This window comes from Chelonia mydas, chromosome 9 (genome assembly GCF_015237465.2).
Source record: "Chelonia mydas isolate rCheMyd1 chromosome 9, rCheMyd1.pri.v2, whole genome shotgun sequence".
Classification (NCBI taxonomy): domain Eukaryota; kingdom Metazoa; phylum Chordata; order Testudines; family Cheloniidae; genus Chelonia; species Chelonia mydas.
This window is the reverse complement of record NC_057855.1, coordinates 5,648,942-5,932,911: the sequence shown is the minus strand read 5'-3', so window position 1 is coordinate 5,932,911 and position 283,970 is coordinate 5,648,942. Positions and strand designations below refer to the sequence as shown.

Below are 283,970 nucleotides of genomic sequence, written 5' to 3'. Positions count from 1 at the left end.
TTTTTTAACCCAGTTGTACTTTTGGCTATCACGGCATCCCCTGGCGAGGAGTTCCATAGGTTAGTTGCGCACAGTGTGAAAAAGAGTGGAAGGAAAATTCTGCTTTGGGAATCAGAAGCCAGCTGACAATAGAGAAAAGTCCTCTTGCCCCGGAATCCTGAGTCCCTCAGACACTGGGAGGAGGAAGAGAGAATGAGAAATGAACAGCATAACCAACTGCACACAGTACATCAACCCTCTTCCTGCTGTGAATCCTGCCCTGATAACTAACTGAGCGACCCCCAGGGTTTGTTAGTATTATTATAGTAAAGCTGCTAGAAGCTTGAGTCACGGACCAGGACCCCATTGTGCTAGGCGCTGTACCAACTCAGAAGGCAAAGATAGTCCCTGCCCCAGGGAGCTTGCAATCAAGTATAAAGGATGGATTCAGGCAAATGGGGCAACAGAAGGAGATAGGCAGTGGTCACAACACACCAGCAGCCTAACTGCTGTCAACACTTTTTGTAGGCCTCCTGGCCTCACAGCAAAGGGGAGTTTTGAGGGATTTGAAGGTGGAGTGCGACTGATACGACCTGACAAAGTGCAGGAGAAAGACTCCTGTGTGTGGGTGTGATGGGACTGGAGGGCAAAGGGGAACATGCCTGACAGAAGAAAGGCGAAGTGCATTAGTTCATCCAGTTGGTACTATAATATATAGTACACACATATAGTCCACACCACAACCTTTGTTTGAAAGGAATTAAGGTTAGGTGAGTGGGACATCCTCCTAGCCAAAAGCCTTAAAAGCAATGACTTGCCAAGTTACAGGAGACCTTCTAACTGTACCGTACCACCCACACAGCTTCGGTCCACAAACACTGACAGACTATGCAGCCTCCTCACAAGCCATTTCCAACAGTGCCATAAACACACAACGCATTAATCCCCCTCCTGTAGAATGCAAACCCTTACTCACAGGGTTGGCAGCATTAGCAAATGTTCAGTACTAACCCAGATGCACACACTAAGCGTGCGGGGGGTCGGGGGGGGAGTACCACATCTAAGTGAAGGTTTTGTGTTACCAAATATAAAGCCCCAGTTGTGAGTGGTGAAATAACTGTAGTGGAACTTGGCCGTGACGGTTGCAGGGGTGAGCTCACTCTGATCACTAAGCATACAAAGAAATCCTATTCACATGAACGGACATCAAGTGACACACAGCCAGGGGAGAACATACCCTGAAGTTTGCAAAATGGACAAATGTGTGTCAGCTGGGCTGGGAAGCTGCATGGATCAGCATCAAAGCAGGTGGGATTCTCATGCTGCTTTTCCTTGATAAACAGGGCCACTCACAGTCCTAAGAGAGCCCCCGGCAGAAGGTGCAATGCTAGTCATTTACAGGGCTTCCAGTTGATGGGCATTACTGTGACACCCAGCACCGTATGTTTAATGAGCCACATCTGATTTGCAAAGAAATTGGAATCTATTTAGCCACCAGTGCCTATGTGCAGTCCTCTTTAAAGTTAAAGGGACAGGAAATAATGGGAGGGTGGAGCATTTACTTTCACGCCACAGTGATAGTCCAGCCAGACACAGACAAGCTAAGAGGAAGAGTCAGAGCAGGGTGCTCAAGCTGGGGATGAAGGTCCCAACCACCCTGCCATTCCCTGTTGCTAAATGGGAAGGCGGGGCGGAGGATGTCCCAGTATAGACACGGAGGTCGTGCTAGGGAAGAAGTTGAGAACCATTCAGTTAGGGGACTAGGTTACATTCTCTCCCTACCAATGACTGGTGCCAGGGAAGCCCACAGCGAGTGTGGTTTGATGATGTGGCTAACTGGATGGGATGTGGTGTCACCCTTCTCTGGGATGTGTGAAGACAGCAAAACATGGAGAAAGATCGCTGGCCAATGACTCCCCTGGGTTGTGTTCACTGTGATGTGACTTTATAGTGCTTTGCACTCTGAGAATAATAAAAAAATACATACATTCCTTACACCAGGCTGGCAAAGGTACTGTTCCACCTCAAAGGCCTGCCCAAGATGTGAAAGAATCAGTGGTTTAAACATTAGGCATGAAAACTCTCAGGTCACAGGAATCACCAGTTTGGAGTGTGGCAATGACATCACCCCTTCCTTCCTCCAATGGAGTTCCATGACATTTACAGAAGGGCTGTAACATTTATGGCTGCTTGTGCACCCTGACCGGCACCATTTCAGTTTGCAAGCATGCTGGCTGCAGGGCCCCTGCTAAAACAAGGGTTGTGAGCTGTGACAGGTTGGATCACAGAAACCCCCTTGGAAACTACCACCTGATGTGCCTAGACTACCTCTAAGCCTTTTTTCCCTGCCAGCTTGGGACTTCAGTCCCTTGCCTGGTTTGAGCCAGACACACTTGCCTACTACAAACACAGACCCAAGTCTGAACCATGTCCCCCACAAACTGCAGACTTAACTGAAAACAGCTTAACAAGTGTTCCTGTCTCCAGCACTCAGATACCCAACTCCCAATGGGGTCCAAATCCCAAACAAACCCATTTTACCCTGTATAAAGCTTATACAGGGTAAACTCATAAATTGTTCACCCTCTATAACACTGATAGAGAGAGATGCACAGCTGTTTACCCCTCTCCCCCCCTGGTATTAATACATACTCTGGGTTAATAAGTAAAAAGTGATTTTATTAAATACAAAAAGTAGGATTTAAGTGGTTCCAAGTAATAACAGACAGAACAAGTAAATTACCAAGCAAAATAAAATAAAACACGCAAGTCTAAGCCTAATACAGTAAGACAGTGATTACAGATGAAATCTCATCCTCAGAGATGTTCCAATAAGCTTCTTTTACAGATTAGCCTCCTTCTAGTTTGGGTCCAGCAATCACTCACACCCCTGTAGTTACTGTCCTTTGTTCCAGTTTCTTTCACGTATCCTTTGGGGGTGGAGAGGCTACCTCTTGAGCCAGCTGAAGACAAAATGGAGGGTTTTCCCAGGAGCTTATATAGTTTCTCTCTTGTGGGTGGAAACCCCTCTCTCCCCCTGTGTAGAATCCAGCTACAAAATGGAGTTTTGGAGTCACATGGGCAAGTCACATGGGCAAGTCCATGCTTGACTCAGTTTTAAGCAGGACGTTCCCAGGAAAGCTCAGATGTGGAGTGGTGCCTATCAAAGTCCATTGTTAACCAAGTACTCCCAATTACTTGAATAACCCCTTCACACTATGTTGACCACATCTGCCTTAGGTGTTTTCTACAGCAAACACTTTAAATACAAGCATAGAGCCAATGCTCATAACTTCAGATATAAAAATCATACATGCATACGAATAGGATGAATACATGCAGAAAAACATAACCTTTGCAGAGATATGTTACATGGCATACCTAGCATAAAACATATTCCAGTTATGTCATATTTACACTCATAAGCATATTTCTATAAAGCATTATGGGGTGCAACATCACATGAGTACTTTGCACCATCATAACCCTGCTCCAAGCATACTTTCTTCCACAGGGGCTTGCCCCCTGAGTTAGACCAGAAAGAGCTGGCTTAGCCCAGGTGAGTCATAGGCAAGTGACTCGTGAAAGTAACTTAATAATTGACAAACACTGATAAAGAGGGGAGAATCTTAACTAGGGATCACATTCTGCTGTCATAAGACCATATGTTGACCTACTTCATTGACAGCAAGGTAACCCACTTCTGAAAAGAATGGGCCCTGTACTAAAGCTATACAGGTTTCAGAGTAACAGCCGTGTTAGTCTGTATTCGCAAAAAGAAAAGGAGTACTTGTGGCACCTTAGAGACGAACCAATTTATTTGAGCATAAGCTTTCGTGAGCTACAGCTCACTTCATCGGATGCATACTGTGGAAAGTATAGAAGATCTTTTTATACACACAAAGCATGAAAAAATGGGTGTTTACCACTACAAAAGGTACCTTTTGTAGTGGTATACACCCATTTTTTCATGCTTTGTGTGTATAAAAAGATCTTCTATACTTTCCACAGTATGCATCCAATGAAGTGAGCTGTAGCTCACGAAAGCTTATGCTCAAATAAATTGGTTAGTCTCTAAGGTGCCACAAGTACTCCTTTTCTTAAAGCTATACAATGAGATACAATCTAATAGACAGGAATGGCCTTTAATTAGAGTTTGTGTAAGGATTTGTTTTCATTTATTTCAAGTCTTGTCAATCACCCTTTATCTAATCTGGTGTAGATACAGTACATTCTGTATCTAATACTACAGACTTTTAAAACAACAGGGAACGATCATAGGGAACAGCCACATAGCTGGGGCCCCCTGGATTTTACTTCTTATTGCTAGATTCCAGGAACTCCATACCCAATACCTAATTTATTATAGTTTTCCTTTGGCTGAAGCACATAATGGGGCAGGAAGGAGATTGACTCTATTTAGGGATGAAGCTGGGGGAAATGTATTCTTTCCCTCCACTCCCCCACTCCATAGCACCGAGGGAGGTGCTGTGGGAAGCTGGGATCTTATTCCAGCAGTGAGTGAGGAAGGAAAGATCTCTAGAAAGAGCCCTGTTGCTGAGAAGAGAACCAGAGGTAAGGTCTTCTTCTTTGCTCCCCAGCCCCGGCAGAAGCGAGCCATGCTTTACTGTTTTGCTTTGGATTTTGACTGATGAAAGCCCTTCTCTATTGATGTTTGGGCCTTAAAGGGGCAGGGCATTATTTATGCCGACTGATGACAAAGCCCCCTACCACGCAAAGGTGTTTAAATTGTGCCTGAGTATGCAAAATAGTTTCTTGTTCCATTCGAGTTGGATCACATGAAGCTAAAAGAATAATCCTTATCTGGAGTATGAACAATAATACCTAGCTCCTATGCAGCTTTTCAATGAGTAGAGTCCAAACCCTGACCTGTTTTGGGACAATAACCCCTCCAGTTGGAAGCTCTATGGTTAATGTAGGTACATCCTAGACATAAAAGGCAAAAGAATCCATACTTAAATTGGATGAGCATCACTGATTATTTTTGCTTGGCAACAGATACCTGGTTTATCTGAATAAAAAACCAACCACTTTTCAAAATGAAAGTGTCTGTAAAGATCCAGTTCTTTTTTTATGCTCAGCTGTAATTCCACAACTCATTTTGTTTAGATGTTCCGTTGTCACTATGTTCATAGGAAATGTGAACATAATCCACCATATCCAAACAACTGTGTTTACATTTCTCTATTCATTAACAAAGGTAAGCTCTAATTGCCAATGCAGTTTTCTCTTCCTACTCATTGTTTTTAAAGAGACAGAACTAGCTCCTAACAGAGTTTAAAACAGGTACTGATTTAGTGGTACATTGCAAGTGACTTCCATGTAGCTCAAACTAAATCTTTTCAGTGGTAGGACCCAAGCAACCATATCAAGGGTGCTTCTGAGGCCAGGAAGTTGTAGACAACACTGGTCTTTTCCCAACTTGTTAGCAACTGGAAGTGAGGTCCTGACAAAAGCTAGACACTGAACTAAAGAGATATGATCTGCACTGTTATTCCCATCCTGGATCTCTTCTGAGGAGGGAAAGTTAATCTGACCAAGAAGTCCTTGGTTCCAGTTCAGGTTTATGGACCATAAGAAAGTAGGTTTGTTAGCTCTCCTCCTAGGTCCTGCTGTATTAAGTTAGATGGAATATATGTACTAAAGGTGTTAACACCCAATCACTGTCCAATATTTAAACAGTGTTAAACTAGGATCCACTGTTTGGTATGCAGAGAACTCAGCCTGCTTAGTGCCATGGCAAATATATAATTCAATTCATGCCAAAGGGCAGAAGTTTATTGATTGAAACACACAAAAGGAAAATAATCCAGAGGAGGTAAAAAGCACTGCCACTGAAATTAATAGTTTATGCAAAACAAACAATCAAAACCTAGCAAAGTCCCTTTTTGGAGGCAGTGGATATTGGTTAAAGTCTCTTATTCAATCAGTCAAACAGTGCTTCTTAGTGGGGAAGAAAGGGTTAGTGCTTGTTGTTCAGTTCTGAATGGGGAATAATCATCACTTTCCTGCTTTAGAGAAATCAGGGACACAGACAGGGAGAGAAGACATAGGAGAGTAAAGCTGGGGGAAATTCAGCTTTTGTTGATGTTCTTGGGATACAGAGTGGCTGGTCGGGCACAGATGGATGCTGGCAGGTTGGTCATGACAGCTGTTGCTCTGGACCCTGGCTCACCTCCTGGGTCAGGGGCATCATCTGGTTGGTCTGCTCAGTCCCTCTCATTCACTGGTCCTTCTCAGGCTGGGCAATGCTGGATGGGCTGTCTCGTCTCACCAACCTGGGGCCGGGCAGTACAGCTGATTTCAGGATCAGGTGAAAAGCCGAGAGAGATAACACAGAAGGAATATAGGGGAGCAAACAGGAGTACACAAAGGAGGGGAAGACAGAGCAGGATCTCACATTTATCAGTTTGAGGTCCTCGCTTTTGCAGCACTGATGGTCAAGTGTCCCTACTGGAGTATCAGGCAACAATCCTTCCACTGCAACTGCGGTGATGTCAGTAAGGTTTAGTCTCCCCTCTAAAGTCCCTTTAAGGGCCCCCAAAGAGGCGATGGGTGGAATAATCCATCCACTCATTATTTTGTCCACCAAGCAGGCCTAATTTCCAACACACCGATTTTGGTTCATTGATTTCCAATCCTCTGCTCCTCTTGTTCACCAGTCATGACCTTAACACAGTCCTTCTGTGGGATCGGACGACCATTTCTGTTTAAATTAATTCAGTCAGTCTATCTCCTTCTCCTATCTTTTTTAAACCTTTATATCAAAGGTCATTGTAACAATTCATAAACCTTTACCTACTTTTCAGCAGTTAGGCTAACAATTAACAAAGGCATGGTCTCGGCATATCTGGCTGTGGGCTAGATTCAGTCCCATTGATCTCAATGGACAGTCTTTCCATGACCGTCGCTGAACACAGAATCTGGTCCTAATGACTCTGCTATTATTCCTTCTCCTTCGCAAACAAGCTAACACGCAGGTTTTAAGAAAATCACAGCGACTGCGTTACTCTCCATTTGTACAATAGGATTCTGAAAGCTGAACAGAACTTTCTCCCTGACATTCCATGTGGAGCCGAATGAAAGTCTGATATTCCTTGTCACCTTTGTTTTGCTACTGAAGAGGAGTAAAGTCTTTATCAAGGTGAAAATCCGATCAAGAGGAATGAGCTGGGACTATGCCCTATGTCCGCAAGCAGAGAGAAAGAGGGGACCATGTAGTCACAAAAATGGCACAAACTGAATTCTTAAAATGAAAAGGATCCTGTGATTAATCAGATCCTAGTGCTATGTGTTGTTGGATTCCAAAGCTGTTTATTGTGTCCAAACCCACTTTGTATATCACTACCCACAGCACAAAATTCCCTAAATCCTGCAGTCTCATAGACTTCAAAAACTCATTGAGTTGTGGAAAGAGTTTGTTCCCTTGGAGAACACAGGTTATGCATGCAGCTGTTGCAGGCATGCTGAGCATGAATGAGAAAATCTAACATCAAAACATGAAACAGAAAGAGAGAAACCCATGTGTGGTTGAGGGAGGCACACGGGGATCAGACCCAGAAGAAGGAGCCCACATAGAGGAATCCATATGCTAGGCAGAGCATTGTGAAAAGGACTTTGATGTCAATTTTATTCCAGGAACGGAATTCTGCAAGGAGAGATTTTATTTTATACTGCAGAGGTGCCTGCTGTAAAAATCTAAAAACACACCACCACACATAGCCCTCATCAGCTGGTGGTAGCAAGGGCCCATCACCCTGCTACCGAAATGGAAAGCAACCCACTGTCACCGGCTTAGACTGTGCACCTTGTATGTAATTTAATGCAAACACGGCAGAAAGGCTTCAGATGTTCTCTCCCCCCTTACCGAAGGACTACACTGTTATAGCGCCCTTCATACCAGTCTGTACTCCTAGGTCATGTTGTACCTACCCAGCTCAGAAGGTCCTTCAGGGGCCACAGATGGGATCCAGACAGATTAGGCGTTGCCAGGGGTTAGCTATCAAAAACTAGTGGATATTCTGAAAGTCACCAGGCACCAATGACTTTAGCCCCTAATGAGCTCCTCTCCTTCCCACTAGACACCAGCCACATAGCCCACACCATCTGCGCTCACTGGACGCAATCACATTCAACGTAGGAAACCCATTTCAGTTAGAGCCATATAAGGCCCTGGAAAAATCATACTAAACTCATAGTCTTAGTCCATATCAGAGGTTATGGACCAGCCAGGCTGCTTCCAGAAGGACCGGTCATTTCTGCACAGCAGCCAAACCCCACAGCATAGAGCTCTCCCCTTGGGGGTTTTATTTGTAACACAGCAACACGCTGTACAATAGCTTCTCTTTTGCTCTGTGCGTGGCCATGATTCTTCGCCCACGACCATGTCTTCCCCCAGAATCATGGTACTGCTGCTAATGCCCTGAAAAGCAGGCCAGAACCCGACTTGTGAGGGGAATTCATTTTACAGCTGAACAGTTGAGTAATAAACTCAGGTGTCCTCACAGGGCAAAGCCTTACTTTTATTAGGGTCATGCAGTGGTTTCAGAGTATGGGCTCCCTTCACTTAACATAGGCCTTTCACCTCATAGGTGTTGACAGAGTGGTCAACACTCGCAATTTTATGGTGAGATTCATGATACCGTGAATAGGAGACTTTAACCAATATCCTTGACAGCAAGGTTTGAAGCCTGGCCTATCAGACCCCTAGCTTAGGCCTCCTGAGTTCAGCAACTAAAGGAGGACTCAACACACCGCTTCAGAGGGTGATACAACTGTGCTAGATGTCAGGATCACCACGGACATCAGGAATCCTGGTCTGGGGAGAAAACACACCACCACACTTAGCCTTGGTTTGGGGAAAAGAGGGTAGCTTATTGGTTAGAGGCAGAACGTACTTTTATCATCCTATCTGAAAGGCAGTGTGATGGCGCAGCTAAGAATTGGATCTCTTATGTTACCATGAGTCTGGGTTCTTATTCCCAACCGTGCTTGCCGTGTAATCACTCTGTTAACTGTGAAATGGAACTGTAGCTCATACTTGGATGCCTGGCCTTGATTAATAAGGGTAGAAGGGAACACAAACCAGTCGGCAGAGGTGAGATCTGAACTCATGGCTATTGCCTCCCCCAGTTCAGGGAACTTCCCCATAGCTTACCTGGGTATTTGGTGGAGGAGACTAGTGTCTCTCTGCCTCCTCCAACAGAGGCTTTATACCTGCGGATGTGTTACATCATCAGTGCTAAATGCAACTTCTCCCATCCCCCAGGCACCTACACGGAGCCTTCTGCTGTCTTCCTGGAGAATCTGATTGGTCTGCAGTCTCCACCACCGACTCCCAGTGAGCCCATCCCTGGTGAATGGGACAAGCTGTGATGGAGTTTGGCCGTTTGGCTGTGACCAAACAGCGCCCCTGTCCCACTTGTACTTGCATTGCCTCTGGCCTGCGGAGAAAGCCAGAACTCCAGGCTGTCGGAACAGGAAGCTGTTCACCTTAAAGAACGCAGACTCCTTAGCCATACAGGATGTGGGAGCAGCCCAGCACTGGCACCATCAATGGGACCAAGGCTGAGAGAACTCCCTGAAAACGTTCTTGTCTGGGGCACTATATGAAAAGGCCAGGGGTGAATGGACCTTGCCCCGTCGTGTCAGTACACAGTGCTAGATCGATGGGGAGAGGGATTCGGCAAGGTTTTGTTTGGAGGCAGATAAAGCTGGAGTTGCTTAGAGTCCTGGGCACGGGCCCCTTTTTGATCCACGTTTGGAGGTTAACAGGGCAGTGAAACCTAGCAGGGTGATTGTGCCTGAACGGAGCAGCGAGCCCTCCTGTTCCCTTGGGACGGTGCAGCCTTCGCCAGGGTCCGTTGAGAGGGTGGAGCAGCCTGATCCCAGCGTTCAGGAAATTGTGCTTTGAAGGAATCCTAAAAGTTAGAGGGAAGAGCCCTATTAGCTCTCCTCTAGTCCATCACCAGCTGCTCCCCCTTTCTCTCTGGCCTCCCAGGCACGCACATGCCCCCCGCCGGTTCACACAAAATGCTGCTATGGTTTGAACCCCCCCTCCTGGCTCCCCCTCTGCTACCACATCATATTCAAGCTTCTCCTCACCGCCTGCAAAGCTCGGCAGAACTCTGCCCCACCCTGCTTAACCGGCCCCTCACCATTGCCACCTCTGCTCTGGCAGCAATGCCAGCGTCATCCGCCCACACGGGTCAGCTTCTCTCAGACATCTCCCATGCCTTCTTCCACACTGCCCCCTGCGCCTGGTCCAGCCTCTGTGACCTCCTCCTCTCTGGATTTAAAACCCTCTTGCAAACCCCCTTCTGCTGTGCTACTCAAGGAACTGAGCTGAACTCAGACCATGAAGCCCAGGACACTGGGAAGGGTGACCTTTCTCTGTCACCGGCCTGCAGGGTGACCTTGGACAGCAGTTCCTGTTTTTTAAAATTTCATGATTTTTTGGAGCTTGACTTGTGAGTTATGAATGCTTGGAGCTGGTGACATTAGCTGGCACTCAACACCCTCCCATACCTACAGAGATTCAATTCCTTTCAAATTCAAACCAACCATAAGAAATGAAACGTGGGAAGCAAATGACAAGATGCGCCACTTCAGGCTAGAGAGTTTCCTCCAGAATAATCAGGGCTGCTTTTGTGCGACTCCCAGAACTGTGCTAGGTGCATTACAAAACATACAAGGGTACGTCTACATTGCAAAAAAAAAAAAAAAAAACAAAAACACCCCACACAGCAAGTCTCAGAGCCTAGATCAGCTGACTCCGGCTTGTGCTCTGGAGCTAAACACAGCAGTGTGGACGCTCCGCCTGAGCTGGGCTTTGCAACCTGGAAAGCGGGGAGGGTCTCGGAGCCTGGGCTCCAGCCCGAGCAGAAACGTATACACTGCTATTTTTAGTCCCATAGCTCAAGCCCAAGTCAGTTGATCCAGGCTCTCAGACTCACTCCCATTGGTTTGTTGTTGCTGTGTAGACGTAGATTCCAGACTGAAGAGTTCATGAGTTTAAAATAGATCCAGATAATGATACAACTAAACAAGAAATCACGTTTTTTGGCTGTGAAATATTTTAAAAAATATTTAATGTTTGATGTTAAGGGTTTAAAATAAATATTTAAGCAGCTGTAAATATAAAGAAGAGTCCACTGTCATTACATAATTCCTCACATGAAAACTGTCCCAGGACATTTTGTCTGCCCTGCTGTAAGTGATAAATGGTTTGAAGTTTATACATACACACAGGCATGCAAACAGAGAATAAACTCCAAATTTTAATGTGTGGGGTTTTTTTGTTGTGTAGTTTTTTTGTTTTTGGTTTTTTATTTTGGTGGCAGTTCAGATCTTAGCTGGATATAGGAGCTGTAAAAAAAAAAAAAAAAAAGAGAGAGAGACACAAACATTAAGTCTCTAATGCAAAAATGCATAATTTGTAACAACATTTATATAACTGCAGCACCTAGGAACCCAGGGATGGGCCCGGATCCCACTGAGCTTGGTGATGTACAAACTCTGAACAAACAGACTCTCCCTGCTCCCAAAGAGATTATAATCTAAGTATAAAACAGAGAGGACAGATGGACACAGACAGAAAGGGGAGACAAGGAAACAGTGAGACACTATTAGTCAGCCTGATAGGCGGTAATGTCAGTCCACCGGCAGTCCAACTGTTGTCAAGTTAATCAATTAATCATAATTAGAGCTGGTTGGGAATTTTTCAATTAATTTTTTTTGAAAGTTTTCACAAAAAACCCCACCCTGAGATCCCAGAACAGTCAATAGGCTGGGGTTGGGGCAGCAGCTGAGATTGGGGAACCCAGACACAGATCCCTGTTCTATCTAATTCAGAGCAAAGACTGGAACATGAGTTCCCCATCCCAGGTGAGTGCCCCAAACCTCAGACTACTACTGGCTATTTTGGGATGGGAAGGGGTGTTTATGTAGGTTTTTTCCCTCCCTCTTTTTGTGTGTGAAAACTTTCAAAAGGTCTCAGTTTTGTCCCAGTGCAGAATGGGAAAATGTCTGGAATCTCAACATTTTATGGGGAAAGGAAAAGTTTCCCAGCCAGCATTAATCATAACCTCTACAATACACCAGTGAGGATGCAACTATTCAATGGGGTTACTTGATATTAGATTCAAATCACCTGCCTCCCACAGTGCCTCTTCCCTCCCCCTGAAAAAAAAAAAAATCTAAATACCTCCCAGGGACATTCTCCATCAGATTATACCAAACCGTAGGCAGGTTGCATCACTCCTAGTGTCTATTTAACAGGATCATTGTACACATGGTGAAATCAGTTTCTTTCTATGGAGATAAACTCCACAGAGGGGGTAGCGTGTACTTGAATGTGCTAAACACAGTCCATTTCACTTGGAACAGGGAGTTCACAAACCTGCACTCTAGGTGCTCCATGTTACACAGGAACCTAGCGAAACTGATTCACACAAAGCCACATATCAAGATGCAAGATCTCTCTAGACCAGCTGGAGCACCCAATCGCCATATATACAGCCGTACCAAATTCAGGTCCGCTTTGGTCATGGGATTTTTAAAATCGTAAATTTCATGGTTTGGGATCTTTAAATCTGAAATTTCACAGGGTTGTAACCATGGGGTCCCAACCGTGGGGGGCGGGGGTGTCACAAGGCTATCGTCGGAGGGTTGCAATCTTGCCACCCTTACTCCTGTGCTCCAGAGCTGGGCGCCTGGCCAACATCCATGGAGCTCCCTGAAGCCAGGGGAGGATCCCCGAGGCGGGTCTGACCTGGCCCTGGGAGTGGCCTGTGCCGGGGAAGAGAGAGTCCTGTCCCTCCCTCGCCTGTCCGGGACTAGCAGTTGGAGCTCAGTGCACAGTCGCAGCCCCCAGCTCTGCCTCTCCCTGACTCCGGGCCCGCTGCTCAGGAGTTAAAGGGGCCACTGGCTGGCTGGCTGGGTGTGTGTGTTAAAGGGGCCTCGGGCTGGCTGTGTGTGGGTGTGACCACGGGGCCCTGGGCCGCCGCCCACTTGCCCACCCGTAAGGCTGGGCCTCCCTCCCTGCCCCCCAACTTGACCACCCCCCCATACCATGCCACCTTCACTTCCGCGCTGTGCCCTCAGAGGTGAGCTCCCTCCCGGCCAGCAGCCGCTGCTCTTCGGCTGACCAGCTCTGTGAACTCTAGTCTCCTCTACAATAGCCAGATTTCCTGGGGGCGACCAGATTTCATGGTCCGTAATGTGTTTTCCATGGCGGTGAATTTGGGAGGACCCTAACCATTTATGCTGCTACTTTGCCACAGCTTTTCAGAGCTCTGCCTCCCCCCTGACTTCTCACGGCAGCTGCACCATGCAAATCAAAATTCTGCTGATGCACAGGGATGGAGGGGACCTAGGAAGCTGATGCAAAGTCCTCTAAAGTCCCCGGAGGACTTGCCACTGATTTCAGAGGGGGTCGGATCAGGCCCCTAGCATGCAGTGTGACAAACAGGGCTAGGCTTGTTGTCGTCTACCGGTGGCCCTGAGCATTGGTGTGGAGGACAGCCTGGTAAATGCCACCCTGCCAAGGGTTAATGGCAACAGAAATACTGTAAGGTGAACTAAAGGGAAGAAAGGGACTGTCGCTGGATTGCTGTAGTAGCAGCTCTCCCTGCTGACGACAGGCAGTTTATGCATGCTCAGAATCTAGCTGCTAGCACGAGTTTTGTTATCCCATCGAGGGGAGCATATAATGCACCCCAAGGATTTGCGCAGCATTGCAGGACTGTGCGCGTGGCCTGGGGAGGAAGGGGGTGTCCTATAAAGATCTGTCTGGCCTAGCGTTTTCTATAGCACCATTACCACAGTATCTAAGCCCCCCGCCCCTCCCCACTGCTCTCCCCATCCTCCTTCCCCCAGCCCAGCACAGCCTGCTTGCAGTCCCAGGCAGGGAGGAAGGGGAATTTCCAAACTCCTGCCAGGGGAGAGTTGTGGGAGTGGGGAAGGCATCTCAGGCAAAAGTATCTGCAGGAGTTGGCCTGCCTGGGAGCACTCCTCCAACAAGTATGCTAGGAGCAGCCGGCGAAACGGGTTTGCTCGTGCAGTAGCAGCGGGTGGATGTTGCTATGAAGGGACGGGCTGAGATGCACCCACCTTCCAGGCACATTGCAATGCGGCCTAAGGGAGCCTGTCCTCATACCGTCTTTCATATCCTGTGTTGCACACACCCAAGCTGAGTCGGATGGTAACTGGATCCTGGGGAGTCATTTCTGGGGGGAGGGGAGGAACACAGTGTAAATGCCGCTGGCTTGGGGAGCATCAGCCGCAAGGTGGGGGCTGTGCCGAGCATGAACCACTGAGCAGAGGAGCCTGCGACACGCCTTTGCAGAAGAGCCACACCACCGTGCAGCCTCTCCCACCTGTTCTTCCTCCCAGCACATGCTGTCGCTAGCAAACCCAGCTTCTCAAGTGGACCACAGAGGGGATCCAGCCAGGCTAAGGGATCAGAAGGGACTCGCCGGCACCTATGTGAGGACTCTCCGGTCTCGAACCCAGGTCCCCAGACAATCCTCAGACGGCGACCTGCACCCAGCAGCTTGCTGGTCCCAGAGTGTAGGCTGGTGGACCCTCGCTCACCATAGGCCCCACCCACGAAGCTCCCAACAGTAGGAGACGTCCAGCCTCTCAGATTGGCTCAGACTCACTATTTAAGGAGGTGGCACAGGAAGTTGTCCAAGCAACAAGGTGAATCTCTGGCATGCAACAGGACCCTGCCTTCTCCACTACCTTCGGAGCCCTGCCTTGCTCCTGTCCTCTAGCCTTGATCCAGATCCCTGCTGCTACACTCCCCGCCCCCCCCCAGCTTGATTCCTGACTCTAGCTCTGACCCTTGGCTTGACTCCCCATTCTGTCCCCGCCTCTGACCTCCGCTTTCTGGCTCACGATTGCCAGCGCTGACCGCCTACGTCCCAGTTTATGACAGCACCCAGCTCTCTCCGACCTGCTGGGCAATGACTGAACGTCCCCCCCAAACCCTACTCAAACAGAGCCCGACCTACAATCCTCCTCGGCACTGATTTAACATGCCCCCTGCCCTCACACCAAGTAGGGCTGGTGGACTGGGGCAGGTTGCCCCTATGTAAAAGGCCCAGACATTTATTGACACCACCACATAGTTCCCCAAAGACCCACGGACACCGACTGGATGGCCCCTGAACCAAGACTTTCTCCTCAGAGCTCTCACACACATGCAAGATGCCTCCTCTCCCATCTCCTACTCAAGCTCTGTCTAGCACATGAGCTCAGCTTCCCAGAGCTGCTTCCTCCTGTCAGTTAGCAACAAGGAGCAGCAAATCTACAGGGCTCCGAGCCACGCAGCTCGAAAGAGCAACTCCTGATGTACTTTCTTGAAGGCCCTCCTCAGGCCCTGCAGCACCATGGGTTGCTGAAAGGGATACGGCGGTTCCCCTTCCCCAGTCTAGTTTCCAGCTCATGTGCCCCCCATGCCCATCCCAGCCTCCCAAATACCCCCTTGCTCAGCTCCACCCTGGATGCCCACATCCCTGATTTTCATGTCTCTCTGGTGTGTCTCTCACTCCTAACTCTGCTTTGATCTCTGCTTCCCCTCTGCACCCAGCTCAGACTTCCACATTTCCTTCCACCCACCTAGCTCTTCGTCTCCCCTCCCCAGCAAGACCTGCTCTTAAGTCCCCCTTCACATGATGCCTAGCCCTGTGTGACCTCTGACCCCTCCAGTACCTTCTTGGCCCTTCAGAACTTCTCTCAGGGCTCTGCAGGCAGCTCTCTTGACCTCCAGGGTCCCGTCTGGCTGGCCTGGGCTATAAACAGCTGCTTCCACCACCAGTTCCTGGAAGCCACCATCTAGCAAGCACTGCATTCTCCTTAGCGCCCCTGCCGCCCGTTCTGGTTCCACCTGCTGGTGCTGCAGGTCTGGCTGGATCATCACCAGTACCAGAGCTGCTGGCATGCAGGGAAAGAGATTCCTTAAGTTCCAGAGTGTTTCATCCAGGTGTTCCCACTGCATGAGCTGCCTCAGCGTGGCCGATTGCCAGAGCATGAAGACCAGCTGTGGTTGCATCTCCTGCTCTTCCTCCTTGATTTCCTCCTTCCGGTGGAGTTTGGCCTCTAGGTCGATCCCTCTGAAGAGCGCCTGGGCAAAGTCCATCTGCACAAGCGGGGCTGCATCATGTACGTCGTCCATCTCCATCACTAGCACCTGGCCATTCCGCCTGCCCACAGTGTCCAGCAGAGTCAGGAACTGCCCGTGCACTGGCTCTGCCGGGGAGCACACAGGCATCCCCCCTAGCAGCTCCGACTCCATATCTTCCTCCCAGACTACAGCGTCACTAGAATGGCAAGTGGCTTGTTACAGGGAGCGTAAGGGAAGCCTATGCCAATGTTTCTGTGGGAGTGGAAAGTGTGTGCAGAGAACAGCTAAGGCTCTGTGGGTCCCAGCCCAGGTAGACAGACTCACCCTAGTTCAAAAAGAGCGAGCACATAAAAACAGCAGTGTGAACATTACAGCATGGGCTAGCTGCCCTAGCCCAAGCCTGCCCAGCTAGCCCAAGTCACAACATCTACAGTGATTTTTAGCATGCTAGCTCTGCTTGAAGTAGCCTGAGTCTCTTTACCTGGGCTGGGAGACTTGCTCTCAGCTGCGGTGTAGACATGAACTGCTCACAAAGAAGCAGGTTAGATATTGTGGGTTTATTCGACAAGGGATCAGAATTCTTGCAAAGTGAAGAGGAAAAATAAGAACAAATGGGACCTTTCACTACAGGAGGATCCAAAATTGGTGTCATTGGCCGTTTTTGCATGAGCGACCCAGGCTGTTGGAGATGCAATGCATACTGTATACTGTATACACACCCTCCCTGGGAGGCAGAACAAAGAGGAATTGCCAGTCCAGTTCAGACAGGAGCTTATCCAGCACAGTATGTGATCACCAACAGCGTCCAGGAACAAATACTGCAGCAGAATGGGCTAGAATCCAGGTGATATGAAAATATGGAATAACTCAACCACTGGGAAGTTTCTTACTAACTTCTTATGGCTGGAAGCATAACAATCTCCCCCCCACCCCCACCCAATCTAATGGAGCTTGCTCATGTCATCCATATATCAAATCCTGGTAAACTCTTGGACTCTGGTATCTTGTGGGAGAGAATTGCACAGGTTGTGTTTTGCTTAAAAGAGAAACTATCGGTTTTAAAATTGTTGCCTTTCAGCTTCCTTAAATGTCCCCCTGTTCTCAGAGTAAGAGAGGCCCGCCAGGGAGAGCAGATTTTACCTTCTCTGCATCTCTACGTCCCCTCCTCCTCTTTGTTGCCTCTATAAAGATCTTAAACTTCTCACTCTCCCCTCACAGGCCACACATCTAAACATGATTTGTCACCTCTGACCAGCTTTAATTTCTGCTGTATCTTTTAAAAGAGATTACATTTAAATAGCGTGAGACACAATGAAGAGCCCAGAAGTTCTTGCTTCAGGGCCTCAGACAAGGTGAAAACTGGCTATTGTATACACTATGCTACCCTGCCTCCAGAGGCAAAGGAGGGGAAGAGAATATGAAAGACTTTCCCCTAACAAGGGAGGTTGGGAGAGACAAACTCACACTTCTCACACCAGAAATAGACCAGAAGGTGAACTATACACATTGTGTCACTCACCAGGAAAAGGACATATAATCGATATTTAATAGATTAGCAACAGTTCCACTGCCAGATTAAAAAGTCCCTGATTCCACAAGCATGAACAGAGGGCTACATTTCACTAACACAATGTGACTATCAATTTTCAGCATCTTAAACAGGATTAATGTACCTGTCACCTATGGCCAGTTCTAAGGTAATTTACCTGTGTTACCATCTAGAGAGGAAAGCTTTTTCTAAGCGTCTTGCAATCAAACTGTTTGCAGTAGGCAAATTCGCTGCTCAAATGTGTGTTGATTGGCCAGGTTATCTCTGATGTCACAATCCCATCCTTTCCCAAAATGACCTGTTAGTCTTGAAATCAAACTTAAATTATTTAACATCTGTATTATGGTTAATGCCTAGTGGTCCTGACTTGGGGCCCTATTGTGCTAGGCACTTTACAGTGACAGCTTCTGCCCCAAAGAACTTACAATTGGTTTTCTTCCCTGCATGTTTAACAAACCCAGTCCTAAACATATATGAAGTAAAGTAAATGCAGTATATTGATTTTAAGCCAGTTTTCAGAAGGGAGAGAGGTAAATAGTGGTGTCTCCCAGGGGTCTGTACTGAGACAAGTCCTATTCAACATATTCATAAACGACCTGGAAAAAGGGGTAAACAGCGAGGTGGCAAAATTTGCAGATGATACAAAACTACTCAAGATAATTAAATCCAATGCAGACTGCGAAGAGCTACGGGATCTCACAGAATAGGGTGACTGGGCAACAAGATAGCAGATTAAATTCAATGTTGACAAATGCAAAGTAATGCACACCAGAAAACATCTCAGCTATACCCATAAAATGATGGTCTAAATTATCTGTTACCACTCAAGAAAGAGATCTTGGAGTCATTCTCTCAAAACATCCACTCAATGTGCAGTTTTCAGAGTAGCAGCCGTATTAGTCTGTATCCACAAAGAGAAAAGGAGTACTTGTGGCACCTTAGAGACTAACACATTTATTTGAGCATAAGCTTTCATGAACTACAGCTCACTTCATCGGATGCATGCAGTGGAAAAATAGTGGGGAGATTTTATATACACAGAACTTGAAACAATGGGTGTTACCATACAGTGATCAGGTAAGGTGAACTATTACCAGCAGGAGAGAAAAAAACCTTTTGCAGTGATAATCAAGGCAGGCCATTTCCAGCAGTTGACAAGAACGTGTGAGGAACAGTGGGGGAGGGGGGGGGAGAATAAACACAGGGAAATAGTTTTACCTTGTGTAATGACACATCCACTCCCAGTCTTTATTCAAGCCTAAGTTAATGGTGTCCAGTTTGCAAATGTCATTACACATTACGGTGTGCATGGTAACACCCATTGTTTCATGTTCTCTGTGTATATAAAATCTCCCCCCTGTATTTTCCACTGCATGCATCTGATGAAGTGAGCTGTAGCTCACAAAAGCTTATGCCCAAATAAATTTGTTAGTCTCTAAGGTGCTACAAGTCCTCCTTTTCAATGTGCAGTGGCAGTCAAAAAAGCTAATGATGTTGGGAATCATCAAGAAAGGGATGGATACTAAAAGAGAAAAATCCAGGTACACCCATACCTTAAATACTGTGTGCAGATGTGGTCGCCCCATCTCAAAAAAGATATATTGGAATTGGAAAACGTACAGAAAAGGGCAACAAAAATGATTGGGGGATGGAACGGCTTCCATATGAGGAGAGATTAATAAGACTGGGACTTTTCTGTTTGGAAAAGAGACGACTAAGGGGGGATATGATAGAGGTCTATAATAGGCAGCAAGTTTAAAAACAAAAAGTATTTCTTCACACAACGCACAGTCAACCTGTGGAACTCCTTGCCAGAGGAAGTTATGAAGGCCAAGACTACAACAGGGTTAAAAAAAAGAACCATAGACCCAGTATGGCCCTTATGTTCTTAAATAAGAATTTTTTTCTTGTTAAAAGTCTAGCGGATAACCAATATCTAACAATCCTGGAAAACAGCAAGTCAAGACTTGTGCAGAGGAAACATGCATTGTGGTGATGGAGAATGAAGGGATTTCAAACAGGTGGCAGATGTGTAACTAAACTACATAAAGTGGAAGTAGGTTAAGAGGTAGGTGAGAACCAGAGAGGATTGTTCAGGAGTGCTAAAGTCCTGTTCTTTGTGAGTATCTCAAGAAGCCACTACATCTTTAAATGTGAGTTGAACCAATCTGAATCTTGGCAAATAAACTGAGTTCTGTATTACACCTGAGATTACAAACTGTAACTGTACAGAACTGTATTATCTACATCGATTTGTCAGAAGAATCATCAATCAGTGCAAGATAAACAAAACTTTGAGCTTTCATTTTAGTAAGCAGGCAAAGTGTTTTTCAAATACTGTATGTAAGTTGCATTTGTTTTCAGTTTACATGCACAATTTTGAGATGTTAAACTTTTATTGAAGAGCACTTAGATACCATGATGGGAGTTACAGGAAAAAAGCCACAGGTAGATAACAGCCATTCATTGTGATCTATTTTCATTTAAGAGGTAATTTTCTCTTTTGATGCTTTGGTCAGTAACAAATCCAATTCCTCCCTTTATCATCTGCTATTACTAGGTCATTGTCCTGTTTTGTGGATTATGTAACACTTGTAGAAACAAATGAAAGTGAACTAATTATCCCCCACACCAGCTGAAGGTCATAAGAAATCATTAAAAACAAAATATACAAAAAGGAACAATTTCTGAATTTTATTTTTAGTAAAAATTTAGATCCTAGATGGATACAGCATCTGAAAAATAAAAACATCAGGTTAGATCTTGTTACTAAACTACAATATTAACACACATTTCTAATTAATCATTCTCTAAATACCCATGCAGATAGCTAGGAGTCTGCACAGAGAATTCTTTGACAGGTTACTGGTCTAGTGGATGGAGGGAAGCGGTAGGTGTGCTATCTTGATTTTAGTAAGGCTTCTGATACGGTGCCACCTGACATTCTCATTAGCAAACGAGGAAAATGCGGTCTATACAAAATTACTGTAAGCTGGTGCACAACTGGCTGAGACCATTCTCAAAGAGTAGTTTCCAGTGGTTCATTATCAAACAGGGAGATGGTATTTGGGGGTGGGGTCACGCAGGGGCCTGGTACTAGTCAATATTTTCATTAATGATTTGGACAATAGACTACCCAAATATGCTTATATAATTTGCAGGTGACTCCAATATCTAACTATAATGGTAGAAAGAAAAGGAGTACTTGTGGCACCTTAGAGACTAACCAGTTTATTTGAGCATGAGCTTTCGTGAGCTACAGCTCACTTCATCGGATGCATAGCCTATGCATCCGATGAAGTGAGCTGTAGCTCACGAAAGCTCATGCTCAAATAAACTGGTTAGTCTCTAAGGTGCCACAAGTACTCCTTTTCTTTTTACGAATACAGACTAACACGGCTGTTACTCTGAAACCTATAATGGTAGATAAGCTCCGGAATAGGCTTACAAGGCAGGATGTGGAAGCCGCACCATTGGAGGCTTTTAAGAACAGGTTGGCCAAACACCTGTTAGGAATGGTCTAGATTCTCTTGGTTCTGCCAGAGCAGGGGGCTGGACTAGATGACCTCTCAAGATTCCTTCCAGCCCTACATTTCCTGAAGTAGTGATGATTCCACATCAGGGGTGGGCAAATGTTTTGGCCCGAGGGCCACATCTGGGAATAAAAATTGTATGGCGGGCCACGAATGCTCATGAAATTGGGGCTGGGGTGTGGGAGGGGGTGAGGGCTCTGGCTGGGGGTGCGGGCTCAGAAATGAGGAGTTCAGGGTGCAGAAGGGTGCTCTGAGCTGGGGAGGGCGAGTGGGAAGGGGTGCAGGCTCCAGCTGGGGGTGCAGGCTCTGGGGGGGGGATGAGGGGTTTGGGGTGCAGTAGGGTGCTCTGGAGGGGGATCAGGGCTGGGGAGTGGGAAGAGGCTCAGGGGTGCAGGCTCTGAGCAGAGCTTACCTCAAGTGGCTTCTGGAAGTGGCGGCATGTCCCTTCTCTGACTTCTAGGTGGAAGCGCAGCCAGGCGGCTCTGCGCGCTGCCCCATCCGCAGGCACCACCCCTGCAGCTCCCATTGGCTGTGGTTCCTGGCCAATGGGAACTGCAGGGCGGCACTTGGGGTGGGGGCAGCTTGCAGGCCCATGGCTGCCCCTAAGGGTAAGGGCTGGAGGTAGGCAATGCCGCTGCTTCCGGGAGCCGTGTAGAGCGGCCTCTGACCCTGCTCCCTGGCTGGAGTAGGGCAAGCCGCAGACCCTGCTACCCAGTGGGAGCTCAAGGGCTGAATTAAAATGGCTGGCGGGCCAGATTTGGCCCGTGGGCTGTAGTTTGCCCATCCCTGTTCTACATGGAAGAGCACAGAACATGGCTCAGTCTTCGGGAAGTGCTCTTTGCAGGGGTATCCCATGCACCATCTTCGAACCTAGCTGGGGGAATGAGAGGATAACTGCTCTCTTTTGCCCAGCTGCAATGAAGGATAGTACTTGTGCTCCTCCTACAGTGGTTTTTCTACAGGATAACGAAAGCTGAGCAGGGTCACATCTCACTCTGATACTGTTCTTGACAATATCATTAGGACGACAGTGTGTACAGGAGCAACAGTTTGAGTGGTGAGAGACAGCCAGCCAAGGAGGAGGTTATCCTGGAGGTGCATGGGTAACAGCACATGTGAGTTTTGGGTCCATGACTGGACTTGGGAGAGATTCATTTAGTCCTCAGCCAGAAGCAGGGCTGATACGGTGAGGGCATTTGGGGAAGATAAGGGAAAGAAAAATAAAGACCCCGGAACACCCTGACCCAAATAAAAGGGACAGTGGACCAGGAGACTCGGGGAGAGAGGAGAAGAAAGAATTAGATGTACAAAGTTTGAGGGAGAGGGAAAAGAAAGCAAGAGTAAATAATCTTTGAGGGGTGATTACAGTGAAGTTAAACCTTTCCCATTGCCAGAGTACAGGTCCCAACATGCACCTATTACAGGCCCTGTGGAAGATGCACACTGGAAACAGGGGAAAGGGAATTTTTGTATATTTCCCCTCCACCAATGTAACATTTTCTCAGTGTTCTTTGAAAATCTTATATCCCAAAAGGTATAATTTAGTTAAAATAAAATCACTATAGGTTCAAAGCTGTTAGGAAAAACTACTCACCACTCTGATTCTGTGCCCAATGGCCTTGGCAGGAAGGTTGGACCGGAACTTGGCACGAACCATGCCACTGTTTCCATGGGCACGCGTTACTTTCCCCCAGATCACTCGTGTTCTGTTGGGCTTCCCACCAGGAGTCACGGTATTGCTAACAAACAGAAGACTGTTAACTCCTGGGCATTTCACTCCAAACCAAGTGACGGTCTACTTAAAGCAACAGTGGCAGGTTAAAAACATCTTTTAAAAGAAGTTTCATTCCCTCTATTGTCATGGCTCCCTTGGAATGGTCAAACTGAATGTTTAGAAACATTTATTTGGTCACTCATAATGCAGATTTGCTTTCATCCAAGCTGGGAGAAATGCACATTGTGAAGAGATTTTTTGGTGATCTCATTAGCGTGAGGTTGTGATGTTTGGATTGCAAATACAGTAGGGCAATGGGTTTAAACCCAAATATAAAAGCACAAAAACATGTCTGTACATTTGCCCCATCAAGTTGTGGGTGAACCTAACAGTGTCCCTTTACAAAACATCCTTCAAGCAATAGTATTCTACCTGGCTGATTTACTTCTGTAAATTACTGAATTATATAAAACTAAATAGATATAAGCCAGTTGGCAAACTTGTTGAGTTGTGTCCACACAGAGATTTGCACCAGTTTAAACTAAATCAATTAGTTAAACCAGTGCAAGTTTTGTGTGTAGATTAGCCTCCTATCTTAGATTTACCTTTCAGAACTGCTATGTCTGGGATTTGCAGGCTTCAGTCACTCCCCTCTGATCCATTCCAAACACTATCTATTTCCAGTACTGGTACTAACTGGGGAAAGTATTCTGCCTAGTGATTTACTGGATGATTTGCAAATAACTATAATATTACACATTAGACAATATTACAAACAATATTACACATTAGAATTCTTGATTATCACTACAAAAGGTTTTTTTCCCTCTCCTGCTGGTAATAGCTCACCTTAACTGATCACTTTCGTTAGTGTGTATGACAACACCCATTGTTTCATGTTCTCTGTGTGTGTATATCTATCTTCCTACTGTATTTTCCACTGCATGCATCCGATGAAGTGGGTTTTAGCCCACGAAAGCTTATGCTCAAATAAATGGGTTAGTCTCTAAGGTGCCACAAATACTCCTTTTCTTTTTGCGGATACAGACTAACACGGCTGCTATCAATAACCTTAGTGTTCACTAGCTTTAAATTCACATATTAACAATCTAAACCACTGGGAGCACAGCTTAAAGCCATATGCAACAGTAATTACAATTCACATCATGTAATAAGACTCTAACCTATCCCCAGACCACCTGCAAGAAAAATCAAAACCCTCACACAGTCCAACCCACTTCTGTTAAAACACAAGAAGAGAAATGCTTCGCTCTGTGTGTCTGGCAAACTATCAAAGGGGAGAAGAGGGCTTCCCACTAAGCATGCCCTGATTCCCTCAATCCTTTTAGATGTATTAATGTAGAAGTTATCAGTTTGAGTGACTCCTGTGATTTTAACTGTAGAGGAAAAGGAGAGGTTTCTAAGATGTCCAGGTCCAAATCAGAACCTTGAATTGCACCCAGAAACATAATAAAAGCCAGAGTGGTCTCTGGAGCACAGAGAAAAAGCACTCGCTGTATGAAACATTCTAAATGGGAAACCACATTCTGCACTAGCTGTGCCTTAAACCAGTGGTTTCAACCTTTTTTCATTTATGGACCCCCCTAAAAAATTGCAAATGGAGGTGTAGACCCCTTTGGAAATCTTAAACATAGTCTGTGGACTCCCAGGGGTCCGTGGGACCACAGATTGAAAACCACAGTTCTATGGTAACACCTTTTTGTGGACCCCTCAAACATAGTCTGCAGACCCTCAGGGGTTCGAGCACAGGTTGAAAATCACTGCCTTAAAGTAATCTAATCAGGAGGTAACAAAGGCACAGATATCTGCATCAAGGTCCACATCAATAGAAAAATTCAACCTGCTATGCAAGTAGAGAAGGGAATAACCCCAAACGTATCAAACCTACAGTACTTCTGGGGCATCCATCAGCATAGTAACAGCAGCAGCAATGATGGTGATCAGTTATATGCAGCCCCAGAAGCAGATGAGGATTTATTAAATCCCTTCAGGTTACAAAGCAAACCCTCACTGAAGGGGATGATATTAATTCTGTCACTTAAAGCACTGAAGTACAACAGTGAAGGACACTTCAGTCCAGTCCATTACTGACTTAACTTCAGTTCACACCAGTATCCTGGAGGTGAGAAGACTCAGGTCCAACCCATCACTCTTATCAGAACCATTAGTCTTCTAACCCAGCATTTCTACAAGAGCAATCATACTGATGTTTAACACATTATCATTTAATAACTGAATTAACTTGGTACCTAGAATTGTGAAAGTGAAAACTAAATCCCAAAACTGAACCCAGTCTTGCACGATTCTACTTAGCCATTTTGTTTGTTTCACCATTATCATGGCAACAGGTATGCAAATACATTTATTGTGGCCTGATCAATTTTTACGACAATTTTTACAAGTCCTATTTAGCATAACAACAAGGAGTTCAGCTACTTACTTTTTAGCTTTGTATACATAGGCGCATCTCTTGCCCAAGTAGAATTCAGTCTCATCACGGGCATAAACTCCATCAATTTTCAGAAGGGCAGTGTGCTCCCTCTGGTTTCGGAGGCCACGCTTATAGCCAGCAAAAATGGCTTTGGACCACAGTCTAGGAAATATTGAGCATATTAATGAATCGCCAACCACTAAAGTGTATTGCACGTGAATACGTTTTCTGAACAAAAACTTTCTGAAATAATTAGATATCATGCTAGTAGAAAGCATACAGGGGAAAAAGGAACAGTGCTTCACTTGAGCAAATACCCCCACATTCACAAAGCGCAGCTTCTTTAGCACAAGACATCAATTATAAAAATCCTGCACTAGCCTTCTCCTTCCTTCCTTTTTTGTACTAGAACCATTTCTAAAAAAAGTTTTCATTTTTTTAAACACACAAACACTTGTCGCAACATCCCAAAGGGATAGACAGTATATTCCATACATGGTGAAATAGATTAAGAACTTGGGGCCTGCTATCCCACAAAAGTCACCATGCCAAACAACTTAGTTAAAATGTTCTCTCTCAACATGGTTAAATCATAACTGCATCCCAGCGTCAATGGGTGGGAAAGAACATAATCGTGTCCACTGTGACCAGTCCAAGTCTTTAGCACAATTCAGGACACTTAAAATATGTTTAAGGTCTTCAATGTTGATAAATGCAATAATACACATTGGAAAACATAACCCCAACTATACATATAAGATGGGGTCAAAATTTGCTGTTACCACTCAAGGAATAGATCTTGGAGTCATTGTGGATAGTTCTCTGAAAACATCCACTCAATGTGCAGCAGCAGTCAAAAAAGCAAAATGTTGGGAATCATTAGGAAAGGGACAGATAGTAAGACAGAAAATATCACATTTCCTCTATATAAAACAATGATAAGCCCACATCTTGAATGCTGTGTGCAGATCTGGTCACCCCATCTCAAAAGATATATACACTGGAATTGGAAAATGTACAGAAAAAAGCAACAAAAATGATTGGGGGATGGAACAGCTTCCATATGAGGAGAGATTAACAAAACAGGATTTTTCAGCTTGGAAAAGACACGACCAAGGGGGGGATATGATAGAGGCCTATAAAATTGTGATTGGTGTGGAAAAAGTAAATAAGGAAGTGTTATTTACTCCTCCTCATGACACAAGAGCTAGGGGTCACCAAATGACATTAACAGGTAGCAAGTTTAAAACAAACAGAAGGAAGTATTTCTTTACACAACCTGTGGAACCCTTTGCCAGAGGATGTTGTAAAGGCCAAGATTTATAACAGGGTCTCAAAAAAAGAACTACCTAAGTTCATGGAGGATAGGTCCATCAATGGCTATTAGCACAGATGGGCAAGGATGCAAAACCATGCTCTGAAGCGTCCAGTCTGTTTGCCACAAGCTGGGAATGGGAGACACAGGATGGATCACTTGATGATTACCTGTTCTGTTCATTCCTTCTGAAGCCCTTGGTATCAGCCACTGTCAAAAGACAGGATACTGGGCTAGACAGACCATTGGTCTGATCCAGTATGGTCGATTTTATGTTGAGAAACTATGTTTAAGCAATTATACTATAAAGGGGTTTCTTAACATAGTTACTTTTACAGTAGAGATCTGTCCAGGCTACACTTAACTCCATAACCAAACTGTAACACAGGTAATTGCATATGCAGTTTGCATCCATGAACAAGACAAGTAGCTTTCAACTGTAACACAATCAGCAGGTTGCAATCAGATTCTAACAACTCTTGACGCATAGACAGGCCCAGGCCCAGTTACTATGTCCGTGTGACCTAATTATCCAGTCCTACTTCCTTGGTCTGTGCAGAGCACTCTGCGAACTGCAGTGCGCTGTGAAGCAGCATGGGATAGGAGTCTAGATGTCCAAGAACATACTGATCCAGACACAAATGTGCAGTGTAACAGGCAGGGCAAGATTTTCTAGCTGACAGATGTTTGGGACGGGAAGAATAGTATCGGTCATGACAACCACATCACAACGGAGAGTCAGAGCTTAGTTAGGTTTAACACAACACGTTCTACAGGTGAGATGGGGCTAGGGAGAGGAAATGTGTGTGATTTATGAAGCCCCCCCGGCCAGTGTAACGTGTCCAGTGACAATAAAGGATAAAGGAAGTTTTCAGAGCCCATCGCTCACCTCCCAGACATGGTGTCGTCCTGAAGTCCTGCTCCCAGCAGGCCTGCGAAGCACAAAAAGACTTTAGCCGCCACACTCGGGAATTTAGCACCAAGCGGCTGTATGACCCCCGCCCCGCGGCGGCCGGCACCTCCCACGGGATCCCAGGCGACCCCGCTCCCCCACTAGGCTGCTAGAGAGGGGAGCAGCACCAGGGGCCCCCAGCTAGAGCCCGGCCAGTTGAGGGGGGAACCCAGCTCTGCACCGGCCGGCTACGTTAGCCAGGCCAGGCCCCCACCCCGCGGGCCTTATCAGGGCAGCAGCCCCGCGATGTCCAGTCAAGCCCCCCGGGCCCCTCTCGGGCGAGTCAGAGGCGGGAGGCGCCGGGCTCGGAGCCGGCTCAGCCCAGGGCCTAGCACCATCCGCCCCGCATCGGCTTCATCCCGCCGCCTGCCCGCTCCACGCGCCCCCCGCTCCACAGCCCGGCCTCCGCCGCACCTGCCCCCGCCCCATGGTGGAGGGAGAAGGCCGCTTCACCAGCCGCGGGACCTCCGCTCCCGGACTCACCCCCGCGCCTCCGACCCAAGATGGCGGCGAAAGGGAGAGCGGCCGCAAAGCACGTCGGGATATGAACTCGCAAGGACCCTTTAGGCGACCCTAATCACTGCCTGACTAGAAAACGCCCGGTGGAAGGGTGAATAGACTCCAGCGACGGCCCCTCCATCCCTCTCTGCCCCTTTCTCCATAGGCAAAAACTCTGCGAGGGCGTGGTTGAGTGGCTATGCCTGACAGGCACCCGCTAAAAACCAATCTGGATGAGAGGCCCCCTGAGTTTGGTGGTTGCTATGGAGACCAGCTGTGTCCAGCCTGAGGCCTCTGTTGTGAGTCTCTCCTGATTGTCGCTGATAATAGACCCCCAGTGGGGGAGGGGAGAGAGCACCCCAGTGCAGGGCCCCCCCCGGGTGGAGGGCAGTGGGGCCCCTGGAGCTAGAGAGCGGGCAGCCCACCGGGAGCATGTCGAAGCCCCTTGCGGGGGGGGCATGGGGTCCCCCATGCTGCCCCTGGCCCCAGGGAGCCCAAAGGCCTGTAGACCTCATGCTCAGACCAGCCAAGCCGACCCCTCCTGTTGAGTGCCCACGCGGGCAGTCGTTTCTCCCCCGCCCAGGGGCTGCCCATGCCACGGCCATGGTGGGCGCAACTCCCACCCCCCCGCCGTTAAACACAGCCTGGAAACCTCGGGGATGGGTTAAAAACGTACATAAACCAGGCACCAGTAATGGAATGAACTGGAAAGGGGGCAAAGTGTAGCCGAGCCGAGGCAGTCCCAGCCGCGTGCAGGCCACGGTTACGATGGACAAACGGGCAACCGCGGAGGATTAAACCCCAACTAGCCGTTTTTAAAAAGGGGCCTTTAACCCAGCGAAGAGAAGCAACTAACAGTGGCTGGGTTGAGGGGCAGCTGGGGGGTGTAATACAAACAAGTGCAATAAGATGTGCATGAGCCATCACGTTGATCACTCTGCTTGTGTGTTGTACCCACAGCCCTACCTCTGTGTTTGGTCTTTTTTTTTGGCGGTGAGCTCTTTGGAGAAGAGACTGTGTCTTCCTATGCACTGGGACAGCCCCTGGTGCTTCTTCAATGCTACTGTAATAGTAAGTAACTTTAAAATTTACTTTTAATCCTTTGTTTAGATCTGGATTGAGGATTTGGGATTCACTGGAACAAAAGCACATTCTTAAGTGTTTTCCTGAATAGGAATGGACTTAAGCATGTGCTTAGCTGTTTTCTAGAATCAGAGCCTTGTCTCTGACATCCATCATTTCCCCCATGCAGCTAATGCTATTGTATTAGTGTAAAATTATGAATTAGTGTAAATTTTTGAAAAGTGCCATAAGTGACATAAGTGCCATAATGACAGGTTTCAGAGTAACAGCCGTGTTAGTCTGTATTCGCAAAAAGAAAAGGAGTACTTGTGGCACCTTAGAGACTAACCAATTTACTTGAGCATGAGCTTTCGTGAGCTACAGCTCACTTCATCGGATGCATACTGTGGAAACTGCAGAAGACATTATATACACAGAGACCATGAAACAATACCTCCTCCCACCCCACTCTCCTGCTGGTAATAGCTTATCTAAAGTGATCATCAAGTTGGGCCATTTCCAGCACAAATCCAAGTTTTCTCACCCTCCGCCCCCCCCCCCCCCCAAACTCACTCTCCTGCTGGTAATAGCCCATCCAAAGTAACCACTCTCTTCACAATGCGTATGATAATCAAGGTGGGCCATTTCCTGCACAAATCCAGGTTCTCTCACCCCCCTCCAAAAACCACACACACAAACTCACTCTCCTGCTGGTAATAGCCTATCCAAAGTGACCACTCTCCTTACAACGTGCATGAAAATCAAGGTGGGCCATTTCCAGCACAAATACAGGTTTTCTCACCCCCCCCCCTTTTTTCCCAAAAAAACCACACACACACAAACTCACTCTCCTGCTGGTAATAGCTTATCCAAAGTGACCACTCTCCCTACAATGTGCATGATAATCAAGGTGGGCCATTTCCAGCACAAATCCAGGTTTTCTCACCCCCCCCTCCCACCCCCATACACACACCAACTCACTCTCCTGCTGGTAATAGCATAGACATTGTGAAGAGAGTGGTTACTTTGGATGGGCTATTACCAGCAGGAGAGTGAGTTTGTGGGGGGTGGGGGGGGCGGAGGGTGAGAAAACCTGGATTTGTGCTGGAAATGGCCCAACTTGATGATCACTTTAGATAAGCTATTACCAGCAGGAGAGTGGGGTGGGAGGAGGTATTGTTTCATGGTCTCTGTGTATATAATGTCTTCTGCAGTTTCCACAGTATGCATCCGATGAAGTGAGCTGTAGCTCACGAAAGCTCATGCTCAAATAAATTGGTTAGTCTCTAAGGTGTCACAAGTACTCCTTTTCTTTTTATAAGTGCCGTAAGTGACTTAGCAGCCTAAACTCCATTTTCAGAAGTGACTTTTGCTGAAAGGTTGGCTCCTAAGTGACTAAGTCACTTTTGAAAATTTGATTTAGGCTCCCAAGTAGCTCACATGCTTTGAAAACGTTAACCAACTCTATGATAGACCCCTCACTCCTGGAGGCTGAGGGTTCAATCTGAGAAGGTGCTGAGCCCTCTGGCTTTGATGCAGTAAAGTACTTAAACACTCAGCACCTTGCAAGATTTAGCACTATTAATGAAATTTTTAAAAAAAGCACTGGAGGAACTGTTTCAGGCATCTGATAATATGATGTATTGTAGAGCACATTTGCCAGCTTTGACTGTGTTCACAACTGCTCCCACATAGGGAACATGAAAATCAGTGATGTTCCCTTTGCCAAATCCTACTTATTTTGTCAGCATCAGTGGGTTGAGCCCTAGAACCCTGGATCTTGGAGAGGATCCAGTGTGGCGAGGTCCAACTATGCTGAAAATGCTTGCCTCTGTGCTAGCTTGCCCTGATAATATGATTCCTCCAAGAGTTCGCAGCCACTGAACTCCAGGTCAGCTGCTGCTCCTGGATTCCCTTCACAGGGTTCTATATTAGAGATGGAGCAAGGAAGTTAATGCTGAAGGAATTTGTATTAATTATTCTTATTTTAACAGCACCAAAAAGCATGCTAGATTCCTCTCTGTACAGCCAAAGGATGTGATCCCTGCCTTGACAAACTTAACTTACCTGAAAAATCCCACAGGTTTCCAAGGGGGTTGGTGCCACAGAGAGTGGATGTCCCCGAAGTCCTGTCTTCACCCATGCTATGCAGGCTAAGCTCTATGTAAGAACTTCTGCAAAGGGGGCTCTTCCATGCTCCCCCCCACTCAATTCCACTAGGTTCTCATCCCCTCCAGCCATGAATCAATATTTATTTTTTAAAATCAGCAACTTGCTTTCTGACATTTGTAGTGCTAGTCAGGGTTCTGTACAGCCATTGTCCAATAAAAGCAAGGGCTTTTCTTATTTAAGCCTCAGCTGCTATGTGAACTCACCAGTCTGACTCTGCCAATATGCTGGCAAAACACAGTGAATTAGGGGTCAAGTGGCAGCCCCTGCTTTGAATTTCCTCACTGGTACCCATGATTATCATCACTTCTTAATCAGCTGAAAGGAGCATTTCAGAGTGATGCAAGGTGTTTCCTGAGTTTCCCACCCCTGCAGCTGTATCAATCTACCAGGTGGCAGGATGGAGAAAGACATGACTACAAGGCTCTCACCTAGCAGTGTGTGGGCTGTAATCCCCAAAGGGGTACCGGGCCAAACCATTTATACTGTTTTTTTAAATTATTTCCAAACTTCCCCTCCCTTTAGGACAGAAGGGAGAGCATATGATAGTTTGCTCATCACCCCAAAATCTGAGTCTCTTCACATACCTTGTCTTTTCTTGTAATTAAGATTTGATCAAGGAGTTCGGTTGCGTACAATAATTAGTGTTGATGCCAGTGACTGAATCAGGATTGTCTTTTCTGTGTGTATAGCTTTAAAAGTAGACTTCAACTAGAGGAGTTCCTTATTTGTAATATTTCTCAGTACACCAGACAGTGGTTTCCTCTACATCTATAATAGAACATAAACCCTGGCAGAGCTTACTGGTTTGGCACCAACATCTGCTGAGTATATGGATATAAGAGGAAGCATACAGGAGGAACTAAGACAACATTAGGCTTTAGAGAAACACTACATTCCAGCTTTAAGTTTTCTTAAAAGGCATTAATATCTTGAATTAATTATCTCCTGGATAGAAGTTGCTGATGGGGAGGAGGTGAAGCTATTAAATTCTGCCTTTGTATCAAAAGAAGTCAGTTTTTCCTACAAGAACCTTCAACTATTTTATTCTTCTTTTAAAATTGCTGGCATAATAATCTATCACAGCTCTTTCACAGAGAATCTTTTGAACCATATTGTCATCTTTGTGGCTGCACACTTTATATAAACCAGATGCAAAGGGACTCGTCTCATGTAGTTTAGACCCAAAATTTCGGTTGTTTAAAAAATGTCAATATGAATAAAACACATTTTTAATTTAAAACATAACTCTACCACAACATTGTATTAGTGCACATTAACCCAAAGGGAAACTATCTAAGGCATTTATAACAAGCAAAATTCAGTCAGAGGGACTTGTATTTTCCACTTCTTCCTTGGATTACTAGTTTCTGAGTATAAGGAAAAAAAATTTTTTTTTACACTAACTTGATTTACGAGACTAATTTCACTGTCAGAGTTAAGTGAAAAGAATAAACAAACATCATTAATGATGACAAATAGGAATCAGAGTAGCAGCCGTGTTAGTCTGTACTCGCAAAAAGAAAAGGAGTACTAGTGGCACTTTAGAGACTAACTAATTTATTTGAGCATAAGCTTGTGAGCTGTAGCTCACGAAAGCTTATGCTCAAATAAATTGGTTAGTCTCTAAGGTGTCACTAGTACTCCTTTTCTTTTTGACAAGTAGGAAGTATTTTGACATTCTTTGTTTTGTTTCAGAGTAACAGCCGTGTTAGTCTGTATTCGCAAAAAGAAAAGGAGTACTTGTGGCACCTTAGAGACTAACCAATTTATTTGAGCATAAGCTTGTGAGCTGTAGCTCACGAAAGCTTATGCTCAAATAAATTGGTTAGTCTCTAAGGTGTCACTAGTACTCCTTTTCTTTTTGACAAGTAGGAAGTATTTTGACATTCTTTGTTTTGTTTCAGAGTAACAGCTGTGTTAGTCTGTATTCGCAAAAAGAAAAGGAGTACTTGTGGCACCTTAGAGACTAACCAATTTATTTGAGCATGAGCTTTCGTGAGCTACAGCTCACTTCATCGGATGCATCCGATGAAGTGAGCTGTAGCTCACGAAAGCTCATGCTCAAATAAATTGGTTAGCATTCTTTGTTTTAACAATCTAGGTCATATCAGTAACAGTTGTAAAGGCATTTTTTAAAATGTGATTTCTTTTGACAGTGTTCATTTAAGAGACATAGCTGAAACAATCTTGGAACCATTAGTGATAATCTTTGAGATCTCCTGGAGGATGGATGAGGTACAGAGGATTGGAGAAGGGCAAACATAGTGCCTGTCTTTAAAAAGGGGAACAAAGAGGACCTGGGGAATTATATAGTAGTCAGCCTAACGTTGATACCTGGAAAGATGCTGGAACAGATTATTAAACAATCTGTTTGTAAGCACCTAGAGAATAATAGGATAATAAATAGCCAAATGCCAAACCAACCTAATTTCATTCTTGGATAGGGTTACTTGCCTAGTGGATGGGGGTAAACAGTAGACATGACATACCTTGATTTTAGTAAGGCTTTTGACACATCCCACATGATATTCTCATAAGCATACTAGAGGAATATGGTCTAGAGCAGTGGTCCCAGACTTTAACAACCTGTGAACCCCATTCACTAAAATGTCAAGTCTCACAAACCCCCTTCTAAAAATGAATATTTCCAGGGATTTTCTCATTTACCTGAATATAAATTATAAAAGCATTGATCTTGCAAATATAAAATTTGTTTTTATGACACGCTTATTATACACTATTTATGATTATTTATCATTACAGTATTTTTATTACATTATGAAAACGGCAACACTCTTCCAAGATCTCACTTTCATAGCTTGTATCACTTTGAATAAGTCTGTTATAAGACAAGGCTCCTATGTTTCATCAAGGAGTATCAGATGTGAAACAGCATGAAGGTATTTAAGAAGTTCCTCCTACACAAGCATTCAGGTCTTGCGCAGTCCTGGAAAACAACGAACGTTACAACAAAGCTTAAACTTGTTCTTCATCATAATTTTAAAAACAACACTAGCTGCCTATTTAATTTTAAAAACAGCAAAACATATCCACCTCCCTTTCCATTTCTTATAAGGAGTCTTGAAGTTTAAATCTCCTCGGTGTGATAGATATGCTTGCTTTGATCTGCTTAGCTCTTGGAAGTCCAGGGGCTCCAGGTTGCTGGCCCCGTACTGCCCAGAGTCCCTAGGGACAGCGCTGTCCACCATTATGGAATTTTTTCCCGAGAACCCCCTGTAACATTTCACGAACCCCAGTTTGGGAACCACTGGTCTAGAGCAGTAGTTCTCAAAGCCGGTCCACCGCTTGTTCAGGGAAAGCCCCTGGCGGGCCGAGCTGGTTTGTTTACCTGCCGTGTCCGCGGGTTTGGCCGATCGCGGCTCCCACTGGCCGCTGTTTGCCGCTCCAGGCCAATGGGGTCTGCGGGAAGGGCGGGCAGCACGTCCCTTGTCCCGCACTGCTTTCCGCAGCCCCCATTGGCCTGGAGCGGTGAACCCCGGCCAGTGGGAGCCACAATCGGCCAAACCCGCGGACGCGGCAGGTAAACAAACCAGCCCGGCCTGCCAGGGGCTTTCCCTGAAAAAGCAGCGGACTGGCTTTGAGAACCACTGGTCTAGAGGAAGTTATTATAAGGTGAGTGCACAACTGGTTCAAAGGCTGTGATCAAAGAGTAATCAATGTTCACCGTCAAACTGGGAGGGCACATCTAGTGGAGTCCTAAAAGGGTCAGCCCTGGGTCTCTTACTAGTCAATGTTTTCATTAATGACTTGGATAATGGAGTGGAGAGTGTGCTTATATAATTTGCAGATGACACCAAACTGTGAGGGGTTGCAAGTATTTTGGAGGACAGGATTAGAATTTAAAACTACCTTGACAAACTGGTGAATTGGTTTGAATCCAAGAAGCTGAAATTCAATAAAGACAAGTGCAAAGTACTTCGCTTTGGAAGGAAATATCAAATGCACAGATACAAAATGGAAAATTACTAGCTAGGCAGTAGTTCTGCAGAAAATAATCTGGGGGTTTCAGTGAATCACTAGTTGAATATGAGCCAACAATGTGCTGCACTTGCAAAAAAGGTTAATATAATTCTGGGATGTTGTGGTGAGACAGGTCCCCACCCCCGTCAGCAAATAATTAAAGAGCTTCTCAGGGCACAATCCGCTTCAACCAAGTACACCTGTGAGGCTTGCAAAGCCTAGATATGGGTGGGTTCTTTAAAAAGGAAGATGCCAGGTCACTGTAGGATGGATAATAATATATGGGGAAAAGGACTGCTGCCAGTAGAACAGAAACAAGCATTGGTGATGCCAGTTAAGAAACCAGGCAAGGTACATACAAGACCTGATGCTTATAAACCTATTGCTCGCAGATCCCATGTGGGGTAAAAACATGGGGAAAAGTGTAAATGTAAGACTAGTGGAATACTTGGAGAAAAATGATATTCCTGTCTAACTGATGTACAAAGTGGTTTCAGAAAAGGAAGATGCAGAGTTGACCATATCGTGAGACTAGAAACTGCTTAAAAAAGCATAAGGACTAAGAACTTTGTGATAACAGTCTTCCTGGACATTGAATAAGCATTTGGCATGCTAGAGGGAAGACGTCCTATATAAACTAGCCAAAACTGGAATAAAAGGGGAAATGGTTTGGTGGATAAGGGACTTTTTTAGTTAAAATGGGAACAGCTTTATCAAAAACCTACAAGCTTACAAATGGAACTCCACAAAGGAGTATTTACAGCCTTGTTTTGTTTTCCCTTATGATAAATGACTTCCCAGAAAGCGTGCAGATGTCTGTGCTATATAGACTAAGCATAATACACTTAAATTAGATGGGAAAAGACAAATGAGGTACTCCAGAGAATTTCTAAGTGGGGAAATGATCGGGGATTTAAATTCTTACTTGCAAAAATTAAGGGAATGCTTTTAACCAGAAAGAAAATTAGGGAAGTTTGGAACTTATTTCTTTACCGTGAAAAAATTCAGATTGTTCAAAAGTAGGATGAACTTACTCAAAAGAGTAGCTGGAAACAAATGGGGTGCAGATAAAGAAGGTATTGATGATGATAATGATGTACAGAGCATTGATCAGATCAGTTTTAGACTATGGATGCCAAGCTTTAGGTTCGGTCTCAAAAACAACTCTTAGGCCAGATCTACACTAAAAAGTTAAGTTGACCCAGCTACATTGCTCAGCGGTGTGAAAAATCCACAAAGTAGTTAACCCTCAACCTAATCCTTGGTGTGGACAGCGCTAGGTCGACGGAAGACTTCTTCTGTAGACCTAGCTACAGCGTCTCGGGGAGGTGGGTTAACTATTACAGTGACGGGAAAACCTCTCCTGTCTCTGTAGTAAGTGGCTGAAGCACTACAGCAGCACAGCTGAACAGCTATTCCCCCATTTGTGGATTTGGAACTGCATGAAAACACAAGGGAAGGAAAAAAACACTTATTATGACCAATAACATTTCTGAATTTATTTATGAAAAATGGGACCAGCTTTGCAAAGTCTATACAGATGGATCAGAAGATGACAGCACGAGTAGAGTGGGAACAGCCTTCTGTGTTCCTAGTTTTGGAATCCAGAAATCTAAAAGACTGTTGAATTATGTGACCACACTGATGGCTGAACTAATAAGGATAATGTTGGCACTAACCTGGGTAAAAGATGTGCGACTGACCTGCACTTGAACCTGTCAGGCATTATGACAATCGGAATTTGGAAAGCAGAAATGACATAAGTGAAATAATGTTCCTAACTACAGAAATAATGCAAGCAGGTATCTGTGTAACAATAGCATAGATTCTGGAATATCTGGACATGAGAGGGCTGACAAAGCAGCAAAATAAGCTCTGAAAAAATGAGGAGGTACATATTAAGATACCTTTAAATAGACAAGAATTCAAAAGTGTGGTAACAAAGGAGCTTGCGAAGGAATGGAAAGAACTATGGACTAAGGGGGAAAAAAAAGACTTAAGGTTTTAGAATGTATGATCAAAAATTGAAGATAATACCATGCTCCACAGTCATGTTAGAAAAAATGACATAGTCCTTTTTAAAGGGCTAACAGGTCATTGTGCCTTGAATAATAAGTTAAACGTATTAAAAAGAAATAAAGATGGGCTGTGTAATGTGTGCAAAGCCAAGGAACCTGTTGATGATGTTCTATGGCAGTGGTCTCCAATCTTTTTATGCACAAGATCGCTTTTTGAATTTAAGTGCAACCCAGGATCTACCCCATTCCTTTCCCGAAGCCCTGACCTGCTCACTCCATCCCCCCCGTCACTCACTCTCCCCCACCCTCACTCACTTTCCCCGGGCTGTGGCAGGGAGTTGAGGTTCGGGAGAGGGTGCAGGCTCTGGGCTAGGGCCAAGGGGTTCGGAGTGTGAGAGGGGGCTCTGGGCTCAGCCTGGGGCAGGGGATTGGGGTACAGAAGGGGGTATGGGGTGCTGGCTCTAGGAGGGGGCTTAGGGCTGGGGTGCAGGCTCCCGCCAGGCGGCGCTTATTTCAGGCGGCTCCCAGTCGGCGCCACAGCGGGGCTAAGGCAGGCTCCCTGCCTGCCCCGGCCCCATGCCACTCTCAGAAGTGACCAGCATGCATGCCCCTGAAGCTCTGTGTGCTGCTCCTGCCTGCAAACACCACCCCTGCAGCTCCCATCACGCAGTTCCCCGTTCCCAGCCAATGGGACTTGTGGGGGGCAATGCTTGCAGGCAGGAGCAGCGCATGGAGACCTCTGCCCCACCCCTTTGGGACCTCGGGGGCGTGCTGACCTCTTCCGGGAGCAGCGCATGGCCAGGGCAGACAGTAAGCCTGCCTTAGCCCTGCTATGCTGCCAGACTATTAGTGGCCGGAGATCGCGATCGACTGGCAGAGGCTCCAGGATCGACCAGTCAATTGCGATATACGGGGTGGTGACCACTGTTGTATGGCATTGTGGAAAATAGTCTGTAGAAAGTAAGTTTCTGGATGAAAAATTGAGTCAGCCCAGAATCAAAGATTTTTCCCTACAGGGACTAATGAGAATGTCAGGGAAATGCAATAGTGCAAAAAAGCCTTGCTGTAGAAGGATATTTAAAAAACCAAAACTTGGCTAAAAATGAATGAAGAAGGTGGTGGTCAGAGCTTCATATGAGGAGGCTGCTGTGTCAAAACGCTAAAGACAAAGTGCAGGGTGGTACTCTGTAGGAGCAGGACTGCAGCTCAGAGCTTCGTGGCAGCGGGGGTAACTGACTGGGGAAATGGGTTGGCTTCCCAGGTCCTCTCAGAAAGGAGAAGGGCTGGTACTTTCCTTTGACTTCCCAAAGGCTGGACGCTGGTTTTTGTGGGCTGTGGAAGCAAACAGACTTTTTGTTTGGATTCCTTTAGCTCCCCTCTCCCCTGCAATTTGCCTTGAACAGCACAGCTAGAGGCCTGTGCCCTGGACTGAGAGGCAGGGGCAGTGCCCACCCTCTCCCCAAGGGGGTGCTAGAAAGGTATAGCCTACTACAAGCGTATAAACAGGAGCGTGCTAAGACATGAGAGAGAATTGTTTCACTCTTCTCGGCATTGGTAAGGCTTCAGCTAGAGTAGCGTGTCCAGTTCTGGGCACCACACTTTAGGAAAGATGTGGAAAAACTAGAAAGAGTCCAGAGGAGAGCAACAAAAATGCTTAAAAGTTTAGAAAACCTGACCTATGCAGAAAGGTTAAAAAAACTGGACGTTTAGCCTTGAGAAAAGATGACCAAAGGGGGACCTGATAAGTCTTCAACTACATTAGGAGTTGTTATAAAGAGAACTGTGATCAATTGTTCTCCAAGTCCACTGAAAGTAGGATAAGAAGCCATCCGCTTAATGAGCAGCAAGGGATATTTAGGTTACATACTAGGAACAAGTTTCTAACTCTAAGGGAAGTTAAGCTCTGGAATAGGCTTCCAAGGAAGGTCATGGAATACCCATCATTGGAGGTTTTTAAGAATATGTTGGACAAACACCTGTCAAGGATGATCTAGATCAGTGGTTCTCAAACTAGGGAAACTTGTTCAAGGAAAGCCCCTGGCGGGCCACACTGGTTTGTTTACCTGCGGGAAGGGCAGCCAGCGCGTTCCTTGGCCCGTGCTGCTTTCTGCAGCCCCCATTGGCCTGGAACGGCGAACCACGGCCAGTGGGAGCCACGATCGGCCGAACCTGCGGACGCAGCAGGTAAACAAACCGGCGTGGCCCGCCAGGGGCTCTCTCTGAACAAGCGGCGCCCCTAGTTTGCGAACCACTGGTCTAGATATAGTTGGTCCTGCGTCAATACTGAGAGATGGACTAAATGACCTCTTGAGGTCCCTTCTAGCCCTGCAGTTCTGTGATTCTGTAGAGTCAAACTGAAGATGCCATCAGGGACTAGTTAAACCTCCTGGAAAGGATTAATATCTTCAAGGAACATACTCCATGAAACAGAATGTCAAGAAACAGACAAATTAAAAATAGAGCGTCCTTTTACTGCACCCCACCTTTTGTGATGCTGAAAATCTGGTAGGCCTGAGCTAACAAATTATATTCATCTTCTGCCTATTTGAAACTAATTTCACATTCTAATATTAAATTATTACAGTTTCTTCAAGTCAGGAAATTGCTGAAGAAAGTAACTCACTCTAACTCCAATGCAGATCCAGATTATGGCTAAATCTAAACCTCTTTAGAATTCATAGAGCATAACAGTGCCTCAACCCTATTAATCACAGGTCTGATCCATTTCCAGAGTGTGCTTGCAGACTGGGATTGTAATGTTCTGCAGACCTTGAGTGTTTGTTCAAGAGATTTTAAACATGGCCCAAGTCCAACAGCAGACAGAGAAGGACTAATGGAGACTTCTATTATTAGACTTTATTGTAATATCCAGAAGGCCCAATCAGAATCAGGGTCCTATTGTGCTAGGTTGCTGTACAAACACAATCTCTTTTGTGTGTGTGTGCGCATGCATGGTGGGGGTTTGTGGGGGTGGGAAAGAGGGTTGTAACATGGACCAGAAGCTTCTATTCAAATACCAAATAATAATTCTGGAAACTTACTTAGCAAAAATAAAGTTTGCATAAGATCTTGACTGGCATTTGTTCCTTTTTCTTTAAAAATAACCTGCACAAATTAATAGTTTAAATTGTATGAGAATCTCAGCACAATCATGTTTATTTTGCCTTTTAAAAAACCCACCGGCTGCAAAAAGCTAAATCTAAGACACATTCCTCCTGTTTTATTGTTAAAAGGGATAGCGTGATTAAAAATCCTGTGTATGTACAATAAAAATGTCTTTACCTATGTTACAGTTTAGATGACAAAGTCAAAACTGAAATCTCTACTTTTCAAGCTACAAACATACTTTTCTCACTGTTTATGGTGATGTTTACTTATGTATTTTGCTCAGCTTGGACAAAGAAAATAGGCTGGTCAATTTCCATTTAGCTTCAGTGTAGTCTAATGCTGTGTTGTTTGATTTGCAAACGTGGCATGGGAATGCTGATTTGTATATGAACATACTTTTTCCATTTGAATTGAAATAAACTTGTTCAAGATTTCAAAAATAGGAGGTGAAAGTTAATTTCCTCAGTCCATACGTAGGCTTTTGCCCTGATTTTCAAAAAGTGCTGAGCTCCCAGCAGCTCGTATTGAGGTCAAGAGGATGATCCAAAAATATTCCAGGAAATGATGAGGAACAGTTTAAAGCATAAGTTGGCAAAAGTGCAGCCTATGGAGTTCAACATAGCTGGCAGGCACCTTCATTTTGAATATGGATGGGGAGTCTACAAATCTCAGCACTAAATGCTCCAATCTGAGCTGGGGGGGCCAGGCCACTTGACCCAATTTGGAGCATTGCGCTGTAGGATTCAGGCTGCCCAAACATACCTAAGATGAGGGTGGCTGTGAAACTATTTTGTTAATGTGAGTTAAGGCTCCCACTATGTTCAAATGCAGCCCTTAGGGGAGCATGATTTCTGGGGTAATGAGTGCAGGACAGGCTATACAAAAAATAGAAAAGAGATGAAAGGCTGCAGATTTAAGGCTATTTCAGTATCTAGTATTACTTAAACTGCTGTTATGAACTCTACGCTGTCTCTCATTGTCGTCACATGCTGTGCTTGTTCCTTTTAGCAAGAACATGGCAAATAAAAAGATGGAAGTATTCTCCCCTCTGGAAGCTGTGCAAATCTGTGCTGTGCTGGAGGACTGTCTTGATCAGCTTGCTATTCTTGGATATATTATGCCAGTTTCCTATGAGGGCAGGACAGACATCAGCAATGTAGGTGCCTCAATTTTTTTAAATTTTCTGATTTTCCTTCCTGTCTTTATGCTACAACTTCTTACCTTCTTTTGACTCCTCTTAAAAATAAATGTTGATATATTTTCATTGTAAAGTGCCCCACAGCCCGTGAGAGAAGGAACATTCTGTTTGCCAGAAGCTGGGAAAGGACGACAGGGAATGGATCACTTGATGACTACCTGTTCTGTTCATTGCCTCTGGGACACCTGGCATTGGCCACTGTCAGAAGACAGGAGACTGGGCTAGATGGACCTTTGGTCTGACCCAGTATGGCTGTTATTATAAATGCATCATCTTGTTGGTCAGCTGGAGACTGATTTTAATACTTATAATTCAGTAGCACCCAGATGCCCTAATAAGGATTGGGGTTGCATTCAGCTAGGCACTGCACGAACATAAACAAAAACATGATTCCTATGCCAAAGAGCTTACAATCTAAGATAAAAGTCAAGATGAAAAGGAGTAGGGAAAGGAAAACGATCAAGCATAGCTAAGTTGTATATACCTATATGCATTTTCTTTTTAAAAAGCAAAGAAGAACAGGATTTTCAAAAACACTCAGTTCTGATATAATTCTGCTCCCATAGAAGTCACTCATGAAACTCCCATTGACTTTAGGGGGAACAGAGTTGGGCCAACACTGAACATTTTTGAAAATTCCACCCTAGATCTATAACTAACCAACTGCCCCTCAGTCTAGAGTCATTAACTGGCTGATTTCATATTAGGCATCACAGCATAAGTGGGTCTTGAGGGGAGATTTGAAAGAGAGGGCAGCTCAGAGGGGTGTTCCATGCATTAGAGGCAGCCTAGTGGAAGTGCTGAGATGTTTTTGGAGAAGGAGGCAGTTGCAGGGGATGGTAGAGTGGCGAATGAGGTGATAGGACACAAGAGTGGGCCTAACCACCTTGAGAGGCAAATAGTTTTGATATCTGCTATCACCTCAAGAATCTGAACATTTACCGAAGGCAGCAGCCAATTTCCAGGCTGAGCAGTTATGAAACTTTTTTCCTTATGCATAAGGAACTGGAAATAATTGAAGCATTATGACTGAGGTGGCATAAACTACTGGAACTTAGCTTATCTGGTCTAATGCTGCTTCATTTTATTCTACTCACCATGCCTAAAGTATCAGCAGAGAAAGAAAGAGGAAGAGTAAAGTAAAATTTAATTTTGTATAGCAGTCCTTTGTCTCTTATCTGTTTTCAAGAACAAGAAGTCTATTATACGGTGACAGAGAATACTCAGGTTTCAGAGTAGCAGCCGTGTTAGTCTGTATCCGCAAAAAGAAAAGGAGGACTTGTGGCACCTTAGAGACTAACATATTTATTTGAGCATAAGCTTTCGTGAGCTACAGCTCACTTCATCGGATGCATTGAAGGAGCTGTAGCTCATGAAAGCTTATGCTCAAATAAATTTGTTAGTCTCTAAGGTGCCACAGGTCCTCCTTTTCTTTTTAGAGAATACTCAGAATCTGAAGTGTGTACTAGATTCAGAGCCTGATTAATGCTTAAGCCATACAGTAGAGGGCACTCCTTCCCTGAAAAGAGATCTGTGGATTAGATCCACCTGTTCCCAGATATGAATTCTCATTCACTGAATAGCGTGAGGAAAGCTTCTGATGTATTAGCAGTGAACGCCCACAGAGAAAACACATTCCTAAGGATTCTAGGGGGTTTTCTCCTCCTGACACACATGTTCAGTTTGTGATAGTGTCAATGAAAGTCACGCCCAATATAGAGAACAGCTATGTGCTAATTCCATTGCTCTGTGATTTTGTCACTGTATCCCATCCTCTATTTTTCAATTGTAAATTGTCAGTTTCATTTCAAGGGACCCTATCTTCTGCCTAGCACTTAGGCATGCTATTGCAGCTGTAGAAGTCAATCATAGTTATGACATTTTATATAACACTAATCACAGTGTCAGTTGATAATTCATTAACTTTCTCAATCAATGACTAGGGCGCACTAGGAATGGAGTGTTTCCATTTGCTGAATTTAGTGCAGTTGCCTCCTACACTGTGCCACAAAAATAAACTTCTAGCTGACTGAACAAAAGGCACCTCATGCACTTTACAAACTCTCCATCCTTTGGTAATTGAACTATCCCAGGGATTTTAAGGTACCTGTCAAAGTGCCTGTAGATACTACATTACATTAAAGCAGTTTCTTTGCCACGCTCAGGTTTTTCTGGAGTTCAGTCACTTAAGAGATTGAGATTCAAGCTATTTTAATATTGTTAATTTAAAGTAATTTTTTTTATTTGCACCTGTCTGTATACATTTAGTGTATACAATTTATATACCTATTCACACAAATACACATACACACCTCAGCTGGTTAACTGCCCTAACTCAATGGAGCTATGATAATTTACATCAGCGGAGGATCTCTGTTTGTTTTCCAACTCACACCTTAGGCTGCCCTAAAATATCCAAAATGTTTCCATATAGCTTGTTACGAAGGTAGCGGCCAATATTTTGAATTTCCCCTCCTGATTCTTGTTGTATTTACTCCACCACACAAAACCGCTAAACAAACACATTCACCCAGCACTTACACTTCTGTTGAGAAGGCAGCACAACGCACAGTGATTGATATAGAAATAAGGCAGGCAGGCAAGCTCTAGGTGATGCTGGTGGCAATTAAATGAGAAATAGACGACAGGGTGATCCTTCCTCTCTCCTCAGTCTTCACCTTGGTCCTTGTCCTGCACCAGCCTTTGCACATGCTTAATTTTACACACTTTGAATAGTCCCATTGACCTCAATGGGCCTATGTTCCTGTGCTTAAAGTTAAGGAGGGATAAAGGTCTTTGCAAAATCAAGCATACATTATAACTAAGTAAAGACTGCATTATTTTGGATATCAGACTCCCGTCTCTTTGGTGTGTAATTTAATACACTATATCAATGGCTGTAGGCATGATTCTAATCTAGTTTACTGTTTAATCAACTTTTTCCTCTTCTGTTACATAACATTGCAGAGTTTTTCATTTCTCTTCTGTCCCTTATGCACATAAATCTCTTTTGTTCCCTTGTAGATTGATGCCCAAGAAATCAGTGAAATCACCAAGAGCCAGAAGGAGTTGGGGGTTAAGTTTGAACAGCTCATGTCAGCAAAGTCAGAGAACAGGCCAACAGTTCCCTCTGAGTCACTGAAGTTCACAGAACTGGGGCAGCAGCTGCAGGAAACAAGTGGAGATCTAAAAAGGGCCAATCATCTTTTTAGTAGGGCTGCAAAACAGAGTGCTGTGTCCTCCGATAACCTCAGAAAAGTTCAAGCTGACAGGTGAATGATCAGAGAGGACTGTGGCTTTTAATGAGAGGTGCCAGATGACAGACCTGAAGACTGTGAAGTCCTTCATTTCTCTCCAGAACAGATAGCAGCAGTATACGCTTCCCTTCCCCTCCTTGCTAATGTACTTCAACCCTAACCTGGAGGGAATAGGGAGTTTAGTCTTCAAGACCCTGGCTTCTGCTTAGACTGACAGCAAGGAGGCCATTTACTGTGGTTTGGGAACTAGGATACCTATCCATTAGGGAATGGACTGACACTACCAACTAATTTCTCAAAGGTTTGCAAAGTATGGCCTAGCGTTAATGACTTTTGGTCACTTTAATAGAATCTAAACTGATGACCTTTCAATAATTCATCCCTGGAGCCATCCAGTACTGGTGTTTGAATGTTTGGAATCAAGGTTTCTCTAGCAAATATTAGTTTATTACTGAAATCAGTTTAACAGGCTGAGCACTGTCTCTTGAGCTCAGTCAATTAATGTCTCATATTATGTCACTGTAGCCCTGTTACTACTGTGCACTCCATCCTGCTTTATAGAATAGCTAATGAACACCAAGGCCAAGATTTTCTTAAAAAAGGGAAGATGATGTTAGCCTATATTTTAGGCTCCTAATTAGATGGCTTGATTTGAAAGAGTGCTGAGCCCATAGCAGCTCATTGATTTAAGGAGTCTAACAGTAGGTGCATATATTAGAAAATCTTGGCCTGTATAATTAAGTAGCAAAGTCAAATGAACGAGTTCAAGGAAATTCAGTGCAAAAAAAATTCCCAAATGAATGCAAAATTGCCACTGAGAATGTAATCACATATTCATCAGGAAATTCTACATGCTGGTAAATTGTAAGCTCTTCAGGGCAGGGACCATGGTTGTGTAAATGTCTGTACAGCACCTAGCACAATGGGTTTCCATCTTGAGTGGGGCCTCTTGGTGCTACTGTAATATAAATGTTAAATGATAACTCAACCACACTGTATGTTCTTAAGGCATAAACGTAACTCCTCCACCATACTACACAATACTCCAGATGCACAAGTGGGAGTTATAGTGGGAAACCTAACTCTGTCTACACCAAAGGTTTTGCTGGCATGGGTAGGGGGAGTGATTTTTTTCGCACTCCTAGCCGTTATAGCTATGCCAGCAAAACTTTGTAGTGTTGACGAAAAGCCTTGGATTTGGTGTAAGAACCTGAACGGAAGAGAAGTAGGACACTACGTTACTGTAACTTTTTTAGCAGTGAACAATAACAGGGCCTGTATGTTTGAGCCAGGCATTGAATTGCCAGAAAATAACATCTTTGTCTAAGCTGCTGTTGTGTTCCTCGTTCTTGTCGGCAGGCAGTATGTGAGCGATGTGATTGCAGACACTTTGCAGGAAATGCAGACTTCAGGAACGTTTCAGAGTCTGTTGCAAGCTGTGCAGAGAGAAGAGGAGAAGAAGTTTAACTTCTACACCACCATTATCAGGTTAGAGTTGTGTTAGGCATTTTCCCAGCTTCAATCACCACTGCTCCCGAGTACATGTTCTCACTTACAGTATACAAGAGAACACAGCTTCTTCCATCTGAGCATCGCTGTGTACTTCATAAACATTTACTACATTATATTTAGGGAGAGAAGTCACTTCTGGGCCTACTGCCCTGTCTACAGTGGGAATGCCCCCTCCTGCCCATGTCCTGCCACCAGAATGCTACTGACATGCCCCCTGCCTCCCCTTATGCTGCTGGGGACTGGGAGCACAGAGATGGCAGAGCTGCCTCCATCAGCAGAGAGTTACCTTAGACAAGGAATGGGCACACAAAATTGCAAGCCCAATAGCAAGAACTTTTAATGAATCTGTAAACTCAGGGGTTGTACCGTATGATTGGAGAATTGCTAACATAGTTCCTATTTTTAAGAAAGGAAAAAAACGTGATCCGGGTAACTACAGGCCTGTTAGTTTCACATCTGTGGTATGCAAGGTTGTGGAAAAAATTTTGGAGGAGAAAGTCGTTAAGGACATTGAAGTCAATGGTAAATGGGACAAAATACAACATGGTTTTACAAAAGGTAGATCGTGCCAAACCTACCTGATCTCCTTCTTTGAGAAAGTAACAGATTTTTTAGACAAAGGAAACGCAGTGGATCTAATTTACTTAGATTTCAGTAAGGCGTTTGATACCGCGCCACATGGGGAATTATTAGTTAAATTGGAAAAGATGGGGATCAATATGAAAATTGAAAGGTGGATAAGGAATCGGTTAACAGGGAGACTGCAGCGGGTCCTACTGATAGGTGAACTGTCAGGCTGGAGGGAGGTTATCAGTTGAGTTCCTCAGGGATCAGTTTTGGGACCAATCTTATTTAATCTTTTCATTACTGACCGCGGCACAAAAAGTGGGAGTGTGCTAATAAAGTTTGCGGATGATACAAAGCTGGGAGGTATTGCCAATTTAGAGAAGGACCGGGATATCATACAGGAAGATTTGGATGACCTTGTAAACTGGAGTAATAGTAATAGGATGAAATTTAATAGTGAAACGTGTAAGGTTATGCATTTAGGGATTAATAACAAGAATTTTAGTTATAAGCTGGGGATGCATCAATTAGAAGTAATAGATGAGGAGAAGGACCTTGGAGTATTGGTTGATCATAGGATGACTATGAGCCGCCAATGCGATATGGCTGTGAAAAAAGCTAATGCGGTCTTGGGATGCATCAGGAGAGGTATTTCCAGTAGGGATAAGGAGGTTTTAGTACCGTTATACAAGGCACTGGTGAGACCTCACCTGGAATACTGTGTGCAGTTCTGGTCTCCCATGTATAAGAAGGATGAATTCAAACTGGAACAGGTACAGAGAAGGGCTACTAGGATGATTTGAGGAATGGAAAACTGGTCTTATGAAAGGAGACTCAAGGAGCTTGGCTTGTTTAGCCTAACTAAAAGAAGGTTGAGGGGAGATATGATTGCTCTCTATAAACATATCAGAGGGATAAATACCGGAGAGGGAGAGGAATTATTTACGCTCAGTACCAATGTGGACACAAGAACAAATAGATATAAACTGGTCATTAGGAAGTTTAGACTTGAAATTAGACGAAGGTTTCTAACCATCAGAGGAGTGAAGTTTTGGAATAGCCTTCCAAGGGAAGCAGTGGGGGCAAAAGACCTATCTGGCTTTAAGATTAAACTCGATAAGTTTATGGAGGAGATGGTATGATGGGATAACATGATTTTGGCAATTAATTGATCTTTAAATATTCATGGTAAATAGGCCCAATGGCCTGTGATGGGATGTTAGATGGGGTGGGATCTGAGTTACTACAGAAAATTCTTTCCTGGGTATCTGGCTGGTGAATCTTGCCCACATGCTCAGGGTTTAGCTGATCACCATATTTGGAGTCAGGAAGGAATTTTCCTCCAGGGCAAATTGGAAGAGGCCCTGGAGGTTTTTCACCTTCCTCTGTAGCATGGGTCACTTGCTGGAGGATTCTCTGCTCCTTGAAGTCTTTAAACCACAATTTGAAGACTTCAATAGCTCAGACATAGGTGAGAGGTTTTTCGCAGGAGTGGGTGGATGGGGTTCTGTGGCCTGCGTTGCGCAGGAGGTCAGACTAGATGCGCTTTTTTGGAGTGAGCCCTATATGTCTTCCAGTAGAACATGGCTTCTGGTTTTTGGTTTTGTCCAATCGATAAAAACATCCCACACCAATAAACCCCAGAAATGGTTACATGTATCTAAGGGTTTGTCTAAACCCTTAGTAATGTGGACTAAAGCGCACCAATATGTTGTGGATTAATTGGTCTGTGTAGACACTAAGGGTTCCTCAGTGCGCTTTAAGGTAGTGCTGTTTGAAACAGTACTATATTAAAGCGGACTAGGGAGGTTACAAAGAGATTATTTATTACAGTATATACAAAAGCCCTGAACCCCCCGGATTTCTGGACATCTACAGAGAAATCTAAGTTTGATTTTTAACTGTCAACGTGTGCGTCTAAAAGTAGACTTATGGAATGTATGTTGGAGTGTAAGCTCTTCAGAGCAGGGACTTGTCAAATTGCTTAATGAATGAAGTGCCATATGCACCCATGGCCCTGTATGGATATTAGATAAGCATAAAACCTTAGGAAAAAATCGGAGTGACAAGGGCCATGGTAACACAAGCTGGAAAGCTACCGGCTATACATGTTAAGGCACAGATTCTGTTTTTTTCTTCTTTTGTGAAGGGAAAGTGGGAAGCTTGTGCAAATAAAAAAAAATTCAAATTGCCCATCAATAACAGAACGTATGCCTGCACCAAAGGCGACCGTGATTTTGTTTTAAAATGTAAACATCTTTGTCAATTTTGGTGTCCATACATCTCCCCTTACTGATTTGAGAATTTGAACAGGTTTGTTTTTTAAAATATACTTTTCTGTTCACCCTTAACAAAAATAGTCTTATACAAAAACTAAAGCCCGTGTAATCTGGAAATGGGCAGTGATTAGGGACATGATCCTACATTGAAATTTGTGGGAGTTTTAGTATAAAAGCTGTCCCCAAATAGTAAGATTCTTTCCTCCATCCTCTCAACCAAATAAATCAAGTCTTTGTGGAATCTGTACAGGCTTCTGTTGGAAGAAATCTACATTTTTTGCTTCATTCTCCCAATCAGTCCCACCTGTCCGGCTCAGCAGTGGTACATGAGCTATGCATACATCACTGCACTGTGGATTATTTACCACGTCATCAGCTCTACAGTCACATCCCAGTTTATGACTTTCAGACACATAGCCTCCCTGAAGCTTAAAGTGGACAGAAAATTGCCTATTTGCCAACCAACCAAGGAAAGATGGCTCACCCTATGGTACTGCAAAGTCCTGGGGAGCTTTCCAACCTACAAGCTCTCAGGGCAAGCAGGAGGAGCAGGGCTGTGTTTTGTAAGCTGCAACACTGCATCAGAAGGGAGGAAGTTCCCTTCCTGGGGAAAGCTAACCCTACTTTCTCGTGCTGTGTTCAAGGAATGTAGGTTTTCCCTCTTGCTTTTTCCTCTAGGGAGGAGGAAGGAAGGAAGGAGATAAAGTCCCTCCAGAAACAGCTACAAGATGTCAAGAAAGAAAAGGATTTAGAACTTCAGGTGAGAATATTTGAGATGGGCAGCATGCTAAAGAGGAAATGTGTTACTGAGCACGCCCAGACTGGGACCTCTCCTTCCTAGGGAGGTTCACAGTCTCTGATGAAAGGGTGTGAACACACATGTAACATTCTCTCATTTTGGGGCAGGCAGGGAAAAATATAAAGAAAACAAGAGCGAGTATAGCTACATCACCAGTGTTCTGGGTGTTGAATGATCGTTAATTACTGTTAAAGCACCAATCAGTGCTGTAGAGCTATAATAGTCTCTTCCTCAGGGAGTTTACAATCTAAGAGAGACACAGATCAGATCTGAATGCAGTGGGAAACCCAGAGGATGGTTTTAATTGGGATGGGGATGGCATAATAATCACAGGGATTAGTATTTGAAGGCCTAGTAGAATAAGTAGGTTCTAAGGAAGGAGTTAATGAAGATGGTGGGGACATAATATTCTGTGATAGATGGTTGATCCAGGCATAAGGGAGAAAGCATGAAGAGGGGAGAGTGAGAAGGAAATGAAGGGAGTGATGCTGCTGCACACTGTTGGAGTGAGGGGTGTGCGAAAAGAAACCAGCAGAGATAGAGGCAGAGCCATGCAGGGCCTTGAAGGCAAGGACAAGAATCTGACACTGTGAGGAGGAGGCAGCAGAGAATCTGTATAAAGGAGCGATCTGGCTGAGTGGCAAATGAGGGTCATTTTATCGACAGTATTCTTGATGGACTAGAGGTGAGCGAGATGGAAGACAGGGAGTCCCGAGGGGAGGACTTAGCAGTAGTTGATCCAGGAGATTACTTTGGTGTGGAAAAACATTGGAAGTTGAAGGCGCATTGAGGAAGGGCTTCTTTTTATAAAAGTTGACGAGGAAGAAGCAGCAGGACTTGGTGAGAGCCTAGATGCGCATGGAAGAGCAAGAGCCACTGAAAAATGCCCCCATGGTTGCAAGTCTGACCAGGATGGTATTGGTATTGGAGAAGAGAAGGTTCGGGAGGAAAGACGAGGAGCTCAGATATAACTGTGTACAGTATGGGGAAACAGCCGAAACTTCAAACGTGATATCAATGAGACAGGAAGAAATGCTGAAGTGAAAAGTAGATTTGAGAGTCATCAACATAGAGGTGCTAGAAGAGACAAATGGGGGCAGATGAAATAAATTGGGGTAAGTGTAGGAGGAAGAAAAGGAGGCAACAAAAAGAACCCAGGTGAATCTTGTAGAAAGGAGGAACCACTGAAGGCAATATTGAAGGAACAAATGGTTACAAGGTAGGTGGTGAACCAAGGAAGGACAGACACAGGACGTCAAAGGTTTTCCAGGAGAAATGGAGAGTGAGGATTACTTTTCTAGAGGATTTCAGTGTCTTCAGTTTGGCACTACATCTAAAGGAATCTGAGGTCAGAGACTAGTCTGCAAAGGATAGATATTTCTAGATATAGAATTTTTATAGAATAGATATTTCTTTTCTGCTGCTGAAACTGGGACTCAAGCCTATATCCAGGTCCTAAGGGGGAAAATGGAACAGCTTAGAAGTCTGTTGACCTCTGTTTGGCAGTTAGAAGAAATAAGTTAGTTGTTTCATTTGGCCTCAAGCAGTGTGGCAGTTACTTGACGATTATATTTTGTCCATTTCTTAGCACATGTTGTCTCCTCCCATTCCGATTCAGGACCCCCATCGCGTAATGCTCTCCATGCACTCTACCATCATAAGGAGCAGAGCTGGTGCCAAAGTCAGTGCTCTAGAAGCCCCAACTTATGCATGCTGTTCTGTTTTAATGTAGTTTCCACAGCTCTTTCCAGCACTAGGAAAAGTGCATCACCCGCTGGAGCTTTCTTTGGCCTCAGCTTTGTTAAACTTTTTTGCGTTGGCTGTAGGTGATGATCCTCTGTTTTTCAGCCTTTACCTTCTGATCTTTGAGTACCTCCCTTCCGTCTTTGTGATCAGCCTCACAAAGTGTGGCATGCAGTCATTTTCTTTCCAGCTTAAAGTCCTCTTCCTAGGTTTCCTTATATCTTGATCCTTGATAACAAATCAAGCTAAAGCTACTTTCAAATCCTGCTTTCCTCCCATTGCTAAAAAATGACCTGCTCTGATTAGGTCTCCTGGGAGAATGATTTCAATTCATTTCATTGAGGAATTTCTGATAGGCAGCTTTAACTGAGACTTTAATGATTTGGCACATTGCCAACTAATTAAAAAAAACAAAAAAAAAAGCATATTGATTATGGAACATTTTGAGCAGCGACAATAGATGGAGGTAGGACCTAAAGCCCCCATGGCAGTCTCCAGTCTTTGGACTGAGTGTGAAAGAGAAAACAGAAGCAAGCAGGTACAATCATGGATTTAGAAAACAAAATTCATTGTTCTGAGTGTGTTCCTTATATGTTCTTCTTTTGAGCTGTGTTAGCTCTTAACAAGACACTAATAAACAACTCACAGGGCTATTTTTCTCTAATTCTCTGTAATGAGTCTCAAATATTCTTCCCTACTGATTTTGTCCTTTTGGCAAACATTGATTCCTCATTCACCTGTATTTCTAATAGAGCTGAAATTAACAAGGCTCTTTTTGTTCTTTCCCTTTTCTTTGTGCACCGGCATCATTAATAACTTTAGTTCAGCTCTAGGAATAAGATTTATTCATTTAGCTATAGCTGCTGCAGTGGTCACTTATATTTTGTAGCTTTTTTTTTTTTAATTTTTCATTGATGAAGTGGTGATATTCTATACAGATTATGATGATTAAGGTTGCACAGTCAGTATCCAAAAGTCAGGTAATGAAAACTTAAGTTCCAGCAGCGCTATTTACACATCCTGTAGATTTTACGGTATACATTTTGCAGCAATCAGTAATATAGTAGACTACATACCTTTAGCAGAAAAACAATAATGTTTTGTGTGCAGGAGAGTAGGTTAACATTTTGATTGGGTACTTAGCTTTTATTCATTCTTTTCTGTATAGGTTCTTATACCATGCACAGCACCTTAATATTAATGCAGTACTAGAAAGTGCTCAAAGTAGCATGACCAACATTTGTCACGTTTGTTCTCTCATCCTCTTGCAGGGAAGAGAAATGTGTGCAGTGTAGTAGTTAGTTTCAGAAATTTTTACAACCCCCACGCCCATGTGTTTACTATAGAGCAGCCAGGTCACAGTAACTTGCCTTGAACGTGGAGTGGAAGGTGGTGAGGTTTGTAATGGTCCTTAGTTCCTATGGGAGTTCATGCCACAATCTTGGTCTGGACCCTGAGAAAGCTCTGTCCCCTGTTCTGCAACTCCTCATTCCTTGTGGTTATAGCCTTAATGTTATCTTAACCATTTCTTGGATTTAATTTCCTAATGCTTTTTAAAAAGGAAAAGAAACGATCCAGACTGACGTGTCTTACAGACTTCACAAGCTCTGCTGGCTTTGCTTTAGGAGTTTGCAATTTCCTTAAAACAAGTATGCATTTAAATAATGGCACACACAAGCACAGTATTCCTCTATCTAAGTATACACCTGTATAGAGTTAAGGAAATTTCCTACTATGCATGCTCAGCATGGGCCCAGTCCAGAGCTCATTTAAGTCAACGGACAGGCTATTATTGACTTTGTTGGGCTGTGTTGGCCATTTTCGCAGAGCTGTCTCTTTGGTAAATCAAAACAAGTTTCTTTCAAACCATAGAATGACCCTAATCTTCAAGGAAAACCTGATCCATGGCATGTTTCAAATTTCAGCCCTTTTTGGTATAGTCCTGTTCTATAAAAGAGTAGTTAGAATGTGTATATAATTACAGTGGGGCAAGTATGTGTTTCAATTCAATGTGTCGGTTTTAATCCATAAGGCCTTAAAATGGTTTGAGGGCTGCTTACCATAGTGAACCCCACTCTCTGTGTGATCCTGCTGCAGTTGCTATCAGCGGAAGGGTTTGAGCTGGACCTCCACTCCAAATGTTTTAGGGGTCCGCAAAAGGAAAAAAGGTTGAAAGCTACTGATAATGCAGCTATGTGACAAGCTCCCCCTTCTGTTTGCTGGAAGCACAACAACGCCCCCACCCGCTGCATTGTTTCATACGGAAGAAAATACAAGCCATTACCGGATAACCTTGGTATATTATGGAGCATAAATAGGTCCTGTCTCTGCTTGTTATAAAGTCATTTGTCTCAAGTCATATGACAGCATTTGGGCTGTAAAATGATCTTTGGGCTGAGAAACCTTAAAACAATTATGGATGCATGACTTTAACACACACACAAACCTCAGCCAAGGGCCCTAATTGTCCTGAGCCTTATATCACAGTTTGCTTTCCCTCGCTATATCTGATGGGAGTGTGTGTGTGCGCGCGCGCACACTTTCCCTTTGAGTGTTCCAAACTCTTTTGAAAAGGAACTCTTTTCAAATGACTCATGCGGCACTGGCCTTTAAACACAGTGCTATGGAGCAAGCTTTTTTCTGGGGGATCTTCCCCTGTTTACACAGTTAAGGAATGCGATGGTGCTTGAGAGACAAGATGGGAGCCTTCAAATCACTTAAATAATACCAGCACTTCGGTGTTTCAGCTTCACCTGATGAATGTTGAACTCACTGTAACATGACAGCAAGCAAACAGGAAGAATCTGATTGAGTAATCAAAGGCACGTGGCACAAGAAGTAGAACCAGATGCATTAAGCTCAGTCTTACGTAACTGCAAACTAGTCTGTTATGACCTTTTGATTCTTAGCACGTCTTGTGCTTTTCATATTAAAGAGAATTCTCCTTTAGTTACGATCCTGCATTTCTAATCTTCATGGGTTACTCCGAGAAACCAAGTAAAACTGAAAAGCCCAATCCTAAACTGAATCATTCTTCAATTCCCCAGTGCGTTCAAACATCTTGAAACACACTGAGCCACAGACGTCAGCTCAGTACCTTTCAACTCCGGAGTCCCTTCTGCCAGGGGACGCGCTCAGACACAACTTGCAGCTGAAAATCTCAGCTCTCCATTGTAGCGAGAGTGCGCAGGGAAGGGATGATAGCACATAGCCTGCTACTTTTCCTCAGCACTCCTTACTCACCCAGACGACCATGTGCCTTTGTAACAAAAGTTATACTGTCCGCCCTGATCAGCTTTCAAAGAAGTAGTGGCACATATGAACAGAGCAAGAGTCAATTTTCACCTGTTCTTAAATTTGCTTTGCAATTGTTTAGTTTTTCGGGTTACATGAAAACTTCCATGCAAGGAGCCCAATATGCTGTGCAAATAAAGAATTAAACCATAGCATCCTCGCACCCGAGATGTCATTTTTTTTTTATAGATGGGAAACTGAGGTACAGAGGTTGTGACTTGTCCAAGCTCACACAGTGGGTCTGTGGCAGAGCCAGATATAGACCCCAGTTCAGGAAACTACTTAAGCATATGCCTCATGTTAAGCCATTGAAATCAATTGAACTACTGAAAGTTATGCAAGTGCTTAAATACCTTCCTGAATCAGGTGGTTTAGAGGCCAGGTGTCCTGGTGACCTGTCTGTCACTGCAGCCTCTAGATAGATAATCACCCTTCCCTCTTTGTTTGCTGCCTTCTATACGGTTGGTTAAAAATTAGGTTTCTCTTTGAAGCTCATGTTGAACTTGGACAACGCTCTGGGGGAGAGTGAAGCCTTCAGCCCTATGATTTTGAAACATGTGAGGTGGGACACAGGTGAGTTTACCTGGAGTAGTGGGCACAAGAAATGGGGAGGTGACTTGCATTTTGAAGCTTGCTTTTATGCCCCCCCCATGTGCCCCTCCTTCCTGCCTATTCCTCAGAACCGGAACGAGATGATTGCATACCTCAAAGATCAGCTTCACGAGATGAAGGCCAAGACAGACATGGAGAGCCGCTATGTGAAGAAAGACACAGAGCTCCAGATCTACCAGACCCAGAAAAAGTGCAGCAACGCAGAGAGTGACCTGTTAAATGAAATTGAGGTAAGCACCGTCTTTAGGCCTGTTTGTAAAGCATCTCCAGCTAGCAAGGCGAAAGCTGGCTGACTGCAGATTGCATTGCCACCAAACAGCCAACGTGTAACTCGCCATGCAAAGAGAGGTTTGTGTTTTACATACAGGTGGCACAAGCGCCTCCGTCTCACTCACCACCTTGACTCCTGAAGTTAACAAGAAGACAGAACTGGGACTCGGTGGGCAGCGCAGAGCTGCCGAGTGCAGCCTCACACTCTCATGGCTCTGGCAATGTCGTGATTGTACTACCTCATCATGTTTTCATGATGGTCATGTTTTCCTCCTATTCTCTAAAACCATGTGGTGGTGTTCTCTGTAATTACAGGACAAGGACAAAGCTGGTCAGCTGCAGGTTTCCACTGTTGATGACCTCAAACAACCAGCCACTTCTATTCAGCTGTGTAGGGAGGGGACAGGTCAGAGGCTGCTCATTATTTTACCAAGCTCACAACAAATAATGGGGCTGATGGGATGGCTGTAACCATTAGCACTGGTAGGTGGCTGCTATGCGTGCCTCCTGACAGGAGAACTCTACCACAGGAAGAAGTGTCTGACTGGAAGGATCCCCCATTCCAGGAACCCATCCCAAGGGTGCAGGTTGCAGAGATCACCCAGCAGTAGAATTGCTGCAAGGATTTAATGATTTCTGGATGAGTCCTCAGGCAGGGCCTCTATGCACATGTATACACAGCGTGTGGCATGCCCATACACATTCCTCCATTAGAGGAGGCTTGCAACTGGAAAAAAAATGGCCTCCTGGCTTTGTCTGCCTCCTGATGGATAAGACGTCTGGGTGGTTTTTAAAGATAAAAGGGATTTCTTTTCCATTCATTTTTTTAAATGAGATGTTCAGGTCCTGTCTAGGCTGGAAGGTTCTATGGTGCCTGGACAACTAGTGAAATGATGACACGACAAGAAGCAAGCATGAAAGTTGAGCATTTGAGAGGGGAAGGAGTTTTTAGATAAACAGGTGTTAACAAAAAACAGTCTATCTTCAGTGCCTAATGAACACTCAGGAGAAAGGATGAATCTTGAAGAGACAGCACCCCAGCCCCTTCAGTTCAGGTGTGAGAGCTAACAGTATAATGCATCTTCAAGTCAAGTGCGATATACATATATATTTTTACCCCTCGATGCCTCATCTCCCTCCCCTCAGCTTTTGGCTTTCTGCACGCAGGACGGAGTACAAAGGAGAGAGCAGCGCAGAGTACATGGGGAGAAGGGCTGACTCAGGCTATGTCTACACTACAGACCGCACAGCTGTACCGCTGGAAGGTCTCTATGGCGGTAGAATAGAGCTCTCCCACTGGCATAATTAAACCACCCCCAACGAGCAGCAGTAGCTATGTTGGCAGGAGAGCCTCTCCCTCTGACATAACACTGTTCACACTGGGGCTTTTGTCAGTCCGGGGGTGTTTTTTTCACACCGCTGACTGACGAAAGGGCTAGTGTAGACAAAGCCTTAGTTCTGGGCTCCCAGTGGTAGTCGCTAATGAAGGGATGCAAGTGGAAGAGCGGCTAAGGTTTTGTCTACACTAGCACTTTTATTGGTAAAACTTCCTTTTGGTCAGCGTTGGGGGGGAAAAAAAGACCCCCCCGACTGACAAAAGTGCTGGTGTGGGCAGTGCTATGTCAGCAGGAGATGCCCTCCTGCCAATATAGCTACTGCCGCTCGTTAGGAGGGTTTAATTATGCTGGCGGGAGAGAGCGGCTACACGGGAGACCTTACAGCATCACGGCTGCAGTGGTATAGCTGTGCCACGGTCAGCTCTGTAGTGTAGACATCGCCTTAGATCCTCAGAGCTGGCCGCACTATAGCTGCTGAGTCTTGTGAGCTGTGCTACTGGGCCTCTGCAGTGCTGGGCTCCGCCCATGCCACCGGTGTGATTCGGCTTTCTGGAACTCCGCCCCAGGGCCATAGCCCCTAGGAAAAGGAGAGGCCAATGCTGCGATAGGTGCTGGAGGATGGGGAGCAGTATGGAAGGTAGAGGGTGAGGGAAAATATGATGGGGTGCACCAGCGAATGGGAAAAGGACTTGACTTGCTGATCGCAGGGTGTAGGCAGCTAGTAAATGTGTTTTCCCAGGGCACCAATACAAGCCCAGGGCTGGCTCCGAGGAGAGGGGGCTGATTGTGATGTATGCACAGTACAGGTGCGCCCCTCTTCCATGATGCTGGACATGCCTTAGTGCAGGTATCTGTGCACTTCTAGGGCTGGGGAAGCTCTGGGCCAATGCTCCCATCTCCATGCCATGTCACTTCCCTCAACAGCCAATACCACATCACCATTTTGATGCTGCTAATCAGCTCCCCGACCCGTTCGTTCCTGGAGTTCACTCTCTTACATAGAACTGGCTTTTTACTGACACTGCAGCGCAAGAGCCTGTCACTTTCCGAAGTGCTGTCCATTCACCACTACAAGCAGTCGCTCACCGGCGCACCTCCTCGCAAGGTACGCGTACATGCCTGCCAAGATAACCTCTGACCCGTTCTGTCTTTATTGATCACAGACGCTGAGGATCAAAACTGATGAGGAGATTAGAGTCCACATGGAGATTGAAAATTTCCTCAGGCAGCAACAGATGGTGGGTGACTCAAATGTTTTCAATTAGCACTTAAGGCAGCAACTTACAAAAAATCACATGAGCTTATTCCTATGGTAGCAATTAGTGTCTTAAGGAAAACAGCTAATGTCCATCTACTCCTCAACCAGCTTCAAGACTGTTGTTGGGATTACCATTTGCCCTAAAAACATAACACGGGTTACCTGAATTTTGGATTATTTTAAATCAAAACTGAGATAGGACGGATTTGTTCATCCAAATACTGTGGATTCTCCCCGCACCACAAGATGTTCAGATGATTGGGCTTTAAGTTGAAGTACATTCATTGCAAACAGGTCAGACGTCCCGCAGCATCATGAGCTGGCGTTAATACGTGCAGCATAACTGCAGCTTCACAGGCCCAGGTATTGCACGTGTAAAGTAGGACACAGGGGACAAGGAAAGACATTATAGAAATCATCAATCTGTTTTTGCTTTATCCGAGCCTGGGTAGGATAAATGTCAATTCACAACTCTTTTGATAGACTCAGGTAGCACACAATCCATAATGTCTATTATATTAATTCAGGTTGCCCACGATCCAGAATGTCTGTTGTATTACTTTATACAGAAGAAAGGACCCAAAGAGTCAAAGGTGTTAACACGACCCTGAAACTGTTAAACATTAAACAGCAATGGACAAGGTTCAGGGTTTGCTCTATAGAGACTTCAGCCTGCTTAGTACCATGGCAAACATGCCATTAAAATCCTTTATAACCTTTTATTAAAGATACAGAAAAAGGAGGAAAAGCAGTTAAAGCATTTGAAATGTAAGGTATTAAGTAAGGTTTTAATTTTAACATCCCTTGTTCCCTTCCCTTAAGCTGTAGAGAGTCTTTAGAAGACTTGTTTCCAGTAGAGATAAGGAGGTGTTAGTACCGTTATACAAGGCTCTGGTGAGAGCTCATCTGGAATATTGCGTGCAGTTCTGGTCTCCCATGTTTAAGAAGGATGAATTCAAACTGGAACAGATACAGAGAAGGGTTATTAGGATGATCCGAGGAATGGAAAACTTGTCTTATGAAAGGAGACTCAAAGAGCTTGGCTTGTTTATCCTAACCAAAAGAAGGTTGAGGGGAGATATGATTGCTCTCTATAAATATATCAGAGATAAATACCAGGGAGGGAGAGGAATTATTTAAGCTCAGTACCAATGTGGACACAAGAACAAATGGATATAAACTGGCCATCAGGAAGTTTAGACTTGAAATTAGACGAAGGTTTCTAACCATCAGAGGAGTGAAGTTCTGGAATACCATTCCAAGGGGAGCAGTGGAGGCAAAAGGCTTCTCTGGCTTCAAGAGTAAGCTTGATACGTTTATGGAGGGGATGGTATGATGGGATAGCCTAATTTTGGCAATTAATTGATCTTTGACTATTAGCAGTAAATATGCCCAGTGGCCTGTGATGGGACACTAGATAGGGTGGGATCTGAGAATCTACAGAGAATTCTTTCCTGGGTTTCTGGCTGGTGAGTCTTGCCCACATGCTCAGGGTTTAGCTGATCGCCATCTCTGGTTCAAAATGATCCCACCACTACCACCATGTCAGGGTTCCCACTCTGAACTCTAGGGTACAGATGTGGGGACCTGCATGAAAGACCCCTAAGCTTATTCTTACCAGCTTAGGTTAAAAACTTCCCCAAGGTACAAACTTTGCCTTGTCCTTGAACAATATGCTGCCACCACCAAGCATTTAAACAAAGAACAGGGAAAGAGCCCACTTGGAGACGTCTTTCCCCCAAAATATCGCCCGGGGCTGGAGCTCCCATGGGGAAAAATTGGTGGATGCTCTGCAGCCACCAGCAGCTCCCCATCCCGCCCCCTCACCCCAGCTCACCTCCGCTCCGCCTCCTCCCCAAGCGCGCAGTGTCCCCGCTTCTCCCCCTAGCTCCCAGTGCTTGCCGCTGTGAAACAGCTGTTTTGCGGTGGCAAGTGCTGGGAGGAGGTAAGAGGGGGAACGTGGCGCACTCAGGGAGGAGGCGGGGCCGGGGTGAGGATTTGGGGAAGGAGTCCAATAGGGGCAGGGACTTTGGGGAAGGGATTGGAATGGGGGCGGGGCAGGGGTGGAGTCGGGGCAGGGCCGGGGGTGGGTTGAGCATCCACCGGTGCTGGGAGAAGTTGGCGCCTATGCTGCAGACCACGAGTGGCTCAACACTAGCTCCAGGATTTTGGCTCTTTGAAGGGCTGGGGTATGCTGAGGAATTGCTGTGCTGTGTAACGTCAATGTTACTCTTACAGAAAGACGGCAGACTGAGCAGACGATAGAAAGTTTTCAGTAGCATTACTAATCCTTCCTGGTGCATTCTGTCCGCTGTGCTAAATGTCAGTCTGTCTCCCAAACAGAAGTTGGAAGAGAAGCTAGAATACTGGATGGAGAAGTATGAAAAGGACACGGAATCTAAACAGCAAGAACTGAACACTCTAAAAGCATCCAAGGCAAATGATTTAGCAGCACTGCAGGAACTTGCCAAGCAGGTATGAGATCAGCAGTGGACTAAAGGATTCAGTGAACCAGCATTTCACTGCCCAGGCAGCATCCCAAAAGCTGGGCCCTGGGCACTTCCCCACCCTCACTCTTTTCATTCACCCAGAACAAGGGAAGAGAACTGTGGGGAAGAAAAGATTGAGTAACCATGGAACTGTTCAATAGAACGGGCAGGAACAACACAGCAAGTGGTGTCCGGAGGGAGCCACAGGGGGCATAAATCCTCTGTTCTCTACAGGTGACTTTGGTCAACAAATGCCGTTGTTTGTTGTTTTTCCTATGGCCGTTTTGGATGTAAGAGGGTGGCAAGTAATTGAAGGGCTATGGTGAGGGGCAAGGGAGGACAAACTCCCTTCCCAATGTGTGCCTCACCTTGGGTCACACAAGCTATTGCTAGGCCAGGGGAAAGGGGCTTCGTGGAATTTTAACACGCTTGCTTTCATTGCCAGCGACCGCTGGCTGCTGCAGACTAAGGGCTATCTCTGAGAGCTTGTTGGCTGCCCTATAGTTCGGACTATGGGGGCAAGAATAGCAGTGGCACCGAAGTGCTCGCATAATTCCCTCCTGTGGGCGTTAACTAAAAGGTTCTAGTTCTAATCAAATCACTGGAAATGACATATTGTCGGTGTTGTAATGATGCTCCCTCTGAACCATGGTAACACCCTGTTAAACAGAAAGCGCTGATGACAATATTCCTGCAGAATCTCTCTCAACAAAATCTCACTGTGGAAATGATTGTTCTGTTTCCGATATTTACATGGCAAGGATTTGTAAATATGTAAAAACTTCCTAAATAAGTAGTGAAAAAAAAGGTTCCTAGTTCACATTAACATAGTCCTGCTGAAGAGGGTTACACTAGTGCACACTGTTTGTCCCCACCCCGGTAGTCAGAACTGCGGGGCAGCGTGCACACAGCTAAAGTTTACTGAGTTCTAAGCGTCTGCTTGTGGAGTTAGAGGACACTCAACTCCTTGCCCATCGAGCAACTCCTCTTCCATTCTGCATGTAAAACTTAGGTCAGTTGTCATCCCTATGTCCCAGTCATTCTACCACATCCCCATGTGCTTGGGGTGACTTCCTACCAACACCTGTTCCACGAGAAGCCACACAAGACACACTTTCTGCAGCATAACATCAGGGGGTTCAATAAGTTCAGGCAATGAAAGGTTCCAGTTAATGGGGCAACTTACTGCTTTACGATGGGGAACACAGTTATACGTAGCATTTGCACTGCAGAGCTGGGACAGCTCACAGGGAAAGGAACCGAGGGAGAAAGGCCCGTGGCTTGCACATCAGCCCCCATGGAGTAGCTGTGAGGGACAAGCCTTGTACAGGGAGCTCCAGAATTCAAAGTCATCATGATGCCCTCAGTCCATTTCTAAGCGAAGCATGTACTAGAGCGTCTCTGTGCATTTCTGCAGTGCCGGTTATTTGAACAAGTCATGATTGAGGATCGGGTGGAAAAGGAGGCAGCAAGAAGAAAGGTAGAACAGGATGCGTTGGAATTAAAGAGCGTCAAGAAGGTAAAAGGGAAAGTGCTACCAGTGACATGGCTCATTAATGATCTGTATGCGAGGTGGCTCCTTTCAGTCAGCAACACGTAATACAGGGTTTGGCCAGCATGGCCTGGGATTAGCAAGCGCTTCCATTGCGTGAGGAGAAGAGAGGGGTCTGCTGCATGTCCAAGCTGCTGTTTGTTCTCCCCACCCTTCCAGTCCCTCCCTGGGTAGAACAGCCACAAAGTTAATAGCCACCGACCGAATCAGGAAGGAAATAAAGGGGAAAAGTCTTGGCTCCCAGAGTGAAGATTTGGGGGCCTTTTGTCCATCACACCATGTGTGCAGCAAGGATGATGCCACAGAGGGAGGGTTGCAATGTAACCTCAGTGCAAGAACCTCACCCCACAAATGCTCTGTGTGTGCTCAGCACACAGACTATCCCATAACCTAGTGACTACACAGGCCAGGAAGTGCAAGGGAGGAGCCCAGCCTGCTACAGCTTAGGACATTGGTCCCTTTACAGCAGGTGCCACAGTCTACAGTGTACCTGGCGGCCTTCTTGCTTTCAAGCTGCCTCACACTGGCCTTTCACAGGGTTTGTTGCAGGGCCACTGGTACTGGGTTTTTTTAACGTGGTTACGGAAAGTAGCATTGAAGTACTTGCTGAGAACAAGTACGGGCATGTCAGACACAGTGGGGGCTGGGAGTACCAATTACACCTGCAGTCACAGCCTAGGTGGGCAACTGCGTGTGCATAACTGCGTGTGCACATGGGGCTTTTTGAAAATGCGGCCCCAAGAGCTAGTGAGAGACGAATATTTAACCATGACCTGCAAAAGGAAGGCAAGTGGAGTTGGACCCATTGTTTGCTTCTTTAGGACAGATTGGGTTTTAAGCATTTCTAATATAAGGCAGACAAAATCCGGAACACTGAGTCTGGCCTCTTCTGCTTTTGCTGGAAGGACTCACTGGGGTCTCCTCTGCTCTAGCCTTTTACTTGAATAACACACTGAGCTAGCAACTGAACCGGGTGCAGCCCGTAAGCTAGCGTACGAAGCAGCTAGTCTATAGTCTAGACGGCGTGGACATCTATCGAGGGGTTTTCTGTAGCACCCATCACCTTAGTAGCGAAGCACTTACGTTTGGACTGTTTCCAAGGCAAAGGGTTGGTGCATATGGAGCCCGCTCCAATAGCTCTGTGCTGAGGATAACACTGGCAGCCGACACCAGACTGCTGGCCTAGGAGAAGCTGGCGGACAGCAGACTTAGGGTGGGATCCAGGTTCAGACACTCCCAGCGGGTGCCTCTGGAGTAGGCTGGAGATCAGAACGTGTCGCAGAGCAGTATTCCCTGGCACTCTCAAGTTCACAATTTGGATTTTCTTGTAATGTTCTTACATAAACATATCAGACAACCAGAAAGCCCGTCCCTTTTCCCACAGCACTGAGCCGATGGGGCGGCATGTCACGATGGCAGCTGACTTCCCCAAGACCAGCCGCTCTGAACAGGGAAGTGTCTGACTTGCTTTGGAAAACTAACTCTCCCTCTTTCCTGCTTCCAGCTACAGGCTTGGTGGAGAGGCACAATGGTTCGCCACAACATCGGCCCCTATAAGGCCATCAAGAAGCCTAAAGAGGACGAGACAAAGGGCAAAGACAAAGGGAAAAAGGGAAAAGCTGGAGCTAAGAAAAAGTGATGGCCATAGAATCCTGCTCTCATTAGACTCACAGGGCCCTGGAAGCTTTGGACTCTCATCGGGGAGGAGCACTGGCTTGTGTGCACAGAGTAAGAAATAAAGCATTCAGCAGAGTTCAGGGCCAGGGCTCTGGGCCAGGCTCGAGTTTGTTTTCTTGACAGGAAGGAGTTTAAGATGAAGTTTCTTGCACAGGTCTGACCTCTCCAGCTCAAGGTAACTCTAGAGCTTAGCAACCAGCTACTAAGATTTTTAACCTGCCCTGTGCTATGCATTATTCCCCTGAGAGCACAGGAAGCTGGAACAATGTGGCCCTCAAGATTTTTTGCAGCCTTAAACTAATTAGTCATCTGGGTGTAATTCACCCTGTTCACAGGCTTGAAAATGCAGCTGTATTAGAGGCACTCTGCACTCAGAATATTCACCACTTCTCCCCGGCACTGCGCTGGCAGCCGTCCAAGTGCTAGCGTCATCTGGGGGCGCTCGTCCTTCACCACTGTTTTGGCTAATGCGGCTCAGAGCAGGTCTAGAGAGCTTGGTGGCCGTCACTCACATCTGGTCTTGGGTGGCGCTTCCATTGTTAATGCCAGTGCTAGAGCAATGGTAGCAGAACTGCTAAAGATTCTCAGTGTAGATGGAGCCTTGTTCACGGAGTGTTTGTATTTCCATTCTCACAGTCCTCCTGCCAGAAGTCACTGTAGCCCTGCAGGAGGTAAGGAAAGAATCATGCCCTAGTGAGGGTGAAATCATGGGGAGGTAACGGAATGTCCTTGGTACAGAGCAAGACATCCTTTGGCATCTAGTGCCCAAGAGCTGCTGCTCTCAAACCCCAGAGTGCAGTGAAGTGATGACAGCCTGGCTGTTACCTTGAAAGAACTGGGGGTCGGGGGAAGGCAGAGTTCTGCTCTGTTATCCGAGAGGGCTCTCCCCGCTGTGGGTCGAGTCCTTTTAAATGAGATTGTACTGCAATCAGTGTACACAGTGGAAACAGCCACGAGTGCTATCTACATGGTGTAAAACTGCTGAGGGGGGTCGGGATTTTTGAATACTCCCACACTTTGAAAGACACGAATCAGAGCATATAGAATCGGAACGAGGCTGTTTTCACTCTGAGACTATTTAAGAGCTGTATCAGGAGCGTGTAGCTGTCCAAATTCATTCATATCGAAGAGTCAAGCTGTGCCAAAAGTTCTCTTAAGATCAAGCAAAATTACTTCAACTGCAAGTGGCAAAGCTGTTTGGCTTTGAATTCTGAGAGCTCAGTGGTGGCTGGAGCCTGTAGTTTATTCTGCCTTAATAGATCATGGAAGTGACTGTCTGTAGCTTTCCAAAAATTCACACACTTCAGGCAAGCTGGAGTTACAATCGTTGGCATCATTACTCTTTCAGTTAATCAGGAAGAACTCCCTTTTCAGTCACTGATCCCAAATGAGTCTTCCTTACTCCACACTGGAGTAAGAATGGGCACCACTCTTGTATGATGTTTACGTCACACGTCTGCAGCAGGCGCCTCATAGCAACCACTGCAGTTAAGTTTAATTTTATCTCCCCCTTTCCATGCGCTCAGAACATTTTGAAACATTTCATTTTGAGGCTAAAATTTTCCAGGCTTGGTATGTGCTGACAGGTGATTTTTTTTGTGAAGTTTGAGCAAAATCCCTTCAGACATTTGAGTTCTAGAAAAGGAGGGGAAATGCACTTTTCCTGTTGTAAAAAAAATCCTAGCCACACATTTAGACACAGCTACAGCACAAACAGCTGACGTTTGAAAAACAGCATGGGCAGAATGTTGAGTCAGGATCAGCGCCTTCGCTTGCTTTGGGGCAACAGCACATGAAAATAATGTTGAGTGAAAAATCACTTCTCATTCTAAGGACATTGTCTGTTCTGGAGCTTCACTTCTGGGTTCCGGTTCCTTAGCATGAATCCAGTGGAACTGCCCTGGCTCTTCCAAGGTTTTTGATCCTTGAGGATTACTGTAGTGGGGTATACTGCAAGCCAGTGATATCACATGCCAGGTGCTAGATGTAAATTACATCCAAAGACGCCATTTGTGTGACCCAGCTGCAGTGAATTATGATGCAAACTGGAAATGAGCAGTAATGGTGGTTATGAAATTATCCAGTTATCACTTTTAGTGAAATGGTTCCGACTATGTCTCAAAAGGGAAAACATACATAAATACCAGAATCCACTCAAATTATAACATCAGTTTGTTTCTGAAATTAGGAGGAAATTTTACATGTCAGTTAAAGGAACAACAACATTGGGTTCGTGTTCATTTATGGCGGGTAAATGGGCCCTGAATGGTTTTCATCAAAAAAGCATCCATCCTCTCCCCACACTTTGCTGTTTCTTATCAAACATACCCTAGGAGACTCCATGGTAACTGGAAAACTAATAAAATTGAAGAGTGAAAATTAAGCAAATGAGAGGAGAAAGGGTCTTCAGTCAGACTGCTTAGAAGTTGGAGTTTTACCCTTGTTAGCATTTATAAATCAAAAACACTTGATTTTGTTAACAACTCAACACTCCTGCCTCTCAGCTGAGCGTAAGAGCTCACAATACTCAAGGAGCTGCAAGAGGTCCACCAAAAGCCTGGGAGATCAGCCTTTACATTCATATTTTTCTAATGTTTCTAATGTAAAAATGGTGGAAAAATTTAAGAAAGTTCAGACCTCCTCTATAAATTTAAAGGACATAAATCTGATCAAGCATCTCTTCCAGTTAGCCAAATGCTTAGCAGCCCCCAGGGCGGCTGCCTACCCATTCTCCACTGTTTGGAAGGTAGAACTGGGACAGGCTGTGGCAGAGAGGGCTGAAGCACTGTCATAGGGCAGTAGGGGGAGGTTACTGTCATCCAGGTCTAACAGGAGAGGAACAGAGCTCAAGCTCCGACAGGGCTTCTTACAAATTCCTCAAAGCAGCTGCCTTCCCAGCTTCAGAGGTGATATCCTGCTGGGAAACAGACCCAGAGGAAAGTCAAATGGGCAAGTGGACAAGTTGAGGTGCCCAGAAATGTAGCCATTTTGGTGGAGTTTGGCATCGGAACCTGGAGGCGCGCGCAGCTTGGCAAAAAGCAAGCTAGTAGCACCCGAGGGCCGCCAGGTGCCACTCATACGAGTGGATGTTCTGGTGGCTGCACACTTGCATTACACACAGGCCTGGACTTTGGAAACTCCCCAGTAATTTGGAGGGGAGGAAGTTCTGGGTCTGAGGGTTAAGATTAGTGATGCGGGTTTGTGGAATGATTCCAACTAAGTTCCATATTTGGAAGATTTGCCTCAAGGTAGATTTGCGGGGACTTAACAGCGGCAGTTCCCTCACGGTGACTGTCTGATATGTCAGAGTGAATCTCCTTAGGGGAAGCTAAAGTTTCCCCCAAGTGTCAAAGCCAAATGTTGCTAGGTTATAACTCCAGCAAAGAAGGTTCAAAACCAAAACGACCTCTCCAATTTCTGCTGGAAAAAATTCAGACCCTGTAATTTTAATTGGAGAGATGAAAGGAATGCTGCTGCTTTATGGCTCAAAGAACCAGCGAGCCCAGGTATCACCAATAGAGAGCAAATGGAGCAGTGTAGCTCTTTGAACTGGGGGTAAGTATATACTGCGTCAGAGCAGAAAGGATATGCTGACTCGGCTAAAAGACTGTTTCGCCTCTAAGCATCAATAGCGACTAAAGGTTCTTAATTAAATACTGTAGTCAGGGGAGTTTGGAAGATATAACGAGCTTCTCCATGATCCGTAAACAAACCCATATGCTTTACAGCCATTAGGTGCCTTGTGCCATGAAACAGCTGCAGAGTCAAGCTGTTCAAGTCCATACAATAGCTATTTAACAATTGTTGGCCTCTGCACTCTCATGTACCTATCTGCTGTGCACAGAACATGCTGCTTTCTCTGGTGACTGTCTTCCATTGACAAAGATGTTAATAAGCTTAACACCTAATTCCCACACAAACTAAAAGGCAGGAATTAAGGTTGTAGGCACATATTAGTGATTTGAATTAGGGCTGTCAAGCGACTAAAAAAAATTAATTGTGATGAATCGCACTGTTAAATAATAATATAATACCATTTATATAAATATTTTTGGATGTTTTCCACATTTTCAAATATATTGATTTCAGTTACAACACAGAATACAAAGTGTACAGTGCTCACTTTATATTTATTATATTTGCACTGTAAAAATAAAACAGAGTTTAAAAATACAACAGCTGTTAGAAACCCGGGAAATGAACTGATAAGGCTGCATATATCTCAGAAAGCAGCCAGTAATTTTGTTGCTATTAAATTATTATTACACAGGTGCCATGGAAACAGAATCCACATCAGAATCGGTGACTGGGGCAGACGACTGAGGTCAGGAAATCCCTTAATTTCTAAGTTCTTTACTGAGATGGGTATTACCCACTTTTTTCAGACGTGAAACCTGAAGCCCAGTGAAGCGGCTTAACCAACGTCATACAGCAAAGTAGTGGCCGAATGGCTCAGGATGGTATTAGTCATGGGACAACACGCAGTGTCATTTTTAGGCTTCTTGATCAAATTCAGCCTACTTTAGTAAGTAGCTGCAAGTTACCATACAATGACTTTTAGGCGACCTATATAAAATGACATGGAAGGTCTCCATGTAGTTTTCAGCAGACAGGTATCTACGGCACAAAACCACCACCACCACACGGCAGTCATCCAGACTGTTACAACTCAGCAGAGACCTCAAGGACTAAACGGAGGGTCAACTACTGTATTCTCTCAGCCCAGCAATGGCTCCCCAGGTTCAAGTGAAGAACAGGACACGGAGAGGAAGATTACACTACTGCTTACCTGCAATACTCATCTGTAGATAAAAATGGAGAACTTCACTCTTCAGGGCTGCCAATTCTGTTGCTTTACTCAGCATTAAAGTTCATCAAAAAATTAAAAGGTTTTAAAAGAAATGAAGCCGAGAAGTTCTTGGTGCAAGGAGAGGAAGACTTCCTATTGCTGGGAAAAGGTTGTCAATGCTTCACCTAGAACAATCTAGAACTGGTGCATCCCTGAGTCTTTAATTTATAGCCAACTCTGCCTGTGAACTCTAAGGGACTGCTTCTCCACCACTTGTCTACATCCCCAACAATAAGATGGATGCTAGACGGACAGAAGATAAAGCACCTGCCTTGAAAGTCTTACAATCTTACATGTAAAAATGGAAGGAAATACAGTGCAACAAAGAGCTGAACGAGTGAAAGATGGAGTCCAGCATGGTTCTTAGTAGAGTCACCATTTTTGTTTGGATTTAGCAGGGGAAGATCAGGCATCCAAACCTAAAACTTCTCCTTGTGGAAGACTAGGCGGAATAGGCCTTCTGGAGGAAGTATGCTTTAAGGAGGCACACAGAGGAACAGGTGCAGGCCTCATAGGGCAGTCAAGAAGAGATGCCAGGTATAGAGGGCCAGAGACAGCATGGAGAATGGACTGTGGTATAAGAGGTCAGATTAGATGATCTGGGGGTAGTCCCTTCTGGCCCTAAGCTCTATGACTGACTGACAGAGAAGATCACACAAGGGGTGATTAAGTCATGAGGACGGGGCAGAGCAGACAGAGGTCGGACCCAAGCAGTACAGGGTCTTGAAGGTGAAAACACAGAGCCTCAAAACCGATGCAAAAGTCAAGAGGGCGTTGGTCAAGGGATCTAAAGAGTGGACCTGGAGTGGGGGACACAGCTGATGTGGTAGCATTGTGGACCAACTGGAGATGGAGTGGGAGGGAGAGCAGCATGTATGAAGCAAGGTAGGAAGTTCTGTGGCTGCTAGCAACTTTTAGGCCTTTCGCTTGTTTGCTATAAACTCTAGATATGAGGGAGAGTGGGAGGAAAGGAGGAACAAACATTTTGTGCCATCAGAAAAACTTTCCTATTACTGAGGGGAACACTGGTGCAAACTTCACAGAATTTAAAACTAGACAGGATAAATAACATGAGAACGTAATACAGAGAGCAACTGTGCACTGGCTGTGGCTAACAGCCCACGTGACCTAAAAAGTCTTTTCCACCACTAACTTCTAAGAATGAATAGGACAGCTGATTCTGAGGAACACTAGTTACCCTCAGGGGGAGGGGCTAGAAAGGCTGCAGAGAAACAGGTTCCGATTACATCTGCTGAAAGAAACGTACTGAGTGCAAACATACGCAGTCTCCTACTCTGGCCCGGGGGTTGTTCGTTATGCTGAAAGAACAATTTTTCCTATAACAGGCTCCTAAGACGACCAGAAAAAAATTCCGTCCTCTTAATAAATATGACAATTCAGAAAGTAAATCCGCACTTGATACACAGGAATTGACAATCACTGATTCAAATATAAAAATATAAGGAGGAAGAAATATTTCAGTTCATGTAGGTTTTAAAACTTTATTTCAAATTACCCAAGTATTTGGTTTTATATTATCAGTGTGTTAGAAGTTCACACAACTAACAGCATACAGGCAATTTAAAATAAAGTACACAATATTCTGGCATATTTATACTTAACAGTCTTAGAAATTATGGAATGTATTTACAGACATAAAGTATAGGTGGGAGCTTTAAAAATCCTTTACTCTATTAATTACACGTTTACAAGGTTTTCAGAAACAAAATTAGATTGTAAAACAGAATATCTATACAAAAGATTTTTTTAAATGTTTAAATCCACCTTAGAATTCCTCTGCTTCTAAAACAAAAATGTCAAAGAACCATTTAAAGTCATAAAAGGGTAAAAAAAATCACCAGTTATCACGTTACTGCTAAGAGCAACAGAATAGTTCTCAGTGCTGTAAAATGTTGTCTAGAATTTAATAAACCAGCAAGGAAGGGGCTTTCCTAACAAGTTTCCCCTGTCACTAGCTCCCAAGAAGGAGAAATCAAAATCCCCTATTTCCTGACCAGATCATTCCAACACCATCGAGGACCATTAAGTGCCAGTGCCACTTCAATTTCTATTTCGTAACATTATCGATCCTCAGTTTTCTTCAGTGCTTAACAAGGTTTGTGTAAGGAACATAAACATCCTAGCAAGTGCTAAACTCTGAAATGGATTTTTCCCCAACACAAACGCCCCAAAAGGGAAAGTCTACAATTGATACTAGCTTTAGCACACACAATGAAATCCAATGTCTTTTCTTTAAAATATTTTTTAACTGGCTATAACAAAAAGTGCACATAAATATCCCAAAAAATCCCATCCCATTTCATCACAACAGAAACCAGAAGTGGTATAATACATCAAGAATAAACCATCTTGAAATTTCAGATTTGGATTTTCATCCTCAAAGTCTGGTGAATGTTTAGTGTTTGCCAGCGTGAAAACACAAAATTAAAGAGTCAAACTAACATGACCACACAAATGTGTACTTGCTAGAGTGAAATGTGTGTTTAGAACTGTAAAGGAAATAGGAGCATACACCTGACCAGGCATACAAGCATAGTTGCTGATGTAAAATTCGGCTACACACATGTATGTGCAACAGTGGCTGATTTTACAACACACACTGAGAAGTGGCCATTTACTGAAAGTCAGACTCAAACTCCAAATTGTTAGTTTTCCAAAAATTAACATTTATGAAATGTCCACCTTCTACCAACATGAATGCTGTTACGGTCAGTTTCCGTAAGTCCGGGAAGCTGGGCTGGAGCAAATAACAGACTCTCACAATTCCACATGAAGTTTAACAGATTTCTTACAGTGAATAAATCTAAATATTGCATCCTCCTTTCCATCTATTAAACAAAACCTAATACCCAGGTACAGAGAATAAAAAGTATCTAGTACTGAGAAGTCAGATTAATTTGTTACTCCCCTTTAACAATGACTTGTAGACAACCCATAAGGAATCATTTATGGTCTATGGCAGAATTGTCTATATCAGAGTTTTCCAAACTGGGGGTCAAAACCCACAAGGGGTTGCAATATTTTGAGCCATCAGGGAAGAGGGGTAAGGAGCAGCGTGAGGGAGGCAGGGGCTCTGGAGGGGACATGCGTGGCATCCAGTCCCGCTCTGCCTGCTGGGCCCTCCAGCAAGAACCCATAGCATCTCCACTTGGCGTTGCTGGAAGCCTCGAGCCAGCAGGGAGGGGAGGCAGGGAAGCTGCTCATGGTCCCATCCTGGGGTGCATGGAGCTGGCTGCAGAGAGGCTAGTCTCTGCTGCTGGCAGAAGAATCCAAGGGCTGTGGTGCTGAAACGAGCCCCCCAGCCTGGCAGGGAGCTGCAGCACCAAGGAGGGACGGGGAGTCTGTGCTGCCACCACTGATGGGGCAGGGTGCCCAGTCCGTGTGCTCTGCCTGCTCCACACTGCAATGACAACTCCCTCCCAGGTACCCTGGGGAGTGGGTGGCGGGGGAGAGTAGGGCTGGCTGTGGGGCAGCCCAGGGTTGAAAAAATGTGCCCTCCTCCCAAGAAATATCTGAACTGGCACCACTGCTTCAGAAGATGGGGGCGGGGGAGGTCATGAAAAAGTTTGGGAACCACTAGTCTATAGTGTCAGCAGTGAGATGCCAGAAATCTACATCCCCCATTCAACAAATGGCAGAGACTGCAGTAAAAAAAAAATTCTCCTTTCACTGCCACATAATCCTTCAAGGACCAGCTCTGTCCGTTGCAAGCCTTCACTTGGAACAAGGTGCTGCGAAACACAGTCTACACCGTTTGCTGGGGGAAGGTGTACTTGTACAGAGCTGCTCTCTTCCTTTTTTTATGATGCACGTTACTGGCATACTCAGATCTTCCAGAAACCAAGCCACTTACACATTATGAAAATATTTTCCCTTATCAACTGTGCGACTCTAGTTTTAAACATCCTTCATGTGTTTTTCTAGACCTATGGTGTGATCAGTGGTGTCAACACCAATATGAAGCAAAATACGTCCTTATGCGAAATCGTTGGGACAACAGTTACCACAAGCTACCATGAAATAATTATTAGGCAAACAAATCAGAGTGTGAATGGAATGACAAATCCAAAGGGAAAATTCAGCTAAGCCCAGACTTCTGTGCTTAAGTGTTCCCACGACCAGGCTTATTATAGCAAAGAAAACTTTTAACTAACCTTTTTTCCATTTCTTCTGCCCACTTCATCCCTTCTGAAAACCTCTTGGTATTACTGGTTCACTAACAATACCCCAGAATGGAACACCACAAATACCAGAAGTCTCATTCACACCCCGTGCAATCCATGATAATGGCAGAGGTGTCTTCTGGGATTACCCCAGGAAATATCAAGAGGATTTCACTGTGGGAGAAAAGGATTTTTAAAACATTACTATATACAAAAAATTAAGTTACTGCAGAGCTGAATGTGACCCAGCCTCATCAGGGGGGCCAAGGCAGCACAGAAGTCTGGACTTTGTCAGTCACCTTTAAAGTAATATGCAAACCTTATTTTCAGTTTCCTGTTCACATATTTTGAATGTCCACTTTTTGGGGAAAAGGAGGTAGGCGGAAGGGACAAAAGGCAGTTTATACCACTGAATGAACTACAAGAAAACATACTTTATTAACACATTCTGTCAAACCCACCCACAAAAATTTCCTTTTGCAAAAGATTGGCACTTTGAAAGCAGAGCTAACACACAGAACCACTCTGGGAATTCAATAATCTCATTCTTTCCTACAATAATTTGTTCCTACATAACTGGAGTCTTCATTGATGTAAGGGGGTGGCTGTGTGTTATTTTCAATTGAAAACAGAATTGGATAACAGATCTCTAATGGATGGTTTGATAGCTCATGATTATTTGCAGTGGAATGAAAATAGGTACATGATTCTTCATAGGAAAATCTTCAATCATTATTTGCAGCAATTCGAGCCATAGACCAATTTAACATTACTGTTTAGTAACCGAGTCCCCATGATGGGTAGGAGAGGGCATGAAGGGTGGTAAGATGTTTCCCACTGAAGTGGGAAAGATTCCAATACAAAGATAGATTTATAACCAACCGAAGGTTAAAGCCAGCAAATATTTTGATTTAATAACAATATTTGAACAGGGTTAGGGCTTAGTATCTCTCACTGCCATGTCTGTTCCTTAGGGAGGTAACAAGCAGTATGGGTTTCCCTGGGAAAAAACCAACAGCACTGTATAGTTATATTTTAATATTGAGGACATGCCAACCCAGAGTAAAGAATCCATTTCAGTCTTGCTTTGAGAAACTGAGTATCATCAGCTTCAAAACACAGTCTTAACCTGTGATCTTTATATGCAATGGAAAGAGCTGGCGTTTCTTAGAAGCAGGGAAAACTCTCTCTGGGACTCATGGGGAGGACAAGCAGTCTCCATCACTGTGTCGCAATGGAAACATCCCCTTTGGAAATACATCCTAGTAGGAATCTTACAGCTTTTCAGACTGTATATATAAATCCCCTGAATCTACACAGTCAGTTTTAACAGACGCTTCTCGACAACCAGAGAAAGGAATTTTCCCCAAGAAAAAACCTCACTTTATAAAGGGGAAAAAATATTGGTAAAAAATTAAATGGAAACTGGTGTGATCTCCAAAAAAAGTGGAGAAATGAAGCAAAACATTCCTGTCAGGAATCACAGAAGCTAATTTCCTTCTTAGAGCAGAGCTCTGTGTGTTTGGATACACTGCACCAGCAGTAAAGTCTTCATGTTCTTCTGCTTAGCCAAGGGAAACCAAAAGGTCCTGGAGATCTTTACGCAGCAGACAAGTGGTGATGCTGCTGCTTTGGGGGTGCAAGCTCCAGAAGTGCGTGGACTGTCACTGCTACCTGTGTCAAACCTTTCTCTTCTAAAATATGCAGAGGCAAACATAATCGCTCCTAAATGGGACAAACACAACAAAAAGACAAAAACAAAGAAAAGGGATGAAAACCACTTAACTGAAAAGAAAAGAAAAAAAATGCAAATTAAACAAGCGGAAGGAGACTGAAATATGGAATGGTATGGACACCTAAACAAAAATATCTATGGAAGTAAATCTTTACCTATGGATAAGCCAGCTGTAAATGTAACAAAGTACAAGGTAACAAACCAGCAAACTCTTGGACAATCACTTTGTTAGTTTATTCATCAGCACTCATGAAGAATATATGTACAAATAAGGACAGTTTTCGGGGACAGGTGAGAAGAGGGAAACCGCACATTTGCCCTTACCCCAGTCAAATGATATCACTTGATGAAATCAGAATTGGACTGACTCTGGGGAGTGGGGCCTTTATTTCAATCTGGTAAACATGATCACAGATCAAGAATACAACAGGAATGGTGTTTACATTTCCGTAACACAACAGGGATGTGGGGGAGTCCTCACAACACTGTCGCGTTCAGCTACCAGATATGAATATGCAAACACACTTTTTAAAGCTTTTAACAAATACTGAGATATTAGCATGTGCTTTGGAAATATTGTGCAATAAATCTGGGAAGTATTCACATGCTTAATAGCAGTTCTTCTCAACAGCAAGAGATATATTAACTGCACGAAAACCCTCTTAAAACAACACACCACACATCTGGTCTGATCTTTCCTACTAGACACACAGCAGAAAGCCATGCGAAAGAAGAAAATAGAAGAGCACACAACTTGTTTTATGGCAAAATAAGGTCTTGTTTATATGCATGATTGATTGGCCTTCGAAAAGGATTACGGCTGTCAATTAATCACAGTTAACTCATGCGATTAACTCAAAAAAATTAATCGCGATTAATCACACTTATAACAATAGAATACCAATTGAAGTTTATTAAATATTTGTGGATGTTTTTCTACATTTTCAATATTGATTTCAATTACAACACAGAATACAAAGTGCACAGTGCTCACTTTATATTATTATTTTTGATTACAAATATATGCACTGTAAAAATTATAAACAAAAGAAATAGCGACAGGTTTCAGAGTAACAGCCGTGTTAGTCTGTATTCGCAAAAAGAAAAGGAGTACTTGTGGCACCTTAGAGACTAACCAATTTATTTGAGCATAAGCTTTCGTGAGCTACAGCTCACTTCATCGGATGCATCCGATGAAGTGAGCTGTAGCTCACGAAAGCTTATGCTCAAATAAATTGGTTAGTCTCTAAGGTGCCAAAAGAAATAGTATTTTTCAATTCACCTCATACAAGTATTGTAGTGCAATCTCTTTATCGTGAAAGTGTAACTTACAAATGCAGATTTTTTTTTGGCTACATAACCGCACTCAAAAACAAAACAGTGTAAAACTTTAGAGCCTACAAGTCCACTCAGTCCTACTTCTTATTCTGCCAATCTCTAAGACAAACAAGTTTGTTTACATTGACGACTTCGTATTTACAATGTCACCAGAAAGTGAGAACAGGTGTTCGCATGGCACTTTTGTAGCCAGTATTGCAAGGTATTTACATGCTGGATATGCTAAACATTTGTATGCCCCTTCATGCTTCGACCACCATTCCAGAGGACATGCTTCCATGCTGATGATGCTTGTTAAAAAAATTAAATTTGTGACTGAACTTCTTGAGGGGAGAATTGTATGTCCCCTGCTCTGTTTTACCCACATTCTGCCATATATTTCATGTTCCAGCAGTCTCGAGTGATGACCCAGCACATGTTCCTTTTAAGAACACTTTCACAGCAGATTTGACAAAACGCAAAGAAGGTACCAATGTGAGATTTCTAAAAATAGCTACAGCACTCGACCCAAGGTTTAAGAATCTCAAGTGCTGTCCAAAATCTGAGAGGGATGAGGTGTGGAGCATGCTTTTAGAAGTCTTAAAACAGCACCACTCTGATGTGGAAACTACAGAACCCAAACCACCAAAAAAGAAAATCAACCTTCTGCTGGTGGCATCTGACTCAGATGATGAAAATGAACGTGCATCAGTCCGCACTACTTTGGATCGTTATCGAGCAGATCCCATCATCAGCATGGAAGCATGTCCTCTGGAATGGTGGTTGAAGCATGAAGGGACATATAATCTTTAGCGCATCTGGCACGTAAATATCTTGCAACGCCAGCTACAACAGTGCCATGCAAACACCTGTTCTCACTTTCAGGTGACGTAAACAATAAGCACGCAGCATTATCTCCTAAACATTTTAACCAACCTTGTTTGTCTGAGTTATTGGCTGACCAAGAAGTAGGACTGAGTGGACTTGTAGGCTCTAAAGTTTTACATTGTTTTATTTTTGAATGCAGTTTTTTTTTTTTACATAATTCTACATTTGTAACTTCAACTTTCATAATAAAGAGATTGCACTACAGTACTTGTATGAGGTGAACTGAAAAATAATTTTTGTTTTTTTACAAGTGCAAATATTTGTAATAAATAAATAAATGTATTCTGTGTTGTAATTGAAATTAATAAATTTGAAAATGTAGTTTTAAAATAAATAGTATTCTATTGTTGTTTAACAGTGCGATTAATCGCAATTAATTTTTTTTAATCGCTTGACAGCCCTAAAAATGATACCTGTTAAAAGTGCTGTTCTTACTGTTAAAAATAATACAATGAAGAATTACCAGGAATATTTTAAAGGCAAATATCCTCAATATAGGAATAAAAAAGGGTCGTTCTTGAGCTATCAGTTATTCATCTTTCAGACACTCTTTTTTAATACAAGTCACCTCAGAAAAGCACCCTTATTAAGTAGTAGTATTTAAAAATATCTAGTGTGGAATGAGCTTTCAAGGCATTTACGGAATTGTATTGTTGTATGTATAATCTGAGTTTAGGGCCTGATCTTGCAACCAACTCCACAGAGGCTCTCTGCCTGTGCTCAGGCAGAATCCCACTGACCTCAGTGAGGCTTCATGCAGGGGTCCAACCATGTAGAGTCAAATGCAGAATCAGGTCCTTGCATTTCTACTTAAAAAAAACAAACCTGATACCCCATATTTGGTCACTCTATAAACCCCTGGAGAATCTTTATACATTTCTTTACATATGCACATGGCAAGCTGATTTTCTACACTGCTTGCATCTTCTGTGAAGACTTGAAAAAAAAACCTTCAAATTCTTGGCAATGTGTGAGTGATCAGAGCCTGGACTCCTCATGTGGAGACCTTGAGTGCAACCCTGAAATTCTTGAGGTAAGACAGGTACCAGACTGACACCTTTAAAGTTCCAATAAACAAGAGACTAGAAAGAAGTACAATTACCAATAAAATATCTGTGGATTTCAGCCTTTTAAAAATATATAAACACAGGGAAACGATTTGGAATGAATCCATACCACAGAGATAGACAAAAAGGCTTAAAACTGGAAGGCACCGTTATTGTAAACCCTTGCAGTTTTTAATCACAGTGTTCATTAAGAGAAGTTAATATAGGCAATTGAGTTAGTTTTAGTCCATACCAGTAAACAGTGCAAAAACAGCTCCAATGGTCAATTTTTTAAAATAACTGTAATCCTGCTTTTGTGGGGGAAAACAAGCACGTTCTCCTCAGGCAGAATTCCCAGACAGGAGTGTTCTGTGTCAAATCACAATGTGATATGAAAAGGAGGCAGGCAACTCCCATTAACCTACTCTTAGGTTCATTAGCCCAACTTTTATTATAAGGATCAGCAGACCATGCATATTAAAAAAACATTTTCAATGGCAATTACAGCATTTGCAACTCAGCTATGTATGATGCAGTGCTTCAGACTTACTACTGTGTTACTACTGCTGAAACACTGGACTGCAGCAGCTAAGATGGGTTTAAGAACGGTTGACCATATTTTCTTAGGATTAAGAAGAATTCATTGAAACACATTCAGAAAAGGACATCTACACTGGGGAGACATGGTCTCTTGCACACAGCGTCAGGAGTGCCCTGAAGCTCAAAGACATTTTTGGAACTCTGACTTGAATCAAGTGGGAGGGCAAAATGGGAACTCTGTCTAAACATTCAATAACTTAGCAGGAGAGATGTGCCAAATCTGGATTAAAAACTAGTCTAATGGGTCCCAGCCTTTGTGGGTAACAATCCATGTACTGGGCTAGGACTGCAGCGGAACTGATCATTGCCACCACTGTGGTTGGTCTAACCTGGAACAGAGCTTGTGCGGTCCAAATGCCACTCTTGCAAACATGACACTGATTTTCAAAGGAGTCCAAGCTTCACAGTAAATAATAACTCCCTTCCCCACATGGACGCATGGCAGTGGTGCACTGGCACCCAACATGGAAGCTCTTCATCTAGTTAGGGAAGAGGCAGGTTGAGTACAAGTTACAGAAATTTGAAGGATGACTGATTGAGAAGCACCAGGCTAGATAATACTGCCCAGAAAAAAAAGTAAATAGTGAGCTCCATGTAGCGGCTCTGCAAATAATGAAACAGAATGGATCAGTGTCTAACTACTTTTGTTGACAAACCCTGAAGGAAATGGGGCTCTAATATAGAGTTCACGTGACAGTCCCATTAAAACAATAGCAAACAACAGAAAAAGGCAGATAATTAGTTTGGTGTCAAAAGAAAAAGTTGGATGGACTTTGTCTGCTCCTTTTGACATCCGATTTATGGATCACGGTCTCCCTGAGAATGCATGAAAGCAACAGAATGCAGTGTGCAGCTGAAAAATTCTGAAAACTACCTGAGTTTTGCAAACCAATGAAGAGTGAATATGTTATTAGAGCTTTTAGCCCACAATTCTATGATGCAAAGATTCTGATCATGAGGAGGAGGAAGAGACTTATGGAATAAGGTTGAGTTTGAGCTCACACCAATCAAGTGGCTGCTCCAGAAGTTTGCTATGAGGACCACAGTAATATCCCATGATAGCTCATCTTCCACCAGGAACCAGATTTTTCCCAGTGTGCATGAAAAAGTTCAACTCCTCTACAAACTCCAGGCTTGATGTATTAGGCTATGTGTACACTGTGTCGCTGCAGCCGTGCCGTTGTAAGGTGCGCTGTGTGGCTGCTCTTTTTCGCTGGGAGAGAGCTCCTCCAAAGAGGGGCAGTAGCTTCATCCCACCAACAAAGTGCTGTCCACACCAGTGCTTTTCATCGTTAAAACTTTTAGTCATTTGGGGTGTGTTTTTTTACACCTCTGAGCAGCAGAAGTTTTAACGAGGCAAACGCCAGCGTAGACAAAGCCTTCGTAAGGTGAAGCAGCTCAGGATTCACGGTCAGCCTAAGTGCCTATTTTTAGGCTTTGTCTGCACCACCACTTTTGTTGGTCAGGGGTGTGCAAAAAACCACACCTCCTGACTGACCTAAGTTTCACCGGCAAAAGTGCTGGTGTGGACAGAGCTATGTTGGCAGGAGATGCTCATTGGGGGTGGTTTAATTATGCTGGCAGAAGGGCTCTCTCCTGCCGGCAAAGAGCGGCTACACGGGAGACCTTACAGTGGCACTGCTGTAGTGGTCTAGCTGTGCCGCTGTGCGCTCTGTAGTGTAGACATCGCCATAGTCAAATGAGATGCTATTCAGAACCTAGCAATACAGGAAATCCAAGACTTAGCAAAAAGAGTTAAGGAAACAGGCTTGTAAAAATAACTCTAGTCCTGATAAAAAGAATCATAGGCTGCGTCTCCTAAGACAGTAAGATATAACAAGGCACAGCGACATGTAAAGAAAAAACAATACTTTGCACATGTATATATCACTTTTCATCAGAGGAACTCAAAGCTCTTTATAATTGCGGGTGGTATTCCCATTTTACAACTGTGGAAACTGAGGTACAGTGGAGCTGTGATTTTCCCATGTTACACAGCCATTCAAGAGAGTTGTGACTAGAACCCAGTGCACTAAATCCTAGTCCCCTACTCTAGCCACTGGACAGTAATGCCTCCCCTTGTAAGCAGAACGCTTGCTAAACATCACACAAATACAAACTTGTAACAATGTCACAGATTGTCAGGTGGGTGTACCAAAGAGCGTTTTTACATTGTACATGTCAACTCTGACTGGTTAGCAGAAAGAATGCACTGCACTTATCCAAACAGTTCTTGCCAAAACAAAGCCTTTACCAATCGCTGAAGTGATGTAGTGATTCAGCAGCACCACTGTCCTTCAGCTAGAGGAAAAAGACCCAGCGATAGAACATACAGAGTGTTAGCATTAAAGTACAGTAAAATGCCGCAAAGCCCCCAAGCTGGATGGGAAGAGAGACAAGAGTGGATTCTTCTGACTCTGTCCCCAGGGAAGGAAGAGTTTCAACTGTCCTTTTAACGCTGAGGTTTAGCTGAAGAATGTCAGAAGGGGAACAAAGATTGTCCTGTCCAAAGTGTGTGAGCAGGAAGGGAAAACAGACAGAAAAACAGAGTCAGTTGATCAACCGTGCAAGTATCCATGAAGCAGTCAGTCATCTGATATCTCAAATACATCCAACAATTTCAAGGAGTAAAATGCAACTGGTTAATTCACACAAAGGAATATGCAAGACTCCTGTTCTAAAGCACTGCCTCCTTGTATGCATTTTGCGTTCAGTAGTGTGTCAATCTGTCTAGTTTAAATATATAATAAAATCTCTTCAATAAAACAGCTAACAGTTGTCATAAGTCTTAGTTCAAAACAGTTCTATTTTGGAAGTCAGAAATAAATTGGATAAAGTATTCTTAAACTACCACTGGCTGTATATGAGTCTTCACATACTTAATCCATACTTTTTAATTAGTGAAATGATTCAAAACAGCACAAACAGAGCAGATTATTTACCTGTAATTGATCTCTGAATGTAGTATTCTGCATAGATACCGAATATTTGATCACATGGCTTAAGTGTTCTAAAATTATCAACATTTCCGGACCTTTCACCTCCCTCCAACAGAGGCATCAACTGTAAGCAATGATGGATAGGTGCGAATATAGCATATCATAGTGTCCAACTGTCAGTTTCTTTTGATCCAAGACCGCTAAGTCACACAGTCTTTTGTAACTATTCCACTGGAATACTGGAATATGAGTGTGGCTCTACGCAAGATACTACCTTTAGAGAACAATAATTACAGGTAACTAGTTTGCCCTCTTAAAAGGTAAGTATTTCTACATAGGTCCATACCTGGAGACATCCTTCTAGTTCTGTAATCTCAGAATTTAAATGAAAGGAGGCACACAGGCACTTTTTCAATAACGGTAACTAGACTGGCATTCTCATGCAGACATCCTACCTTCTCTGCTCAGGGGCAGAGGAGACATGTGAGGGTAAGTTAAGAGTTCAGGTGGGGAGTCACTCAGCTAAGTATTCACAAAGGCCTTGTTCTTCAGGAACTCTAATTTGAAGCTCAATGCAGGAGAAATGAGAACATAATAAGATTCTAGGTAGGTCAGTCTTGTCTGCCTCTGTGCACCTGCATGCACCAAGGCAGATCTAGCATAATAGAGTCCATACCATAGACTTGCATTCAGTGCACAGACTTGAACAATGTAGTAGGTATGACCTACTATTTCACTTGTCCTCTCCCTTTAACTCCATGGAATGTGAACTCACTCTGAGTGAGACTGACCAAGTGAGTGATTCTGGTTTACTTCAGCACACCTAGTTAGTGCAGCACTCCAAAGTAACAGTGGTTCCCTCACTGCAGGGGTCCAACCTCATGCACTAATGAGTCTTAAGAGATTAATGGGCAGCTAAATAAGGTTTTTATCCTACATTTTTGATGGCTCAAGGCAATCAGCTGTAATACATCTTGGAAGTGAAGCTATCAATGACTTAATCCAGGCAAATACTGCTTTAGCAGTGACTGTCCAGGAATCACTTTTAGAAGTAGTTATGAGTCCTTGGGTCCATTTTTCCCTTTCAGAGAAGTCTTTCCAAAAGCAAACAGGATAAAAAAAACATGAAGCAAAACTGCAACATGAGTTCTAACACTTACTTTGTAATGTAAGGAAACATAGCAATTAATGCACCAGAGAGAAAAACAGCAGCAAAACAGAGCAAGTAGCTATTAAAACATCAAAGTAACCTTTGCACTGAGATCAGCTAGTGTTAGAAGTGAAGTGGGGAAAGAGGGAAAGAGAAAGAAAAGACAGTTGGACTATGATGTGCTATATTGTATATATATATATATATATTTCCATCTCTTCGCTCTTGCCCCAAGAGCGAATGTGCAGTGTTTTGGAAGGTGAAGAGGAATTCCAGAAAGTACTAGAGCTTGGGAGCAAGAACATATAACACAAGGAGTGGAGATCTATGCACAGATGACTACCCAGCAGAGAACAGACCAATATCATGGTTTCTTCTTAGACAATCAGAGTGGTCACATAAAATAACGGAGCAGTAGGCTTTGCTCTGAAGGCAGAACAGAAACCTTGGTACTTGGGGAAAAAACACTCAAAACTATATCTTTTTTTAAAATTTTTAAAGCCTCTTGGATTAACACCCAACATATGGTCTCAAGAAACCTGAATGACATTTTTTCAAAACCAGATTCTTAATGCACCTCCTTATTCTGCTTGACAGAATCAGAGTGAATCCAACTATAATGAACTTTATCTCGATCACAGTAAGTGAAGCGTACTCTTTGCAAACCATTATTGTGACTTTATTTTGCTTCCTGAAACAATGCAAAATCAAATCAGCTCTTCATAGTTATATGTACCTTACATGTGAACCTACAGTACTAAACTTGACACATTTGCATTGTCCCCAAAGGTTTCAGAAAGATCTCTTTTGTAAAGTACTATACAATACAGTATACCTCACAATACAGGAATAGGAGGGGATTTACCTGAGGCACACCAATCTTTCTGCAAGCTTCCAGGAAATTCTCCACATTTCGTCTGCATTTTGCCATTGTTAGCTTAGGCTGCAAAGAAGCAGGAGAAGAAGGCATACAAAGTTTTTAATTGGCAGGATTTTTAAAAATAAAGCTTTTGGGTTAAATAAACGACCAATAAATCTGCAGTCCAAAAACACATTATGATGACATAAGCTTATCTAATTCAAAACAGAGCTCAACATTTCCTTAGAAAGGCAGGCATGAAGTGAAAAGCTAACTCACGAAGTGCTGAGATGAACATTTTATTGGAAAGAGTATTTTGATCTGTGCAAAATATACACACAAAGTGTTATAAAATAGGCTGCACATTTGGTGTCTATTTTGAGTGGCTGCAATAACCTAATCTTAAAAATACATTTAGAATAAAACATCCATCCATCCATCCATCCATCGCTCCAGTACGGTGACCTTTGAATTTCAGAGTAATTTTATGATGTGAACCAACCTGGAGCCTATTCTGAGTTATTAAGTTATATACAGGTTTAAAACGTATTTCAGTTAAAGAGGTACAAAAAGAGCCAGATGAAACCAGAGAAAATGGAAACTGCTGCCTAAATTCCTTACAAGTGTGTTTCATGTGGTTAACAGCAGAGTTCTAAATTGTATTTATCAGATTCTTCTTGAATAATGGGCATTTTCTGGTAAACTTCAACACTTTTACACAGACCTTAACTACTGGAAAAAGAATAGACTAGACAAACAGAAACAAGACATAAGATGCCCCTTTTCTCCCTTGTGCTGGCTACCCACATTGTGGGTAACAGCGGACTGGGCAGCTTCTGTGAGGCTAATATTCCCCCCTCTAAGCAGGTGGGTGGGAAGCTGGTGAAGCTTCGGCTCCACACCCTCAGTGTGCCAGACAACACAGCTGAGCTGGTACAGAGGGGTAAATAATCTGTGCCAGGTTAAGGGTTGATGCAGATTTCCCTCTACTAGAGTAAGGAGGAAAAACAGAGAGCATATTATGGCTGAGTCACAATATAACCCCATTCCGCTCTCAGGCCACTGCAACTATATGCTGCCTCTTACTCAGGGCTTATGGCAATGCCATGATTTAGCTCACAACGTAGACTTGGAACCATCCAATTCCACGGAGGACAGGGCACAGAGAATATCTTCATTATGAAGTGAGTTTACTGAATAGCAGCTATATACATCCATTTTTTGAGGATTCTGTAATCAGCCTAAAATGCCATCATATCTGTTTAGTCTGTTATCTAAACTGTGGGGATATCTGCATGATCAAACAAGACCATAGAAGACAAGCCATAATGATACGGTACACAATGCTGTTTAAGTGCCAGTTCGAGTTCTAACACAAGTACTATCTCCAAAAGAAGTCAAAGCAAAACTTAACATATATTTTTCAACATTTTCCCCAGTGACTCCCTTTGGTTTTCCTTTTTTATTTATATGGTCATTCACCTTGTTTTAAAACTGTAACAAGCAAAAAATCTGCCTTTATGAGAGCAAAATGCACATTATATATTCAAAATACACTTGTATATTTCAAGTAGGCAAGAGCCCACAGGGGGCTGTGTCTTGTATAGCTCTGTTGGAATCTAACTTATGAAGCACACCTGTGGGTTTGCTACAAGCAGTAAGGGAAGGCAGACGATTTCCCATGCTCCACTGATCTTCAAGTTGTCCTTTAGGTTGCCTAAAAAGACTCCAACGAAATGAACAAACTTGCCACAACAACAGGATCAATACTGTAAGTGACTCCTCTTCATTTCCTGATTCTCGTATCTTCTCTAGCCACATGTGGTATTTTGGCGGTACACATTTTTAGTTGCCGTTGATGAAGTTATAGATACAGGTACTTTTCCTGCATTACTTTCCAAAACTTCTAAAGCACTGCCCAAAATGTTGCAGTCAGGTAACACAGAAGTATCTTAAGCAATTTCTATTGCTGGGTGTACTTCCTGCTACAAACACTCCCAGAATACACGAAGATTAAGTTCCTGTCCTACTGTTCCCACAAGTGTGTGTCTGGGCTTATCTGCATTGTGCTCAAGGGACTTTGAACAATCTGATCAATATGCCCTATCAAAATTCCTAAGAGAAAGAGTTGATGGTAATTTAAGTGGATCCAGGAATGGGAGTCTATTCACGTCAATTGAGATGAAATTCTGATTCCCTATTTCTTTCTTATGTTTTCTGTATTGCGTTGCCACACATCCATTTAAATGCTATATATCCCAGCTATCTGTCCTTTTCTGTTTCTAAGACCTTTTGACCCTCTGAAATATCCTATTTTGGTTCTCATATTGAATCCTGCCTTTTGTTTTACTAAAATATAAAGTTCTCAAGTCCTATAAGTAGTTCAATTAATAAAATATGTGTTAGAAGTAACTATTTAAAATAGACAAACACAAATGTCACTAGTTTTTTATGGCTTTGCTACACATTCTGCTTAGGCAAAGGAGACTGGTATTTTGTTATCTCTGCCCAACATCAGAAAGAGATGTTACATGTAGTCCTCACATGGACTATGAAACGCTATGATGAGACCCAGACAACTACAACACACTGTTACATCTTTGTATACTTACTACAGCAGGAGAGGGGACATGGATGCTGGGAACAGATCGAGGCCACACATGATTGGCTAAGTGGCAGAGAACAACTCCGTCAGTAAGAGCTGCTCCAAGATCACTGGGCAAAGACACTTTTAACCGTGACTCAATATTCTACAAAAGAATGAAAATCATGTATCACACAAAGCAAATAAGAATACAGTGAAATGATTAAATACAGCTGCTCTTCTCAACCTTATTTATTCTGCAGCACATTTCATAAGAGCAGAACCTCTCATGGACCAACAACCCTCTTAATTCTCTGGGGCTTGGTTCTCAAAAGGTTTCATTCTGTGGATCACCAGGATTCACAACTGACCACAGTTTGAAAGCTACTGAGCTAAAAGACAAATGGAGTTTTCACAGTGCAGCACATGGAATTAAAATCCAGCAACGCAGATAAAAAGAACGTTACTCAAAATTGATGAAAACCACAAATCCCAGGGTGAGTAATCAAGGTCCAAGAAATATATTCCACATCCTCCAGGTACTCAGAGAGTAGATATACTATGAAAATAGTTGTCTTAAAGCGTAGGAGTGGAATGTAGTCACCAGAGGCAAGAGATAATATTTTCCCTGCAAAGGAAAACTGAACTACTACATCTAATCAGTTTAAGTTATCTTAAGCAGGAAAAGGCAATGAAGTGTAGTGGTTACTGGAGAAGAGAACAGGGTTCCAATTCACGGGTTCTATTCTGGTCTCATTCAATATATCATTTTCAGTCAAGCTGTAGCGGTGTTGGTCCCAGGATATTAGCGAGACAAGGTGGGAGAAGTAATAGCTTTTATTGGACCAACTTCTGTTTGTGAAAGAGACAAGCTTTCGAGCTACACAAATCTTAGAGCCTACCTATTTCATTCAGTGTATGACCTTTGGCAAATCACTCTTCTGTATTTCAGTTTACATATCTGCAAAATGAGTTTGGTTTTACACTTAAAACTAGGAAGTAGATTGTGAGGCTCAAAATATGCAAAGTCCTTTCAGATCAACAGATCAAAGGAGCTAGAGCTACATCACTACAAAATATTATTTAGAGAACATGCTGGGTTATGGTTTCCTTTAAGTCAGGGGTGGGCAAACTACAGCCCGGGGGCCGGATCCAGCCCGCAAGCCGTTTTAAGCTGGCCCGCGAGCCGCACCCCACAGCTCGGCCCCGCTCCAGCCGGGACGCTGGGTCAGGGCCAGATCACGCAACTTGGCCCCGCTCCGGCGGTCCGGCCGGGGCGCTGGGTCGGGAGGCCGCACCAGCGGATAGGCTGCGTTCCAGCCGGGGCGCTGGGTTGGGGGCTGCACCAGCAGCTGGGACCCGCTTCATCACTGGGTTAGGGCCGGACCACATGGCTCGGCCCTGTTCCAGCCTGGATGCTGGGTCAGGGCCCCATCATGTGGCTTGGACCCACTCCTGCACTCCAGTGCTCCGGCTGGGGTGCTGGGTCGGTGCCGCACCATGCGGCTCGGCCCCACTCTGGTGCTCCAGCCAGGATGCTGGGTCGGGGCCCCATCATGTGGCTTGGACCCACTCCAGCACTCCAGTGCTCCGGCTGGGGTGCTGGGTCAGTGCCGCACCATGCGGCTCGGCCCCACTCTGGTGCTCCAGCCAGGGCACAAGGTTGGGGGCTGCACCATGAGGCTCCCGGAAGCCATGGCATGGCCCCACTCTGGCTCCTACGCGCTCCAATGGGAGCTGCAGGGGCAGTGCCTGCGGATGGGGCAGCCGCCTGGCCGTGTCTCCGTGTAGGAGCCGGAGAAGGGACATGCCACTGCTTCCAGGAGCCGCTTGAGGTAAGCGCCACTCAGAGCCTGCACCCCCCTGAGCCTCTCCCCACACCCCAACCCCCTGCCCCAGCCCTGATCCCCCTCCCGTTCTCCAAACCCCTTGATCCCAGCCCGGAGCACCCTCCTGCACCTCAAATCTCTCATCCCCAGCCGGAACCCGTACCCCTGCCTCAGCCCTGATCCCCCTCCGGCCCTCCAAACCCCTCGGTCCCAGCCCAGAGCACCCTCCTACACCCCAAACTCCTCATCCCCAGCCCCACCCCAGAGCCCACACCCCAATCCCAATTTTGTGAGCATTCATGACCCGCCATACAATTTCTACTCCCCAAAGTGGCCCTTGGGCCAAAAAGTTTGCCCACCCCTGCTTTAAGTTCATGAGTGGAAGAAAAAAATCCATTCCGGTGAAGTGCTTATATTCACTACTGTATTAGAATCAGCATTTACGGAATGGGTAAGAAGTCTTATTCCTTGACAAAGTCTCAAACAATTACAACGATAACTTACATTTTTAGGTTTCAGAGTAGAAGCCGTGTTAGTCTGTATCCGTAAAAAGAAAAGGAGTATTTGTGGCACCTTAGAGACTAACAAATTTATTAGAGCATAAGCTTTCATGAGCTACAGCTCACTAGTCTCTAAGGTGCCACAAGTACTCCTTTTCTTTTTACATTTCTAGGTACCTTTCATCCCAAAACATTCCAAACCACTTTACAGACACTTCTAAGAGTCACTTCCTGCACTACAGAAATGCAGCCATCTCTGGGGTGAAACACCGCAGCAGCATAACAAACCATAGCATTTTTATTATTTATTATGTGTACTGTGGTCATGTAGTGCCAGTCATGGACCACAACTCCACTGTGCTCATTTCTGTACAAACACAGAACAAAAAGACAGTCCCTGCTCCTCAGGGCTTACCCTCACTACCAGGGTAAATTGACCAAAGTTACGTTATTCCAGCTACGTGAATAAGGTAGCTGGAGTCGACGTAGCTTAGGTCGACTTACCCTGGTGTCTTCACTGTGCTGCGTCGACAGGAGACGCTCTCCTGTTGATTTAGCAGGTCTTCACTAGACCCGTTAAATCGACACCCGCTGCATCGATTGCAGCAGCATCGATCTCCCTGGTAGTGAAGACAAGCCCTCAGTATACGACAGGAGACAATAGGTGGATACCGACAGATGGGTAGTAAAAGGAAACATGATATTAGTTAGCAGTGGTCCGAGCATACCAACTGCCTAACCATTACCAAGCTTTTTGTAGGCATCATGGCAAAGGAAAGTTTTAAGAAGGGATTTGAAAGAGGACAATGAGGTGGCTTTACGGATGTTTACAGGGAGTTCCTCCCAACTGGGAGGGGCAGCCTGGGAGAAAGCACAAAGATGCTCTTTAAATCTTCAAACAAATGGGTGATGAACGCTGGCTTCATTGACAATCAGGTGGGAGTGGACAACTTGACAGTGTATGAGAAGTGACATTACACGACAGGAGTAAGATGAAGACTACTGTATCCAACTGAATTTTTAGATTGTGACGTTACTAACGTTTAATCTATCCAAAACACTATGGCTGGCACTGGTTAAATGAAGCAAGTCCAAAACAACGAAGAAACATTTGTAGCATACTTGCAGTGAATTTGCTAAAATGCTTGTACACTAGTTACTGCTAGTACACACCTTCCGCAGTTGCTCTATTAGTTCCAACTCTTCCTCACGTTGCTTGGAGTTCTGCCTTGCTCTAGGGTCTGTAGAATCATTAGGAGGACATGAGGCAGAAGAGGGAGATGAAGCAACAACTAGAAAAACCAGCATGAAGGAAAGTGACAAACTGAGTTTGATTGGGAGGTATTCCTTTAATGCAGTATTACACATGCACAGTACGCAAGTTTGGGTATAGTACATTGCTATTCACAAATTGATTTCCTTCACTTGATTATTAATCTAAGCAAGGCTTAGATGCTGTCAATTTTCTTTTGCCCAATAAACACTTGCATAAAAAGAATTAATTTTAAATAGCTGAAATGTTGCTTTGTACAACTTTCATCAATCTTACTACAAAGGTATGAATTCTGGTATGTACTACAGTACAATGCAAAGTCTATAAAGCTGCCTTTGTCACTATCAAGGGGCTTAATAAATAGCATTACAATAGCCTCTATATAGGTGAAAGTATAAATCTAGGAGAGCACAACACTAATCTCCCCACACACACACTCCACAAATTTGCACATCATATTCTTTGATATTTGTTAAATTTATTTATTACCAAGACAAAAATATTCGACTTATTACAAATAGGACTATAATGGCTTATTCTAAGAAAGTTTAGCAACTGGTGTCCACAGATAGGTCTCTAAAGCTAATTTCCTGAGAATAAAGCTACTGCCGCCAAGATAATGCAATTGTGCACAAAGTGGTAAAATAGGAAGTTAATATAACTTTGTAACACAGTCCAGCTTCTCCAGCTCTATAACCTACCTTTGTTAATTTCATCCCTTACAGCTGCTCGGAAAAGGAAACTCTCAGGTCGCTGGGAAGGGTTTCTATAGGAAGGAGGAGCGGCAGGGCCAGGATACAGAGAGGAAAGATGGACTGAACAAATGTGGAAAGGCACAGGAAAGGAAAGGAGGAGAAAGAAGAAAAAAGGTTACGAGTTTAATAGGAAATGGGTTCAGCACTGTATTAATTAAAAGAACAAAATAAAATTATAACCTAATGACAAGATGAATTACAGCCATGCATGATAAAAGCATAGGGCAGAAAGAGGCATCTTCAAGAGCACTTGCATGCTAAGCACATTCCATGCACTTTTACCAACAAATTGTTCCATTTTGTATTTAATGTGTCATTAGGGCAACGCCAATGCCAGAGCCTGGAAAATGTGGAGCCCCACCACTTCCCAAAGAAGGTGCCAACAACTCTGTGCTCTATTTACTTCTGTGACTCAAGAGAGAACTTAACAACAAATCAGACCCACAGACAGAGCAGTCCAGCTTATGGATAGGAATGACATCGTTAACAGTCTACTTATGCAAGCAAGCAATTTAACCTACTTTAGCCCTTCTTTTTAGACTTTTTGCACCTCTCTCCTGTTACCTGTTTGAGTAGTAGGTGAACCTGGTGATATAGTAGATCTGTCATCACTCTGTGGACAAATAAGTAAAACAGCATTAATGATCCTTATTGAGACAGGCTACGACTAGCTTTTCAGAAGTTACCATCCACCTAGACACATTTCAGAAAAAAAAATAAGGGAAAAAACAGCCTATTGTTAAAAAAAGATGTACAATAGGCACTTATTTTGCAGAACTGATGGAAGTCGCCTTCTTCAAGGAATAAAATGGTGAAAGAGGTATTGCTTCCAGAAAGGACAGCGGCAGTGCTGTGTTTGAATATTTTTCAGGGTGGGAACAGGGACATTACTTGTTTTTCAATTAAATATCATGCAAAACATGCAAGACAGCAGCTGTGATCCGAATACACAGCCCACTCTAAATCTCTGCAAGAGCAAAATTAGTATTAATTGAATTTCACTCTCCTGCCCACCCTCGGAGTAATATTGTAGTTAGAACTAATGAAAGTGCTGATTAAAGATGAGTTAATGATGGATTAATGATTTCTTGTGATTAAGGTTTTTTCTGTTCAATATAATAAAGTTTCTATAGCAGATGACGATGTACAGGATAATCATGATTTATGGTAAGAGTAAACTTGTAAAGAAAAAAAGCGATGACATTTCCAGTAAGCTACAAGTCAGTAGATGTCTTAAGGGAAGATAAAATAGAAGAAATGGTGACAGGCAACAAGAATCTAAGAATCAGTCCATACAGGGATTGAAACCCTGCTAGCTACTAACATGTTTGCATGGTTTAGGCTCACTGAAGACAGGACCAAAAGCTAAAGCAACGTAAAACCTACTGCAGTTTAATCAGGTCAGTCAATTTCATAACCTCTGAATTTCAGATTAGAAGCTGACAGACTAACACATATTAAAATAGAATTGTGGATCCGAGAGTTTTTTGTTGGCTTTACTGGTGAATAATAGCAAGAGATACCTTGACAGATCTGAAGGCATGAGGCAGGGTGGTAGCACAGCCCTCTTGATTCAACCCTGACAGTGACTGAACACAGAAAGAAAGAAGGCAGTACCAACGTTAGCGAACAGTTGACAGGATGTGCCCGGGCAAAATGCACCAGTAAGATTAAAAAGGGCAGGTACTTACAAATGTTCAAGTGTTTCAAAGGTATTAGTGGGAAGAGATAAAAATGCCAGAAAATTTATTTGATAAATCTAAAATACAATTAAAATGTTCCTACCCTCAAAAATATTAGTCCATTAATTTGAAAGATGGGATGTTTCATTTAAAACAAGAACACAATCACACCAAAAGCAGAACTAAGAACAATCATACTGGTAGAAAGCTCTTCAGTCATATACTGCACTGGTCACCACGCTCACTGACACAGAAGCCACTAATTAATTTTAAGCCACTAATCAGAAGGAACAGATTTTTGTACACTTTCAAAATACAAATTTCACGTTGAATTGAATAGGTTGTTTTCCTATTAACTTCATGAATGTGCAGAAAACAACATCACCTGATTGGCTCCCAAGGCACAAGAACAGTACTGTGCCTATAAGGAAACACACACCAACATCTGATTATTTTCACAATGAAAAATTTAAAAAGTGATATTTGTGAGTTAAAAGCAAGCAAGGTAAATAAAATCCCAGAGACAGAAACTAAGCTAACAGAGAAGATGTCCAAAATGAAGCTTTTCAATGTTTTAGTGAGCAAATTGCCATCATATTTTAATAGATGTCAAAGAAGCAGAAGATGAACTACTCTTCATGTTTACACAGTGGTTCTTGCTTTTTCCTGGTAGAAGTTTTTAAACCAACAGGTGCAGCTTGTGGACCAAAGTCTCGAAAAGCAATATTTGGTGCCCTTATGCTGGCTAGCTATGGATCCCTCAGCTGTTACTACTGCTCTCAAATATGTGCAATGAGTGTGATGAAAAGGCTATGGCCTACATCGTCTGCTAGAGAACAAAGGAGAGTCGACATAAAGACACACTGACTATACACCCTGACTGCTAAGTCTTGCCCATGATTCAACACACAAAGGACCTGTAGTGTGTCAACACAGCAAGTTATAGGGGAGTCTGGATCAGGCACAACAGTTTCACTGTGGTTCTACCCAGTCCTACATTTTCCTGCACACATGAAATGCAAACTCAGAACTGTGCCCTTAGATTTTAAGTGGCACGAATTAGACTATATTCTTCTAGTTCTTAGAGAGTATACTCAAAGCAGCACAGTTCAGGAGCTGGATGAGAAAAGAAGGGACCAGTACTTTCCAAAACTGCTTTCAAATAATACTTGAACATATACAAAGCAACAAAAGGTTACTACCTCCAACAACCATCTAGGTGTAATGCTCACATACTTGTTTGTTGAAATCTTAACATGACTGTTACCACACTGCGCCTTTCGAAAAAGAGACAGTAAGAAGTCATCTCTTACAGAAGCTATTTGCAGGGCCAGCCTTAAGCACAAGTATCTTGGTAGCCTTAGTGGCTCACAAGACAACTCCCTCACCACGTTAATATAGTGGGGGGAGAAGAAGGGGTGTTGTGAGGACTGGTTCTTGCCTGGGGCACAGTTGACAAAACAAGTAAAGAACCCACAGGCTTTTAAATAATGCCTAAAGAAAGGGATATGCGCAGGCCCACAACATTAACTTAACACTTTGTTTCTATAAAAAAAGACCAAGTCATCCCTGACACAGGCTAACAGAAGGGCTTATACACAAATCACACACCCATCAGCAGGCAAGAGGGAGGAAACAGCGGTACACAAAAGGATAAGACAGCCACAACAGTAACACACTGCATGCTCTTCACCTGTTTGAGAGTCCCCGGCCTTCTTTTAATGGTACCGGTGTTACTGTCAATCTCAAACACAAAGAGAGGCTCAAAGCCATTCTGTCAGGGATAGCAGAGGAAAGAGAGAGGAAAAAGAGGAGGAAGTAAAGTGAGACGAAGAACCATCTTGAGAATCAAAGACAAAGGAACCAGGATACTGGTCTTGGTGACAGGCTCAACAATTCATTCCTAAAATATACTGCTGTAAACTTTTCACTTGGCCTCCATGCTCAACTTTTATTACTGAAATCACAAGAACTTCCCCTCACTAGGACTAATTGCAGCATATAGGGATTGTACTGAGCAGATTCAAAAGAAGAACTGTGCCCTAGATGAATCAGGATATTACAATTTAATGTCTGTATTATGGGTGAATTCAATAATTAAGTATTTAAATACTGAAAAGGACACCCTCTGATAGTTAGAAAAATCAAAAATACCAGTTACGATATGGCTAAATCCTGCTCACTTTACTCACACAATTATTACTGCACTGCAGTAGTGCTTACAGGTCCTAATTGTGGATCATGGCCCCAACGTACTAGGTGCTGTACACGCAATGAAAAGATGGTCCCTGACCCAAAGAGCATATGATCCAAGTATAAGATGAGACATGACAGGTGAATACAACAAACAGGGTGAGGGCCCAGGCAACCGTGAGAGGACAAATACAGTAAAAAGCAGTGGTCACAGAACAGGTTGAGACCTTGGTATTGTCAATGCAAGTAACCTCAGTTACAGTCAATGGGACTACTTTTGTGAGTAAGGCAAGCAGGATTTGTTTCTATTGTACAACTGACACATGGATAACAACCCCCTTTGACCCCCCTCAGAGAACACCGATTTCTCACTCATTTTTTTAGCAAACTTTTAGTCGGTCTAGCTGAAATTAATCAGCAAGATTGAAATTCATCACAGTGTGCACATTTCCGATACTATGGCCTAACTCCACTTGTCATGGAATCACCTTAACTCACACACATTTAGAAGAAATATACAACTAATCTGTACTCCTGTGAGTGCTTACAGGAATAGTACGTGTACCTGTGCATCGTGAGGACAATAGGCCGTTATAAAAGGAGAGCGTACGAACAAAATAAAGTACTAGAGCCGAAAGTCTACCGCTTTTCACAAATCACAACATTAGGCAAAGTTTATCTTTACAGCAACCATTCCCATGAAGGGCAACATTTACAAAGAGGCCCAAGAAATATATGGTGTGAGACTTCAAAAGAAGGCTGCAAACTTAAGTTCCTTTTCCATTACCACTTTCTGCACATGCAAGAAGAGCATAAAGGGGGGAAAAGCAAACAAAGTTTTCCAATCAACCTGTAGGCATAGGTATGATCATTCTCAGTTCCTTACAAGCAGCTGAAACCATTATTTAGAGCAGCGGTTCTCAAACTGTGGGACAGGACCACAAAGTGGGTCGGGACCCCGTTTTAATGGGGTCACCAAAGCTGGTGTTAGATTTGCTGGGGCCTGAGGCTGAAGCCGATACCTGAGCCCTACCACCCAGGGCTGAAGACCACACCCAGGGGCTTGAGTCCCGAGCAGCGGGGCTCAGCTTACAGGCCTACACCCACCACCCCCGCTCAGGGCGCTGGGGCTTGGGTGTGCTCAGGCTTCAGTCCACCCTCCTGAGGTTGTGTAGTAATTTTTGTTGTCAGAAGGGGGTCATGGTGCAATGAAGTTTGAGAACCGCTGGTTTAGAACAAAAGAAAAGCAACGTCTCAGTTTGCAGAGCTCTGACGTAATGAGGGAAATGCCAAACAAAAGGCCTTTATTATAGTTCTACATAAAACTCCATTGTGTTTAAAATAGAACACTAATCCCATAAAGCAAGAGTAATTGTTAGAGTCTCCACTGGAATAAAATTAGGTACTTTCAAATAAAATTTATCTGCAAGTTCAGAAGTGCACAATAATTACTTAGGTCAAATTCACTAAGATCCATATAATCATGCATAGTTTTTTAAAGCAGAGAAAATAAAAGTGGTGTTTATTCTTCCCAAGTCCACCTAGACACATTTCAGAAAATAAATATAAAGGAAAGAACAGCTATCAAGAAGTGGGAGTGAAGCATGTAATGCTCTCTGCACATCAGTGGAAGAAGTATGGAATGTACAAAAGCTAGCTGTGAAAGAAAAATAAATTTGCATTTCAAATCCCTAAGGCCGGTGAAAGCGACAGATGAAGCCTAACTGGAGTTAAAGTAGTTTTAACTCCAATGACAAACAACTCTTTTGAAGCAGACTGATAACTTGCCCAATAGCAAATATCTATTCTTTTTTAGAAACAGTACTTTTTTATAAATGTACATGCTACATTTTATGAAATTTCCATGGCTCAATGTTTCAATTACTCATTAGAAACAGTTTTCCTGGTTTATATAATCAAAAGGCATAGGTGTGATCATTCTCAGTACAAAACAATCTGCAGAACATGATGAACAGTTCATCAGAACTGGTATTTTCAGGCAAAGAGTACTGGATTATTATAATTTAATAATTCTGCAAAATAGTAAAAGAAACAGAATGGGGAAACCAATTGATTTAAAAAATTCCCTATTAGCCTGCCTGTTACTTGGTGACATATACAGATGTGAACATGAGTGAAGATGTTAAAAGAAGTCCACAGTGATGAAAGTCCCATTTCTGAAATCTCCATGTGGTTATGTACAGCATATAAAATATAGTAGATTAATTTAATACCTCACCAATAGAACAACAACATCAAATAGAAAAGATTCCCTATAATATGCCTTATAAATATATTCCAAACACTTGAAGTTCATAAAAACTGAATATCAACAACTGAAGAAAAATAACCTTTTCTGTTTAGTCCCGTCCCCCGCTCCCCGATTATATAAGAATAAGTAAATAAGTAAAATATATTCTACACTACAACATAATGATCTATATAGATAGTTCTAGGCATGACCACATCTAAAAACAAAAGCTAATGTAACTCCTTAATTTATTACATACCCTATTTCTTATTGTTCCAACATCTAATCTGTATTTAATGTGAAATGAAGCTCTTGAGTAGTGAGGGAGATACCAAGCATTATGATTTAACAATTTGAATAGGGACAATCTTCACAGTTTTGACCTCTCTACTATCAAGTTTCAATGCTCCTGAGCTGCACTTGATAACCTTGCTGTACGCAGGAACACTCAGGCAGAGAACTGAAGGATATGTAATAAAAAAATTAATCTGAGGCATGCAGTCATGCAATGGCAGGCAGATCTGATGCATTTTCTGTAGGCGATGAAAGGAGAAAACTACTGCATTAACTCAACTCTTTAGTTACTATGAATCTCTCTAAGGTACTATGAAAGGAATAGCATAAAACATGAATGAAGTAGCTCTATTAATGTTTAAACTTTTTTAAAACATCAAGAACTGGTGATTTTATACACACTTTCACTGATAAACAGTGAAACAGAAGCAAAGAATAATCTGTGACTTGTGAACTTCCTCTTCTGTTACCATAGTCTGTGATGACTAAGACCCTAGATCCAACAAATCAGATAATGATTGGTAGGCAAACAAGATAAGGCAGGAGGACACATCTCCAAGCTTTATATTAATGTTGTGAAACTAAATGTTACGTAACGTGCAGGTGAGCCAAACAGAAGGATGTAATAAAGTTGGATTGTTAATGAGGTAACACAAGAGACAAAGGAGTGAGGTAATATTTTTATTGGACTAACTTCTGTTGGCGAGAGAGACAAGCTTTTGATTTTACACTGAGCTCTTCTTCAGGTAACACTGCATTTTAGAAACTGTTCTCCAGCAACAGTTATATCATTACACTCTTATTAAAATGTTTAGCTTTTGCAAACATGGGAAAATTTCAGTGTAATAACACTGGATGCATAGCAGCTGGAAGGCAGTGCAAATGTGAATTCAATAGTATCAGAGTTCATAACAAAATCACTTTGCAGAGAAGATCGTCATGTTTTATGCTATTCAGATTAGCTCTAATGAATCTGTCTAATCTGAGTGAATCATAACATCATGCTAACTCCATGTTCTAGATTCTGCCACATAAACAGGCCATTTCGTGCAGGGTTCTTACCACTAACAAGGCACTATCATCAGTGTGCTGAGACCTTCTGGATGGAAAAGGACACTGAGGAGGTGGGAGAGATGGAGGAATGTCAGAAACATACAAACACAATGACATAATATACAAACTCACACAAACATTCTGGAATATGGTGAGTTCCTTTATCTTGATAGCACTTTGGGGCAATTTTGCTACACTGTTTACAACGCAATATAGTATGTGTAACTAAACAACAGAAAATGTATTAATATGTAGTCACATGATCTGTGGATTAGAATGTGTTCGTACCAATTCAAGAACGAATTATTTTATTTTCTGTTGCTGTTCTTTTCCTTACTATGGAATTGCAAGGGAATCCTTAGAAAATATTAAAAATCAGAAGATCAAGTAAGAAAGGAGGAAAAACTATTTAAAACAGTCCAGTCTGCATAATTTTCACATGAAATAGTCAATTGGAAAATGCTTCTCAACTAATTTTCTGCATACTGTAGTCATTACAGCTCCCGATCAGATTAATACTGCCAACTAAAATTATCTTTTAATAGGACAAAAAGCTATTTTATTACTCTGCAGAACTTTGATGTGGAAAAATGAACAAATGCCATTAGATCAGGTCTGCTTTTAAGCCAGGATCTGTTTCAGCACAGTGTGAGACCATTTGAAAAAAAAACCCAAAACCTCAAGTATAATTTAGTTATTAGAATTTAGGTAATAAGAAGAGCAAAACCAAAGCTGGTATTATTTACTGGTAACACAAAAAGTTCTGATGCTTCATTTTCAGGGGGTAATTAGTAATCTAATGATAATGAAATATGTAAAGAAACAGAAGAGAAGACACTAGGACAGAAATGACTGTAACACAGAACAAGTAAGTGCTTATTTTAGTACTCCCAATAGAAAGTTAATTAACCTGCTGCACTGCTTCAAGAAGAATCTTAAATGTAACGTGAAGTGTATTATATATAAACATGAAAAGCACCCAAAAGCAACACAACAAAACACACAGAGCACAGAGGAATCATACATGAAAAGGAAGGGAAAATATTCCACGATAAGCAACAAAAAGAAGAATTGTTGTTGTTTAGCTCCTGCACAGTTTTCTTTAAACTAACCACTGAAGGTTACACCACAAGCAACAAACCGTTTCAACAGAGGGTTCTAAAAATCAGTGATAAAGTCAGCCCACACATTAATACACTTTGCTGCTCTTACCTCACTATCCAGAGGACTTTGCTTCTGAGGACTCTGGGATGCCTTTTGCTGCAGAACAATCAAAGGAATGAGTTAATAGGAGTTGATAGGCAAGCATAAATTAGATAACAGGAATAAGAGAGCAGTATTTAGAGGTGTTTTAAAACACTGGAAGCCTTAATTTTAAATAAAATAGGCACTGAGGAACTTTCAAGTTTTCACTAACCTAAACTTAGTGAATATTCTCAATCTAAAACTTCTACTTCATTTTTAAAACATTTTAATATTCAAGTTATACAAAAAGCCCAAAATATTTTCCCAAGCAGGAAGTACTTAGCTGAAGATATCTAACTGCTCATGAACAACAATGTTTTCATTCAGTTCTCTAAGTCTAGCAACGATTGTTCTATGAGAGTCAATTGTTTTGGGCACTTGTGTAAGCTCTTTAAACAGTTGTAATGACATTGCTAACAATCATATATGCTACAATTCTGTGGAATTTTAGCACAAAAGCATGGATATGAAATACATCAAGTCTGAAAGGGAGAGGGGCTTGCATCTTTAACAAAGACAGCTCTTCTCCCAAGTGTTGCAAAGAGTCTGAGCTAAACAGGTTTTAATAGAAACCAGAGTTTTGAACGGTCCACTAAAATCCCTTCCTTAAAGTAGCTTCATACAGTACAAAGACACAAAATGACAATCTTCTTCGCTTGCAGGTCATCCTGAATCATAAAGTATAACTGTAGCATTTTCTTTGTGATAGCTAGAGCTGAATGTGGATCATAACAGCAGTGGGTTGAGCTAATCACAGACACAAAAATAGATCTAAGGTGTGGAAATTGGTTAGACCACAGTCCCCTCTCATCTGTACAACCACGTCCTCATCCTCCAAATCTCTCCTCAAAGCCTACTTCTTTCTACAATTTCTCCAACAAGGCTAACCTTATCAAATCTAAATTAGTGAGAAAAGTGATGAACATAATGCACCCTCTGTGAAAACAAGACATTTCATAACTGTAAACCTCCCTCTCCTCATTTCCTTAATATCATCTCTCCCTGCATCAAGCTATAGTTACAACTTAGATTGGAAGTTTCCAGGAGCAGAGACTATTTCTTTGTTCTCTCTGTAAAACACACTTATGGCGTGATATACCAATGTTAAATAATAATTAGAACTCTGTCTCTGTCATGGAGGTCACAGAAGTCACGGATTCTGTGACCCATGATTTCTACAGTGGCTAGCTGCTCAGGGGGCCCTGGGGACAGCCACACTGGCCACTGCTGGAGCGGCTCCGCAGCCAGCCACACCGGCCGCTGCTTGGGCGGCCCTGGGCAGCTGGCCCCAGGGACTGCTTGAGCAGCAGCCGGTTCAGCTGGCCCCGGAGCCCACCTAAGCAATGGTCCTGGGGACAGCGGGAGCAGCCACAGCTCGGTGGCCTCAGGCAGTGGTCCCAGGGGCGGCTGGAGCAGCGATGGGGATGTGGCCTTCTTGGGGGCAGCCAGAGCAGCTACTGCTCAGCACCCCCTTCCTCCCCCCGCCACCGAGCAGCGGCTCCCCCCGGCCTGCCCCTATAGCTGTCCCTTCCTCAGAGCAGCGGCTCCCCCCAAGACCCCCTAGCTAAGATTTAGTCACGGGTATTTTTAATACAAGTCATGGACAGCTCACAGGCAATAAAGAAAAATTCACGGCCCCGTGACCTGTCCATGACATTTATTAAAAACATCCATGACTAAATGGCAGCCTTAATAATAAGCCACACAATTCAATTTGTGGAGGACCCAGGAAAGGTACATATTAGACATCAAGTAAATACTAAAATGACTTACTTTGACAAAGTCAAGCACAGCATCCCTCTGGATCTGTTTCGTCCTCATCCTGTCCTCCTCATACTGAAGTGCTGCAAGCTGGGCTTCTCTCCGAGTGCGCTCCACTACGTGCTCTCGCCTTCGGTGAAGTTCAGCATCTGTATGAGAGATCTGGAACAAAATAATTATCCACTGCATAACAAAAGAAACGCATTAGGCTGCAAGACTGAAGATAGGTGCAAAGGGAGCAGTGGGGAGATTACAGAGCTGCAACACATGTTTCTGTGGATCAACTGGGTAAAAGCAAGTTAGTTTGTCATAAAAGAGAAACACACTCAAAAGAATAAAGCAAAGGTGTACAGTGTATTACCTGATTGTGGTTGCTGGACAGAGACAGAAGGTAAGATGAATCAGCTGGGGCTCTGATAAACAAAAAGACAGCCATACAGAGAATAAGTATACTTCTCTCATTAAATTAAATCATTCTTCACACACCAACGGTCAACAATGATAAGACATCCTAATCAACACTGGATAAATAACTATGTTTTGTAAATTAACACACAAGTTGTTAAATCCAATTGCAGCAATAATGATCCAATATCTAATAATTTCTTATTATATCACAGACAATGGACAGTAGTTTGCGTCACAGTTCCAGTGTAAAACCAAAGTCCTTTTACAGCTGAAAGTGTATTGACAATAGTGTGAAATTTGGCTTATCTCAGAACTATATTCAGAACTTAATAACCACTATCTGACAGCTTTCAGTAAGTTACTTATTTAACTGTCTTTAAGACCTTTTTAGTTCAACCCCATATCAAGAAGCAATTATCAGGCCTATTATTGAGGAGATACTTGATTTTAAAACAGAAATCACATGCTTCTTTTCACTACCTCTCTGCCTTGTCCACATAACTCCTTTGTCCTTGGTGTCGCTCTCTGTCCTGCATCAAGCTTAGTGTTTCTGGTCTTCGTAATTCATCAGTATCCCTGAAAGTAAACAGATTGGGAGGTTGGTTATTGATGCATAAGAAATGGCAAACAAATGTAACTTTTTTTCTAATTATCAGCTGCTTATAAAAGTAAATGACTAAACAGGTAACTTCTGATAACATTCAAGACTAAATTTAAAGATGACCAAAGCAAGGAAGTTCACATTTAAGGCTAGGCTAACAACTGTTGTAATATAAATATTAAAGCGCTCTAGTAATATCACTATTGAGTGCAACGATTTTAAAAGGTGCAAAAAGACGGAATTTCTGTTTTAACGCTGACTTCTTGGGTTTTGGAGTGTAGCTAACTCTGGGAAGAGCATTAGTTAAAAAAAAGTCAGTGAGGAACTTCATTATTCTTTCTCACACTTTTAGAACAAATCTGCTCAGTTCATTGATCAAAAGATTATTTTCTAACAGCCAGTGTTGCAAACTCCATCTGAGTCCTTTCTGTCTCATATACAAACACAGAAACAGACATCTGTAAAGACCTTAGCTAATAATTTGTTTGCTTGTAAGTGAGGGATAACAGAACACAATTTGAAATGAATCAATTAAATTAAGTGTCCAGTAACAGTGTCAGTAACAAAAGAAGGTATACGCAAAAAGCATCTGAGTTTTCACTATGAATTGTTCTCTGGTTTAAAACATAAGGCAAAATATTTTTTAAAACAGGCACTTAAGTAATATATGCAAGACATACCTCCTCAGGTACAAACAAAACTGAGCACGCAAAATATGCAGTTGCATGGGCAAAACAGGTAACTGCATTCAAATGGGTAACTGTACATGTTCCACAAGGATGTATTTTGTGTACACAGCTTAAGATGCCTATTTTTAAAATTAAGCTCTATACGTAGGATACTATACGTGATGCACCCATTACTGTGTTCGCTGGCAGGAAGAGCACTGTGTCAAGCGAGCAACAAAACCCAAACTCCATATGCAGATCTAAGTAGCATGTAGCATTGCTGAATCAGGAACTTTTTACAGACTGCACGCTTGTGCAAGCTGTATTTAACTAGCTACTCTTAAGATGAAGTCTGAATTACGTCTAGCTTTACAAGGGCTTTAATGGCTCCAGTGTGCTGGGGGGGGGGGGGGGGGAGGCTTCTTGCCAAGGCATTTACAGAAAATTGTTGTGGGAGCAGTTTACAGCTTACGTGGTTGGCACAAGCAAAATACTCCAGTACTATGAACTTCATTATACAAAAAAAAAAAAAAATAAAAAAAAAGATACTGATTAATTTTGCATGGTGATTTTTCCTTAATTTTGGAAGCAACAACAATATGGTCTGTTTTTTTAGTATCTTATTAAGAATTCTATTTCACGGCAGCGTAATAAGAATGTGCTGTAATTTAGTTAGATGCTGGATTACAAGCCTCTGCTTAAAAATCAGCTGCCGCCCCGAGTTAAACTTTGAAATCATCTGAACCCTATTGAACTATATAATTTCCTTTATTGTCATTGCAGACTGCCAAGATTTGTATACGTAAATAGAAGGTCTCTCCTGTCTAACTAGACTTGTCTTGTCCTATTTTCTTCAGCTGTTTCATGCAGTCCAATGTTTGTGAAGTCTCATAAGTTATTTCCATGTAAAACACAAATCAAAAGGTGGGTAAAAAGAGTCTTCCAGACCAAGCACTCATCATTTGTGGAGGAGATGGCAGGCTGCTCTATTATTCAAAGTTTACTGGTGGACACTACAGGGTAAGGAATGCTGACACATGCTGAATTAGTTACCATCTATGATGTCAGTACAGCTGACACACTAACTGAACATGCACACTAACCGCATGAATCAAAATTCCTTAGAAAAATCTATGAAGGGTAGTTGCTTCCCATGTACATTAACAGTTTTTGAAAAAAAATCTGTTGTTCTTAGTTTCAGTTTCCCTATAATAGCCAGAAGAGATAGGTCCAATTTAAGGGACTTGCCAATTCCATTTCAAAAATTTGCTTCTAGTTAGGGCATACAGAGTGAAGTATCCAAAACCAGTGTGTGTCTTACTCAGCGTTTCTCAAATGCGGCCACCAGGGGCTTCTCTTGTGGCCATTGCCTCCTGGGTGAGGGGTAACCCTCCCCCAGGGCCACCAGCAGGGGCTGGTCTCTGTCCCCTTCTGGAGCCACAAACACTGTAGGAGCAGGCGGCCAGCGTGAGTTTCCCACCTTCCTGGTGGGGCTCAGGCTTCAGCCCTGGGGTGGTGGGCGACTGGCTCTGGCCATACAGCAGCAGGCTCCATCCCCCAGCTGCAGGAATCCAGGCTCACCCCCCACACATCGCCCTCTGGCCCCCGCTGCCTCCTCCAGTCCCTATCTGTGCACCAGGGCCCCAGGCTCCTGCCCTGGGCTCACCTCCCCCATCTCCCCATCCAGGGCTTCATTTGTCCCCCAGCTTGCCAGGGCTGAGTAAGTACGTCTAAAAAAAGAGCAACCAAAAAAAAAGGCAAAACATGCAAAGCATCTTATTTGTGTTTCTGTTCTGTTTAGGTCCAGTAAAGAATAGATAACTGTACATTATTTTTAATTATGGAGTCTGCAAAAAAAACTACATAAATTACAAATGATTTGGACACATGTATGTGCATATTTATTTGTTTTTTCTAAAGTTAATTAAGTACTTTAGGAAACACTGTCAGAGCGGCCACCCGAAAAAGTTCGTGGCCGCACTCTGATGCCACCCAAAAGTTTGTTGTGAGACCCCCGCTCTAATATTACTATATACAGCCAAAATGATTTTTATCCTGCAAGTCAAAAAACAAAACCAACAACTTTCTGCTCAGTCCCTGCATACCCAGTTTTAACCAAAAGCAAAAACCGCTCAGTGACCTATCAAAACTGACAGAACCTTAACTTCAACTGCATTAATGAGGCACTATAAATACACTGAATTATATCTCCTCTCCTTCTGCTCTTGTCTCTGGGCATCCTTCCATTTGACTCCCTAAACCTGAAATACTCTTCTTTATCCTGCCCACCATGTTACCATCCTCACCAACTCTCAGTTTAACACACACTTCTTCCACAACTAGTATAAACCTTACTATTCCAAATGTGACTATCCAAAAAATTCTGTGTAACCCTCAAGAAGCTTGCGTCATTAATTCATTCCAAACAAACATGATTTTATTGATGTAATCCTTGCTTTCCTTTCCTTCTAATCTCCCTTCCTCCATGGCATTTGAGATTTTGTCTATACTAGCAAAGTGCACTTGTTTCATTTAAAAACTTATCTAACTAAACCATGCAAACGCCTCATATAGATTCACTTAAACCATTTTAATCCTTGCTTATACTGATTTATCTTAAATTCAGAATTTATATAGATTTAGCTTGCATTGATAAATTGCCAATTTAAGCTAAAAATTGATATTAGCATGAGTTAAATCAGTTTAAATGTATTGGAATTTAAGCAGATAGATTTTTAAGTCACTTTAGTTAAACCTGTGAACTTTTGTACTCTAGGCAATATTTTTGTCACCTTACCACATCATTCCTCATTTTAACTAGACTGTAAGTTCCTGGGAGTGGAACAATATCCCGTTTGTAAAGTGTTGCACATTTCTGACTAGGTAGTAGAAAACTACATCCACTGTTCAATGTCACTCAATGCAATCTGCAATGTCACTTTCAGCTACAATTTCCCCAATCTACAGTATTTTAGCAAGAGAAATGTATGCTCTTCTGCCAATCTGGCCTACTTATGAAAAGAAGAGAAATGTTTATGCAGGTATAAATATCAGCCAGAACTTCAGAGTGAAATCATGTGTTGGTTTCAAATTATCATGTAGATCGTAAATATTTCAGAGTAGGGCACCTATTGTACACATCTATAAAGTATCATGTATGCAACTGGCACTATCATGAATAAAGGTACTTTCATCAGGCTCTTCTACCTATTTTGATGCAAGTATCGTCTTGTATCTTCTGTTCTCTGAAAATCTCTGATGGGTACTGGCTTTACTGGTGAGCCCTAAGCAAAACAAAACAGAAGACAATGAAGTTAGTAATGTATCCAGAATGCTGTATGTGCAAGTCTATGAATTTCTATTGTACCAAACTAGGTGTAGGTTCCATCAATTTGTCTAGATCCAAATGTGTGATTACTAGTCATTAAAATGTCTGACAAAGAAACAAAATAAAACACAACCCATGGAAGATACTGGAAATGATGCAGAATCATTTCTGTACCTTGCATATAATTCATTGAAAGTTGAACTTCAAAATTAAGCATACCTGTTGATAAATTATAGTATAAAAAACAGAAACAGCAGGCTATGTGGATGAAGTGTAGGTATAAAATAACTAATGTAACTTATAAGATGTATGGTGTTGGAGACCAAAGTACACATCTACAGTTTTAGCATACTCTATTCCAGGCTCTTTCAGACAATAAGATTCAACAGCTGGTGTTCTGTGATGATACCATACAGACAAACCAGAGAGACAGGAAGGAAAATGTTAGAAAAAAGTCAGAGGAGTTGAATGAAAACACTGGCTGTTCAGTTTTGGATATTAAGTCAGTCATCCTTTTGGGAGCAGGAGTATATTGCCCTTGTTGGTCAGTTTTATAAAACTCATCTCAAAATCCATCGGTATTGCCAAATACAGGTATTCAAGGCTAACTTGTTAGTACTAATTCACATATAGATGAATCACAGATTCACAGAAATGTAGGCCTGGAAGGGTCCTCAAGAGATCATCTAGTTCCTTCCCCTACCTGGCCCCCTCACTGAGGGAAGTTCAAGTATACACAGAAGTGGGCACTGAATATAGTTATCTACCCCTTATATACTGAATATAGTTATCTACCCCTTAAAATAGATTAAACCCACTAAAGTGAGATCCTAAAATGTTTTTGGTTGCTTTACCATTAGAATTAAAAATAAATAGGTGAGCTTTATAAATTAAAATGGTACTCATGTTAGTTTATCTCTAGGATGAACCAATGCATTTTCACTATTAATTTTTAAGAGGTTCTTTAATTTTGTAGAAAAGTTTATTTTGTATCACTAATCTCTCTCCATAAAATTCACTTCTCAACGAACATTTCAAATGGTACACTGTCCCCTTGACTTGATATTGTGTTTGTGGCACTTGCAGAATCAATATATTGTCAATGGAAATCTGGGTCACTGCAGATTTCACTAATGTAAGCAGGGGAATGACAAAGTGGACAAAAATAAAGACACAGTTTAGAACTCCTAAAGAGATACTGACAAAATAAAATAAAGGAAATTAAGAAAGATCTTTACCTCCTCAAAGCATTAAAACAACTTATGAAGGAATAGATACATTTTAATTTGAGCACAATGTGTATTGCTTAACTGCTTCAAGCAAAGTAAAAGATTATCTGAAACAGGTTGCTTATGCAGTATGTAAGATTACCTTTGTGCTGAGACTCCTTTACACCTACACACAGGGGGATGAATTTAGATTAGCATGACATAGAGAAGGAAACATCACATTGCTTAATGCTTCCTGAATTTAATTTTTGTTTTATCCAGAACCTTTACAATTTTCCACTTCCTTCTGTCCAGACGGTCACAGCAGGAATCAGTTTCTCTTGCCTTATGTATAACAGTAGCTGTGATAACCAAAACAAAGGTGTTTTCCAGTTGCAGGGAGTCATACAGTTTTAAAGAAATAATCATGGAATTTTGGTCAACTGCACGCTAATCTATATTCGATCACAAGGTACTAAAATTAAACAAGGTCTCAAGACAATTGCATTGTAACTGTATCGGAGTGATCACCCCTCCCCTCAATGCTATCATTAGGAACCAGAAAAAGAGCAGTAAAAGCAGCAAATAGTAACAAATGATACTACAAAATATGTAGCAAATTACGGGAAAGCAAATAAGAACCACTTCGACCCATTCTGGTGAAATGAGTGCTTGTGGTCTGACCCACAATGCAACTTGAAATGCTACTGCTGGACTAGTGAGATTGCTCAGATTTCTGAAGTGTGCCATTCCAGCTCAAATACCACAGACTGTCTTTAAAACAGCAGGCCACTCAAGGATAGAAACAAAAAGTACATTGTTCAGGTTTGTCTGCAATAATGACAAAGAATACGGTTTTTAAGACAAAAAAAGCTATAACCTAAGGATGCTTAGTTTTTAGCCATTTGTAATCAATTCTCCTAACAGGTTTTTAACAAACTTTAAATAACCCTATTTATTGCCCATTTACTGTATCCTGGGATTGACTCATAAAAATACTGTGTCACACAGTTGAACACGGAATTTTTGGTCAAAACTTTGTGGATATGCATTCCCAGTTTGTATCCCTGGTGATTTTACAGAGCATTACTCAAGATGTTAACATGGAGCAAGCCATCATCTATTACAAAATATCAGACTTTATAGCAAGTCCTCTTTTTCATTTAAAATCTGCAATTACAAGGGATTCCCAGTCTGGTAAATGTATTGGCATTTAATTTACAATCCATAGGAAAGCCCCACCAAATTAACATAGCTGAAAGATCCCTATAATAAGTCCTTGTGCTGGCAGAGAGCAAGACATTTGCTATGTTTTGACCTCAAACAAGCCAGCATTTACTAGGTATTACCAAATGAAGGAGACATGAGCGGTTGCCTGGGTGCAAGCACGTATGGGAAGCATCAACTTTAATATTTTCTGAGGGAAGGGTTCCTTTGGGAACCCCATTTACTCCCCCCACATCCTGCAGGAATTTTGCCTTTGAACAGAACTCAATACAGCTGCCCATAGAACCATTCTGAGTGTCTGAGCCAAGTGTAGTTTGTAGCAGCTCAGGACTCAAACTCAGATCCTCCACAAGGCAAAGCTTGTTACTCCAAGCCAGCTGTCACATTGTTTACCAAAGTAAACCTCTACAGACAAGAAATATTAACACCATCCCAAAGACTTTCATTGGTATATGAACTTAACTAATTTAAATAAAAGCACCACCTCATGAGAGATTCGCCGTTGTTCAATATATGCCATGAATTGTGAGCTGAGGCTCTCTGACTCCATGCACTTGGGTTGCCTCACCTCTTCCTCTTCCTCTTCAGTGGCACAGCTATCAATATAGTCAATCTGATCCAGATCATGTTCCACTAGACACACATACACAAAGGAAATACCCAAAATTAGATGACCAGTGGTAGAAAAAACATAGCAGCAGTCTCAGCAACTAATGTCTGATTTCACTTTTCCTCCACCTGGGAAAGCTTCAGCTGACATCTTTTGAGTTATGCCTGGTTCACTAATATTTGTTAAATGTCAGATTCTGAAATAATCTTAAACAGATTTAAAATCAATCAGGAAAAATATGCCAAATATAACAATTTAAAAGATATGATTATATGTAGTTTCTTAATTATTGCAAAAACAATGTCATACTTCCCAATTCATTGTTAAGAAAGGCCATTGGCTAAAATTTTTACTTCTGTATCATGGACATATCTGAGAAGCAAGCAATTACCGTCAATTTACAACCAAATAAACATATCATTAGAGTATACCGATTAATTTATCTAGGCTCACTTAGCTGCATACTTCCTCATTAATAAAGGCAGCTGAGGAGAGCCTAGGTAAACACTTGCTCAATATGAAATGTCAGACTCTAGACAGAGTCTGATGACAATAAAACAGAGAATAGTGTGACCAAGTTAATTGCATGAGGTTGCTTTAAATATGAAAAAGGTATGTGGCAAAGAAACAGACAACAAAGAAAGCAATACAAAAAAAAACTCAGGCTACAGACATTTTATTAACCAAAGAGGAAGGAAGGAATTAAAATCAGAGAACCACTGAAATTAAATGAGTATGAAGCACTGGGTACAGTTCTGCTCTCATTTCTGCCCATGGTCATGTTGCTATCTGGGGCATTTTTTATTCATCACTGCTTTTGTAAGTTTCTGCCCACGGATTTCAAGTGTCATGACATTAAACAAACAGCCTACTGAAAAGCACTGTGCTGACAGATCGGACATCCAGAGTCAAAAATACCCTGAGGACTCCCATCTCCCTTCCTCCCCGCCACCCTTCCATACTAGGTCTTCATGTCCCACACTTCATCATCTCTTATCAGAAAGCTCGTGTAGCACAGATGAAGACGACATGGGGAAAGAGAGGTCATTAAGAGGGGGGTCTAGATGCAGGTGTTTTGAAAAGGATATCACTCAGGATGAAATGGCAGGCACTAGTTCAACTCAGATTACCTACTTCAAACATTATTGCTTCCCTGTTTTTAAAATCCTGCAAAAACTTGATCCTGCCTTTCCCCCATATATTATCACTCTCTATTCCCCATTCCTCCTTGTCTAGAACAGGCCTCCGTTGCCTCACCACACAATCTGGCTACTGTAAGTGCTAGAACCATCTCCTCTGAAACTCCAGCCATCCAAAACAGCTTCCCTGGATCTTTCTGCCTCATTGAATCTCCACCTCATTTAAAATCTTAAGTGAAAACCTCTTTTCTCCCTTAGCTTTTTAAATTTAATTTATCTCACTCTCCATTAATATTATTTAACAGCTGTGTTAACTCTAAAGCATTATGAAAGACCATGTGTGTGAAAAACCAGTTAACAAGAAGTTGATACCATAAGCAGGGCTGGTAGCACTGTTTGGTACTAAGGCTGCGAGACGCTTCCTATGTAAGATCTGTTTTCAGTTGTTCATAACTTTGCCAAACTGTCTTTACTGAAATTTTTCATGCTGGGTGTCTACCACAGGGGGAAGAAAATTAATTTTCAGACAAAATGGCTCAGCCGTTTATGAGAATGAGGCTAGGGAAAAATATATTGCAGTAGAAGGAAGAGATTAGAACAAGGACCTGGTGGAGAGAGGGAAGAGACTGAGACTAGTGGATGGGGAACTGGGGTGGGAAGACTGGGACTGGCTGGGAAAGGAGATTGGGACTGGGAGAAGACTGAGATCAGATGAGGAGCTTGGGGAGGAAGACTGGGACAGAGAACCAATGGGGAGGGTGGAGACATCTGATGTGGAGCCAAGGTGGTGGTGGTGAACTGGGAATGACAGAGAGAGACTGGGACAAGAAACTGGGGGAAACACAGAATAGAAGAGGAACTTAAGGAGGGAGAATGAGCTGGGGAATGTGGGTGAAGAGATATTCTTGGAGGCCAAGATGGAAGAGAGAGAGAATTCAGAGAAGAGAAAAGGAGCCCAGGATTACCAAGTCTGAGGAGTGGCAACTGACTGAGTACACAAAGAGAATAGAACTGGCACAAGAAGCCAGGGGTGGAGAAGAGACAGGCCTGTGATAGGCACGGGTTGGAGGGGAGACAGCAGAAGGAGTCATACTGGGAGAGGGGGGGCCGGTGAGACACAGAAGGCTCTGTGTCCGGTAGAGAACACTCCCCTCCAGAGCCTGGAATGGAACCCAAGATTCTTGAGTCTCACCATTCCTCTGCTGTCAGCAAATAGCTGTGAAAACCACCGACAAAGTGTCCCATCCCTCTCTAGTGCTGGTCCTCACAGAGGATGACAACCTCCTACAGTTATCAGTTACTCTATCAGCTCAAGTGGCAGAGGTCTTTGCTCCAGATCTAAAGGTTCCAATCCTGCAGATGACTCATGAGTGTGTCAATATAATGCAAAAAGCAGCATGTGATCACGTAATTAAAGATGGTATCATAATGCATACGCAGAAAGGGGCTGAATTAAGGTTGCACAAGCAACCTTACCTTCGGTCTTTTCTAACTTTTCAGTGCTTGATTTTGGAACCCTAATAATGTTCTTTAAATGTAATTTGTGTGTGCAATTATAAATATATTAAGCCCCCACCACTTCTTTCCCTTAAAACAACAAATTACCTGTAACTGCCAAATATACATTTTGGAGCTTCAGTTATAACAACCGCCTGAATAATTAGCTATCAAAGACTGCTATTTACCTCCACCATTAGTTACAACAGTGCTCCCTCGGTTTTCCTGGTACTCTCTCTCTCTTCGCAGTCTCTGCTCTTTAGTGATCTCTGCCACTCGCAGAGGGAGGTCTGAGAACTCATCTGTAGGCTTTATAAAACAGACAAAAAAAAACACACTCTCTCATCCTGAGCATCATCTTTCAGTTAGTTTTCTAACTTGAGCCTCCACTCCACCTGTCCTGCTGCATTTTGCTCCCTAAAACTATTAATTTAAAAGAGACACAACTGAAATGTACTGTTTTTAAAATAAGGTGGATTTAGGACCTCTCTTCCATGAAGAGTCTGTCTATAGTTTTAATTTATTTTCCCTCTGAAATGAATGCATATGCTAAAAACATTCCAGGCTGGATTTTGAAGGCCCTTGTAAACACCAGGCTAGGAGCACAGTTCGCAAGAACACCCCAGGCCTGGGTTGCAGCCATTTGCACAGCTTCCCCAAGAGGACAGAAGAAGCTGGCTCCTGTTTGTTCTTCCCAGTACCCTTCTTCCTTGGAGATCAGGTCTTGCTTCTTCTAAATGGTAATGCGACAATCTATTTGGCCATTTGAAAAAGCTACATATAAAATCTTATTTGGAAAATCTGTGTTCATTTAAAATCTCTGTTTACCTGATTTTATTTTAATGAAACAGAAGCTCTTGAGTAATGGATAAAGATAAGATATGCTAATATAATACAATAAGTAGCTCATCTTTTGTAAGTTTTCTTATCACTTGTTTATATTAATTCATTTCTACAAAGTGCTCTTCTGTATTTTCTCTTGGGTTTACACTTGTATTTTGATTTTTTAAAATGTTTCAATAAAAAATATTAGTAAAAGAACAAAAGATTCATTTAATATAAAAATGGTGCTAATTCTTGTTCCAGGAAATCAACCGTAATCTGTGAACTATGGAAATTACATTTTTTATTATACATAAGCATCACTCCTTGAATATTCTTCCAAATCTATGCCTTCATTATTTGTTTCCTGTACAAATATTGCCACCCAACAAAAATAAAGCAACTACACTTACTTCATTCCCTGACCATCTTTTGTCTCCGCTGTCCACACTATTGAAACCAGAATCTAGTGCTCCATACGGACGACTGGAGTACAGTTCCTCATGGCTGTCAAGCAGATAATTTTAGTCACTATAACGTAAATGTCACTGAAAAATTCTTACTCGTGACAGAGCTGAAAATGGAATTAACTATTAAGCAGAGCTGAGCGGTGTCCACAACACGTTAGAAGTTGTCACATGGCATTCACCATGCATACTACTTTCTAAGAGGGTATGTTCTTCCAACTACAAACATTCCCATCTGTTAGCCAGCTGACATGATGCAGCTGCCTTATGCTTTCAAGAGCTGATTTAAGCTTATGGCCCAAACAATTCTGACAAATGGTTTTTTTGTTGGCAAACTGACCTATTAAATTCTCCTTTAGCAAGTCAGTTCATTTTATGTTACTCAGGGGTTTTAGTTGAATGACTCTTCCCAACCCCAAAACCATTTTTTCCCCACAGGGAATCACACAACCATACATTTATTACACATACATAGAAACGTATAGGAATGAGCATGTGCCTCTTTTAGGAGAAGTATGACAACAATCAAAATGTATACTTAATGCATGATACAGAAAAGAGATGTATAATTAATCTAAAATACTCCATAAAATACACCACACGTTTCAAATGAAATATATCACCACTTGAATGATATACAAATTTAGTTTTCACTCATTAAATTGACTTGTCAATGACTTGCCTAGACACAGACATTACATATGTGCAATGAAGGGATGAAAATATAAACCATAACATAAGGGTGTATGCTGCTTTTCCTGCTCTAAGTGGGTACAGAGACTACACCGTTCAGCAGCGTGGCCATCACAGATGTTGAATCTGGCAACTGCTGCAGATAGCTACAGCAGCAGTATAACAATGGGACTTGTCTGATCCACTGCAGATAGCATTTCACAACGGATCAACTGTCCTGCTGGCACTTGATGCCTGAGGGAAAACTGCAGCAAACAGCAATTACTGCATAATACACTAGAAAGAATTTCAGGAAGCTGATTGCTCCACCCAAGCATAGCTAATTGTAGGTCATTCTCTCACTAGTATTGATCTCTAGTTGTCCCTCTGTTTAAAAATCCCTCATCCAGGAAACAATTATTTTTAAATGACTGTTATTACTATTATTTATGCAGCACCATAGAGTCATGGTGCTTTACAGAAAAAAGTGACAGGCTACAGTCCTGAGGAGTTTGCAGTCCTAGTTAGACACAAGGGGTATGTTTACACTGCAATTAGACACCCATGGCTGGCGCAGGCTCCTGGAACTCAGGCTAAGGGGCTGTTTAATTGCGGTGGACATTCAGGCTCAGGCTGATGCCCTAGCTCTGGGACCCTCCCACCTCGCAGGGTCCTAGAGCCTGGGCTCCACCCCAAACCCAAATGCCTATACTGCAACTGAACAGCCCCTTAGCCCGAGCCAGCTGGCACAGGCCAGTCATGGCTTTTTAATTTCTGTGTAGACAGGCCAGTCATGGCTTTTTAATTTCTGTGTAGACATACCCAAGGAGAGATTACTCACAATGTGCCATAATGGTGGTTACAGTATGCATCCGATGAAGTGAGCTGTAGCTCACAAAAGCTCATGCTCAAATACATTGGTTAGTCTCTAAGGTGCCACAAGTACTCCTTTTCTTTTTGCGAATACAGACTAACACGGCTGTTACTCTGAAACCTGTCTTTGAGATGTGTGTCCCTGTGGGTGCTGCACTTCAAGTGTGCTTATACCACTTGTGCCTTTGATGGGAGATCTTTGGTAGCAGTGCCCATTCAGGCCAGGCATGCAACTCTATGCTTCCTTATGCCCTGCTCTGAGGATACATAAGGCTACACAGGTGAACTGCCTTCAGTTCCTTCTCCACTGCCAAGTCCCCAGAGGAAACTCCAAAGAAGAGGGGAACGAAGGCAGGTAACAGATCACCCATACGGACACACACAGTGAAGAACTCGCTACTGCACAAGGCAAGCAACTTCTTCTTCTTTGAGTAGTGTCCCTCTGGGTGCTCCACTGCAGGTGACTACCAAACAGTTCCCCCAGCTGGATGGGGGGCTCTGGAACCAAGTCCAAGATTGAATACAATACAATACAGCATTTCCAATAGCAGCATCTGATCTAGAAGACTGGACCACTGCATAATGCTTGGAAAAGATACATATGGAAGACCCAGTGGCAGCCTTACAGATGTCCAGAGCAGAAACATTCTTGAGTAATGCCGTAGAAGTAGCTACAGATTTTATGGAATGGGCCAACGCCCTTGAAAGAGCTGAATATATGAAGTTATAGCACAAAAGGACACAATCAGAAATCCACCTGGAGTGTCTCTAATCGCTGTGCCTTTGGATCTATCAGCAATAGTCACGAACAGTCTGCTTGACCTCCTAAATGATTTAGCCCTTTCCAAATAAAAGGCTAATGCACTTCTAACATCCAGAGTGTGTAAAAAAGGCCTTCACTCTGGACTGATGAGTCTTTGGGGGGAAAATGGATAATCTTGTTGATGTGAAGCTCATATGACACCTTAGGTAAAAATTTTGTGTGTGGATGTAACAAAACCTTGTCCTTGAAAAATACTGTAAATGGAGGATCTGCCATTACAGCCCCTATTTCTCCAATCCCACAAGCAGAGGTAATAACCACCAGAAAGACAAATCTTCTGAGATAAATTAATGAGAGAAGAGGTAGCCACTGGCTCAGACGGGGGCATAGGGCATCGAAGTACTGCATTCAAATCCCAGGTAGGAATGCGTTTCTAAACTTGGGAGAAAGAGTTTCCCAATCCTCTCAGAATCTTACAGTTGCAGGATGGGTGAAGAGTTAGAATCCCTCAACTGCTGAATGAAAGGCTGTTACCGCTGCCAAGTGCGCACTGATAGAGCTCATATAGAATCCTAACTTTTTCAACACTAGGAGGTAATCAAGGATGATCGAGAGGGAAGAATGAACAGGTACAACACTTCTGGACACACCATATGCTGCATCTTTTCCACTTGTGGAGGTAAGTGTATTTCGTGGAATCTTTCCTACTGTTCAGCAATGTCTGTTGCACTTCCTTAGAACAAGTCAACCAATGCCTCATGACCCATTGACAAGCCAAGCTTTGAGGCAAAGCATCTTCAGGTTGGGATGAAGAATGCAGCCGGCATCCTGAGACTGAAGACAAGGAATGGATGAGAGTTTGACCGCTTGACAGAGGGCTAGGTGAATCCGGTAAGGGTACCATATCTGCTTGAACCCTGTTGGGATTACTAATACAATTCTGGTTTTGTCATGCTTGATCTTCTTAATCACTTTCAGAATCAGGAGTGTTGGAGGAAATGCACGTGGAAGGCCTCGTCCATGGAACAAGAAAGGCATCTCTAAAGAGAGAGGAAACCAATCCGCCCCTTAAACAAAAGCGTTTGCATATCTTGTTGGTCAGTGGCAAAGAGGTCTATCTTTGGAACTCCCAAGTTCAAAAAATGTTATTGAGAATCTGAGGATCCTACTTCCATTCATAGTACTGGAAAAAGTGCCTGCTGTTGTCTGCTAACCTGTTTGTAGTTAAGGCAAGTTGCTGAAATAAGTATGCAGTTGACTATCCACCAGTTCCAGAGCTTTATTGCTTCAGTACAAAGGGAAGGGTACCTGGCCCATCCCTCTCAGTTGATGAAGAACATGCAAGCTATGTTGTCCATGAGAATCTTTATGTTTTTTTTTCCTGATTAAAGGCAGGACATAGATACAGGCATTCCTGAGTTCCCTCTGTTTGAGGCGGTTGATATGTAGTTTGTCTCTGTTGGGCAGAGCATTTACCCTGAATGGTGAGGGTCCCCAAGAGTACTGTCCCAGTTCATCATAGATGCATCCATTGTTATGATGACAGAGGGAGGAGACTGAACAAATGGAATCCCCATGCAGACATTGTCCAGGACCCCCCATCACTTGAGCGGAGACTAAGACCTGGCGAGGAACCGACAATAACTTGTTCAAGTTGTGTTTGTTTGGAGTATAAACAATCTTGAGGTAGCCCTGGAAACATTGTAATGGTATGTGCCAGACTCCATCTTTGAAGGTGAAGGCTGCTATATGTCCAAGTAATTGAAGACAACTTCTTATTGATGTTTGTAGGCTGATTTGAATGTTTGAGACAAGATTTCCTAACATCGAGCATCTGTTGGAGAGGAAGATAAGCCCCGGCTGGTGTAGCATCCAATGAATGCCTGTGAACTCTATCTTTGTATGGGGCTCAAAGGGGATTTCTAGATGTTGAGCTTAACCCTAGCTTGTGGAACAAAGATCTCATTGTCTTTACAGCATGAAAAACCTCATTGTAGGACCAGCCCATGACCAGCCAGTCATCGAGGTATTGACAGGAAGCCCTCCACATTACTGCTGTAGAGCAGCAGTGTTGGCTGCATCCAATAAGGCCTTTAGCTTTATTTTAGTTAACAGCTGACGCTCGTCAATAATAGCCTGAAAATGGTCACACTCCTCAGCCAGCAAATGCTCAGTAAAGGTTGTGAATTTGGTAAAACTTGAATGACTGTATTTAGCCATGACAGCTTGATAGTGTGTGATGCTAAATTGAAGAGTCACAGATGAGGAGGTCTTTCTGCCGAATAGATTAAGGCATTTTTGGTCCTTATCATACGGTGTGGTCTTTGCACGATGTTGTTTGCCATGTTTTTTCACTGCCTCCACAACCAGGGAGTTCAGTGTTGGATGGGTGAACAGAAATTCGGAGTCTCTAGCTGGGACATAATATTTTTCATAGGCCCTTTTACAAGCTGGTGGAATTATTGCAGGGATCTGCCAGATGGATTTGGCAGGATTCAGAGCCTCATTAAGAGACAGGACAACTCAGGTGGAGGGAATCCACTGGAGGATATCTAGGAGCTTATGTTATGACTCTCTGACCTCTTCCAAGGGATCTGGAGGGAATCCGAAATGTGCTTCATTCACTCTTGGACGTGTCTGAAGTCATCACTCATAGTTGGTTGGAGAGGCATAACCGCTTCATCTGGGGAAGATGAAGAAATATTTGTTTGGGGAGAAACCTCTTGATCTGTCCTGGCCTCCTGCTCTTCAAAGGATTCTTGTGCCTGAGGTAACAGAAGAAAAGCAGTTGGAATAGGGGAGCATCTCCCTGTATACTTCGCATGAGAGAGACTAGGGGCATATGACAATTGCAGATGATTTGCAGCCCAAGAAACCCAGTATGGCCACTGGAGGGGTCCGAAAGGCACTGGGGGTGGTATCCATCGGTTCTCAAACCAGGTTGGGGGAACATGGGTCTATCTGTGGTGCAACTCCCCACTCTTGACAAAAGTGTCAGGATGAAAATTCCTTGTCTGAAGCGTCAGGGAACCCTGGACTGAAATATCTGAATTGGAGGAAAATTCCTCCTCTTCAAGTGGGGGAGTCCCAACACTCTCTGAAGGCGCTGGAGAGTCAAGTGGTACTAAGAAAAGGTCCCACTTCAGTGACCATGCTTGTCTCGATACTGAACCTTTCGGTACCAACTAACTAGGGGGATTCTAGCTCCTCCGAAACAAGTATATCCTTTGAAAATCTGAACTCCTGCGGTACCAGGTGGATTTGAAGAGTGGGACTGTTGTCAGTACTGAGGCCATACACTGCTCTGGTAAGTTCACTCGAGTTCAGTGGTTCTCAAAGCCGATCCGCTGCTTGTGCAGAGAAAGCCCCTGCCGGGCTAGACCGGTTTGTTTACCTGCCACGTCCGCAGGTTCGGCCGATCGCGGCTCCCACTGGCCGCGGTTTGCCGCTCCAGGCCAATGGGGGCTGCGGGAAGGGCAGCCAGCATGTCCCTTGGCCCGCGCCACTTCCCGCAGCCCCCATTGGCCTGGAGTGGCGAACCGCGGCCAGTGGGAGCCGCGATCGGCCGAACCTGCGGATGCAGCAGGTAAACAAACCGATCCGGCCCGTCAGGGGCTTTCCCTGCTCAAGCGGCGGACCAGCTTTGAGAACCACTGTGCTCTAGTTGACATAGTCAGTACTGATGTGAGGCCTTGAGAGGTATTCAGACCATATGAGAGGCACAACATCTTCCTAGTACTGAGGCAGTCTTAGATGTCGATGGTACCAAAGGAATTTTGGGTAACATTCTCTTAGAGTTGGAAAGCTTTGATGTTGCAGTGTCCTGCTTGTGCAGCACTGAAGGTCCCAGTATCAAGGCATGCTTGTTGCCCCTTTTCTCTGCTGAGCCTGGAGCCCTATGCACAGGATCAGTACTGAGAGTGTCTGCAGCCTCAGACATGCCCAGGGTGGAACATGAGGTCTCTGCAGCGGTCTTGCATTGCAGTGACTGAGGTCTTTTTGAGGTGGATTCTTCCTGTGGAGAATGACTCAGTTTTGTATGGGTTTTCTTCATGGATTTACCTTGGGTAGATCCAGGTGAACGTGATGAAGTTGACGGGGCATTGTGTTCACTCAGCAACCGATGTCCGGAGGGGGAAGGGTGTATCTCCTGGCCTGGACCTGAGGCCAACTGGAGGGAATGCTCCATCATTAAGAGTCTCAGTTTTAGCTTCCAATTTTTTCTTGACTCACCCTTAAATGCAGAGCATATGGAGCACTTTTGTGGGACATCAGACTCTCCCAAGCAGCGGACACAACAGGAATGGCTGTCGCTGACCAAGATGCACTCCTGGCAACAGATGCACTGTTTGAAGCCCAGAGATCCTGGCATACCCCAGGGCAATGACGTCTAGCAGGGGAAGGTCCCCCTCCCAAAACGGGAAAGGGATCAAGAGAAAGATCCCCCAAATCCATAAATAAAAAGTAAATAAAATAACTAAACAATAAAATAAAGACAGTAACTACGCTAAGAGATTTCAAAGTAAGGCATACTAATGCTCCATCTCAGGCCAAGGCAGTGGAGAAAGAACCGCGGGTGTTTCGCTCACACAGCGCTGTATAGCCTTAGAGCGAGGCATGAGGAAGCATAGGACACGTGTGTGGGCTGAACAGACACTGCAACCTAAAATCTCCAATTAAAGGAGAAAGGGGTGTTAGCACACATGAAATGGAACGCCCACAGGGATGTTACTCAAAGACGAACTAAGGGATAAAGGATGAGGGAACAAGAGCTGCAAAAGTGAAATATGCTTATTTTTATGTACACATCTGCAAAAGCATCCACAGGCAGACCCTTAACCCCATACAAAGCCTCATTTAAGCTACTGGGGCTCTGACTCTATGGACCAATGTGCAGGATCTAGCACTATGTTTGTTCCTCTGAGTCTGTAAAAGATTTAAGTCATGTACTAAAGCCTGGGGATGGCATCTGGAATGAAGGCAAGAATGGAACTCAGTGATGCTAAACAAAGTTAATATTCATATTAGGGATCCTTCAGCAACAAAGATGGGAAGGGAACCACAACTCACTTCTTTTGGGTGAGAGGAGAAAAGAATAATCCTGAAATTGCTCAGTGTAGTTAAAAAAAACCCTTTGGATTTTTAAATGTATTAGCTGTGTCATGCCTTTTGTTCTATAGAAAGCGTTAACAATGCATTCAGTGGCCCCAGGAATACATAGCTATAAGACACTGTAGTCTACTTTTAAGGCAAAAAAAAATCCTAACAAAGTACTATGCATTATACAGACAATAGTAATATTGTTTTTCAATTAAAGACCAGCTGGGGAAAGAAAACTTCAGGTAGCACATGTAACAGTCTACATAGAGACCACATTTAAACCAATAATTCATAACATCGAAATACTGGATTAAAACCACTGTTTTTTTAGAAATTATAAAAGGAAAAATAAAATGAGAAACTGGTTCCCACATGACACACTACAATAATTCCATTTTAATCATGACTACATCAGTACTCTGAGAATCTAAAGAGAAACCAATTTTGCACTGAACAAGCACTTAAAATTGAAGAAGATCAAAATTCAATAGTTAAAAATCAAACAGTATTTTTCCTTTTGGATTACATTTTCTTCATATTCTATCCCTCCTATTCAATTACAGTTTTTGAAAAATACTTAATCATCACTGAGACCATCTGGTAACTCAGAAATTCAGTTACAGTTCACAGTTCCTATGCTCTCCCCTACTTCTGAAAACAGAGGGTTACTGACTGCTCAGGGCTTTATATGTTCATTACAGACAACAGCCTTAAGAAATCCTCAGAGACTGCAGATCCTATTCCTCACTGACTAGCTGGCTAAAGCAGCAATAATTAAGCAACAAGACAGTGGGCAGTACATTTTTACAGCATGCTTGGGTTCCAATGCATAAGGCATGAAGCTGAAAGTAGAGTAGCTAACCACCTGAGAAGTGCAATAATCACTTTGAAATGCAGTGTCTAAAGTACCTTTTTGTAATGAAAATAAATTTAATTCATAAAAATAAGGGAACAAGATGTGCACTGACATGAAGAGATCATCACTCACAGTCAGAGTTCTGAAGTCACATTGTAATACATGCATATACTTCAATCTCCTTTCTATCCACGGAATATAACTACCAGACCCTTTCAAAACAATCAGTACAACTGATTCCTACTCCAGAGACCATGTACCAGTACTTCAAACTTTTATGTCTTGCATTCCAGACTTACCCTCCCTACCTCAACACTGAACCTAGTGCTAGGCTCCTGCGAGGCACTGCTGCTGCCTCCCTTCCATTCAGTTATGCATGATCCAATGTTGAGCTTGAGTGCTCCACATTTCAGTCACACAGCTAGAACAGCCCAAAGGTCACATAACTTAACAGGAGTCTAAAGACACTGATCGGTACAGTCAATATCTTATTCTGGTAAACGGATACAATTGTCTGAAAGACTGGGAACCAGTTCTCTATTAAAAATGGTAGTAACAATTAAATAAAGCAATAGTTTTAAAACCTGGGTAAAACATAGGAGAGAGCAGTGGTATTGTGTTTAGGATAACTTTACATGAGTCCAAAAAAAAAAAAAAAAAGGCAGTGTGGGCCAGCAGCAAAATTCTCAGTTAGAAATATTTATAGATAAAGAAGCCAAAATTTTCTCCTGGCAGAATCTACAATGATTTAGTGCTTCTGATTTCACTAGCAGCACTACAAGTTTGTCCACTTAATCAGAGAATTTTACATGTGTGTAAAACTTCAGTGAAATTACTACATGTGATACCTGCATTATTCTTATGAATACTGTATGTGACTGTTTCCCTCTTCAGTTTTGTACTGCTGCCTACTTGAACGCAAAGGTTAAGTCAGACCAGAGCTGAGGGTTGGTCTAGGCAGGAAACGCAACAAGGACCAACGGTACATCTACACTGCAGCTGCGAGGCGTAATTCCCAGCTTGAGTAGATGTACACATGCTAGCTCAAGCAGAAATGCATAAAAATAGCAGTGTGGCAGCAGGCGCCTGGGTGGTGGCTTGAGCTAGTTGCCTCGGTACAATCACTCTGAGATCCTAGGTACGTACTCAGGCAGTTAATCCGAGCAGCTGCCCATGTAGCCACACTGCTATTTTTAGCATGCTAGTTTAAACAGAGCTAGCACATGGAAGTCTACCCGAGCTGGGAATTACACCTCCCAGCTGCAGGGCACACATAGCCTAAGAGGTAAGACAGCCGCAGGCACACACTTTCGAAGAAGTCCACTCCAAAATTCCACCCCAGAAGGGGTAAAGCCACAAGGCCTGACACCTGCTGGGGTGCACTCAATGAGACCCTGAGAAAGGACTGTCGTGCAGTTAGCTTGGTAACTGTCACATTAGCTTTGAAACCAGCTTTACATCAACTCAGGTTTAATTCCATGCTTTTTCAAATTGCCCAGGGTCACTATATAACCTCCACAGAGCAAAAGACAAAGGTCAGATATATATATGCTGATTATTTTTAGTTTTGTCAACAGCCTGTGATATCACTGACCAACGGCTCTGCTGACTTGCCTATGGGCATTAACTGGATTACACTGTATTGTGCAGGAGTTGTTCTGTTCTTTCATCTCAGAAATTCTAGAAGAAATTCTGATTTTGGGCAGCAGCTCATCTTCTCCATTGGCTCCTTTATGTTGGTTCCTACAGAAATCTATTGTCTTCCACACATATTTGCTCAATATGCATGTGAAGCCACGGTGGGAGCCACTAAAAGAGACTGGTAAGTGATATAATCAGTACATGAGCAACAAAGAGTTCTATGCCATCTCTCTTATCCACTTCAGATATATCTACTTGCATGGTGCCTGGCAGGGATGGAGACATGGACAAAAGCAAAAGTCCACACATGCTTGAAGTAAAATTGACCATCTGGAGGAGGCACTGTGAGTGGGTTCTGCCCAAGCTTTTATATTGGTACTGTGAATAATGGTGAAATATGTGAATTCTTTCATTACATGAAATGAAAATCTTTTCAATAAACACATACTCTACTTATCGATCTTATGCTTTTCAAAAGAAAAACTACACTGGAGATCAATAGCTTTAGATACAGTTGGTTGGACTGGGCAATTTATGTCACAATGAAGGTGCCCTAATTTCCTTAGCCTTTCTGAATACAGATGCTCCTTAGATCCCTGTATCAGCTTCTTTTTTGCAAAATGCACTTTATTATAATAAGAAACTAAGACAGCATTATAAATTTAGCTAACAAAAGACCTAAATAATTTTAATCTAAACAGTATTCCAAATGCGGCCTCACCAGCATCACACACAGGCTAGAATCACATACTCTGATTTATATGCCACAACTTTATTTGTCTCAAATAGCACCTGATTGTGCTAGGTGTGGGTCCCTGTCCCAAAGAGATTACTCTCTAAAGAGACAAGTGACTTTCAGAAAGCGTTCATGCTGACCCCATCTGGAAAGGTGCTTATCAAATGTGGATTCTAGACTTGATGAGGAGCTGTCTGTTGGCATAAAGTCTCCTTCATAGGCCTTTGGTACAACTGCACTGGCTTATTAGATTTATTTATTAATTGTGTTCAGCCCATGGTGCATGTTATAGATATATATTCCCTCTGGCTCAGTGTTAGTTTGTCTGATCACTGAGAATATATTCTTTTTCTTCTAGTTAGTCTCTTACCTCACTACTTTGCTTTTCTCTAAAATGTGTAGTATAAACATATAGTGTGCTCCTACTTTTCATTAGACATCTTAATTTAGAAGCTGATGTGGTTGACTGTTCTAATACCCGTTTCAGAGTAGCAGCCCTGTTAGACTGTATTCGCAAAAAGAAAAGGAGTACTTATGGCACCTTAGAGACTAACACATTTATTTGAGCATAAGCTTTCGTGAGCTACAGCTCACTTCATCGAATGCATCCGATGAAGTGAGCTGTAGCTCACGAAAGCTTATGCTCAAATAAATGTGTTAGTCTCTAAGGTGCCACAAGTACTCCTTTTCTTTTTTCTAATACCTGAGTTACTGTATTAAGCATTTGTGCCAAATGAAAGCCTGCCAAGAATAAAATAATTTACTAAAGGGGTGGGATCAGCACTTATACCTGTAGTTACAGCAGAACAGTTATACAATCATGTACAAAAGATTAAAAATCACAACAATGTTAGACTGTAGTAGATATTGGGAAAACCCTAAGATTTTATTCAGTAAAAACATAGATTAATGTCTTAAAAATAGAACTTCCTTCTACCATAGCCTGAAGACACCAAACTTTTTTTTTTCCTCGAGAGAGTGTGCCCTTTAGCACTGGCTGAATTGTGATATTACTTCATTTTTCCTTCTAAACTGTCTTGACTGGACTCCTGCTAGAACGGCTCACAGGGTGACACACACCACATTGTTCTTCAAGGCCACAATCATTGGTGAAATGTACACTAACCAACAATCAGTGGATCTAGTTTCTGCCTCTTTTGAATTCAGGAGAGTAGACAAGTTTTCCCCCATCCACATCAAACAGAATATGCACAAACTTACCAAGAGCCAAATCCCATGGGCCTCCTATCATAATCAGGCAAGTCTTGAGCTATCTTGCACGCTTCTATGTTCAGGTATTTAAATATGTGGATTTTTCCTTTTATGCATATCTACAAAAAAGGAAATCCATAAACATATTGAGCACTTTATTTCATCAAAGCGCTGTACAGACATTAACTAGCTGTTGTGAATAATGTATTACCATACTCAAAGGTCAATAAATAAATGCTTATAACATCCTTACAGCTCTTCATCCATTTTTTGAACCTTCCCCCATTACAAACAACTGCATTGAAGTGTCACAGAATATATGTATAATAAAAAAACTGGAAGCTTTTTCCAAAAACATCTGGACTCTGTGGAGCCCTTTCTGTAAACTTGCTCATAATGGTTTATCATGTCAATGATCTTCTCTGAACAAGGAGCTATATGTATTTGTAAGGGGTAAAACTTGGAACTACAGCAGAGGCATCCAAACCTTGACCAACCTAGGTGGCAATGGCAGCTTGCCAAGAGCCAGGCCTAATTTGAATCAAGTGAAGTCACTTCTAACTCCCTTCATCTTTAATATGGAGGTAGAATCTATGGAAACTATAAGTCACAGCACTTCCCACTCTGATTCAGAGGAAGCAGGTCATTCCCCAGGGCTATACATACATATTAAAGATGAAGTCAGCCATTGACCACATTGTATTTAGCCTGCAGGCTGCATTTTGGGCAGGCTGCTGTAAAATGAATGAAAATGCATTGCACTTTTAGTTTCCCAGTTCACTACTTCAACAGTAGAATGGCTCAAAAATGTTTTTTGTTCATAGCTCTTCTTCTCCCCCAAAGCTTACTCTGATCTAGAGCCACTTGCTTATTTTACTTATACTGTACAATGAGAATTTTATTCAAAAGGTTAACGAAGGAATTCCTGCAGTAACCACATACCTACTACCAGCAGGAGAACTAAATTAAGGGAAGTGGAAGAGTATTTCTGCCATGGGTTTCTTTAGGATCTCTAGAGAAATACAGGTTCTTTAAAAGCTTACAGTTCACAAAAGAAAGTTTTAAACCATTCAGTTTCAAATCTCATTTTACATCCTCTAGTGAAAATAGCAGACATTCTAATTCCAAATTATAATTCACCTGTGCAGGGGGTGACTGTAGAGGGTTGTTGTCTAGTGTGATTGTCTGAAGATGCCTGAGGTTCCGATAACAAACAGGGATTGTTGTGATTTTATTGCAGGAGAAATCTAATCGAATCAAAGACAATTCTGCAAGTTCTGGAGATAGAAAACAAACATTCAATCTAGTAGCTATAATAAACAATATGCTTACTACTAGCTCTTAGGAAAACAAGCTTTAAAAAGAATAAAAGTGTCAAAAATCTCAGTTGTTACATATGACAGACTTTCATCCGCTGATCTCACCTTCAGGTAAATGCACCAAATGATTTCTCCTGATGTTCAGGTCACGCAAAGACTCCAGTCTGCCAATCTGTGGAGGTATTGTCTGTATTTCATTACAGCTCACATCCTGCAAAACAAAACTACGAAGTGAGACACTGTTTTGATACTGTTTCAGAGTAGTAGCCGTGTTAGTCTGTATTCGCAAAAAGAAAAGGAGTACTTGTGGCACCTTAGATACTAACAAATTTATTTGAGCATAAGCTTTCGTGAGCTACAGCTCACTTCATCGGATGCATTGAAGGAGCTGTAGCTCACGAAAGCTTATGCTCAAATAAATTTGTTAGTCTCTAAGGTGCCACAAGTACTCCTTTTCTCTTTGATTTGATACTGTCAGCCTGTTTAAATAAATCCCAATGCTAACAGGCAATTCCTGCCTTCTGGTTTTGTAGGTGTATGTACATTATAAATAAAACACTGCCTGTCAGAGTTAAACTTGAAAAAAATAAACACTTTTATGACACCTAAGATTGTCAAAGTGCTTTACTAACATTCATTCAGCACTGTGACAAAGTTAAGTATTAATTATCCCCATTTTACAGATGGGGAAACAGAAGCACAAAATAATTTTTTCAGTTTCCCAACAACAGCAGAGCAAAGAAAAGAATGAACCCAGGAGAAATGACACTAGATCATAAAAGCTCTTTAGAAAAGTTACACATTATGGAAAAAGTGAAGGTATAATATTTCCATGTATAGTAAGTTAGCAAACTAGCATGTTAGTGTACACTGCTATCATTCCTCCACAGATTGTCAATTTCCCATTCCTCCACAGACTCTGAAGCAGGAGAGCCTGGAGACACACTACCTGCTATGTACTTTATCTGGATATTTTCAAGGGCCTATCTCAAAACCTCTACGCAAATTTACAACATTTAGAACATACAAAAGGATAAAATACATACTAAATTGCCGGTACAAAAGCCAGCCCAGACTAAATAACTCACCCAAAAATAATATTAACCTCACACGCATCTGGGCATTAGCAGGTGTATGCAGCAGACAGCCAGGGAACAAAGCGAGAAGCTCTAGTAGAGCTATGTGGTGTAGCCCTTAGCTCTACCAGTGCACCTCACTTCTCACTATTTGTCTTTTACTGAGTGCCAAGCTTTTAAAAAAAATCTCAAATGTACACACACATGAGGAATACTCAGAGTATATCATTAAAGAATATATGCTTGTAGGACTGAAACGTGCACATGCGAATCCCTTATGCTTAACAATCTGTCCCACCTTGTATTTAGCTCAGATGCTCTGCTTACTTTCTCCAGGAAGAAGAGCTCTGTGAAGCTCAAAAACTTGTCCCTTGTACCAACAGAAGCTGGTCCAAAAAAAGATATTACCTTGCTGTCCTTGTCTCTCCCATTAAAGAATACACGTACTTTTGTAATTATATGCCATTCCCAAATATGAGTTACACACTTATCAAGATTCCATTGCAATTGTCTCTAACATGTCAAGTTGTCTAGGTTGTTTTTTAAATCCACAAGTTTCATAAACACACTGAAAAACTAAATTAAAAGCTGAAGTATTTGAAAAAAAATAAGATAGCTATCTGTATAGGAGCGACCAATTCCCACCAAGAATATCCCTGGGTGGCAGATAAGTGGAATGTCCTGCAGATATGCAGGACACCTGCAAATATTCAGTAAGCCATTGCAGACCAACTGGCGACATGTCTCAGGATGGGTAGCTGGTGGCATGGCTACCTCTATAAAATATCACTCCCTAAGATCAGGACAACAAGACAAATAAAGACTGCCTTAAAATAAGTTTTGCTGGGGCAGAGGAGGCTAGGAGAAATAAAATTCCAATTTCAAGCCTAAGGTATCAGGTTTGGACAGCTGACCTGTAAAGCTCATCCAATAGACATGTTCATGAAAACTGATGTCCATGTCAAGTGTACCTCCGAGGGCTAGGGTGTTCCCCACAATTGACATCCAACAGCCTTGTCTGACTGTTGTAACTTGGCAAAGGTTGCAAAAGCTAAAGAAGTGAGTGAGCCAGCCCAGATCCACTCTAGGACAGCTGGAAAATGAAGTAAGTACAGTAGAACTTCAGTGTTCAGGGCAACATTTCTAGCTAGAGCTTTCAGGCATTCATTACAAATACTAGAATATTGTGTCCAGTTCTGGTGTCCACACTTCAAGATGGATCTTATGATGTGACTCTTACGGGGGTTAATCTGTTCAGCTTATCGAAGAGAAGGCTGAGAGGTGACCTGACCACTGTGTCCAGGTATTTTTACATGGAAAAGTTATGGCTAGTGGGGGATTTGCAGTCTTGCAGACCAGGACATAACAAGATCCAATGGCTGGAAGCTGAAGTTAGACAAGCACAACCTTAAAATAAGCTGCAATTTCCCAGCAATTAGGATAATTAAACACTGGAACATCTAACCAGGGCTGGGGGTGGACTCACCATCACTTGGAGTCTTTACAATGAGATTAGGTTTCTATCTAAAATACTGCTTTAATCCATAAAGCATAGATCACCTACTAGGATCATTTGGGCATGCCCCACCTAACCAATTCCCTGAGACTGCAGGGGCGTGGGCATTAGTGGCACCTAACTCTTTCCTGTTCTCTGCCTGTGGCACACAACAGTTAGACCAAAGCATTTCAGTCCTCAGGAGACTAACTCAAGTTATTGGGCTCAACACAGGGGTAAATGGGCAAAAATAAACGGTCTGTGATATATAGCAGGTCAGACCAGATGATCTATTGGTCCCTTCTGGCCTTACACTCTATGAACAAATAATGCCATATATATCACCACTCACAACTGTCTCTACCAGATACAGAGAGATCCTGGGACATCAGACACTAGCTATTACAGGACTGTATACTCTATTTATAGGATAATATGTGTATGGCAGGGAGCTGGAGTCACCCACACGGAACTTTTACTTGGAACGCAGAATATATGATAAATTAATGTGGATGTCTTAGTAGCACTGTATTTGTTTAAACAAAGTTCCATTCTGATTCTATCTTGGGTATTTATCTAGACTCCATTACTGTTGTATCTAAGCACCTCACAAACTTTAAACTGTATTTACTCTCATAACACCCTAGTGAGCCAGGGCAGTATTATTATCCCCATGTTACAGATGGGGAACTGAGGCACAGAGAGACTTGCCCAAAGTCACACAGGAAGTCTGTGGCACATCAAGGAATTGAACCTGGTCTCATGAGTCCTGGACTAGTATCCTAATCACTGGACCATCCTTCCTCCCTCAGTTGAATAAAGCTATTTCATCTCAATGAAATTTAAACCCACTAGAGCAAATGATTTATAAATTAAGCACTGAACAGCAATTATTAACAATAAGTATATACTCACAAGCTCTGTCAGGTGTCTGAGCTGTCCAATTTCTTCAGGTAGTGAGACCAACTTATTATTACTTGCTATCAAAACTTTCAACGGTAGACTACACATGTGTACTGGCAATGTTGAAAGCTGGTTTCGACTTTTGGGTAGGAAAAAAAAGAGTCAGAATATGGGAAGAGACCATTTACCAATTTTAACACAACATAAGAGAATCCCAAATCACGTACTCTATTTTGACAGGATGTAAGAGCACCAAGTCAGTTTCGAGACACATTTATAGGTGAGCTGGTAGCTCGCAGTTTCTTCTTTACACATCTTTCTTATCCTTTGCTTTACCAAGATGTGTTGTAAACAGAAGCTCTGAATCTGGTACTACTCCTGGCAGATGGGGGGATAGGGCATTTTTGTAGGAGGCTTTTAGGCTCTGGAGCTTACGTCCTCTTTCAGAGTCTCGTCATATTTAGGCATCATGCAGATACCATTTTCTTATTTTTTTACTGCGCATTAGCATGTGGGGAACAGCGTAGGGTAGAATCAGCATATTACTTGCTCAGTGGAAATGTTAAGTGTGTGTTTTAATTATTTAATTTGTAATAGGGCCAATTATCATGGTGATAAACATTTAAGAAATCCTTGTCACAATGAATTTGGACATGTTACAATCCAGTATTTGACACATCACAATTTATGACCATCAAAACAAACATGAGGTCATGTAACTGGACTGCAACCGCAGTGAATGAATCAGACAGGAAAAGGTTGGTTTATAAAACGAGAATACTATGATTTATTTGTAAACGGAAGCAATCAGACTGGAAAATGACTAGAAAACTAGCGAAAAGTTAATGTTACCTTAAGGAGATTTTAACAAGATATTAAACTCAAGTTTATTAAAATATGGCATTGTTCTTCTAGTGTGTGGAGTCTAAATTTCCCACTATAAAATCCTACTCCTGAGCAGTACATGAACTAATGTCAGCTGGTATCAAGGGATAATCATTTGAAATACACCTGTTAGAGATCACAGCAATAGGAAATCCATCTCTGACTCACATCCTATTCCTACAATGCACATCATAAAGCAAAAAAGGAAGATAAGCAAAAAGTAATTGGCAAAGGGGTAACACCAGATATAATGCAAAATGTTTTTGTTTTTTCTTAACTAGTATCATTACTAGTTTGTGAACAGGGGTTCTGCATACCTCTTAAAACATTGGTTTTAATAATGCAGGTTGCAGTATACAGTTGAACTTCAATAATAGGCTACAACACGGTTATATTACAGGTCAGGAAATTAATTTTTATTACAGGTAGACATATGTATTTATGTTTTGTAAAAAACTGTTTAAAAGCTACCAGAGCAATATACTCAAAGGAAAATTCCCTGTACTTTATTAGAAGTTGCAATTAAATACTTCTCTTTCTTGGGACACCTCTTGACAGCTAATAAATGTTGACACTTAAAAGGCTAACAGATGGATCAGTCTTCTCTCTTTTAAACCAATACATCTGAATTTTGTCCAAAGAATACTGGATTCTATTTCATGAGAGAGATTCCATACAATTAGAATTAAATTAAGTTTTGGGCTGTGTTGTCTTCGTCAGTTATTAGTTTCCCATCATACCCCTCAGCTTACTATTAAAAACTTCCTATCTTTATCTAGTTATTCAAGAAGCAATGGTCCTTATTTACAGAGCAAGGTTTTGCTTTTCAAAGCAAGAAAGGAAACCCACAAGAATGCGTGAAATTGATAGCACCAGATTCTTTATTTTTAGACAATAAATCCTGGATGTGTATTTTACATCACTGATTTAAATACAAAAAAGTGCTCCTATACAATGTCTAAGGTGCATAGAGAAACAATATACTGTGCAACCAATACTGTGCATTCAAGAAAATTTATTGCATATACAGCTAATATTAATTATATTCTGAAATACACATGTGGTGGGTATTCACAATTTAAAATGTAGTTAAAACATGGTCAATGGCCACTATTTTTAAAGTTAAGTATTTAAGTTAAAAACAGCTAACAGTTCATTTTTCATCAAAAGGAAAAAGGAAATATTATGCTTTCATTGCTAATTCAATTTAAACTACTTCTGAATTACACCAGTTTTAAAAGAAATACGCTTGATCTGTTCAATGTGTAACTTACAAACCCAAGAAATATTTACTTCTCTCCGCCTTACATATTTAATTACTGGCTCTATCCTTGCTCTCTATTTATTCACATACAAAAAGAGACTGTCCAGCTCTATCTTCAGTAGATTTATACTGCTTACTTCCTCTGACTTCAGCAATTTGTTCCATATGCCGACTAGCTTTAGAAAAAAGAAATTCTGACCAATTTGCACAATTGCTAGTCATCTCCTCAATGTCAGTCTGAGACATCTTATTTTCAAAATAGTCTCTTAAAACAGCATTTTTACTAGCACTGGTCCATTCCTTTTATTTTAGAAATCTGGCAAGCATGAAATTATTATTTTTGCATTCAAGATGTACTGTAAAATATCTAAGTTTACAGACATCTTTTATAAAAAGTCTTTGCATACTGAGAACTACTCAGACATCCATTTTCTGACATTATATAACTCAAAGATGCCAATTTCTCTTTATAATGCTTAATCACTCTTGACTGACCTTTGCTTTGATAACTTAAGTCTAAACAGGATCACAAAGATTTGATATAAACAGTGTAAACTGAGCTAAAGTTGCTTGCTTTAATGTAGTGATTAAAAAAAGAGAGGCTTCCAGCTACTCAGGTAGCTACCTTATCCAAAGGCTTTCCACATGGCTTTAGTCACTGAAACTGCTGTATTTATTTTGGGTCAGAATCTGCCTGCACTACTTCAGCTGCAGCTCATTTCTGCCTCTTTACCTGACCCATTCCTCATCCAAGCCTGAACTTTTCATTATACCATAGAAGCTCAAGGAAAAAATAAGAGTTGCATACTAACTAAAGCCAATAGGAAAAAGTCCCATATGATTACAAAAATCTAGCCACAGGTAATTTTTCTACTTTATTTAACACAAGCACTATTGCACAATTCACAATTGTTTATCAACATCCAACTGTCATCAAAAAGAAGCAAAGATATATTATAGACCTACAAGCGCCCTCACATCCTAACGGATCATAATTTGAAATTAAGTACGACTATTAACATCACCTCAGCTGCAAAGAAAAGCCAGCAACTTCAGTTAAAGGGACTCTGCCAATTTAAAAATTATGCCCGAAAATATTTTTAAAACCTACTACATCTAAAATTACTATAACTGAAAGATTAGAGGAAAATATTATTCTATTTTCAGCTTATTTACTTTGAGAATTTTACAAGACTTTGAGTATAGTTATTTTTACCATTTCCCCCACACAGCCAGGCTGTTAGCCATTTGCATGGGTCTTTCACACAGCAATAGGAGAAAGAACATGTAATGAACAGGTGCTGGTGTTTGTACCACTAGTGCTAATAATAGTAAATACCCTTTCATTTCTATAGAACTTTCCACCAGAAAATCTCAAAGCACTTTACAAACATTAATCAATCAATACCCTTATGAGGTAGATGTCACCATTTTATAGATGAGGAAAGTGAAGCACAAAGGTGCAGTGACTTGCTCAAGATCACACAGTAAGCCTGTGGTAGAGCTGGGAACAGAATTCAGATCTCCTGAGTCCCAATCCCGTGCTTTGTCCACGAGATCATCTTTCCTCTTTCATTACTTATAGTACCCAGAAAAGTTAATTTATCATCCAGAACCTCAAGAGCTGTCATTTAAAGATCCCATAGGAAAGAAGAGAAAACAAAAAACAAATCCCTTCACATTACAGACCTGCATAAAAAAATAAAATGGAGAGAGAGCAAAAGGAATCCAGACTAGTTAATGAGGACAAGTAGGCAATTTATTTTTCCTATGCCCTCAAATCTATAATACTGGCCAGATGGAATATGTTTGAAATCACAAAGAAGGAGCAGTGGCTGCCAAGATTTGAAGCAAGCATGCACAAGAAGATTTCAGGTTGTTAACATGAATCCAGAAGTGCCAAAAATTAAGATTACTACTATCTGATGTCTCCTCATTGAGGTAATTGGTAGAGACTGGTCCAGACTGGTGAATCTGATGGCATGTAATATCAAGACACACAGGTGATATACTAGGTTTGTGTTACCTTCTAATGCTCCAAAGGTTGCAAGAGTCTATAACATGGATATTAAAATCAAGATTTAAATGTGATGGTACCTGATATTTAGAAATGTTAAAGACTGTAGGTTCAGGATGGCCTCTGGGATATAACGAATGCAGTTCTGGTACAAGTTAAGGCTCTCAAGGGAAACAAAATGACAAGCTTCTGCAGGAAGCTCCGAGAGTCTGTTCCGTGACAAATCTGGAGGGAGGGAAAAAAAAAGAAAAGAAGAGAGAAACAATCACCAAATGATCTTTGACTGAGTTCTTTGGGTCAGGAATTGTATCTTTGCACATTGTGGGTGCTATAAATATAAAATAATAATGGTCACCAGCATCAAGTCTATAAAAGGCGTGTTATGACAAATCATGTAGTTACAGTTTCTGGGGTTTGGTTTTTTGTTTTTAAGGGAGAAAAAGGAAAATCTTGTGTTTATAAAGACCAAAGGACATAGCCCAGAACATATGGCTTCCTTATACACCCTAACTCTTAACAATAATGTATATGTACTACCAAAGGCAAGAGAGGTTGTTTAGTGTCAGTCCTAATTTCCTTTAGAGAACCTGCCTGTTTAACAAACTGCATGACATTTCACCTCTTCAATGTCCAAACAAGGGCAAACATTTACCAAAGCAGAGCTCTCTAGTCAGCCCAAACTATTATCGTGCATGAGAAAAAACAAATTTAACATCATTTTATGTATTAATTGTGCATTATAAACCATGCCCACCCTAAAGTCACATCACACTAAGGTTAAAAGAAGGAATACGAAGCTTACAAGGTAAACTGAACCACAGCAACTTTTTTATCCACATTAGGGCCAACAGTTCCTATTTCTTTAGCCTTCACAGAACCCACCCAACAATGCAGTCTATTCTTGAAAGCCTGGCAAATCAAATAGGCCTCGCAATGTGTCGTGAAGGTCACTTTCAAAGTAGAGGGGCCCCCCCCTTACTGAAAATGCCCTGCCATCAGATTTTTCCAGGCTGAACCTGGAGCTTGTTTAGCCTGTGTGCCTCTGCTTATCTCAACTGTGCATATCTTATGATGAGAGATGGCTTCTAAGGTAGACAGGACCCAACTCATTAGCGTTTTATACGTCTAAACCATTACTTAGAATTGTACCCAGAAAAACCGGAAGCCAGTTCAGGTCATAGAGTCCAGGAGTAAAGTGCCCCCTCATCCCCTGCCTCCGAAGGAAGCACTGCTATTTAAGTGGGTCACTACATTCTGTACAAGCTGAAGTTTTAGAATGGTCTTCAGGTAGAACGTCATGTAGAGTGCATCACAGTAATCCAATCTCAAGGTATGATTACGGCTAACTGTAGCAAAGGCCACAATGGATCTAAAATGTTGCAGCCTTCATGATGTGCAGATGGGAGAAAAAGAAAAGTCATGACAAATCTGCTAGCTTAACATACAATTAAAACACCAAGACTGTGAACTTAAGTGACAAATGGCAGACACACACTCACATAATCAAAGGAGATGGAATAACTGCTGCCCCTTCCTTCAGCTGCTTCCCATAGTCTAAAAGCATAACCTTAGTTTAAACTAGGTTGAATATCGGAGAGCTATGATATCAGTCATATTAAATCATAATCTTGATCAGACATTGAGTGAATCACTCAAATACACATCCTGGTCCAATAAAACTGAAACAAAGCTAGGGGTATCACACACCCCACAAGTCTCTCCCTAAGGGCCTCTCATTGAGCAGCTGGGGCAACAAACTAGAACCCTGAAGAAGCCTGCAAGTGAATCTTTGGGATAAACAAGTCAGGAAAGATAGGAGTCATAAATTAGCATCCATCCATTCCTGTAGGCTTGTCTTCAATTGTATCAAAATATGCTGATAGATCTAAAATAATCTGCAAAGACATCCGGTTATCCATTATGAGAAAGATCAACCAGCAAGGGAACCAGTGCATTGTTTGCATCATATCCAGGACTAAAGCTAGATTGATTGCGGTTTACAAAACTGGAAGACTCCAGCTACTGTGAGAATTACTACTATTTAACTTTATCAATAACATTCCTCCTTCCCCTGCCATCTCAGCTGGGAGATTCAATACAGGGTGGTAACTGACATTATTCTTTCAGTCAAGAAACAGATTCTTGAGCAGCTGTCAAGTAAGAGATGTTGGCACCCTACTTTCTCAAAGGAAATTGACAATAATGGAACAACTGCCTCTACAGTGAGGAACAGGTCCAATTCACAGGTTGTTGCTCAAAGTTTTTCCAGCCCCTCCAAAACCAGGCTGAAACTCAAGCAGGAAAGACTCCTTATTTGTCCCTGCCTTCCTTCTTCCATCACTCTCTCCATCCATGGTTCTGCTACCAAGGGCGAGAGAATTCACAGCTAAGATTCCTTAAAATCAGACTGAATTAGCTTGAACACATCTCACTGTATGCAACAGTTGACTCTGTACCCAAGTGGATACATCCTGGATTAACCATGCTCTTCAACACCTGGAACAGTTCAGATGTTCAAGCATTTGTAGATGCTAATGGAATCAAATAAACTTCTCTATGCTTCTTGCACCGTCATAGCATACAATTTCAAAAAGTCTTTATGCCATAAGCAATCAGACTCAGCACAAGACCTCTCCCAGTGATGCTCTAGTCCAGCAGCTCCCAAACTTTATTGGTGCACGTACCACCTTCTTAAAAATTGCTGTGAAATGAATGATGGAACATCAAGCTCATGTACCACCAATGATTACAAGTACCACATTTTGGGATCCCCTGCTCTAGACATTTCCCTTTCCAAAAGTTCTTGTTCTTTTCTCCCACAGTTTGTCTGATTCACAATAGCATTCCTTTTTGAAAAATGATAGCAAACAAGTAAGAAAACTTGGCAAAAACTATATAACTGCTACAGATACATAAGACTCTGTATTACCCAAAACTATCATATCCCCATTGGGAACCCTTCTGCTCCAATACTGTACTAAAACTTAACATGAGAAAAGCTATTTCCAAACAAGTAAAGTATCTCAACACAACAGAAAAATACCATAAACTGGGCATTGAGGATAGCCAATTATGTTATTAGAAATCACTAAAATCTGCAGTATACTAAAAATATTTTAGATACACAAATTTGCCATATGCTAAAGCACAACTGCACTGTGACATTCATAACATATGAAAAGAAAGGAAGGCCAAGTTGCCTCCAATTACTAAAAACGTTCAAACAAGAAATAGGCGCAGAGTATAATTAAAAGAAATACAAACATGATACCTGTTTAAATATCCACTCATTCCAGGAGCTAAAATAGCTTATGTCCACTCTAGTCCCTTTAAATAATTACTACAAAATCAATGTCAACTACAAGGTTTAAGACTTTGTTCATGTTTCTTGGGCAAACCCACCACCGCCGCCGATCCCACTGTCATTATCTCAGTCACATACTCAGCTCCTTCCAACACACATTTATTTCTTTCCCTCCTTCACACAGATGTGCTGTCAAGAAGATTTCATTAACCATTTTAAAAAGGAAACAGCTCTCTCAATTAACAAGTCTCATTTTCTGGCAGAAGAGGCCAGGCAGCAATGGAATGAATGAGTTTGACAACTGACATAAGAAGTCTCGATTGATTTTGGTTGCATTTGAATTTTACTAACCAGCATTTAAAACACAAATCAAAACAGGCTTTATTTTGTTGTTCAGATCACAAGCATATGAATAAACAGTACAGAATACTGATGTTCTGAAGAGCTTTGTTTCCGTATTTTCTGAAGGAAGAAGTCATTGCAAAAGCATGATTAAGTGTGAAGAATAAGGAATCTTGCAAAATACATTCAAAGTTAGTAAATTGTATGTAAATTAGCATAACAGAGCCACCAAAGCATGTGTAAAGCAAAGGCTTCACATTTTTCAAACAAGGCTTGCCTAAATTTAGTGTAACTTTTACAACTCTATATATCTCAGCACAGTAGGAATTCAATAGAAATCTGATCAACTGGATTTATTTTTACAAGAACATAATTGAGTTGAGGTAGAAGTATGGACTCTAAATCATCAAAAGAAGGCCTGATTAATTAAAGATTAGTTAATGGGGCAGCAGTAGTTTTACTCAAATGGAAGTCACCAGTTTGCCATCCTCTGCTCCAGGCTTGCTTTACAGAAAGTCTAGGAAGAGCCTCAGCAAGGGCAGAAAGACATCATATATTGCGAGGGGAGAAAGGCACTGCCACAAGAAGAGTCCAAGATGACTGTAAAATAGGAACTGCTTAATTGGACCGAGCACCTCAAGAGCCTGACAGAGGAAAGGTTATAGCAGAAAATCAAAATGACCATTTGTGAATGTGAAAACTGCAAATGAAGTGTTTCACGTGCAAATTATGAAGGTCCAACAAATGTACATACAATTTAAAATTCCAGATAATCCAAGCCAGCTCAGTGCCCCCACCTTCTTAGCTTTGTCAATTAAGTGGAATTTTGCATTTTGTATGGTGGCATCATTAGTCTAATTGGCAGATTCCTCTGAAAACTACCCTCCCCCCTCTGGAACAATCAGACCAATAAATAGTTTAGGCAATACAGTAGTTCTATTCGGAAACAATTTAACAAAACAAAATCCCTAAGTGAAGAGAATAGCTCTAGCAAAAACAGGAGAGAAGAGTTATAAAGAACAATGAAGTGACTGGTCATACACGTATTAAAGTTGATTTGCAGCATAGCACTTCATGGTACATTTCCAAAAGGGAAAAGTGTGTATGTGTAAGAACACAGACAAAGGCTAAGGGATTTTATTGGGGGAAAAAAGTGTCCTAAAATCTCATATATTCCTCTTCTGCTGAAGATGACATAAAAATAAAGGAAGTATCACTGGAGAAACAGAGACTGCAGAAATTTCATTGTCACCTCTCTAATCTGCACATCACAAAATTCACACAAACAGCTGGCTCCCCATTTCTCAGCAAAACTTTTAATGCCAAAGTGTTTTAGGAAGGCCTTGTTATTATTGAGACCTCAATATTTTTACAAGACACACTGTAATACTTCTACTAATACAATAGTTTCATTTATTAATTGACAATAGTCAAATTAAGCAAACAAAATATATTTTATAATGCATTATCTCTACCTAATTTAATGTTTGTTCACTTCCTTATTTGACAAAATTCAATAATATGTAATAAATACAGTCACTGATATAAATTAGTGAAGTTTCACTACCCATCAATTCTTCTACAAGAGATCAAAGAGCAACTGCTCATCAATTATTGTGAGTGAATGTATTAGTTAAATATGGACTACTGTACTTTGGAATGGGAATTACTTTTATTCAGGTTGACCTTTCATGGATTAGAATTGCTGTTCTCATAAATCTGCCATACAATAGGATCTTGTAGGTTGCTAAAAATAGGTCAGTATTCTGGGAAGATCATGTGGGACTTTAGCAAAAGGGAAATGTTCTTTGGAAACTAAGTTCTTTGTGAAAGATAAAAACCTATCCATATCAATAAAAAATAAAGTTTCATAACAGGGTCAGACTGATAGTGTTTTCCATATTAATCAGGGTCTTGTCCTGAAAGGCAGAAAATACAATTTTACACGTGACATGCAGACAATATATTTACAGTTGCTTCATGTATATTAGATAAAAGCTCTCACTAGATTCAAAGAAGAATGGCATAAAGATACCACAATATTTTAGTGCAGGATGATTCGCTTCTAAGGGCAAGAGGATGGTCTGCTTTGTCTACACCATCAGTATACAAGAATACATGCAGCAGTATGTCAGGCAGTTCACAAGCACTCTCAAATAAGTCTAGTCCATGGGTTCTCAAACTTCATTGCACCACAATCACCTGCCAACAACAAAAATTACTACACGACCCCAGAAGGAGGAACTGAAGCTTGAGCTCACCCCACTGCCCAGGGCTGAAGTCCTTGGGTTTCAGTGGGGCTTGGGCTCGGGCTCCAACCTCGGGCTCCAGAAAATCTAAACCAGTTGTGGTGACCCCATTAAAATGGGGTCACGAACCACTTTGGGGTCCTGACCAACAGTCTGAGAACCGCTGGTCTAGTCTAAAGTGAACAACCCAAGGGACACAATGCTATAGACACTATAAACAATAAAGGTAAGATGACAAGAGCTATCATTTCAGCAACCAAAATGTATATGGTAGATGGCTAGTACAAGGGAACAGGGGAAATAGCAGGATGAACAAACATCGAAAAGGAAACACAGTATAGTAGTTCTGTGAGGAATTACATGTTCAAAGTCTGGAACTACATTAAATAACTTTGGTTCCCTCGTGTTTACATCTTTTAAGACCATGACTGACTCAATATTTCCACAATGGTGACAGTAATTAAGAACAGACCCTACTGTTACCAGCTTCTCATAAAACATTAATGTATAACTTTCATGCACTAACTGATGTACCCTGCACATGAATTCAACTGTTGATCTGAACAAACTCATTTGTGACCATTTCTCCAAACAGCCAGCCTGCTCCTTTGGGGATTACCTTCCTAGGTTATAACATCCTCTAGATTGGTCACAAATTGTTCCTTTTGAAGAATATCTTGATGTTTGACAGTTCAATTTTGATACAGTACCTTTAGAACAAAACTATCAAATCCATTACTGAAATCATCAATTTTTTTTGGTCCAGTTGTAAATAAACATGGATTTTTTGTTTATTTTTAATTCTATCTACCACCTTGGAGGATCATTGGGTACAGTGAACTGTGTCCTTAATAAGATTTTTATGGATTATTTTTATAAGAATATGAAACAAAAAAGAAGGAGTGCATAATCCTAACAGGATGAATATATCCAGTGGTATGGCACCAATTCCTCTCTCTTGTGTAGGAGAATGGGAGATTACTGTTCTGAATGTTATAAAGATGATTTGGTAGGTCTTAAATGTGAGGACACTGTTTTTTGGTCTCTGAGCTCACCCACTCGTGAGAGTCAGTCTGAGAGCTATTCAATCTGCTAGAACATTTTCCTTTACCTTATAAGCATTAGGAAGGTCTCAACTGACAATATCCAGTTTCACATGTGGAGGATTTCCTGACACAAGAGGACTGATCTCATTTCTTCCTGCTTGCTTCATACTGCATCAATATTTTCAGTCTTAACGCCTATTTTTTAAAAGCAAAATCTAACACTAACACCTTCAGTGTATTCAGAATTTCTCTCCCTGACTCAACTCCTCCCCACCAATCCATCACAAGCATGAACTTTCTTCAAGTGCTTTCGTAGGAAGGTTAGACATATCACTTGTCAACATCATTTAGGATGAGAGACTCTGCAAGTTCTTGACATTTATTTGAACTGGAATTCAAGGCATGACTGGGAGAATCTGACAGTGTTTAACCATTCATTCATTCTTAGTTCAGCTCATTTTGCCAAGATATTGCACAGGTCTGAGTGCAATATTACACATCACCCATGCTGCAATACATTAACAGTATTAACTCAATGTTCTTTTCAAACGCAGAATTTTTATGTCTCAGTAACAAACTGACAAATGGCCTTTCATTTTTAATTTTCAGTTCTAGATGTTTCACAGTGTTAGAAAGACAGGATTCACACATCTGGTCTGTTTGTGGTAGAAACTGTGTTCTTGTTTTGGCTGGAACAATTTCCTTGCTCTTTTTGCAGATGGCGGGTGTTACATATAAATCCCTGATGTGTGAACTGACCATAGAAAAGGAGGATTGAAATGGGCACAAATACCTGTTACTAAATCTCCTTTTAAAACTGCTAATATTGGTAATGGAAATTTGATGTTTATTCATTTGGGGCACTCTTCCAATATTGGTAAATCCTGAAGGACAACTGAGAAACAGAAGTGTTAACGTGGAATATTTGTTTTGGCTTTAAATTTCTCTCTCCTCCATTTAGACTCTTGTTATAGAATATTCTACAAAAATATGTTTTGTTTTAAGTTATTGTATTTGATTTTTTTAAAGTAATCAGTATTAATGGAAACAGTTTCTGCTGATTAGGAGCAAAATCTGACCCACATTAGAACAGCTGGAGCTTTGGACCTGATATTTGTATGTGGCAAAAAATAACTAACTACAAGCAGGGTTGTAAACTTAGGCCCCAATCTTGCAAGCTGCTCCATATGGGCAAATCCCTGCCTCTGCACAGAGCCCTGCTGAATATATAAATTGCCATACTAGTTCAGATCAGTGATCCATCTAGATCGGTGTCCTGTCACTGACAGTGGACAGTATTAGCTGCTTCAGAGGAAGGAACAAGAAACCCTGCTGCAGGCAGTTAGTAATAATCTGACCACAAAGTTATTGACTTCAGTGGTTTATTCTGCAAGCATATATTGTATAATTACAACACAGTTAGGTGCTGAATAGAGCAATGTGTAATTTAGAAATAATTATATTTCGCTCGTGTTTCAATTAATTAGAACAATTTTATACTGGCTCATTTATGAATAGGTGTTGACCATAAATATAATTTAGTAATAGGCACACAGCACTTTATATCTTCAAAGTACAGTATTACAGAAGACTGTCAGGTCTGCTATAGTTAGGTTAATACCAGCTTTTTGTTTCAAATAAATACTAGTACCTCCTCCCACTACTCAGAAACTAAGAGACCATCTATGCAGTAGGAACAATTGTGCTGGGGAACATGATGAAAACACGGTAGCCAGCCCCCACCACCTGGTTAAGATAGTTCTATCTCTGCTGGAAGATTGGATTGAACTATGCCTTAGCTGCTTTTGGGGACTAGCATTTTGTAATCATATGCCTCCAACATGCTGATACCTACAGCATTATGGGCTTTACGTATTAACCTTTCTGCCTCACTTTCCTCATCTGTAAAACAGTGTAAGTGATTTGCCCAAATGGAAACTGCAGTAATGCTGTAATTGGAACTCAGTAGTGACTAGCTCCAAGTCCCATGATCAGTCCTCTATACTACAGTGCATTAAAAATGTATTGTCTAGTGTGCCAGTCATAAATTTAACACATATATACTTTTAGATTTTAAATAAGCATTTGCTGGTTTACCTTATCAAAGGCAGAGCAAATAGTGATGTTTATAATTTGGCTAAATCATAAACCTATGAAAAATAATCATTTGTACATATGAAGCTTGCTAGACTCTGGCTGTTAAAGCAGTGTTTCCCAAATGATGGGTTCCAACCCACCAGTGCGTCACAGATGGGCCACCAAATCTAGAGCTAGAGTAACCCATCCCTGGGCCCTAGGCAAGCATGCACTTCTCCTGGTTCAGTGTGGAGGGGAGGCCCTCTCTGCAGTGGCAGCTCCTGTCCCAGCTTTTGACATCATGGAGAGATGGTAGGCCAAATCTGAGTGGTGCTGCGACCCCATGCGCCAGGTTCAACGGCTGAAGCAGGAAGCTGAGCCTAGTCCCATAGGAGAGGAGCCGCTGCTGTGGGGCAGGCTCACTCTTTGACCCCCTACTTCCTGCTCAGGGCCTCTTCTCCACAATGAGCTGGGATGAGATTGCAGTGCTAGTGAAGAGGGTGCACATATGTAATGGCAGATCCAAAAAACCAACAACCCTCAAACAAACACAAAATGAACAAAAGTCATCTTAGTAAAAAGTTTGGTAACCACTGTGCTAAAATCTCTGAACGCTCTATTTACACTAAGCATGCTCTAGACCTCATTGACCTTCTACTACATAGAAAATGCTCTCTGGCCCACACAGCCTGAACACCAGACAAGACACAGAAATAGCTATTCCTTTAAGTCAGGGGAAGGAATGCTGAACTGGAAACCGTGGGAAACTATGAGTTTTAGTGCTAGTTCTTCTGACTGGCATAGGTGCTGGAACTAGGAGTGCAGCAACACCCCCTGGCTTGAAGTGGTTTCCATTATATACAGAGTTTACAGGTTGGTTCAATGGCTCTCAGCACACCCACTATAAAAATTGTTCCAGCACCCTTGCTGACTGGTGTTAATTCTGTGCCCTCCACAGCCACTGTTGAGCAAAACCATACACTCATATCTTAGGAGAAAGGCAAGCAACATTGTCCCAGTGGGGTAATCAAGAAGTTGCACCATCTCTTCAAGCAGAGCTGGGAACAGACCATTGTCTCTAATATGGCAAACCCAAGTCTCATCCATATAGCCATGCTGCCTTTCACAATTAACATACTGTATCTATGACCTTGAGAGACACCCACTCACACCTGAATATCCAGTAGCGCAGTGGTGAGGGCATTCACCTGGGCTATCGCCTATTCTGTGGGGAGGATCTCTCTCTCTCTTTTTTCATAAAAATTTTCAAAAAGTCTCAGCTTCATTTCATATCAGAACAAAGACAAATTTCAAAAACTCCAATTTTGTGTGTGAGAGAGAAGTGGAATTCTTGTTTTCTGACCAGACCTACTCATTATTAAACCAATACGGTTGTACAAAAATTAATAAAGGTAAGAAGTCTCATCCAATTAGGCATAGATACAGTCCTTTACATAGCGTTATTACGGAAAACTCTGCAATATCCAACACCAAAAGAGTAACACATGGATGCAGTTTCAACATTAACTCTGATTTTCCTTCTTTTTATTGTTTTTAATCATTTTAATGTACATTTTCCTGTGGTATAACCTCACATTAGTGAAAACCTCATGGGTGTTACCATGAAAAATACTAAATACTATATGTCCCAAACATATATTTTATAGCACATACATAATGCAGTTTGAAGATAAGCTGTAGTTGAAAGTGGAGAATGCTGTTCACAAAGTAACTAACTCAGCCATCAATATGAATACCCATAGTAGAAGAGGTAAACATCCCAATCAGAATCATAACTCAGGAGAAATGCTATTTCTCTTCCTTGCGGAATAATAGTTTTCCATTGTCAAAAAATATATTGTTTCCTGTTTGCTGAAGGAAGAAAGGTTGAATGGGATCTACATAACAAAGCTAGAGCAACTGTATAAATGCTGGCAAGCACAGCAGGCAAGGGTACTGAACTGTGGTCCTTATAAGGAAAAGAAAACTGCTAAAAGTTGTTAGACATCATTTGCTTATGTTTCAGTAGGCCCTGGAACAGGAAAACCAGCAACCTGGATGAGTTGAACAGTTCTGCGGAATTTTACTTTTCACTCAGGTTCCCTTACATGCACATTTAAAACAACACACACACAGCTTTCCTTAGACTAGCACAATTATTTTATGGTTGTGGGCAGGGCTTAATCCCAATCTTTTGCTCCCTACGGATGTGTGTTTTGCACAGGGAGCATGTAGCCTTTAAGGGTGGGGAGTGGGTGGAGCAAAGAAAATGTTTCAGGCTGAACTGCAACAACCCCTTCAAATGATGAGGGTGCAGAGTTCGGTAGCACCAAAAGAGATTTCTGAACAAGAAAGACGGACGATCTGAAAGCTGGGCCTCAGGAGTGGGCTACATAAAGAACAGGATACAATAGGAGAATTTTACAGGTGAAATTCTAATTTGGGGCTTTCAACTGCTGCCCTTCACTATAGTATCTGAGCAGAGTGACATATCAGACCATCCTGAAAATGTATTTTGTGTCTTGAAATGATACAACAGTGACAGCTTAATTGATGTGGAGATGAGTATTAGTAGTGCAGAGCACAGCTTAACCCTAACCTTTCCTTATGAAGGTTGAAATTACAAAATTTAATATTTGCTGTACCTCCAGGAATTGGAGCTTTCTCTCATGGAATTCCAGAAAAACCTCTCTCCACTAGCAGTTTAATAGTTTCATTTCTTTCCCTCACTGAATATGGCTCCTAGCCAACAGTCTGATGATGTTTTTTTGTCTTCGTACAGCAGTAAAACACTGAGCCAAGTTAGCTAAAATAAGATGAACTAGGAGAAGTAAATTGAAAGAAAGCTTCACTGTGAAATGAACCGGGGTCTCAGGTTCACAAAGGCTGATTATATAAGAGAACAGGTTCTTTTCTTAGATGGAAGGCTGACCTGCAGTCCTTCCTGTTATTCACTGCTATTTGCTGTTACTTGGGCATAAAATGACTGTAAAACACCCATCTCAAGAAAACAAGCTCTTAGACCTCCCCTACACACAAACTTGCAACACTTTAGTTAAAGCAGTGAATAGACCCCCATGTAGACCTTCTTATTTTGGTTTAAAAGTGGCTTATTTTGATTTGTTTTAAATCTATTCCTAATCTATTTAAGATATATTGAAATAAGCCTAGTTTAAACCAAAATGAGAGGTATGTCCATAGCTTTTTGGATCCATTTAGTGAAATGGATTTAAAATTACACCTTAAGTTAAATTGGTACAACTCTGCATGCAGACAAGTGCTTAGCCCCTTTCTCATAAAGAAAATATAAAAAACAAGTGGTGGTGGGAGGGAAATTATTTAATAATGTCATTTTAGCCAAGAATTTCAAGGAGTAAATTATTTGGAAACGAATACCAGATTGAAGTTCCTATTACTGCAAAATTCAATTTTCTTTTAGCCTTAAACTACCATCACATCAAAAACTTGAAGGAGATTAAAATCATCTTGGCTGGTAAGAGTTTTGCTGCAATTGCATTAGTTTAGAATCGAAAAAACTTTTATCAGGTTTTCTAAAATAGATTTGAACACCTCAATTCTAGAATGCTTGACATGAAAATCTGCATTTAAAATGTAACCCTTGTCCTTCAAATACTTTCCACCTCATCTCTCTCGCACGTGTTTTCCCTTCCTAGCCTATTTAGAATACAAAGTCCTCGGAGCAGGGACCTATTTTTCCAATTCATACGCGCAGAGCCATTGTACACCTAAGGTATTATAGAATGAATACTAATAAGTGGATGCACTCCAAGTCTCACATGACAAACAGTGATCTCCTCCTGACTTCTCCTTCTGTGGGCCTGGGTTGCTCTTAAATGTCTGCCCCTCCCTTGGCCACTCTATCCCGAGCATCCCCCTCACGTCATCCAGACCCCCGCCCCATCTCCCCAACCACATTATCATTTCCTATGTGTTCCTACAGCTCCTCTCTTCCCCAGACCCACCTCAAGAGACCAGCTGCCCCCATGACTCTGCACCAGACCACAAGATGATATGAGGGCAGGGTGGGCTTGGCAGTCACTCCATAATCACTACCAATATGCCTATGATTGAGATGTTGTGGGTTTTAAAAACTCATTTCCACATATTTCAGTTCTTAGAGGATATAAGATGCAATTTCCCTAATACAAGGAAATCAGTGTTTTAAGGCTGAATTCAGCCTTAATACACTGAAGACCACAATGGTGTTAACCCTCCCCCTTTGTAACACTTCACCTCTACCAAACTGGTTAGAGTGCTGTTTGCTCAAAAATCAGGCTCTTTTCACATGCACATTTTGTGTAAATACATATGTTTTTGAGGAGATGTTAAAATTGACAATGGATAGTCAGACTGCCAAGGAAAAGTTTCAGCCAGAATCAAATTCCAAAATCTTCCTATTAAAATTTAGGAAGAGAAACCATCCAGAACTGCATTGCAAATGTAAAGGTCCTAAAAACTAAGTGTGAAATTTTACATGAAAGGACCATGTATTTATACAAAAAAAACAGGCTCAGTTTTAGAACGCAGCTCTATGTGGCTGCTACCCGGGTGTCTCCACAATTATGACACTACAGGATACTGCTTATCAGTCTGCATAACTCGGTCACCAGATCTGTCTCATTCCATTGCAGACACTAGCAGATGTCTTCAACAATATGGTATTTTACTGAGGGAAAAAAAACCTAGCAGTCAAAAGGCTTATTTATGTTCTTTTAATGGACTCCTTGAGGCCATCCCACATGCTGACATCATTCTTAACAAATAGAGCCTATTATGCTTTACATACACAATGCTGCCATTTCTAACAGGACAATTATTGCCAGAATGCTAGAAAAAGCTGAAAGTATGCCAAGTCATCTATATAATACAAGCCACTTCAATGATGAGACATAAATTAACAATATAGGATATGTATGAAGAATATCCTGTGTCAAACAGAGACATGTCCAGAGGAGGAGATATAACTAAGGCAATTGCCAAAGCATATCAAATAAATGTAGACTCTGGAAGCAATAAAGGTCCCCTTCATTCTAAAGGACACAAAGGACAGATTTATGCAGTAATCAACAGGCTATGGGGTCAGCTGCCAAAGTTTAGTACCACGTCCTCATACAGAATATTTTAAATTTTTAAAATTTAAATTTAAATTTTTTTTAAATGCTATAATCAAAATAATTGCTACATTCTCAATAATACACTGAATAGACTTACACCTATCCCAGCGGTTCTCAACCTGCAGCCCAATCAAAACACATGTGTGGCCCATGTGACATCCTCAGGGCCATACAAGTAGTATACATATTGTGTGAATGAGCCCCACATAATGCACAGAGAGTTGCTTATGTGGCCCACAATGTTAAATAGGTTGAGAACCACTGTATCCTTTCATAAACATCCAACATTGTGATGTATGCTGCTAACTGTTCATTATAAACAGTGACAATCTCCTTTTTAAAACATTACTGATGGTGGGCTTTAAAAAAAAATCCTTGTTTAGGAGAACAGATGATTCAAGGCCGATTTCACCTCTGGGAGAAATCAAGCTCAGAACAGAATTGTTACCATTGGCGCTGTTTGAAGCCCCATGTGAAATGGGTTGGTGCTGTCACTTCAGCTAGGATTCCATGCCACAAAAAACATGACTGTAATTAGAACAACTGGTTCAACACAAAAGGTCAAGGAATAGAAGAATAAGGAAAATGAGAACTCTAGTCTCATTGCTAAAGATGCTCCCTTGAAGTCAAGGTTTTGACACACTTGGAGTGATGAGAGGAAAGACACATGGGCTATGTCCACACTCTGCTTGCTCTGTAGATAAAGGACTTCGGTTTCCATAGCCGTCAATCAGGTACCTTTCATGAGTACTGTTTTCACTACTATTCTAGTTTAACGTTATAAAAGCAAATTAGAAGTAAAATAAAATACAATTCTTCAAATACTTTTTTAAAACAAAAGCCCAGAGTAACACTCTTGAAATAGAAAATCGGAGGGGAATTAGTTCATGCATTCCAAAATATGACATCAGTATAATGACTCTAGAAAAACATACTAATGATCCTCAGCAACCTGACACCCCATTGGAGGTCCACTGTTAGAGAAATACTAGACTGTGCTGCAACAAATCAGGGTTTCAATTTACAAGTGAGCTAGGGAATTAAGCTAGAAGAGAGAGGAAGTGTGCAGTAAATGAACAACTTTTCCCCCCCACAAAAAAGTTACTTTAGGCTAAACAAGACTTATCACTTCAATGACAGCAACTTATATTTAGACCAGATGAATTTTTGTTTTTTACTTGTCATTTCAAAGCAGAAGTTATTCAACAAAACCTATTAAATTTACTTCGTTTAACTAAAATGTCACATGACAGACGTGAAAAGACAGTAGGAAAGGATAGCTATATTGGCATTTATCAAACACATGCTCATTGTACAAGCCTCTAAACCCATACACAGCTTTAAAAATTGAGAGTTAATACCAAAAACTTACTACAAAGTAAACAGAAAAATCCTAGATTCAGTATCAACTCAAATAATTCAAGGAGTACTTGTGGCACCTTAGAGACAAGACTAACAAATTTATTTGATCATAAGCTTTCGTGAGCTACAGCTCACTTCATATCTCATGAAGTGAGCTGTAGCTCACGAAAGCTTATGCTCAAATAAATTTGTTAGTCTCTACGGTGCCACAAGTACTCCTTTTCTTTTTGCGAATACAGACTAATAAGGCTGCTACTCTAAAACCTTTCAAATAATTCAAGTCCCATCCAAAACCTCATTCAGACAGACACCTGTATAAACAGATAGCCAACAATCTCAAAAAAAAAAAAAAATGGAAAACCTGGGAGGTAGGTGGGCGCAAGCCCACCCACTGCTAAACGCCCCTCTCCCAGCCTAGCGGGAGGGACTACTGGACCCAGGGACCAACTGATTGCGGGGGACAACTAATGAAAAACAGGGATCGGAGTGAAGGTCAGAGGTTCAAAATGAGAATACCGGATGGGGACGCCGAGCAGAGAACCCCAGACAGCGCCCACTGCCCCTCAAAGCTGTCGAGGGAGCCAGTGGACGCTGCCCAGTGGAACTGTGCCCGGATGCGTGAAACTAGGGAGGAACGGAAATAGGCCCCGCAGTTGCAGAGCACCCCCTGGTCCAACATCCTCCTCCTGGTATTATAGATGGAGACTTTGGCCAGAGCCAGGAGGAGGTTGACGAGGAGGCCAACAATGTCAAGCTCTGGTGGACCAACAGGGAAGTGAGTTCTAACACCAAAAATGCTATGAAAAAAATACCCTAGAACAATTATCCTGGAATTTAAATCAGTAGATTTAATAGGAATGTCTCTGCTGATCTTAGCTTTCAGAATTCTTCATGGAAAGAGAGGTAATCTTTGAGTTAGTGAAGGTCCAGGTAATTTCACGTTTTAAACCAACTCCAAAAACTTTAATTGTACTGAGAAGTAAAGAAGAAGCCAGTGACCATATGCAGCATAAGGGAAACGTACTCAAGATGATTTGCACCACTACGCAAGAGTTTAGAAGGCAACATTTGTAAACATATGCCGGCATAACATTTTAAGAGATTAATGTTATCAAAATTTAAAAATAAATGTGGAAGTACTAGATCTGACACTGAGAAAGCAGACAAGGGTAAGGAAAGTTAAGCAAATCAGGAGATTTAACTAGATGCTTTATGAACCAAACTGTTCATAAACAATGGACATATGAAATGAAGAGTGACATTCTTAACTTATACTTGAAATATGACTGAACTTTTGTTCCCACAAGTAAAGGATTAGATCAATTCAAAGATGTCTAACATAGCCTCACTAAAAGCACAAACCTATTTCTATTAAAATAATGTCTGACTACTAACTGAGGTACATCAAACAAGCCTTAAACTATAAAGCAAATAAATAAATAAAGACAACTTGTAAAGGAGTCACCAGAAAATGAAATTTAAAGCAAGAACAGAAACACAACAGATTAATATTTATCCAGTGCATTTCACCTGATAAATTCCAAAACTACAAACAAGAATCCCTTCATCCCCACTAAACTGAAACTGCTTTCAGAGCAGAAACAGCTGTTTTAACAGTGAACAGAAACACTGTAGAAAACTTTTAGTACAGGAAGTGAAGAACCCTGTATTCCATTTATGGCAGGGATGGTAGTGCTCAGTAGGCTGAATGCAATTACTTGAATTGGAATTGGGTCAAAACATCAGGGTTTAACATCTTTGTGAACAATGGTCAAGATGTCAGCTTTACAAAAACACTGAAGGAATAATCTTTACTCTCTCACTGACCAGGACAAAGTGGAAAAGCTCTCATGGTGAGCAAAACTCTAGGCAACTGTTTCACTCTTGCTGCTCAAGTGAAAATTTCACTTTGGTACCCTAGCAAAGAACAGAAAACACCCTCTAGCTCAGCGGTGGGCAAACTTTTTGGCCCGAAAGCCACATATGGGTATGGAACTTGTATGGTGGGCCATGAATGCTCACAAAATTGGGATTGGGATGCAGGAGGGGGTGAGGGTTCTGGCTGGGGGTGCGGGCTCTGGGGTGGGGCCAGAAATGAGGAGTTCAGGGTGCAGGAGGGGGCTCTGGGGGGGAGAGGGGGAAGGGCTCCGGCTGAAGGTGCGGGCTCTGGGGTGGGGCTGGGGATGAGGGATTTGGGGTGTAGGAGGGTGCTCCAGGCTAGGACCAAGGGGTTCAGAGGACGGGAGGGGGATCAGGGCTGAGGTCTCTGGCTGGGGGTGCAGGCTCTGGGGTGGGGCCAGAAATGAGGAGTTCAGGGTGCGGGAGGGGGCTCTGGGCTAGAGCAGGGGGTTGGAGGACAGAAGTGGGTCAGGGGTGCAGGCTCCAGGTGGCGCGTACCTCAAGCAGCTCCTGGAAGCAATGGTATGCTCCCCCTCCGGCTCCTATGTGGAGGTGCGGCCACGTGGCTCTGCACACTGCCCCGTCCACAGGCGCTGCCTCTGCAGCTCCCATTTGCCGCAGTTCCCAGCCAATAGGAGTTGCAGGGGTGGCACTTGGGGCAGAGGCAGTGCGCAGAGCCCCCTGGCTGACCCCCTGGCTGACCCTTAACGTAGGAGCTGGAGGGGGGACATGCTGCTGCTTCCAGGAGCCTCAGCACATGCATGTGGAGCGGCCTCCAAACCTGCTCCCTGGCTGGAGCGCAGAAGCAGGGCAAGCCCTAGACCCCGCTCCCCAGCAGGAGCTCGAGGGCCAGATTAAACCAGCTGGAGGGCCGGATATGGCCTACGGGCCATAGTTTGCCCACCCCTGCTCTAGCTAGAAGAACCCAATATGTGGTTTCAATTTAGTGTGTGTGTGTGTGTGTAATATGAAGGAAACGAATTTAGCTTCTCACCAGAGCACTGCCCCAGACCAGAGGTGGGCAAACTACGGCCTGTGGGCCACATCTGGCCCACGGGACCTCCTGCCTGGCCCCTGAGCTCCTGGCTCCGGCCCCTCTCCTGTTGTCCCCCCTCCACCGCAGCCACAGCTCACTGCACTGCCAGCGCAATGCTCTGGGCGGCGAGCTCCTGAGGCAGCGCAGCTGCAGAGCCCAGCCTGATCCGGTGCTCTGTGCTGCACAGTGATGTGGCTGGCTCCAGCCGGGTGGCGCGGCTGCCTGTCCTGGTGCAGCCCTGCCGCCAGCCACCAGTGCTCCACGCAGCACGGTAAGGGGGCAGGGAGCGGGGGTGTTGGATAGAGGGCAGGAGAGTTCGAGGTGGTGGTGCATAGGGGTCAGGGAGGTCAGAGGGATGGGAACAGGGGGGTTGGATGGGGCAGGGGTCCCGGGGGGGGCAGTAAGGAAGGAGAGGGGGGGTTCCATGGGGCGGCAGGGGGCAGTCAGGGGCAGGGGTTCTGGGGGTGGTCAGGGGACAGTGAGCAGGGGGGGTTGGATGGGGCAGGGGTGGGGGGGTGGTCAGGGGACGAGAAGCCGGGGGGGGGGGGGGGGGGGGGGGGGGGGGGGGGGGGACGACGGACGGACGACACAGCCTCCCCTAACCAGCCCTCCATACAATTTCCGAAACCCGATGCGGCCCTCAGGCCAAAGAGTTTGCCCGCCCCTGCCCTAGCCCCTGGGAGGTGGGTCCCAATGTTTGTATTTGCTTGTGGGTTTAGAAGATACCCAGTACATTTTTAAGCCTCCCAGAGACTAAAGCATAGGACGGGGAGTTTGGAGACCCAGGTACCATTCCCAGTTCTGTCACTGACTCACTGCACAATCCTGGACATCTCATTAAGCAACCTGTGCGTCAATCTCCCCAGCTCTAAAACGGCCACCTTTGTCAACCAATTTGAGACACTTAAATGAAAGGCACTGTTGTGTGCAAGTTCTTTTCCTCTCACACCTGAAAAGACACCGCCAGCATCTTTGTGCTCCATCATCATATGGAGGCATTGGTTCAAACAAAAAGTGCCACCTCATTAGCCACAAAAGCCAATTCCTGCAATCCATGGATAGTTCTTAGAAGTGTCCCATCCAAGTATTGATCAGCCCTGACCCTGTTTAGTCTGTAAAATTGTATGTGATTACATCATGCGTGGTGTTGCTTCAAACTCTTGTTTTGTGTGAAGTAGCAAACATAAAAGTGTCCAAAATGTTCTAATAAACTAGTACTACCGGTAGTAGCAAAATTAATTTCTGTACTACAAAATTTTAAAAATTCAGCTTTAAAAGAAGGAAACCTGTGATTTTATTCATTTTTCCTGGTATGACTCAAAACTACAGAATACAAGCCTGTAATTAGATGTCTTTGTATGATCATTGTTTGGCTTTTGAGGTAGACACCTTTCTCTCTGAACCTATCAAACACGACCACAGATCACCTCAGCATTAGCAGCCAGGAAGCAGGATGTGCCAGTCAAATGAGGAGAAGGAAGAAGATATGTAGAAACAGGAAATACAATGGTAAAAGATTTCTTTATACAGCCAGAAAAAAAAAGTCAATGGGGAGAGAGAATAGATGAAATTCAGACATTTCAGTTTGTTTTGACTACAAGGATATTGAATATGAACTTTTGTTTTTCTCTCTTGATGTGGTACAAAAAATAGAAAGACACAAGATCTCCAGTGCACCGACATATTCAGAGTTTGACAGTATACTCAGATTAGTGAGAGGGGCCGCCTTAAGCTATCAGTTTCTCAACAACTGAACCTTTAAAAAAAGGGGTGAGAGCAATGTTACTAATTCTTATTGTTGAAGACAACAGTTCACATATTAACTGCTTTTAAAATGATGTAGTGCTGACTTCCTCAATCGGCAGACAGGTAGCTCAGTGCCTCTTCTTTTACCTAACAAGAACACAGTGAAATTAATTTGACTCTTGTCAGTTTCCAGACTGCAATTCAGATCCTTGCAGGCAGCAGTGAAAACTGCCAAGAACCACATTAATATCATGCTGCTGCTGTTTGGGAAAGCTTTGCAGAAGCAAGCACTGAAGTTATTCATGTGGGGAGAACCAAACAGAGTAATTTTATGGAGTAGAGGTACTGGAGTAGAATTGAGACCCTACCTCCATCCCTGCAGCAGCAGGAAGTGGAATGCAAGAGGAGGGAAAGGAGAGAAGACAAGTCTCCTTTTTAGTAGCTAGAGCAGGCCAAGTTTTTAACTTTCAGCCTAAATTGAATCAGACACCCAGAGCTCTAGCCAGAGGATAATAAAAAAGATGGAGCACCCAAGCTCCCTGGTGAAAATCACATCATCTTACCCATTCCCAAGAGCTAACAGGGCTGGGAGATTCATCCTTTATACAGGGCACTGTCCCTGGACCTAATCTGGTGCACTTTCACAAATTTCATAACTATCACTGGAAAATATACACCTCCAGTTATTAAGTGTTCAATATATTCAGGGCTTGAACAAAGTAATTGTATATTGAAGGGACACAGTCAATTCAAATGTTCATTTCATGCATCTGAAGAAGTGGGTTTTTTACCCAAGAAAGCTTATGCCCAAATAAATCTGTTAGTCTTTAAGGTGCCACTGGACTCCTTGTTGTTTTAATCAACTCAGAAGTCACACTTCTGTCTGAAAATCTAACTACTGTTAGATGTAACATCTATCTTACTAAAACTGAAATAAGAATGTTTTCCATTTAACTTTGCACACCTGACAGCAGCACCTGTGTTTGGTCAGTTTCCCTATTTTCCTTGTATAGTTTAAGTTAGTCAGTTTGTAATTTCCATTCTTGTTTTACACGTTAACAGAAGAGAAGAAACATGTTTCAAAAATAGGAAAATACAACTGTAAAAACAACAAAATTTGGCATCAAGATTCAAGGCAGTTATAGTACATGAAACTATCTTTTTAAAACTAATTGGAAGTTGTGTGTCATATTAGCAGAAATATTCTACTGATTTTTTTTTTAAATGGTAGCTAATCCACTTTTCTAGAGTAGCACTTCAGAGCAAACGCATATAAATTACACTGTATTAGCTAAAATTTAACAGGTAAACCAAGGTGCCCCATTTTAAATTATATTTGTAAAAAAAAAACATAACATGTTTTAAAAGTTATAACCATAGGGGTAGCCTAAAATTCCTCCTTACCTGTAAGGAGTTAAGAAGCTCAAGTAACCTGGTTGGCACCTGATCAAAGGAACCAATAGGGACCAAAGATACTTTCAAATCTGGGGGAGGGAGGAGGAAGAAGAGGAGAAGAGGCTTTGTGTTGGGGGTTGTTTATTTTTTTCTGTGGGCCGTTCGCTCTTGGGACGAAGAGGGACTGGACATCAATCCATGTTCTCCAAATCTTTCCGAACAAGTCTCTCATATTTCAAACTTGTAAGTAACAGTCAGGCAAGGCGTATTAGTTTACCTTTGTTTTCTCAACTTGTGAATTTTCCCTTTGCTAGAGGAAGGTTTTATCCCTGTTTTGTTGTAACTTTGAAACTAACGCTAGAGGGGGTTCCTCTGTGCTCTTTGAATTTTCTGCTACTCTGTAAGGTTAACTAACAGCCTAAGTTTACAGATATGATTCTTTTACCTTTTTCTCTTTAAATAAAATCCTTCTTTTTAAGAACCTGACTGATTTTTCCATTGTTCTAAGACCCAGGGGTTTGGGTCTGTAGTCCCTTTGCAACCAAATGGTGAGGATATATGCTCAAGCCTTCCCCAGGAAAGGGAGTGTAGGCGTGGGGGAATAGGACTCCAAGTGGTCCTTTCCCTGATTGTTTGTTAAATCACTTGGTGGTGGCAGCAATCCCAAGGCAAGAAAGGGAATCTGTCCTTGAGGAAGTTTTAACCTAAGCTGGTAAGAATAAGCTTAGGGGGGTCCTTCATGTGGGTCCCCACATCTGTACCCCAGAGTTCATAGTGGGGAAGGAACACTGACAGTTACATACTAGTGCATAGCCATAGTATTTCATTCATACTCAAATCCTGCACTAGAAGGTATTCAAAACAATTTAGCACTTATACCGCACTTTACAACTTCAAAGTCCTGTACAAATATTAACTAATTAATAGCCCAAAACACAATTCTTTTCTTTCCTCTGAGCAATATAAAATGGTACAGAAAAGCAATTTAAACTATAGAAAAACATACAGAGCATTTTAACTTCACAGGGAATAAAGCTTTTGGCAAGAACAGCTATTTCTAATTATTTATTTCATTACTATTATTGCACTTGGGCCTATACGAAATCGATGAACTGACAGATGACCTCACATCAAGTAAAGACAACACTAAATGTGAACAGAGTGAGAAGAGCATTAAAGCAGGATTACCTACAATGTACTACTTCCAACACTATTTTCAAATTCTGAAATACTGAGTTTTTAGAAAACACATTGTGTGGAGGCGTATGTGGCCACAAAATTATACCCTTAAACGAACCTACAAGATGCAAACCCAGGATAAAACTAGATTACAGCATTCATAACAGACTTTTCATTATGGTCACCATATACATGCTTCAACTTGCAAGGCATATGAAAATAGAATTATAACAAGATGGAGTAAACCAGATTTTTAAAAATGAAAAAGGTATAGGGCAAGTAAATTTTAAAAAAAAATATATTATACCATATCACAATCAGCCACAGAGTTCTCAAAACCACTGAAATGCAGATGTGCTTCAACAATCTATTATACTTCGGGCCTCTGCTAATAACCTTTTCCCCAGTGCTATACTTTTAATTCTGTCAAAATACAAAAAGCCAAACCCAATACAGATATAAAAATTTTGGCGCTACTCTGTGTATGTCATGTGACTCTCAAAACCATATCTTTGAGTATTATAAATGAGTTATCAAAGCAAACTGATATATTATTAAACAGGAAACTATTAAAGGGGGAAAAGCCTTTTGACTTTATAGGAACAGAGCAACTGCCATACTGAATCAAACCAATAGACAATCTAATCCACCTCTAATTCTACAGATTTGAAAATCTGTATGAAAATATAGATTCAAGAATCTGATATTCCAAACCAGAATTGTGTTTCTTAACCCTGATCTAAAAAGAGAGAATAGAAAGATCCTAACATTTTCAACCAGAACTCAAACAGAATTACTTAGTATTCAAACACTGACAAAGTGTAACCAAAATTCTCTGCATCTTCTTTCAAACCATTTTTGTACAATGTATAGATGTAGTTTGACAATATGTATGAGTGGAGTTAAAAATAAATTGAGAGAGTCTACCTTCAACACAAAAATCTTTGGAAAAATGTTTCACAACAATTGCAAGAACATACCAAAACCAGATGTAAAACAGATGTGGCTTTAATCATTGTATGAAGCTTGTAGTTTAATGCAGTCCTATGATAAATGACATGACGGCACCTTTTACTGAAAATGGAGCTCAGCAAACTCATGTTTAATCAAAAACAGTATCCTCAAGGAGAACAGAAACTTCAAAAGGCAGACCCATATGCGCCATTTTGTGTGCGTGGAGGGGTTGGAGGATACAGATCAGTGGTGGCCAACCTGAGCCTGAGAAGGAGCCAGAATTTACCAATGTACATTGCCAAAGAGCCAGAGTAATACATCAGCAGGCCTCCATCAGCTCCACCCCATCCCAGCACCTCCCACCCACTGGCAGCCCCACGGACCAGCACCTCCCCCTCCCTCCCCGCACCTCCTGATTAGCTGTTTCTTGGTGTGCAGGAGGCTCGGGGCAGGCTCGGGGAGGGGATGGGATGGGAAGGGGTGGAGTGGGGACAGGGCCTGTGGCAGAGCCAGGGATTGAGCAGTGAGCACCCCCTAGCACACTGGAAAGTTGGTACCTGTAGCTCCAACCCCAGAGTTGGTGCCTATACAAGGAGCCACATATTAACTTCTGAAGAGCCGCATGTGGCTCCGGAGCCACAGGTTGTCCACCCGTTATAGATGTTTCACACCACTTACTGACAATAAATATTTTCATTAAAAATGTACTGAATAAGTATTTCTGTGCTCTCTATTGTTATATCATCATCTTTGTATTTCTCAGCGCTGCTTGCTTTCTCCTCGGTTGTTTAGCGAATAATCCTGTGCTCATAACATCAGTTTGCCATTAGAGAAATAACTGATATCAATCTCAGGATTAGGATGTCAGTGAAAAAATCAAACAGGAGGCAATAAACTCTAAGGCGGCAAACCCCTGCAGCACAAAATGGTTTTATAATTAGTAGTGATATTAAGGAAAACCAAGATTAACATGGTAAGCCTAAGTTGCTCATTCTACATTGAAAGATTTTTCCCACTCTCATTGAAGAACTAGCAAATTTACGCATCAGTATACGATAATTAAGGTAGTCTAAACCTTCCTTCTTCCCACACCATTTGTAATCATAACCATGATAAGGAGTACTTGTGGCACCCTAGAGACTAACCAATTTATTTGAGCATAAGCTTTCGTGAGCTACAGCTCACTTCATCGGATGCATACTGTGGAAAATACAGAAGATGTTTTTATACACACAGACCATGAAAAATGGGTGTTTATCACTACAAAAGGTTTTCTCTCCCCCCACCCCACTCTCCTGCTGGTAACAGCTGGTAATCCAGATTTGTGCTGGAAATGGTCCACCTTGATTATCATATACATTGTAAGGAGAGTGATCATTTTAGATAAGCTATTACCAGCAGGAGAGTGGGGTGGGGGGAGAGAAAACCTTTTGTAGTGATAAACACCCATTTTTTCATGGTCTGTGTGTATAAAAACATCTTCTGTATTTTCCACAGTATGCATTCGATGAAGTGAGCTGTAGCTCACGAAAGCTTATGCTCAAATAAATTGGTTAGTCTCTAAGGTGCCACAAGTACTCCTTTTCTTTTTGCGAATACAGACTAACACGGCTGTTACCCTGAAACCTGTCATAACCATGATGATTCTCTCATACACAAGTGTCACTGAAAAATGGAACAGGATTTGTACAGCAGCAGAACAGAGCCCTACAATATATTATGCTTGGATACTGTCCAACATATAAATGTCTCAATCTGCCAGCCCACTAGTTTAGCATAGATGGGGTCCAGAATAAATTTTTCACTATGCTCAGCACAAGTTCACCTGCCCCTTGAACAGCCAGAAAAGTAAAAAGAAGAAGCAGATATTGTGTGGCAGATCAGCACATTCAGTTTTGGGCCTTTCATCTGCAGAAATATTTACCCCATAGCTGAGCTTGCAACAATTACAATAGAAAGCAACTAACTGGTACTCAAATTATTGTGCTCAGTTACTCACACATTACATGAATTGGCAATCTAAATATAAAGACCTAAGACTCGACTAGAAGAAATTCAATAGTCCTGGTAAATAATAATAATGGATTAAGCAGGGTTAAGTTTCCACTTGTCCCATCACCACCCAAAAATTAATTATCTGGTTTAAAAAAAAATCTACCAAATTTCTTTATAATCATGCAATTTGTTTCACCTTTTAATATGTTGACTGTTGAGAATTTGAACGAGCAACACACACAGCACTGAGGCAACGGTTATCAAAGCTCAGTTTAGATGGACCGGTCATGTTATCAGAACAGGTGATGACAGGCTCCCAAAATATGTCCTCTATGGAGAACTGAAACTCTGAAAGTGCACGAAAGGTGGTCAACATAAATGCTTTAAATACAGCAATAAGCAGACTCTCAACTTGTGCAGCACAAATATTGATAACTTTGAAGGCACAGTCAAGGATGGATCTGAATGAAGAGCAACTATCAATAAAGGTTGTAAGCAATTTGAGAAAGACTGATGCAAAAAACTGACTGTAAAAAGGCCAAGCATCATTCAGAGTCTTCAAGGGAAGTCCACGCATTCCTGTGTGACATCTGTTCATGACCTTGCTCCTGGCAGATCAGACTATACAGCCACAAGAGAATATACGAGATGCCGTGACATCATGATCAGGTACAACAACCATACTAAATGAAAAGCAAACTATTTACAAAAATAAAAATCTCAATATTTTCTTGCCAATAACATAAGGATCCATTTCTGAGGTATAAACCAGTGTTATTTTGCATAATTTCTGATGGCTTTAACGAGTTCTCACTCCAAGAAAATAAAGGTACCCACCAGCTACCGTGGTTTGAGTTTATTACTTTTGCAGATTCCCACTTTAAAGTCAAGTGCACAGCTCCCACAAGTGAGGATTACTGAGGCAACTCTCAAAGCAACAGTATTACTTCTGAATATAAACAAAAAGATGACCTTTCCCCAGACAATAGGGTTTTACTACATAGGAAAATCATTCACAGATTATAACAGCATGATAAGGTAAAAATATTATATTTACTTAATTTCCCTCCCTCCCTACCACATACTGAAACATACAAAGCAAAGTCCAGGATTTCTGGAATTGTGTGAGGTAAGAAAAGAACTGCTATAACATGTTCTTTTACAGTATTTAAAAAAAAATCAGAAGTGTCAGATGTCATTAACCTCTAGTTTTCATGAAAGACCAACTTCACTCTAATAACACGCCAATGAACCAGTAATATTTATCTTTACAGAACTAGAGGTAAATTAAATTGTCTTTAACTAGGACATTTTATGTTCAGACACCAAAAATCAAAGAGATGATATGAAACATCTGCCAGTAATTCCTATGAATCTAAAACACTGCAGGCTTTCTTACAGCCCTCTGGAGTACTGATTTGGCAACCCTTGTGCCTCGATTTATTGGAAATATATTTTGCATTTACGGGTTGGGAAGCCACGTGTTTTCCAAAATACTCAGCAGGAAGTAATTTTGGTGAAATCTACCCCCCCCCCACCTGCATAAGTGCATTCAAATGTGGGTTATAGACTTGATAAAATTGGGGGGTGGACAGAAAATTGGAGGCCAGAGGGGCAGGGGCAGACAAATCAGATGAACAGCCAGGAGAGGAGAACTAGTCTGTATGGGAGGAGGGGGAGAGAGACAACACTGGGAGGATGGCAGACTGGGACTCTGCAGGGAGACTAAGATTGACTGGGCAAGTAAACTGAGACTGGTATGAGAAGCCTAAGGACTGGGACTGGATAAGCAAGGGGAACGGAACTGTGACAAGGAAGCAGGAGTGGGGAAAAGACAGGACTGGAACAAGGACAGAATGCAGGGGATGGAGCAGAAGACAGGCAGAAAGGTCTGTGCAACGTTAATGCAGCCCCCCTTTGTGCATGGGCATTATGATAAAGTCTTAATTACATGGTCACATACTATTTTCCCCCAGAGGACCCTTGCCTCATTCAGTACACAGGATGGATGGTGTTCAATTAATGAGCAGCTATTCAATACTGTATTTTCTCTTCATTGTTCAATATGCAAATCTGCTCTGGGGATGAATCAGGGTTATATAGTGAAGTAGGCTGCTGTCTGTAACACACCTGGCTCATTTGTTGCAGAAGTTGGAAGGTGTGCAGTGAATACGGCTGGGGATTACAGGTAGAGAAAGGATGGTCTCATGGTCAAAGCAGTTGAATGTTGCCCTGAGAAACTGGATTCTACCCCTGCCTCTGCCACAGAATTTCTATGTGATGCTTGGTAAGTCACTTAAACCAACCTTTTCACAGGTATTCACCAACTATGTGATGCCCATTTTCGGGGTGCCTCACTTGATATCCGAGGGTCATATCTGCAGAAGTGCTGAGCACTCAGAGCTGGGCTTTGACATATTAAGTGCTATTTAATTCTACATATTCTGCAAATCAGGTCCTAGGCATCTCAGATTGGGCACTCAAAATCAGTAAACACATTTGACCGTAATCTTTCTGTGCTTCAGCTCCCCAGCTGTAAAATGTGAATAATACCCTCAGCATCTCACAGCTTGGAATAAATTAATGTTTATGAAGCACTCACTATAGTGATGAGTGCCACAGAAAAGCTGACAAGGAAACGAATAATTCTGTTTTCAGCGCAGGGTTTGAATACCATGCAGTAAATAAAGTCTACAGCCACACACTGAACATGAGGTGAAGATAAAATATTGAATAGCTGCTTGTTAATTAAGGACTGTCTTCCCATACACTGAATAAGACAGGAATCTTGTGCAAAAAACAGTATGAGATCATGTAATTAAAGACCATATCATAACGCATATGCACAAGGGATATGAATTAAAGGTTGCACAGGCAACCTTAATTCTGGCATTTCCTTAAGTCTGAATGCTTGACTTTATAATCTCAACAACCCAATATCTTTTCTGCAAAAACTAAGAGGAGCTCATTTCCCATTAAAGCAGGCAAGTTTTGGGAGCATTACATGGTCAATGCTTTTATCCTATGTGAGATGAGGAGTAAATGCTTTAAGTTACATAACAGTAACACTGCTGATTGGTGAAGGATCATAATTCTCTCTCCTTAAAGACACCCCCAGCCTCTGAAGGTAAAAGGGAAGATGATGGCATGAAGGGAAAAAAAGTTGTTTCAGAGTGGAAGCAGGGTGCTCTTTCCCCACTTCCACAAGGATATATTAAAAAAAACACACTTGTCGACACTATGCAAAGCTATTTTATAAAAAAGAACACTGTATGATACCACTAAATGGCTTCTCTAAATACCTATAATTTAGAGATCTAAAGAAATATTTTAACTCAATTTTTAGCCCACATAACCAAACTGTAAACCCCTAAGACTCATTTATAGCATGAATGTCGATAATGAACACCAATGGTTCAAGGAGAAAGTATACTGCACAGCCCATAATCTTCAAGTAAATACATAACTACAAATTCAGGTGGTTTGGCTGATATCATAAAGCATGAAATTCCAGCATGATTAATTATTAAAGAGAAGAACCCCTGAATAGAGTTACACCCTGTAAACTATCACATCACATTCTGTTATTTTTAGCACATTCAATATAATTTGTAAAGTTTGCCACACACCTCTAATTCTTTACTGCTGTTTCTGTTATTGAAGAAACCAATTATGTCAGCTTCAGTCCAGAGCTAAACCATCAGTTTAAAATTACTTGCTTAAAATAATTTATTTTGCTAAATGGGAGCACATGGGAGCCAAGTCTGTCATCAGTAGAATGCCACTGAATTCAACTCAGTTCAAAGAAAAGCTTTTCCATTTAAAGTCTCATTGGCCCAAAACCTAGAGCATACAAACTGTAAAACAATGTGCTGATGAAGAAACTTACAAGAGATTAACTGTAAATGGTTACAAAATAATGTAAATATTCAACGCGTAACTAACATAAATTTGCTGCCTTCAAGCATAAGTTCAATCGAAGAGGAAAGGGTGTTGGAAATAGAATGAGGGGAACATCAAGGGTGACCAGACTGCAAGTGTGAAAAATCAGGACAGGTTGGGGAGGGGTAATAGGTGCCTATATAAGACAAAGTCCCTAATTTCGAGACAGTCCTAATAATATTGGGATGTCTGATCACCATAAGAACATCCACACAATTTTTTCCTATCCTCTTGATATCCCACTCAACATGCCAGGAGGACTAAAGCATTCTCATACCAGTTTTACTACCCCCAACCTTTTTCCCCCCAACATGGTTGTCCCATTACTTCCAGTAATGTATCTATAGCATGCCTGTAGATAGCAAGTACTTGATCATGAAAAACCAGCTTTGATACATAGTGGTACGAAATCTTAAAGGACAGCCTAGAATCAAATATAACTGGGAAATGGAGAGGAGTTTATTAGAAGACTAGATTTTTTTAAAAGGTCAGTTTAACAATATACAGAAGTGAGACTATTATTATTTATTATTGTATTGCAATAGTGCCTAGGAGGCCCAGGCAGAGATCAGGACCCCATTGTGCTAGCCGCTGTACAAACACACACAAAAGATTGCCTCTGCCTCAAAGAGTTTAGACCAGTAACGCAAAGCTCAACTCTCTAGTAAACAGTAATATGATCAGGGTTCATTAAATAAATGTGCCAGTGTACATTCAAACCTCACATTTCACTTTTCTCTTCACATACCACTTAGTGTAAAAAAGGAGAAATTAAGAGAACTAAGCCGACGTTACTGAAACATTATCCTGGGTTATTTCTGTTAGCCAAGACCAAGGATCCAGCAGTCATGTCTGGAGTTCAGACATTATCCAGGGCAGCAGAAATTGGAAGCATCACAGAAAGCAAAGACTGGGGAGCAAGCGCTTTGCACAATTAGAGACCCTGCTGATAGCAACTGGAGATCAGATCCCCATGTGACCATATTGAAGTAGCTAGAGTCTTGTCCAAAGGCTATGCAGCCATTGTTGCTAAACTGCTAGGTTTGGGTGAAGAAGTAGGCTTCTTCCTCATCTCTTCTCTCCCCCAACCACTCTTAGAACCTCTGAACAAAGCAGTGTTCAGGTTTTGCTGGGGATGGGTGGATGCGTTTGGTCCCAAGAGTCTGAACTACTTTCATCAAATGGATTGCTAATTAGGGAGCCTAATGAAGACAATTCAAATTGTTAATATTGTAAACTATTTCATTTTAGCAGAAACATCTAGATATTTGGATTTTAAAGAGTTATATGGTATAAGGCCAGAAGGGACCATCAAATCATCCAGTCTGACCTCCTGCACACCAGAGTTCACTAAAACCCACCCTGTTACCCCTAGGTTGAGCCCAATAACCGGGATTCAGGGTGGATAAAAAACAATGTTTGTTACTGGAAAAAAATTTAAAAGCAAACAGAATTTGTTCAGTTTTTTTAATTTTGTTATTGAAATAAGAAATTTTTCTTTTTAAAAATAAACATATTTAAAATGAAATCTGAATTTAATACAAAATATGTTAAGGCCTACACCTATACTATATCAGCTTAAAACGTATAAACAACAAAATAAATATGCTGAATGCTTGAGCCTTTATCAAAAACTATGAGGTAAAGGCTGCTTTTCTATATAAAGAAAGAATTGGGGGGGGGGTAAATCTAACGTTTAAGTTCAATATTCATAAATATGGCACAATAGCTCATGTAGGACTTGTTTAGTTTAATAAAAATTAATTTTGTGTGATGTTTTGTGTGTTTAATTAAATTCCAGTTACCATCCTAATGCAGTTTAACACAAAACATTAGCAAAAAGTTAAGTATCTAGTAAATAAGCACTGTATCATTCACCATTTTCTAACACACTAAAAAACATACAATTAATAAATCTGAAAATATTAAGCTATATAATAGCTTAAATAAATGTATATAGTTACAGTGAATTCTCCAAGGTAACAAAAAGATAACACCAAATCTAGTGTAAAGAATCTATTTAATACAATGGTCCCCAAACTTTTTATCTTGCGCCCCCACTTATGGAGCTGGGAATGGGGCCATGGCTCCAGGGGGGGGGAGACGCGGACCAGGATAAGGGGGCTGAGGCTGGGGCCACAGCTGGGAGCGGACCCTCAGCCACGGGGCTGAGGCCTGCAGCCGCAGCCGGGATCCTGGGCTGGCAGGGAGCAGATCCCCCAGCGCACAGCCAGCAGCAGGGGCTAGAAGCGAAACTGTGCAGTACTCCCTCTCAGCACCCTGTGGGGGCTGGTCCTGGCACCAGCCACAACCCCTAGAACTTTACTCCACACCCCCGGGGGGGGGGGGGGGGGGGGCATCCGACAGATTGAAGACCTCTGATTTAGTAGTAAATCAGCATGTTTTAATGGTCACATCAACCAATGAGAATCCACCTTTCTTCAGGAAATAAAGGAAATACAAACAGAAACACTGATTTAAATTGTTTATTTAAATTGAGGTTTTCCACATTGTGATTTAGAATCACTGATTCAGATTGCTTTGATTTAAGTCAATCCACTCTGCCTGAATTAGGCTCAAGTATTACAGCCATCAGGAAACTAAACTATCATTTGCCAAAAGTAGAGAACAGGAGAGACTACGGTGCACCAATGCCCACGCCTGTGCAATGTCAGGGAACGGATTTGGTGAGCTATACCCTCATAAGCCTAGCATTGTGAACACAGTTTGAGTAGAGATCCAGCACTTCTTCCTCCCAATCTGAGCTCATCTGAACTGAACAGTATTATGAAATGAATATTCATGATATAATAACTCAAAGGAGTTTTATTTAAAACAATTATTTAATTTTAGTAGGGTTATGACACTGGTTTTGTGGCTTTAAGAATAAATATTTTTGCCAACATTTCTTAACTACATGAGCCATACTGAGTTTCTCAAGACATGTTATATTTCATTAGATAATCTCAACTAAAATGTCAGCAACTGATAAAACTACTGTGAAGACACCCTATAGAACAGCTGTAGAACGAAGCCAATTACATTAATCCGCCTCAGTGTATGTAACCTTATAATGTATAGAAGTATGTTTTGCTCACATTTTAGTCCTGTTTCTTATATTACCAAAATATTTCCCCTGACTCTGTTAATGATATACCATTTTAAAAGGTGGCCCTGACGCTGGACAAACGTTACTGGATATCTGGTCAACTGTTTGCAAGTGAAATTGCAAAGACACACTGGAACAGAGATTGCAATCACATGGGCTAAATTATGTTTTGAAAATGGCATGCAAAATTATGGTGCTTTACAAATTAGTAACATAATACACTCAATGACATTTCTTATTACTTGTGTCATTACACATGTAGTTTGGGCATGACCTGCAATTACTTCTAAGGTAAGACAAAACTTCTTGAACAATCACTGAAAGACAATATGTTATTGTGTTTACACAGTATATTAAGAATCTCAGAGTGTAAAAATTTTCAGTGTTTATTCTTTATAAGTAAATAGGAACATCTGCTTTCAATTTACTCCCCAAAAACCTATCAAACTACCGGTAAGGGACCCATGTTTATTCTGTGGTAGCACAACATCTCTTTTGGAAAAGTTATTAAAATGTTACAAAACAAACAAACAATATGGTAGGGTAGCAGTCTCAAAATATCTTTACCTTAAGTATTGGTTTAATACATAAAACAGTGAGAGAAAATTTAACCAAAGTAGTATTGTGCCATCACATCCATTATTTATTTGTGGTTTACTTTTGGATGTTAGGAAATAAAATGTTAACTGCCTGAGTATAGCTGATCTTGGAACTGCTTGAAAGCAGGTACAGTAATAAAATTTATTAACTTCTGTTTCCAAGGTGTTTTTTAGCTCAAAACTTGGTGTGAATCATGACTGCATTTACTACACTAACATAAAACCACTATGACATTAACCCAACCCATGTACAGAATTGGGAAATATAATAAATTCATAGTTTTATACGAACTGCATCTACTGTTCTGATTAACATTGCTTGAGAAACAACAGGGTTTTAAAAAGTGAATTAGGGAGTCAAGGTTTCATAGAACCTTGCTTTTCACAAAGTATAGCAGTAGTAAAATACATTTGTTTTAGGACTTCTTCCCATTTACAGTATAAAAATACCAATTTCAAGACTTACACTGACTATCCAAGTAAATCTGATCTTATAGCTGTAATCTCTACATCCTAAGACTCCCCCTACTGACCCGACTTCTTTTTTAGGTTCACTTGTCATATCAGATCTTGCAGTCAAGGCCACTGAACCCATGAAGATTAGGCCTGGTATATACACAGTTTTTGTATGGTATAACTATGTCAGTTAGGGGTCCGGTTTTTTAAAACCAATATAGTTATACTAGTACGACCCCCTAGCGTGGATGCAGTCATAGCGATATGGTGCTTTATACTGGTATAGATTATTCCTCTTCCTATATGGTAATAAGTTATACCAGTATAACTGCATCCACACGAGGCAGGTTTACTGCTTTTATCTCTTTCAGTATAGTGAAACTCAAACTTTTGCGTAGACAAGCCCATACACATGTACTTATCTTTATACAATGTGAGCAGTCTAGTCTTACTGATTTTAATGGAACTACTAACAGCACTTAAAGTTAAGTACATGTGTAAGTTTTTTCAGGATTGGGGGCCTTAGCTGTACATCTTCAAGGTACAAAACTGTCTTTTTTAGGTACATGGTGCTCCCAGCAAACTATGAGTACTATATATAAGTAGACTCCACATGACTGTACATAGAATTAAGTACAACTTTCCACCCAAAAGAAATTGATGTGAGACAGAAAAGACAGAAATTGAAATAAATTTATACTGCATGCACAATTGATATTCAGATGTTAGGAACAGCTGTATGATATTTTTCTCCCATATTCAAGCTTCATCCAAAACAAAGAATCATCATAAAATATGTTCCACCAAAAATGGAAGAAGACACCTGTAGTGGCCTTCCCAAAATAGATTTAAGCACAGTTTTTCACTCAGGAAAAAGGAAAATACAAGCTTTCCATTCACTATTTAGAAAGTTTCATTGCTCATTGTTATGACGATGCATGAAGTGTATGGTGTGCGCTGCTATTTATTAGCATTTATGGTTCTTGAACAATTACAATGCAAATATCAATCACAATAGATGGGAACACTTGTGGAAACAAGAATTCCCATAATTGTTTTTAAAAGTACAATAAATGAACAGCATTTTAAACAATAAAAAGGACAACCCCTTAACAGATTTTTCAACCTTATTCATTAGTCGCATTTATACATACATACTAGACAACTGAGCATTCATTCTCTGATTATATTTACATACTCTTCCGTACAAGATTGTTTTATTCATACCATAATAAGGAACATTTTATCTGTCCATTGAGGTATATTAAATAAACAAGCCAGATTTTTCCTGAACAGTATGGCTTTTTTATTACTATTTGTAATTATCCTTAATTATTTTTCCCCAATACGATATGTCATACAGACTATAAAGTTAAACCATGTAAAGAACCACTTGGAAAGATTTAAATAAACTAACACCCTGTCAACACAGCCAATACACTTGTGAATGTACTTGATAGATTTGAAAGTTATTTAAAATAAAACACAGTACAGTTTATTTTTAGCTAATGTCCTTGGAACCAAGGCACCACAAACTAATTTTACAGAGAAACGAGGAAGAGATTAGCTCAAATATCAACAATGAACAAAAATGAATACATAAAAGAAACTGAAGTTGAAGGCTAATAGCATGGCTGAAGCCTTCCAAGATTAGCTGAGATATTGTTTATACTACCAGACAGTAAAATAAATGTAGGGAAAATTCCCCCTGTACAATGCTTTAATAAAACACAAGTTCTACATTCCAGGTAATAACTTCATAAGCATTCCTTACATAATATTCCTTGATATCCCTTTCCCATCCAATATTTTCATTATTTTATCCAAAAAAGACATGTAAAAGACAAACATTTTTGTCTGAAAAGGTTTTGCCTCTGGCTACAAGTAACATCTAAGATTATTGGTTTCAGAGTAACAGCCGTGTTAGTCTGTATTCGCAAAAGGAAAAGGAGTACTTGTGGCACCTTAGAGACTAACCAATTTATTTGAGCATAAGCTTTCGTGAGCTACAGCTCACTTCATCCGATGAAGTGAGCTGTAGCTCACGAAAGCTTATGCTCAAATAAACTGGTTAGTCTCTAAAGTGCCACAAGTACTCCTTTTCCATCTAAGATTATTGTAACTGAAAGAGAACAGAGCAAAAAGGATTTTTACAGGTGCTTCACTTAACACATTTGACAGTGTAGTCAGTTTCACTTGTCAGTGTGAAGCTTTCCCACAGCCAGAGAAAAAAGTTGTTTTTTTTCTTTTTAAAGCAACGTGAGATTATAAAACCACATTACTCAGCAGTGGGGCTCGGAGGACCTGTTGCTACTTTAGTTCAGACACGATTTCCTTAATCGGCATGTTATATAATTTTAACATTAGCTTTAATAAAAAAAAAATTTAAGTCTAGCCAATTAAAAAGGGACATCAACGCCTTGACACATAAAAGCAAGCCGAACAGCCCTGGCGAGCCTGACAGCTCATCGGGCTGGCAAGATACTCGTGACTCCTCCAAGCCAACTCGCCCCCATCCTGCCTCTCGAGGGCGTAGAGTCAGGCCGGGGGGGCGGGAGAGCGGCGCAAGGGCTGGAGTCGGCAAGGCAGCTCATCTACTCCGAAGCGACTCCGGAGCGGGCCGCGCCCCTGCTCCAGAGCCCAGCCCAGCCCGCGCCCCGGGCTCCCCGCACTGACCCGGCGGCTGGGCGAGCAGCCCTGGCTCGCGTGCCCCGCCCGGGCGGCGCTGGGGGCAGGGCGGGGCGGGGGTGTGGCGCGCGGAAGATGGCAGTTACGGTCCCTCACCCAGCGGCGCCCCGGCCCCGGCCCCGGCCCCGCGCTCACCGGCCTGCGTGGTGTCGCTCAGGTCGTGGTTGGCGGCGCTGCCCCGCGGATAGTCCCGCAGCTTCCTGCCGCTCAGGCTCAGCGACCCGCTCACCGCCGCCTCCTCCAGGGCCCGGTCCAGGGCCCGGCTCCACGAACCCGGCCCACAGGGACCCGCGGGAGCCCCACACGCAGCCGGGCTCCCGCCCGGTACCACCCCCGAGCTGCTCTCCACCGACACCAGCACCACGGCCGCCATTTCCCCCAGCCGCCGCCGCCGCCACAGAGCTCCGGCTCCGCTGGGCAGTGCGCAGACGCAGAGCCCGGGGCAGTGGAAACGAGCGCGCATGCTCGCCGGGCGAGGGCGGAATCCACTACACCGGGACTGACAGCATGAAGAGAGCATGCGCGGTTGCATCAAGCCTCTGCGCTGGCCGGCGGATCGGTCAGGCGCTCTCTCGGCCCGGGTAGGCTCCTAGGGCCCGGGTAGGCTCCCCCCCCGCGAGTGGCCGAGGATCCCGTCCTTCCTCCTCCCTGAGAGACACCCTAGGGACCCTCTGTCTGCCCCCTCAGGCATGGAACCTGGGGGGGGCCGAGCAGCCAGGGTGCAGCTGTCTGAGCAGGCCTGGTCCACTGCACTCTTCTGTCTCCTCAAGGTGGAGGCCTCCCTCAGACCGGTGCTGCAGAGGGCCCTAAGCAGACAGGCCCTGCAGTTAACCATTCAGTGAGACACAGAAGAGGACACTTCACCCCTCTCCCAGCTATGAGGCCACGGTGGCTGCATACAGCATAGCTAAGCAAAAGTAACCAAAGCAGAGAGGTTTAAAGCTTTTCTTTCAAACTGAGGTGCCAACAGGCACTCCTGACCCCCAGCGTTGGGGTCCTAGACATAAAACCTATAGAGCTTATGCCTTAAGCCAGGAGCGGTGTTGGCGGTGCAGTTCTCTAGTCATAAAAACAGACATACTCACCCATTTTGATTCAGGGCTGGTCTACACTTCACATTTAGATTAACCTAGCTACATTGCTGAGACATGAAAAGAATTACTCCAGTAACCTAGCTGCTGCCCTTTGCAGAAGGGGTTACCTACATAAATGGAAAGGGTTGTTCCATCACTCTAGAAAGCCTTTTCACAAGGGTGCTATACTAGCATAGCTGCAGCTGTAACGTCCATAGCGTAGAGATGTCCTGAGAATACATTGATTTAACAATGAGGTTTCATATAGATTTAGGCCACAGAAAGTATTTCTGAGTCGTGGGCTAGATTCTCAAGTATAAACAGGTACAGCTCCACTGGAACGAGCAGAGCTCTGCTGGTTTACAATAGTTGAGATTGTGTCCTAGTGTTTTTATGCCAATATGCACCTGCAGGTCTTCTACAGTTCTTAGATATGAACATGCAATCTCTGAGACCCTAGGTTTTGCACTAGGCTGCTCTCTCAGGCTATGGATCAGGAGCAGGGATTTTGCTATAAGATTCTTTGCCTCTGGCACGTTAACTCCCAAACACTACAAAACTCACTGTCCTTATATGGCTGCAGTTATTTTTGGAATTACAAATTTAATGCAACTCTGTACTGGAGAAGTGATTACATATCCCTTTATTCACAGGCAAAGATTTCTGCCCAGGTTTTAACACAGAAAAGCAACAGGTGTTAGGTTAGTTTGATGCAAATCCTAAACCTTTGCTCTATCAATGTTCAAATCCAATGTTCACAGTCATTCTAGCCCTTCAAAAAGAAACACCGGAGGATAAGTTTCAACACATACTTGTTTAGCACCTATAGGTATCTGCAAGTAACTTCTTCCACTGATCTAATGATATTTGGTCCACAAGCTTTAAAAAAATAAGGGGGGAAGGCAGTTCAGGTGAGGCAAAGGCATTGGATTAGGTTACTCAACCACATCCTCCCAGGATGTCACCACATCCTCCCAGCCTGCTTCTACTGGTGGGAATTCTGAATGTGAATAAGGTGTGTTTCTTTATGAACTAGGGATAAGTGGCAACCCTTTAAAACACTTTTTCCTTTAAGGTCTATCCCAGTCACAAGTCAAAAATAAATGACTCATTTCATCACTATAATTTGAGATGTCTGCCCAAGAGCTCACCTTGATCTTTCAGGAAGGACAGATATGCTACTTTGCAATAAAAGCCAATGCATGTGTCTCCTCAGATAATATCTGAGCAAGCTCATCATTCAGGCCTTAGCTGGTAATGGAAAAGCAGGGAATTTAGATAATCCAGGGGCCTGCCAAGTACTCACTACAATTGAAATTTTATCAACCCTATCTAAAGGCTATGTTTTGTCTACAGCAGGAATTAGAAGTGGCAGTTTTACTGCAAATCTAAGCTCTTGCTGGCATCTCACTGAAAAGTGACCTCATTTGAGACTGAATGGGAATCTGTCAGGGACAAACATGCTGATCCTGTAATACTGGTTTAGATTAAAGTTTATCTTCTGATTAGTGAGTGAATGATACTAAAGCAACATGAAAAGTGGTTTATGTGCAGATGGATCTTCAACTGGCAGTGTGTCACAGACTACATCACTTTTCAGGTAGACAGTACTTGCTAATAGAAGGCTCAGAAATGTCAGTTTTAATTAACATTCATCAAATGAAATTCAGAGTTCATACCATACAGCAGCAAGAAGTGCTTGTGACAGCTCAGGACGTAGGCTGACTCAAGAGTGCAGATTTCTTTATGTTAACCTTCTGTATGTTTCTTGAAACATTTAAGAGCTACAGGTAACAGTACTGAATTCTCCTTTGTGTGATATTCAAAATCTGCATAATTTATCAATGTACTGGCCAAAGGTTTATAAGCAGGCACAAAATGTGAAACCTGTAACATTTTATTTTAAAAAACCAACAAGCTTCAGAATAGATCCAAATGTAGTAACTTCTCCAAAAAAATATCAAAAGGTACAGTGTAAAGCCATCTTTCTCATTAAATACAAACTAGCTTTTCATGATGCATTGCATCAATGTTTTGCATCTTTGTTGTATCCTGGTACACAGGAAATGTATGCACTGAAACAGGATGACTAATACCACATTACCTAAATTCTAACAGAAGGACTTTTTTCAACAAAATTTCTACTGGTAATTTAAAAAACCTTAACATTCATGAAGTTTAATTAAATTTTTGCTAGGTACGTTTTCAAAGTTAAAAATAAAGGGTTAAGTACTGAACAGTGTCAAGGATGTATTTTGACTTTAAAACTGCTACATGAAAGAAAGCCCTTCCACTGTCAAATGCTCTCAATGTTAAACTCTTGGGTAAACAACATGTTTACTCGGAATTTCAGAAAAAGTGCAAAGAAACCACGTTTAAAAAAATTGAATCCATAGTTTTCCAAGCAAGAGTATTAAAACTACTTTGCACCATAGACATTTGTGGATGCAGCAAGCCAACAATTCCTTTTATCTGGCTATACCTAAGTCCCATTGCTATGAAACAGTTGAAAATCCACTAGTTTATGGAATTAAAGGTAATTTTACCTGTACAATTTTGAACAGGTGCTTTGTTTCCCTTAAGGGTGTGAATGCACAATGAGGATGCTCCAATTTGGCCATCATCCTACAGATAATTATGCACATGCCTAGCTTTTACGCATGCTAGCAGTCTCATTGAAGCTAGTGGAATTACTCATGTACATAAAGTTGAGCATGTGCTTAAGTCTCTGCAAAATGTAGGCCTCTTCTCCCAGCAATTTTTCCCCAGCTTCGATTGCAGTCAAGATATTTGACTTTATTTCAGATCAGGCTAATCCTGGATTTCTCTTTGGTATATACAAACAGGTGCCATTTGATAGTTTATCTGTGTGGCTACTTCTTAAAAGACTGATTAACATTTAGGGGCAAGGTATATGACATTAAAATCCAGAGTCTGGGAGGGTTAGGAAACCAAGCTTGTTACCCTTTCTTATATGAAAGTCAGTATTTGCCCTTATAAAAGGGACACCAAACAAAAATATTGCATTAAATTTGTGAAAACCTAACAAAGGAACAGAAGGGTAGAGTTTAAACAAAATGCAAGAGAAAGTTCCATTTACTGAGGAGGCAGATACAATATGAACAGCTGCAGTACAAGCTTCTCCCACATTGCCCAACCCTGACTTGGAGGGACCACTTTTAAGGACGAGTAGTATAGTCTTCATGCCTGTTAAGTACCCGGCCTCTCTGACAGTAGTTTTACTTTTTCAAATGAGGATGCAAAAAATTTAATCTCCAAGGGGAAAAAAAAAACTTGTGTCAAAAGCACAAAGAATTACAACCAAACCCTTAAGAAAGAAAAGGAGGCGGCTATGTCTTGAACAGAAATACTCACACTCAGGCTTTATGCCAAACTGCAATCTGGAGGGAAGCTTTCTGGCAGACTCTCTGCCCCTCTGAAAACAGAGGTTTGTAATGGAAATGTTGACACAATCTTCACTATAGCAGGATTTGAGGAGCAGATACTGAATGTCACTAACAAAAATAGTTAACTTTTGCCTGCCATTTGTACTTGGGCTGTGAGGGGAACTGAAATAAGTCTATTGCCTTGACCACCAGCTGGGGTTACACAAAATCTGTTCAGATCAGAACACAACACCACTTACCAAGCAGATCAGTTGCCCCATTTTTGCCTAGGTCATTGTGTCTTTTTACTATTAAAAGTAAAATCAATAAGGATATTTAGTTGTGTCAGCATCCTAACAAAAAGTCAGGAGAACTTCAGTGACGTATGCTATACTCTTCTGACCACTTTCATCCCAGTTTTTCAGATCGGTGGAGTCTTTATATATGTGTCCTTTCCACAGCCTCTAACCCACTGTTACAAAACGGCTTCCTTTGTTCTGAGACAGGGCTGTTCTTTGTTCCTTGAGGATCCCAAAGCGCTCATTCAAAGTCATTCCAGTCTGTAAAACAAAATCATTTCATAATAGAGCTTGCAAAATATCAGACTGATCTGTTACAATACCAAAGTTAGGACAATGAGTATCACCCCTGCCTAGTTCTGCTCCATCAGATTTTTTTCATCCATACTGAAACAGGCATCTAAGGCTTGTATGGAAATACATACTGAAGATTAACTTATCTTGTTTTCCTTCTTTTGCAGTATTTATTTAAAAAAAGATGAGTAGAATATATTAACTCTATTTATATGAGATTCAAGAACATTAATGCAGGTCAGTAAAGCTGAAAACAGAACTTTTACTACACAGATCTGTTCTCCATACATATTAAATTATATCTGCCAACTTCAGTGACTAATACAGGTTTTTACTATTTTACACTCCTGTTTTCAGACTCCACACAGTTGAGAGAGCAAACTGGATTCTATTCTAGCTAACAATTCACTTATTGCACTTTGTTCACAAGAACACTTGCAATATTCATTACATGTGATAATTCCCACAAAGCAAGATTTGATCTGGAATCACTGAAAGTCATACAACACAACAACGACATTTTTAAGGGGTATTGTCCCAGTATGATTTTAGTTTCACCACCTGTGACATTGACGGGTTACCACCAGTCTGAACTTGTACTTTTGTATTTCCTGATATTCTCAATGTCATTCCTCACCCCCCACCCCTTATTTAGTTTTCCTTTTCACTTAAGACACAGCTGTTGCATAACTGTAGAGTGATGTAATTCAGTCTGGCAAATTTGTTAGATACAAAAAGCCCAAATTCTTAAACCATAAAATGGCACAATTTTGTTTTCCCAAAATGTCAGATTTTGATGTGCTCCACTCTGTAGACCGGGGTGGGCAAACTTTTTCGCCTGAGGGCCACATCGGGGTTCCAAAACTGTATGGAAAGCTGGGTAGGGAAGGCTGTGCCTCCCCAAACAGCCTGGCCCCTGCCCCCATCCACCCCTTCCCATTTCCCCCCTCAGAATCCCTCACTCATCCAACCCCCCCTGCTCCTTGTCCTCTGACTGCCCCCTCGCGGGACCTCCTGCCCCTAACCGCCCCCCCCCCCCCCCCCCCCAGGACCCTACCCCCTATCCAACCCTCTCTTCTCCCTGTCCCCTGACGTCTATCCACACCCCTGCCCCCGACAGGCCCCCAGGGACTCCCACACCTATCCAACCTCCCCCTGTTCCCCGTCCCCTGACCGCCCCCGACCCCAGAACCTCCACCCCATCCGCCCCTTGCTCCCTGTCCCCTGACTACTCCCCGGAACTCCCTGCCCCCTTACCATGCCGCTCAGAGCAGCATGTCTGGCAGTTGTGCCACCCGGCCAGAGCCAGCCATGCCGCCAAAGCGCTGGCGGCACAGCGAGCTGAGGCTGCAGGGTAGGGGAGACAGCAGGGAAGGGGCTGGGGGCTAGCCTCCCCGGCCGGGAGCTCAAGGGCCAGGCAAGATGGTCCCATGGGCCGGATGTGGCCCGCGGGCCGTAGTTTGCCCACCTCTGCTGTAGACTCAGGAGCCATGGCACTGCACATAAACAAAAAACAATAACTAAATTCCCAAGGAGATTTTCTTCAATTTTATACATATGCAAAAAAGTTTTTGAAGAGTCACTGTTTTCAATCCTCATCTGAAGTTGAATTAATCAGATTCAGCCATCTGTGCTGTGCAGAAGACATGACCGGGGGGTGGGGGGGTGTTCCCTGTCGTCTTCTCAATTTAGGAATATAGTGCCCTTCATCCAGGAACATCACAGTGCTACACAACTATTAAGCTTTAAATCCTATGGGAGGTAGATACGCATAACAGATTTTTTAATAGTAGCACCACGGAGGTTAGGTACTTGTCCAGAGTTACACAGCAAACTAATGCCAAAACTGAAAGCAGAATCAATAAGCCTAACTACAAGTCTCCTACTTTAGCCCGAGACAAGTCTATTAACAAGGAGCCCCACACCTCTTTTATTTATAATATTTGAATCACGCCAAGTAAGGGTTAGGAAACAGCTTTTACCTGTTTTCCAACACTGTTGATATCAAACTGCAAAGTAACTCCTTTGGGAATCTTCTTCTCTTCTGGTTGCTCCTTGTTCATTAGAAATGGGGGCATAGGAATACGAGTTAACCGTGGCTTCTGGGAACTGAAAGAAGACTATTTTTAAAATGGCACATTGAATAAAGGTTGATGTAACAATAATCAGGTGTTACTGTCTACAAAGATGTACTATGAAAAGACAGGAGACCACACCTCCAAGTAAACTGCCAATACCGCAACAGAAGGAAGAATTATTAGAATATGGTTGAAACACTGACTGGATAGTTGGGAATGTTTGATTTCAAGGAGGCAGAGTATAACCATTCATCATGTCACTGAAAACTATCTATCCGCAGATTAAATGGGCTAAAAAGCAGGGAGGGAAGAGGAAGAGAGCCAGTATTTTAAAATTAAATATTTGCATATTTATTTTAAACCTCTAGCACTATTGATATATAGTGATTCTTTACTGTCAATTTTACAAGATTTAGCTATAAAGAGCAAGGCTGGTGCAGTTCCCTTTTGAGGATAGGTACCTCTGATCCAAGGTTTGCTCAGAGTTCTGAAGCTGAACACTAAGAATCTTAATATACAGCTGTCTTGTCCAATTTACAAAAAGGAACACAAGAATGTCTGTCTGACTCAAACTCAATTCTATGGTTATCTCTACAAACTAGGGAGGATTCAAGTACCAATTCCTGGACGTTCAGTCATTCAAGACTTGGTGAGGGAAGGGGAACTCAGCCTAGTTATGATGGGGTAGAAGGTGTAGGTGAAAGTTTATCCACTTAGTAATTCTAACCTGCCACAAAAACTTTTCAATTTAAGCCCACACCAAGCTCCTAACTGAGGAACCTCAAAGTGCATTCCAACAATTACACATTATCTGAACACAGATTGAGAAACAGAAAGGGCCTGATCTTGCAAAGCTTCCACAGACAGAACTCCCATTCAAGCCACTGGGAGCTGTAAGTATGGAGAACTTGCTACACTGGGCCCAGACACAATACCTGGAGTTACGAAGGAAGACGATTGTTTGGAATGTTCTACTCACACTGGGGATGGGATTGCTCCAGGGTTGTCAATAGATACAGTCAGAATTCCTCCATTTGTGGTGGAAGTTCGCCATCTAGTTTGAAAGCATAGGAATCACTTATGCAGGCTGAAATTCCAGTGTACCATTTGGGCTTCACATGAAACGCACGTTCCTGACTAGCCACTATTTTAAAAAAGTCTGTCAGAACTCTAGAGTTTTCAGAGTATAAGGTGGTATATCAAGACTACATACAACCAGGCACAAGCTACACATCTATACGGACCACTAGCAGACTGAGCACAGGCCTTTGAAGCCACTAAATTGTCCAACTATTCAGAGCAGCTCCAGATGACATTGGTGAAGAGTGCCAACACATAATCCACCCTAGCATTTCAATAATTGCTAGAGCAATGGTGGAAGTTTCTGAAAATATTGAGTGCAGATAAGACCAGGTAGGTCCATCAAATCCAACAGTGAGTCTGAAATTCTGTGACATATGCTGCTCTCATATGAGCTGTCTAATTCTTCCTACTATAGCTTGCAGCAATCCCTTTTGCTTATCCATGAAGAGCCTGGGAAGTGGAGATTCCGTCTTTCCTCACAGACATGTCTATCTTATCTTCCTTTTCACACGTAGGCCTGGAAAATGGCTGGTCTCACTGATTTTAAACTGTTTTACAGGCTCTGGATTTATAAATTTGGTACAGTAGCTGCTACATCGACAGGAGGGGAGAAACTGCTGTCCTATATAGAGCCTAAATTAAAGTTTTAAAATGATAGAGCCTTGGGAGCAGAGCTTACTTAGTAGCTCTGAAATTGGCAATAGATTCCTCATTCCTGGGAGCATCTTCTGCAAGTGATCCTTCCAGTTAAACGAAGAGCTGCTGTAAAAGCAGGAAGGTAGGCGGGAAGAAGGGAGAAAAGGATGAAAAAAACTGTTTCCCACCAAACACATAGTACATCATCCAAATTCATGTCACTACTCAACTCAGAAGCCCACAAGAGAAGGTTCCAGTTGCCACAACAGGAGCAAGTTAGAGTACTCTGGATACAGCAGGACTAAAGCAAAGCAGTTTGAATGAATAATCCCTTAACTGTAGCTCTTCAGCTGAAATATGACACTTACTGGCGAGTTCTCTTTGTTGCCTGATTATCCAGAAGTTCTTCTACTGGCTGCACTTGTGCCTGCACCTGAAAACACAGAAAGATGGGTACAGGATTTGAATACTGTTACACTTCCTGATCTGGCAGTGTGAGGTTTTAAAACAAGCATCTATGAACACATCCATAAGATGTATACCAAAAACAGACCTACAACTGTTCAACTGCGGACGGTCACCTTAGGCCCCAGAAACTCATATTCCCTTACAGCATAGGCAATTTTTATAAAGGGATTAAAATAAAGATATTTGCCAAAAAACGAAACCCAAAAGGCAAGACACGGAGGAGAGAGATTCTATCCAGAGTCATAAGGACCAGACAGGGTGGAAGCTTACCCACACACAGGGTTGGAATAGAGGAGAGAGATTCACAAACTAGGATGTGGTGAAAAACTTACTATAAGAGATTCTGTATCTAATGTCACTGAATCCCCCTACCAGTCTGCAGTTTTATCACATTCGGATTGTGTTTTTTAATCTCCCCTGCTGCAGTCTGAAAAATCCTCACTAAAGCAAGTGACTCCACATTGACCCCTGCATCTGTGCAGAACCCCACTGAAGTAAGTGGCGCTCATGTGTACCCATGCAGTGTCAGTTGCAGTTAGGGCTCAAACATATAAAGAAAAAACGTAAAAACCACTTCTCTTTACATTCTTAGTTATTTGACTGTTACTTATGAGGCTGATGGTTATACATATTTATGGTTAAACCATATAAATCTATATCAATTCATGATTTAAGGCTAAACAAATCTTCAATTCTGAAGCTTACTGCTTTCCATCCTTCAACTAAAGGCAACTTTAAAAGCCCATACATAGCTTTAAACAATTTACCTTCAAGAAGCAGCTGCAAGCTTGCCACTATCCTGAAATACACACCCCAATTCCATGCACCTCAGAATGATTCAGCTGTTTTTGGGATACAGAAAGACTCACATACTGCTCTACAAGAAATCTTTAACTCAAGATAGGACCAGGTTGTTCCTGGAATGGTAAATATATGGTTCCAAGACCACTTGAAGTGTTGTCTTTTCAGAGACCAAAGAAAACACATCAAATGAGTTTATTCAGAGTTGATCTAGATAGTCTGATCCATCAAATGGGGAGCTGAGGAAGAAAATTACATTCATTTTAGAATCTAGTGCACAGTATTTATTTTATTTAAGAAAATTTTTACTGTACCTTCAGCCCCCTCCTGAAGAGGAAAGTTGCTTGACGCATGTCTTTCTGCTGGTTTAGTTTATTTCCAATTCTGGCAAAAGTGGATGGTATATTACTCCTGTAACATTTTACAAAATAAAACCAATATCATTATCAAAAACGTCTATGGACAGCCAATTTTTAGAGAAAAATAGAATACTGTAGAAAATGGAGTAAAGAAGCAAAAGTCTCATATTCCCCAATGCATCTCTAAGAAAAGTCACACCCTAGCTTCATTTAGAGACTGAGCCTTTCAACTTTGTTTATCCCAACTAAATATTTAAATGGGATAGAGCGGGTTTATTAAATCTACATTTTTCTTTTAAAAGACACATGGAGTTGTCACGGCTACAGGGAAAACCGCACCTCAGACCACTTTTTAGTCTCTCTCTCAGGTGCTCCCTTCAGGTGACAGGCCTGGCTTCCTGCACCTCATTTTGAATGGAACCGCCCAGTCCAAACACACTCAGACTGGATCTCTGGCCTACAGTCCCCCTGGTTCCCAAGCATGTTAATGACACAGGGGTAACTTAGGTTCGACACCTGTAAGAGTTTCTCTCTTCAGGAACCTTTGCATGAGCACAGAAACAGCGTCTTCAAAATAAAGCATTATTTATTCATTCCTCAAAAGGTATTTAGGAAAATGGGCTAACAATGAAAGTCCTAGATGCATGCCTCCTTACCTATGCTTAACCTTTCTATTCATAGCTCAGGGACATCCAGCTTATCCCCATATCTCAGAGTTGATTTGGGAGAGCCCATCTGTTCTGCTCAAAGCTGCGTACTCCCGCGTCTCTGTGTCCGTAAATCTAGGCATCAGTTTTTCCTCTGCTGACAACTGACTTCCCCCTTTTCTCCCAGGGTTGCATTGCTCCCTCTGGGTGTGGAGGCCCCCCAACAGGTCCAAAGTGAATGGACTCAGAGAGGCTCACAGAGAGAGACAGGTGTGCTGAAGGCTCAGAGGTGTGGTTCCAGGAGGAGGCAGTGCCTAAGGCTTAACCCCCCGAGAATGTGACCCCCCCAAGGAGGGCTGTCACACTGAAGGAGGTTCCTCCCAGAGACTGTACGGAGCCAAGAGAGCATGGGTCCTGTGAGTCTGTGACAACATGGTAGCAAGGATGGTTGGCGAATGCACCCTGTAGACGATTAGCAGGTAGACAGCAAACTCGTTGCTTTGGTCACAGCATCAAAATGAGGGTAAGTTACCTCTCCCATGGGGGGATGGGCAGGGACTAACCCTGGGTCCCACACTTGCTTGGCTACCTTGCTTGTAACAGCAAGCAACACACCATATACAGTACTTTGCAAATATTAATCCTTCCAAAACCTGATAATTAGGTAGGGGAAAACGGAGATTCAGTGCAAAGAGGTTAAGTGGCTTGCCAAAATCTACACAAATCTGTCTAAACTGGTATCAAATCAAGCATTCCTAGCTCTCCGGTCTTGTGCCTCTCTGCAATGTGTCCTGTTTAAATGGTGTTCCTTGAGAGATTAGTATACCAATATAAGTCAATCTTTTAATTTAGCTCTGCCCTCTATAGAGAAAACTGCCTATTTTTAAGCTAGAGATGAGTGATAACAAAATTGTGAAAGTTGTTTTACCAAGTTATTATGCTCTAATTGCCAAAACCATTTTGGAAGACAGTAGCAGATTTTTTGTTTTTTTAATGATGAAAATCTGGAGACCTCCAAGAACATCTACTAAGTTACGTACTCCTGAACAAAATGGGGCGATATGGAAGGGGAGGAAGGAAATCAATTGACGAACAAAGATTAGGTTGATTTCCTTAGGTGAAACCAGCCCAGCCCTCTAATGAAGTGTGTGATACATCCAATATTTGGATAGAAATAGAAAGTAGTCTGAGAAATATTCTACCCTAAAACAAAAATTTAGCCTTATGCATCTCATGACTGCACAGTCCACATATTTAACATTTCCACTTGAACAGGACAGTAGAAGTACCTGGTTTATGTTGGCCGAAACCAGAGAATCCCTGTCCACATACAAGAGTTGGATGGACAAACCCCCAAGTCATTTGACTCACAACAGAGTGAGACTACACAACATACATTTTATGCTGCAAGTTACTTACTCTCTTGCAGCCTTTACACTAGAAGGCCCTAGTCTCAATGGAAAGTCTACAATTTTAAACATAGTATTCAAAAGGTGAAACAATAAGTGTTCCAGGTGTCCCTAAACCTCTGACTGCCAGGAGCTGGGACTGGACAACGAGGGATGAATCACTCAATTGCCCTGCTCTGTTCATTCCCTCTAAAGCCCCTGGCACTGGTCACTGTCAGAAGACAGGGTACTGGGCTAGATAGACCATTACTCTGACCCAGTATGGCCATTCTTAATGTCTTAAGTGAGCCAGACAATTAATGGGATTCACACCAGTAGCTATGGGACAAGGTTTAATATTTAGTATGCACAATATTGCCTTGTGTGGTAAACGGTTTTTAAAAGGAAGCATAAGCCACACTTATCTGCAGTTTAACACAGTACATTGGAATAATTTCAGAGCAAACAAAGCACACTATAGTTTTCATGAAACCAAAAATGGTAGTAGATCCCGTAAAGGGTCTTACAGTGAGAGCTAAGTGGCTTAAATAAGATGCGTCACTTTTAAAAGTTACCTGAACCTAAGATTCCATGTATTAACCATTTTTATAGAGCTGGAACACTTGAGCTACATGCATGTTAAATGGAGGTAAGTACCAAGTGTAAGTGAAGAGAGCTGCTCCCTAACAGTTCCAGGAAGCAACTGATCCCATCATCAGGGCACACAAATCAGGGTACTGCATGAGGGCTACTAACTGTACAAGACTCTATCCTACTACTGCTGCCAGTCTTAGCTCTCTTGGTCCCAAGTCAGCACTGCCAGAAACAGAACTCCTCATCATTATCGAAGGGATGAGCTGGAAAAGGCATCTCAAAACAGCAGTTAGAAATCTCACCTCCTGTTTAATGGGACAGGCCTCCTGAGAGCTGGCATTTGTTTTCTCTGCAATTCAAAAGGCCTCTGAAGGGTCATTTTCCTTTTCAAGACTGGGTAGTTTCGCTGTGTGTTCTTTAAAAATAAAAAAAGAATTAAATATCCAAGTAATAGTTATTTAGATGGTGCCCTTTCACAACTCATTCAAAGTTAATGATATCAATCTAAATCAGTGGTTTTCAAACTCTTTCTGACGACCCAGTTGAAGAAAATTGTTGATGCCTGTGACCCAATGGAGCTGGGAATGAGGGGTTTGGGTTGTGGGAGGGGGCTCAGGGCTGGGGCAGAGGGTTAGGGTGTGGGGGTGAGGACTGCAGGGTGGGGCCAGGTATGAGGGATTCACGGTGTGGGAGGGGTCTCTGGGCTGGGGCAGAAATGCAGGAGAGAGTCAGGGCTCCGGGCTGGGGGTGCAGGCTCTGGGGTGGGGCCGGGGATGAGGGGGTTGGGGGTGCAGGAGGGGGCTCTGGGTTTCGGGGTGGGGGGGCTCAGGACTGGTGGAGGGGACTGGGGCGCAGGGTTACCTCCGTTGGCTCCTGGTCAAAGGCAAAGAGGCAGACTTCCCACCTGTCCTGGCACCGTGGACCAAACTGCACCCCAAAAGCGGCCAGCAGCAGGTCCGGCTCCTAGATGGAGATGCGCAAGCAGCTCCACGCAGCTCTCACCTGCAGGCACCGCCCCCACAGCTCCCATTGGCTGGGAGTGTGGAGCCGGTGCTTGGGGCAGGAGCAGTGCGCGGAGCCCCGTGGCCCCCCTGCCTACAAGCTGGACCTGCTGCTGGCCGCTTCTGGGGCACAGCGCAGTGTCAGAACAGATAGGGACTACTAGTTTTTACTGGATGGCCACCAGGGTCCCTGGGTGCTGAGCAAGGCGACCCAGTGCCATGCATTCCCAAACTTTGAAAACCACTGATCTAAATGTCTCATGGATTACTTCACTGAAGCTGATGGACAGATTTACACCATCAAGAGAATTACCTCTGTTATCAAGATTACTTATTCCCTTCCTCCAAGCCCTCCCTCACCAAAAAAAGCAGTCATAATCTAAATTTGACCATCTGTCCAAGACCTTGTTACAAGTTGTAATTCGGAGAATATACTTAAGCATAACTTGTATACCTCTGAAAATATACACTACAAGCAGTTCTGGGATCCTTAAAGAGTCACCATGGTTTCAGCCAACTTTGTTAGAAGATGTCACATCAATTCAACCATACTTTCCTTAGTGTTGATTCTCCATGTGTAAAACACTTCCCTTCCTCTTATAATTAGCTTGCTGCTCCTCCTGCCTGAATCCTTAAGAATATCACCATCCACTGTGATGTCAAGAATCACTTCCACAATTTTGATGAATTCCATATTCTAGCATACTTGCCACATGAGACGAGCACACTGCCTGGCCTAAGTCAACTCAAAATTAGAACCTTGCTGTTAAGTTTAAAAAAAAAAAAAAAAAATCTACTACATTTGTCAAAGACTTGGTATATTCAGTCCTGGACCTGTGCCAGACTATTTCTGCTAGACTAAGCAATCAGTAACAGATTTAGAGTCTGCTACCTCATGGACTACCAGAACTAGATACAAGTTCTGTATGCCATTGTAGAGAGAATCTCAGGTTTCATATGTCAGTTTTTTTCTGTTCTTAACGTTTGCACATCACAAGTAAGCAGAGGTTAAACAGTCACATTCTGATTACTTTTGTTACTCCCCCACCTATACTTGTTCTAGGATTTTAATCACTTCAGATATGATTATTCCAAAATGCCTTCACTTCATATGATACAAAGCATTATATTCTGGCTTTAAGTGTTTGGGATTATAGCTCTAAACTCAAGTCAGATCTGGAGCAGGGTGAGGGAAAAGCTAGATAGTATTCAGACTTAGGCTATTTTAATGTAATGTTAAGGGCTAGAAACATTGTTGTAACAGTATAAATGCATTCAGGTCTAGTAAATCTTTCAAAGAACTGGTCTTGGACATGTTACTATGACAAGATTTGCAATACCTAATTTAACACAGATGTGTTTTACCAGATACTTGTGTTACCATTGTACTATAAATACATTTAGATATTTTAAAAACTAGTCATTCTGAATCTTTTACAGTCTGCTTGTCACACTAATTATTCACTTCTTACTTTAGGAATAACTCTCCCATTGCCAAGCACGGACAGTTATACAAGGTACAAAAATTATATTCCTACCTTCTCACTAAGTGGTTGTCTGTTCAGAGGACTAATCCCTCCACGTGAACCTAGCACTTTCCTCGCTGCCAAGCCAGTTATAACTCCATAGGGACGCTTCTTCCCTGTTGCCCTCCTTCTGCGTCCCAAACGGTTCCTACTGAAACCTACAGTGGAAAAAAGAAGCACTACTAAACTGTTTCAGAAAGAGACACCATAGCCTACAGCCTTGGGCACATGATATTCAGTGACTGCTAGCTGCTCAGTTACAATGTAAGCTGTGAAACAGACGTTTTCAAAGTGTGGGGCATGCTGCCCTAAGGGGGTACAACAAGGTTATCGGGGGGGGGGGGCATGAGGACCTGATGGGGCCACGCTGAACAGATGGGGCCATGCTGAACAAGTGGGTGGGGTTCTATGCAGATTGTCTAGCCAGGATCAGGCTCCCTGCCCATCTTGCTTCCCCCCTGCTGCAGCCACGAAGTGGCAGTCACCCTCCTCTTCTGGGGAGGCAGACACGGACTCTGAGTGGGGGGCTGCACGCTGCACCCTGGGAATACTGCCCTTTCCCTGACAGACAGAGACCCCTACTGGCCCCAGCCCTTCAGCACAGCCTCAGGGCACAGAGCCCCATCCACGTCCCCTAATGGATAGAGCCTGTGCAGGGGAAGCAGACAGGACCATGCTGAAGGGCCAGGGGCAGTAGGGTACTGAGTCTGGTGGAGGGATGGGCAGTACTCATGGGCTGCAGCCTTCTCTTCCCCTCCTGACCCCGGCCCTTCAGTGTGGCCTCATTTGCTTCCCTGCACAGGGGGAAGGGGGACAGGCAGGGAGCCAGGTCCTGGCAGCCAAGGCCACCTGACCACTACAGAGAATGGAAGGCTTCCTTAACTGCTACATGGTGAGTACCCCCACCCCCTATTGTACCATTACTTAAAAAGAGGGAGACATGCATGGGACATCAATCTCTGAAGAGGACACAACAAAAGAGTTGGGGAACCTCTGTCTTAAAGCAAAAGCTATTAGCCTCATGTTACAGATAATGATGCTACATCACATAAGTCAGTTCAAGGTTGGCCTTAAACCAAGAAGATAACTGAACCAACTCCCAATATGGACCATGCAGTTTTCCTGCACTTCATTGATCCAGTGTGTTGAAAACTCTATGGCAGAGACAGTCAATAGGCCAAATCCGGACTGCCAGATGCTTTTGAATGGACCCTGCAATCTTTTTACTTATCATTATTGTGATTTTTTAGAATTATTTTCTTCTCTGGAGTCTGGAACTTGACTATACCTTGACCAAGAAATTTGGACCTTGACAAAAAAAAGACTACTCCTACTCTATGGCATTTGTCCAGAAACAGTGTTGTAGGATGAAGATTCCACTGTTGGGTGCAGAGTTCCAGGGAACCAGCAGCACCCCATCCAGGTCTATAAACAGTAACTATATCAGACCATAGCCAAACAGCACAAAATGGCATATTTTTATTTCAACTTTCTGATCATACAGCAAGCAACAACAGTTTGGAAAGTCCCAGCTTATATAACAGGAATTACACTCAGGTGCGATCTACACTGACAACATCTACCATCCTGGAGGGCCCAGCTGCAACAGCGGGCTCCACAGCAGGATTCTAACAATTTGGTTTTGTGCTATAAGTGAGACAGAACCACATTTTAACCATATTCCTAAATAGCATTACACCCTGCAAAGACCAAGATTAATAGGATTTGAGAACACAAGTTGGTCTCCCTTCTACAGTAATGAACAAACCATGTTTTTGCTCTGTTTTGAAGGGAAACACACAGACTGTTATAAACATGTTCAAGGACAGATTTTTCAGTATATAATGGACTGGACATTAGAAACCAGAGGTAGATCCCTTCATTTTAGGTCAGCAACACCTCAAGTACTGTAGGTTTCAGAGTAGCAACTGTGTTAGTCTGTCTGTATCCGCAAAAAGAAAAGGAGTACTTGTTGCACCTTAGAGACTAACAAATTTATTTGAGCATAAGCTTTCGTGAGCTACTAAAGTACTGTAGTTACATCTGACCAAGGCATGGAGGATTGTCTCAAAGTGACTTCCTTCCTATTAGAAATGGTATGGAAAGCAAAAAAAAATGGGTGAAGATTTTTTAGACTGTCTTCCACTAACTTCTTCTGCTCACCCCCCACCCCCAATCTCTTGCTCCTCTATCCTTGATGTCCTTCTGAAGAAGCTTGACAGCACATTAAAAGACCTCCAGAAGCTCATTTCTGCTATTCTGCCCATGAATAGCAAAGGATCTGCTGCAGCATCATTCACCAGGTTCCATGTATTCCATGATTCCACAGTTCCAGTTTACTGCAGTATCCACCCCTTGCCTCAGAATTATGCTCCAGAACTTAAGATTTCATTTAAAGTTTCCAGTCCTCATGGTTGTGAAGATCACTTTGAAAAAGTGAAGTGAGTATAATCAATGCAGCAGCTCTTCTTAGTCTGCCAGCTTGAAATAGCAGGTCTGGGATGTATGAACTGTCCTACTCATCTCAAAACTTGCATTTCACAATCATTTTCAATTTGAGCACTAATTATATTGTTGATTATTGCATCTGATACAGCTTTGGAGATCAACTTTGCCTGATGTATTAAGTACAACACTGGACATGGAATATCGGCACTTGGCAACATTTCATATGAGGCTTTTCTTCACTATATTTTCCCCACACACATATCTCTAATTCAAGATATTTAAACACATTTCTAAAGTACACAGTGAACACTCCTTACACATTTGATCCAGGCTACCCTAGTAAAAAACCTGAGGCCTGAAACAGACGTATGGGGGAGCATCCATGCTAACTTTTACAAATGTGTAAAATACCTTGTATTAGGGGTAAAAAAGTACAGTAAAGGCCATAGAAGCTGCAGCAGAGCATAGCAAAAAAGGAATTAGATTCAAGTTACTAAGGAATTCACAGTAAGAAAATGTTTAGTCAATACGTTCCTATTTTGGTTTCAAAGGACCTAGGCAATGAGAAATACCCAAGAACCAGATGTGACAAATGAGAATAAGGTCTAATTTTTTTTTATATATTGTGTGATTTGATTTCACTGTTCAATTCAATTAACTGTCTGAATGCAGAGAGTTAAATCAAAGGAACCTGTAAAACATTTGTTAAAGAGCCAAGCAAGAAAAGTAATACAATGAGACAAAGAAGAGCCTCAGGTATACAGCTTCAAAGGTGTGTTGACATAACAATGGTTTTGCCCTTTCCAAAACTGAGCCTAACATCAAAGAGTAAATTAAACCCTTATAGAAGCTGAAAGATACACAGACAGACAGTTCAGTGAATGGCCAGAGAGGCTAACTAGTGTGTCAGTGAAAAAGCGAACAGGCTGGGAAGACTCATTCAGAGACAGAAAGAGTATAACGTAAGCAGGAAGTGTGTTTCTCCCAATTCAGAAATGGGGAGTAAGCCGGACCTGCCTGAGTTCTGGATAGAGAGATTAAGTTTAAGGAAATGTGTGTAGGACTCTTGTTTTGTATTGCAGCCCTGTGCACTTTGTACCTTTGGGTGGAAGAATAAATGCATTGTTTTGAAGAAGTTGTTTGTGAGACACTTTGATCAGCTGCTGTCCCACGCTCCCAAATTTGGACCCACTGAAGTAGTCTTGGTTGGTATCCAAGGGGCCGTAACCCAGATTCTAACCTAAGAGTGAGAGAATTGCACAATTCCACCCCGGGAGAGATAGGCTCAAGGCCTGACATCTGTGGGGGTGCACTCACACCCCAAGACAGGACAGTGGCGCTGCTGCTTCAATTTAACAGTGTCAATAAAGATGAATTAAAAACAATTATTGCTCTATCAAGGCAGAGATATGATATTTAATATTCTGGGAATAAAGACCCCCAAAACAAGATCAGTGAATGGCAACAGTGCATCAATGCCTGAACAATGAGTCAATAAATGAGTAGCTGTTGATATGCTTTGGAGAAGAACTGTTCAGAGCCTTAAAAAGCATCCATGTGAAATGAGTAGGGCTCATTTCCCCACTAGAGGTGATCCTGTTTAGTTGTGCAGGAAAGAACAGTTAGAGCTGATTTTTTTTGAGAGAGACAGATTTCAAATCTGAAAAAGTTTTGTGACATTTGCTTTTTTTAAGCCAGCTCTAGTAATAGTGAATACAAGCCAAAGAGAGCAGTTCCCCAAGAGACTACGGGACTGTCAACATAACTGTATTTAAAATTCCAATCTGCATTACTAAGTGCCATTTAAGATACTTGTAATATTTTCTGTTCTAATTTTCATGTTTGCTGTTAACTTTTTCATTTAGCACAGCTTGGTCAGTGAAAGGAGGCTAGTATATTTATGATCAATTTCCAGGCAAAGATACTTACTCCTTCTCATGCACTTTATTCTAATATTTGGGCTACAAACACAGCAGAGGTGCATTTTTAAAGATTTCCAAACAAAATTTATTTTAAACTGATGATCAATTTTATGAGTTAGGTTTGGTTTTCCTACAAAGCCTATGTTTTGGGACTAAAACACATAACCCATTACTCACACACTATACATACTTAAGTAACAAATCAAACATTTTTGTATTAACAATTGTCTCCTTTTGTTTCTTACTAAAATTCCACTGTATCCCTAAGAGACAGCTGCGAGCTTAAGTTAAATTACTTGCTACAAAATGAAAAAATGCAAGTGAAATTTTTAAATGCCTCATAATTCGCTTTGGTGCATCATCAATCAAAAGCTTATTATTTCATTAGAATTAGACAGTTTAACTTTGTATAGCTTCCATTATCCACAATGCTAAGAAGGTACAAATAGTTACCTTTCAAACCACCAGTGTCACAGCCACATGCCTAGTTAGCCACCTAAAATCTAGGTAATGCCTCAGGAGCATCTGAATACAGTCTACTGGAAACATTCATCACTACCAATGAAATCTTTAACAGAATTAGATAACAATGTAGACTTAAAATTTTAAACTGTACACCTTACCTCCTCTTCACTGCCCTCTTTCCCTACATCTCTAGTCCACTGTAACACTGTGGACCTGCAAAGTGAGACATGGCAAGATCTTGTGAACAAAGGAGGAGCTGGAGCAGCTTCTCTCTCAAGCACTCTGATCCGTCCTTTTGTGCATTCTGGAGAGTAAAGAACTCAGATTTCACTAAGTCTCACTTTGCAGGCTTGCTGCATAGAGGCAGTGTCACAGACTGGAGTAGGGTACTGAAATGCAAGATATGTAGATAGCAGTTGCCTTTGTGAAAGGTCTGATAGGTAGATACAACTTAATTAATGTAACAGTTTGGTTCTGGTTTACAGAAAGTGTTAGGGATTGGCAAGGACTCCTGGTTTCTCCACCTACAAACCCTGATCATTGTGATATCCCTCTCTCCCACTCCTCAGAAGAGGGTTAGAGGGATGTAGTTCACAATATACTGTCCATACAACTTCCAGGAGAAAGCCGAGCAAAGAGCAAGACTCTCTGACTCATGGAAGGAGTGCAATACAGCCACTGCTCCTTTTTTCCATAGAAACCTAAACACTGAGCCCACATGGAAGCACTGACACAGAAAACTTTTTTAAGCGGATCACAAACTAGAGCTGAATTATAAATTTAAACTCCACACATGACAGCATTTGGAAGAGACTGAGTGAACTATTAAGTCAACCCATACTTTTTCATAAAGTCCAAAAAATGTTGCTACATGGCTTTACTTAGTAGGTGACATTTCACCGCACAGTAATTATGAGAACTGTGTTGTATTTTTGTAAAGTACATACCTGTCTGCTGTTGGATTCCCCACCTGGTCCCCCTCATCCTGAACTGTCGAGTTCCATTCTGTTGAAGCCTTCTGTTCATTTTGGGGGAGTACTGCTTTCTCTCTTCTTTCTTATTCAATTTAATTATATCATCTGTAAAAATAAAGGTTTTATGATACACTTTAGACTTAAGTATTTTAAGTAGCAATAAAATCTTAGGTGCTTTCAGTTAATCCCTATAGCCCTTACTCAGGCACACTCCCAGGGTCAGTCTTTTAGGAATAATTCTCAATGGGAGAGTAAAGATGGAGCCAGGGCTACTTATTTGGCCCTTCAGATTTATTTGTGGGGATGTCACCTGCCACTCACTATTCTTTCTAGTATCTCTCTTGCATTAGGTTCTCTAAGACCAATAATGAACATTAAGCTATCCAGTAAAGAGTCAGCAGTTAGTAGTGCCCAGTGAGTGGCACCAGTTTTTCTGCATTGTACAATTTTTTACATTGATAAGTTACTATTACAGTCAAGTTGCACTACTGTATTCAGCATAGATATATGAAATCTTCACTTTTTCCATTTTTTTAATGGCAACAATATTCAAAAAGCCTTACTCTGGGCTTTACAGCATTACTCTCATGCTACCGTTTGAATAATTTAAATTAAACTTTCTCCTAAAACAATAGCCTCATTATACAATGTTTTGCAGAATACATTTATATATACATATATTGTGGCTATTTGCGGAAGCTATTAAAGTAACCCAAGTTCTGTAGATAATTTTAACAGCTGGAAATAGGTCAAGCATAGCATTTTTGGGCTAACTGTATGGAGGAACCAGAAAAATCTACTTCTCAAAAAAAAATCTGTTTCAAATGAAGTGTCCGGGAACACAGTATAATCAATCACACAAAGTCAGAAAATACCAATGTTCCAGAAATATTATTTCTATAATACTGCCTGGTCTATATATTTTATGCTACATGTTACAATATTTAATCAGAAAAAAGACAAGATACTATGACATTCTTACAAAGCAGCACAGTTAGCACGGGAATTTTAAGCTTCCAAACATTTATTTAGTCCATTTTAAACACATTTTAAAGCAGATGACCCACCTACCACATCACTTTAGGAAATTTAAAGTTTAAAAAAAAGACAACATATTAGACTGCAGAACAACTGACAACTCAAGAATATCTTTGAAAACACATAGACTAAGCAGGTGAAATAATATCTTATTTCACCAACAGAAATTGGTCCAAGACACAAGCTTTAGAGCTCCATAGAGCTCTTCATCAAGAATCATGAACTCAGTCCTTGTCTGTACTTACAGCACTGCAGTGGGGCAGCTGCACCATTCCAGCGGTTAGTGAAGATGCTGCCTATGCCAATGGGAGAGCTTCGCCCGTTTGTGGTACTCCACCTCCGCAAGAGGCAGTAGCTATGTCAACAGAAGCCCTGTCTACACCAGGGTTAGGTCGGTATAACTATGTCGCTCCACACCTCCACACCAAGGCTCAGGCCAGGTCTACACTACAGACCTGTCAGTAAACTACATTGCTCAGGGTGTGAAAAATCCACACCTCTGAAGAACATAGTTATACCGACATTAACTCCTCTGTGTAGACAGCGCTATGTCGATGGGAAAGCTCCTCCCATCAGAGCTACCGCCTCTCGAGGAGGTAGATTAACCTCACCGACAGGAGAGCTCTCTCCTGTCAGTGTAGAAGTGTCTTCACTTAAGCACTACAACTGCACCAATACAGCATTTTAAGGGCTTGTCTACACTACTGCTCATATCGATATAATGTACATTGCTCAGGAGTGTGAAAAAGCCACCCCCTGAGTGATGTCAGTTATATCAACCTAAGTCCTGTTGTGTACAGCAGTACGTTGGCGGGAGAACAGTTACCACCTCTCACAGAGGCAGAGTTATTATGCCCAAGGATGTAGTGCTTCTAGTGTAGATTAGCCCTCGGGACAGACCTGGCCTTCAACAGAGACATGGGGTTTGTGTCTCATTACAATAATCTCTAATCCACTAACTCTCCTTCATCCTATGACTGCAGACATGTTAATTGGCCACTTCATTTTGAATGGTTTCTTGCAATGTGTTAACTCTTTACACTTACCAATCTGTTCCACCGACTTCCTTCGGAAAAAATAAAATCAATTTAGGAAAAAAAAACTAATTTTGTCTTCCATCATGCTTAAAAGTAAGCTTGATTCTTACAATACGACCATTTGTTGCTACAGAGAAGGATGTGAATTCCCTAACAGTGCACTTTGGAGATACATTTAAAAATAAGAGAATGACCATGATCAGATTAATCTGCCTTCATTAGTGAGGGAGACTGAGCAAAGATTAAAAATTGCAGATGGTTCAGAGGAATAATCAAAATAAATTACCAAACTAAAAACCCAGCCTCAGATCAGTAGCAGCATAATATGCGAGCATCAGAAAGGGTTTTAAGCTTTATTGGTGTTGGAGCAGAGACAATTAACAACTTTTCTGACACCATGACAAATATGGGATTTCATATAATCCATGATCCTGCCAACCCTACAACAGATTACATGCCTTTAGGTGAGGGACAATTGGAATGAATGATTCTCTTTTCATGTAAATTACCCCAGTAACAAACTAAACATGAGACTAGGGAAAATATGAGGAGAATAATTTCCAAACAAGGTGCCACCCCATGATGGCACATTAGCAGTTCTCTGTAAACTATTGCTATTGACACACGCATAGTAAATCATTACCAGATAAAAAACTGGACCCAAAGAGAAAACATTAAAGTGAGACCAGAATGAAACAAACTAGGCAACCAAAATACATATCTCCCCAGAATCAGTGTGTATCATAAAACACTATACACAAAAATCAACCCCCTATCCTCCCACATTCCTACCTTTAAGGGAGCCCTGAACCAGTGTTTTATAAGTTTCGCCCAAATGAAGGACTGGGTTAGTCACTTGGCAAAGCCCACTTTATGTGCAATAAAAATGGGCAAGTTGTAGCCACCCTCATATTTTAAGGTGACCCGCAAAGAAGTTTTTTTGCATCTTCATATTCATAAAGGCAACATGAAGTTGTCGTCCCCGCCCCCAAAGAAAATCTCATTTACATAAAACAAGTCAGGTCTTCTTCTCCCCAGAATTTTGGGAAACTTGATGGTTGGATAACTAACAGGATTAAGACATCACAGATTCAAAGTAAAACTGAAGTGAGAAAAGATATGAATTCTTTTAGGCAGAGTGCTTAAACTCAGCTGTTTTGGTTAACCCCAATTAAATCCAAAGTCTCCTTAAGAAGAAGAAAAAAGCTCACTTTGCTAAAGCCTGAATACCCTGACCACTTCAATGGTGAGTTCACCTGTATTTCTGAGGCTCTGCCAATGGGTCAAGCATCAAAAATAGGCAAGGCTGGCCATTGCTAAGGTGAGAGATCCAAACAGCAACTTTCCTTCTGTCAGGGCTCCTTCCCCACTCTGAACTTTAGGGTACAGATGTGGGGACCAGCATGAAAGACCCCCTAACCTTATTCTTCCCAGCTTAGGTTAAAAACTTCCCCAAGGTACAAACTTTGCCTTGTCCTTGAACAATATGCTGCCACCACCAAGCGTTTTAAACAAAGAACAGGGAAAGAGACCACTTGGAGAGGTCTTCTCCCAAAACATCCCCCCACACCCTACACACCCCCTTTCCTGGGGAGGTTTGAGAATAATATCCTAACCAATTGCTTACAAAATCATCAAAGACCCAAACCCCTGGATCTTGGAACAATGGAAAAATCAATCAGGTTCTTAAAAGAAGGGGTGTTTTTTTTTTTTTTTTTAAAGGTAAAAATCATCTCTGTAAAATCAGGATGGAAAATTCTTTACAGGGTATTCAGATTCAAAACACAGAGGATCCCCCTCTGGGGAAAACCTTAAAGTTACAGAAAACAGGAATAAACCTCCCTCTTAAGACAGGGAAAATTCACATAAAACAAAAGATAAACTAATCTGCCTTACCTGGCTTATTTCTCGTGGTTGCAATATTGGAGACTTGGATTAGGATGGGTTAGAGAAGATGGATTTGTCTGGCCTTTCTCAGTCCCAAGAGAGAGCAACCACGTAAACAAAGAGCACAAACAAAAGCCTCCCCCCCAAGATTTGAGAGTATCTTATTCCCTTATTGGTCCTTAAGGTCAGGTGCCAGCCAAGTTAGCTGAGCTTCTTAACCCTCTACAGGTAACAGGATGTGGCCTCTGGCCAGGAGAGATTTTTTAGCACTGTATACAGAAAGGGGGTTACCCTTCCCTTTATATTTATGACACTTTCTATGGGGGGGGAAAAAACAGGCCTTTATATAATAACAAAAAAGGGGGCACAAGCCTGGCTCACTGCACTGGGCCTAGTCCCCCTCCCTGAATATTTTCCTTTGCAGGGCATGCCGGACCAGCCTTCCTCCCTTGGGGGAAGGCTGCCTCCCCCCCCTTGAGCCAATGGGCCTGAGTGGGACCCCCAGGTCCCCAGCCGCTGTGCAATGGGTCCCACCCGAGGCCAGCGGGGCTGAGCCACCGGCTCCCCACCCCCACAGGGGAAGTGGGCTCAGGAGCTGCCCCCTTTCCATGAAGCAGGGAGGGACTCGAGGGACAAGGCCCAACCGCACCCCCCAACCCGCCTTGGACCCGCTCACCGAGCGAGCCCGGCCCAGTGTGCCCCCCCGCCCCTGTCCGTGGTCGGGTCCGTGCCAGTCACACGCTGTCCGGTCCGCGTCCCCTCCCCCGTCACACATGGTTCGGTCCGAACGACTCCCCGCCCCCCAGCCCCGGCCCGCGCCCCAAAGGCGGCGGCCTCGGGAGGGGCCGAGGCGGCCCGGCCCGCGGCTCTCCTCACCCAGCGACATGTCGATCTTCTCCAGGCTCTCGCTGCTGCCGCTCCGGGCCGCGGCCGCCGCCGCGGAGAAGCCCAAAGGGGTCGCCCCGACACGGAACCCGTTCATGGCCGAGCTGAGAGCCGCCTCCCGTCCCTGACTGAGACAACGGCCGCCCACTCTGCGCACGCGCGGTAACATCCGACCCCGCAGCCGGAGCTGCGGCTGGCTGGCGCTCGCGCGATTAGACGGGCGCGTGCGCGTGCGCATTCAATAATTCGCGGGGGGGGGGGGGGTCTGCGCATGAGTTCTAGTTTCCTCCGGGAAAGACCTGAGGTCTCAGCCTCAGTACGCCCCCTACGGGTCAGGAGGAGAATGCCAACCCAAAGTAGGCTAGTGACTTCCCAAGGGGCCCATGTGTAAACACCCTCGCATACGACTAAAGACCCTGTGCAAATGCCCCCTGAATGATTAAATACCGCCAATCCAAGCACACGCCTTTGCATGCAACTAAAGATCTCCTTGCTTCAGTGCAACTACTCCCACATGTCATTAAACTGCCCAAATACCATGTGCCCTTGCTCCAGTCTGATCCCAACTAAATACTCGGGTGCAAATATCCTTGTGTGGCCAATTAAGTACCCTAACACACAGCTAAATAACCAGCAGGAGAGTGGGGTGGGAGGAGGCATTGTTTCATGGTGTCTGTGTATAAAATGTCTTGTGCGATTTCCACAGCATGCATCCGATGAAGTGAGCTGTAGCTCACGAAAGCTCATGCTCAAATAAATTGGTTAGTCTCTAAGGTGCCACAAGTACTCCTTTTCTTTTTGCGAATACAGACTAACACGGCTGTTACTCTGAAACCTAAATAACCCAGTGCACTTCTATATATACCTACCTCTGTGTGCATGCAAATATTATATATCCTCATTGCTCTCTATCAAGGTTTATTAATCTTGCTAAACTAATGAATCATTAATTAAATATTAATTATTATCATGAAAATAGGCATTTGTCTAGTGGTTAGGTTAGAGGACTCTCGGACTCAAAGTATGTGGATTCTAGTCCATGCTCCAGCTTCAACATCCAGCCACTGGATCACATTATACCTTTCCCTGCTAAATTGATGAGCCCATTTTTAAATACTTGTTCCCCATTTACATGGTTATAGACTGTAATTAAGTCACCCCTTAATCTTCTCTTTGTTAAGCTAAATAGATTGAACTCTTTCATTCTATCACTACAAGGCAGGTTTTCTAATCCTTTAATCCTTCTCTTGGCTCTTCTCTGAACCCTCTCCAATTTATTAACGTCCTTCCTGTACTGTAGGCACCAGTACTGGACAGAGTATTCCAGCAGTTGTCACACCATTGCCAAATATAGAGGTAAAATAACCTCTCTACTCCCACTTGAGATTCCCCTATTTATGCATCCCAAGACTGCATTAGCTCTTGTGGCCCACAGCATCACCCTGATGGCTCATATGTTCAGCTGATTATCCATTATCACCTCTAAATCTTTTTCAGAGTCACTGCTTTCCAGGATAGAGTCTTCTAGTCTATAAGTATGGCCTACATTCTTTATTCCCAGATGTATACATTTACATTTAACCATATTAAAATACACATTGTTTGCTTGCTCCCAGTTTACCAAGCTATCCAGATCACTCTGAATCAGTGACCAGTCCTCTTAATTATTCACCACTCCCCCCATTTTAGTGTCATCTGCAAACTTTATCAGTGATAATGTTATGTTTTTTTTCCAAGTCATTGATAAAAATGTTAAATAGCACAGAGCCAAGAACCAGCCCCTGCAGGACCCCACTGGAAACACACCACTCAATGAAAATTCCCCATTTACAGTTACACTTTGAGATCTATCAGTTAACCAGTTTTTAATCCATTTAATAATATTGTTGTGAATTGGCTAGTGTGTATTTACACCACTTCTTTCTAGTGAATGGATTGCTCAGTTGTGTATGATAGGCTTTGTATAGCTAATGACTAACAGAGAATCTCCTTTAGCTCTGGTGGGGGTGATGGTGCCCATGTTCCTTGAAGATCTGAGTTCAGTCTCTGCTGTTACTGTGAAGTTTCATGTGCTCAGCATAGTGATAGATGTGAAGTCTTGGGGGCCACAGATTTGGTGTTTTACTTACCTTCTTCAAGTGGTTGATGATGAGTTGGGGTTGTGAGTCTTAATTCATTCATGTTTGAAAAGTTCATTTATATTCTCAAAATGGATGGTGCTATAGAATTACCAAGCCAAGTACTAATGTTAATATTACTAAATGTCATATATTTTATGTAAAATTGTAGACCCGATTTCTGTGTTGATATGGTGCTGGGATGGGGCACTGGCTGGTAGTAGCATTCATCAACACTAAGATACAAATGCTTTGTTAAACCCATGACAAATAAGTTAGCATCAAAGGTGGCAAAAGCTGTTTGTCCAGATAACAGATGGAAATCACAAAACACAGACAGACTGCACAACAGCTATTGATGGCTCTTATTATCCAGACCAGGAGGCCAGCTGTCTACAGCTGGACATATACAAAAGAAAATTGAACAAAGGTTTGATCTGAAGGAATATGAACTTCATCCTCTCAGGGCCCTGAAATGGACAAAGTCTTTCAGGGGTCATTGAGGGGGTGAAGCAAACATCAGGTCTTGGATTTATATCTAGATTTCATGAGTGTGCAAATGGCTACCTAAGTGACAGCTAAGAGGAACTGCATAGTGCTGCTGCTATAATTATGGAGAACTAATCTTTAACCTTATAACAGGTTTAGCTCTATCCCAGACTGTATTTCTATGGTCTCTTCCACCCCCAAACCATCCTTAGCATAGACTCTGGCAATGCTATTGAGAATAGTAACGTTTGTTCTTTTAAATTTACTGGAATTAGGTTGATGTGTATGGATATTGGCCCATTCCAATCAATTTGTAGTTGTTTGTAGTTGTTTGTTGCTTTTTTAAATCTGCAGAATTAAGATCTTTTTAGTTTATTATTGGGATGAAGATACTGTGAAAAAAATTTTAAAAACTGGGTTCAATCCTGAAGTCCTTACTCAGTCAAAACTCCTCATATGAAATCTTCATCCCATTGAGTCAATGGCAAAACTCACATTAACTTCAGTGTGGATACATTTCACCCTGCTGACTTCAAAAAGCCTCTGAATGAGAATGTAGGACCCAGTTCAGCTCCCACTTCATTGAGACCGGTATTGGGCTTTTAAGATCTGATCCAGAGCACATTGAAGTCAATCAGAGGCTTTCATTGATTTCAAAGGTACTGAAACAGCCCTTTCCTAAAGATCTCTGTATCTAATCTAACCCACAGTGTTATGTTGAAAGGTGTCTTGCTTATAAATTGATGTATAAACACCAAGGTGAAACTCTCAATAAAAAGAGTTAAAATTGCCATGCCACGGTGTCTATTTATCGTTTGTAAGGAAAGATACCCCCAAAAGAGCCTGATCCTACAGATTTTATTGACATGAGCAGTCTCGTTGACTTCAGTGGGACTAGTTTGCAGGCTTGAGCCCCAGAATTATGTTACACTGTTTTGCATTTCTCTCAGTTTAAACAATGAAACCAGACTTATCAGTTTCATTTGCATTTATAGTCAGTTTCACTGGGCATGATCATATAACCCTTGCTCACAGAAACAGTTTCAATTACTTTCAATTTTCCATAATATTTTTACGGTGACAATCAGTAAATATACTGATGCTCTGGTACTGCCTGTGATATGCACCCTGCAAATTTTACAGAAGGGATGAGAATAGAATAGGCCTGTGTAACATTTTTCTTATCTCACAAAATGTGCTGGAAGCTATATTCTGGTAGCAGTAATCCCTATGGCATTGTGAGAGTTCTAGTCTCTTTCTTGAGTGCCTTCTAGGGAGTGTTATTATTTGTATTACAATAGCATCTAGAGTCCTGTAGCCTCTCAAATCACTTGGAAGTATTATATTTTATGACAAGTGTCATAAATATAAAGGGAAGGCTAATCACCTTTAAATCCTTCCTGACCAGAGGAGAAAAACCTTTCACCTGAAAGGGTTAAGAAGCTAAACATAACCTAGCTGGCACCTGACCAAAATGACCAATGAGGAGACAAGATACTTTCAAAGCTGGCGGGGGTGGGGGGGAGACAAAAGTTTCTCTCTGGCTGTGTGTTGCTTTTGCTGGGACCAGAGCAGGGATGCAGGTCAGAACTCCTGTAAAGGGCTAATAAGCAATCTAGTTAGATATGCGTTAAATTCTGTTTTGTTTAAATGGCTGATAAAATAAGTTGTGCTGAATGGAATGTACATTCCTGTTTTTGTGTCTTTTTGTAACTTAAGGTTTTGCCTAGAGGGATTCTCTATGTTTTGAGTCTGATCACCCTGTAAGGTATTTACTACCCTAATTTTACAGAGGTGATTCTTTTACTTTTTCTTCAATTAAAATTCTTTTAAGAACCTGATTGCTTTTTCATTGTTCTTAAGATCCAAGGGTTTGGGTCTGTGTTCACCTATGCAAATTGGTGAGGATTTTTATCAAGCCTTCCCCAGGAAAGGGGGTGTAGGGTTTGGGAGGATTTTGGGGGGAAAGACGTTTCCAAGTGGGCTCTTTCCCTGTTATATATTTGTTAGACGCTTGGTGGTGGTAGCAATAAAGTCCAAGGGCAAAAGGTAAAATAGTTTGTACCTTGGGGAAGTTTTAACTTAAGCTGGTAAAAATAAGCTTAGGCGGTTTTTCATGTAGGTCCCCACATCTGTACCCTAGAGTTCAGAGTGGGAAAGGAACCTTGACAACAAGTAACACAATAACTCATAGAATATAAACTCTTCAGGGCTAGGACTGAGTCTTCCTGTGTGCATTGACAGTGGCTAGTGTGACCTGGATGCTAGCAGAATACAAATAAATAAAACATAATAACCGCACATGAACAAGAATTACTGAAAAAATAAAAATACAGAAATCTTGGGTCTCTGAAAGGGAGGGAGCTATAGCACATCAAGCAACTTCACAGCCATATTTGGAGTTTATCCCCTATAATCATTTGATTATTCCCAATCTGGTGGTAGTGATATATTTTTCCTTTCCCCCAGAGTTATGCACAGCTCCCCTCATCACTTTTTAGAAATTTTTTTATATTTCTGATAATTTGTGAAATTATTCATCCCATGCTCTCTCGTACTTTGGGCAGTGGAGCAGAAGATGTCTTTACATGTCTCTCTCTCTCTCTCTCTCTCTGCTGTTACAGTTGTTGTACAGTCATTCCACTCTGGGTTGCATTGTGCTTTGTCTCTGTTTCCACCACTAGTTTCTGATCACTCATTCTATATTGAGTAGGCAGATATCTGAGTCGTGCACATTTCACTATGATACAACCAGTACCAGCAAAGCAAGCATGTACTTTGTTGCTCCGGCAGTTGCGCTCTCGGAGCTTGGGGCTGCAAAAAACCTAGAGCTGGCCTTGGATACAACAACCTGCTAGTGTGAAAATTGTATTCAGGGGTCTGTAGCAACCTAGTTTGTAGTTTTTGATCTCTTACATCCAGTGAATTGTCTATTGTTCAGGTTTTGGGCTAGGCTAGGGTCTTGAGAATCAGTGTCAGCTGAAGTTGCTTGCTTCACTGGTCTGATGATCAGTGTTGCTGAAGCATGGGAAGCCATGGGGGGGGGGGGGGGTGGATCATGTTTCAGCTGCAAGCATTTAGTCATGTAGCAATTCAAACGGGAGAGAAATGTCCTGTTTTGGTTGAAGTAGCACCGGCAGTGGACTGAGCGCTCTGAATACAGCGGCAGTAGAGTTTTTGTATTTGAAATAAAAATCCTGTTCAATAATCCTCCTGGGAAAACTGATCTCTGGGCAAGTATCTCCGCTGGGCAATTACATAACTATGGGCAAACAGTCTGAATGCACGAGAGACCCCGCTGCAAACACCCTCCCGCGCCCAGCTAATCCCCCCTCATGCACAGCTCAGTGTTGCAGACCCTGGGTCCCTGCCCCGCGTACTCAGACGAGACTCAAACTGCAGTGCATGCTGGGAGCTGTAGTTTCGTCGGCGTGGGGCATGCTGGGAACTACAGTTCCGAGGCGCTTCGTGCGAGGGGAGGGCGGGGCGGTCGTGTGAAGGGCATGCTGGGAGCTGTAGTCCCCCTGTCGCGGGGCGTGCTGGGAGCCGCCGTTCCAGCCGGCGGGCGGGTGCGGCTCGCCGGGGGCTGGGCCGGCCGCGGGGGTGGAGATGGAGGCTGCTGGCGGGGGCCGCCCGCGCTGAGACAGGCGGGCCCCGGCCGGCATGGAGATCGGGCGCTGCGGGGAGCAGGAGGCCAGCAGGTGGGGGCGCGCTGCGGGCGGTGACCGGCGCTGGGGGGCAGCAGCAGGGACGGGGGTAGCGTAGCTGGCTCTCAGCTGGGGCGCGGCGGGATGAAGGTGGGGGGCGGTGGGGTAGCTGGGGCGCGGCGGGGGTGGGGGGCGGCGAGGGGGTAACAGGACACCGGGGGTGGGGGGCGGCGATGGGATAGCTAGGGGCGGCGGGGGGCAATGGAGTAGCGGGGGCACGGCGGGGTGGGGGGGGCGGCGATGGGGTAACTGGGGGCGGAGGGGGGCAGTGCGGTAGATGGGGCACGGCAGGGGTGGGGGGGCGGCGATGGGGTAACAGGGGCACCGGGGGTGGTGATGGGGTAGCGCGGGCGGTGGGTTGGGGGACAGCGGTGGAATAGTGGGGGGCAGCGGGATAGCTGGGGGCGGCGGGGGGCAGCGGGATGAGGGGGGCAATGGAGTAGCGGGGGTACGGCGGGGTGGGGGGGCGGCGATGGGGTAGCTGGGGGTGGGGGGGCGGTGGGGTAGCTGGGGCGCAGCAGCGATGGTGTAACAGGGGCATCGGGGGTGGGGGGCGGCGATGGGATAGCTGGGGGTGGCGGGGGGCAGCGGGATGAGGGGGGCAATGGAGTAGCGGGGGCACGGCGGGGTGGGGGGGGCGATGGGGTAACGGGCATCGGGGGTGAGGGGCGGTGATGGGGTAGCGGGGGGCGGTGGGGTGGGGGACGGCAATGGGATAGCTGGGGGCGACGGGGGGCAGTGGAGTAGCGGGGGCACGGCAGGGGGGGCGGCGATGGGGTAGCGGGGGCACAGCAGGGTGGGGGGCGGCGATGGGATAGCTGGGGGCGGCGGGGGGCATGGCGGGGTGGGGGGTGCGGCGATGGGGTAGCAGGGGCACGGCAGGATGGGGGGCGGCGATGGGATAGCGGGAGGAGGGGGGCAGTGGAGTAGCGGGGGTGCGGCGGGGTGGGGGGGCAGCGATGGGGTAGCGGGGGCACGGCGGGGTGGGGGGCGGCGATGGGGTAGCGGGGGGCGGCAGGGGGCAGTGGGAAAAGGGGGGCAGTGGAGTAGCGGGGGCACGGCGGGGTGGGGGGCGGCGATGGGGTATCCAGTTCACAGCTGGGGGCACAGGTTGGGTTAGTGGTATTGCCACATAGCAAGGGTCAGTCGTGGCGGAGAGCCAGTTGTGTGTGTTCATGGCTGTAACTGGGGCATGGCATGTGGCAACATAAAACTGGTGTGTGTAAGGGCAGGCATGATGCCCCTCGAGTCTGGCTCAGCTCGGAGCCTGCCCTGACCCCCGCCTGGTTTGTGTCACACACACTCTTTGCCCCACCCTGTGTAAATGCTCTGGCTGTGTCAGGAGCAGTCAGGGCTAAAGAAGTCTGACCAGAGCTGTCTGCACGGGTGAGTTGAATACCTGATGCTCCCTAGGTTCCAAAGACAGCAGCTGGCAAGTCTCATTATTTTATTACGAGCTGTCCTCAGATGATCAACCATCCTATTCTAATGATGACCCTTATTTCCAGTGTCTAGTCAGGGTCTTGGTTTGGGATTACGTCTCATTCGGTCCCTGGCAACTGGTTGCGTTGCTTGGAAATGTTGCCTATTTTAGATGTTTAAAATAAATCCTTAACCTTAACCTAAATACTTGTCGGAGCAAGGCCTCCCGTGTTCCGCTGCAAGGTGGGCCTTGGTTCTGCAGCGCTGTGGTGCCATACACTGGTAGTTAAGTTAAAATAATGCAGGCTTTTAATGTAATGACAATGATTAATCTAATCAGTCAAGTACACAAAGCCTTCTACGTTATTTACTTTGAAAATAAATTTCATTTGGTCAATCCAGTCCCCATGGTACTGTTGAGTTTTGGATTGGCAATGCAGAACTGGGTTATAGAAACTGACAGATGCTTTAGTGGATATGTAGGGGACAGTTGAGGCTGTTGGCATCTGGGGCAAGTGTTTGGAGGTAGTTTCTGATAATCCCATTAGTTGGATATATCTGCTAATATTATCAGCAGTGAAAAAGTTAACTGCCATTTAATCTAGGTTTTGAAAGTTAACCCATTGAGATGAATGGGGCTATTCCCATATCTCTGAGCTATTGTTTCACACTTCCAGGAGATTCTGGAAGACACCCTGCATTGATGACATTTTTCTGAGTTTTCTCCCTGACCAGGAGGGACAGAAACAACATTTCTTGCTTCTAATGAAAGCTCAGAGCCTGAAGTGTTGAATTCCCATGCTGTGGAATAAACGGGGATGTAGCAATCCCCAAATGGTATGTTAGAAATATATAGATAAAGATAAGGAGTACTTGTGGCACCTTAGAGACTAACCAATTTATTTGAGCATAAGCTTTTCGTGAAGTGATCCACAGTATGCATCCGATGAAGTGAGCTGTAGCTCACGAAAGCTTATGCTCAAATAAATTGGTTAGTCTCTAAGGTGCCACAAGTACTCCTTTTCTTTTTGCGAATACAGACTAACATGGCTGTTACTCTGAAACCTGTCATAGATAAAGATGGATCACAGTGCAGCCTTGTGATTCTCCTTGGGACTGTTATGAGTCCTCGAAAGCAGGTACATGTGACTGTGAATGAACTACAAATAATGCCATGGTGGGCATCCCAGAGTTCACTTCAGTCCCCACCGAAAGAAGAGGGCATTGTCTCCTCTGGAGCTAGCGCTGTGGTGGCTTGCTCCATTGTTTGCAATGTACATGCAATGGTATGTGCTAGGAAGGGTTCTGGCATGTGCCTTGTGCAGCATCATCTCACCCTTTGCTAATGAGTCCAAGTCTCCGCTCTACCTGTCATTGCATTTGATTGACGTAGTTGTTGAATATGGTACATGATTGATATTGCAGGTGGAGGGAGAAGGTTTTGCTAGGTTCAGCATCCTGCCTAGGGTCATAGACCTGTTAGGTTGAGGCCAGCAGACGAGGGTGATCTTCTGCCTGCTTTTTTTTCTCCATTTGTCCCTGGGGAGAGAAGAGAGCAAAGACTTCACTGAAGATGTCCCATCAAAGAGCAGGATGAAGGCTGATGCTCTCCGTTAGCCAGTCAGTGAAATGGTACTTAGAGCGCCTTGGGAGAGGGAGCAGATGTTCTAAAATGATCCAGGCATGTCATTGGAAACCATGGAAAGACCATTGATAAAATGGTATAGTGTTGAGAGTTAAATGTGCAGATGTTCTGTTAAACTTCTGTGTTACAGAGAAGGGGCAGCGGGAATAACAGGGCCCAGAGAGAGAATCCTAAGGGGGAAGCTGGTGGGGAGCAAGGAGACAGCTAATATTGGGAGGACAGCATGGAAAGCCAGTCTCTGCCTTTGGCCGGCTGCTTGCTTTCAGAAATTTCATGGCAGGGGGAAGGTTACAGTTAATTGGGACCACTTGACAGCCACTTCCCAGCAAGGATTGTCCTCGTGGGTTTTATTTGTAAACATAAAAAGAAAAGGAGTACTTGTGGCACCGTAGGCTAAGAACATGTGCTCTGTACACTCCCTCTTCTCTCTCCTCACATGTCAAGTTGGTGATTTAAAAGGGAAACAGCCAAAGGGCTTTCTGCATTTTTTCCCCTCCATTGTTCCTAAGATCTTGTTGGAGGCTTGAAACTGCAATCGCTTTCCTTGCTACTTTGTTCTCCTCAGTCCCTGTTTGTTATTCTATAGGGTTGCAGATCATGATTGTGGTAGCACCCGAAAGGCCCACTGTGCTAGGCCCTGTACAAAATATAACAGAGATGGTCCCCGCCCTAAAGAGTTTATAATCTAACTAGGTTAATGCCGTGCTGGTCTGTTGATGGGGTTGTTTGGTTGCATGGGATTATTGAAATATTTGTTCTAACAAACAATACATTTCAGAAACTCCTGTGAGCTGGAGTCTCAGTCCAGGGATCCCTGTGTGAGTTGGGGTCTACTACACAGTTGTCCATGTCACCAAAACCACAGCTTGCACCGGTTGTGTTATCCTCTTGCGGGGTGCCTCAAGAGGAAATCAAGGACTGAATTAGCCATGGAGACAGGACTGTGCTCTCTTTCCTAGGTGATTCTTGCAGTTTGTGATTAAGGCCTATGAGGGTGGTGCAGAAGGTTTGTCGTATGATCGTGTCTCTTCCGGGGTACGGGGAGAACTTCAGTCCCCAGAGCTGTCAGGCTGGCATCTTGTACCAGCCCCAAAGTCGCCCTGAAACAATGAAACTGCTTGCAAAGGAAAAACAAAGCATTGAGTCTGTAATTTCTGGAGACACCAGCTGTGCTGCTGCCCTCGTTAATATGGGGGAAAGGCTTTTGCAAATGAAGTGTTGAGCAGCAGGTGTGTGTGCTGTTTGCAGGTAAAGTACAGAGCACATGGTGCTTCCAGCTTTGAGTATCAGAGGTACAGTGCCAGCAGATCTGAGGCATAATTTCCCAGCGGGACTCCTCTGCCCTCTGTGGCTGGTCCTGCATGAGCCTGTTTCCTGAGCTGAGGAGAATAGGCTTTCTTTGACTTTTTTTTTTTTTTTTGCTGCTCCCTGTTGCTATCAATAACATGACAGAAGTCAGCTTCTCCACGCCCCCTTCCGGAAGTGCCATGCCTGCGTAAGGAGCAGGCTGCGTGACCCACAAAAACTTCCTGTGTTTGCAGCTTGGTTTCCTAGGCGACAGAGTTCAAAGCACACTGTTAAATGATTGTTTTGCAGGCCACCTTTAAAGTTGAGACAAAGTGACAGCGAACATGGTGTTGTCCCGCTGCAGTGCCCACAAACTGATCTCTGAAATGTGTCAAGACAGATCAAATGACTTCCTCGGGCAGAGAACAGTGTTCAAGCAGCCATGTACTTGCGAGATTCTCCTTATTGAATATGATGGCTCCTGCAGCGCATTTGCTGCTTAAAGGACACATATGCCTCTGATTTAACCTAGTTTAAAATTTCTACTCTGAAACTTTAACTGTTTTGTTTTTTTAAAAAATCCTTCTTTACTCAGCAGCACAGCTCCATGAGTGTGTTCTGAGTCACTATGCTGACTTCATTGACAAAAATACATTTTTGCTCCTTCTAGCTCTGCGTATCCAGCTTAGCCCTGGGTCAGAGTGTCAGATTCTGTTCTGACTCCTGCATCGTCAACTGCATTGTTGACTTGAGTTCCAGCTGCAGAGCTGGATTCTGGCCTCAGTTACCCCTGTGAAACACTACTGGTCGCAAGGGAAGGGCACAGATGTGACTCAGGGTGGCCTCTGGCTGTCAGAGTCTTTGTTACTGATGATAATGCACCAGCTAGGAACCCAGGTGTCCAGGTTCAGTCAGCAGGGCTGAACCAGCCTGACAGCACCCTTTTATAAATTACATACTTCAAGTAAAAGCGGCAAAGAGTCCTGTGGCACCTTATAGACTAACAGACGTATTGGAGCATAAACTTTCGTGGGTGAATACCCACTTCGTCGGATGCATGTAGTGGAAATTTCCAGAGGCAGATATAAATATGCAAGCAAGAATCAGGCTAGGGATAACGAGGTATGCTTCAAGTAACTCACTGATACGCCCAGTGAAACTTGGTACTCTGGAGACACTAACATTTTGTGGCTGGTTTCTTTTCAGCCTGTATTAGAGATGTATTTAAGACTGTCTTCCTGACCCCATTTGTCAAACCCCTCTTTCAAGTCCCTTCTTGAAATTCAGTTCAAGGGTGCGTGTGTCAGCTGGAGCTGTATTCTAGTCACTGCGAGTCTGAGTGTGACCAGCTGTACAAGTGTTGCCAATGCCTTTCTTTTTTTTTAAAGGAGACTCTGAGGTGTTTGTCTAAGTTGGTATGATCCACTCAGAAGAGGGCTGCATGCTGTTCAGGGTTTGATCCCCTGGGTCCGTTTGTCAGCCAGTGGCAGGTTGTGACGTAGGGCGATGCCATCTCTGCCAGGGTCAGGCAGTTTTTCCTCATTGCTTTTTGCTGAGTCGTCTTTTATCATTCCTGATAATTAGAGGAAATCGTTCTTGCATTCCCCTGCCTTTTTGTAAGCGTAGTCTCCAGTCATCTTATTGTCCTTGCCTTCCTCCTATCCTTTCTCCCTCCCCTCTTTGTTATCTCTTCCAATTGTCCTCCTGTGTGCCTTAGCTGTAATTGTACAAAGAGACTTGTATGTGCAAACTGCCTTGGTGTAAGGCTCCATTCACACTGATCAGGTTGCAGGGTGGGGTTAGACTGGCCACTCTTTTGGCCAGGGACTATGCCTTTGTTTTGCGAAGCAGGGTGCACATCTAATGATATGCTGATAAGACAATACAGGGTTGCATGAAAGTAGTTGTAATGATTGTTCTGTAGTGCTGTACCGCATTTCTGCCTTTCCCTGGATGGAGGAGACTCTGATTTGTTACGGATCCTTCCTCAGATTTGTAATTAAGTACAGTAGTTTCTAAAATAAAATAAAACCCTCTTTAAACTGATCTCAGTACAGGAATGCTAGAAGGCTCCAGCATCCACCTACTGAGTCTTGCTTTCTGCACGTGCCCACTTGGAATATTAATAATGTGACACATTAGTATGTGTCTGTATATTCCTAAATCCATCTTCAGACTCGATTTGGTTTTGTGAGTGCCATTTTGATAATAACCTGTTCCGTGCCCTTTGCTTTTGTACTGTAGCCTGGGACACCCAGGAGGTGTTAGAAGGAATCCTTACGCCTAGCAGAGAGGCTAACCATAGGAAAGCCATCAAGAGTCACCAGCCTAGATGGTTCTCCATTCAAATGAGTCCACTCTAGAAGAACAGGCAGGCTGCAGACAATGGGAACAACTTTTCCCAGGGTATGGCTATGCTACAGCAGCACAGCTATGGTCATGGTGCTGCCAATGTAGAGTAGATGTTTCCTAGATGGACAGAAGGTTTTTTTCCATTGATGTAGTTACCAAACTTCGCACCTCTTGATAATCTATACGTTATTCTCTGATAACCAGAAACTTCTACTCTTAAACTCTACTGTTTTCTTTTTATTTTAACATCATCTTAATAAAACTTTAAAATCTACCTCTCCAAGAGGGGGTAGCTAGGTAGATGGAAGAATCTCCTGTTGACCCATCCGCTTTTATGAGGGGGATTAGGTAGACCCCTTAAATAAGTTGCTCAGGGCACAACCATGTTTCACAGCCATGAGTGACCTGGTAGGTCGGGGTGGGCAAACTTTTTGGCCCGAGGGCCACATCTGGGTGGGGAAATTGTATGCAGGGCCATGAATGTAGGGCTGGAGCAGGGGGTTGGAGTGCAGGGTGTGCAGGAAGGGGTTCAGGGCAGGGGGTTGGGGTGCAGCGGGGGTTCAGGGCAGGGGGTTGGGGTGTGGCAGGGGGGGCTCAAGGCAGGGGGTTAGGGTGCAGCGTACAGGAGGCGTTCGGGGTGTGGGCTCTGGCCTGGCGCCGCTTACCTCGAGTGGCTCCAGGGTGGCAGCAGTGCACAGCAGGGCTAAGGCAGGCCCCGCGCCTGCCCTCGTGCCGCGCCGCTCCCAGAAGTGGCCAACATGTCCTGCAGTGGCTCCTGGGGGTGGGGTGGGGCGGGGCAGGCAGCTATCACGCGGCCCTCGTCGGTGGGTACCACCCCCAAAGCTCCCATTGGCCACAGTTCCCCATTCCCGGCCAATGGGAGTTGCAGTGGGGCGGTGTCTGCAGGCAAGGGCAGTGCATAGAGCCCTCCGCCCTCCCTCCCCCTCCTTCATGGTCTGCAGGGACGTGGTGCTGGCCACTTCTGGGAGCAGCACGGGGCCAGGGCAGGCAGGGAGCCTGCCTTAGCCCCACTGCGCCACGGGGCTGGCAATCCCACGGGCCGGATTGAAAGCCCTGTCGGGCTGGATCTGGCCCACGGGCCATAGTTTGTCCTCCCCTGTGCTAGGTGGATCTATCTTTTTAAGCATAGACCAGGACCCAGTTTGGGAGGTGAGCCTGGAGCTAAGCAACCGATTGCCTGACAGGGATTTTGAAGCTGCTTGGGGGTCACTTGACAGAGAGGGCCAGAACATCATCTTGAGCTGGGGGTTCATCCATCCATCAGTTAACAGCAGGAAGGCTGAGCAGGAGAAGTGGGGTGCAGGAGGTCCTGGCACCCTGAGTGGTGAGGACACTGGAGGGAGGGCTTTGCATGCAGGTGTTGGTTCGTTTTGCCTAGGTATGTGTCTGGTGCGGTGTCTGAGGGAAGTGGTCCTTTGCAAAGCCTGTGCATTCTTTTGCTTCAGCTGTCACATGGTGCCTGTAGACATTCCTGCACAGGTGGGACTGTGGTGAGGGGTGTGTTTAAGCTGTTGGGGAGACTTAGGGGTTCAGCACTGGTCTTGGGGCCCAGGGCATCTGAGCCGTGGGGGTCCTATATCCCAATGAGGGCTAACAGACAAGTAATCTGCACCCCAGGAGCGTGTCTGAGAGGCCAGACTAAGGCTGGCAATTGAACGACGAAACTTTTGTTGTCCAGAGGTGCTAACCCCCCCACCCACTAAAAGGCAAAAGTTTTGCCCTGGCAAGTGTTAGTTTGAACAGCGCAGCTCCTGTCGACAAAGTGAACACCGCTCGTTGGGGGTGGAAATATTTTGTCTGCAAAAGTGCCCGACTTTTAGTGACACAGCTGTGTCGCTAAAAGCTGTGTAGTGTAGACAAAGCCTTAGAGACGGCATCTTGGTGCTGCTCAGACCAGCTGGGTCTGGAGGCACACAGGATCCAACGATTGAGTCCAGTACAGCGGCCTGGCGTGTGTCCCGAGTGGGAATTCAGCCAGGGCTGTAACAATGAGCTGTTAGAAAAATACCCATTCTGATTAGCTGATTTTCTCTTGTACAGTGCTGGGTACACCTGTGGTGCTCTGGAAATAAGAATCCAGCCTTTCCTTAAACATCTTGAGCTGTAGCATCAGGTGCTGTAAATCAGCGTAGGTCTGACTTGAATGAAGCTTTACCAGTTTACACAGGCTAGGAATTTGGCCCCCAGTTTTTACTCTGTTTGTGTATATCCCACTGTGTGCCGTCATCTTGTGACTGGTGTAGTAAGTTGGAAGCTCTTCAGGGTAGGGATATTCTTTAGTCACTGTGGCAATGCCATAGTACTGTATATAAATACTAAACACTGCTGGCTGCAGACAGACCGAAGTCCACTGACCTGCTTCCTGATATCAAACCTGTATCATTGCCTCCTGACCTACCCCTCCCTGCTGCTCTCTCTGGAGTGAGATCATTCAAGAGTCTTGCCTAGATAACTTGACATTACTTTCTTATGTGTCATTTCCCAGATTTGGTTGGAATGCTTTTACAGCTCTGAGAAATCTGTTTGCTTTTCTGGTATTGATTGAATGAGCCATTCTTCCAGCTCAGTCTGCTTTCTCCCCTCCTGCTCACGCCAAGTCACTTACAGGGCCTCCCTCCTTCACTGTTTGTGAGAACACACCAGTTACCCTGACAGCAGGCTACAGCTGCACAAACAAATGATTTCAGGAGCAGGCTGAACTGAGAGCAAACTGTATGAGTCTCTGCAGAATTGCTCAGCTGTTTGCCTGGGGAGCATGGCTGGCTGTGTTTTACTTGATCACAAAATATGCATTAAATGTGATATGATTTCTAAAGGGGAAAGTCCTCTCCTGAAATGTGACCCAGGTAAAGTTCCCCTCCTCTTTCAGGAAGTAGATGGCTTTTTTTCAGCGGGCTGGGAGTCCCCTGGGAATTTTCTAGGGTTATTTCAACATCCCATGCCCTTGACCCAGTAGGGCTGGGCTTAGTTTTCTCTGGCACCTATTGGTGCTGCTCTGAACATCTGTCAGAGGGGGGAGAGTAGAGAGAAGCTGGAGTGGAAACCCATTCAAATGGGGATGCGCTCCGTCACTGCAACACTCCCCAGGCCTTCCTGCCAGGCTCAGCAAATGAGACTCTGAAGCAAATCTCCCACACTACAGTCCTTACAGGAGTTAGGAGTGTTATCCTGTAGGTCCAGACCAAACTCCAATGTGGGTAGCTCAGTTCTGCCTCTCTGAATTCCCCATGCATTTGCTGTTGGCTGTAGAATTTTTAATTTCTTATCTTAAACTGTTGTGCAGTGTTGCTGTGTGCCGTTACAGAGATGACACTTCTCAACCCAGAGGTGGCTGCATTTTCAATGATGAGCAGATTCTTGCATGTCTAGCTTGTGAAGTGCTTTGGGATGAAAAGTGCTATACTGTAAAATCATTGAGGAGTACTTGTGGCACCTGAGAGACTAACAAATTTATTTGGGCATAAGCTTTCCTGGGCTAAAACCCACTTCATCGGATGCATGCAGTGGAAAATACAGTAGGAAGATATATATACACAGAGAACATGAAAAAATAGGTGTTGCCATACCAACTATAATGAGACTAATCAATTAATGTTAGTCTCTAAGGTGCCACAAGTACTCCTAGGGTTTGTTTTTTTTGCTGATACAGACTAACAAGGATACCCCTCTGAAACCTGTAAAATCATTGTCACGAGATCAGAGATTTTAATGCCTATTTCTCTTTCATCTTTCTACCAAATAATTTCCTATCTTTCCCTTTACATCTGTTTTTGTTTAGCTGATTGTGGTTTCTTATGTGTATCTTGGTTCATTGACACAGTGCCTTAAACAAAACAACCCCAAAACTCCAAGGACAAATTCTGTGTCAGCAGAGAACAGTGACTCCACTCCCTTGGAATGCAGTTGTTTTACTTTTGGAAAGGATGTGCCAAGGCAGGTTTGCATAAAAAGGGCATGGGGTTTAAACACCTTCCCAAGGCTCTGATGTGTAGCGGACACACCCCTGCAGTATGTGCGTGTTGGATACTTTTTATAGCACAATAATAACAACTAAAAGGGAGTTTCCTGGAATCACGAGCTGTAAGATCTAAATTCAGACTCTGGCTGCGCTTTCACTCCCACTTCCCCAATCTGACTGAGGCCTGGAAATATCCCAGAGGTGACAGAGCAGCTGCTAGGTTAGCACAGATCTGTGGCTAGAGGCCTCAGCTTCCTTCCCCTGTCAGTATGCAAAGCAGGCTCACCTCCTCTGTGTTGAGACAGAAATTTCTGTGTAAATTTAGAAGAGTGGGTTGGTGGAATCAAGGCTCGTTAAGCTTTTTACTGTCTCTAAATGAGCCAACCAGTTAGGATCCAAAGAAGGAGGCTGGCCCTGGAATCTGGTGTAGAATTCGCTCTCTCCCCACAGTCCCAGCTGAGTTAGGCCCTGTTTTCTTTTAATAATTTTTGGAAGCTGGGGCTAAACTGTCTGACAGCTAGGCTGCTCTTAAGGCAGCTTGGGGGCCAATGAGAATCTAGTGTAAAGTCAGGGGCTGGGAGCAAACGTTATGTGTGCACTCAAATTGCTGGATTTGTCTGTGTATCGTGTAATATTTAGTAACCGTATCTTGTGCATAGGCATTCCTGTGCCAGCTCAGACTATTGGTCTGTCTGGACTAATGTCCTGCCTCTGGCACTGGCACAGATCTGAGGCATTCGGGGAGTTGTGCAGCTCTGTACGTTTTAAGGGTGGGCTAGAATGCCATCCTGCCTCTCAAACGCCATCAGCTTGCACCCTGAAACATGAAATACAACCAGAAGGAAATCTTGAAGCTCTGAGTGTATTAACATGCATGCTACGTTTTATCCTGTTTACTGTTTCACCCCACTATGAACAGTCCTTCAGCATGCTTTACAAAAACTGCCAAGTGACTGTACAAAAAAAGAAAGAAGCTTGCATTAAGTGATACTGGAGAGTTGTTCACATTGGCTGTTAACGTCACTTTAAGATCTTTGGGGAATTTCTGTGGCACAATCCTCTGACACGGGTTCTGCAGATCATTGGAGCGCTAGTGTTGAGTAGAGGTTTTTACTGTAGGATGAACTCCTCCATCCTGGTTAGATCTCGATCCTTTCAAATGCTGTGTGAGCTTGTTATTTTGCATGTCTTTGAGAAGAAACTGATCCTGCCCTTAATTCTTGATGAATTACTGCACTGTCACTGAGTTAATGTGCTTGCTGTTCCTTTCCTTATCAAATGCCCTTGGCAAAATGAATAGGCCCTCTCAGCAATTTAAACTGACAAACAACGAGAGCTGTAGCTCACGAAAGCTTATGTTCAAATAAATTTGATCGTCTCTAAGGTGCCACAAGTCTTCCTTTTTTAAAAAAAATTTTGGGGTTGTCAGAGAAGGCCTGGAAGAGAGCTGAGTGTTTCTCTCATCTGCTGATTCATTGTAAACATAACCGGTGCTGAGATGATAATGTAATAGTTCCAACAAAGACACTATTTGTGGCTGAGAAAAAATTATTTTCAAAGGTTCAAATATCAGTATTATTTTACATTTTAAAAACAGATGTCCATATCTATGCTGCAAATACTGCCTCACGTTAAAAATGCAAGCCTGTTAGAAATCTAATATATTTTTCATTGTTTATCCTGCTTTTTCACTTTTTACATTTTAATCAGCTTAGGCAGTGAGAATAGATAATCACTTCATTGCTGAAAGAAAAGGAGTACTTGTGGCAACTTAAAGACTAACCAATTTATTTGAGCATAAGCTTTCGTGAGCTACAGCTCACTTCATCGGGTGCATCGGATGTAGCTCACGAAAGCTTATGCTCAGATAAATTGGTTAGTCTCTAAGGTGCCACAAGTACTCCTTTTCTTTTTGCGAATACAGACTAACACAGCTGCTACTCTGAACACTTCATTGCTAGTTTTCTGGTCAGTTTCACTTTTAGAGTCTCCTCCTAGCATGTGCTGTAATGCCTGGGTTACAAACCCTGCAGGGACCTGTTTGTTGGGATTTCTGAAATGTCTGTGGCAGCGTTTCTGTTGGTGTATAGTTCTATGAAAGATTGCTTTTACAGAATATCATTTGAGGGCTAAATATGAACTGATTGAGCCTTTGGGACTAGAGTCTTTTTATTTAGTTTTTTATGCATTAAACAAATATTCCTCAGTACAGTTGTCTCTTGTTTACTTAGGGATTTATATTTCTCAGGCAGAGTTGTCTAGCGGCTAATGCTGGGGATCTTGGAGTCAAGTCACCTGGGTTCCATTCCTGAAGTTACTACTGACTTCCTGCATGACCGTGGCCAACTTCTGTTACCTCCCTGTCCCCATTTCCTCATCTGTAAAATGGGGGTGTGATGAGGTGCTCCGTGTTTGTGAGATGCACTGTGGAAGTAGTAAGTTACCCAGGATGTGTGGCTTACATTCACCCGGACTGGAACACAATTTCATTAAAAAGTTTTTTTTTAAAATCTCCACTTGGACTCAATACAGAATTTAGGGACTATGAGAGCCGTTCTTGATATTGTCCTTACTGTAGAGCTGGACTTAGCCTACCCATCTTCTATTTAACTGTATAATTATTATGTTTTAGTCACCTGATCCTGGAGTTGGATTAGGAAATTCCCATTACACTTGCATATCCTTTGAATGATCAGCAGATACCATCCTGAACTCCTCTCTCATGGTGTTTCTGTGCAGAAGAGACAGGGTCTCCCCCTGGAAGTGCTCAAGCACTAGATTGCGTTGAGGGCTGCATGCAGGGCTGAGATCTGTAGATAGCATCAGCATTTGAGGGAGGTAGCATGCAAACATGACCCAGCACAGATGGAATCTGAGTCGGCTTTGGCATCCATCTTTCTTATGCAATGTTCTGTTGTATTGGTCCCCTCCAAGCCTGCAACATCTTGCGCTCAGTAGACTGTGCAGGCATATTCATGAGTGGAGCAGTCAATACACTAGCTAGAGTCTAGTGAACTTAAACCCTCGGGCAGGAGGCCTACAGCCCAGCAGTGTGTGTACAGATGCCCATGCCATGCCGGCTTCTAGATCTCCTACCCAAAGGTTTTAATTGCACCAGAGCCCAATTGGGCAGCGTTTAATTCTGTTGTCAGGCCACTAAACTTTGATCGATTTGAGGGGAACTAACTGGCACTGTGTGTTCTTTTGCATGTGCAGGAAGGAGCACTGGAAACTGCTGGGCAATTTGAAGACCACAGTTGAGGGACTGGTGTCCAGCAACAACCCAAACGTCTGGTCTAAGTATGGCGGCTTGGAGCGGCTGTGCAGGGATATGCACAGCATCCTCTATCACGGGCTCATCCACGACAAGGTAGGGTTTTGCATGTGGGGCAATCTGGCGTTTATCACCATGTTGCTGTTCTAACAGGTGGTGCTTTGATTACTGAGACAGTCCTTTGGTGCGTGACTTCTGGAAGTCACGAGTGAGATGATCTGTAGTGAGCCTTATTTGCATTGAAGCGGCAGGCCGATGGTTTTATTAGCATCAAGTTTGCAGGGGCTAAAGCTCTAAAGGCGGGATTGTTTTCTGCAACAGGACTGAAAGTCAGGACTCCTGGGTTTTTATCCCCTGCTCTGTCACTGATTTGCTGTTTGACCTTGGGCAAGTAATTTCCTCTCTTTGTGCCTCATATTTCCCGTGATGATCCTGCCCTACTCAGAAGGGGATAGGGAAGGTTAATATTTATACAGTGCAGTGAAATCCTCTCATATGGGTAAATTGTCAGTATGAACATAGGAAGCCATCAACCCAGGGAATGGTCTTGCTTCAGGCTTCATCACACTACGGAAACCCCTGCAGCTACTGGATTTGGGTTCCTGTCACTTCACCTCTCCTATCATTTCATGCCACATTTTGCTAAGCATTGGTGATCTCTGCTGTGAGAAGCTGGCCCCACCCACCCATTTGTTTCTGCCTGTTGGACCCCCAGCAATGACAATGCTGAATTTGTAATGAGGCAATCTGGTAACATGGAACTGAAATGTGGGGTCTTGGGCAGGGTTGCAGCTTCTTAGCCTGGTCTGGGAGGAGAAGCCCTATTCCTTAACGTTCTTGATTATTAGATAATAAATCACTCTGATTCCTGCATCCATACTTCACACAAACATGATCTCTCTTGTTTTGCCCTCACTGCTTCCTGGCTGCTGTTGATTATATCAGTGGTCCTGGGGGACTGCGAGCAGGTTTCAGGGGGTTCTCCAAGCAGGGCCAGCGTTGGACTCGCTGAAGCCTAGGGCAGAAAGCCAAAGCCCCCCCATGGTGCTGAAGCCTGGGACCCTGAGCCCTGCCACTGGGGCTGAAGCCAAAGCCTGAGCAACTTCGCTTCACGGGGGGGCCCTGTGGCATGGGGCCCCAGGCAGTTGCCCTGCTTGCTACACCCTAATGCCAGCCCTGGCTTTTATATGGAGAAAACCAGTAGTTTTGGCAGAGGTAGGCCAGGGAGTTTTTATAGCCTGTTGGAGTGGGCCTCAGAAAGGAAAAGATTGAGAACCCCTGGCTTATCTGGATCCATTCCCTTTACCATTGCTGCCCTAAAGCCAGCCTCTTCTCTCCCTCCTTGCCCCCGCCCCCAAAAAGATTCTTTGCATTCAGACAGAGCCCTGAGACTGTCTACCCCTCTGCTTACCATTTCCACCCTGCAGTAGTTTCTTCTTGAAAATTTGCCCGCTATTGGCACAGGTGCAAATGAACTTGGGTGGGTGATCAGCAAACTTCGAAATAACCTGCTGGCTCTTGATTTGTGCTAGATGCACAGTACTTGTTTTAAGGAAACACACTTCAGACAGACCCTGTTATTCATTGATTACACAGTTGGAATAACTGAACGCTTTCAGTGCACTGGGGGTTGTTCATGCCCAAGGATCTGTGAACAGTTTAGATGTTGGATCTACTTAGCAAGAGCAAGTGCTGCCCCCCCACCCCCCCTTTTTTTTTTTGTTTTGGTGCTTTTATTACATGCGAAGAAGGTTCTTTTCCCATTTGTTTTTTGTTATTAGAAGTATCAGGTCTTGACTTTCCTTGGAGAAATTGGGATTGCGACATCACAAGAGACTGAATGGATAGTAGCTGGGGAGGGGGTGTTGAATCTGACTCTCCCACATGTTTCATTCAGACTCCTGACACACCAGGGGAGAAGCATTTTTTGGGAATGATTCAACAGTGACCCCACATACTGGCTTCCAGTTGAAAATAAAATATATCTACACACATGCACACTGGAGAACTAGGGTGGGAGTTTTTTCAGCCCTGGGGGTTATATATTTTTATTGTATATAAAATAAAAACTCTGTCTCCAGGGCTGAGAACTCTCACCCTAATACTCTAAAAAAGGAAAAGGAGTACTTGTGGCACCTTAGAGACTAACAAATTTATTAGAGCATAAGCTTTCGTGAGCTACAGCTCACTTCATCAGATGCATGCAGTGGAAAATATAGTGGGGAGATTTTATATACACAGAGAACATGAAACAATGTGTGTCACCATACACACTGTAAGGAGAGTGATCAGGAAAAGTGAGCTATTACCAGCAGGGGGTGGGGACGGTGGGGGGGGACCTTTTGTAGTGATAATCAAGGTGGGCCATTTCCAGCAATTTACAAGAACAGTAGGAGGGGAAATAAACAAGGGGAAATAGTTTTACTTTGTGTAATGACACATCCACTCCCAGTCTTTATTCAAGCCTGTCTCCCAAGATCTGTGAGAGTGAAGGGTTGTCCTTCAGGATAGGTTGTAGATTCTTGATGATGCGCTGGAGAGGTTTTAGTTCGGGGCTGAAGGTGATGGCTAGTGGGGTTCTGTTATTTTCTTGGTTGGGCTACTTTTCCATGGGTCCAGATGATGAATACTCACCAGCAACCACACAACAGAACCACTGACCCAGGAACCTATCCTTGCAACAAAGCCCGTTGCCAACTGTATCCACATATCTATTCAGGGGACGCCATCATAGGGCCTAATCACATCAGCCACACTATCAGAGGCTCGTTCACCTGCACATCTACCAATGTGATATATGCCATCATGGGCCAGCAATGCCTCTCTGCCATGTACATTGGTCAAACTGGACAGTCTCTACGTAAAAGAATAAATGGACACAAATCAGACGTCAAGAATTATAACATTCAAAAACCAGTTGGAGAACACTTCAATCTCTCTGGTCACTCGATTACAGACCTAAAAGTGGCAATTCTTCAACAAAACTTCAAAAACAGACTCCAACAAGAGACTGCTGGAATGAATTTGCAAACTGGATACAATTAACTTAGGCTTGAATAGAGACTGGGAGTGGATGGGTCATTACACAAAGTAAAACTATTTCCCCTTGTTTATTCCCCCCCCCCCCCCCCGGATGTTCTTGTTCACTGCTAGAAATGGCCCACCTTGATTATCACTACAAAAGTTTCCCCCACCCCCTCCCGCTCTCCTGCTGGTAATAGCTCATCTTTCCTGATCACTCTAGTTAGAGTGAACACCCATTGTTTCATGTTCTCTGTGTATATAATCTCCCCACTGTATTTTCCACTGAATGCATCGATGAAGTGAGCTGTAGCTCACGAAAGTTTATGCTCAGATAAATTTGTTAGTCTCTAAGGTGCCACAAATCCTCCTGTTCTTTTTGCGGATACAGACTAACACGGCTGCTACTCTGAAACCTAATAGTTTAGGTTAGTAATAGTCTAGTTTTCAAAAAAACAAAAAGGCCCAAAACCCAGGGAAGAAAACAATTGATGTTTTTGATATTTCTAAGTTAAAACATGTTGTTGTGGGTGGGGGGAATACCGAGGCCACTTTTATACCTCTCCTAAAGCAGTAGCACATGGCATAAACAAAAAATATTTCCTTTGCAGCTGATCTTTAACAAGAAGCGTAACTAATAAAACGGGATAACCTCTCCAAAGAAAGCGGAGACAGACGTCAACTGAGAGCAAACAAAATATGCCATCCTAGCAGCATGCTGCATTAAATTTCAAGCCTGCTTCCTAGCTGCTTAGCAGTGCAGGAGAGCCCATTGATGGCTTGCAATGTTAGAAGACACACAATCTCTGCTGCTTTGTTTGCCAGGATGTTTTTGTGTTGGCCTCTGTCCCTCCCTGAAGTTAGACTCCTTTTGCACTGCTGTCTGGTCAGAAAGGTCTTCCCGTGCTGCTGTTAAGAAAGAGAATACTGATAACAGCGGCTTGTGCAATGTTGAACTTGGCAAAAATTTCAAGAGAACAAGTGAAGAGAGGCAAGCATGCAGCTTAACACTGCAAACGGCATTCAAATGTCCCCGTTCCCAGATTTGCTTTACCTTGAAAGCAGCTGGAATCTGGGGAACATTTCCCTCTGCCTCTGAGCAACCAAGCCCACTAGCTCTCTTCGGTTGGGACCTTACAAGAGTGTTGTACTCTCCTTGAGCCTGTGGGGAATAATTCTGATTCAGTCACACAATTGTGTTCCCAGGGCTGGTGTAGGGGAGTAGAGTTCCACTTTAATCCAGAAGAGTCAGGGTCCTCATTTCCCTCCTTCCTGTCATGAAAGCTCACTCCTTAAATTAACCATGGCTCTGTTGCAAGGGGATGGGACGCTGTCCCTTTAAGACACAGGTCTCAGCCTTAAAATTAGCCCTTTCCCCCTGGGTTGCGCAGTAGAGCACAGAAGCACGAAGCAGGTGGTGATGGTGGCCATGAAGTAACCAGGCAGAGGTAAGGGGGAGAAAGGTCTGATTTCACGCCTGAATCTCTCTGCCTTGTGCACTCTGTCATCCTGAAGCTGAAGAGTGTCTGGGGCTGGTGTAGAGAGGAGGATTTATTTGGAACGTTCCCCGCACTGCCTCACCTTCCTCATGCTGCAGCCTATAACCTGCACCACTTTCCCAACAGGCAGAATGGCGATCCGCTCCCCATTACTTTGGTGCGGCGTCACCTTGGCGCTGCATGGGGCTAATAAGGTTGCTACTTTGCGATGAGCCCCCGTGGCGTGGCTGGGCAAAATTTCCTCTCTCCTGCTTCGCTGGACTCTGAACGGCTCTGCCCTCCCAGCTTGGATTGCGCTTTGTTTCGCTCTCGCTGTGCTAAGGGTCAAATATGCCCAGGCTGCCAGCCCAGCCTGGAAATAGGTGGGATCTCTTCACTGCCAGTCCTCTCCTCCAGCTGCTTTCCTCCTGCACTCTTCTGTCCGCTGGAAATCGGGGGACAGCTGGGCCGTTCCTTGTCCGTCTGGCAGGGCAGGAGGTGCGTCTGGCAGGGTGTTTGGCACCTGGGTTGTGAGCCGCAGTCCAGGTGCTAGTTCTCAGCCGCCTCCTTTTGTTGGGCCCCCTGGCAGTAGATTAATGAATAACCCTCTCCCTTTCACACCAGACCGCCATGCAATTGCTATGCTTTGCCTTTTTTCCTCTCCATATGCTTCCTCTTTTTTTACTTCCCCTTCCCCCCTCCGCCCCCTCTTGTTTTGTTGCTCCCTGTGCCTGTTTGCAAAAAGGCTCCGGGCTGCTGAGTGCCAGGGGACATCTACTGCTGGTTCTTCAGGGGCCCCGGTGGGCTGTGTAGCAAGATGAGACCCAGACAGTACCAGTGCGCTGCTCCTGCAGCCCTGTGCCTGAGTGTTGCTCCTGTGGCCAGCTGTGCGAGGAATGGTTTGCTGCAAGAGCAGGCAGAGGTGTAGTTCAATAAGCTGCTCACCACTCATGTTTGCAGTGGGGCCTGAGAGCTGGCTCTAGGGTCATGCAGATCCGGGGTCCCACTGCTTATCTCCTGTCCTGTGTCTCCTACAGCAGATTATTGCACTCCGGGGTGGGAAATACTAAGTTACTCTGCAGTTCAGTCGTTCGGTGGAACGTGCTGGCACTGAAAGCACTGGGTGTCCTACTGGCATGGCTGACTCGTTCACATCCTGCATGTGTTAGGAAAGGGTTAATTAGATAAGGTATGTGTGTCTGTCTATTATCCCTCCCCCTCCGTGTGTGTGTGCGCGCGCGCGTGTGTGTGTATATAAGTTACTTCTATCGCTCCCATCATGGAAGTAGCTGAGAACCTCACAAGCAATGAGTTTATACACCCCACCTACCTGTGAGGCAGGGCTATTATCCCCATGTCACAGATGGGGAACGGAGGCGCAGAGAGACTTGCCCAAGGTCACTCAGGAAGCCTGTGACAGGGCCGGGAATTGAATCCAGGTCTCCCAAGTCCCTAATGCCGCAACCCCTAGGACACCCTTCTTCTCTCTCACCCACATCAATGCCTGCGAGTGACTCGTGCTGTCAGCTGAGTGGTGCGGCGACCTCACGAGAGGCTGCCGAAGGTCGCATGAACTGCGCTGGTCTCTCAGCACCTGTCGTGATTGTGGCGGGGTTTATCAGGCGGAGTCTAACTGTGCGTTTTCCGGGCAGGTGTACTGCAGGCAGACAGATTACTGGCAGTTTGTGAAAGACATCCGCTGGCTGAGCCCGCACTCTGCTCATCACGTGGAGAAGGTGAGTTCTGGCGTGTTTGGGATTGGAGGACGGGGCTGGCTTGGAGATCTCAAGGCTGTTGCTTTCCCTGGCCAGCAAAGAGTGACTAAGTTGCACAGTTTGATTCTCACGATTAACTGAGTGACTGAAGCGTTAGGCTGCGGTTTGCCTGCCATGGAGCAGCTGGGACACCCTGGCAGTGGAGTTCGCTTCCTTGGAGTGATCCTCTTGTCTTGGTTTGACAGATTGAGGGAGGAGACATTTTGTTATAATCCCTCTATCATGTTTAATTTGTGAGTGAACTCAGTGCCCCTTAAACTAAGGGGGATGATCAAAAGTATGCAGCCTCATATTCTGTACAAGCTGCATCCCAGAAGGCTTGACAGAGTTCAATTCAAGACCATGGATGACTTGTGGTCTATGAGAAACAGGTTTTTGGTCTCTCATTCCTGCAGCTCCTTCACTAACTGCCACCACAGCTGGCACTAATTGCCCCTGCTTTGTCCTAAACTCTTCATACAAAACCCAGAACAGTGTCACGTGCTTTGAGGTCACATATATGGCAGGGCTCATCTGCATAGCTCTTGATAGACAAAGGACCATGTCCTTTCTCCAAAGAGCATGTGGCCTCAGCTGGGACCAAACACGCTGAGAGATGGGGATAAGCACTAGGGGGGCAGGGACTACAGCAATCGGACCGTACCGTGGTTCAGATCAGGGATGCTTCGTCAGTTCTGATGATGATGTTGCTAAGTGGCAAGACTAGGCCTTAGAACAGGTCAAGGATGGGGCTTAAACTCTGGACAGTCAAGTGTTAAAGTATAATGAGGCCGGCCAAAAAAGAATTTGAAGAGCAACTAGCCAAAGACCCAAAAACTAACAGCAAACATTTTTTTTAAGTACATCAGAAGCAGGAAGCCTGCTAAACAATCAGTTTATGCTCAAATAAATTGGTTAGTCTCTAAGGTGCCACAAGTACTCCTTTTCTTTAAACAATCAGTGAGGCCCCCAGAGATTAGAGATGCTAAGGGTGCACTCAAGGAAGACAAGCCCATTGCAAAGAAACTAAACAAATTCTTTGCATCAGTCTTCACTGCAGAGGATGTGAGGGAGATTCCCACACCCGAGCCATTCTTCTTAGGTAACAAATCTGAGGAACTGTCAATAGAGGAAGTTTTGGAACAAACAGTAATAAGTCACCAGGACCAGATGGTATTCACCCAAGAGTTCTGAAGGAACTCAAATATGAAATTGCAGAACTATTAACTGTGGTATGTAACCTATCATTTAAATCAGCTTTTGTACCAGATGACTGGAGGAGAGCTAATGTGGCACCAATTTTTAAAAAAGCCTCCAGGGGTGATCCGAGCTTAACTTCAGCACCAGGGAAATTGGTTGAAACTAAGAACAGAATAATCAGACATATAGATGAACATGATTTGTTGGGGGAAGAGTCAACATGGCTTTTATAAAGTTAAATCACGTCTCACCAAGCTATTTGAATTTTTGTGGGCGTCAACAAACATATGGACATGGATGATCCAATGGGTGTAGTGTACTTAGACTTTCAGAAAGCCTTTGACAGGCTCTTCAGCAAAGTAAGCAGTCATGGGATAAGAGAGAAGGACCTCTCATGGGTCAGTAACTGGTAAAAGACAGCAAACAAAGGGTAGGAATAAATGGTCAATTTTCAGAATGGAGAGGGTTAAAGAGTGGTGTCCCCCAGGGGTTGGTACTGGGACCAGTCCTATTCAACATATTCATAAATGACCTGGAAAAAGAGGTAAACAGTGAAGTGGCAAAATTTGCAGACGATACAAAATTACTCAAGCTAGTTACGTTCAAAGCAGGCTGCAAAGAGTTACAAAGGGATCTCACAAGACTGGGTGACTGGGCAACAAAATGGCAGATGAAATTCAGTGTTGAAAATGCAATGTAATGCACATTGGAAAACATAATTCCAATTTTATTTATATATATATGGTATAAATTAGTTTTTACCACTCAACAAAGGGATCTTGGAGTTCTCTGAAAACATCCGCTCAGTGTGCAGCAGCAGTCAAAAAAGCTAATAGAATGTTAGGAACCATTAGGAAAGGGACAGATAGGAAGACAGAAAATGTCATAATGCCTCTGTATAAATCCATGGTATACTCACGTCTTGAATACTGCGAGCAGATCTAGTTGCCCTATCTCAAAAAAGATGTATTGGAATTGGAAAAGATCCAGAGAAGGGCAACAAAAACTATGAGGGGTGTGGAACAGCTTCCGTATGAGGAGAGATTAAAAAGACTGGGACTTTTCAGCTTGGAAAAGAGAAAACGAAGAGGGGCTATTCGAGAGCTCTATAAAATCTTGACTGGTGTGGAGAAAGTAAATAAGGAAGTGTTATTTACCCCTCATAACACAAGAACTAGGGGGCACCCAATGAAATTAACAGGTAGCAGGTTAAAAACAAACAAAAGGAAGCACTTCTTCACACAAGGCACAGTCAGCCTGTGGAACTCATCGCCGGGGATGTTGTGAAGGCCAAAAGTATAACTGGGTTCAAAAAAGGATTAGATAAATTCACGGAGGAAAGGTCCATCAATGTCTGTTAGCCAGGATGGGCAGGGATGGAACAACATACTCTGAGTGTCCCTAGCCTCTGTTGGCCAGAAGCTGGGAGTGGATGACGAGATGGATCACTCGATTGCCTGTTCTGTTCATTCCCTCTGAATGGAGCACCTGGCATTGGCCACTGTTGGAAAACAGGACACTGGGCTAGATGAACCATTGGTCTGGCTGTTCTTATGTTCTTACTGACCTTTGGTGCGGAATTCCCTCCCAGTGCAGCTGTTTCCCTTGTAAATGTGCTGGCTTGGTCCGTAGCTCCCCCCGGCTGTCAAGAGTGGATGGTTACAGTGCTGCTGCAAGACAACTGTATGCTGTCAGTCAATGCCTGGTGACAGGAAGTTGCTGGATGGCCCAGTGTCCACTACTGAACCTACGATTGGCTTTCCAGGGTTAGCAGACACCGGTGCGTTGCTCTCGTGAGCCCACTAGTCTCTGTCTGACTTGACTTGTGTGCGGTGTCCGTTTCCAGTTCATCAGCCTGCATGAGGATGGCCAGCCAAACGCAGATGGCGTCAGTCGTCGAGCCGTAGCGGAGCTGTGGCTACAGCACAGTCTGCAGTTCCACTGCCTCTCCGCACAGCTGAAACCGCTGCTTGAGAACAGACAGTACATCAGGAAATTCTACACAGGTAAGCAGCACCGTGGAGACAATCTCCTTCCCCCCAGGAGAATGTCGAGGCATGCCCTTCTCTCCAGCCATGGACACAGGCTTCGGTAGCACATAGAATGCTGGGATGGGGGAGGGTAGGAAATTCTGTAGCCCAGAGGATGCCAGGATGTGAGGGATTCCATAACGTGTAATTTGGGGGTGGATTAAGATTCCTTATAGCACTGCTCGGGATCTGTCCAGTGGTCCTTGCAGTCTAGGAGCCTGTTTCTGGCAATGTCCAATGCCAGGTCCCGCCTCTAAGCAGGTGGGGGCAGCAGGGATACAAGGTCTGGTTTTGTTCCTGAGCCGCCCTGTGTCTGTCTAGGTTGAAATTAGAGCTGGCTGGGAAGTATTTGATGGAAAGCTTTTTTGTTGGAAAATACCGATGCATCAGAACCAAAACTCTTCACGGGAAAGGGTCAGTTTCGGTGAGTTGCCCATTTCAAGCATTGGTCAGAATTGTCAGGATCCCATTTTGACATTTTCTAAACAAAAAATTTCATTTTTTGACTCAAAATGACTTGTTTAGAATTTTAACTTATTTGCGGGGGGGGGGGGCGTGTTTTAAAATAAAGGTAGAAAATGGAACGGTGTGACCTGATCCACATTTTTTTCAGATTTTTGGTTTGCAAAAATTGGAGACTTTTTGACTTTTCATCCCAATTTGAGAGGGGAAAATGGTTTTAAATGATAAATTCTGGCAGGACAGGAAAACTGTTTCCCACCAGCTCTAATTCAAAGAAAGGAACCAAAAGGCTTTGGCGTAACAATAGCCTCAAACAGGAAGATCCCAGTTCAGGATTGGCCACTGGATCTGGAGTGCGGCCTTTTCCAGAGACTCTGACCCTGAGCTCTGGGTACCAGCTTAGTCACTGACACCTTTCCAATGGATATCAGTGGGCTTTGTGTCTGCCACTGGCCCTTTTTCCATGGACTTCAGCTGGCTTACGGCACTTTCCAGGTACTCTCTGAGAACCTGACTGGCCCAGCAGTGCCCAGCCCTGCCTACTTCTCTTTCAGCCATGTGAGAGACCCCTTGCCTGTTGATAATAGATACGAGGACAGCCGTGGCCATGAGATGGGCCCATGATCTTCCTGATCCCAAATGATTATGCCCAGATGATTGTCATCTTATCCTAGCTAGCATGGCAGCAGAGAGACTGTTCTGCGATTGTTCTGTCTTGCCGCAATGGAGCTGGCCAAGGCTCTGGCTCAGGGAGGGACTGGGAGTTTGTCTCCAGTGTCATGTATTAAATAATTGCATAGTCCCCTTTGCATCACACCACAAATCCCTGTCTGCTAAGGGCAGCAGCGGGGTGCCATGAATCTCACCAGCGTGACCAACCTTCAGCTGCCACTTCCTTCCAGACGCTGCCTTCCTGCTCAGTGACGCCCACGTCACAGCCATGTTACAGTGCCTGGAGGCTGTGGAACAGAACAACCCCAGACTTCTGGCTCAGATTGACACGTCCATGGTGAGAAGAGCCCCTGCTTTGTGTCCGTCTCTCCTTGGTGAACGGTGACTCCCTCGCACAGTGTCTCACGCAGAGCACACGCAGCCCCTTGGAGGAGGCTTTTACTCCTTGGCTGGGGTTCTTCGCAGAAGGAGCTAGAAGAGAGATGGGAAACAGCTGATTAGGAGCTGGCTTCTCTGCCAATGATGCCTGTGTGATGTTAAAAATGGGCTGCAGTGGGCATGGGGCTGTCTTTGTTTAATGGAGTTGGACATTCAGGGCACACACTGGGCCATGTCCTGTTTTGATTGGCTTCCAAGAGTCACATTTTAGTGGGGGCGGGGGGGGGGGGTAGGAACCAGTCATTCCTCTGAAAAGAGCCTTGAAGTTCTAGGTGTGTGGGTTTCCTAGGGATTACAGGTGGAATGTGATGTGTGTTACATGTTCAAATCCGGGCATAGTAACAGGAACCAGGACTGCCACTGGGAGGACACCGATGGACTGATGTGTACAGCCTGTTGGGGAGAAGAAGCGTTCCGGAGCCAGGAGAGCTGGGTTTTATTTGTGCCTCTGCTGCCACTGACTTCCTTTATGGCCTTGTGCTGGTCACTTCACCCCTTTGCTAGTTTCCCCATCTGTACAACAGGGTGAACAGGTCATCTCCCCCTCCCCTCCCGTCCCCCCCACCCCCCACCCCCGTCGTGTTCTCTGCAAAGAGCTTTGAGGTCTCCAGATGAGAAGTCCTGGTGACTGTTTATTAAACTGTGTGGCTGTGTTCTCTCCGCTGGATGGCACAGCAGGATTGATGGCTGTGTGCGCGTCAGGTCCCTCCGCTGGCCCTGGATCATCACACTGAGAGCCTGGTAGTTTCCACATGGGAGCCTGCTGCTTAATTGAGAACAATGGGCTGGTTCCCTTTTTTACTATGGCTTTTTCACCCTATCGTAGAGAGCTGGCAGCATCCCACCTGACACCAGAGCTGCAGCTGTCCTCCCCGTTTAGTAACAGGCACTCACGCTGGGCACTCCTCGTTGATTCCTCTTTGACTCAACAGTTGCTGCTTTCAGGGCTCTGAGTCCACTTCCCTTTGTCACTTAACACTGTAGCTCTGGTTTATTAACAGTGCTGCATCTGTTCAGTTTCTCAGAAGGAGTGAGGCCCCATTGCCTGTGACGAAGAGTCAAAGCCTGACAGCCCTTCCTGGTTCTGTGTGTATCCCTCCTATGGACTATACACAACACAGGTACTTCGGATCCTTCTCCAGTCTGCACCAACCAGCCTCCACCAGCACGTCAGGTAATAGGAGTGGGGGTTCTGTGTTCCTGCTGCACGTGGGAAGCTCAGAATGTGACCCACTCTCTTTTATACAGGGTCTGTTTGCAGAGTGCATAGTTCAGGATCGATCTTTTCTCAAAAGTCAGGCCCTGCAGTTCTGTAATAACATGTGCGTGTCACTCAGGCTTCCTGAGCAATCCTACTATAAGCTACTGTAGTGTTTATTGGTTATGGGATTGACTAATATTGATAACCCCTTTTAAACTCTAGTGTTAGACAAAAGTCGGAGCTCCATGGCTCCTCCAGCATTTGAAACATTAGAGCTAACACCACCAGGTGGGGTAGCATCATTGTTGGAGATCTGAGAAGCATGGAGGGAACAAGGATCTCATTTAATCAGATCAGATAGAACAACCCAATTAACATAACTGTGCATAGATTGCAATGGTTAGCGAAAACCACGTCCAGCCCCTACATTCCCGATAACACTCGTGTCTCCTTCTGGAAGCCTGAAGAATGGTGGAGTGGCCGGCTCCTGTGGAGGGTCAGGAAACTGACCTCCAGCCATCTGCCAGGTTGTATTGATGATAAGTTATGCATATGCCCACCAAAACTCATTAATATGCATGAGGGTTAAACCCCCTTATGTCCATCTTTGGGACTGTCACCCTGATAATATTGGGGGACTTGTCACGTGATAGGCCACTTCGATAGTTCCTCTTTCAACTTAGTAACATTTATGTCCCCTTATCACCATAGTAAGATGCAGTTATCTTAAGGAAATCTCTAACAGTTCACTTTGGCTACCAAGGGTCATCTTGTGGTGTCTACTGATCTCTTCTAGTCAGGATCATCCAAACTCAGCAGTTATTATTCAAAATCTCAGCACACAAACATAGACACAAGCTCAGCACATTTATTATTAACTTACTTATGCTAATGTATCTTTATAACATGGCTAATTTTTCCTAAAGCCTAATTTGGCTAAGCTAAATATCTGACAGGCCTAAGTCCATAGGTTTCTTGCATTTCAACTTTAAATCTTAAGCTTTTTTTTTTTTTTTTTTTACCTGTTACCTAGCAGGAATTAGTCTCTTATATTCTAGTGTTTTAATAGATTAATTTATTAATGACAAGTTACGCTCCTGTGGCCACGCAGAGCCCTGCCCGTCCAAGCAATTGACAATAACGCACCAGGGTGTGCATATGCATGCCAGGACTTCCCAAAAGAACCGCACAATAAAAGTAGGTTTTGTGCCTGGCCCTCCTGCACCAACCAACAACAGTAAACCAGCGTTCCTGTGTGTCCCAGCCTTCCTGAGCAACCCTGCAATAACACCCCAGTGCAGTGGATGGAAATTAAGCTTCAGTGAGGACGTGGGCCTTGGTTTTCAGCTTCCAACACATGCTTGGGAGACCAATGGGAGTGGTGGGGAGGAAGGGATTTTTAATAAAACCAGCGATTCCTTGACCGGGCCTTCCTGCGCTGGGTTTGTTAGTGTGTTGAGCCATGTGCTCGTTGCCCTCATCTGGGCTGTTGTGCACTTGTGTGTGACCTCTCCCTCCTGCCTCTGTCCAGACAGGAGACCAGCAAGCTCCTCCGTGTGCAGCAGCACAAGCCAGCCTCTGGAAAATGCCCCGTACAACGTATCCCTCTTGCTGCCCGAGGACAGATCCCCTCTGGGCCAACCTGGCCTCCCCCGGCTCAGTGTTACCTCCCCCAGAGACGACTCCTCTTCAGTCAGCGAGATGAGCACCAGCACCGTGACCAGCCAGAGCGAGGACCCCTGGGCGGGTAGCCAGGATGACGCCCAGAGCGACGCCAACGATGGGCCGGAGTATCTGGCTATTGGGAACCTGGGGCGACAGGGCCGGGCCTGTAGCAGCCAGAGCAGCACCAGCAGTAGCATTACCAACAGCAACAAGAGCAGCAGTTCCAACCTGTTCTCATCCAGCAGCTCCCAGAAGCCGGAGTCCATCTCCTCCGTGGAGGACCAGGGTGCGAGCAGTGGCAGCAGGGGGATGAGCCTCTTGCGCAGGTCCAGCTTTTCAGAGGGGCAGACGTCAACCCCCCAAGGGATCCTCAAGAGAAGCCATGCACGCTCGCACTCCGATACCAACGTGGCCTCTGGGAAAACTCCTGGTAATGGTGGGGCGGCGTTTAGGGAGGGATTCGGTGGGTGGGACGTTGATCTTGGGGTGAGAGTTCAGTGGGCATCACCATCGGTGTTGTGCACCGTTAGGGGGTGATAGGCGCACTGGGCGAGGAAGAAGGGAACGAGCTAATTAAAGGCCTTGCAATGTTCTCTTCCAGTGGAGCCTGGGGACCTGAAGTTAGCTGCTGGACTGGCCTTGGGCGATGCCAGGAATAGGCAAGGAGGGATTGCATGTGCAGCTAGCTGGGGAAGTCCGGCCTCTGCCCTTTGGCTTATCCATTGCACAGAGAGCTCTCCGCACTCCCAGAGACGGAGAGGGAAGCCTCCTACCTCCCCCAGCAGAGCTCTGGGACCCAGCTCTGAACGTCCAGCACCCCCTGCCTTGGTGTCTAGCCTCACTTCCCTTGGTCAGCTGGCAGAAGGTGTTGGCTTACCCATCTCTCTCTGCCTCGCTAAGGCTATGGTGCTAGCCTAGCCGCCCCCAGAGGGACTCCCTGAACCTTCTCTCCAGGGTCTCATCCGGACTACAAATAGGGCCTGGCTGGGGACCGGGTCCCAGAATGCAGGGACAGCCCTGTGTTGTAACGGTAGAACCCTCGTCTGGTTCGATTGGGAGAATAGACTGGGTGCATGCGTTCCCTGAACAGCTCCCCATTGTGTAGGTGAGTGCTGGGCCTTTTGGGGCCTCTGTGGGTGGGTACTGGGAGGCCAGGCTGGTTCCCAAGGGGACGCCCCTTCAGGGCTGAGGTGCTGCCTTCAGGTAGAAAATGGGGCTCCTGTCTTGGTGAGTAACCAGTCTCTCTCTCTCTGTTTTCTCTTCCTTCCGTAATGCTCTCCTCTTCCTCCTCCTCGCTGTCTGCCCAGGAGGCCTCAGGGATATCACCATTATAATAGAAGATCCAGTGGCAGGTTTGGGAGCCAGTAGACACCCCCACATCAGTGATCATTGCATTGAGTTCAGGATTTCCATTATCACATTGGTGTCAACTTAGAAAAGCCTCTCCTTCCCCGAGTCGCTGATGGCTCCTTCCCCTCTCCTTCTCCGAGTCGCTTTGAGGGAGCCCCAGGTTTATGCATGAGACCTAAATGAGGATCCCTGCTTGGTTTGGGGCCAACAACATGCTGGACCAGGAATTGCCCCTGGCTTCCCTGCATGGCACTGTGTGGCGTTTTCCGATAAGCCCCTGGATTGGCTCCCATCCTCTCCCCTTCGCTTTGGAAACCAGGCTAGATCGTACCCCTTGTGCGGGGCTAAGAGATAGGGAGGGGTGGCCCATACTGCTGAATAGCGCCCAGTGGAAGGATATCGGATTAGCCGAGCTGGGAGCAGCATTTCCCGGGGACGTGGTTCTCTCAGTACCAAGCGCTCGGCTCACAGCTGTGGTGTAGTGCTCAGATCAGACGCTTGGGTTCTATTCTGGGCTCGGATTTGCTGCATGAACCAGGAAAAGTTGTTTTACGACGTGACTTACACAGAGTTGCGGGTGCTCAGTATCTCGGCAAACCAGGCCACTCACCTGTATGCTTCGGGTCGCCTTCCCCTCCGTAAAATGGGGATAATTCCTTCTGGGACACAGGAAGGCTTGAACCGTTAATGTTTACAAAGCCCTAGGAGTTCCTTGGCTAGAAATACTGAGGACAGTATCCGAGCAGTCTGCAAAGGTGTCCCGGGTGGGGTGTACTGGCAGATGCACCAGGCTGGGCCAGCTGTTCCTACGGAATCTCTGCAAGATTCTGTCCCCTCCCAACCTCACTTGCTGCATCACTTGCTCTCCACGGAGCTGGCGGGTTAAGGTGCCTGGCTGCTGTGGGCTCTCAGAAGACCTGCCTCAGCTTGCTGTTTAGTGGTCCCGCTTGTAGCGGGGTGGACACCGGCTTGGGCCCAGAGGGGTTTAAGACAGGCCTGGGAGAGGGCTGGGGCAGGGGAAGAGCTGGGCTGATTGGCAGAGCAGCCGCAGCTGGGGGCCACGCCCCAAACAGACCCGGCGGGCCTTATAAAAGCCAGGGAAGCCAGGAGCAGAAGAGCACTCTCTCTCTAGCTCTGAGAGGGAGGGACCTGGCTGCAGAGACCTGAATAGAGGACCTAGTTTGGAGCAGGGCTAGGGAAAGGCCAAGGGAGCCGGGGAGCTCTGGCCTAGGAAAGCCCCAGGCTGCAGGCCTGGGAAGGTCTATTAGGTACGGGGGTTGCAGGGGGCAGCCACGGGTAGGCAGAGGCAGCAGGTCCAAACCCAACCTTGCCTGTGATGAGTGGCTCATACTGCAGTCTGCCCCAGGGCGCGGGGGCTAGCTGGTGACTGGCAGGAGCCTATGACTGAGGTGAGGTAGGGATAGTGGGTGGGGGGATTCCCCTGGGAGGGGAGGACCCAGAACTGTGGGGTACTGCCAGGGGGCAGCACCCAGTGAAAGGGGCACCGGGGTCCTGGGGGGGACACGGGAGCCAGCAGCAAGGCAAGACACTGGCCTGAAGAGGGCGCTCCGGAGGCTGGTGAGCTAATTCCCAGAGATGGACCAGCAGGAGGCGCCGCCGGTGAGTCGGCGTCCAGTTACGCTGCTGCTGCTCCGAGAACTGGCAGCCCCCCTAGGGTTTGGAGATCGGTTCTATGCACTGGGCCAGGCAGTGGCCCTGAGGCTGTTTCTGTGCCCGTTTTTGGAGGTTCTTTGCTCTGTGGCAGATGAGTTCTTGGAACCTTGTGCTTGAGCAGGGGTAGTCTGCTGAGTTCTCGGGATCTGCAATGAGATGTGGAGCTTCTGCCCCTAGAACACTGGTTCAAACCCCGTCCAGGTCAGGTGTGATCACCTGAAAGCTGTTTTGTGGCCTCAGGGAACTGATTTGGTCTCAGCCCAGTTCCTGGGAGCTACCTCCCAGCTGGCGCCGATCAGTCTCTGGAGACTGAGCTCCCTCACACCAGGGGTTAAAGCGTGCTTACCAGGCAGCATGGGGGGGAGCTTGTCCAGCAGCTGCTTGTGCGGCAGTGCGAGCTGCTCTGCTGGTTGAGTTGACACCAGCGGTCCCTTCCCTGTTCCCAGTGCCTGGAGCTATTGCATGTTCCACATCACACATGTCAGTCCCATTGCTCTCCCCTGTTCCCTTGTGTGTGTTCAGTCATCATTTTCATGCCAGCGACAGCCAAGGGCTTCCGTTCTGAGATCAGTCAGTCCTCAAGTCATTTGGTCTCTGCAGCAGCCCATCCAATCCCAGGGGCTGGCTTGCGGTGCTGCAGCCTCCCACAGGTGTTCACCTCTGATTAGGCCGGCTAGAGGCAATCCCTCAAAGAGCTCTGCCCCTGTGAGAACGTGAATTGCGTCACATGTGTGTGTGGAGGGTGGGGCGCCGGGTGCACCACGTATAGGTCACCTTCACATCCCTTCCGTGCTCTGCCAAGTGCAGTGGTCGGAGTCCTTAAGCCCTGGCTGCTGCAAAGTCAGGGACTCCAATGTGCATGGAAGACTCCATTCTCCCCAGCTATAATCAGAGGCTAGAGGGAGTTGGAGATCACCTCCTTCTGCTGATTCCCCCCCCCCCCCCCCCCCCCCCACCACCCACGTCGTCCTAGGCATCCTCCAGGACTGCTGAGTCCCCAGGATCCCATTGCTCTTACCCTGGTCACTCGCCCTGTGGCCCAGCAGGACCAGCTGGGGGTTCCTCTCCGTCAGAGGGAGTGCTGCTGAAGGCTAGGAGGCGCAGTGTGCTCCAAACAGGCTCAGTTAATTTTCCAGCCCTGCCACCACAGGAGCAAGAGAGCAGGGCGTCCTTTGCAGTTCTGCCCCCTGTCCCCTGCTGCATTAGCTGGCGGAACAAATGAACTCTGCACTTCCCAGGCTCTTGCACGCTGTCCCATTGTCCCTCTCTGGCAGCCCTGTTGCGCGCTGGAGGAGCTGCCGATCCAAGGGAGGAGCAGCTCTTAGAGATGAATCCTGGCAAGCTGGTGATTGCTGCCTGTGGTCTGCCAATTTGCATTTTAGCTGCCTGAAGTCCCTCGCCCCGGGACTGCCCCCTCCTGGAACTGACCTGGATACAGCGTAGCTCTCTGCCCCCTTTCTCCCTGGAGACCAGCTGACTTAACTCTTTTCTCCCCACTTTGATTCCTTTTCTATTTTATATTTTTTTATGGTATGTTCTTGTGATGTCCCATTTGCTCCCTTCCACTGTGTCCCGGGGGGCTGGGGTTAATCACCCGGATGGACCCTTCTGCTATTGACGAGCATCTTTGCTCTTGTCTCTCTTAAAGAATCCCAGGGTGACACCTCAAGGGTGATGGGTCATGTCTCTGGCTCCACCCAGAGCAGTGAAGTGAGCACGCCCAGCTCCCTCTACATGGAGTACGGTGAGTTGAGCAGGGGGTGAGCAGAAAGGGTTAACCACCAGTACGGCTGGGTTCGGGTGCTCAGTCCTTGTACGTTTGCGGGACAGCTTTTGACGGTGCACACATGGGGATTTGCTCATGAGCGTGGTGTCTTGTGCGTGAGGCCAGTGCTCTGAAATCTCTGCGTCTCTCTAAATCTAAGAGCGGCTGGGGGGGGCTGGGGAGGAGAGTTGAGTGGCCCAAGGTAAGTAGCTGTGATCTCTCACTAGTAGGGATTAGGATGAGACTTTGGGATCAGCTGTCCCTCCGCAATCTGCCTACTGTGGGGATCTTGCCCCTTCCTCTGAATACTCTGAGGGTGGTCACTCTCGGGGGCTGGATGCTCGACTGGCTCCAGCCACGCGTCATCTAGTCTGGCAGTGCCTGTGTTGAGGCCAGTATGGTGCCCCATGTCCCTGGGCTCCCTGGGGCCGTGTAATGGAATCGTGCCTGTCTGATCTCTGACTCTTTAGCATTGTGGGTTTGCAAAATGCCCCTGCTTCATTTACCTCTCTTTTGCTTTCCTAGATGCTGGCCAGTACCTGAGTTCGGGGGAAGGGATGTTCCGAAGACCCTCGGAAGGACAGTCCCTAATCAGTTACCTGTCTGAGCAGGACTTCGGCAGCTGTGCAGACCTGGAGAAGGTGGGAGATAGCAAGGGAGTGATGCAGGGGGATATGTGTTCCTTGGTTGCTGGGTCAGTGATTCCGGTTCCACTGGCTAGCAGCCCTACCGAAAAGCCAGTGTTAGTGCCGTAGCATTTCCAGCCTTAGAGCTGCGCAGAGAACTCGCCGGTCTACTTTCACACTTCAGTTTGCTCTTTGGTGTTGATAGCTCGGGGCTACTGTGCAGCGTGAGCTTATCGCAGCTTGCTGGGGCTCCCTCCGCTGCTGTCTTCCCTGAAGTCAGTCTGCTGTTTGCTCCAGCCTTAGGCAGTCGGGAAGCGGTGGGGTTCAGGTGTAAATCACAGAGCGTTTTACCCTCCGAGTGCAAGTAAGGAACAGTGATGCTCCTCTCTGTAAGCCCCATAATGTTCCCTGGCCAATGTGATCCTCTGCTGTTTAACTGTGCAGAGCCACAATCTGCAACTAGTGTTGAGTTGGGAAAAACCAAAGCCAGCTGCTCTCTTTGGGTGCTGGGTGCTGTGTGACCCACAGATGGTGGAACGTTGGAGAGTGGGGCTGTCACAGTGGCAGGGCTAGCTGCACCTCTGTCCCCTTTCTTATCCCTGAGTGCACCCAGCTTTGGTCATGGGCCTCTAGCCCTCACCTGTCCCAGGGAGGAATCCCCCTCTTAGCCTGGGACTTGCTCACAGGGCCCTGCATACACCAACTGCCCTGAAGGCCCAGCTGGGTTTCACGCTCTTGCCTTTCTTTGTGCTGGGCACCTGTGACCATGAGAGTGACCCTAGCCTCCTTAAGACCAAGTGTTTTTCCTTAGTTGGAATACAACATGAGAGACAGAGAAAAGGATTTAAAAATACCCGACACACATCTGTCACCCCTAACGTCCTACCATCCTGTAATGGCGACCCAGGCAGGCCTAGCTTCTTCAGACACCCCTCCAGCGTCATGTGTCCGAGTGTGTCTCGGTCTGGATTTTCCCTTTGCTCCCGAGAGAGTCCTTTGAAAGCCAGCCAGGACTCTTTGTTCTCCAGTAGGCTTCTCTCTGCGTTGGTGGGCTTGGGCCCCCAGTCAAACCGCTCCCATGAGCTATGGGGGTCGAGCCAGAGTTGTCAGAGCGAATAGTTCTGGCATCATCCCTCAAGAACTCTGAAGTGGGGTCTGATAGGTGACCATCTTGAGCTGTCTCCTTCCTGTCTGGATCCAGCCGGTCTCCTAGCACAGTGGTTCTCAAGAGTATTGGATCGCGCCCCCGCCTTCTTTGTGTGTGTAATAGTTTACCCTCCCCGCCCGGCACACAAGTACATATACCAATTAAAAAAAAAAAATCAACATGCAGCTCTCACTAAATATTACGAACAGCGAGGCATTGATTGAAACCGCGCCAATGATTCACTGTGAGAGGAGCAAAAGCAAAACTGTGATTGTGGTCGATGGTCACAATTAAATGCACGCACCGCGTCGTAACATACAGTCAGCCGCGATTTGTATAATGCTGTGCAAGCATAACCGAAATCCGTCTAAATACATCGCGCCATCCAGAGTCAAATGCATGGCACCATCGGAGGACCTGATCTGTCTGGAGGAATCCACTTTGCTAGTTATTTGTTGCTGTGGGTAAAATGTGTAGAGTAAGGTGTTTTGGTTTGGTTTTTTTTGGTCCCCTAAAGCTTCTCACGCTCCCCCAAAATACATTCCGTGCCCCCAGAGCGGGGCCTGCCCCCCAGTTTGAGAACCTCTGTCCTAGTAAGAAGCACTCAGAAAACACCGGGTGAAGGTAGAGTATTACAACAGGGCACTCCATGTGCACAGGGCGATGGACTCAAGAAGGCTTCTGGCCTGACTGGAGGGGCTGGATTCCTTGGGTTCATTAGGAAGTGAAGTCAGAGGTGCCAACTTTCCAATGTGCTTGCGGGGTGCTCAACCCCTGGCCCTGCCCCAGGCCCCGCCCCCAATACACCCCGTCCCCCAATGCCCCGCCCTACCTCTTCCTGCCCTCTCCCTCCTCCAAGTGCGCCGTGCCCTTGCTCCTCCCCCCTCGGGACTCCTGCATGCCACGAAACAGCTGATCGCGGTGGGCAGGAGGCGCCGGGAGGGAGGGAGAGGTGCTAATTGGTGGGGCCCGCCAGAGGCGCTGGGGGGCTGTTAGGGGGGCTCCTGGTGGGTGCTCAGCACCCACTATTTTTTCCCCCCATGGGTGCTCCAGCCCTGGAGCATCCATGGAGTTGGCGCCTATTAGAGAAGTCTTCCTCTACTGTGGGAAATCCCAGATAGCCTTCTCTACAGGTAGGTTCTCTACTGTGGGGTGTAGGGGATGTAATGCTGCATTGCAGAGAACCTCAACTTCCTGGCTCTCTTGCAATGGTTTGGCCTCTGCCTCCCAGGAAAACGCTCACTTCAGTATCTCTGAATCGCTGATCGCTGCCATCGAGCTGATGAAATGCAACGTGATGAACCGGCGGCTGGAGGAGGAGGAAGAGGAGAGTGACAAGGAGATCCAGGAGCTCAAGCAGAAGATACGCATCCGGCGCCAGCAGATCCGCACCAAACACGTGCTCCCTGCCTACCGGGAGGTGGGCTCAGACAGTGAGTGCTGCTTTTGGGGCCAGGCTGGGGAGAGCAGGGGCTCGTTTCCTGTCAGTCCCTGCGATGGTGTATCAGGCACCAGGGGGCTGTGGGAAGTCACATTACACTAGCTCTGAATAGATGGTGACTCTAGTGTGGAGGGCCTGCTGTCACTGGGTCTGTCTGGGTATTTATCGTGTACACACCATGGTGGTGTCAAAGTGTAGAACATAGCTTAATTCTGGGTCCGCGCTGGCACCCCCGTCACCCAGCACTACCCGCCCTGGCCAACTCCTCTGTCAGTCTTCAGTGTCGCACTTAAATTACCTCTGCTGACTTTGGGGCTCTCTCAGACCTTCTGCCTTTTGCCCCTCCAGGCTTCGTGGCTACAGACAGTGAGTCCCAGTTCAGCTCCCGTGACTCCATGTGGCTGTCTGACTCAGGCTCAGCAGAGGACGTGGAGGAGTATGAGATAAGAGGTAAGATGGGGCAGTTGTACCAGATGGAGATTTGGGGCCAATCTCCTCCTTGGGGTAACTGTGCTGAAGTCAGTGGGGAGGAGCACGTCCCTTTGCATTTAGAGATTGCCATTCTCGTGTAACGCTGAACTGTGAGTTGAGCTGGGACCCCAGATTCCACCCCTGGACTGCAGTAAACTGATTCCCTTTGGGTAGGTGGGCTTGTGCGCACATAAAGGCTGAAGGATTTGCTCTGGGAGCTCTATTAGAGTCTTAACAAGCCCCTCGTTTGCTGTGTCGCTGGCTTCCTACGAGAGATCCCTTTCACGGGTAAAATCCTCCGGGCTGGGAACGGTCAGGCTGAGGTTGGGGAGCTAAAAGATTTGAATGCCCACCTGCGCTGTCCTGCTCTTCCCACTCGAACCAGCCACGGACTGGACGAGTCAGTCTGGGGACTGTCTGCTACCGTTCTTAAACTCCGTCTTTCTGTAGCGGGGCAATGGGCTGTGTACAGTCCCTGACCTCCAAGGTACTTTGCCCACACACAGTCAGGCTGGCTCCCATGGCCCAGAGTGCTCCCTGCAGGAAACAGGCGCCAACTTCCCCCCTAGCTGGGGGGGTGTTCGACCCGCCCTCCCCCCAACCCCACTCACTGCCCCCACTCCACCCCTTCCCCCAAGTCGCTGCCGCTGCTCTGCCCTGTCCCGCCTTTTCCCTGCCTCCTCCCCCGAGTGCGCCCCGTCCCCACTCCTCCCCCTCCCTCCCGGAGATTCCTACACACCGCAGAACAGCTGTTGGCGGCGGGGAGGAGTTGTTTAGCGGGGCCGCCAGCAGGTGAGAGGCGCTGGGAGGCGGGGGGAGCTTGGCTGCCGGTGAGTGCTGCTGAGCAGCACCTGCTAATTTTTCTCTCCATGGGTGCTCCAGGACTGGAGCACCCACAGTCAGTGCCTATTCTGCAGGAGACCTGGCCTTGAACCCTGTCCCTCACCTCCCTCCTGCACTGGTCAGGATAGACACTCCTTGTTGCTCAGCAGTGCCCCTTCTGGCTGACTTTAAAGGTGCATTAACCAAGCACTCTCCAGTCTTCAACTGGGACAATGGTGGATGGACTGGGAGGTTCAAAGGCCCCTGTGATGGACACCCTCCATCTTCCTGCTCCTCTCTCCACGGATGTGGATAGCATAACCCCGGTTTGGCCCCCTGTAGCTCAGAGGTTTGACTTGATATTGCAGTCCAAGGAGGGTGTTTGAATGCTGTCCCTGGATGTCTCCCAAAGGGTGCCAGCAGGCTCTGCTCTCTTGTCTCTGTGTTGATACCCTTTTTCTATGGCCGGGCCGAGCACTGAAGCGAAATGTTTTGTCATCACCATATTATGCAGATGGTAACGATGGATCTAACCTGATTCAAATGTCCAAGAACGGCCTGTCAGTGTCAATGGCTTCCTTGTTTTCAGGTAGTACCCCAGAGTGCACTGCGCCGCGTGCGTGTGTGTGTGTGCGCGCTTGTCCGTGTGCCTCGCCTGGGCCTGTCACGGGCCCACCGGCAGAACAGAGGCTCAAAAGCTGCGGCTAAAACTGAGTTCACGCTGCATCAAGCAGGCAGGCTGCAGCCCGGACACCAAACCACCAGCCCCCAGCTCAATCCACCAGCTACTATGCTTTTGCTATTTCCCGTCCCAGGGCTCTGTACATGTAGCTGGCTCCTTGTCAGCTGCTCTCTAGAATTTCTCTGCGCGCTCTCCATGCAGGGGCCTTTGGGAACAATCAATAATGTCATCTGAGCGGGAAAGGGAGAGGAGCTGGCGATGCATGCAGTGGATGGCAGACAGGTGGGGAAAAATGTAGCAAAGGTCTCAATTGCTTGTCTGCTTGCCCAGGCTCTGTGTTGCCACATCACGGTGGCACATTGTGATGTACCTAGAACATCAACAGAGGTGTGTCTGGCCTGGCAAGTGAAACAGCAGAGCAGTGGTTCAGTTTAAAAGTGCTGCAGCCATTAAAGGTAAAGCACTGGCCACATAACTACTGTAACCCGAGAGAGGAGACTAGAACACTCTACTGCATAGAGACTAGCTGTCCTTTAAAATGTAGCTTCCCTACAGCTCCCAGCCCACTGCGATTCCAAGACAATAGCTCTGTTGATCAGAGGTGTTAAAAGCCTTCTCTAGGGACGCAGGCGCTAAGGCGCCAGACTCTTCATGCGCTGGGAGAGGCAGAGAAAGCTGGGGCCTTGCTTTTAAAGTGACAGTACTGTCCTGAGAGCTTTTCTCCGCCAATGCAAGCACTAGTGAAAGGCTGACACCCTCTGTAGCCTTGAACTGTGGTATGCAACCTATCATTTAAATCCGCTTCTGTACCAGATGATTGGAGAATAGCTAATGTGACGCCAGTTTTTTAAAAAGGCTCCAGAGGTGATCCTGGCAATTACAGGCGGGTAAGCCTGACTTCAGTACCAGGAAAACTGGTTGAAACTATAGTAAAGAACTTAATTGTTAGACACAGATGAACATGATTTGTTGGGGAAGAGTCAACATGGCTTTTGTAAAGGGAAATCATGCCTCACCAATCTACTAGAATACTTTGGGGGTGTCAAAAAGCATGTGGACAAGGGGGATCCAGTGTATATAGCGTACTTAGATCTTCAGAAAGTTTTTGACAAGGTCCCTCACCAAAGGCTCTTAAGCAAAGTAAGCAGTCCTGGGATAAGAGGGAAGGTTCTCTCGTGGATTGGTAACTGGTTAAAAGATAGGAAACAAAGGGTAGGAATAAATGGTCAGTTTTCAGAATGGAGAGAGGTAAATAGTGGTGTCCCCCAGGGGTCTGTACTGGGTCCAGTACTATTCAACGTATTCATAAATGATTTGGAAAAAGGGGTAAACAGTGAGGTGGCAAAATTTGCAGATGATACAAAACTACCCAAGAAAGTTAAGTCCCAGGCAGACTGCGAAGAGCTGCAAAAGGATCTCACAAGACTGGGTGACTGGGCAACAAAATGGCAGATGAAATTCAGTGTTGATAAATGCAAAGTAATGCACATTGGAAAGCATAATCCCAACTACACGTATAAAATGATGGGGTCTAAATTAGCTGTTACCACTCGAGAGAGATCTTGGAGTCATTGTGGATAGTTCTCTGAAAACATCCACTCAATGTGCAGCGGCAGTCAAAAAAAAAAAAGTGAACAGAATGCTGGGAATCATTAAGAAAGGGATATTGTGTCTCTATAAATCCATAGTATGCCCACACCTTGAACACTGCATGCAGATGTGGTTGCCCCATCTCAAAAAAGAGGCATTTTGGGTGGCAATGTCCAAAGCATGTCATATTTGAATAGGAAACACCTAGGTTGGAAGATACCATATTTGGAGTGGGGAGAGAGGGCAGAGGGGTCCTAGTTCTGGCACCTCAACCTGCTGGGGAGGTGGGGTTCAGATTTGAATCCTCCCGCGAGATGCCTGCTGAACGCTGCTCACCCTGGCTGCATGTGCTCACCCTACAATGCTCAGACAATGCTGAACGTGTGCGCCCCCTGTTTGCTTGGGTCTGTTTTAGCCTGGGATCTCTGAGCCATTCCGTAAGGACCGAGAGAGGCTGGTTTCCTCTCCCATTCGGGCGGCAGTTTTGCTGCGTGGGGAGGCCACTTCCTCTCTCTCTGTAGCTACAAACCTTCGGTTGTACCAGGTTGTAGATAACATGGGTTTCCTAGTCCTGAATGCACCTGCTGCTTGCAGCGGGTATCAGACTGGTAACTGCCTGGTGCTAAAGGCCTGACTCCCACTTATGGCTAATCCTCTATCCCGGACTCCCTGTTGACTCAAGTCCAGAAAGATACTTGAAGGAGACACTTAAGATTTAGCCCAGCGTTTAACACATCTTGAGATGCACTCCTATTTCTTAGGTTGTGAATATTTGTGATCAGGGCCTTTGTTGTCGTACCCTCTGGCTATACAAACAACTGTCCTGATCCTTTGGAAAGCCTCACACCCTTTCCCTTCCCAAGGACTGTCCCATGGAGAATCCCACCTTCCCTGCTGAAAAGATTCCAGTGCTGGTCACTCTGGGTTTCCCTACCAGGATGTGCTGCCCCTCTGCTGTGCCTGGCTGCTCCCTCCTTCAGAGCTGGGACTGAAACTGACGAGTCCTGCAGCAATCAGCAAGCAGCTCCCATATTTCAGTATCCAGCCTACTGGGGGAAGAGGAGTTGAGAGCCGAACCAACAACTACACACCCATTAACCAGACCCAGCTGCCTCTCTAGGTCTCCTCTTACCCTCCTTGATGGGGTCCCTATGGATTTTGCGGGTTGGCCTCTTTCCTGCCTTGATCTATGATATTTTCTCCCCTTTTCTGTAAATTCTTTGGTGTTAAAACTCAAGTTTCCACCCATAGGGCAGTCCAGGCCTCCCTAGCCAGGTCATGCCTCATGCGGCTCGTGGGCTTGGCAGGACAATACAGACAGGAGATGCAGGAGTCAACATTGTTTTTAAGGCTGACTTAGGTTTCCAGGGATAACGGGACCAAATCCGGTCTGGGTGTAAGCAGGATTATTCTCATGACCGGCGGGAATCGTACCCGGTTACCTTAGGGCTGAATTTGATCTTTAGTGTCAAGATGTTTCACCAGCCCCCTTCTTGGGGCTGGAGGGCAAACCCCAGAGGAGTTCTGCTGCCTTCACTTCCCAGTTCAGTGTAACCCCGCAAAGCTGTGAAAGCGAGGAGACTGAATTGCTGAGTGGCTGTGTCGGGAGAGACACAGCGTCTAGTGACCACGTTCCACCATGTTTAAACACTGTTGTATGGTGGCAGCCCGACCAGCTCCTAGAATTCTTTGAGCACGTGAACTGAACCTTGAATAAAAGAGAACCGTGGGCATCATTATTATGGGCTCTCAGCTCGTCTTCGACAAAGTCCCCCACTAGAGAAGGTCCGGGGATGAGCAGCCAAATGCCGCCATAGATCAGGACTGGCATATGGACAGATAGCAAAAAGTAGGGTTAAGTGGTCAACTGTTATCCTGGCCAAGGGTTAGCTGTGGTGTAGCCCAGCCCAGCTACGGGTCCGGGGTCAGTATTTATTAGAAATCTGGAAGAGGGCAGCGTGAGCAGTGTGGTAGCAATATGCACAGATGCTACACCTGGATTTAAGTTCCTCCCCTGTAGGGAGGAAAGTGATCCTTCTTTGTGGCCCGTTTGATCCTGGGTGCCTCAGCAGAGGGTGGCCAGCAAGGCTGCTGACCACTGCCACGTGGTTCTTTTGACATTGACCTGTGTCCACTGGGAGATGAACTCAGGCCTCCAACTCACGCCATGTGGGCTGCTGACAAGCCATCGGTGTACGATCCGGACTGGATTTGAACCAGAACAATAGCAGTGAATGGCCTGTGTCCCATCGCCAGTCCCTTGCAGTGTTAATGCTGTTCATAAAACCTAATAAGCTACTAAATTTCATAACTAACCCCAGTGTCCTGCCCTATTAGCCCCAAGTTTGTATGCGTGTGGATTTCTCTAAGCTCCGTAATCGCTGGTAGCTAGTGTGTGCCCTGTACAGGCCGTAACATTTCCACTCTAACCCCACTGTAGTTTCATCTCACAGCCACAGGTTCTTCTCTCTCCCCGGTAGATTGACCAGGTGACTTTCTAGCTGCTGCTTATTGTCCCTGGTAGAAATAGGTGCTGTAGCTCACATGCTTTTACAACCGTGTGATGGTTTTTAATGCAAAACTGCTTAGCGTTTGTTTAAAATAGGAGTAACTCTCTGCTCCACCCTCTCTCTTCTCGATGCAGATGCGGACATCAGGCGGGATGCAGCGTCTAGCAGGAAGTCTTTCCTCTCCTCGGAATCCATGTACGTCCCGTCCATATTCTCCCTCCCCCCTCCCCCCCCGCCAGAGTGTGAGTCTTTGATCCTCGCCTGGGCTCAGTATGCTCAGCTTTGGGGACAGTCCTGCGGGGAAGCTGGGCAAATGGAAACTTAAGTTGAATGCTGAGGGGTTTGGGAATCCCTGCATGAGGGACCGATCCTGCATGGGTTGGGCATGGATTAGATTCTACACGAATAGGTCTCTTCTGCCACTGACTCCTCTAATAAGCTAACCGTTAGTGGAAGGAGAAGGGGCTGGGAACAGGAACCACAGCGAATTAGGAAAGACAGCCCAAGGTGATGGGGACACATACATTCCCCACCAGGCTCCCAGTCAGACCTGAGGTTCACCCCAGTCTCCCACCACGCCATTCCTGTTGTCTTACTTGAAGTCCTGTGTTTCAGTCACCATCCTTACAACTAGGAGCTGGACAGGACTCCCCATCAATGCTACTCCTAAACTGGCCAGAGGAGGCACTGTTGGGTGGTTGAAGGCATCTCCTCCCTAGGAGACTGAGCAACCTGCTGCCTCATTACTATTCCCAGCTGAGATGGAGGATGGGTCATCACAGTCCCTTGGAAATCTCATTGGTCTGTTAATCTCTGGCAGCTTTCCAGAAGGCTGGAGGCAGGGCCCCCTCTGCCTGTCAGATGCCAAGTAAAACTAGGCCCTGCTGGCAAAGATCACGTCACTTTATACTGTGTGTTCTCCCGTGTCTTGTCCGGATTCCAACTTCGTTCGTTCCATTCCATCTCCCACCTCCCCTGCAGTTTCTTTGATGCCCCGTCCCAAATTGCTGGGCCCTGTGTGCGTCCCACCCCAGAGGTAGCAGCATGGGACAAGTGATTCCTGTATGTAGTTTGAGACAATATCTTCTAAGAGGAGTCATCATTGTTAGTGCAGACTCTCACAAGTGGGGCTGGGAGGGTCACCAGTCAGAAGATCCAGGCTTTGATCTCCTTTGCACCCTGGCTGGGGGTGGGGGGTTATGCCCCGTCTGTTGTGGTGCTGATCGTCCTCTCTTGCTGTGCAGATCCCACTCCTTCCTCCATTCGAACTCAGCGGAGGCCGTGGCCATGGGCCTGCTGAAGCAGTTTGAAGGGATGCAGCTCCCAGCTGCTTCTGAACTGGACTGGCTAGTCCCAGAGCAGGATGCCCCTCAGAAGGTAGGCGTGTGGGGAGGGGCCTCGCTGGGGCAGTCGCACTGATGCATAGAGGGCGCTGTTTGGGTGTGAGAGGACGGAAGCTGGATGTGAAATCAAGGGGATTCGTTTAAGTCTAGAGGGCAGAGAACCCACTGCCTCCACTAGCGAGGGAATCCTTTGCATGAAGCTCATATCTGGTGCTTTCTGCCAGTCCTGAATGCAGGGCTGCAGCCGGTCTCCACCTCGCCATGGCTGTAGAAGAGGAGGGAAGGCACTGATCACGTCCCTCACGTACTCCCAGAGCTGCGTCCTTTCCACACAGTTGGCTGCAGTGCTGCCAGGAGGGTGCCTTGCACTCTGCTGGCTCCTGTTGTCCTTGTATATGAACAGGGAGAGCAGGAGGACAGGGATGGTGGGGAAGATCTAGGGACCAGCCAAGGATCAGCACCCGGAAGCAGCACAGAGTCAAGAGCAGTGGCCCTCGGCCTTCACCAGCAGCCCAGGGGTGTCGCCCACGCAGCGCCTTGACGGGTTGTTTGCTGTTGGTTTGCAGGGCCCGAGACGGTCTCTCAAAAAGCTCTTTAAGCGCTGCCAGTGGTATAAGAAAAGGCAGCTCTCCAAAAAGCTCCGGCGGGTACGTTGGGAGTGGAGAGCGTGCGTGTGCGTGGGGCACAAGTCACTGAGTGTACTAACCGCTCGGACGAACCCCCCCCCCCCCCCAACGTGGCATGGAGCAGCGGGCAGCATGGCTGTGGCTGCCCCACGGTGGGGTGGGGCGTGGGAAACTCAGCTGATCGTGGAGTTTGTTGTTGTCGCTGTTTGAACCCTCCGCTGGGACCGGCTAGAAGACGTGTTAGAAAGCGAGCGATCTCCGTGCTAACTGCAGTGGCAGCTAGAGCTCCTACAGCATGGGCAGGCGCTGTGCAAACTTTCTCATGTAGCCAGGGCCGGATTAACCTTCTGTGGGCCCGGCGCCAAACATATTTGTGGGCCCCCGTGGGGGCAATGGAGCCTGGCGTGGGGAGGTCAGTCCCCGGAGCGAGGGGCCAGCCAGAGGCAATGGGGCATGGCATGGCAGGGGCGGCCCCGCTCCCCCCAATGCGAGGGCACTATTTACAAACCGGCAGTTGCCAGATGCACAGTGGCCTGCCCAGCCCTGTGCTGCCAGCATGCCCCTTTCCCTCGGGGGCAGGCCCATGCCAAGCCACACAGCCCCCCCCGCCCAACACCCCGACTCCCTCTGGCCAGAGCCACCCCGGACCCACTATGCCCAGCGTCCCGCCAGACCCATCCACAAATGCACAGTGCCCTGCACAACACCAGCCCACCCACAGCCCCACTCCCTAATGCCCCAACACACAGATCTTCCCTACCCCTTCACAGCCCAGCACTCCCCCAGACCCACTCCCCCACACCCTGCCTCCCGACTGCACTCACCGGCCTGCTGGGAGGTGATGGTCTGCTGGGCTGAGCCGGCAGCGCAGCCAGGGCTGGAAATCGCCCCATCCCTTTGGGAGTGGCGCGATCAGCCAGGCCAGGGCCTGCCCCAGCCAGGCTCCCTCAAGATGCACTTGTCTGGAGGGGCCCAGCCAAGCCCTCCATATTGGCTTCCTGCCCCACCCCTGTCACCTGGCTGAGACTGGCCAGGCTTCTGCACCAGTTTCAGTCAGCTCAGCTCCAGGGAGACAGGTGGGGCCACACATGTGGTGGGAAGCAGAGACTGCCCGGAGCCAGAGGTGCACTGGGGTCCAGCCAGGGGGCTGAGAGGAGCAGGGGGTGGAGAGGAGAACTTGGCCAGCCAGCGAGCGGGTCAAGAGGAGCAAGTGGTAGGTGGGGGAAACCAGTGGGGTCTTGGGGCGCAGTGCAAGAGGAGCAGGCCAGGGCCCCTTCTGAGCATGGGCCTGGTTCCCTGGAGCCATTGTAAACCGGCACCGCATGTAGCCCCTCAGTCTTGACCCACAGCCTCTCCAATTCTGGGCTCCCCATACCCAGCTCTGCCCAGGCCCCTCAATCCCGACCCACAGGCTGTCACTATTCTAGTGCCTAGGCCTCTGCTGAGGTGGACGCTGCCAGTCCTGCCAAACCGCTCCGTTTTGGGGTACTGGAGTTGATCTCCAACTGAGTGCCAATGGGGCCCGTGTGACGGGAGTAGAGGGGGTTTCGGGGGCGTTCTAAGAACGCCACGGCCCTGTGCGTGGTGTAAATCGCAGGTCTGTATGTGCTAGCGCTGCCCCCCGGAGCTGGTGTGGGTGAACCTCAGGCTTACACAAAATACCCGCTTTGTCACAGATCGCTGCCCTGCCACCCGCAAGCTGAGCCGTGGTCCTGCTGGGCAGCAGTGCATTGTGGGGTTTGACTTTCTAACTACTCATAAAGACTGGCCCCCAGCCATTGGCCCACCACAGTCTTGTCCGCCTGAGCCAGGAGGGGATCCCTGAGGTTTACTGTCACCTGCTTGGTTTTCTCTAACTCCGGGTGGCTTGTGGGGCATGTTCTGTTGTCCTTGTGCTGCAGGGCTCCTGTCCGCTGGCTGGTGTGGTTCTGCTCTCTAGTTCCCACGCAAGTCCCCTTGGGGGTGCAGCTGAAGAGCCGCCTCTGATGTCCGTCTAATCAATCCGTCACGGGGCAGAGGCCGTCTCAGCTACTGCGCTCCGGGTCAGCACCGGGCTCACCCAGACCGGTCAGGGGGGTCGAGTAGCCAGTCTGCTCCCCTCCGCTGCACTCAACAAAGGCTGCGGTAGCTTGAGAGTGGCCGAGTCAATGCTGGGCCTAGAGCCCCAGAGCATAGAGCCCAGTCAGTCACGGTGCTACTGCCCACGGCCATCTCTGCTAGGACGTGACTTCATCCTGCCCTGGCAGGGATCTAGGGGCTCCGTATCCCCGATGACCCCAGCTCTGCTCCCCCTGGCTTTGGAGGTCACCCCAGAGCCCGCTGCCTTCCCCGGGCTGAGGTGGTTCTCTGGGGTGCTGTGCAGCCTGGAAGCTGCCCTGTTCTCCCTCATAGCTATTTCTGTCCCCGCGTGAGCTCTGGCCCTGTCAGACCTGCTCAGCCCTTACAAACCCAGGTGTGATCCTCATCCTGGAGACCTGATGCCTCTGGTACCCACTGGAGTGGCTGCTGCCTCCCCTCTGGGGTGTCCTTCTCTTTGGGACAAGTGCAGACCTTCATGCTTTGTGAATCTAGCCTGTGCCCCAGTGAACCCCCAGCGCTGACATGCCTGCTGCTCACTTCGGTGAGAGCCCATGAAGCGTGCCCTGCTCACAGAGAGGCTGGAGCGGTGCCCCATAATGGTCTGGGGACAACCTTGCAGCATGGGGGATACAGAGACACTTGGGGTGATGGGAAGTGTGTGGAGGAGAGTAGGGAGGGGATGTCCAGCCAGGGTGAAAGCGCCAGGCTGAGCGCGGAGCACTGCACCCCCGCCGCCACTGTAGAGGTTCTCGGCACTTCCGAAGAAGGGGTGCCAGGCCTCTGGACATGCAGGGAGAGCAAGCACGCTACTGTACGTGCCGTGAGAGCACAGCAGCAGAGCACTCGGATTGGATGGGAATTGTTCTCCAGCTCCCCTGGGAGACATACGATTCCTGGCGGTGGGGTGGGGGTGCGGGACGAGCACACAGGCAGTTTCCCCAGGGATGGCGCTGGAGTTGCCCAGCAGGGCAGACCGGCGTAAGCCTCTGCAGTAAAGTTCGGTGTCTGACCCTCTCACCTGCCTCTTGCAGCTCCTGCCAATTCCGGACTCTCTGCCCATCTCGCCTGACGATGGAGAGCACGCCGACATCTACAAGCTCCGAATCCGGGTCCGCGGGAATCTGGAGTGGGCTCCCCCCCGGCCGCAGATCATCTTCAACATTCACCCAGCCCCAACGTAAGGAGCTGCGTGGGCTGCCCTGGGGGCTGCCCATCCCCTCTGGTCCCACAGAGGCTCTCCATGCCCCTAAGATCCCCCTCTCTGCTTCTCCTCTTCCCACCCCGATTCTGCATCCTTCCAGCTGGGTAGGCTTGGGCGAGTCACTCCATTCACAGCTCAGTAGCTCCACTTCAGTCATCTGGATGGGCTGCTGCTCCTGCCGTGAGATGACGTCTCTGCCCCCCTCCAAGCTCCTGTTGTTTCAGACCTGGACTGGGAATTGAGCCCTGCTTGGTGCGATATTAACCACTAGGCCTCCAAGCCTGGCTGTGTTTGTGTGTTAAATGAGACCTGCCCTTCCCCTTTTGTCACTGTGCACTCACTGTTCTGTGATAGAATTACTGTAGGACCTCCAAAAACACACCAACAGTGCAAAACAGCCCCAAGCGCTGCTGTTCCAGGGCCCTGTGTGTCCAGCCCCCCTCTGGTGGTGTTCAGGGTACATGGCACTGAAAGGACATCTGCGACCCACATTCCTGGCTGCACTTACAATAGATCCCCTGCCTGCGTCATAGCGGGGGCATGAGGAGGGCCCACCTGCCCTGCTGAGCTGTTGTCCGTATGTGCATTGCCAAGGAGATGTCACTACTCCCTGGCACTTGTCGCTGGTGCCTGCACCCCGGTGCCAACTGCTGTTCCTTTGCCTGGCAGCTGCCTTGTGCTCTTGGCTGGTGTTGAGTGACTGGCTGCCGACACCTCGCTCATCAGCTGAGGGGCGTGCAGGGAGCGTTCGGATCCACAGGGCGCAAGCAGGTGAAGGCAGTTGCAGCTGGTGCTGCCCAGCCCCTGCCCCACACACACAGATGGGAGATGTATCCATCTCCCCCTCGCCAGTAGCTGGGCACTGGCTCCTGCAGCTTTTGCCATATCCTGCTGAAACCACGGGGTGGCTTCAAGGCCGATCCAGCCACCTGGCTCATTATTTATCTGTATGATTGAGGCCCCTAGGAGCCCAGTCACGGGCCAGGTGCTGTACGGACACAGAGCAAAGTCAGCCCCTGGCCCAGAGAGCTCATGCTCTAAGCTTACGGTCTCAGTGGATCCACTTGGCACTCAGCTGTTGGGTGAGAGGGGAAGCCCTAGTGGTCTCTGCCCAGCAGCCCTGCTGAGCCACGAGAGAGCTCCAACACACGTCTTCTCTCTGGGCAGGAGGAAGGTGGCTGTAGCCAAGCAGAATTACCGGTGTGCAGGCTGCGGCATCCGGACGGACCCCGGTGAGTGCTGGAACTCTGCCCGGGACAGGAAACTCAGCCTCCCCGAGGGCGGGTGCGGGGGGGCGGGTGCTGCATGCAGATGAGACAGGAAGGGACAATAGAGACGAGGAGTCAAATGTGGGGAGGCGCGGATGCCAATGAGCTGGGGGATTGTGGGGGTCTCAGCGCAGGGCACCTTGGAAGCTGGTGCAGCTTTCAGGCCTGGCATGAACAATGAAAGAAGACAGAAGTGGGGAACGGAGTTACCAATGGACAGAGCCTGAATTCACAAGTGGCCTTGTAACTAACATGTAGCTAGTAGCTGAAGAAGAGGAATGGGTGATAGGCTTGCAGCTGTGCTCACGAGCACACTTCCTAGGGCGTGGACGGCTCATGAGCCGGACAGGGACTGGCTCACAAAATTGGGAAGCCAGTCATCGTGTGATGCAGTGCTGCGTGTAATGGGCACGTGTGAATCTGTTTCGGAATACGTAGATCATCTGATTTACGGTGATGTATTTTGGAGCTGTGGGGTGCCCTGACCCCGGCCCCTGCTCCTGAGCCTGATCACCTCAGGCGTAAGCGGCGTGGAATGCCAGGAAAGACACCTCCGTGACGAGTCCGGATTCAAACGGCGGGTTTGGATTCCAGAGAGCTGGATAAAGTGTTCTCCCATAACTGGACGGGGCGTTCTGGATAAGCCGAGCAGAAAAGGGGTCGGGGGAGTTCCAACATCTCCCAGTGAATGAGTCTGCCCGGATGGCAGCATTTCCCATGGCAGGCTGTCAAAAGGGGAGCCTGTGTGCTACGATGCACTGCAGATGGAACAGCCTGTTCCCCCAGGAGGCCATGGGGCGGGGCAGGGCAGGGCAGGCAAGGGGTGGCCAGTTTGCCTCTCTGAAGGTACTAAAGTCCCTGGTCTCATCACTGAGCAGCGTCAAGTAGGTGAGGGTGGCTTCACTCATTCGGATTGGTCCGTTCGCGCTGTGGAGCCCCTAGTGTCTGCTCTGATCCTTCCTCTTCAGTTCATGTAGTGAAGCAGCTTTACATCAAAATCCCAGAGGTGATCGGGCTGAGGGGGCCTCATACAGACAGCTGCCTTGATACAGCATTCACCTGCTGTGTGTTACCAGTAGGGGCTCTGAAGCAATAGCTTGTCCTAACTGTGTAGCCAGGGACGGCTACATGTGATTCATAGGCCGATCTGGGCCTCCTAGACTGCAGGGAGACCACAGACCCCAGCATGCATTGCTCTGAGCTGAAAAAGGTACCTTGTCTGTGGGGCCATTTCGGGTATGTCTGCACTGCAGTTAAACACCCACGGCTGGCCCATGTCAGCTGAGTCGGGCTCACATGCCGGGGCTGTAGAGGCTCGGGCTGGAGCCCAAGCTCTGGGACTCTGTGAGCCCAAAGCCCGAGCCCCTCTGCCGAGCTGGGCAAGGCCTGGGCCAGCTGGGCGGAGGTTCAACTCCCTCTCTGGTCCGCCAGATTACATCAAACGGCTGCGGTACTGCGAGTACCTGGGCAAGTACTTCTGCCAGTGCTGCCACGAGAACACCCAGATGGTCATTCCCAGCCGCATCCTGCGTAAGTGGGACTTCAGCAAGTACTGCGTCAGCAACTTCTCCAGGGACCTGCTGAGCAAGATCTGGAGTGACCCACTCTTCAGCGTGCAGGACCTCAATGCCGCTCTGTACCGGAAGGTGAAGGCTCTGAATCAAGTCAGGGTAAGGCCATGTCCTGTGCTTTCCAAAGGAGACCGAGTTCAGCCTTCTCCTGAGGGGCAGGTGTTGCTCCCATCAGTGACTCAGGGAGGAAAACCTACAGGGTGGGGTTTCTCAGCGTGGGGGCATCGGCGCCTTGTGCGGGGCACGCTATCTCCTGCTCTTCTTTCATTAGTGGGCCAGAATACCTAGCTGCTGCTGCTACCTACCCTTCTATATGGGGCCTCTTGTCCATAGCTTTCAGAGCATATTACAAAGGTGGGTAGGTATCATCTCCATTTTACAGCTGGGGAAACTGAGGCACAGAGAGCTTGAGTGACTTGCTTGCAGTCACCCAGCATGTTGGTGGCAGAGCTGGGAATAGAAGCCATTAGTCCTGACACCCAGTCCTGGGCTCTACCCACTGGAAATGCTGCCCCTCACGTCTGCTTAGAGGAACCTCTGCATGTGTCCAGCTCCAGGCAAAACCTGCCTGTTTGTCATTCCTTGTAATGTTCCTTTAAGGGGCCTGGTGGGCAACGTATGGAATCTGATGTTCCAGAAGATCTGAACTAAGGAGGGAAGAGACTGTTACTCGTTGGGGCCCAGTCAGGATTTCTCTAGACTTATCCTGTCAGAGTGTGGCTGATGGGCAGATGTTTCAGAGGGAGGCTTAAAACTCCCATAATGCGTTTCCATTGCACATCTTTTTCACTGTGCAATAGTACATGGTGGAGAGGAATTTCTTCCTGACCTCCAGCTGGGCTTCAGTTTATGCCTTGAAACATGAGGATTGCTAGCCCTCCTGGTTTTATCCTAGCCATTTAACTGCTTCAGTGCCCAGAAACCCAAAGCTGGCTGTCAGCAGAAACAGCTTCACAAGAGCATGAGTTGAAACAGACTAGAATGTTTGGTTTGGTTGAGGCCTGCAGTTCTGTTTAATGACAACTTTATACTCGTGTGTGTGTTTTTTCCCCAGCTGTTGAGAATCCAGCTGTTTCACTTGAAGAACATGTTTAAGACCTGCCGACTAGCTAAAGAGTGAGTACCAGGGCCCAACCAGAATTTAACTTGCATCAGTTTCAGTCTCTCCTGGCTGTCTGTCGCTTGGCAGCTTGACATGTTAGCTGCTGCCCAGACCTCTGCAGGGTGGGGGCTTTCAAGGATCGTGGCAAAATGTTCAGCAGCATCGGAGACCAGTCCCTCAGCTTCACCCCAATCTCTCCCACGCTCAGCGCTGTGGCAGGCCACCTAGAAGCTTCAGTGCATGCAGCACTCAGAGCGGGCCAGGCACAGATGGGCCCGGCAGTTGGGTGTGCGACTAGCTTCCGCTGACGTTTGTTGGAGAAAGAAGTGTTTGAGACTGACCCTGTGAACCGGGACCAGGTCTCCCCTCGGGCTTCCTCTGCGTCCCTTTGGGATCCCCCACTTCCCAAAGGCGCTGCACCCTTCACCGTGATGCCTTGCGCGGCAGCTATCACCTCTCTGGCTGACGGTGACTGAGTCGGGCTAAGTGGCCGTGAGGGGTCACTTGCGCGATGAGCTGCCCCTCGCTTGGCACAAAAACCCAGCAGGCCCTGGGAGGTGCTCAGATGGCTCAGAGTCAGCAGAGACATGTGCCTCGTCATAGCAGGCTCTGCCCTCTGGGTGCCTCTCTCACTTGTCTGCTCTCTGGACTTGGGCTTGCCTGGCCCCTGTAGAGGGGAAAGGACAGCGGCTTTATCAGGGACTGGAGCAGCCCGAGCACCCTAATGGGGACCCTGCAGCCGAGCACCCTAATGGGGACCCGAGCACCCTAATGGGGGCCGTGCAGGTGTCAGCTGGGACAGAACCTGCTAAACTGGAACAGCCCTGCAGCAACGAATTGGGAGGCAGACGCTACTGCTTGGTTTCCTAGGGCCCTGCGTGGAGGGAGCGGACTCTAGAGGGTGGCAGTGCCCGCTTGGGGGTGGGGAGGCAGAGCAGTGGGTCGCACAGTGTCATTGGCCCAGTGAAGTCGCCGCAGTTCGCACAGTCTGTAGAGCACTCGCTCGCTGATGTGTGGCGCTAAGCTCTGGTGTCTCCATCCCTGCAGGCTCCTGGATTCCTTTGACTTGGTGCCAGGTCATTTGACGGAGGATCTCCACCTCTACTCCTTAAATGACCTGAATGCCACTAAGAAGGGGGAGCTAGTTCCCCGCCTGACGGAGCTCATAAAGGCAGGTACCCTGCACGTTGAGAGATGCATGGTGGGTAATTTTATCATCTTCTTCACTAGAATGTTTATTATTATTACTAGATTAGACTTTACTGTATAAACAGCCAAGGAGCGGGATCTGGCTTTATAAAGGCAGCAGCAGGATCTCCAGAACAGCTGCTGAGGGCAAATACATTTTGTGTTAGCTGTTACCCTCTTCCAGTTAGTTTCTCATATGGTTGTTATCCTGTGTGTGTGCAGAGGCGTTTCCGTAGTACAAGAGATCGGTGTTGAAGAATAACACAGCTGATTGGTTCAGTTTCAGGAAGAAGCTGCCGTTTCCCATAACCCGTAAAGCACCCATTGCTGTCTCCATCTCTGCTTTACAAACATGGGCTGTATTCCCTCTGAAATGCATTGGGATGTGCTTTGTCACGTTCAGGATGGGGAGGCAGCTTGACTGGTGGTTAGAGGAGGGCACCGAGAGTCAGGACTCCCAGGTCCTACTTTCACCACTGCCACTGATTTGCTGCATGACCAAGTTGTGTCCCAGTTCTGTGCCTCAGTTTCCTTACCAGTAAAAACAAGAAACTTCCCTACTTTGCAGGGGAGTGGCTTTGAGATCCTCCGATTGGAGGATGCTGTATAGTCACAGTAATGGTATCCAGCGTACAGAACACCTCCCCTCTTGGCATACAGCGCCCCATGTAGCCTGGCTAAGAGATCTGTCGTCACCATCACCACGGCAGTGGGGAACAGCATGTGAACTGCATCCCTGGCAGCCTGAACAGTTGGGCATTTCCCTCCACTTCATTCCCAAATGGGCTGGACATGTGTGATCTTACAGAAACAGTCACTCTAACAACATGTTTAGATGCAAAAGCCCTGCATTAAAACAGACTGAGTGTCTGGGTGAAGAAATACCAAGTTGTGAGTTTCCAGGCAGCTGTGACTGCAGATAACAGAAATAGGAAGGGATGCTCCAGTCTGCAGGGGAGAGGAATTTGGGGGGCACTAGTGTGTCTAATTTTTTTGATTAACTCTGACTTTGCTGATCCATTTGATCATGTTGCCGTGCTTGTACTTGTTTTAACTATTCTCCTTTTCTCTAATGAATTTGATTTTAAGAGATGAAATTTAAATCCAGCTTAAATGTGGGGAGGGATGAGGTGAGGTTTGGAGATGGATCCCAGCAGGGCCTGAGATGTAACGTTTGGTTTCATCTCCTCCCTCAAGGCTGAGCTACACTGCAAAAACGACAGTGGGAAGTTGGCTACAACACATTTGAGGTGGTTAGAACATTGTTGCATTGTTTAGTGTAGATGGGACCTAACCACTGCCCTGAGCCCAGCTGCAGCCCTGATTTCTCCAGGACTGTCGACAGTTCAGAGTCCTGTGTACACTCAAGATGAAACTGTGTTTTAACTGGTTCCTCATTAAAGTGGTTTTTGTAGGGTAGATATGGCCTTAATTTTCTGTGTGAAAACTCAGTGTGATGGGTGACTTCACTAATTGTCTTTAAAAACATTCCAGATGGGACATTCCAAATGGGTCACCTTGAGTTGCAGCTGTTGGCTGTGTGGGCCACCCATGCGAAGGCAGCAATGCTAGTCACCTCCTGTGGGCACGTGTGTGGGGCAAAAGACCAGAGAGGCTGCATTGGCCTCCGAGTTTTCAGTCCAAAACTGAAAGAGGGTCCTTTTCCTGGAACTCCCAATCTGACTGGGAAGTCAAAGGGGACAAAAATAACTGGACTGCCACTGGTTTAGCAGTGTTGTGAGTGCAACCTAGTGCGCAGACGACACTGTTGTGGGTGTGTTTATGGTACATCTTTTGGTATAACCGCTGCTACCACTTACACTGTGGTAGCATTGACAATACTCTGGCACAGCCCATGTACACAGCAAGAAATGGGCGTTGCCCTGAAGCGCTTGTTGGTATGTGTGTAATCTAAGAGATGCAGTCCGCCTGGTTCCTCCACCACAACCCAGCAGACAGGCAGCCCTGCTGCTTTGAGATAGTGCCATCAGCAAAGCCTCCTGTGCTACGGGTACGCTTTTGGCCTAGGGCGTCTCGAATAGACCATGTCTCCAGGCCCCTGGAAAGGTTGGAATCTCGTGGAGCCCGGCCTAGCTTGTAGCGGGTGGGAGACCAGCTCACAAATGCTGCTCTTGAAGCTGGTGTCGTCGCATCCCGGCAATGGAATGAGCCTCTGATTTCCACGTTACTCTTGGCTCGAGATGTCTCTGACTTTGCCAGGGAAATCGGGCACATTTGCCTCTTCTCCAGGGCGTTTCTTCTTCACTCCTCTCCCCTTCTCTTGTTACAGCTGTGCCAAGCCAAAGGCTTCATCTGTGAGTTCTGTCAAGAGGACGACATCATCTTCCCCTTCGAACTGAACAAGTGCAGGACGTGTGAAGGTGAGACTCTGGCAGGTGGGGTGCTGGGAGCCATCGCTGGCCCTGGGAGTTGGCTGGGCTGGGCCTGTGATTGCTCTGGAGACTGAGCCAGTACAGACCAGGCAGAGTCAGGAATCACTGCTCTGCAGCGTTTGTCCAAGGCTGTAACAGCGAGTGCCTTGGCTGCCTCCAAGCATGGCCTTTCTGCATGCTGCTTGTTTAACATTTGTCCAGCCACCTGGCAGTAAACCATGTTCAGCCTACGCCTCTGACCTGGATCGGCACACAGCTGACTCTCTCTAGCCGGTTTGACATGCTCCCTTGCAGCGTGGCCAGAACTGTGCCTGTGTATCTGGGGGTGGCCAGTAGAACATCCCAGAGTGCACTGCACCCAGCGCATTGCGGGATAGCTGCCTACACTTACGCTTGCACAGATGGGCAGTGTGCTAAGTGGGGGTGCACGAACTCATTTCCACGGTGGCTGCAGCCTGCCCTACAGCTTGTAACCGGGTCAGATGCATGACACGTATTTGGAGTGTGCACTGGGCACAGGGCTCCATCTTCATGGCCGTTCTGACTTTGGTGCCTTTAAGGTTACCAGCCAAGGAGTCCGGTAACCACAGCGCTTTGGCCATGAGGCGCTGGACTGAGACTATCCAATCATTTTACTGAAGCCCCCACGCCCTGTAGTTGATAACTGTTTTTGGTCACTTCGACCTTTGCTGGTGACCACATGCACCATAGCACCGTATCCTGGCTCCAGTCTCCTGAGCCATCCAGACCGCCCTTGGCAATCTACAAATATGGCCGTCTCTTTAAAATTAGACTCTCTTGCCGCCAGTGTTTTCAGTGAAGGCCTTTTGTTTAGGGTCACCATTTCCTTGGCAGGGCAGGAAACCTTTGGGAAAGGGATGAAATGCAAAGTGCAGTTGACCTAACATTGCTGTCCAAAACTGTGTGAAGTGCCCCAAATTACTTAGTTTCCAAGTGCATGCGGTGGGCTGGGCGCTTTCCAATCATGTGGGCACCATCCCTACTCCAAAGATCTTTTTGTTTAAGAACCACGTAAGAGGCGAATTAGTCAGAATTGTAACACCTTGAGATTTGATCTCAACATGCTCTGTCCCTGTCAGTGACTTAGCATCCCTCCCATTGGGTATGGGCAGGCTGTGCCCGGAAGGGGGAGCATGCCGATGCATGCCTGTGCTCATGGTGTTGCTTTCTCTCCCTCCCTCAGAGTGCAAGGCCTGCTATCACAAATCCTGCTTCAAATCGGGCTGCTGCCCCCGGTGTGAGCGCCTGCACGCCAGGAGAGAGCTGCTGGCCAAGCAGAGCATGGAGTCCTACATCTCTGACTACGAGGAGGAGGAGCAGCTGCCAGAGGCAGTGGCCGCAACATGAGTGTGGTGGTGGAGGGGGAAGAGGAGACCAGTGGATGTATTTGTGTGTGTGGCCTTCGTCACCAGAGACTAAACTAAGGACTAACCTGACTCTTCCACCGTAAAGGAGCCTGTGGGAGGGCTGTATCATGGGAGATCTCAGAGCAGCTGGCCCTCACGCACTGACGGTATCGGCTTGGTTTGTTTCAAGAGAGCCGGTTTCGTTTCTCTCTACACGATGGTGTTGGGGACGGCGGACTCCGGACGCTGGTTCTTGCAGTCGTGACCCTGCCAAGGTGGACACGCTGCTGCCTTCCTTCAGGGTCCGGCGGCGAATCCTGTCTGTTCCACACTCGGAGCGCAATGAGCGATTGTACGCCTGGGTGCTCCACCTGATCCCTTCGGGAGGAGCTCAGCCAGCAGACTGTGTGTTAGCCAGGAGCTGCGCTGTCCTCCCTGAAGCAGGTTCTTGGGGAGCTCCCACCAGTTAGGAGGTGAAAGCTCCTGTCCAGCTCAGCTCTCCAGGGGGAGTAACTCCTGCTGCTCCCTAGGCTTGCTGCACTGGGGCAAAAGAGAAGGGGCTTTTGCCAAGTCCTCTGCCTGTAACACACCATATCCTTTGCTGCTGACGTGATCTTTTTAACAGTCCCTTATTCAGAACTGATATGACTTGATTTGGGGGCGGGGGGAAGACGCAGCAGCAAACAGCGCCTTGTCCTCTGCCTGGTGGGAGCGGTCACTGTAGGTGACAATGGAGTTGATCTGAGCACGCGGACTGTAGGTGACAATGGAGTTGATCTGATTTTTCCCTTAGGCCCGGCCCTGCTTTAGCTGCATGCAGGCTGGAGGAGAGACCTGTGCCAGTCGCTGTTGGGATCAGCCACTTTCTCCGCTATTGATGTTCGGTTCCTCAGACTGTGGCTGGTGCCGACGGAGCCCCCACCTGCTGGGTGAAGGGCTGGGCTTGTCGTCCCAGAGGCGTGATTGCCACCTTTCCCGCAGCGCTAGGTGCCGGGAGATCGCCCTGTGCCATGCTCTGGCACTGGCAGCAGGTGAACAAGGGGCTTTCGCTCTTTGGGCCGGAAGGCGGGGAGGCCACAGACAATGAGGCAGCTGCATGCCCAGCATGGGGAGAGGAAACACCTTAGCTGAGCCAGAGGAAGCAGCAGGTCTGAAGCCGGATTCTCTCTGCTGATCTTGCAGGAGTTGAACTGCTACGAGTGGGGCTACCGAGTGCTTCTGTCCCCTGGACTGGGGGCGTGTTCACCCGTGTCTGGCTGCTGGGGGGACTGAGCAGTTACGCTTAGATCCGAGACCAAGGATCAGTTTGAACAAAGCCAGAGCTCAATCCCTGGGTGCCAGGCGGAGTAGGGGCTCCTGCACCAGGCCCGGGGGGAACCCGCCCGCCAGCGCCTGGGAGAGCAGGCTGTGTGTGCGATGGTGCTGCCCCCGCCCATGTAGCCTTGAATGCTCAGCTTGCCTTGTGGCGCTGTGAGGACCCCATCCTCGCTCAGGCCAGTGAAGTGTAGACAGGCGTCTTAGCTAGAAGCAAACATCTGGGACCACAGGAGACCTGGCAGGGGCAGAGGCCTGGATCTCTGCCATGTGCTGGGCACTCAGATGACTCTACAGGACACTCACCCCCACTATTTCACAGCTCGATAAAGCCACAGTCAGTCTCAGTGGAGCCTTTCTCCCATCCATGCTGCACCCTCGGCATAAGGTGTCCTCTCTGCAGTGGATTCGGGCCGTGCCCCTGTTCCAGATTGTGCTGGGCTCCCCGATGCTGTTCTGTGACATGCACCTGTCTCTCCTGTCACAGGCACCCTCCCGCTAGCAGTCCAGTACCTGCTGGATCGAACGCTCGGGGAGGCAGACAGTGCAGCCGCTGAGCAGCCCCACGCTTCAGCCAGCTCCCTCGGCTTTAAGATGAGAGCTGCACTTCTCATCTCCCTGGGTCGGGTGCCCTTTGGAGTGACTGAGTAACGAGCATGTCTAGCAGGACGGCCAATAACCTGGTAAAGGAGCCGCCCCCAAGCGCACTGGGTAGAGCTGGCCTTGTGGAGCGCCCTGTAGTCGGGAGATTAGCCCAGTCCAGAACTTCTCCCCAGTACCCCACGCTCCTCACTCAGTGCCTCAGCCAGTTTGTCCTACTGAGCTGTGTGTTTGTGTGGAGAGAGAGCCTACATGTGGTCTTCCACAGTGCCCACTGGCTGCCCCCTGGCCCAGTGTTCCTCAGAGCTGGTATCTGAGATCAGGCCCCCTAGCAGGTGTAAAGCTGTTTATTTGCCATCCTGAGCCCTCCCCCCGAGAGCAGGTGCCCACGGCCAGCTCCTCTTCTCAGTGTATCATTTCAGTTGGGTTGATCTTTGTGTATATTGGGTTATTTTAAGTTGATCTCTGTTAAAGGCAATTGCTCCTGTCTTTTTAACGAGCTGCTCTCGTTTGAGCCGGTCACTTAGGGCCAGATTTTAAAGCTATTTAGGTGCCTAAGTTGTGTTGATTTCAATGGGAGTACGGCACCACACATCTTTAAAAATCTGGCCCTTAGTGTCCATTGCCAGCAGTACGGGAGGCATTTTCTGCCTGGCTGGACTGTCCAGCATAGACAAATTGCACTCCTCCAGCACTTCATGCTAGTTCCTGGTACGGGATGTCCTGACGCCCAGCTGAGCCCGGGCAGAGTTCTGTGGGGTGGCACAGATGAGCAGCGTACTGGTAGTTGGTGTGATTTAGGGGAGCGTCCGGAGAGTCGACAATGCGGCCTGCAGGTTCCTTCTTCAATATGGAGATGCAGCCTATAGCAACTCCCCGTCTGGGTATTCAGCGCGCTCTCGGGGCTGCACACGGCGACTGGACATCTTTGCACACTGGGGCTTGTGGTCTCTGCAGGTAACGGCTGATCTCGGCTCTGGTTTATGGAAGATGGGCGTGCCCCCGTTTTCAGCGCGGCCTTTGGCTGGGCGCTCCATGCAGTCGTGTACATCGAAAGGCGCTGTTTGAGAGGTGGGGAGGTTGTGCATTGCCTGGAAGTGGGGGTGATGGTGGCGACTCTCCCTCAGCTCCTGCCCTGATCGGTGGCTGGCATGTCAGGCTGAGCGCAGGGTGGTGCTGGGGTTCTAGCCTCTCGTGGACCTGGCCCCATTCGTGCCAGCAGTGAATCCCTGGGAGAGCTGCAGAGGCTGGGGCCGAAGTGAAACAGGCTGCAAGTGCCCTTGGAAGGAGGGAAAACTGCCAGGGCGGTCTGAGGGCAGAGGAAGGCTGGCTGCATTTGGGCTCTGTCTCAGACAGGATGCGCTTGAGGAAGCAGCCTCTCCTCCCCCCACCCCACCAACGCACTTTTGTCAGTTGTGTAGGTAGGTTGACTTCCCTGCAGCTGCTGTTTCCTCTCCTGCTGGGGGGCGGCAGACAAGAACTTGGGTGACTCTTAAAGCGGCAGCTTGGTGGGACCGCCGTTGTTTCTCCAGATGCAGAGCATTGGGAGGTGGGCGTTGAGGCTGATGGTGGAACTAGGTTCAGATCAACTGTTCAGTGAGAGATCTCAATACTAAACGTATCTGGAAGCCAAGGAGCAACTGCGACAAGGGTGTTACCCCACGGAGCAGGCAGCAACGGTAGGTGGTTATACAGGGCAGGCCTGGGTTTTGGCAGGTGGCTTAACGGAGCTGAGAGTGCAGGAGCTCTAGAGGTGGTAAAGTCCATGTAAAGCAGAGACACTAGCATGAATATGCCATTTCTGCATCAGAAGGATGGTGGGATCAAAGCCCAGGGCACCTGTAGCTTGCCCAGAACTGACCTGTTGCATGTGCCTTAACTTGAGAACTGACAGTCAGGGTCTGCTTTGTGAGCATACTTTGACCCCCCCCTGCGCCGAGCTGTATTCTGTCTAAATGCCCAGCCCAGCGATCAGCTGCCCTCCTGTTTGTCACATGCACACCCAGTGCCACCTCCTAGCTTTCAGCCTAATAACGCTGCTATACGCCACTGATGGCTGGCAAACTCCAGCTGGCTCCGAACTTGGCACGTGCTGTGGCTGACAAAAGCCGATCCCGTCCTATGAACGGCAGGATGATGATTCTCACTGTCCTACAGCCGTCAAATCCCTCCTTTAGTGTCAGCCGCGCCTGGTCTGAGACCTGGCACTACTGTCCAGACCCTTGGTGGTGGTGGCTGACGGACCGATTCCCTCCCATGTGCCGGCTCTGACCCAACAGAACAGGACCTTCTATGTTTTGTTTTGAAGCACTTTAACGTTGTGGGGTGTTTCCCTGGTGGCTAAGCCTCTGGGTGGTTTCTAGAAGCACTGATTCCATTTCGAAAGACAGTGAGTGGATTTGTGGGTTTTGTCCCCCTTCACGGTGGGACCTTTCTCGCTGAGACGGGGACCCCGCCTGGGAATTCAAGACAGCGGAGGGTTTTAATGCAAAATGATGCACAACACTAATGAAGCTGCTACTGACCTATTTGCCAAGCTATTACAGTACTTACACTTATTTACAGTGGTAACTGTGTGTGTACAAGCTCTTTGTAAATACAGAGAAGGGTCATGATACAATGTACATGATATTCAATTGGATTCCTCTCTGCTGTGTTATTGTACAGCATAACAACAACAAATGCCGTCCCTAATAAACTAAGTTAATAAACGCATCATTGGCTGCTCTTGCTTGACCTCGACTGTATTGGAGTTTATTCAAGCTGGCTGAAAGAAGTACAAAGATCTTGCTCATAAAAGCCAGGAAAGCACCAGTGCTGACTTCCCCAGAGTGCTCCTCACCTGCTGTTTGTGTTCCTTTAATTTAGAAACACAGTGATGGACAAGTAAAAAAAAAACCGAGGCCAACTTGCTGCTGGAAACCAGGGAACTACAGGCTGAACCTCTCTGGTCTGGCACCCTCAGGACCTGACCGGTGCCGAACCAGAGAATTTGCCGAACCACGGGAGGTCAATGCAGAGTGCCAGCGGGTCTCCATAGGTGGGGGAAATAGGGGTGCAGAGGGTGTTGCAGCACCCCCAGGCTTTGCGCCCAGCATGGCCCCCTGCCCAGGGGTCCCACTGCCACCCAGGGTCCTGGCTGCCGGCCCCCCACCCAGGGGCTCTGATGCTGGCACCAGGTCCTGGTCGCCAGCCCGTCGCCCAGGGTCCTGGTCAGCAGCTTCCCTGCTGCCGACCCGGGGTCCTGGCTATGGGGCTTCACTCCGGGTTCCACAGCCACCCCCAGCTATGGTCCCAGCCTTACCCCTGTCCGTGCCCCTCGCTGCCCCAGGCTGGGACTACAGAGGCGTGGGAGGGAGGGGGGGGCAGAGGGGGAAGCTTGGTGCCAGTGGATGCTCCACACTCACTAATTTTTCCCCAGGGGTGCTCCAGCCCCTATGCCAGACTATGGATGTTGCTGGACCAGGGAGTGCCGGATTAGAGAGGTTCAACTTGTAGGTGTGTTATTAAGCAGGATCAGGCCTGGTTATGATGTGGATGGGTGACCAGCCCAGAAAGCCCAGCGATGCAGGAAGAGATGTTCTAATTTACCTGCAAGTCAATATTCCAGTTGGATTAAACCCCTGGCCCGATGCTGTGCGGTTCAGGGTAGGCTGTATAGGTATGTTCTTGGCTTTACCTTTGACCCAACAGCGCCCCCTAGTGTTCTGGGTAATGTTAGCACTGATGGGGGAAACGCTACGGCGGGGTAGACACACACATGCAAAGACCTGTGTTTGTAACGGTGCGAGCTCTGAAGACGGGACCGAAGCAGAGCGCGTAGTAACACGCCACAAACTCGACGCTTGTGAATAAACGGGTGCTGGTCTGACCGCGTCTAGGCCTCTGTGCTTCACGGCCTCGTACTGCACTAACGGCTGGGGGTGGCCAGCAGTGCCCGACTATCCCCTTCCCTGGAGCATCTCGGGCAGTCAGAGCAGACCCAGGCTGGTGGACCGTCGCGCTGAGCTGCTGCTTGCTAAGCTTTAGGGCGAGGGCTGGGCAGCCCCAGTTCTTGTCTTCCTCTGATCCCATCGAAACGCTGCTGACTGCTGCAGGAATGACACAGACACCAGGGCTGGGTGTGGTAAGGTTTACGACACAGACCCTGCTGCAAGTCACTGGGCTTTTAACAGTCACTCTGAAAACCCTGCTCGCTTGCTGCCTGGGGTAAGACAAGCCTCCATGTCTGAATGTGGTGGGGCAGGAAAGCCCCTAGAGGTAACGCAGCCCGTTGAAGTCAGTGTGTTTCGCCAGGGAGCTCCCATCTGAGACCCTGCCAGCAGCGGTGGATTTGCTCCGAGATCCCCCGCCTCTGTCAGCCAGCAGCTCGTTCTAGACGCAATCAGTTCAGAAGCGCTAAGCTACAAGCCCGGCGTGCGAAATGCTGCTGGTTTCCATCCCACAGCTCTAAGAGCCAGACCTGTCTACCTGCTGCATGCAAGGGCTAGACTGGAAAAGGCACAGTGTCTCTCCTCCCCCAGCAGTTGGGGTGGTTGGCGAACCTGTCCCCCCTCAAAATATCAAAGTAGCTTTTATAGCTGCCATAATTGCTGAGCTGTCCCCGGCTAGTAGGGGGAGGTGGCACATCTGGGGCTGTGCCAGAGAAAACTGGGGGCATCCCGGGAAAACCTTGGGCTGGCTGCCCCAGCTCCCGGCATGACGCCCAAACCGCTGCCTTGGAGGCCTGTAGGGAAGAGGTTGGGCAGCGGCGTCCCTGCTGGCTCTCGTCTCAGAGGCTCAGGCGTTTCAATGGTATTTAGGGGAAATGCAAACGTTGGAAGGCCCAGCAGAGAACGCCCCCATCCCCCCACAAGCACCAGCCATCCTGCTTTCAGCAGGAGCTGCCCCCGGCAGGGCTACTGGCCCAGTTTGCGGGGATCGTATCTGCGCTCGAACTGCCCCACGTCGAATTTCCTCTTGCAGCCGGCATAGTTCATGTAGCGGATCTTCCCGAACACGGCCCGCTCGGCCCAGCCCTGGTCGTGGATCCCGCAGATGGACCACATGCAGCCTGCCAGGCACAGAACCCACAGTCAGGTCTCCTGTACCCTCCTGCACCTCTTCACAGGCCCCCAGGAGCCTGCCAGAAGCCCTGGCAGGGGAGGGATACAGGGGTGGGGGCTGTATGAGGGAGACGGAGCTGGACAGGCTATGTGGGGGCAAATGGGGCCCTTTAACCTGTGTAAGGGGACCTTGGCAGCCCCCTCACAGCCAAGCAGACAGGATCCCCCTCCCCAAGGTCTCAAGGGTTTCTCACTCCCATGTGCTAGTCACTAACCTACGTAGCCGTTGGGATCCCGGCCGTCCAGCTCATAGCGATCGTTGAGGTAGATGGCGAACTTCAGGGCCTCCTCGGGGGAGCGGGTCCACTCCAGGATTTTCTTGGCCCAGTACATGCGTAGGAACCCGTGCATCTTCCCCTCGTGAACCATCTGGAGCTGCAGGGAGGGGGAGAGCCCAACATGAGAGCCGCAACCTCGCCCCCGCAGGAGAACCCAGGCAGCTCGGCGGGGGAGAGGGGGGAGGTGAGAACAAGACACACCTGTGTGGAATCTGGGGTGAAGAGTGAGGGGCGGAGCCTGCCTGGACCTGGCCTCGGCCTCAGTTTCCCATCTGCCTAGGAGTTTTATGGCTACCTTCCTCACAGTCTCCCTCCATGGAGAGAGCCAAGCTCTGGCCTGCAGGCCCCACCTGGCCGGTGGAGCTCTCTGCCCTGCGTACTTGGCTGGGGAATATCTGCTGTAACCCATATTCAAAGGGCACACGCTGGGCAGGGGTGCAGAGAAGCAGGTGTGCTCTACGGCCGGCTCTGTTATGGGAACCCACCAGGACTGGGGCTGTTTGGGGTGCTCGGTGCTAACACCCAATGGATCCAGGAGGGGAGGCAGAAGCTCAGGCTGGTTGGTACCTGGGCAGCGTTCCAGAGCGGGTCGTGCGTCTTCCCCTCCTCCAGCTGCTTCAGCTCGTAGAGGTGAGACCTCTTGTCTTGGGCGTGGAGCTTCAGGGTCGTTTTGGCCCAGTCGTACGCACCTTCAAAACATAACGGTCGGACTGGAGAGCACGTAGCCAGGGGAGCCAGGCTCCCGAAGAAAGGGACTCTGCAGCTGGGTGACGGAGCCACTGGTCTGGAGGCTCCAATCCCGCCAGCAGGTCTGGGCAGAGGCAGGACTAGCTTTCCCCCCACCCCAGTCACTCCCCATCACCAGCGGGCTCTCGCGCACAGTGAGTACCGCAGGCTGTCGCTCCCCCAGGGCGCGGGCCACGCGTTACCTTCCACCTTGTCGTAGTTCCTGTTGTAGAAGCAGAAGTTGTCGGCCAGCTCCCTCCGGACCACGGCCTCCTCGATGAACCCATCCACCGACTCCTTGTACTGACTGCGGTGTTTCTGCACCTCCAGGATGGCCCGCTGGACGGAGACCTGGCCTGTCCGGGAACGGGGTGGGGAGAAGAGACGGGGAAGCAGAGAGGGCGTTCGGCCGCTGAGCCCTGTACTCTCGGGCTCCCACGGGAGTTGGTGTGCTGCCGGCCTGGCCTGAGCACGTGGGATCGAACGCCAGAGCAGCATAGGATTAGCTGGCACAGTCCCCGTACCCACCCCCCTTCAGGTGCACAGTGTTTCCTCCACTGGGATTGATCCAGTTCATATAAATATCTACAGCTAACCTCAGTGCAGCATGAAACACCAGCACCCAGGCCTTTGTATCCCCCAGGCTGCCATGGGGCTCAGAGACCAACTCAATCAGCCCCGAGGGAGAAACCTGGACCAATGCTCTTCCCTCCGGCAGCCCAGATACCGTTCTTAACCCATCGGGGGACAGTCACCAAGGTGAGGAAAGGGACTGAAGTAAAACTACAGGAGTTACGGCCCCTCACTAGCCATCTTTCCTTGGCCCGGGCCACTTACCTCCCTCCAGAGGCCATACTGTGCCCGGAAGGGGTAATTACCTAGATCAGTCAAGCCTGTTGCCCTTCAGAGCTACGTAAGTTTCCAGGGGCCACTCACCAAAGTGGAACCACGGCGAGAGGTTGCTGAGCGCTGCTTTGGTCGGGTTGTTCCGGTCGGTACCGAAGAATTTCAGCCGCTCACCTATGAACGACTCCAGCATGGCCAGCCCCGCGGCCGTCCCCGGGGTCGCCCACCTCACCTCCTTCACCGAGCAGTCCACCTGCAGGCTGGCGCGGCAGGCGCTCCAGTCTATGGGCTGCACAATCGCAAGGAGGCTTTAGCCAAACCGCAGACGTTCCCGCCCTGCCCAGGATGCTACGGCAGACAGGGCCAGTTCTCATGGCTGCTTTGGATCAGACAGATCCTAACCTACCCCCCCATTACTAAATATATCCTGGCCATAGCTTGCTGATACTCCATCTGCTTTTGGTGAAGCTAAGGTTCCTTTAAACCCTACTGCAACAGGGAATTGGAAATTGGGATTTCTGATCTGTTCCGAGCTCCGCCACTGCCTTTGTGTGACCCTGGGCAAGTCACTTCACCCCACAGCCTCAATTTCCCTTCCCCCCCATTGTAAAATGGAGATCACGCCCACCTTCCAGTGGGGTTTGAAGCTTAGCTAGTATTTGGGATGCTCTGCTGGGAGCCCCCCGGGGCATGCGGCTAAAGGACTCCAGACGTTACCTCTGCCGGAGCTGTGGGCGGGAACGGGTGCTTGATGACGGGAGGGAATTCCGTGAGGAACTCGGGGAGCCGATCGTGGATCTTCCGTCGAATTGTCCTGGCTCCGTACTCCTGCTTGTCTGAGGTAACCCAGCACGGGACAATGTTGTGAGCATCAACCTGGAAAGCAGCCGGCGAGCTGGGAATAGGCAGGCTGCACGGAGGATGAGAAATACGACGCCCCCCACCCACACTCTGACCAAGCCCTAGATCCACCCAAACCTTCCCATGGCTTTGTTTTTAATTTCAACTCCCCCTCCCCCCCCGCGATCAAGCTAACCTTTCCCTGCAGCCTGGAGCTGGGCTGTGGGGCCTGCAAATGAAAGTGACTAGAATCAAGCCAGTCTAGGAGCAGGAGGAGATGCCCACTTGGATCCAGCCAGGGCTCCACACACCATGGTCTGGGGAAGATGGAGCTCAGCTGCATGACAGCTCAGCCGGTGATTTTTTTTTTTTTTTTTTAATTTAAAAAGAATCTCTTTTAACAAAAAAACAGGTGCTGAATTCAGCAGAGCTGACCCCACCCCAAAGGGCCTTGCACGTTTCTCTCTTGGCCCAGACGTGTGCCAGGAACCTGCTCAGTCCCAGATTGATTCTCGTGGGGAATACGAATGGGGCATTTGAGGGGAGGGGGAATTTCTCCCTGGAACAGTACTTGTAAGGCATTACTCCCTGCGCCTGCAGTCACCAGCTCTAGGCAGTGGCCGCGTGTCCCCATGAAGGGGGATGGCCCCGGTATAATCTCATTCACTCCCCCCTCCCTACTACTCCCTCCCTGCCCCCAAACTTCTGACTCCGTCCAAGATACACTTACACGCTCAAAAACCTTCCAAGTGCCAGAACGAGTTCCCCGCCCTGCTGCCAATTACCTGCTTGAGTTCCACCCCAGTCCCCAACCTTCTCTAAAGCCGATCTTGGGGCCACAGCAGCACCCCGCTGTTCAATCTGCAGTGACCAGCTCGCGACGCTTTCATTCTGCCTCTCAGCCCCCTATTTAAAGGGCTGGGAGCCAGCTGTTAGCCCCGCTATTAACACCCCCGCCTTGCGATCACCTGCCAGCATGGAGAAACGGCCTATGCACAGAGCCCCCAGCCCCACGCTCCCCCTTCCCCGCAGCCCAGACCCCCACCTGTACAAACGGCACATCTCCCGGGAGCCTCTCTTTGACGTCTTCCACCCACTGCATGGGGACGCGGAGCGGGGAGAAGTCTGTCACCACTCCGCCAAGGCCGTGGTCCGTCACGAAGGCAGGCAGCACATCCTTGGCAAAGCCGATGAGCAGGTGGAAGGGGATGTCCAGCTCCTGGCACTCCTGGAACGAAGGGAAAGGCTCTGTGAACGTGGGGCAAAGAGCCTGGTTTCTATAACTGCTCCTCCAGGCCGAGCTGCCCAGCGCCACCCCAGCTGGGCTCCAACCAAGAGTTGGGTGGTCCACGTCATTCGCTTGCAGCACCCAATCCCTTGGGTGGCTTTGCTAATCTCTGCTTACAGTAACAGGCTACAAAGATCCCAGGGAGGGCTGGGTCCCTGCAATTGGCGTGACTTTGCTTTCCAGACAAACGCTTGGTGTTGCACAGAGATGTCGGGCCTGCCAGCAGCCTTGTAGAGCCAGGAGAAGGGAAACGGATTCCAAGTTCAACTCCCCTCTGCCCCCCATGAGAGAAGACAGTGCTGGAAAAATCCCGCAACAGTACTCTTGGGAGGATCGGGCCCTTCGCTCACGCTGGGACGTTGCTGAGAGCCGCACGTCTGCCCCCCATTACTGTGTGTCCTAGGCCAGCGCTCCGCCCCTGCTCTGACCCTCCCCTCTATGGCATTTCCTAAGCAACCGGTACCTTGGCCACTTCCTGCAGGCCTTTCAGCATGAAGCTGAAGTGACGGATGGTGGCCTCCAGGAACTTGGGCACCAGGCAGAAGCAGACATGCAGAGGGAGCTGCTGTTTCAGGGCCAGGCGCTGGGCGTACAGGAAAGCCCAGTTATCTGGAGAGAGAGAGAGAGAGCGAGCACCTGACTGCATTCGATGGACACTTTGCATTACTACAGAGCAGCACTGCCAAATGCTCAGCCCATGGCTCAGGCCCAGGACTGGGAGCCAGAAGACCTTGGCTTCACAGCTGTCTTGCAGGCACCGAAATGAGCGGAATGTGCCTCGGTTTCCCCATCTGTAAAAGGGAGCTATTGATACTGACCCACCCGTGTAAAGCCCCTAGCAGAGTCGAAGCCAAATCCATCTTTCCTCAAGCCCACCCCTAGCTCACGGCTTGGGGGGAGCTGAGCTACGGGGGCTGGGGGGGGGAGGTTCGGCTAAAGCCACGAACTCCAAAATAAAACCCACGGAGAACTGGCGCCCGGGGAAAGAGAAAAATCACACGCTCTAGCCATGGACATTGCTGAGGGGGCTTCCCAAAAGGAATCCTACCAGGCCATGATGCTGGACGGGGAGCCCAGCACTGTCTGCATCAGCCGAGGACCAGGGATCTCAACTGGCGCCATCAAGGTCTCAACTGCAAGAACTTGCTCTAGGGGCAAGGGGGAGGGGACAAGGGCTTTGACTCCCCATAGACTTTCCCGCCCTCCGTGCTGCATCCTGGTCCCGGGATGGATCATACCTTGCACCCTCTGGTCTCGAGACATCCAGTACACAACGCCCTTGGCGGCATCCTTGAGGTCGGAGCTCTCTGAGACCAGGCGCACTCGCTTCTTGTTGTACCTGAACTCCTGCACAGAGGGGGCAACCCGCAGCCGCGCCTGCCGCACGGCTTCCCCCAGGCTCCCAGCTCCTCCCCCCTCCGCCGCTTCCCCTTCCTTCCTCCTCCTCTTAGCCACGGTCAACGCCTCCGCCCCACTGGGCTCTGCCAGGACCTTCCGTTTGCCTTTCAGCTGACCACGGGGCACCGCGGCAGCTCTAGTCCTCGCTGTATCCCCACTGCCAGCAGGACTGGCCGTGGTGTCCTCCCCGCCATGTGCCCGCCGGTTCCTGCTCTTCTGAGACATGCTCGCTGCCGTCCTACGGGGCGGGCACAGCCCCGACACACCGTGCAGTCTCCAGCAGCCACACCGGGCAGCTGCAGAGGAGCCGGCTCCAGCCAACCTTCCCAGCAGCAGCTTGTTGGCGTGAAACTATCTGTGGGCAGAGAAACACACACCTCTTTGTAGGCCTCTCCTTGGAACTTCTCAGTCGAGACAATCGCTCGTATGTTTCCCTGAAGCCTTCGGGGGCTATTCGCAGTTGCCAGTAGGCGTTCTGTGCCCCCAACAGGAATCTAATACCTTACCTTCCTTACAGCGCCTTACAGACTCCGATCCCAGAGCACTTCATCAACCGTATACAGCAAGAATCAGTTCCCCACTCTGCAGTGGCAGCCACCTCTGTGTTGGAACACGGCCGCTAGTCTGGTTCCTCCTGCATAGCTCCAAAGGTGGCTGCTCAGCCCCGCCATTGAACATAAAAGCTCACAAATTCAGTGGGTGGAAAAAAAACAAAAAACCCTGCTGCATATCTTGAACTTGCCTGATGAGAGACAGCCCTGGCCCCCAGCCACTCTCAACTGCAATAGGTGTAAAAGCTGCAGAGACTACAGCTCGTGGCATGTTACACTCTGGCTCGAGCCCAACAGAAGGCCCCTGGGGGTCAGAGGCAGCAGGCTGGGACCTGGCAACTGCTGCAGAGAACTCCTGACTTTTTGCTATCTCCTGGGAGTCTGCCTGTTTGTTTGTTTTTAAGTCCCAGCTTCTGGAGTCATGTGATTCTGGGAGACTCTCCGCTTGCATTAATAGAAAGGGGGGAGTTTCCAGCTCTTGTGATTACAGGGAAAAGCTTGAAAAGATGGTCCCTGGGGGCTCCAACCCCAGAAGGCATAGTCCCAGAACGCCAGCGATGTGCTTCTTTCATGTCTCATTATTTCTAAATTGCTTTCATCATTTTTGAGGGTGCAACTGATGGTTTTTGAGCGGTTGGGGTGGGGGACACTGGAGCAGCTCTAGCCCCTGCTACAAAATTCACCTTTAGAACAAACTCCACACCCCACGCTGCAGCCGGGACTGGCAGGCCTGAGCTTGTGTACCAGGGCTGGGATTCTGGAGTTGCTGCTAGGGAGGAGCTATTCCTGCCCGCCCTTTCTCTGGAACAGCCTCCCGCCAGGGCCTTAATCCAGATTAGTTAATCCACTTTCAATTCACACTCATACTTTAGCGCTGCCCGACTCTCACTGATTTAGACTGTGCCCATCCCTGCCAGGTCTGGGCGCCCAGGCTGGGGCAGTGAGACCCACGGCGGGCTGCTGCAGGTCCCGAGGCTTGGGGAGCCCGTGGGCATGGATGTAGCAGCGCAGCCTGGGATGGGCAGAGGGCCGGAATCGGCCCCTTGGCTGGATTTGCCCGTGCGAGCCCTGGCCTGGGGGCTGCTTTGGGGTCAGCCTCAGGGCAGGGCAGCAGGGACAGATGCGGGGGGGGGGGAAAGGGGGTCCCCCCCATCTCGAGTCTGTGCACGAGCAGGGACCCTCTCCCCTGCGTCCTGCGGGGCAGGGAGCGTGCGGGGGAGCCCGGAGCCCCCCTCTAGCCCGCCTTGCCCCGCAGCCTGCCCGGGGACGGCTCCCGCCCGCCACCCCCTCACCTGTGCGGCGGCTCCGGGGCCCCGGAGACCCGCTTCCCGGCCGGCTGCAGCGGCTGCTCCGGGCCCGTTTACACAACGTGGGGCGGAGCGAGCGGGGCGGAGCCTGGGAGGCGGCCCCAGAAGCACCGTGTGGACGGGGACCGCTGGGGCGGAGCCCGAGGCAGGGGGCAGCATCTCTGGGGCGGACCCCTGGAAGGGTGGGGGAGATCGGGGGGATCTCTAGGGGCCCCCCCCGGAAGGGTGGAGGGATCTCTGGGGCGGGAACCCCCGGAAGGGGGGGGGAGGATCGGGGGGGAATCTCTAGGGCGCCCCCCCCGGGAGGGCGGGGGGTACCCGGAAGGGTGGAGGGATCTCTAGGGCGGGGCCCCCGGAGGGGTGGGGAGGTCTCTGGGGCTGGGGGGACCCGGAACGGTGGGGGGCATCTCTAGGGTGGAGGGTGGGAACGGGGTCGGGGGGGATCTCCGGGGCGGGGCTCCCCGGAAGGGTGGGGGGGGGTCTCTGAGGGGACCCGGAAGGGTGGGGGGAGCTCTAGGGCGAGGCCCCCCGGAGGGGTGGGGAGGTCTCTGGGGCTGGGGGGACCCGGAAGGGTGGGGGGATCTCTGGGGCGGGGCTGCCCGGAAGGGTGGGGGGGTTTCTGGGGGGACCCGGAAGGGTGGGGGGGTCTCTAGGGTGGGATCCCCCCCGGAAGGGTGGCAGCGGGGTCGGGGGGGGGATCTCTGGGGCTGGGGGGACCCGGAAGGGCAGCATGGAATCCTGCAACACTGTCTTGTGTAACTTGTTACATGGCACACGTGAGAGTTGCCCGCCCTCGCCCGGGCTAATCCCGATTTGGCGCCGGGCGGGGAGAAGCCCCGGTCCCCACTGAGCCAAACCGTAACCCCTGGATATAATGGAAACCTGCTTTGGCCCAGGACTGCCAGGGCAGAGCCGCGGGGCTGAGGACACGGATCTCCGGGCCTGCTGTACTTATGGGCCTGATTCAGCAGCGGGATTTGGGGCCCCAGTCCCAGCAGCACCCCCACTTCCTGCCTCCCGCTGCCCTGGGGCTCTTTTCCTCTGCTGGGGAGCCAAGCAGGAGCGGGGGGGGGGGAGCGTAGGGGGGCGACAAGGAGGAATAAAAGAATAATGAACGATTGTTAACCATTTGGGCAATTAATTGAGATTCACCTCCCCCCCTCCCAAAAAAACAAAACCTGCCTGTATCCTCATTTCTGGCTCCTGCATATTTATGTAGTTCTAAAACTGTACAAAAGAGAGAGATTTCAAACTCCTAGTGATACTTTTTATTAAGGCAAAGTCATAATAAAAACGTTACCACACTACATCTTACGTTCCTTATTCAGGATTAATATTCAATGAACCTGGCTAAAGATTCTGGCTGGGGGGTAGGAGGGTGGAACCGTCTTCCTCTGAGTACATTAAAAAGGGGTGAGCAAATTTCTAAATACCGAACCTATTTGTGGTGCTTCTCTCGTGTACATGGTGTGAAAACTTTTCCATTACAAGGACAGTCCATATGTCACGGTACCACAATTCCGTAGAAAGTGGAGTTTCATTTTTCCAGTCATGGCAATTCAAAGTCTAGCTGCTAATAACAGAAAATTGTTTGCAGTGTTGTTGTAGCCATGTTGGTCCCAAGATAAGAGAGAGACGAGGTGAGTGGGGTAATATCGTTTATTGGACCAACTTCTCTTGGTGAAAGGGACAACTTTTTGGGTTCCAGCGAGCTCTTCTTCAGCTCTGTAAGCTCAAAAGCTTGTCTCTTCACCAACAGAAGTTGGTCCAATATTACCTCACCTATCTTGTCTCTAACAATAGTAAAGAAATTACTTTGTTATTCTATTTAAAATGTAGATCCTTTTGTGGAGCATGAAGTAAGCAGGTCAGGGGAATCGCTAGGAAGCCGGCATTTTATTACATAATGAATCTCTTCAATAATTTCCTCCCCAAACTCTCTCATTTCTGGACACAACCTCCACATACACACTGTAAGGAGAGTGATATACAGTGTGTATGATAACACCCATTTTTTCATGTTCTGTGTGTATATAAATCTCCTCACTGTATTTTCCACTGAATGCATCCAATGAAGTGAGCTGTAGCTCACGAAAGCTCATGCTCAAATAAATTGGTTCGTCTCTAAGGTGTCACAAGTCCTCCTTTTCTTTTTGCGAATATAGACTAACACAGCTGATACTCTGAAACTTGATTGCTAAAGCTGCTGTCGCAGGCACCCCCAAACCAATGGAAGGCATGTTAGTTGGTATCTTCTATTTTTTCAATGGACGTGCACAAGGAAAAGAAGAATATGATCAAGGACAACTCAGCTCCACTACTGATACTGGTCAAACATGATGGAACTAGATGGCTAACTCTTCAACCCGCTGTAAAGATGCAATATCCAAGGGAAGCCCGTTCTCGCACATTACAACAGCAGTTCTGAAGTGGCGAAGCAAGGCAGAGTTCAGCATGTTGCTTGTTACTTAAAAGATGCCGAAATGGTCTCTTTTAGGAGCGTGCCCTGAATGGTGTAGTGGCATCTTCTTTTCGGTGGAAGATTCCAGGGGGGCCTTTGAATGGGAGGAGAGCATGTGTCTTCTCAGGAATCTCCTGAACGGATCTGTGGTGTTAGAGGCAGTAGTAACCAGTGCTGCTGATATTTCCTCTCTGGACTTCAGGGACCAAAACCTCCAGAAGGAAGATGGGAAGCACCAAGACTAAAATCTCCCTGTCAGCCAACCCTGATCTGGATCCTCTTCCATGGACAAGGTTTCATAGTGGGGTGAAAAAATTCCAAGTTGCAGCCTGCAAGAAGTTGTTGGAGAAGCTTCCACTGCAGGACCAAACTGTACGGGATTTAGGGATGCTGCATCCTCAGATGAAGTTTCCCATGTTGGTCTCCTCAGAAGAAAAAAAGAAGGTCTGCCATGAGTGGAGAGGATGGTAGAATGAGGTTGCCTACAATGGCATATGGCCCACCTGCAATTGCTGTTAGCAAATATCTCCAATGACTGGGCACTAGATGATGAGGGTGTTGAGTTACTACAGAGCGTTCTTTCCCAGGTGTCTGCCTGGTAATTCTTGCCAATATGCTCAGGGTCGACTGATCGTCCTATTTGGGGTTCCCGGGGTCAGATTGGTGGAGACCCCGAGTGGTTTTTTTTTGCCTTCCTCTGCAGCATGGCGCGCGGGTCACTTGCTGGTTTGAACTAGAGTAAAGGGTGGATTCTCTGTAACTTGCAGTCTTTAAATGAAGAGTTGAGGCCTTTCAGTAACTCAGCCAGAGGTTCTGGGCCTATTGCAGGAGTGGGTGCACGAGATTCTGTGACCTGCAGATGTGCAGGAGGTTAGAGGAGAGGATCATGATGGTCCCTTGAGGCCATAAAGTCTATGAGGGGAATGCATTTCAGGCAGACTGTTGTTTGAGTTCATTGTGTGGTGGAGGCAAGTGTTTGTGTTGAACAAAAGAGGTTCACAGGAGAAGCATTCCGCACATCTACCAAAACTGATCAAAGCTCTCTTGACTCTGCCCTATGATCAGGTTAGCGTCAAACGAGTGCTTTCAGAGCTGCGTAGAAATAAAACAGAGTTCCGGGGGTGTATGTCCAGGGAGCTGCTATCTGCACGTTCGGCCGACTCCTGGCTGCCGGGCAGGGAGCGGGACGGAGTGGCTTCTGCCTGAGAGAGCCTGCCCGAGTGGCGGCCTGCTCCCTTCTTGGGCTCGGCTGCCGGGGCCAGGGGACCAATGAGCTGGAAACATGCCGGGGCGGAGAGGGAGGCCTTGCTGCCAGGGACCGGGTCTGAGAGAGCGGGAGCCTCCCCTCCCCCGCATGCTCCGCTCTGCCCTCTCCCCCAGCGCCTCCTGTCCCCCGCTGAACAGCTGATCAACGGGTGGCTGGTGGGTGCTCAGCACCCACTATTTTCCCCTGTGGGTGCTCCGGCCCTGGAGCCCCCATGGAGTCGGCGCCTACACTCTTGCTCACTTTACTTTATCTCAGCAGGGCCTGACTTGAGTTCAGGCCTCATGTCTCAGGCTCTCTCTTTCTACCACCCATGGGAAAGAAATCTGAAGTCCAGGATTCACAGTAACCAAACTGAGTCCTCTCCACCCGGTTCAAACAATGCAAAAATACAACTGTGAGCCCCCTTCATCCTCCATCCCCTATTCCACCTGTCTGCTACAGCCGGGGCATCTTACCTCCCCCAGGAAGTTGTGCCCAGGGCCCTCGGCTTTGTTGCTCAGGAGAGAACTGAGTGTGGAGCCAAGGGCTGCTCCCCCAATGAATTCTGCCATCCTTTGCAGTCTGCTAACATGCAGCCTGTCTGGGTGTTGTTGCATTGGTTATTTCAGGGAGGTAAGGGCAGAGAGAAAACACGGGACTATGCTGCTTCATTTGCCCTTGGTCTCCTGGCCCCGCCTGTGGGGTCTGAAAAGGGAGCATTTATGGTGGCCGCAGATTCACAGAACTAGTGATTTTGGTGCATCCGTTTGTGGGGCCCCAACTTGGGACATCTGAAAGGGAGAAGGTTCAGAAAACCAGGCTGCCCTTAGTTGACCACCCAGAAAATGAAGGCACCCCCAAATCACCGCTCCCTTCTGAGAAATCAGGCGGCTAACTCCGAGAAAGAGCTGGGAGAGTAAAAGGAAGAGTGAGAGAGACGCTCTGAGGGCAGACAGAGGAACTGCAGCTCCTCATCCCGGTCGGTTCTCATTTCTCTGGACCATGCTACTCTCTTCTTCCTGGCTGGGGCCCAAGTCTGTACCAAACTCCAGCATCCAGAGAACACGTCCAACTCCAGGTGCTTATGATTCTTCTTTCCGTTGCAACTGATACAAACAGGATGGCAGGTGTGGTTGCAGGCGGTCTGGGTCCTACTTGCTGTGTGACCCCGAGCAAATCCACAGGACAATTTGATCCTAAGCGGCCATTGATTTCGAGAGCCTCCGTTTTTGGTAACCGCCTTATGACATCTTGGTCCTGATCTGCAGAGGGGCTGAGCACCCACCCCAGTCCCCCTGACCTTCTATTGGGAGCTGAGGGTGCTCAGCACCTCTGACAGTCACGCCCGAGGAGGGACACCCTAAAAAATAAGATCCCAAAATCTGAGGCCACTTGAAAATGCTGCCCTCAACCTCTCCCTGCCTCAGTTTCCTTAGCTGTACATTAAAGAGACTGATACTGGCCCACTTTGGTGAGAGAGCCAGGGCCAGACACTGCTCTAGAAATGCCATTAAGGGTGTGACCATCACGAGGAAGAATTCTTAAGGAGTGAGAAGATCTGTCCTGTCCAAGGGCCGTACCTTATGCCCTGGATACACACAAACATAAACACAGCTCTTTGTTATGGGTACGTATTATTTTGTGCTTACAATGAGGAACCTGAGAGGCCTTAAAAGGAGGGAGGGTTGTTTTCCATGGGCTAGAGCAGTAAAGTGGAGGACAGGACTCCTGGGTTCTATTCCCAGGTCTGTTACTGACTCACTGCATGACCTTGGGCGAGTCACTTCGCTGCTTTGTGCCTCAGTTTCCCCATCTGAATTGCAGCAGGTTCTGAACATTCCCCAAAGTTCCAGAATGGTGGGAGACTGGCTTTTCAGTCCATTCAGTAGCCATGGGTCAGCCACAAAGCGAGGAGCAGCTTCCAGACCCAAATGTCCCGGCAATTCAGACGCTTTGCTTCTGTGTGACCTCCACCAATGACCTTGATGGGCTGAGTGCCAAATGCATCTCACTTTGCGTGTTACAGGCTCTGAATAGGAGAAAGAGGAAATAGAGGGGGGAAAAACCCCCAGTAGGTGTGGAGCGGTGGCTGCAGATTGCCTGAGGGCCAGAAGCATGAAAGTGGTGCAAGCAGCCCAGGGAGATCCCGTGTGTAGCGCTGATTGTCATCAGCTGTGGGAATGAGGAACTTGTGCAAGGAACGGCTCTTGCTATAACAACAGCTTTCAGTCATGAGGGGCACTGGGGAAGTGATGTCTGTAAACACCTGGGGGGAAAGTCCCCAGGCTGGGCTCACTGGTTAGCTACAGGCTTTGCGAGCAGTGCCCTGCAGCTTCCGCACTCATGGAGCACCCCAGAAAGAGCCCCGGGGGACAGGTCCCCAAAAGAACTCAGCACCGGCTTCCCCTGGGCTCAGCACCCGCACCCAGGGCCGGGTTCCCCGGGGCTCAGCGCCCGCACTCGGAGCCGGGTTCCCCGGGGCTCAGCGCCCGCACTCAGTGCCAGGTTCCCCAGGGCTCAGCGCCCGCACTCGGGGCCGGGTTCCCCGGGGCTCGGCGCCCGCAGTCAGGGCCGGGTTCCCCAGGACTCAGCACCCGCACTTGGGGCCGGGTTCCCCTTGGACTCAGCGCCTGCAGTCAGGGCCGGGTTCCCCGGGGCTCAGCACCCGCACTTGGGGCCGGGTTCCCCGGGGCTCAGCACCCGCAGTCAGAGCCGGGTTCCCCGGGGCTCAGCACCCGCACTTGGGGCCGGGTTCCCCGGGGCTCAGCACCCGCAGTCAGAGCCGGGTTCCCTGGGGCTCAGCGCCCGCACTCGGGGCCGGGTTCCCCGGGGCTCAGCACCCGCACTTGGAGCCGGGTTCCCCTGGGATTCAGCGTCTGCAGTCAGGGCCGGGTTCCCCAGGGCTCAGTGCCCGCACTCGGGGCCAGATTCCCCGGGGCTCAGCACCCGCACTTGGGGCCGGGTTCCCCTTGGACTCAGCGCCTGCAGTCAGGGCCGGGTTCCCCGGGGCTCAGCACCCGCACTTGGGGCCGGGTTCCCCGGGGCTCAGCACCCGCAGTCAGAGCCGGGTTCCCCGGGGCTCGGCGCCCGCAGTCAGGGCCAGGTTCCCCAGGGCTTGGCACCCGCACTCGGGGCTGGGTTCCCCGGGGCTCAGCGCCCGCACTCGGGGCCGGGTTCCCCGGGGCTCAGCACCCGCACTTGGAGCCGGGTTCCCCTGGGATTCAGCGTCTGCAGTCAGGGCCGGGTTCCCCAGGGCTCAGTGCCCGCACTCGGGGCCAGATTCCCCGGGGCTCAGCACCCGCACTTGGGGCCGGGTTCCCCAGGGCTCAGCGCCCGTACTCGGGGCCAGGTTCCCCGGGGCTTGGCACCCGCACTCGGGGCCGGGTTCCCCGGGGCTCGGCGCCCGCACTCGAGGCCGGGTTCCCCGGGGCTCGGCACCCGCCGCGGGGCAGGAAGCTGAGCTCCCCTTTAGGGTGCGGAATAAGGACTGCCCTGCGTGCGGGTGTGGGGGGGAAGGGGAGCAAGGCAGGGCCGGGCAGGGGAGAGCTGGGGTGGGGTGTGGAGGGGGCGCTGTAAGGCCGCTTCACTGCAGTCCGCACTGCTAATACCCTTGGCGGAGCGACAGGCCGTTACTGGCAGCTTTGTAAGGTTGACGTGGGTGTTTGCGGCAGCCTGATCAATGACTCACACGGAAACAGAGGGCAAACACGGGGCCAGATCCTCAGCTGGCGTAGATCGGAGTAACGTTGACTTCACTGCAGCCGTGCTGAGTGACGCCAGCTGAGGATCTCGACCCCTGTGAGTGGAGAAGCCACAGCTGCCTGCAGCATCTGTCAGAGGCATTGCCCGACGGCTGGGTCATGAAGTGACTGGAATAAAGGGTACCAAGCCAGTGTCACGCATGCACTTTGTCCGGGGCTCTCATACTCCTCCATGTCCCCTTTTAAAAAGACAGTCGAGATGGAAACAGCACAAATTATTTAATAAGCCCCCACCCCCCCCTTGCCCTGCTCAGCGCAGGCCTCTTCCCTACTTTGTCCTGGCTAACCAGGGCATCCCCCCCTCTTCGCTGGCTCTCCCACCTTGGAAATCTACACGATGCTCAACCACAGGCTTCCATCGCTCGGCTTTATCCCACCGCTCTCTCTTGGCTGTTTAGCCCCTGCGGACACAGGAAGGTGGCTCTCGGGTCGCCTCCCCTTTAACCGTCAGCCAACAGCACAATCTTTTCGGGTGGGTCTTCGCAAAGTACCTGAGTCTCATCAGCTCCCTTCAGTGCTTGTCCAGGCTCAAGCCATGTCCACACTAGCCAGGTTTTGCTGGCGCGGCTATACCAGCATACCGTACCACCAAAGTACACCAGTGTGGATGCGGCTTATAGCGGCAAAGCTGCGTTTCTGCTGGCATCGCTTATTCCACCCCACCCCCCCTCCAAGTGAAACCAGCTAGACCAGTAAAAGCAGAGGTTTGCCAGGGTAGGTGCGTCTACACCAGGCACTTCTGCTGGCACAGCTTTCGAGGTGGAGATCACCCCAACATAGCTGTGCTGCCAGAAGACTGTGGTAGAGGCATGGTCTCAGATCTAATCTTTCCCCATAAGTTGGTCCCTTCAGTCCCTTTGATGAGTTTCTCTGCACCCCCTCTAATATTTTGCATGAACGTCGCTCCTTTTATCCAAGGACAAGAGCTGGTCAGAAAATATGGCGTGTGTGTGTGTGGGTGTGTTTGTTTGTATTCCCTGTGGAATTTTTCAAACTTTTTTGTTGAAAAATACTTGAAAACCAAACCTGTGGGGATTTTTTGGCAACTGAGCATGGAAAATATTCAGCCGAAAACTGCCCCAAACCGAAAATATTCAGCCAAACCCTTTGAAAACCAAATAATTCCCAGCTGAAAACTGCCAACGTGTTTCAGCGTCCCAGTGTCGAGGAAAACTGATCCGGGCTGGGAAAATTTGCGTGGAGTCAAAGACCCAGTTTTCCAGAGAAGAAAAGGCTTGACCTAAAATTTTCAACCAGCCCTCCTGAGGAGCTCAAGACATTCTAAAGAAGGGGAAACTGAGGCCTGAGGTCACCCAGCGAGCTGTCTTGTCTACGTCAGAAAAGGACCAGCAAACCTTTCTAGTGCGGACACAGCTTTTATTCGCCCGCAAAAGTGCTTGAGCTGCTGTAGCATACACAGCAAAATAAGCCCTATTGGGCTTTTGCCAATATAAAAAAAGTCACCAAAATACCAGATTCCGGACATTATTAGACCAGCAGTAGTGTCTAGCATAGACCTGGCCTTGGTAGCAGAATTGGGGTCAGCACCCAGGTCTCCTGGCTCCCACACTGCTGCTGCAGTCACTCGTAACTGGCCACGCTGGGCACATACTGGGATACTGATGTGTCCAGAAATGCACCCCAGGGCTCGTTAGTGCTGCATGGAGCAGGGCTCTCACTCCTCCCCCTCTTCATTCAGTCCTTTGTAAAGGAAATTTGCCTGGGGGGGTGGCTCAGGATGGCCCTGCGCGGGGTGTCGGTGCTCCACCCAGATCAGGGATGGTTTTAAGCCCGGCGTTTGATTAAACTTAGTATCCAAAAAACCCCATTGCTGTCCTGTCCTGCCGTGTGTCCTTTCAAAGCACCACAAGCTGCAGCCAGTGCTATCTCCTGGCCCCCTCAGCCGACCTTCAGTCCTTAAAGGGACAGGGCACAGGCGGGGGCGCTGGAACAATTTGTATAGTGGGGATGCTGAGAGCCATTGAACCAAAATGTAACCCCTGCATATGATGGAAACCACTTCAAACCAGGGGGTGCGCCTGCACCCCCAGCACCGCTGGTCCGAGCACCGCTGGGCACAGGTGAATCTAACCTCGCCATTCCCTCATTTGCGCAGAATTTGCATCTGGTGACAGGGCATGACCTGGCTCATGAAAAAGCAAGTCGCTTTCAGGGTCAGGTGCCAGGAAAAAAAACACCTGAACACTCCACCTCCAACTGAAGCGAACCAGGAAACCATGTTGCTAAAGCAAACAGAGGGTGCGCGCTCCCAGTAGGTGACTACCAGCACAGAGCAGACTCCTGTTCCTAGCCCGTGCAGGCAGGGCACGCCGCAGATGCGCTAAGATGGGCTGGCAAGGTTCATGGGGGCTGGTTTTGCTCTTGGGCTTTCTGCTGCACTCTGGGTGGATCCTGCAAGCGAACACTGCTGGTAAGGGCTAAGTCTGTGTTACCTGTTTTATCTCAGCGGGGCAGCGGGGAAGGGGGTGGTTACGATATTGACTAATTTGTATTGCGGTGTTCAGTGAGCACATTAATTCTGCACATTTCTGAGGGGTTGTTTTCTGCCCTGATCTCTGATGCACCACTCTAGAGACAAGATGCTGCCTTTTTGTTTGCTTGTTCTTTGAGAAATTGGCCTTTACTGGTTCCTTCACACAAGCTGAAGGAGGCAACATGTAATTAACCACGAGAGAAGCTAGGGTGGGATAGAAAACAGAGAGGCCAGGCCAGGATCCAGGATTACGAGTGTCTGAAATATCACGCTCCTTGCACTGGAATATTAGAATAAAGGCCTTCACCATAGGGGCCCTACAACACCATCAATCTTTCTGTCTGCTTCCATAGATGTTACTCCCTCTACATGTATCCCACAGCCATCCCCTTCAGGGAATTCTGCACTAGTGCAGGGGCCGATTCTGATCTCCCCAGGGTAAAC

The 283,970-nt window shown here is 45.5% G+C and overlaps 7 protein-coding genes across 25 annotated transcripts; 2 read left to right on the top strand and 5 right to left on the bottom strand.

Moving 5' to 3' along the window:
• Positions 1-10,082: 10,082 nt before the first annotated feature.
• LOC114019005 (uncharacterized protein C2orf72 homolog) lies at positions 10,083-16,379 on the bottom strand. Of its 2 annotated transcripts, XM_027820279.3 has the most exons (3): positions 15,718-16,379; positions 14,113-14,228; positions 10,083-11,367 (listed from the first exon to the last, which is right to left on the bottom strand). In XM_027820279.3, the coding sequence occupies exons 1-2, from the start codon at positions 16,298-16,300 to the stop codon at positions 14,137-14,139; spliced, it is 675 nt and encodes a 224-aa protein (XP_027676080.2). In that variant the 5' UTR covers positions 16,301-16,379; the 3' UTR covers positions 10,083-11,367; positions 14,113-14,136. The 2 variants fall into 2 exon arrangements, with proteins under 2 accessions (XP_027676080.2, XP_043378316.1); XM_043522381.1 differs by lacking the exon at positions 14,113-14,228.
• Positions 16,380-20,357: 3,978 nt separating this feature from the next.
• RPL35A (ribosomal protein L35a) lies at positions 20,358-28,240 on the bottom strand. Of its 2 annotated transcripts, none has more exons than XM_007057810.4 (5): positions 28,128-28,240; positions 27,582-27,624; positions 25,387-25,539; positions 22,806-22,950; positions 20,358-20,413 (listed from the first exon to the last, which is right to left on the bottom strand). In XM_007057810.4, the coding sequence occupies exons 2-5, from the start codon at positions 27,590-27,592 to the stop codon at positions 20,390-20,392; spliced, it is 333 nt and encodes a 110-aa protein (XP_007057872.1). In that variant the 5' UTR covers positions 27,593-27,624; positions 28,128-28,240; the 3' UTR covers positions 20,358-20,389. The 2 variants fall into 2 exon arrangements, with proteins under 2 accessions (XP_007057872.1, XP_037764729.1); XM_037908801.2 differs by having other exon boundaries at positions 28,059-28,172.
• Positions 28,241-28,268: 28 nt separating this feature from the next.
• IQCG (IQ motif containing G) lies at positions 28,269-64,407 on the top strand. 3 transcript variants are annotated; one of them, XM_043522198.1, is made up of 11 exons: positions 28,320-28,440; positions 29,103-29,213; positions 41,492-41,639; positions 44,706-44,953; positions 46,298-46,426; positions 49,975-50,056; positions 55,813-55,974; positions 58,515-58,589; positions 60,953-61,084; positions 62,516-62,617; positions 64,155-64,407. In XM_043522198.1, exons 3-11 carry the CDS (start codon positions 41,499-41,501, stop codon positions 64,287-64,289), a joined length of 1,206 nt encoding a protein of 401 aa, XP_043378133.1. In that variant the 5' UTR covers positions 28,320-28,440; positions 29,103-29,213; positions 41,492-41,498; the 3' UTR covers positions 64,290-64,407. The 3 variants fall into 3 exon arrangements, with proteins under 3 accessions (XP_037764725.1, XP_037764726.1, XP_043378133.1); XM_037908797.2 differs by lacking the exon at positions 58,515-58,589 and having other exon boundaries at positions 28,269-28,441; XM_037908798.2 differs by lacking the exon at positions 62,516-62,617 and having other exon boundaries at positions 28,269-28,441.
• Positions 64,408-70,664: 6,257 nt separating this feature from the next.
• Positions 70,665-171,219, bottom strand: LRCH3 (leucine rich repeats and calponin homology domain containing 3). 8 transcript variants are annotated; one of them, XM_037909408.1, is made up of 21 exons: positions 170,749-171,091; positions 134,182-134,326; positions 129,948-130,074; positions 126,567-126,672; positions 126,283-126,419; positions 125,152-125,261; positions 113,236-113,329; positions 112,189-112,309; positions 109,239-109,387; positions 106,199-106,275; positions 102,203-102,298; positions 101,676-101,727; positions 101,327-101,476; positions 99,521-99,568; positions 98,318-98,371; positions 91,400-91,448; positions 90,782-90,895; positions 89,981-90,099; positions 86,507-86,644; positions 83,901-83,978; positions 70,665-75,085 (listed from the first exon to the last, which is right to left on the bottom strand). In XM_037909408.1, the coding sequence occupies exons 1-21, from the start codon at positions 171,074-171,076 to the stop codon at positions 74,960-74,962; spliced, it is 2,418 nt and encodes an 805-aa protein (XP_037765336.1). In that variant the 5' UTR covers positions 171,077-171,091; the 3' UTR covers positions 70,665-74,959. The 8 variants fall into 8 exon arrangements, with proteins under 8 accessions (XP_037765336.1, XP_037765338.1, XP_043378132.1 ...); XM_037909410.1 differs by having other exon boundaries at positions 109,323-109,387; XM_043522193.1 differs by lacking the exon at positions 70,665-75,085 and adding an exon at positions 75,092-81,448.
• Positions 171,220-173,567: 2,348 nt separating this feature from the next.
• Positions 173,568-197,319, bottom strand: FYTTD1 (forty-two-three domain containing 1). The gene is made up of 9 exons (XM_037909411.2): positions 196,894-197,319; positions 192,029-192,160; positions 186,259-186,404; positions 184,022-184,134; positions 181,046-181,142; positions 179,831-179,895; positions 178,723-178,797; positions 177,648-177,774; positions 173,568-175,632 (listed from the first exon to the last, which is right to left on the bottom strand). The coding sequence occupies exons 1-9, from the start codon at positions 197,138-197,140 to the stop codon at positions 175,537-175,539; spliced, it is 1,098 nt and encodes a 365-aa protein (XP_037765339.2). The 5' UTR covers positions 197,141-197,319; the 3' UTR covers positions 173,568-175,536.
• A 5,739-nt stretch (positions 197,320-203,058) lies between these two features.
• RUBCN (rubicon autophagy regulator) lies at positions 203,059-263,940 on the top strand. 7 transcript variants are annotated; one of them, XM_043522191.1, is made up of 23 exons: positions 203,099-203,209; positions 216,149-216,335; positions 217,117-217,270; positions 223,326-223,409; positions 226,474-226,633; positions 228,022-228,128; positions 229,247-229,403; positions 230,962-231,525; positions 232,403-232,447; positions 235,768-235,863; positions 236,410-236,525; positions 238,889-239,090; positions 239,447-239,548; positions 240,804-240,980; positions 245,308-245,368; positions 246,418-246,550; positions 250,253-250,398; positions 251,590-251,654; positions 253,122-253,360; positions 254,316-254,377; positions 255,411-255,564; positions 257,842-257,932; positions 259,149-263,940. In XM_043522191.1, exons 3-23 carry the CDS (start codon positions 217,232-217,234, stop codon positions 259,310-259,312), a joined length of 2,964 nt encoding a protein of 987 aa, XP_043378126.1. In that variant the 5' UTR covers positions 203,099-203,209; positions 216,149-216,335; positions 217,117-217,231; the 3' UTR covers positions 259,313-263,940. The 7 variants fall into 7 exon arrangements, with proteins under 7 accessions (XP_037765503.1, XP_043378124.1, XP_037765505.1 ...); XM_037909574.2 differs by lacking the exon at positions 216,149-216,335 and having other exon boundaries at positions 203,061-203,209; positions 240,906-240,980; XM_043522188.1 differs by lacking the exon at positions 216,149-216,335 and having other exon boundaries at positions 203,061-203,209.
• A 17-nt stretch (positions 263,941-263,957) lies between these two features.
• LOC102937787 (deoxyribodipyrimidine photo-lyase) lies at positions 263,958-274,011 on the bottom strand. 2 transcript variants are annotated; one of them, XM_043522192.1, is made up of 10 exons: positions 273,550-274,011; positions 271,547-272,061; positions 270,772-270,917; positions 270,066-270,248; positions 268,898-269,056; positions 268,271-268,469; positions 267,538-267,690; positions 267,176-267,297; positions 266,546-266,705; positions 263,958-266,278 (listed from the first exon to the last, which is right to left on the bottom strand). In XM_043522192.1, exons 2-10 carry the CDS (start codon positions 271,929-271,931, stop codon positions 266,124-266,126), a joined length of 1,662 nt encoding a protein of 553 aa, XP_043378127.1. In that variant the 5' UTR covers positions 271,932-272,061; positions 273,550-274,011; the 3' UTR covers positions 263,958-266,123. The 2 variants fall into 2 exon arrangements, with proteins under 2 accessions (XP_043378127.1, XP_037765510.1); XM_037909582.2 differs by lacking the exon at positions 273,550-274,011 and adding an exon at positions 272,213-273,525.
• Positions 274,012-283,970: the final 9,959 nt, after the last annotated feature.

Coding starts and splice junctions, on each gene's coding strand:
- IQCG (XM_043522198.1), top strand. CDS start 41,499: ATGGCAAATAAAAAGATGGAAGTATTCTCCCCTCTGGAAGCTGTGCAA. Junction 46,427..49,974: donor TTCTACACCACCATTATCAG/GTTAGAGTTGTG, acceptor TTTTTCCTCTAG/GGAGGAGGAAGGAAGGAAGG. Junction 61,085..62,515: donor TGCAGGAACTTGCCAAGCAG/GTATGAGATCAG, acceptor GCATTTCTGCAG/TGCCGGTTATTTGAACAAGT.
- LOC102937787 (XM_043522192.1), bottom strand. CDS start 271,931: ATGTCTCAGAAGAGCAGGAACCGGCGGGCACATGGCGGGGAGGACACC. Junction 270,249..270,771: donor GCCTGCAGGAAGTGGCCAAG/GTACCGGTTGCT, acceptor CCTTCGTTCCAG/GAGTGCCAGGAGCTGGACAT. Junction 269,057..270,065: donor GAGATGTGCCGTTTGTACAG/GTGGGGGTCTGG, acceptor GCTGCTTTCCAG/GTTGATGCTCACAACATTGT.
- RUBCN (XM_043522188.1), top strand. CDS start 203,172: ATGGAGATCGGGCGCTGCGGGGAGCAGGAGGCCAGCAG. Junction 239,549..240,803: donor GGAGGAGTATGAGATAAGAG/GTAAGATGGGGC, acceptor TGTCTCCCAAAG/GGTGCCAGCAGGCTCTGCTC. Junction 246,551..250,252: donor AGCAGGATGCCCCTCAGAAG/GTAGGCGTGTGG, acceptor TGCCTCTTGCAG/CTCCTGCCAATTCCGGACTC.
- LOC114019005 (XM_027820279.3), bottom strand. CDS start 16,300: ATGGAGTCGGAGCTGCTAGGGGGGATGCCTGTGTGCTCCCCGGCAGAG. Junction 14,229..15,717: donor AGTTCTGAAGGGCCAAGAAG/GTACTGGAGGGG, acceptor CCCTCCCCCCAG/AAATGACTCCCCAGGATCCA.
- RPL35A (XM_007057810.4), bottom strand. Junction 22,951..25,386: donor TATGTATACAAAGCTAAAAA/GTAAGTAGCTGA, acceptor TCTGTTTGTTAG/CAATACCGTGACTCCTGGTG. Junction 20,414..22,805: donor TTGGGCACAGAATCAGAGTG/GTGAGTAGTTTT, acceptor TTTATTTTTCAG/ATGCTGTATCCATCTAGGAT.
- FYTTD1 (XM_037909411.2), bottom strand. CDS start 197,140: ATGCGCACGCGCACGCGCCCGTCTAATCGCGCGAGCGCCAGCCAGCCG. Junction 186,405..192,028: donor GGGAATCCAACAGCAGACAG/GTATGTACTTTA, acceptor TTTCCACTGTAG/GTTTCAGTAGGAACCGTTTG. Junction 177,775..178,722: donor GGAGCAATCCCATCCCCAGT/GTGAGTAGAACA, acceptor GTCTTCTTTCAG/TTCCCAGAAGCCACGGTTAA.
- LRCH3 (XM_043522193.1), bottom strand. CDS start 171,076: ATGCGCGCTCGTTTCCACTGCCCCGGGCTCTGCGTCTGCGCACTGCCC. Junction 106,276..109,238: donor AACGGCGAATCTCTCATGAG/GTGGTGCTTTTA, acceptor TGTTTTGCTTAG/GGCTCACCAGTAAAGCCAGT. Junction 99,569..101,326: donor CTGTGCTTGACTTTGTCAAA/GTAAGTCATTTT, acceptor ATTGTTCTGCAG/CAAAAGGCATCCCAGAGTCC.